General features: G+C 39.9%; 2 protein-coding genes and 1 pseudogene across 5 annotated transcripts; 1 reads left to right on the top strand and 2 right to left on the bottom strand.

Annotated features, from left to right (window-relative positions):
- Positions 1–30,060: 30,060 nt before the first annotated feature.
- Positions 30,061–39,306, bottom strand: TMEM171 (transmembrane protein 171). 3 transcript variants are annotated; one of them, XM_046000945.1, is made up of 4 exons: positions 39,153–39,306; positions 35,565–36,271; positions 31,616–31,757; positions 30,061–30,341 (listed from the first exon to the last, which is right to left on the bottom strand). In XM_046000945.1, exons 2-4 carry the CDS (start codon positions 36,199–36,201, stop codon positions 30,143–30,145), a joined length of 978 nt encoding a protein of 325 aa, XP_045856901.1. In that variant the 5' UTR covers positions 36,202–36,271; positions 39,153–39,306; the 3' UTR covers positions 30,061–30,142. The 3 variants fall into 3 exon arrangements, with proteins under 3 accessions (XP_045856901.1, XP_045856900.1, XP_045856899.1); XM_046000944.1 differs by lacking the exon at positions 39,153–39,306 and adding an exon at positions 38,383–38,526; XM_046000943.1 differs by lacking the exon at positions 39,153–39,306 and adding an exon at positions 38,049–38,253.
- A 34,883-nt stretch (positions 39,307–74,189) lies between these two features.
- FCHO2 (FCH and mu domain containing endocytic adaptor 2) lies at positions 74,190–194,147 on the bottom strand. 2 transcript variants are annotated; one of them, XM_045999184.1, is made up of 26 exons: positions 193,949–194,147; positions 177,677–177,768; positions 166,262–166,336; positions 164,140–164,281; positions 163,896–164,048; positions 154,226–154,330; positions 147,152–147,250; positions 145,896–145,992; positions 131,588–131,632; positions 128,430–128,502; positions 125,371–125,395; positions 119,389–119,446; positions 118,952–119,127; positions 116,926–116,937; positions 116,219–116,243; positions 114,206–114,248; positions 111,949–112,043; positions 107,165–107,268; positions 102,399–102,528; positions 97,820–97,931; positions 94,434–94,589; positions 93,958–94,090; positions 81,434–81,633; positions 80,280–80,344; positions 76,964–77,128; positions 74,190–76,628 (listed from the first exon to the last, which is right to left on the bottom strand). In XM_045999184.1, exons 1-26 carry the CDS (start codon positions 193,979–193,981, stop codon positions 76,606–76,608), a joined length of 2,436 nt encoding a protein of 811 aa, XP_045855140.1. In that variant the 5' UTR covers positions 193,982–194,147; the 3' UTR covers positions 74,190–76,605. The 2 variants fall into 2 exon arrangements, with proteins under 2 accessions (XP_045855140.1, XP_045855141.1); XM_045999185.1 differs by lacking the exon at positions 116,926–116,937.
- Positions 167,957–168,645, top strand: LOC123938136 (annotated as a pseudogene).
- Positions 194,148–220,631: the final 26,484 nt, after the last annotated feature.

The following is a 220,631-nucleotide window of genomic DNA, read 5'->3' on the forward strand; positions in this document are numbered from 1 at the left end:
GTGCTGTAGTAGGAGTAGTCTGCCCTTTTCCCCACTGAGCTGGACTAAAGATCTAGGGAAGCCAGCTTTTCTCTTTAATCATTAAAATTTTGCTCAGCTAGCCTGACATTCTTTTCATGCTCTTAATCCCTGAGTTAACCGCTGAAATAGACCCTGGCATTTAGAAAAAGCTAGGCTCTCAAAATTCTTCTCAATCCACTCAGTTTATGTTTCTCATTTGTCTTTAGCTACATCCTCTTGCAGTTGAGATAATGACTGGGAACACTCAGAGAGCTGAGCTGAGAGATCACATTTATGAAAATACCCCATAAAAGCAAAACTGGAATGACTTTCAGAGCAGACAGTTCAGGAAATTCTCTAGTAAATTTCCAAGGTCACCTTGATTTAGCTTCTCATTCCAAAATTTCAAACTTTGTATGTATGATAAATAGCAATTTTAAAAAGCCTAACAAACCAAATTCAATAGCATATTAAAAGAATTATATGCTATGACAAACTGGGATTTATTCCTGTAATGCAAGGATGGTTCAACATTCAAAAATTAATACATCACATCATCAGAATGAAGGAGGGGGAGAAAACTCTATGTATTTATCTCAATTGATATAAAAAAGTGTTAAGGATTTTTTTTTTTTTTTTAGAATTATTTATTTGAGAGAGAGAGAAAAAAAGAGAGTGCACACTAGTGGACTGCGAGGGGCAGAAGGAGAAAGTCCCAGGCCAACTCCCCGCTGAGCACAGAGCCTGACTTGAGGCTCGATCCCAGGACCCATGAGATCTCCACCTGAGCTGAAATCACAAGTCAGAACCTTAACCAACTAAGTTACCCAAATCCCCCAAAAGTGTTAAGGATTATTGAACACTTATGATGGACCAGGCGTGATTCTAGGTATCCAATATACATGGCATCATTTCATCCTTTCAACAACCAGGTTATAGTCAATCACAAAAACTATGTTGAGCTCCAAGGCCTGGGGTCATGTTCAGGTTTGACCACGGCAGCCTCACAGCAGCTGGGCCCTGGACACCCACAAGCACAAAAGAACGTCTGACTCTGCTTTTCCCTGTAAAGTCATTTTGACTTCTCTCTTTTTTGATTAGATCTTATTTAACTAATGATGTGTTTAATAAAATTCTTGTACATACATCATTTCCACACATAGATAATTTCTAGAATTATGTAGTGTAAGTATTACATTTCAAATTTAGTAGATTGCATATTATTTCAACCATTAATGTATTTCAGCATGGAGAGAAATTTTTAAAACAATAAAATTATTTTGGTATGAAAAGCGAAAAGAAAATGATGCTGATAATTAAGCTGCAAACCATCCTTAGATATTCTGCTTTCGCTAAGACTCTACTATGTACATTTTTCCTTTGCCAGGGGTCTCGATGTTCGACTCTGGTACCAATGGCACTGGAGAGAGATTGCAAGGTATGAGCAAGGAGAAAGAAATTGTTATGTCCTATTTTGTTTGCTCTTACTGTCATTGTCACTCCAGGAGAATTCATCGTCTTGGCAGTAACAGTTCCAATTTCCAGGGGATTCCCCCCAACACACCCAGGCCAGCCTCACTGGCCCCTTCAGAAATACCAGCATCATATTGTATATTTGAAAGTTGCCAAGAGAGTAAATCTTAAAAGTTCTCATCACAAGAAAAAAAGAAAAATCCTGTAACTATGTATGGTGATGGATGGTAAGTAGAATTATTGTGATTATTTCATAATAGCTATAAATATTAGATCATTATGTTGTTCACATGAAACTAATATATGTTGATTTTTAAAAAATGCCCAGCACCAGCCAGACAGTGCTTCCTCCCTGGAGGTTTTTGGGTTTTGTCTACGAGATCACCATATTAGAAAAGGATGTAACTCAGGGGTGGGCAGATTGTCTGGGGAAAGGGCAGGGAATTTCCATGCTCTCTCAAACCACACCACTCTTACCAGCACTCCATGTGCTCACAACCCTGGATGTCCTCCAAATCCATCCTTTTGGGTCTTATGGAGTCTTCTCAGAGTTTCTTGGCCCAAGAGCCTCTAATGTCAGCACTCACCAAGTGGCATTTTCTAATCAGAAAGCTGGGCCCCACCTTGATGGAAATATACTTACCAGATATTTTGGATTTAATGTGTTAATTTGTACAACTGAAAGTAGCTTTAAAGGTATACATGATGGGTTGACTGAAACTTGGACTCTCTAGTGGTCTATATTCAATGAGACTGAGATACCAGAGTTTCTGTGGTAAAACAGAGGAACTTAAAGACATCAGGAGATAGAGATGTTGGAGTGAATTTTTCATGACTGATTGGCCCACCTATTTCCCACGTCTTGATTCCTTCACTAAGGCATTGACAAATACCCCAGTGTGGAGAACACTAACTACCTTGAAAAGCCTTCTGATGGCTATCTTCTATAGGCCAGGTATGAGGTCAAGAGATTTTACCAGTGAGATAGGCTCCCTGATTTTAATGGGGATGATGTGCAAATTTCAGACTAGTAGAGGCCAAGTTGAAAGCACTTAATAAGCAGAGACAAGATGAGTGCATTTATTGTAATTGGCAATAGGAATAAAGGATTAACAGAATATTTTGACCCACAAGAATCTGTCGTTATGGCAAACTGATTATAGTGTCTCGAGGAATGAAATGTATGAGCATCCTACAAAAATGTTACAAGATTTGTAGAACAGGGAAAAATCCAGATCTGGAGTCCAAAATCCTGACTTGTGTTACCATCACGGAGAGTCAAGTCTTCTTAGCAAGTTTTCATACTTAAGCTGCTCAGAGACCTGGAGCTCCGTAACAGAAGAGTAAACTAGGTTCCCTCCCCCTGAAAAAGAACTCTGCAACACTGCCTCAAGGATATTCTTTTTTTTTTTTAAGATTTTATTTATTTATTTGACAGAGAGAGATCACAAGTAGGCAGAGAGGCAGGCAGAGAGAGAGGGGGAAGCAGGCTCCCCACTGAGCAGAGAGCCCGAAGTGGGGCTCGATCCTAGGACCCTGAGATCATGATCTGAGCCGAAGGCCGAGGCTTAATCCACTGAGCCACCCAGACACCCTGCTTAGGCTATTCTTGATCAGAAATGCTTCAGTCCAAAAGCAAATGTTGTACTGTTGACTGCTCTATGAATTATTATTATTTTTATTCATTGAAGAAATACCCTACAGTCGAAAGGGTCAACTTTTAATAAAATGAATGAATCAGTTACTCACCGTAAAGATAAAGGGCTCACAAAGTTGACTTAGTCAACAGATACTTTCTGAGTTTCAATGCTAAATATTCTTGAACAACAACTGCAAGGGGAAATTGGATGTTTTTCTTGTACATGATGTCACTGTAACAAAAATTAAATTTAAAAATTGGAAGAAGAGACTTACCTGATCACAGAGACTATAAGCCATTCGAGACAGTTCATTCACACTGTTAAAAATTTTGAAGAGAGTAGAGAAAGAATTGGTTCTTATAAATTGATGTAGGAAAAAACATCATCTGCCAGAGTGATCACTTTATACCACGTGTGGGGGGCTACAATGATTTGCTCCAGGTAAGATCTTCACCTGGAACACCAGCTACAATTGAGTCACCACAGGGTTATATTTATACACAATCATTTTTCAAGATTCATCTGCCTTCTTTACAGGCCAGATAGGTGAGTTCAACAGGGATGTGAGAGGTATCATCACTCCTGTTCCTGCACCTTTGTTTCGATGGTGACATTCATTTCTGCCATTCCCCCAAGAAAGTGGCATTACTTTTGTATTTCTGTCATAATAAGGAAGAACTTCTACTTGGCTCTTCCTCACTGCATAGGTTAGAGAGCCAGTTGGGGTTTGCCAGTTGCCACATATTTTACAGTCAAGAACTAGCGAAATAAATGTGGATCAGACTCATGTAAACTTATAGACCCTATTGGCAACTTTGTCATTTAAACAAGACAAAACTCCACGTATCACCTGACCATCAAAAGCTCCCCCCACCACCACTTTGACTTTTGGACCACAGTGGCATTTTGGGTCCCTAGAAATGAGTGTGTCTGTTCAGAGTCAAGGTATATCAATTCCCAAGGAGTAAGGGCAAATGGCTGTAGGTCCTTGAAGAGGTAGTTGGAGGACAACTTAAAGAATATCCTTGATGGGGGGTCTGGGTGGCTCAGTGGGTTAAATCCTCTGCCTTTGGCTAGGGTCATGGTCCCAGGGTCCTGGGATCAAGTCCCACATCGGGCTTTCTGCTCAGTAGGGAGCCTGCTTCTCGCTCTCCCTCAGCCTACTCCTCCCCTGCTTTGTGCTCTCTCTCTCTCTCAATGACTTCCGTTTAAGAAAATGCAGAGGCAATTTATTTGGGGGTGGTGTTCTCAATGAAGGCAATGGCTGCTGGAGACACTTCAGGACCCCCATCTTATTGCAGATTTCTGTGTCCATTGTTATGTGACTCCCTGGGCACGTCCTCACAGACAACATTATAAACCAAAGCTGTCCCCTCTGGGCTCCACGTGCTCTGCCCCTCCCTCTGTCTCCACTTGCAGCAGACATGGGACTAAATGAATCAGAGACAAAATGACTTTCTTTAAGATGCAGTTACAATGACAAATGAAAACTAGCCAACTAAAACTAAATGCTTTGAATAAACAACAAGGTTGCTGAACAGGTCATTTAGCAGATTCGTTATTTGAGAAATTAACCCAGATTCATGACCCTGTTATGTATCTTTTGATAAGAGCACTCTCTTTTCCATATGGCTGACTCTTTCAACCTAAACTTTTCCCAGCCACATCTAGGGAACAGAGCCACCTCCATCCAAAGCAGTCTTGACACTGACCTTGCAGGAAATTCCAGGCAATGTTTTATTTGCTGGTTTGATTGAGGTTTCTAATTACAATGGACTTTGCTTCTTAACACTTTGTACAGATACTTTCAGAGTTTTTTCCCCCCTTACAACAAGTTCACACATTTTATGGATCTGAAATCACATTAATCTTTATTAGTCTTTAACTCTCTTTTTGCCTAGTGGCTCATGTCATCCTTCCTAAATCCATAAGTTTACTTTTAATGTTCTCTCAAAAATGACTGCTTAGGGGCAATTACAGCTGGGAATTTCTGAAACATGATATTTCAAGATAGCAAACAGAGATCAAGGATTAAGCTCACTTTTTGCCACAATAACAATATCCATAATCTGAATGAGAATCCAGGGTAAACAATTTTTTAAATTTGGTAAGGCACTATTGTGGCAAGAGTGTCAGAAAGGAGACCTCTTTAAATTGACTGGTAAAGTGTGCCTGGGTGGCTCAGTAGGTTAAACGTTCAACTCTTAATTTCAGATCAGGTCATGATCTGAGGGTCATGAGGTTGAGTCCTGAACCAGGCTCCCCAGTGGTGGAGTCTGCTTGACACTCTCTCTCTGCCTTTTCCTCTGCCCTGCCCCCTGCTTGTGCTCTTTCTCTCTCAAACAAATAAATAAATGAAATCTTTAAATTGACTAGTGAGAACATGACTTGGTACAACCTTTTTTGGGGAGAGGAGAGAAATTTGGTAATATCTATTAAAATTTAAAATCCACATACAGGGGCGCCTGGGTGGCTCAGTGGATTAAGCCGCTGCCTTCGGCTCAGGTCATGATCTCAGGGTCCTGGGATCGAGCCCCGCATCGGGCTCTCTGCTCCGTGGGGAGCCTGCTTCCTCCTCTCTCTCTGCCTGCCTCTCTGCCTGCTTGTGATCTCTCTCTGTCAAATAAATAAATAAAATCTTTAAAAAAAAAATAAAATAAAATAAAATAAAATAAAATCCACATACAATTGAAGAAGATGCAAGTATTTTCTTCTCGGAATGTAACCTACATATATACTTTACACAAAAGAGTGTCTTCACAGACACTCTTTCCACGTGATTTCTCCCAGCTTGCTGCCTGGCTCTCAAGAGGGAGTGTTCAAAGAGTGAGCATTCCGTGTGTCTCAGGTGGAAGCTACAAGGATCTTATGACCTAACTTTGGAAGCCCCGGAATATCATTCCTATTTCATTCCATTGCTCAAGCAGGCTACTAAGCCAACACAGACACAAAACAAATCGAATTAGGTTCTTCTCTATGGAAAGAGTGTCAAAGTCACAGTGCAGAAGAGCCTGTGGGATAGGAAATAATATTGCCATCCTCTGGAAATACAATACAGAGAGATACTGACTTTTTCAATGTCTAGTCTGTGATCCTGCTTGAACTTTTGTCCACGTGGACGTCCAAGTGTGTTTCAAGATTTTAGACCAACCGCATTTGGATACTCATTCACTTATGTTTGGTTAGTAACCTCATCCTTCTTTACAGGCAAGTTCTCCAGGGGACTCACAGGGGCAATGCTGTCACAGTCGTCAGTGATATCTAGTTCTAAAATTTCCTGGACTTCCTTGCACATTTTCACGGTTTGTCAGACTTACCCATCATACTTCCTGTTTTTAACCACCAACCCACATTCTCAGTTAAAAATTATAATTTTGAAATGATTATAGTTCAAAGAAATCAATGAAAAGTGATGCTAAAACCACAAAAACAGCTCTCAGAGGTTATCAGAGAACTCTTGTGGGAAGTGAAACTAAGCATGGTCACGCATTTGTTAACAAAACATCTGATTGAACACATTGTGGGTGGGAAGGAAATTGCTTTGTGGGAGCCCGTGTGTGTGAGAGAGAGAGAAAGAGAGAGAGGGAGAGAGAGAGATCCAATGCCTGGAACCTCACCCTTGAGAGAGGAACCTGCACTTAAATGTCAGGTGTCTACAAATCAGTGGGAGGTGAGTATTTGGGAGGAATCTCAGTATTAAGAATTCCCTACTGCTAATCTGTTTTATTTACTTGAATTATAGCTGGGACAGTGGGTAGTTCTATTCCTCTTTTACAATAAAAAGACACAGTGGTTGAATCATAGCTGTAAGGTGGCCGTGCAGAAAATCAAAACCATCCCCATGTATTTTACTTTGTTACAAGAATAATAAGAATATTTGGAGGGTGGGACAGTTGCCCTGTGGATTCTGTGCATTTATCCCATTCTATTGTGGGCACTTCCTAATACCCACGTGAGGAACAGCACCTCGGTTTTACAGATGATTAATCCCAGCAACAGGCAAGTATGTTATCTGACAGACCAGCAGTGTGGGAAGACGATCTGCTTTCCTCAACTGTTTTTAAACTACTCTTCCGTGAAGGGCGCGCGCCTGCTGACGAGGGATCACTCTGTGTTCCTCAGCCGGGCAGCGTCGGCTGAGGGTCGCTGGGGCAGACGGTTCCTAGGATGGTTTCTTCTCTGCTTTTTCTGACCAAACTGAAGGCTACTTGACGGAGCTGGAATGTAGGTGGCAGCCACTGCCTTTTTCCGCAGGCAGGAAGGTGGGGCCCCCAAGGGCCCAGCTGCGGGCCTGAGGATCTGCTGAATGGAGGAGGCCTGCCTCCTGCCTGCTATAGCTCCTTTCTAAATTCAGGAATTTATGGACTTGTGTATACCACCAGAGGAAGTTGTGGGCTTGTAAAGACCCGTGTGATTCAATTACACTCACCTTTTAAGGTCACCATAACGTAACACAAACACAGGAATGATACCACATTCCCAGGTTCAGGTTCATAAGGAGTATGGCTTTCATGGGTGGGTGGGGCGAGGTAAGGAAGGGTGGGAGAGGGGAGGGTGTTTTTGTTTTTTTTTTTAAAGATTTTATTTATTTGACAGAGAGAGATCACAAGTAGATAGAGAGGCAGGCAGAGAGAGAGAGAAGCAGGCTCTGCTCAGCAGAGAGCCCAATGCAGAACTCGATCCCAGGATCCCGAGATCATGACCTGAGCCGAAGGCAGCGGCTTAACCCACTGAGCCACCCAGGCACCCCAGGGAGGGCGTTTTTAAAATCCTGACTACTCTTTCTGGTGCTGCTGCTGGGAGTCAGAGAGAGGTATTTAAGAACAAGTGACTGAGATAAGAATGATCCGGCAGGGGATGTAAGGCTTCATTAGCACTGCTAAGTACGTTTTTTGTTTTGTTTTTTTAAAGATCCTATTTATTCATTTGACAGATTGAGAGAGATCACAAGTAGGCAGAGAGGCAGGCAGAGAGACAGGAGGAGGCAGGCTCCCTGCTGAGCAGAGAGCCTGATGCGGGGCTTGATCCCAGGACCCTGAGATCACGACCTGAGCCGAAGGCAGAGGCTTAAACCACTGAGCCACCCAGGCGCCCCAGCACTGCTAAGTACGTTTAAGTAACAATTGCAGTGGGTCTTATGGGTTGTCCCAATTGTCCAATGCGGTGATTCTCACAGTGTGGGCACAGGACCATCAGCATCGGCATCATCTGGGACCTTGTCAGGAGTGCATATTGGAGGTCCCACCCCAGGCCTACTTAAGAAGGCACTCAGGGGTTGTGGTTCCCCAGATCTGTGTTTTAAACCAGGTGGTTCTGATACTACTCAATTGAGAACGGTTTCTCTAAAACAAGTTCCCAGATTGTTTCTTTCTCTCTCTCTCCTTCCTTTCCGTTTTGTGTGTGTGTGTGTGTGTGTATGTGTAAATCAGACCATCTCCAAGTTGACTTCCACGTCCAACAGTCTATGATTCTGTGACTATCACTAAAATGATTTAGTGTATAAACCAAAGACACGTGTACACATCATCGTGTGTGTGTGTGTGTGTGTGTGGATGCCCACACTTGTGCGGTGGTTGAGAGCACGGGCTCTGGAGGTTTCTCTGCAACCAGATCCTGGCTCCACTAATCACTGGTGTGTCGCTGGGCCAGATGCATAGATTCTCTGAAGCTCGGTTTGCTCATTTATAGAAGAAGCTAACAGCAGGGCCTCCGGGTGCGAGGACCAAGTGAGATCATAGCCTAGTAGGCTCCGTGGCTGTCGGGTGTGTGATTCTTCGATCTTGCTGCATTTCTTTGAGCTTTCCCCTTGGGTACTTGAGGAACCGGGTCCCTAGAGGGGTTGGAGCCCCCAGGCTCTCCATATCCGGAGACCCCAAAACCATGGCCTGAGTATGCAGGGTTAGCTACTAGGCCTGAAGGTGGACCCTTTCAGATTCCTAGGGTCAGTTTAAGCCTTACCCCGGCAGAGGGAGGCACGTAGGTAGAGTGCGTACGTAATTCTATGACTGTGTCAATCTCCTCCTCTGGGCAGCTTAAAAAACACCAAGAGGAAATGACATCCCGACATCGGATCGGCCGAGAAGGGGAGAAAGAGGCTGGAGACAGCGGGCCTTTGTGATCTCTGAGTGTCTGTTATATGTTTGTTTTTGTTTTTTAATGCTCTTGTGGCTTGTTCTGCCTCCTCCAAGGAGCAGAAGGAGTTAAGGTCTGGGTTAGAGGCAAGATGCGTCTGTGTGTAAAGTTTAGGAGAGCGAGTGTTTCACATGGAGAGACACAAAACACCCCTGCACACCTTGTCGCCCCCTGACTTCACAGACCCCAGCAGCCGAGCTGCGAGGGGTCTTGCCAGAGCTTCCTAAGAAGCCTGAATGGAGACGAAGCCCTTGTTGAACCAGAAACAGGGAGAGAGGGGAGGCCCGACAGCCAGGTCTGCTTCCTCTGAGTGGAGCTGCGTGCTGCTCAGCCTTCTGGGTCGTTCTCAGAGCACTGATGTGGGAGGGAAGGCAGAGGCCACCCAGTGTGAGTTGCTGCTGCCTGAAATGGAGTCCGTTCTCCCACACGGAGGCAGGCAGTGACATGAGAGGCTGCTCCCTGCAGCTGCTCCCCACCCGCGGCCTGTTCCCAGGCACCACATGGCTCCTTTGGCCTCAATGCCACCAAGAGAGTGGCTCTGCCTGGGAGACACTGCTCTGCTCAAAGCCACCAAGAACCGCAGGAGCTCTCAGGACGGGCTGCTGGCTGGGGGCCTGTGCAGCTCTGGGAAGATGAGTCTGAGCTTGCAGTTGTAAGCTCTCTTCGAGGCTGATCTCCGGCTGAGGTCCTAAGCAGCTGCCATGTGTCCTCCAGCTTTCTGCAGGAGATAAGCCTCCTCCCCTCGCACCCCGCCCCATGAGAGCTCCTGGGGCTGCAGATCTTTGAGGTTACTGGGAAGCCTCACCATTCAGAGAGTGAGAGGCCCAAAGGCACGTTCATAACCGCTCGAGCCGTCCCACGCTTCAGTATTCCCCAGGAATGTGCTCTATGAATTAATTCATGTGGTCCCCTTCATGCAAGCCAAGGCTGAACAATTTGGGGAACAATTAAAGATACTTTCTTCTCCCCTCTTTTGCTCTAGAGAGCCCATCAATAATTTGATTCCAGTTAGCTGGAATGCCAGGAAACAGAGCATTCTGCAATACTAAACAATGTTCTGTTCCTAAAATGTCACTGTGGAAGGACCCTTGGGGACCAATATCCAACATCCTGAAGATACTTCTTAAATGGTGCTGAGTAAAAAAGTGCTAGGAGTAAAATGAAGTCCATAGCACAATGTAACATATGAAAATTAAAAATCCATACACAAGGGCCCTTGGTGGCTCAGTCGGTTAAGCATCTGCCTTTGGGTCGGGTCATGATCCCGGGGTCCTGGGATCGAGCCCCAGCTTGGCCTCCCTGCTTCTCCCTCTCCCTCTGCCTCTCCTCCCTGCTTATGCTCTATCTCAAATAAATAAAATCTTTTTTAAACAACCATATACAGAACAAAACTCACACAACTACACCCTATTGAATGAAAAATATTTTTCACATTGATATGGTTGCCTCTTGGGAGAAAACAGATTAGTGCTGGGGATGGAGAAAGCAGGGAGAAGGGAATTAGGAGTGGAGGGAAAAGAGAGGGGAAGGGAAGGGGAAGAGGAAACAGAGAGCTGAAGGGAAAAACTTGTAATCATGATGACAGCAAACAGTGTCTCAAGGAGTAGGAGTCACTCTACCCTTTAGAACAAAGTTCCAACACAGAAGGTAAAAGAGGAAGCAAGCTGTGGTGTAGTTCCTTCAATTCAGTCTTCACACCTGGGGAAACCAAGGCTAGAAAGATTAATTCTTTGGCTCTGAGGTTTCATTGCCATCAGCGGCAGAAGCCAGGTATTTTGACTCCAACTTCACCGCTCTTTCTACGACGTCAAACTGTCACACATGTATTTATAATACGTTGACCCCTGCCCTTCTAATGAGTAATTCATTGAGTTATAGTTTTAACTAGAGAGGTTGATCATTGCTGGTCTAACTCACAGGTTCTCCTCAGAGAAGCTACCCCATGCTCCTGAAAGATAGTAGCCTCGCTGGACACCAGCTGACCCAGCCCTCCTCCTCCTGCGGTGGGTATCTGCTCCAAGGGCAGCCTCTCCCAGACACGGGGAAGGGTGCCCAACCATGCTGGTTTGCTCCGGACTGAGGGGATTCCCAGGAGGCAAGACTTTCAGTGCGCACACAGGAAAAGTCCTGAGCCAACTGGGACAAGTTGTTCATCCCATCCGGAAGGGACTTAGGACCTGTGTGCTCAGGTTCAAAACCACAGGGGAGGCAATCAGGTTCTCAGAAACTGGGAGATGGAGGCTGTTGCCTGAAATAGAAGCAACGTGGTCTAGAAAGACGGCAAGGAGAGTTGAAGAGCTGCCGTATTGATCACATGCATGTGCGAAATTTACAAGTAGAAACTATGAGCAAGTAGAGGACACTGATTATATTTTAGGAAAGCTGACTTTCAGTAGCTTCTTCCTTAAAAACCACCGTGGCCAATTGCAGATCCTTGTGGAGACTTTTTCCAGATGCTTCTGTTTGCTGTTGCTGCTGCTTGTGGTTTCGTTGCCAAGGAAAGGGCCACAGCAGACTCTTCTCTTCTGTATTAAATCTTGTTCTCTCCAAATCATGCTGCTTATCTTCCAAATTAAAAAGAAATGAGTAATATCCAGCACACTCAGAAATCTCCAAGTTGGGAAATCCCAGAGCTACTCTTAATGGACTCCCTCCTCCCCTCTTGGAGCTCATGAAGCTCTTAATCAGCCAAAGCTGAGGTGGCAGATTGTTTTTCCCAAAGGGAGCGTGACAACATGACCCATTTCTCACCCTTTTCTGACATTTTACTTTGACACCCCGGTGCTACTGTGAATGTCGCTGCTAATGGCTCACAGCTGATCCCAGTCCAGAGACTTGCTCTTAGCCCCGGGGAGCCTTCTCTCCCAGAGGATTATGCCCAACACCAAGAGAACCCCCAGCCAACCCCCAAAAGCCAAACTGACATGGGAACATAAGGCCAGTCAGGCTGACGCTGGTCTCCAGCTGAGGACACATCCTTGCTTAGCATTCCCACAATTTTGCCCTCCTTTCTCCTTTCCTCATTCCTTTTCTCCTGAAAGTACTTCCCTCGCGTATCGTATGGATAAGTATCTCCCATTCCAGACTGTATCTGGGCGTCCCAACTGGGGACAGACTTCTCCTGGGGAAAGGAACATTTGTGCATGAGTGATTGAAATCTGTGTGTCGTTTGTGTGATTGTGATTTTTTTTGTGCTAGAAAGAGTGCCTTCTTTTTAGTAATGTGCTATACTGGTATTGGCTTTCAGACTTCTCGATGCATCAGCATTCATTCATTCACTGAGACTTTCATTTAACAGCATTTATTGGCCACCCATGATATGCATAGAGTATGGAATAAGACCTGTTTTTTTTTTTTTTAAGATTTTATTTTTTAATTTATTCGAGAGAAAGAGCATGTGAACAAGGGAAGGGGCAGAAGGGGAAGGAGAGGGAGAGAGAGAGAATCTCAAGCAGACTCGTGCTGTGTGCAGAGCCCCACTCCAGGCTTGATCACAGGACCCTGAGATCACGACCTGAGCCAAAACCAACAGTTGGATGCTTAATCCACTGAGCCAGCCAGGCACCCGTGACCTGGTTTTTACCTGGTGAAGGAATGTATATTGTAGTAGGGAGGACTTACGTGTCACCACAAACTCTAGGATAGAATAAAATATAAACTACAACAAAGTAGTAGTCTACATCTAGAATGTAGAGAAAGGAGTGATTGATTTTGACTTAGAAAATAAGGGAAGAAAGACACATGAGGAGGGAGCATTTCGAAAGAGCCTCTGAAGGGGGTAGCATTTTGGTAGCTAGAGGGTGCAAGGAAGGACATTCCAAAAACGGAACCACCATGTAAAAGGCACCCATTCCTGGAGAGACATGCTGTGTTTTCTGACGTTCCCAAGAAGCAGTCTATCTCCCATTGTAAATGTGCTTATCTCTGTTCTGTCCAATATGTGTTGAATGGATTTTTTGGTGGGTATAGCTCTTAAGAGGGCAATATTATTTCTCTTATTTCTGGAAGGAAGTCCTATGACAGCCCCAAGTACTGAGAGCAAAATCACTAGGTATTACTTACGGCAGCCACCACAGGGATCTCCTCACCTTACGTGGTGACAGAAACCACAAGAGCCCTTGGCTGGCCAGTTTAGCCTTAAGTCAGCACCATCTTTGGACAGAAGAAGCCCAGTCCGATGTCTCCTCTGAAGCACCTCCCTCCAGGTCATCACCACCTCTGAAATCTCCGTGGCTGGGTCATCTGCCTTTGACCCAGTCAGCTGCACCCCCAGGGGCTGGCTCACCACCACAGCCCATTCACAGCCTCCCTCCAGAACCATTTGCCCCAGGGATAGAGCCTCTTTTATTCAGATCTACGTAAGTATGGGTACTGTGATGGTGCTGCACAAGGAGGTCAATTAATGTTTATAAAATTAATGTTTATAAAATAAAATTTGATCTACCTGCTAGACTAGTCTCTGCCGAATGAGAAGGGATCCCAGTCAAGATAGAAGTATTGTTAAAGCAGGTGAACAGGACTAAAGGACACGAGTTGGCTCTAACAGCTACAAGCCCTGTGACTTTTCCCTAGCCATACAAGGAAGCAACAGCCAGAAACGGAAAAGACCCTAAAGGAGGTTATTATCCTATGAAAGTCAGCGATTCACCCAGACGAACCCTCCCAGTCTGTTTTGCCACGGAGGGGTTTGCATGCGTGGGTGACCTAACTGTCCATCTCTCTGGTGAGTTTTCACAGGATCTTCCTTTGTATCTTTCTCTATTTTGCTACTTTTTCTATGTCTTTCCATCACTTTGAGGCTTGATTTTACTCATCATCTTAGCTCCCCATGTCTTTCTTTATTCTCCCCTCTTCCTTCTGACTTTCTTTCTGAATTAACTGGGATTAGAAGTATGCCAGGATCTATATCCACACTTAAAATGAGGTTTAGGTTTTCTGTTCTTTTGTTTTTACTGAGGTATACTTGGCATAGAGCATTGTATGAGTTTCGGGCATACAACATAATGATGCAACATTTGCAAAAGGATCACCACAATAAATGTACTTAGTATCCATCACCATACATAGTGACACATTTTTCTTCCTTGGTGGGAGATTTTAAGATTTACTCTTAGCAACTTTCAAATAAGCACCACAGTGTAATTAACTGTAGTGGCTCAGTTTTAAAGCCGTGCAAGTACCGTGCATAGTGGATAAACTAGCTGGGTGTCACTGGTATCCCCCCACTCCCTTGCTTCCCCTCCATCTCAGGGAAGTCTCTTCTTGCTAAGGCTCTTTCCACATGGGTTATGATCTTATCCCCTCCCTTATCTTTCCCGTCTCCCCTGTCCTAGCCTCTCCCCTCCAGTCTGCAGACACTCAAACCCTCTCCTTCCTTCCTTCTTTCCTTCCTTCCTTCCTTCCTTCACAGCCATCACACTACTGCTCCAGACTTCTTGAAAAATCGTTAACACACCGTGCCTCCATTCCTCACTCCTGTGCAATCCCTAAGCTGTGCCCCCACCATACACCTCCACCCCTGCCTCCCACCCGAGGAAAATTACTCTGGCCCTGACCCTCAAATCAACAAAGCAGACTGATCCAGTGAACTTTCTACACAGCGCTTAATTTCAGGGAGGGGACTGTGCACCTGCGTCCTTCACTCATTGCCCTCACCTGCGAAGGCGCAGACTTCTCTCTCTCTCTTCCCCTGAGACTCTGCTCTCCTCCCCTCACTGGCTTCTCCCCCTACTTGTGAAAGGCCTGCTTTCCTGAGGACGGGCTCCCCGGCCTCCCAATTTCTTATCTTCCCTCCTCATCTCCAGGACCTCCCTTACCAAAGACCTGGGCAGTGTCTCAGCGTATCAGTGAGCCTGGGGTCTGAAGGGAGGCATATTCATGCACAAATGTAGCCTTTTGTAAGATGTGTGTAGCCTCCTATAAGGTGCTCCTGCTTTTCACCATTTAGCAAATAGGGCCACCTGGGCCTTGTTGGCTTGCTGGGCTTTGGCTCTGAAGTTTTGGGCTTGGCCTGCAGAACTCAGCCGGGAAGCACCCTGTGCAGGCTCAGAGAAGGTTCAACAGTGCTGGGGGGCATGGGGAGTGTATCTAGTTAACCATTCGCCTCCTTCCTACTGGGGGCATTGGGGGGTGGCCCCAGCCCCAGGGCTCCTGACCCATGTTTGGAACCCATCCCTGCACCCGCACGGCCACGGAAGCCAGAAGCCTGAAGTGGCAACCCGGACTTCTCAACGTGCCTTGTTGCTGGGATTCTGTTCACAAGCACTTAGAAGAACTCCGAGAAAATCACGTCTTCGTAAGTGTCTTGTTCTAAGAAAAATGTGCAGATTTAAGAGTGAGCCATAACACCTTAACATGAGCTTTTCCTCCCCCAATTATTGTCATCATCTTCATTATTATTATTATTATGGAATGTTGGTGGGAAATGTTGAAAAGTCAGGAAAGTTGAAAATACAGTGAATATCTATATACCCTCCATCTTCTTCAATAACTATGAATATCTGCCAGCCTTGTTTCATCTCTCTGTATCTGTGTGCATGTGTTTTTAACAATTCTGTGTATTACTCAGTGATCACCATGGTAAGGATAGTCGCCATCTGTCCCCATACAACCTCACTACAATATTATTGACTCTGTTCCCTCTGCTGCACTTTTCATCTCTGTGACTTATTTATTTTATAACCAGAAGTCTGTACCTCTTAATCCCCTTTACCTGTTTCACCCATCCCCCCACCACCTCCCTTCTGGCAACCACCATTTTGCTCTTTGTATTTATTACTCTGTTCCTGTTTTTTTGTTTTTGTTTTATTTGGGGTCCATGTATAAGTGAAATCATATGGTACTTGCCTTTTTCTGTCTGACTGCTGTCACTTAGCATGATGCCCTCTAGGTTCATTCATGTTGCAAATGGCAAGATTTCATTCTCCTTTTTTTTTTTTTTTAAGATTTTATTTACTTATTTGACAGAGGTCCCAAGCAGGCAGAGAAGCAGGCAGAGAGAGAGGGGGAAGCAGGCTCCCTGCTGAGCAGAGAGCCCAATGCAGGGCTCGATCCCAGGACCCTGAGATCATGACCTGAGCCGAAGGCAGCGGCTTAACCCACTGAGCCACCCAGGCGCCCCTCATTCTCCTTTATCACTGAGTAATATTCCAGTTCATATTTGCTACATCTTTTTTATCCATTCCTCCATTGATGGACACTCCGGTTACTTCCATAACTTGGCTATTGTAAAGAGTGTTGCAATAAACATTGGGGTGTATATATCTTATTAAATTAATGTTTTCATTTTCTTTGGGCAAATATCCAGTAGGAGAATGCCTGAATCATATGGTAATTCTATTTCTAATTTTTGGCAGAATCTCCATACAGTTTTTCAGAGTGGCCGTGGCAATTTATATTCTCACTATCAGTGCATGAGGGTTCCTTTTGCTTCACATCCTCAACAATGCTTGTTATTTCTTGTCTCTTTGATACTAGCTCTTCTGCCTGGTGTAAGGCACGACCACGTTGTGATTTTGATTTGCATTTCCCTCGTGATGAGTGACGTTGAGCATCTTTTCCTGCATCTGTTGGCCATCTGCATGTCTTCTTTGGAAAGATGTCTATTTGGATCCTCTGCCCATTTTTTAATTGGATTGTTTGGGGTTTTTGGGGTTGTGTTTTGAGTTGTGTAAGTTCTTTATGTATTTTGGATATTAATGCCATATTAGATGCATTATTTGCAAATATCTTCTCCCGTTCTGTAGATTGCCTTTTCATTTTATTGATGACTTCTTTTACTGTGCGGAATTTTTTTATTTTGATGTAGTCCTAATAGCTCACTTTTGTTTCCCTTGCCTGAGGAGACATGTCCATAAATATGTTGCTCAGGGGGATATCTAAGGGATTATGGCCTGTGTTTCCTTTTAGGGGTTTTATGCTGTCAGGTCTTATATTTGGGTCTTTAATGCATTTAAATTTATTTTTGTGTATGGTGTGAGGAAGTAGTACATTTTTTTTTGAATCATTGAAAAGTAAGTTGTAGACATCATGATATTTGAATCCTAAATACTTAAGCACACATCTAAGAACACGGACATGCTTCTCTCTAACCACAAAAGCATTATTACACCTAAGGAGATTAATAATCATTCTACAATATTATCTAAGAGCCATGCTCTATTCAAAATTTTCCAGTCATCCTAAGAAACTTTTATCGCGTTGTTTTCACCAAATCAAGATTCACCTGAGATTCACACATTTACATTTTGTTATTATTTCCTTTGGGTCTATTTATTTTATTTTATTTTACAGACTTTGTTTATTTATTTGAGAGAGAGAGCAAGAGAGCACAAGCAGGGCAGAGGGAGAAGCAGGCTCCCAGCTGAGCAGGGAGCCCAATGCGGTCCCTCAGTTAGAGGACTCTGGGATCATGACTTGATCTTGACTTGACCAGATGCTTAACTGACTGAGCCACCCCAGGTACTCCTCTTTGGGGTCGATTTAAAAAAATTTTGTTTACTGGGGTGCCTGGGTGGCACCTTATAAGTGCCTATATAAGCAGCTGTCTTAGGCTCAGGTCACAATCCCAGGGTCCTGAGATTGAGCCCCACATCAGGCTCCCTGCTCAGTGCGGAGCCTGCTTCTCCCTCTCCCTCTGCCTACTCCTTCTACTTGTGCTTGCTCTCTCTCTCACTGTGAAATAAATAAATAAAATCTTTTTAAAAATGTTTGTTTACTGATACAAAATCAACATAATTGTAATGCATCCATTTTAAGTATACAGTTTGAGTTTTGAAATATATATATATATATATATATATATGCACCTTTACAGCAATCACTCCAATCAAAATATAGAATATGTTCTCTCATGCCACCTTTCCAACCAATCACCTCTTCACCCCCTGTCCCAGGCAACCACGGATCTGACTTTTATCACCGTAGAATAGCTTTACCTGCTGAAGAACTTCAGAAATCTAGTAATATAGCTTGTATTCTTTTCTTTCTGATTTCTTTTGATCGGCATATTTTTGAGACTCATGTTGTATGTATGAGTCGCTTGTTCCTTTTTGTTGCAGAGTAATATTCCATGGTGTGAATATACTGGTTTGTTTATCCATTCACCCACTGATGAACATCTGGGTTACATTTAGTTGGAAGCTCTTGTGATTAACGCTGCTATGAACATTCTTGTACAAGTCATTTTGTGGACACATGTTTTCAGTTCTCTGGGATAAAAATTTCGAAGTAGAGTTGCTGGATCATACAGTTAATGTATGTTTAACTATATAAGAAGCTGCGAAACTGTTTCCCAAAGTGTTCATAACATTTCACACTCTTTCCAGGAATGTGCGAGAGCTCTAATTTCTCCATAGCCTCACCAGTGCTTAATATTAAAAACCTTTTTGCTTTTTGCCATTTTACTGGGGGTGTCGTGGTATCTCAGTGCAGTCTTAATCTGTATGTCCCAGGTAACTAGAGAAGTTATTTGTCTTTTCATGGGTTTATTGCTCATCCATATACAGGTAGCCCTTGATAACGTGCATTGGAATCATGCAGGTCCACTTATGTGCAGATTTTTTACAGTACTGTAAATGCATTTTCTCTTCCTTATGCTTTCCCTAACATTTTTTCTCTAGCTTACTGTATTATAAGAATACGGTACATAATATATACAAGATACAAAATATGTGTGAATTGGCTGTTTATGTTATTGGTTAAGGCTTCCAGTCAACAATAAACTATTAGAGTTAAGTTTTGGGGGAGTCAAAAATTATATGCAGATTTTTGACTGCGCAGAGGATCAGAGGGTTGGCAGCCCAGCCCCCATGTTGTTCAAAGGTTCACTATATATTCTTTTTGTGATCTGTCTTTTCAGATGTTTGCCCTTTTAAAAATTGGGTTATTACTTGTTGTTGACTTACATCTATGAATCTTTTACCAGGTTTATGCATTATAAATAATTTGTTCCAATGCCTTGACTTTTCATTTTCTTAATGGTGTTTTTTGAGGAGAAGTTTTTAATCTTGGTAAAACCCAATTTATCAATATTTTCTTTTAAGATTGGTGGTTTTTTTTTAAGATTTTATTTATTTATTTGACGGGCAGAGATCACAAGTAGGCAGAGAGGCAGGCAGAGAGAGAGGGAGAAGCAGGCTTCCTGCTGAGCAGAGAGCCGGATGCAGGGCTCAATTCTAGGATCCTAAGATCATGACTCAAGCCGAAGGCTTAACGCACTGAGCCACCCAGGCACCCCAAGATTGGTGCTTTTTTGTGTTTTTTCTAAAAATTTTTCCTCCCCAAGGTTAGAAAGGTTTTCTTCTATGTTTTTTCCTAGAAGTGTTGTAGTTTTAGCTTTAACATGTAGACCTATAATCCCTTTAGAGTTCATTTTTCTATAGAGAGTGCGAAACTGTTGTTTAGATTTTTTTTCAAACATGAAGCCGGTTTTCCTTGCACCATTTGTTGAAAAGACTATTGTATTCCCCACTGGATTACCTTAAAAAATAAATTGACCAGAGATACGTGGGTCTACTTCTGGACTCTATTCTGGTCCATTGTGTATCCTATACTGATACCACAATGATTGCCAAGATGTTATAGTTGCTCTTGAGATCAGTGTGTAAGTCCTTCAAACTGTTCTTTTCCAAAATTATTTTGAGTCTTCTGGTCCTTTACAGTTTCATATAAATTTCATAATAAGCTTCCCAATTTTTATTTTTTAAAATGCCTGTGGAGGTGGTGATTGGAGGGTTTGAATCTACAGATCTGTGGGGAAAACTGACACTTTAAAAATATTGATTCTTTCAATCCATGAACATGGACAATCTGTCCACTCACTTGAAGCTTGTTTAATTTCAACAGTGTTTGGTCATTTTCAGTACCCAGTGTGTGTGTGTGTGTGTGTACGCATACATACACATACACATATATATACACACACATTTATGAAACATTAATTTTTTGACCTTGTGAATAATATTTCCTTTCCCAGTTGTTTGTGCTGAAATACAGACATACAATTGATTACTATATATTGACCTTGTGTACTCCCTCTTTACCGGATGTCCCTTTTTGGTTTTAGTAGCTTTTCTGTTGAATCCTGAGGATTTTCTATGTTCACAACCATGTTTTGGTTCTACCTTTCCGATGTGTACACTCTTTTTTTCCTTGCCTCTGACCACCGCAGAATGTGGACTAGAAATGGTGAAAGAAAACTTCCTGCCTTGTCTCGGATCTTAGAAGGGAAATAGTCATTTACCAAAAAGTCTGATGTAGAAAAAGAAAAAGATTCAGAAAAAAAGCACTTTACAAAACTCAAAATCCATTCATGATTAAAGTTCTTGGTAAACTGGGACTAAAAAGTCAATGGGATCTATCCTTGTTGTTTTCTTTGAAGATTGTTGAGTTTTGATTTCACGGGAAGTTAATTTGTATGTGGATTAACCTGATAGTTTGAAGACTTACTTTTAAGCTTTACTAAGGCAGACCTAGAGTAGCTAGTTAGCCCTAATCCAAATCTAATCTAATCCTAATCTAAGTGTCACCTACTCCAAGCCCTTGGGATTCGGTAAGGCTTTCCACACTGGTTGATCAAAACTCAAGCATCTCCCATCTCTGCATGAGCTCCAACAGCTCTTATGTTTACAGCAACATGGTAGCCTTTCTTTCAAGTTTGTGACATCTCCCCCATACATGTAGAAATTAGTATTTAGCCAAAGACTCAGAGGAAATCCCATGGCCTGGAACTCTTTCTCTGGTTAATTTCTTCCTCAGAAATATTCTGCTGTGGAAATTCCAGCTGTCCCAGCCCCGCCCCCAACTCCAATCATCTGTCTTGTCAGCTCTGTGCGACCTCTGTATTCTGTTTGGGTCCCCCTCCTGGGTAGGGAGATGCAGAAAGCCTGGGTGACTGTAGGCTCACCTTGTTTGTTTCCTTTCTCTCAAAAATTCCAGCTCTGTGCTGCCAATTTTTTCATGTCTGTAAACAATTATTTAATGTTTTATCCAGGGTTCTAATGGTGTATGGCTGAATGGCTAGCCAGTACCACTTGGTCTGTCATTGATGAAGGAGAAGAGTCACCAGTCTCTCAATTTAGAACAGAGGCCAGCAAACTTTTTCTGAAAGAGCAGGATAGTAAATACTGTAGTTTGCAGGCCACGCTGTTTCTGTCGCACTCACTCAGCTATGTCATCAGAGCACAAAAGCATCCACCCATAATGCGTAAGCTAATAAGCATGACAGCGTTCTAGTAAAATTTTACTTACAAAAATAGACAACTGACTTGCAGGTCATGGTTTGGCCACCTTTGATCTAGAACAGTCTCTCTGCCACTTTCCCCCTTGTCATCAACTCTTTCAGGAGCCACCCCAAGTCATCTTCTGAATTCCCCGAATTCTGGGTTCAAGTACTTGTTTTCTGAAGTTACTGTGTAATGCATTCCTTCATCCCCTGTGTTTTCTGTAAGCTGATAGGTAGGCCAAGAAGCTTTACGAGAGTCACGTTCAATATTTGGAGGTAAGGATTTTGTCTTAGGTAATGCCGGGAATATTAGCTTTCGACAAAGCAGCATCAAAGTCAGTGCAATTGTGTTTCATTCATTGATGACTGCGGTCGCTCAGCCATCCACTGTCCTTTCATTGAGGACCTGCGGTGTGCTCCTTCTTCGAGGTGCAGTGCTGAGTGTCCTGAAACGCCCAGCGATGTGGTCTGACCTGCCAGCAGGACTGCTAGGGGGCAGAAAAGCACAGTGCTAAAAAGCCAGCCCCTTGCTCTGTCTTCCTGGCCCGCTGTCAGAGGGCTACTTTGATCTGAGGTAATTGTAAAAGTCCAGATTCACCAGCCCCTCAGACCCAATGAGATAGAAAGAACCTCTTGGTGAGATCTAGAAACCCGAATCCATACCCAATTCCATTGTTAAAGGAGGCCCAAGGAGGGCACCTGGGTGGCTCAGTGGGTTAAAGCCTCTGCCTTCGGCTCAGGTCATAATCCTAGGGTCCTGGGATCGAGCCCCGAATCGGGCTCTCTGCTCAGAAGTGATCCTCCCTCCTTCCACCTCTCTCTCTCTGCCTGCCTCTCTGCCTACTTGTGATCTTTGCCTGTCAAATAAATAAATAAAAATCTTTAATTTAAAAAAACATAATAAAAGGAGGCCAAAGGGAAGCAGATGTGATGAAAGTCCCCTCGTCAGGGGGGAAGCCCTCCACCTGGGAGGAGGCTGCATTTCCTGACTTCCCACTGGGTCTACCAGAAAGACATGTCTTGCAGCCCAGGGGTCAGGCGGCTCTCCAGTTAGAGAAGAAAAGGCTCTTGGTCTCAAGGACTGTGATGATTTAAAAATATGTCCACAATTCTTTGAGACCCCTTTGTTGAAAAGGTAGAAGTTGATGCCTCTCTCCTTGAGTGTAGGCCGGCCCTAGCGGCTTGCTTCTAGCAGACAGAATGGGGCAGAAGTGATGATGTTTGCCCTCTAGACTAGCTCCTGAAAAGCACTGCAGCTTCCTCCTGTCTTTCTCTGAGATCCCTTGCTCTGCAGGAAGCCAGGCGTCATGCTGTGCAGCCCTGTGGCTGTCCTCGAGGAGAGGAACTGAGGTCTCCCACCAGCAGCTGGCATCACTTGCCAACCCCCTCCTGCACCCCCTGCGTCTCCAGTTGAGGCAGCCAGCTTGAAAAAGACACTGCACAGGGCCCCGCATGCTTTTCTGTTTGACACATGTGTCTTCTCAACCGGCTGCTGACCTCACAGTGAAATTCCCAGGCAGAAACCTATCCAGGCCTCCAAAGAATCGGGACTTGGAACGTCCACCCCACCCCCGGGTGAACTATGTTTGGAGATGACGCCATTGCCCCTTCCTTCCCCACAGAGCACTCTTTGGAAGCTTCTGTCTGAATAGAAAGCAGTTGGGCAGCCCCCCTTCTGGCAGGGGAACCGCTTTTCTCAGTGCTGAGCCAGCAGCGTGTATGGGTATCAATACTGGCACCTTTATTTCATTAACACCCTATTCTAACAAAGCCGGCTGACTGGCCACAATTTTGGAAAAATAATAGGACAGCGCACCGATGCCAAAATACTGCAGTCAACTCAGTAGGGCCTGTGGGAAAAAAGTTAAAATGTAAGGACTCACCAGCACCTCCTGGTTTAGAGTGAGTCTGGGAAGGAGGGAGCGAAGTACGGTGTTCTGGGGACCACCCCCCCTCTCGGTCTGAGTTTGTATTTGACATCTCTCTGCAAGGTAAGAGTGAAAAGTGACTTTGCTTGCCTCCACAGAGATTGGAGTTGATTTTTTTTTTAATTAGATGACAACTGAGGAAATAATGTGCAAAATATATAAACAGTTCACTGAAAAAAGATTCAAAAGGCTCCTAATATTTGAAAAGAATCCCAACACTCATTAAAAAAATATAAATGAAAATTGCCCTGGGCTAGGATCTCTCTTATCAGATGGGCAAAAATCCAGAAGTTGGATTTGGATAACACACTCTGCTGTTGAAGTGGTAAGGAAATAGGCACTTGTGTCTGTTGCCAGTTAGAGCATGAGAGGGCTCCCCCCACCCCGCCCTCTGAGGAACAGTTGGCATCATCTCTCCCAATTACACCCACGTTTCCCTGTTAAAGTAGCCGTGTCCCGCAGAGTTTGCTCTGAACCTAGACCTTGTCTAATCAAAAACAACAAAAGCACAAGGATATTTGCTGTGGTATTATTTATAATATTAAAAGATTAGAAACAAACCTAAAGGTCCATAATTAGAGGAAGAGCTGAGCACATGGTATTGTCACACTATGGGGTACTATGTAGCTATACCAAAAAATGAGAAAGGTGTCTACCTATGGAGTCATTATCAATAGATAGTATTAGATGAAAAAAGAAAGGAGCAGAGTAGCGTGTATTTGTGTGTGTGTGTGTGTGTGTGTGTGTGTGCGCGCCTGCATACATAAACACAGGCCTATAAAATTAGCAATGTTGTATCCCATGTATCAGTATATATGTTGCAATGCATATTAGTGTTCATATATAAAATACATTATATATACATTATATGTAATGCATATATTATACATTATATATAAATATACATTATAAAATATAAGTATCAGAAAGGAAACACCAGGGGGATACAACTGAAACTAATAAGAGGAATGATGACTTAGAGGGGTAGGCGGGACAGGGGAGAGTGAGTAAAGGATGGAGCCATCCTTTAGGAACACTTTTTAATATAGCATATGTTTTATGTGTTCAAAAATAAAGTTAAATTGAGGCACCTGGGTGGCTCAGTGGGTTGGGATCTGAATCTTGATTTCTTTGGCTCAGGTCATGATCTCAGGGTTGTGGGATCGAGCCCCATGTCGGGCTCCACACTCAGTGTGGTCTTGGTCCTGCTTGAGATTCTCTCTCTGGCTCTCTCTCTGCCCCTCCCCTTGCTCATGCTCTCACGCTCAGTCTCTCTCTCAAATAGTAAATCTTTAAAAATTTTTAATTTAAAAGCAAAATTAACCTTAATATTAAATATAAATGGGGATAAATGACCCTAATTGTCACATTAGTAATTCAGAGAAAAATAATTATTTAAATGACTTCCAATTTTCTACTCTAAGTTTAATGAAATATATCTTAAGGATTTAAAAATCTTCAAAACTCTTTTCCTTTACTCACTAATTTTATTAGTAGTAATATTGGATTATAATTCAAAGGGGAAAAGAATCCCAAAGTCAGTGACCTACTGTGGAAAGAAGAGACTCTTTTAGACTTACAGACTCCAGTTCGAGCTCCTTTCCAGGGCTGAAGGGCACCCCAGAAACAGCCCAGCGTGGGAACGGAGCAGTGACCTGCCCGTGGTCTCACCTAACTGGGCATTATGAGCCCTTTGCAGTGCATAGCCATGAAGGACACAGGCCTGGTGAAAGCCATCAGGCTCTGCCAGACAGCACCCATGGGACCTGTTGTAACTTGTCACTTCTCACAGAGCATCAGGGAGGAGACAGGGTGGGGAAGCCGCTTGGCCTGGCACCTGTCGGAGCTGGGCTTCAGCTCCAACACTGCAGGTTCCCCAGAGAGAGCAGCAGTGGGAGGGCGTTCAGCTCCTAACAACTTTACTGCCTGAGCACCACGAAGGGGGAGGAAAGCTTGAGAGCCTGAGAATGAGAATCCCGGAGGTGAGTGAGTGCCTACAGGCCATTAAATAAGTGCCCTTCGAGTGGCTGGGCATGCGAGGGTGGCTCATCTACCCCCACCAACCTACCTTACCCACCTTCTAGTCCCTTCAGGCCCAAGCGGCTTCCAGAAAGCAGACAGAGCAGTGAACTTCTAGCACTGACCCCATCTCAGTCCCCCACCCCCACCCCACCCCGCAGCAGACAGGGGCACTGCCCCGAGTGAGGTGAGGGACAGATACCCTTTTCAAACAATCACATGTGTCACCCAGCTGAAATCTTCCCCCTTCCCCACAAAGACTTTTTCACCTGGGAAAGCTGCATCCAAGCCTCTCCTTTGCTCCTGTTGGGGCACTTGGGTTGATGGCAGCTGACTCCAAGAATCCAAGGTATGCCAGATTCCAGGAGGGCTCGTGGCATGTAGACAGACCATGCCTGGTTCCCCAACAAGGGTCAGAGGACGTTTCACCCTTCTGGGCCACCTACCACCCCTGCAGTGTGCTTCCCAACTTCTCTCTCCTTTGGAGAAGTTCCTACACCAGAAGCGCAAGGATCAGGGTTTCCTACATCCAGGGCGGCAGCAGGAGGAGCCCAGCCCCCCCTCCCCCCGACTCGGGGAGTTCTCCTAACTGACCCATCGGAGGCTGAGAGGCACGGAGAGGAAGGAAGTCTCATACAGTTCTCATACTATTTCCCATTCGGACATTTTCAAGCATTTTCCATTTCAACCTGAAGAACGTTTTCTTCTGCTCCACCTTGTCAGGACAAACGTCATCGATGCTCCCAGCAGTAGGCACCCAGCAGTCCTGACTGCTCCCAACACAAAGAAACATGCCTTCCCGAATACATGAGTCCGAAGTTCCCCAGTCTGGAAATTCGGAAGGACTCCCCATATGAAAGAGGCAAGGGCTCTCTGACTTGGTTTCCCCATGCCCCTGGGGCTGTCTCATGCATTCCTGACGGAGCCACCAGGAAGGCTCGACTGGTGAGACTGTGTGAAGCCTGCATCCACACTGGGGAGCTGATGGCAAACCCACATTCTTCCCTTTTACGACCCTTAGCATGGGCTGGGTTGTGTGAAGGCCTAGAAGTCACAAGGGGCTCATAATCCCAGATAATTCAACCCACATGGTGTGGCCTCTGCCATTTCTATTGTCCCCACAGGCAGTGTTTCCCAGGTTCCCAGATGAGAAGCACTACTCTCCTGGAGATGTGGATTTATTGGCCCGGTCTGCAATGGAACTCAGGATGTTAACTTTCAACAGTTAATTCTGGTTCTTATCGTTGTGGACCCTCATAGATCCCTCCAGACTACTGTCTTCTGCCCACCTGAGGCCACCTTCTGAGGTTCACTTCCTATCTTTAGACCCACTCCTTTCCTATGACTTGCCCTGGAATGGTGGCTCCCTTCCAGGGCCACCCACCACCTGCCTGACCTCATTCCTCTGCAAAGCAACCATATCAAAGGCCAACGGACACATGACAGCAGGATGTCCCACAGGCCTCACCCCACCCCACTGCCACCTCTCAGGTGGAAACGGGATGACCACATACTTGCTTCTCCCTCAGCTATCATCCTCTGGAAACATGCTTCCCTTGCCCTGTTGTGTTCCTCCTAAGCTTGTAAACTAAAGAAAGAACAAAGGGACTTTGCCTGGTCCAACATTAGCTTTCATTCCAGTAGAATTGGTTGATTGGGTTAGTCCCCTTAACTCACCCAGGAGAGGACAAAGAATTCACAAGAACGGGTTCTCGTGGCATGGAGGCAGTGTGGCCACACAGTGTGTCTGGCGTGGGTCGTCCCACCTGACCTCACAGAGCTCCTCACCGTCCTCCACAAGGTGGGTATCATGCCTCCCAATACCACAGGAAGGGACTCAGACATAAGATTTTCTGTACCACTGACGAGAATGTTTCGGTCTCCAAAACAAAGTAACACACGTGGGAAGATATCCAATATGCTTAGTCACTAGAGAAATGGGAATGAAAACCAGAATGAGACACCATTTCGCGCTAACTAGGATTGCTGTAGCACTCATGACGATGGTGATGCTGGTGGCGCTGGTGACGGTGCATCGGAACCCTCATACACTGCCGGGGGCAGTGGGAAAGGGACGACCTCCGTGGGCAACAGTTTTCATTTCCTCAGACACTTCAAATTAGCATACGGTCCAGCAATTCTGTACCTACATATATAACGAAGAGAATTAGAACAGGCACTCTAATGGATGCTTGTACACGAATGTCTGTAGCTGCACTGATCGTAATAACAAAGAGTGGCCACAACCCAGATATCCACCAATGGGTGGGTGAGTAAACTATGGCGTATCCATACAAGGCAGTAGCCCTCTGCTCTAAAAAGCAATGAAGTACTGATATGTGTTGTGATGTGGATGAATTTCAAAAAAACATCATGAAATACCTGGAAGAGGTAAATCTACAGAGACAGAACGGATTGGTGGTTGCCAAGGGGTAAGGGGAGGGAGGCAACTGAGAATGACTGTTTAATGGGTTTTCTTTTGGGGGAATGAAAATATTTTGGAATCAGAGAAAGTGGTCATACAATGTTATGAATGTACCCAATGCCACTGAATTGTTCACCTTGAAATGGTTCGTTTTATGTTATATGAATTCTGCTTCAATTAAAAAAAAATGTTGGGGCTCCTGGGTGGTTCAGTTGTTGGGCATCTGCCTTCAGCTCAGGTCATGATCCCAAGGTCCTGGGATGGAGCCCCGCACTGGGCTCCCTGCTCGAAGGAAAGCCTGCTTCTCTCTCTCCCTCTCCCCCTACTTGTGTTCCCTCTCTTGCTGCCTCTCTGTCAAAAAATAAATAAAAATCTTAAATAAATAAATAAAAATAAAAATAAATGTTAACACAAATGAAGGAAAAATTGAGTGACTGTCCACTGGGTGGGTTTTTGGAAGCTGTCACCCTTTGCCAGAACCTTGATAGGCATAGGATGCATCTTCCATGACCACATGATTTGCCCCAGCTCTGCCATCTGTGACTTCAGTCTGGCAGTAGACTTCCTCACCCTCGGGGACCTCTCACAGTGCCCCAGGTTCTCCAGGCTCCACCTTGCTGAGCACCTTGGAGACTGAGAGAGGTTGAATAAACTTCCCTAACCAGAAGGTCAGGCTTAGACCTAAGACTAACTGCATTTTATTTATTTATTTTTTTAGGACTTTTGATTTGTTTATCTGACAGAGACAGAATGCACAAGTAAGCAGAGTGGCAGGCAGTGGGAGAGAGAGAAACAAGCTTTCTGCTGAGCAGGGAGCCCGATGTGGGGTCCATCCCAGGACCCTGGGATCATGACCTGAGATGAAGGCAGAGGCTTAACCAACTGAGCCTCTCAGGAGCCCTCTAACTGTACTTTAATTTTATTGGCATACAAAGGTAAAAATACTCAGTTACAACCCCAGCTCTGAGCCAGCTGAAAGATCTTGGTTATTGAGGAGAACTCCTAAGTGTTTAAAACTAAGTCAGTCTACCTAGAAATTTCAGCTTCATCATTTTAAACAAATAACAGCAGGAGGAAGTGATAATAATCCACCCTTTGTTCTAATTTTAAAATGTGAATAATTAACTTTCCAGGAAAAAAAGCAGCAGAATTTTAAGAGCAGTTCAATCCAATAAATGTCCAATTCAGAGAGAGAGAGATCAGTGCTGCTGGTACAGACCGTTTCCTGTGATTTACGGTGCTGGCAATTCCCATGAAATCAGTCATGACTTTGGTTCAAACTAGTAGAGCATTAACACCCTTAAGTTCTGCTTTTGGGCACTTAACTGCTAGGTAATACAGATTTTTATAGGGGCTATGGCTTGTGTAACGGCATAAAATGTGCACATTTTTGCTACATCAAATTGTGTTATCAACCATGCTGTTACTATAGATTTTCATTTTCTCAAAGTCAGTTTCTCACAGGTAGAACTGCTAACACTTAGTGGGGGTTATTTCTGGTTTCTATCCAGAATTAAATACTTACCATGCTGCCCAACTCTTTGGTTCATCGGTAGCCTCATAAGACTAAAAGTCGGTGGGCCACACAGTCGGACCAGCACGTTATAACAGAAAGGCATCTCCTTCCTGGACCTCTCCAGGGGAATTGAGTTATCCCAGGAGCCCAAGAAATCTCTTTTCTGAAAGTATCACTTCACTGTAAGGAGGCTTCCAAATATGAGTGAGCTGAAACTGTCCCAGTATAAAAGGCCTAGTTACCTTCTTGCAAAATGAAAGAAAGAAAGGGGAACAGGAGAGAAGGAAGAAGGAAGAGAGGGAGAGGGAAGAAAAGAAGAGGAAGAAGAAATAATAAAGAAATGAGAGTAATCTTGTTTCTCTGCCCCAAAGCAGTTAACACTGGAAACAGAACCTGGTTAACCATGAACAATGGCCTCTGGTCAGCCTTTGAGCAGCACAGGATAACGACTTCCAGAACCCTGCATGGGTTCAAAACTCAGTCTCACCATTTAGAAGTGCTGTGACCAGGAATTAAGTTAAGTAGCCTCTCAGAGCCTTTGTTTCTTCACCCACCACTTCGAATGCAGCAGGTCTCAATGAGAGAACTGACTACGGGTGCGCTGGAGGCACATGACGTCTCCTGTGGTCCAGAGCAAGCTTGATCCAGAACATTCGCTACTGACGTGGATGCTGCAATGCCAGGGAAATCAGAACAGAGCCGACGCCATTGTATTTTTTTTTTATTAAAAAACAAATTAAATAAAATAGTGATCGATTTATAGAAAATGGAACCGGAGTCCACAGTTCATGGTGGGGAAGGCTCAGAGGGTGGAGATGATGTTGCAGCTGCCGCCATTTCTTTTTCTTCATATCTCGGAGGGAGTTCAGAGGAGAGATGTGGAGTGATTGAGATCTCAGAGGACACAGCAGTCCCAGAAATGGTGTATATAGATTCACGATCTCTCTCGGAGGCCGTGCCTTGGCCCTCAGGAGTTGAGGTCCTACTAAAAAGGAGGGAGAACAGAAAGGGAAGAGACGGGAACAGTAACACACCATAAGTATGAGGTTCTTTTCAAATGTTTGATTACATGTGTTTAGGAGTATTTGCAAGGGTCTAAGGAGTAATTTCTTCCCTATTCTATTTCTTACAGATATGCCTTGATTCCCTTCCTTCCTTAGAGCCAACTGTCACATTAAGAGAGCCTCACCCCATTGCTGTTTCCCTTGTCGTCGAGAAGACACGACGAGGTAAGAACGTGTCATTGCCATCCAGAAAGCATACGCGCATGCAGTCACTATTCTCTACCTTCCTGTCTTTGGAGACAGCTCACATAAGGGAAACAAACTTACACAAAGAGAAAATTAAATCATAATCCAAAAACGTGAAGGGAGGCAAGAAAGCATACTGGTTCCTGGCGTGGACTCTAGCAAAGGGCAGACTTGCCTCTGAATTGCCACTCTGCTGCTTTCCAGCTGTGTGATCCTGAGCAAGTTAGGTCACCTCACTGAGCCTCCGTCTCCTCGTCTGTAAAATGGGGACTATGAGTGCCCTCTCAGCTACCCAGGAGAATCACATGAGAGAATGTGAGCAAAGCCAGGCTGTGGCACTCGGAAATCACGGTAGCAGCAAGTAGGAGTTTTAGTTAACAGACATTTATTTAGGACTCGGGCAAGCTCATCACTGGAGAAAAGAATACAAAAATTCACTAACAGAATACGCAAATGTCCAGGACCTTATCTCCCCTTCCTCCAGGCAGGGCAATTCCTAAATCCATCTCTGGATCTCTGGCCCACCACCCCGTCAACTTCAGATTGAGAGCAGAAGCCCAGCTTGGTCGGGTCGGGGTCACCCAAATACCTCCGTGAGATACTGAAACCCTCTGCACCTGCTGGAGGTCCCCTAGGACCGCCAGGTCTCCCCAGATCTAAAGTGGCAAAGCCTAACACAGCGGGGGCCCTCCCAAGCCCTGCTCCAGTGCTCAGTCTGGCTACTAATGGGTTAAACATTTGGTGGATCACCCCTGCCAGGGGCCTAGTGAAGGAGGCTTCCTATCTAACCACTTTTGTAATTTTTAATGTATGTGCCGCCCAGAATTTCTGGAAGGTCCTCTTAACATTAGGGCAATAGTTCTGACATCATGTCGGCAAAAAAGATACTCATGCTCACATGTTTATTCCTGTACCACAGCCTTAAAGCTAATTTGGCCTGAGTTCAGGCACAGGCCTGACTGAGAAACTTAAACACGCCTACCCTTGACGTTCAAATGCAAAGCCTTACCCATGGTTAAAAATACTGTAATACGAAGGTGGATTTTCGCTGGGAAGCAAACCATTAGCCCCAGGACTCGGAGTTACTGTAGAAGCTGAAGACTCAGGAAAGTAAGGTGGTGGCGGGGGTGGGAATATTATCACGGCGTCACCTAAGGAAACACAATATTTCATCGAAGACAGCTGAGAAATAAATGCAAGCCCATTAGCAGGAGTAAAATAAATTATGTATCTTGCCCATGAATACAAAAGATCAAGCCACCTATGCTAACTCCAGAATTTAAAAGTGGGCCTATCAAATTCACAGAGAGGGAGCGTGGAGGTTGCCAGGGGGTGGGGCAAGGCAGGGAGGCGTGTGTTTAATGGGGGCAGTTTCTCTTTGATGATGATAAACTCCTAGAACTTGAGAGCGGTGATGGTTGCAGAACACGGTGAATGTACTTAAAGTCACTCTCTGCTTAAAATAGTAAATTTTATGTTACATATATCATACCATAGTTTTTCAAACAGTGCGCCAATATTTTCCTAGTCAGTCTGAGCTCAAGCACTTGCTTTCTTGGGATGCCTCCTGCCGCAGAGCTTTTCTCCTTCACAACTTGAAATTTTAAATCGCCAACTGTTAGCAGTTTGATAAAGTGCTGTTCCTTACATACAGTTTCAGCCTCTGAGCAAAGGACAGGTGAGGGGACAGCGGATGTCTCTGTTGCCGTGGTACCTGTGGTATACGCTCTTCTAGAGGCTTTTCCCTCCCAACATTTCACCCAAGCTTTACAAAAGGAAGTCATACTCCAAGATAAGCTTGTTTTTTTGTTTTTTCTTTCCTTTTCCTTTTTGCATTTCTGTTGCTGCTGTTCTCTCCAGAACACAGCTCACATTTTGGGGAGGAGAAAGAGACACCAGATACAAGCTCTCATTTGGACTCCAATTCCAATACCAAACACACCACGTGAGCTGCCTAGAACATTCTAGACTTGTGGCAGCACCCCACTCTGTAGCAGTTTGAGGGTAGCCTCTGAGGGACTGGCAGCACCAAAGGACAAGGCAGGGAGAATGATGGGGAGGACTTTAAGTCACAGCAGGGAGGCAGGCCACGCGTCCTGGCAGCGGGCGTGAGCAGGCGTGTGGCCCTCGTCTAGGTAAGCAGCCACCTGCCAATGACGAACTCAGTGTGCCCCGAGTGAGCGATTTAACCCCCACAGGCCTCAACTGCCACACTGGGGACTTGCAGGCCAGCCGTAACTGTACCTGCCTCAGAGAACAGGCAGGAGGACGTCAAGCCTGGTGGTTACAACAGTGCTGCTAAGGGACCCAGAAAGGTGCTTTCTGCATAAGCCACAGCCAGCCAGGGGCACGGATTTGCAAGTGTGCATGTGGGAGGAAACCTCCAGCTGGCAGCCCCTCTCCTGGCTGCCTCAGTGGTTCCCATGAAGATGTGTTAACCCTTTCTCTCCTGCAAGCGCATGGCAATGAAAGTTTAAGACAGACATTGCTCACCTAAACTTGATAACGTCTACTGGTTATCTTGGGCTTCTCGTTTAATTTTTTTTCATAGGTCTGGGTAGGTTAGAGGAAGTAAGGTCGACTGTTTACTTTAATTACACAGTGTAGAACAAAGGAGCTGGGAATAAGCCTCCAGAGCAGGTCAGTCACCTGTCCAAGGCAAACAAGGAAGTGCTCAGGGTCACCACCTGTCTGGGAGGCTTGTCCAAGCCTCTGCCCATCAGTTCCCGCCCTCCCAAGCCTTGCGACCTGCTCTCCCTAAAAGCAGTCCCATCCCCCCTCGGTTGCCCTTTCACTATGTCCTGCAGGACTCAATGTCCTCTGAGTTGACAGCAGACATCCCTCAAGGGAGAGCTGTCTCATGTTCCTGCCTGGGTGTCCAGGACCCAGCACCAGGTGTGCCCAGGGTGGTGATAGCACACGTCTGGGGAAGAGGGGCTTCCAATCTAGGAAAAACTGAATTCTGGGACTTCACCAAGAACTGCCTCTCATGATCCCAATCCCTCATAAGGCGGAACTGACCATTGATAGACAATGTCTTGATTCTTATCAATTAGGCTAAAAGGCACGTTTCCTGAAAATTTTGACCCTATCCCATAATATCAAAGGAAAGAATAACAAGGAGTTAGGCTGTCAGACTTTCACAGGTTCGATGGAACTTAAAGGGTTAAGTGGAAAAGATTTTAGGATGGAGGATGGAGTCCCAACATCAGGATGAGGACCCTCCTCCCCAACCCGGGAGTCACTATGTCCCAATACTGCCCTGCTTTCTGCAGCCACCCAATTCCAGCTATCAGGAGGGAGGCTGGGCCCCAGGGGTCCCCTGATAGGAAACCCGAAGGGCACACGTCGAAATGCTCCCAACTATGTGGAACACTATGAGTGTCAAAAGAGTGTATTTACTTGTCCCCACTGTGTTCCCCAAAAGGACGGAGCACACCTATAACATAGGGCAAGCCCTTCGGTCAGGTAACAGCTAACCCACAGCACTTGGGGAAGGATAAAACCAGCAGGAACAGAGTTATAGCCACCTGCCCAGAGGCCCTCCCAGGGCTCCGTGGGGACTGGAGTTGATGCATGCCCCTGCCTGGGTTTGAGGCCCGGCTCTGCCCCTTGCTAGTCTGTGCTCTCCCTGTGCCTCAGTTTCTTCACCCTCACTGGAGATACTAAGAGTATCTCATTGGGTTGTCGCAGGTGTGAACAACTTGGACAGAGTAGGCCCTTGAAGGGCACTTGGATGGGTATCTGGCCCTGGAATGAGCCCCATATCTGTGCTAGCTCTTATTACTGTAGAACTAATATCGGTGTGGTCACTGCAAATATATAACCACACAAATAGTAGCCTGAGAGTTTCAACTGTGGTTCCAGGATCGGTGTGTAAACCCCTCTGCCCTTGCTCACCGAGGCCGGTACCGGCGGGGCTGGCAGGACAGGGACCTCCCCCAGAGAGTAGTGCTCCCTCCGGCAGACAGCCCCAACCATGAGAAACTTCTCATTCCCCGACTCTCTTCCCTCCAGCGTTTCTGCCCCATAACGCTCTATGCCTAGCCTTTTAGATCTCATGGCTATGGCTTCAGCTTTACCTTTTCAAAAGGAGCAGACTGGGAGAAAAAAGTGATTTTCCAAAAACGAGCACCCGTGGGGGTTTCTCTGTGGTTGTGTGAAACTGAGGCCCCAGCTACTGATGTTATGCTCTAGGGGGCCTGACCCCAGGAAATCGTCATCCATCTCTTCCAACAGAAGCCAGAGAACCCAAAAGTCATCTTTCGACATACCATGGGGGAGAGAAGTGACAGGTGCGATCACGTTTCATTGCTGTCTGGGCCACTATTTCCAAACTTTGCCTCCACCCTGAAGCCAAGAATAAAGTTACAGAAAGTGGAGAAAGATTTTGGAAACGGTGTGGGAAACCCCTTCAGAACACAGAAGATCCATGGACTTGGGGCAGACAGAATCCTAGAATTGTTAGTGCTAGAAGGGATCTTAGCAATGCAATGCTCATTTTATAGATACATAAACTGGAGCCTAGAAGGGGTTAAGGACTTACCACGGACAGCCAGCCAGTGACAGCCAGGGATGAGAATCTACGTGTCCAACACAGCGCCCTAGCTTTCAACGTCACTTGGCTGGTCTCTAACATGACAGAAGGCTCCCAGGCTGTGCTAGCAATTTCTCTCACCTTCCTCTTAATTTGCTCTGTGACCTCAGTCAAGATCATGACTTATTATCCCAAAGCTGTGCTCAATCACAAGGAATTGCTGGGAGGAGATGATGTGCACAAGGATTCTTACAGGGCTGAGCAAGCAGCAGCACCGTGTGCATGTGTGCGTGCGTGTGTGCACACGTGCGCGTGTGCATGTGTGAAAAGGGAATCTAGGTCAGGCCCAAGGACAACCCAGCGGAGCCCTGAAGCCACAGCCACTGCAATGTGAGCGTGCCCAGGAACGACAACCACATACCTACAGTGACCTGGACAGGCTCCATGCTCTGCGTGGGTCTGTCTTCACTTTCAGAGGCATCCTGGCCCTCATTCAAGTTGTTTCTCTTAACGTGGGCCACCACAAAGAAACACAGTCCCATGAGTACAATCAAGGGCCCCATGATCTGCAGGGACAGGAATCCACAGATCTGGGGCTCCGAGTCGGCCGTGTCTGTCTCGTTCAGCGGTTCCTGCAGCCAGTCTGAGCCACACCCGGGGACCCAGATGCCCAGTATGCTGATGAGCATGCCACTCGTCAAGAACAGAAACCCAAAGATGAGGCACTGGGCAAACTGGCGGCTCTCTCCACAGATGAAGGCCCGGTCGGGGTCCACCTGCCGGCCCCGAAGGCGCCTCTCCCGCAGTTGAAGTCGTGCCCTCGAGCGGGCCAGGATCACAGCCCCGAGCCCGACCGCGGCACAGGCAGGCCCAGCAACCTTCAGCACCAGGCTGCAGTCTGGGAAGATTTTGTACTCGCAGGCCTGGAACCCGAAGATGGAGAGCAGAACTCCCACACATAGCAGGACGGCACCAAAGACGAAAAGGAAGAAAATGAGCTTGCTGACACGCCTGTCTCGCCGGTCCTCATCTGAGTCAGCAGCAGCTACAGGAGACATGGCCGGAAGAGGCCCCTTCCCCCCGAACCAGGCAGGATGGATTTCCTTCCCTCCAATGGTTTCAACAGCCCTGAAAATACAACCAAACATTGAATTAAAGTGGGCACAGTTGTCCCGGACCCACCCTGGCCATTTCAGAAATCACTCTAGGATGAAATCATAGGGAATAGAACTTGGTGCAAGTGATACACTGTGGAACAATGAGCTGGTTTATGAGTCAGAAGCACTGGCATTCAGAAACTCCTGAATGTGTAATTTTATGAAGATAGTAAAGAAGAGGAAATGCAATTACCATGCACCTAAGAGTATCTTTTAAAAAACAAAACCCATACAAGAGAAATAACTGGGTGTGGCTTTTCCTGTTATGAGTCTTACAAACTCACTTCCCCGGCAAAACAACACAAAACAAACCCCAAAACAGTGGTGGGTGAAGGAAGAACTGCAGGGATTATTTCTGATTTACAGGCATCCCACTCTTCATCACAGCTGCTCCGAGCATTTCCGAGTCGATACGTTTTCGTTCAGTAACTAACTTTCCATTTCCTATTTTAGACTGCGGCAACTTTCCATTCTCTCGCTTTCTTCTAAGGCTAGGACACCTGCAGGAGGCGCAATTCAGCCGTTTCCACTGAAGGGGAAGGCAGCTCAGGAACACAGTGACTTCGGCGGATTTTAAGTTAACTCTGTCAAAATGTGATTCTTCAGTTCTCAAATGGGCACTGAAACCCCAGGGCCCGGCTGACTGGGCGGGGGTAACCCAGGGGAGTCTGGAACAGCAGGTCAGGCAGAGGCTTCCTCCCAGGTGTGCAGGTGGCCTGTCACACACCCTCCTCCAAGGTGCCTTTCACTTTCAGAAGAAGGTTTAGGCTCAGTTAAAAATAAGCAGCTGATAAAATCACCAGTTACAAAGCACACAACAGCAACAGAACTTGACTTTGAACGGAGAGTGTAAGTGAGATCAAGTGGGAAAGAACCTCCCACAAAATCACCCAAGCCCTGTGCTGATATCATTGAGTATTAAGTGGAGCCAAATCAGTCGTTAATAACTGTCTACTGTATGCAAATTGACTTTATTATCTTAGTTATCTCGTCTTACTCTCATGAGTGGGGTATTTTACCAGGACACTTCAAGTTGGGGCAGTGGAAAAGACAACCCAAGTGTGAAGACCATTTTTACTGGCTCAAGGAAAGAAAACTTAAAATATTTTGTCCAAATGTATCTGTGATCACATGAAGGAGCTCAGAACTGAGGCTGTAACCAAGGCCGTCCTGAGAAACCTAAGTCACATCCAAGGAGGGTCAGTTTAAGTAAAGAAAACAAATAGCTGGTCTTATACTAGGAAGTACTTTTCCAGGAAAAAGTGCAATCGAATCAGAAGAAGTTGGAGAAAGAAGGAAATCTAGGAGGGAAATAAGCTTCCATTTTAAACCTGGACAAATTATATTCATGAAGATGGAGTATTCTGAGACAAAGAAAATACTGCAGTGTAAAAAACAGAAATCTGAATCATGTAATCTCCTTTGCTGGTTCCAGAGATAATGGTAATTCTCTGTTACATTGTCCTGTCAGGAATTCACTGAATTCCTGATACCTTCAACTCTGAAGTGAGTCACAAGGCTTCAGATGTCTTAAGGCAAATTCCCCAAATACTAGTAGAGTAAAAAGAAGCCAGAAACGGGATCTCTATCCATGGACAAGTGGACTAAACATCTGCCATATGTACTAATCCCTCATCCATAATAGCAGGTGGGTAGTCAAGTCTGTCTGTCTCCTACATGCATTCACGAACAGACACAAAAACATCCACACTAACAGAAAATTAAACCTTTTCCAAATACCAACCTACATTTAATTTCCCCAAAGCCAAATCCGCCTCTCCACCACTGTTTGCCAAAGGACATTTCCCAATCTGCAGCATCTCACCACGCCCAAGGCTCTGCCGCGTTTAGAGATCGAGGTAAAACCAGCCCAAAGTCTTTTATGGGAAATCCTTTCATGGGTGTCAGGGAGCCCAAAGGCAACAACAGCCCCCGGCGGCCAGGCTTGCGGCTCCCACCCCCGCAGACTCAGCTCCAGATTCTCAGCGCCGGGGACGCTCCCAACACCAAGCCTTGGCCTCAAAAGCGCCGCGCCCGAGCCCACACGGGAGTGCGGAGAAGCGCGGGGACCTGGGCGCTCACCTGACGCTTCGTCCCGCGGGCGCGGTGCGTGCGCCGGCGCGCGTTCCGGGATCCCGGCGGCGGCCTCGGGGTCCGCGCTCGGCCGGGTGGCGCGGGCGGTGGGCACCCGGCGGGGCGCGGCCTGCGTGTGGCGGCCGCACCGCACGCTCCCACCTGCGCGTCCGGGCGCGGAGGGCAGGCCGCCACTGTATTTACAGAAGGAGGCGGTGCCAGAGAGGGCGCGGCGGCGGGGGCACCGCGGGGCAGGGCAGACAGGCGGGAGCTGGCCGCCACCGGGTGCTGCCCTGCGGGGCCGGAGGCGCGGCCGTGGGCAACGAGGGGCAGCCTCGGAGCCCAACGCCCGCAGATGTGACCGCTTCGCCCGTGACCGCGCGCGAGGAATCCGGGGGAAATGGGCGCCCCCGCCACCTCCCTGGCCCGCAGCCGTCTGAGGTTCTGCTCTGCGCCGCGCGGGCCGAGATCCAGGCAGCAGGAAAGGAACCGGCTCCTTTGGGTGCGCAGGACCCAGAGCTGGGGCGGGGGAAGCGCCTGGTCCCCTTTCCGATGTGGCGGTGGCCGGGCAGGATGGGGCCCCGCGTTCCTGAGGCCGCCCTCTGGTCTGGGACCCGTCTACCTAGCGGCAGGCGGCCCTCCCGCGGCTCCGGAGGCCCTGACTGCGGTCAATGGAGTGAGTCCCTCGCTGCCAGCTCCCCATCCGCGACGGCATTAAGGAGACACCAGGTCACTGAAACGTGCGCTCTGTTTAGAATGTGAGACAAGGTCCTCCATACCTGAGTCATTCAGGCGTGAGGTCCTCGCTCCAAGACTGAAGCAGGCCCTTGGCAGGTCAGCTCTGTCCCTTCCGCACTCACACCTCTTTGCCATAGAACCCCTCTTCCCGCTCTTAATTGTTAATGGTCGGCAGCAATTAAAATGGTAACTTTCCCTGCCCTTGAACCAGGAGTTTCAGGATGGGTTTGCCAATCCGGGTACTATTTGTAACCTGCCTTGGGACACGTGACACGGACCCAACTATGCCAGTTTCCACCCCAGAGGTCAGGGCACTGTGGAAGGTGAGTCAAGGGCTCAGCCCAAGTGCAGTTGCGCAGTGAAGCCCTGGGGACTTACCCATCCCCGCCACGTCTCCCCGCTTCCTGTCAGCTTTGCCTCAAACCATGTCACAACTCCATGCCAATTGCTTTGGGCTTTTTAAAGGTGTGAACACTTTGCATACCTGATACAGTCAGTTGTTCTGTAGGTCTCACTGAAGGTGAAACATGAGCCGGGCTTAGCCAGTTACCAGGGGTGAGAAGGAGGCAAAGAGGGAAGGGTGGTTCCCTGGGCTCTGAGTCTGGATGGCTGGGTGGGTGATCTGAGGTTTCTGGAGGGAGGCATTCTGGACAAGTTCCAGCATTGCAATTTGCTGGGGGCCCTTGTCCCAGTGGCCAGATATGGCCTTTTTCATAGGCAGAGTGAGAATCTCTGCCCTAAGTATCACCGATTATTACTATCTTGAATAATACTGATGTCCCTGGCTCTGTGCCAGGCTCTGTGTTTCCCTATTTTACCTACAGCCTGTGGTACTTTAGTGTGGGTTCCCAGCAAGTCTGAGAAAGCTGCAGCCAGAAGAGAATGGGGGGCTAAAAACCAGTCCATTTTCAGTTGAGGAAACCAAGGCCCAAAGGCAAAAATCGACCTCCCCAGCTGATTAATGTGGAGCCTGGGCCTGAACCAGACGTACTAACTGTTCCTCCTAGATACACCTGTCACGCAGAGGACACACAATGCCATGAAACTCAGAAATGCCTTTTTATTATGTGGCTTTTTTTTTTTTTTTTTTTAAAGAGAGAGAGTGAGAAAGTGTGTGAGAGCAGCGGAGGGCCAGAGGGAGCAGGAGAGAATCTTAAGCAGGCACCACATACGGCTCCCTGAGATTGTGACCTGAGCCGAAACCAAGAGTCAGACCCTTAACTGACTGAGCCACCCAGGTGCCCTGGTATGTGGCTTTTTAGTCATTATGACAATATAGACGCTGTATCCCAAGGACACTGCGGCCGTCTAGGTCTGGGGTGGGGCTCTCCTGGTCAAAGTGTCAGTATATCCCAGGGTAGATATGAGACCGGGAAGGACGCCTAGCTAACAGGCAGATAAGCAAGAGTGGTGATTGCACAACAGCCGCTGACAGGGAACTTTCTAAGAACACAGGCCCTGAATGCAGAACGTGTTCTCCCTGCAAGGCCTTTCTCGTGCAAGAGGCTTTCCATCTCCGCTGGGCCCTCATGCTTTCCTTCTCCCACATCTGAAACTCGATCTCCGGCCACGTCATGTGTGGACCTGCAAGGGGCCTGTGGACACAGCTGCCCATTGGGGCCACATGACTGCGGCTGGCCACACATGACGGCCTTGAATGTGCAGACACCAAGGACGATCAGATTAGCCTCAGCTCGGGATATCAGCTGCTTGGACTGTTTGTCTAGTGGAGCCTGTTTGACTAAACTAAAATCCTTGGAAATTGATCATCAGTCAAATATGAAAGACAAAACCACCAGCCTTCAAGGTGTTCATCTTGGGGGCAGACCCATTTTGAGGAGAGAGGCTGGGGGACCTCCTTCCTCTCTAAAACCAAGTAGCCTTTTCCAACCTGTGTGGTCATGAAAGAAGATAAGACCAGACAGAATCCTTTACAGCATTAAAACAGGGTTTTAAAAGTGGATGAATCTTGGGTCACCTGGGTAGCTCAGTCAGTGAAGTGTTTATCTGCCTCCGGCTTAGGTCATGATTCCAGGTCCTGAGATGGAGTCCCACAAGGGGCTCCTTGCTCAGTGGGGAGTCTGCTTCTCCCTCTGCCCGCCTCTCCCCATGCTTTTGCGCGTGCTCTCTCTCTGACAAATAAATAAATAAAATCTTAAAAAAAGAAAAAAAGGATGAATCTTGAATCCGGGAAGTGAACAGGGGTGGTGAAGTGGTGGCATGCATTCATTTATTCATTCAGCAAATATTTCCTGAGTGCTGGCTGCAGGCCAATAAACAAGACACAGGATCCTTTGACTTTGTGGAACCTATATTCCAAGGAAAAGGAGAAGGACAATGCAAGAAATACAGGGTATTAGAAGGCGATAGGTGCTGTGGAGAATAAGAAATCACAGAAGGCAGCTTGGGGAAATTCTGCTTCCAAGAGGGTGGTTAAGGAAGACGTCTCTGGGGGCACCCACTGGTGGCTCAGTGGGTTAAAGCCTCTGCCTTCGGCTCAGGTCAAGATCCCAGGGTCCTGGGATAGAGCCCTGCATAAGGCTCTCTGCTCAGCAGGGAGCCTGCTTCCTCCTCTCTCTCTTCCTGTCTCTCTGCCTACTTGTGATCTCTGCCAAATATATAAAAATCTTTAATAAAAATAAAATAAATGAATAAAAATAAAAGAAAAAAGGAAGGCTTCTCTGTGAAGGGGACACCGCAGCAAAAGCTTGAAGGGGATGAGGAAGCAAGCTTATTGATTATCTGTGATTGCATAACAAAGGACCCCCAAACTTAGAAGCTTAAAGCAAAGAGTTATTCTCTCTTGTAGTTTCTGAGGGTCAGGAATTTCAGAGCAGCTTAGCCAGGTGCTTCTGGCTTGGGATCTCTCACGAGGCTGCTGTCCAGCTGCCGGCTGGGGCCGTAGACCCGGAAGGCCTGCCTGGAGCAGGAGGGTCTGCCTCCCTGATGGCTCCCTCCAGCGACTCTGGATAGGAGACCTCCCTTTCCTGATTGTCCTCCTGATGTGGAAACTGACTTGCCCTAGAGGGAGTGATCCAAGAGAGAGCACATGAGGGGGGAGAGGCAGTGCCTTCCATGATGTAGTCCCTGAAGTCCCATCCCATCACTCTGCTTTATTCTTTTCCTTAGACTTGTGTCACGAAGTCAAGGGGAGGGAAATTAGGCTCCACCTCCTGAAGGGGGAGACTGTCAAAGAGCCCGCGAGCTTATTGTATAACTATCACAGAGAACTGTAGTGATACTTTGGCGAGGAAGGGAAGGGCCCTTCAGACAAAGGAAATAGCAAGTGCAAAGGCCCTGAGGCAGAAGGGGGGGGTGGCATATTCAAGGAGGCCCGGATGACTGGGTGAGCAAGGGGATGAGAAATAAGGAGAGGAGGTCAGAGAGGAAAGGGGTGTGTGTGTGTGTGTGTGTGTGTGGCCACATGTACCAGATTACCTAGAGCTTCATGAGCCATTGTACTTACTCTGAGTGAGATAAGGAGACTTTGTTGTTGTTGTTTTAGCTGAGTGTGATGTGGCCTGACTTACACTTTTTAAGGCCGCAGTGGCTTCCAGGTGAGAATAGTCTGAGGGGAAGGGTGGGAGTGAGACACTCAGGAGGCTATTACAGTAACCCTGGGAAAAAATGACTGTGGCTTGTGTTCAGAGGCAAGAAAGCAGTGGACTCTGTATATATCTCGGAGACAGAGTCCTTGGACAGGATATGGGTTTGGACGTCAAGGCTTTTGGCCTGAGGAACTGGAAGGATGGTTCTGGCACTGCTCGGGATGGGGGAGAAGGAAGCCAGGACAAGACTGAGAGGGAAGCTTTGGGGCATGTTAACTTTGAGATGTCTCTTTCTCCATCCAAATCGAGAAGGTGAGTCGGCAACGGGACATCAGGGCCTGGCATTAGGGAATTCTGGGAAGAATACGTTCCTGTGTTCTGGCAGGTCTGGTTGCTACAGAATCAATAAGGCCAGGCCCCTCATTGGGAAGAATTTACATGTAGACGTGGCTACGCCCGCATTGTAGCGATTGGTGCCTCGGAGGGCTCCCAGCAGGCACAAAGCAGTGCGCAGGCGGGTGCTCTGGGATGCAGGGATTTCTGACGTTTCCAGGAGGCAGGAGACAGCAAGCGGCCAGCGTGGCTAGGAGGGATGAGTTTCTGCCGCTGCAGGGGCTTCTGCTGCTCTGTTCCCAGAGCAGGGCCCTAAGGAGCATGGATCCTCCGCTACCAGTGGACAGGCCACGTGACACTCCCGGGAGCCCTGCCGCACTGAGAAGTGGCTGGGGGCCAGTGGTCTGGATTGGCCTGTAGAGCTCAGTGTTACGCTTTCAGGATTCACAAGACTAGAGCAAGACAATTAAGCAACCAAGTGTGCCACCTTCTCGTTTCTCTTTCCTTATTTGGTCTCTCTCTGGTTCTGCCCCAAATTAACCTCAGCACCCAGAAGCATGCATTCCTCTTTCCAATTCCTGACGTTTCCTGAGACTCTGCTGAGGCTGGGCTGCGGGAATTTGCTCTTGAGTGCTTGGTCACGGGCCCGCATTTCCAGGCTCTGAACCCAGGTGGGTGCTGTCCAGCTGCCTGCCCCCCCGCGAAGGCCGTGGCGGTGGGGGGAGGCAGAGCGTCCTGGGGCATTTCCCTGCTCCACGTCCCCAGTGTCGGACTCCGACCAGGCATTAGAGACAGGAAGGGTGGGATTGGGTGACTTGGCAAGCTTGAGTGGAGGGTTTGTACTGGGCCCCTTAGCTGACCCCCAGAGCAAGACGGGTGTTGTGCAGAATCGTTTGATTGCCTGGAACGGTCCTGCTTTCGCACCAGTGATAACCACTCGGCTTGCGTGTAGCGAGCCGGAACCAGGGCTAGGAATGCAGGGAGTTGTTTCAGAGAGAGGGAGTGAGGATTTGCCGTGGTCTTGGCAGAGGCCTCCACCTTGCCAGAGAGAGAGAGAGAGAGAGAGGGCAGTTCAACAGTGGTGGCAGCTGGCTCGAGGAGACAGCAGTGCAGAGACAGCAGGAGTTTTCTGGAAACATCGGTCTCCTGGAGCTTGCTTTGCAGCCATCAGTGCGCTGACTGGGTTGCAAAGAACAAAGCATTTCTCCCCAGTATGTAAAAAGGGCATAAATGGACAGCAGTTGAGATCCTGGCTTTGCCACCTAGTAGCTAGTGGGCAGGTAAGCAAATTTTCTGTGCCTCAGTATCCTCATCTGTAAAATGGGAATAAGCAGACCTACTGCCAAGGATATATTGAAGAATAAATTTCTGGCACACGGTGGGCCACCAATCAATGTATTTGCGACTGGTCACCTTGTCTTCCGTTTGTGCCTCCTCCCTGGCCCACAGTCTTGAGCAAGGCTGATCTGACCATCCATGAGGAAGGTAAAGGGATGGATGAGGGGGGAGGTTGGAATGCTGTGCAAGAGGAAACTGAGTCACGATGACTTCTCTTGCTCACTTGCAATGGTCTGAGCCACTGCCAGCTCCCCTCCAGCACCATTTCCCAGCAGCCAGGGTCCAGGGTTCCACCTGCCCATTTCCACTCCCTCACTCCCCCCTTAGTTTTGGCCCTCCACTTCCGGCTTGCCACTGATGATTCCAAAAGGGAGTCAGTTCAGATTACAGTGCTCCAAAAGTACAGCCAGTGAAGTAAACCTGAAAACAAAGGAGAAGAGGAAAGAAAGAAGAAAAGGCTGGCCGTCCTTCCTGCCTCATTCCAACAGCTTGCGGTGATGTACAGGGGACAGGGGGGAGTCCCTTTGCCATTATCCATACGGGGATCTTAGCTGTTTTAGGATCCTATGGGGACACTTCTCCGAGACACTGGAGGTGACTCTCAGCAGAGTCCAACCCAGACCCCCAGGAGGGGCCATCTGATGGCCAAGGTGCTGTCCGTGGGGCCCCTGGCACCCAGCGGGGGCCCAGCAGGCAGGGGCCGCCTTCCCAGGTGTTCCCCTCACGGACACACACTTGAACCCTTGGCTTCTCCCATAGCAACTGCTGGCCTAGAAACTGAAGACGTAAGAATCTGAACACCTGAGAGCTCGGCATCTGATCATTTAAAAGGCAGTTTGGCAGGAAGCCACCTCCAAAATGCTCCAGATCTTAACAAAAGGCCCCTTGTCACAGTCCCAGAATGCAGGTAAAGCCAGGGCTGAAGACGGTGTTGATTCAGAAAGAAGGAAAAGAAAACTGCTCTGCGGGGTTTTTTTTCATGTGAACCTATCTCACAGGGTTATTGAAGGGATTAAATGAGTACAGAAAGACCTGCTGTAATTTGTGCTTGGATGCCATTCCGGAAGAAATAATTTCTCTCAATAATAATAATTGCTAACTGCTACATAAAGCACGCTCTGTGTTTAGAGCGACGCACGCCTCTTACTCACTCACTTATGCATTGCATAAAAGCCACGGGCATAAGTATTGTTGTTCCCCATTTTACACATGCAAAGAGGGGGTGAGCAGCTCAGACCTCAGCCTGCCAGGAAGCACCGTGCTTGTCTCCTCTCCTCCAGGAGCCCGAAGCTCTGCCCACAGCAGCTTTTCTCACTGCTGATGGGAGGTGGCTTTGGTTCTTCTTCCATGTCAGTCTTGAGTCTCCGGGGGTCAAGCTCACAAACTCCCTTTCCTTTTTTAATTCTTGAATTGAAAGTTATTTCCCCGGAGAGCCCCTGGATCTGAATCAGCCACCCCCCTCCCCATTCACACACTGCCTGGTGATTTTCAAAGTCCCTGGTATTTTTCCTTCAGGGCACTTGCCACAAGTGTAATCAATGAGCCCTGTGAGACCCCCACCTCCCCCACCCTTTGCCTTTTACACCACTCTGCCACCCTCTGCCCTTCTTGTTGCTGCGACCCTGGACCTCCCAGACCTCCCACCGCCCGGCTCATATTCGGGCCGTGGGGCTCAGGTCTCTTCCATTTCAAATCCTGCCTTACTTAATCCCAGGTGCCTTCATTCTCACAGCGATGACCCAGGCGACATCCAGACCTTCTGCTCCCGTCCACCTCTGCTGATGCCTCCTGCCAGCTCACGCTGGACCTGTGATGATCTGAAACATCATCCTGCAAAAGCGTAAGGAGTTGGAGCATCTCCTTCCTGCTATGTGTCTGTCCCACCCACCGCTGTAGCTGCGCTGTCCCTCACTCCCGGCCGGACCCTCGGCTTGCTGCGGTTCACACTCTTCCCCTCTCTTCACGCCTTCCTTGCATAGCGTAGTCTCCACGGCCTGTGCATGTGCCGGCAATTCTCTCTGATTCCCTAAATTCCAAGGATGTGTCTTTTCGTCCCCACATCTGGCAATGCTGTCTTTGCTTCCCTTTCTCAGCCTGTACCTTGGTGGCCGCATGCTGCTGGTAAGACAGGACCGCAGGGTCAACCACTGCCTACATAGATCAGTGTCCCCAAACTGAAGGGCCGTCAGCTGAGCCCGGCAACCCGAGCCCGTTTTGCTCCCACACTCACTTTCCATACGACTGTCTTGGCAAGTGGCCCAAAGCCCAGTGAGCCCTGCCCTCGGCGATGGTGGCACCACTGATAGGTCCAATGCCTGCCTGGCCAGCATGGCTCTTCAAGGGAAAGCAACCGTAGGCCACGTGTGCTCTACCCCTCATGCCCCTGGCTCTAGTCCCTGGCTTATCATTCTTTAATTTTCTCTTGAAGTCTTAACTCGCAAAGCCTAATGGTTTCTAGGCCTAATCAGGCAGCTTCCAGCCATAGCCTCCTGCTGTGTCAAAGATAGTTTTCCTTTTACCATGACTTTACCCTGATATTGCACCCACGCCACCATTCCAGGCTCCCTTCCTTTATGGTGAACTCTTCCTGGAGGGTTCTCAGACTTCATGCCAAAGGCCTAAGTCAGAACCACTTCCATCCATCTCCAAGGTGTAGAAGAGGAAAGAATTTCCCCTCTACCCTTCTGAATTCTCACCTGAAACCTTTCAGTACAAGACAAATTAACCAGAGAGAAACAGAAGCTTACTAACACGGATAACCACGTATACCTGGGAGATACCCACGGGAAAATGAGTAACTCTACACAGTGGCCTAGAATTCAGGCTTAACATACCATCTAAATTGGGAAACAACGTGAAGGATGGTGACCTCTTCGGGAGAGTAAGTGCTTTTTAGGAAAGATGAATGGGTCCTTGAAGATCCGAGGGAGGTATAATATTTTCTGACAAAGTCTGGACATGATATCAACTTCTGTGTCAATTTCCATCCTGCTCTCCTTTGGTAAGAGTTGATATTCCCTGGTTGATGAGACCCCCAGGGAGAACATTTATGACACTTGAGATCCCTTTGGAGAACCCGACTTCAGGCAGACAAGCGGAGTTCAGAGAAAACCTCTCTCTGTGTTTGCTGGTTTTCAAGTGCCCACAGCTCAAAATAGCTGATTGCCAAATTGGCACATTTTGGGGTATCTTAATCTGCTGCCCTCCCAAGGTTTAAAATATAGTTGGTAAATAGATTCTGTAAAGGGCCAGATAATAAGTGATTTTGGCCTGCAGGACATTTGAACTCTATTGCAACCACTCAGGCCCGCTGTCAGAGCAAGAAAGCAGTCTTAGACACAGACAATACATAAACAAATGAGCTTGGCTCCGTTCCTATAAAACTTGGCATATGGACACTGAAACTTGAATGTCATATAATTTTCACGTGTCACAAAGTATTCTTCTTTAAATTTTTTTTCAACCACTTAAAGTATAAAAATCATGCTTAGTTCATGAGTCACACAAGAATAGGAGGCAACCAAATTTGTCCCGCAGGCTGTAGTTGACTTATTCTGCCCTAAGGTGTTGACACTGTACTATTTTCTCTGGTTATGCTCAGTTAACCCGGACAAGGATAATGCTGAGAGGGATCCAAGCAGGAGGCTCCCTGATGGCTCTGAGCTCGTCTTACCCCACAGTGTTACCATGTTCCCCAGTCCATGGTCCTCTGGGACACAATGGGACCTTTTTATATATAGTTCAAATTCTTTCCCTCTGGATCCCCCTCCCACACTTTTTTACAGCACAAACCCCTCCCCCAAACTCTGTCAGGTTCAAGGTAGAGCTATTATTTCTAGTAATAGTTTGCTTTTGCATTGAATGATTACCAGTATTTCTAATATATTCCTATCTGATCAATTAGTGCTAATAATAATTGTACTGATAATTCAATCCAAAATCATTTTAATACCTATGGTTAAAAGAAACTTAAAAAGTTACGTATGTGCATATTTTCTTGCAAGATACATGCATCTCAAAGAAATACAATAAGGTGATTAATAAGAAATGCTTTTGCATAAAAATACTACATCAGGATAAAATTTTCTGGGGAAGGGCGCACCTTGGTGGCATGGTCAGTTAAGCCTCTGCCTTCTGCTCAGGTCACTTTCCGGGGTCCTGGGATCGAGCCCCGTATCAGACTCCTTGCTCAGCGGGAGCTTGCTTTTCGCTCTACCTGCCACTCTCCCTGCTCGTGCTCTCTTTCTCTGACCAATAAATAAATAAAATGTTTTTTTTAAAAATCCTATGGGGAGGAAATTTACAATAAAAATACGTAAAATGTATTACCATTTTTTTAAAAAGCTGGCTAATTAAAAAAGTAGATTATGATTATGTCGTGAACTAAGCTAAACCAAATTAGTCATATCCCACTGCCTAGATTGTTTTCCATAGCTACCAAAGATGTCTGCATTAACTGAAGCCTAGCGACTCCCACATGGTCTCGCTAACAGGGGAAAGCAAATGTCTCAAACATCTCAGACCAGTTCTACTGAATATACAGATGCTTATTAAACATTATTAACAAACAGGCACAAAACCGTTTATACAGCTGCCCTGTCCCATGAGCGTGAGTGATGAGCTTGACCTGAGTGGAGTCAGCACCACGACATTGCCGAGTGAGGATTCTCCAGGACTCAACAGGCACCGGGCCACTGGACAGCTTTGTCCCATCCGTGGCTGCTGACTGGCCTGTGAGGGGATGCGATGAGCCAATGGTGCCCTCCCTGCAGGGAAACCGATCCCCTGAGTCCTATGAGGGTGAGGGATAGTACCTCAAAAATCTTGTTGACAACCCATGTCTTAAATACCCCTAATCCCTTGAAAGTCAGCCTGTGGCTGCAGTCGCCTGAGTTCCCAGGCCCCCATTTTCCCTGCAGAACTTTATGCTAATAGCAGCACCCCAGGGATGGATTGAAATGGGGAGGACAGGTAGAGGCCCCAGGCCTGTGACCTTCCCGATCTTAGCTGACTGCCCATGCTCCGTAGTTTGGAAATTCTTGCTGACCTGGTTATAGTTTAACCCAAGTAGCACAATATCACACTTGGGCTGCAGAATTTGAAGGTCAAGTACAAATGTCTCACAGTGAGTGTCAGAACACTAATGTATTTCTATCCCATTAGGCATCTTTAAAAATGACATAGGCTTTATTTTAAAATGTCAATATTTATAACATGCCATAAATATAAGTCCTTTCTATTTAAATGTATGAGGAAAGTTTTGAACGTCCACTTAATTTTTCTAGTTTTTTTTTTTAAGATTTTATTTATTTATTTATTTAACAGACAGAGATTACAAGTAGGCAGAGAGGCAGGCAGAGAGAGAGAGAGGAGGAAAGCAGGCTCTCCACCAAGCAGAGAGCCCGATGCGGGGCTTGATCCCAGGTCTCCGGGATCATAACCTGAGCTGAAGGCAGAGGCTCCAACCCACTGAGCCACCCAGGCGCCCCTAGTTTTGTTTTTTTTTTTTAATCTATTTCACATGTCAACTCTCCAGTAAACAAGAGGGTAGTTTTTACAAATCGTTTCAGCAGTTACTCCTGGCAGAGCTCTCTTCGGTGGCAGGAGAGAATGTCTCCTTGGTCTTCATGCCTGTTTGCTCACCATCTTCCCGGAGCCCTCAGGGCTCTACATTCCAACGGTTTAGGTGGACTGGCTGTTACACAGCTAAGTTCCTGTGACACCTTCTCCCAGGAAGAGAGTGTCTTCCGGCCTTTTGGTTTATAGTTGAGATAGGCTTCTCAGGAGATTTTTCCAGAATGAAGAAGGTCCGCCCCTAGGTGATGGGCTTATTCCCCTTAAACTGAGAAGCACTGGTAACTTAGCAACTTCTCTCTTTTAAATGAAATTAAGCTTTCCTTTATGAGCACCCTCTTCATGGCACGATTGTGTATTTATTTGTTTTGGGGATTCCTGTGCCTTATCAGACTGTAACGACCATGATAGCAGGGATATGTCTGCATTGCTTACTGCCAAGTCCCCGGTGCCTGGCCAAATACCTGGCTGGCCCATGGAAGGTGCTCAGTAAATATTTGCTGAATGATGAGATGAGACAAGCTGCCCAGAGAGGGAAACAAAACAGAAACAGAAGATACCCGCTATCAAAACTGAAGAGGAACTAGGCCAGCAGTCAGCCAATAGGATACAGTAGTATGAAACTGCACTAAAGGACAAAAGACAGAAGACATAGACCAGCCATGCCGGGATCCAAATAAAGCAAGCCAGAGTTCATAAGGCTGAGCCTAGGTATGAATTTACATGACTGACCTCTGCCATGAATAATAATTTCATTTTATTTGTCCCCCGTTGCCCATGCTGCACCTCAACATTCCCTACAATGACTCGTTCCAGTTCTCTTCTCTGCTCTTCTCTTCTCTGCCAGCTAATCTTTCATGTCTTACTTTCTTATTAGCCTTACCATGAGCTCCTGCTTGTCTTCATTCTGTTCTTGTTTTCTGGAGTAATTCCTTCAGGAAATGCTTAAATTTGTGATTTTATATTTGGTCCCATTTTGCATCTGTTCCATGGAGAGATATTTCTGGTGAGTGTACTTCATCTGCCGCTTGTTTTTCCTGTCCTGTCTCTCAGTCTTTTGTTCTATCTCCTTTTCATTTATCTATTATTATACAGACATTTTAAATTATGACCCTTCTTTGGATAAGGTGAGTGCTTCATGGGCAAGATATTTTTAGGAGTTATGTGTGGGGAGAGGTCAGGCCTGCGTTCCAGGTCATTTCAGCGATTCTCCTTGGACACGTGCGGGACACGTGCGGGACAGGACGTCGGTCTCGCTGGAGCCTGACTCCAGAGGGCTTTCTGGCAGGGTTCAGACGCGACCACTCAGGATGCGGGGCCAGGCCCAGGGGGCGGCCCTGCAGACGTGCAGCGCCCGAAGCGAGTTCGCCGGGCGTTTTCCAACAATTCGGATCGATTTGGGCAGAACCCTCGTGAGAATTGTCCGGCGTTGGGCGGCCCTGCGGACCGCCCTGTTCCCCGTGGCCGAGGGCCCTTTCTCGCTCGGGGCATGTCGCGGCCACCCGGAAAATGCGCCGAGATGACGCGGCCCACCCGTCGGCCCCGCGCAGGGGAGCTTTCCCGGAGCAGATTTGAGGGAGGGGTTGTGGCCGGCGTCTGCCTTCCACTTTCGTGCTGCTGGGGCGTCGATAGTTTGGGCTGACCTCAGTGGAGGTACGAAGGTTTCTCTCGCTCCGAGGGTATTCCGCCGCTCTAAAAGGCACCTTGGGTAGCCTGTGGACTCGTGGGGTTGGCTTAGATGTCCCAATCTGGAGGTACAGTGTCCGTGTGGCTTTCGACCTGTGGAGGGTTTGGAAGGCTGGGCAGTGCCGATTCATGCCACTGGAGGGCGTGGTGAGCTGTGGTGCGCGAGAGCATGGTATGGTGCAATGCTGCTTGCCACCACTGGAGGCAGCGGCGAGATGCTGTGGCAAACACACCAGAAGAAGAGCCTTTGCAGCCTGCTGGCTCTGAGAGCAGTGGTGAGGTGCTGGGTGAGAGACCCAAAAACCTGAGGCTCTGCAGCTTGTTTTTCCAGGACAGAGTGTTGAGCTGAAGACTCTTTCCCCAGGCTCAAGAGTGGTGGTAAGAATTGCTGCAGCCAGGCCCCCACTCAGTCAGCACTGTGCCCCGTTGCCCCAGGTTGGATGGGAATGTGCTGTCAGGATGGTTCAGGAGGGTCCTCCCGGTAGGGGAACCAAACTCTGGTTCCCGGAGGAACCAAACTCAACCCATGGTGCCTTTGGAACCGAGGAGTTGAGTGTCTGTTTGGAAGAATATTTGCTTCTCCAAAAAGGACAAGGGCATTGGGTGGCTTGAGAAGGAAGCAAATGACCACTTAAGAAACAAGCATGTGTCTCTCCTTCTCCCAGGAATCAGAGCAGGTGTGTAGGCTTTAGGTGGGAGGCGCCTTCTTATCCGCACCTGACAATCCTTCTTCGCTCTGGCTCCACGATACCTGAAGTTTGGAAATTAGAGTCTGAATCCGTCATGCAGCTTGTCCCAGGACGTCAGCATTCAGAGAAAACAGCAGCCCCGTGGGGCACAGTGGCACATCCACGCCAGCATGGGAGGTAAAACTTCTCTTTCACCCCAAATGTCCTGGGTGTTCTCTCATCTCCAGTGGAGACAGAAAGTCCGACGAACACAGCTGTCAGCAATGGAGAGTGGGTGCAAGGGTTCCTGAGTTTCCTTGCAGGGAGCACCTGGCAGGGGATCTCATTTTCTCTGCTTATTTCTGGCTCACAAAGGTATTTGGAACATCTCTTTCCTGGGCAATCCCTTGGATTTGAAAAGGAAGATGAGATGGACTCGGTGTGTGTTTGGGACCTAGGATGCCTTCCTTTATCGAACAGTGTTGATTCCATGGGTCCTAGGCTGTGGTGGAATGGCCAGCATCTAGAGTGAGGTGGCTGTTTGTGGTCAGAGAGAGGCTTGGACAATGGCTTCTCTTTTGTCCAAGGGGATGGATCCTAATGCATTTGTCTTTTTTATCCAAAGAGTTCCGAGGAGGGCAGAGGGCACATTCAAAAGAATTCCAAGGAGCCTTGGACGATTGAAAAGGGAAGCTTGACTTTCTAGCTTCACTCGGTGGACCATCTAGAGAGTTGGCCATGGCATCCTTTCTCTGCAGTTTCATGGGTGGTGAAGTCAGAAGGAGAGTCTTTGGGAATTCCACTGGATAGAGGCATTCTGATGGCTTCCCAGGGCATGGCATCAGGAACCCTGGGGTGAATTTCTGGGTCTGCTTGCTGGACGCTGTCTGAATCATGTTATCCACCAGGTTTTCTGTTTCCTCCTTAGAAAATTGCTGGCAGGGAATGTTCAGCTTCCAGCGGAATCCTCCTGCGCTGTCGGTGGGCTTGCGGGTTGTCGCAGCCACTCTGGAAAAGAGCATGGTGTTTCCTCCGAAAATAAGAACTGAACAACCCTAGGATCCAGCAGTTGCCCTCCTAGGTATTTCCCTAAAGGGCACAAAAATGTACATTCAATGGGGTACAAGCACCGTGATATGGACACCAGCATTATCAACCATAGCGAAATGATGGAGGGAGTCCCAGTGTCCATTTGCTGATGAGCGATATGTTCCTATATATACATGTATATATATGAACGTAGATTTCTAATCTCCCACATATTCTCAACGGAATAATAGCCAGGTTCAGAAAGAATGAAATCTTACCATTTGTAAGGATGCGGATGGATCTAGAGTAGATTTAGCTAAGCAAAATCAGTAAGAAATGACCAATAGCCTATAATTTGACTTCTATGGAATTTCAGAAAGAAAACATGAACATAGTGAGGGGAGAAAGATAGGTCAATGAGGAAAGAGACTCAAACTTAGAGCACCAGCCGAGGGCGGCTAGAGAGCAGGAGTGTGGAGGGGAAGGGTTCAATGGGTGACGGCTATTAGGGAGGGCACTCATGGGTGTTCTGTGCAGGAAAGGAATCATGAAATCCTACTGCTGAAGCAAAGAAATGAACACTGCATGGAAACACATTGCAATTGAAGTCAAGGAAGGAAAGAAGAAGACCATGTTCTACTTCATGAAGAGTGAGGTAAAAATGGAGTGATTTTCGCTCTCTTGTTCTCTTGATGATCATTTGCAAACACACTGTGGTACGATACACTAGATCCTGTTTGCATAAGGAGCCCTGCCAGGAAGATTCAGATGTCAGAGCGTGTCCATGTTCCATGGATAGAATCCTTCCAGTTTGCCCAGGTACAAAGGTAAGTGGAGAGAAATAGGGCAGAAGAGGAAAGGAGGTGTTAAGGAGACAGGAGGTAGCCTTCCCCCTTTGTCAAGAACGCCTTGGGCCGATGTCAATTGAGAAGAAGGAGACGGGATCCCAGAGCTTTGCGGCAGGCAGGGGAGCTCCAGGTCTGCCTAGAGCTGACAGGGGTCCCTGAGGAGAGCTGGGGTAGGGGTGTGGCATGCCCAAACTGCTGGTGTGGAGCTTGGTTCCCTGAGGAGCCCAGCTGAGGATGGTGGTCAGGCGGCGCATCATGCTCCAAGGGGCTGCAGAACGTGAGGGAGTACTCATGGGGACACGCAATTTTTCACTGGCTCTGATGGCCGCGTGAAGCTCCAAACAAACTGGTTACCAGATGGGAGGCAGGCTGACTCCTATGGTATGACTTCAGGGTTCCGTAGACAGAGAGTTTGCGGGACAGGCAAGCCTGAAAATGCAAATTAGGGTTAGGGTTATGGCCTTGGGAAATGGCTGCTCCAATCTGCTGGAGCCGAGGCTGGCTCCTCTCAGGGTTGACTTGAGGAAATGCGTATTGCAGTGTGGCAGAATCTGGGTTTCTGGCCAAGGGAACAAATGATGGTGGGGGTGATTTACAAGAGAGACCTGGTTACCTCCACTCCAAAATCGGAATCGACATGGACAGAACACTCGTAAGAATTGGCAGGCATTTGGGGGCCCTGCGGAGCGCCCGGTCCCTGTGACAGGGGCCCTTTATAGCTCAGGGGGCGTGAGGCGGCCACCTGCGGCCCCGGGGCAGGGGAGCTTTGCCGCAGCAGAGTTGAGGGAGGGGTCGTGACCCGGTGTCCGCCTCCGGACTCTCCCGGCATCTGCCTCCGCCCCTCCGGCTGCGGCGCCCAAGGATGGGGCTGGCCTCAGTGGGGCCAGGAAGGTATCTCTCCCTCTGTGGCTTATATGCAGCTTGAAAGGCACTGTTTGCGCCAGGGTGGTAGGGGGACTCGTGGCGCGGGACTCAGGTTTCCACAGTTGGAGGCCCTGAGGTCAGGACCCTGGAAACTTCTGGACTTCACTTCCCCCAAGGCAACCAAGATCGCAGTCCCAGGGTTCCTCAGATGGACCACACGATGGCTTAAACATGCGCTCTGCATTTTGTCCTTCTTCCCCTGCATTATCTTGGAGACAAATCAGGCTCAGAGTACCCCTTGTTGCCAGGGCACTTGCTTGTTCTCATTGCTAAACAGGTTTTTAGTTTTGCCTTTCAGAATGGTCACCAACTTTTGGAGAACCATGTATTACCAGTTTTTGGGGGGGGGCTCGGGCCTACATTCCCAAGGGTACCATTCCCACTGGAGATATTTGCCTTGACCTGCTAATGAGGGGATGAGAGGCAGCTAACCTTCGCTCAGTCCAGCCGCTGGTGCTGTCGGGATCTCGGATTCTGTCTGAGTGCCGCTGCCCTGACAACTCTTCCTCGTGTTTTGTGATTCCGAGATGTAGGAGTCTCCTTCCTCAAAGGGGAATTTGCATTTCTCTTTCTCATTATTGTCCTTGTTTGCGGACAATGTTGAAGGAGAGAAGAGAGCAGCATTAATTTTACTCTGTTTGAAAGCAGGCGTCTCCTGGTGGGTGGGGAGGTGGGTGAAATCGACGATGGAGAGGAAGGAGGGCACGTGTCGTGACGGGCACTGGGGGGTATATGGAAGTGCTGAGCTGCTGTATTGTACACCGGAAACTCATACTGCACTGTATGTTAACTAACTGGAATTTAAATTAAAAAAAGAAAAAAAACTAGGAGCCTTCTTGGGTCAGATTTTGAATGTCAAAGATGTTGTCAAGAGAAAGGGGCAGACATTCCTGGCGGAATGGGAGTCCGTGGTGGGCCAAGGTCAGAGAGTTGAAGAGTGCTTTGGAATTAACGATCAGACTAAGTTGGCTAAAATATTGACTGGGATCAGGAGACATAGGAGAGAAATTTACCTGAAAAAGTCAGAGGGATGATACCTTTGGAATCCTTCAGGGTCAGATTGAGAGGGCTTTATTCAATTCTATAGTCAAAGGAGAACCATTAAAGTTCTCAAATAGGGAATTAGCAAAGTCACAGCCTACGGGCCAGGTGGGAAGTGAAGGGGGCCTCGGGCAGCAAAGAGGTTGGTGAGGAGTTAGTGCTGATTCAGAAGTGGATGCTGAAGATTCAAGTTTAAACAGCCCCCACCCCCCCACACACACATACACTCTTACAGTTTCTTCGATTTATTCACATACTATGTAGTTCAGAAAACAAGATTTAAGCTGGTATACAAAGTACATACAACTTAACGATATACAGTGAAATAACAAATACCATGCACAAGCAGAATCCTGCCTACCTCCTCTACCTGATGTGAGTTCCTGGAAGGCCAGAAGAGCTTATTTTGTTCTCTTTCTCCTCCCTTATAGGAGGATGCATAAAAGAGAATTGAGGGAAGGAGCAGGTCTATGGGAAGCTGCCAGCCATCTCTTGCCTGCACAGCCCTGGGACAGTAAGGGGCGGGTTTTGCTACAAGCCGGTGGAGTAACTGGTTGCCTTTGGAGCTGAGAGCTTGGTGGGGTGGAGCTTTCTGGAAGCTTGTGTGTTTCTACAGTCCAGGAAAATTAAGGAAAGTACCGACAGCAGCCTGTGCAGCTTCCCGGGGAAGCCAGCTCGACCAAGCTATCTGTGCAGAGTCTCTCAATGCTGGCGGACCACGGCGGCAAGCTCCCCATGGCCCTGGGGTTGTCTATTGCTCCTGATCAGCTTCTGCCAGCTCTGCCTGGAGACTTGATCAGATAGAAAATATAATGGCTTCAGCTAAGAACGTACTCTGCTGATAGGCCAGGCGTGGGTCTATCAGACCCTGCAGCTCACTGGTCTGGAGACAGAATAATACCATCACCTCATATTTCTGATATTCCTGCCTGGCGAACTGTGTGGCTCCAACCAGGACTGAAAGATGGAGAAAGGCATCTCCGAAACAGCCGTACAAGTTCACAGATCATTAGCAAGCCTGACTTCCCATTACCAACTCCAGAGTTGTAATATGAGTTTTGTTTTCATCCGACCTTTAGCTGTTACTCAGATGAAAAATCTACCCTCACTTCTTGATGCATTTTATGACCAGACTCATCTCTCTTAACATCCCAAAGTTGGAAGCTGGCAGAGAAAAGTACCCATTTAAAACACAAAGCATAGGGGTGCTTGGGTGGCTTAGTAGGTTAAAGCCTCTGCCTTCGGCTCAGGTCATGATCTCAGGGTCCTGGGATCAAGCCCCACATCGGGCTCTCTGCTAGGCAGGGAGCCTGCTTCCCTTCCTCTCTCTCCGCCTCTCTCTCTGCCTACTTGTGATCTCTTTCTCTGTCAAATAAAATCTTTAAAAAAAAAAACAAACCACAAATCATAAATGAACTGAACATTGATAAAGCCACATTAGGAGAGAAGGTGGGAGTCTTTGGGGGGGGGGGGTGGTCCTCATCATGTAATTCTTAGAAGCTAATGTGATTCATTGTTGAATTCATGTAATTCAATGACAGCTGGCTGTTAGGTCAGAGTTTCAACTCCCTCCTGTGCCTAAGGAGGCTAACGAGTATTAAACCAAGGTCCTCAGAGTAGCCCATAACTATTTGTAATCTCAGCTTCGTAAACAAAAACTCAGCACTTGGAGAAAGGAAAAAATCTATTCCTGGGAAGGCTGAATTAAAAGTTATGTTAAAAATAAATACAGTTTTATTGTCTTCAGACAAGCAGTATGTATTAATTCCTTCCCTTGTTGACAAATACTACCTGCCAGGGCCTGGTCCTGGTGCTTTGGATACAAAAGTGACAGAGACAGAGGTCCTACCCTTGGGCGGCTTACATTCGAGATGGGGAGGCAGAGCGCAAACAGGCAAATGCATACATATGTAAATTCCAGCAGAGACAAAGACCACGAAGGAAAAAATCGAGCTGAGTATGGGTACAGAATGGTGGCCGTGGCACCCTTTTGGGAGAGTGGTCTGGAAAGTGTTCCCTGAGGAGGCGACGTGTGGACAGACATGCAAGGTGAGACAGTGGGGGACACACAACTGAAGGCAAGGGTCTGGGCGGAGGGAAGAGCAGGTGCAGAGGCTGGGAGGCAGGCATGCCTGGGGCATGTCCCGAAGAACCAAGAAGGCTCCTGTGGCTGGAGCAGAGGGAGCGAGAAAAGAGTGAGAAGAAAGAAGGCACAAAACTATCATCCCAAGAGAGCAGAAGATGGGCTCACTGGGAACTCTATAGGACGGTGCCCAGATGGGTGGACCACCCTGAGGCTGGAGGTCATCAACTTAAGGCAGAGTTGGGCAGTGTGCGTCTCTTCTGAGGCAGTGGGAGCAGATCAGAGCAGGAAAGCAGTGTCCAGACAAGACTAAGTGGTTTTCCATCCTGGTAAGAGGGGCAACGGGGTTGAGAATGTTGCCAGGATTGAGAATGTAGAGTTGCTACAACTCTAGGTTGTAGGCCACAGCCTCCTATCTGGGTAACGAGGGAATGGGGACCACAGGGAGTAGGGATCAGTAAGTGGTGATGAGATCGATGGGGATGAAGAGCGTTAGAAGTGGGGTACTGGATGGAATGATCTGGAAAGATAGAAAGTGGTAGTTAGAGAGTGGGATGTTTAAAACCGAGATTACAGAGGTTGGGGGGAACTGTCACGACAAAGTCTAGGGTGTGATCATGGCAGCATGTGGCTGACTGATGTGAAGTCAAGGAACGGAGAGGTCAGCGTGGCGGCCAAATTGCTGACATGGCTGCTGAAATCAGCCCGGCTGATGAGCCAGCCCAGGCCCGGAGTAGGCAGCAACGCGGGGGCTAAACCCGCAGAAGAACGAGCGGAATGATCAGGAGGTTAGTGAACAGCGGCAGCAGGGGAGACTGTGTGTTTCCTGGGAGGTGGGTTCACAAGGGAGGGAGGTCTGACGGTGGCTCCCGGGAGCGCCGTCCTCCGGCAGGATGTGGGGAAAGGCAGCCCTCTAATTCATCACATCCAAGTGAGCCCTTCCCAAGATGAGACCCGACCGGATCGCTCATTTCCCAGCACATCTCCCTACAGCAGCAGCTTCCCATTCTCCTTCAGGCAGGCACACTTCCTCTTCGTGCCGTCTTGCCTGAGACAGGCCCATGATCAGCTTCAGAGATGTGCTGAGAAACTCACCAGAAACCTGAGACCCACGTCTGCTGGGTGAGAAAGGCTGTCAGCAGACGCCCTGGGGCAGATTCCTGAGGAGGGACAGGATGGTGGGGGGGGGGGGGTGGTAGCCATGGGGAGGGCAGTGCTGTGCCAGGTGGGATGCTGGCTCCACCTACTGACCTTGACGGGGAAGTGGCTAAGTCCACATGTGAGCGATCTGGCTTGATCTCGCAGAGGGCAGGCCAAAGAAGGCCCACGGAAGGAGTCACTGAGGACGGCAGTGGACTCCCTTATGTGGAAGGGACTTTAAAATGGGGCACTGGCGTCCTTTTGACGTCTCTAGGTCTGATTCCATAAGGACGTTTCCCAGACTCCTAGAACCTGCTCTGGGGTGTTTCTGAGTTGAGGAAGAAATGGGGCTTAGGATGTTGTAAGTCACGCTCAGCAAGCGGTTAGCACACTGGACGATGTCGGGAGAGGCCCGTGTCTCTCCTCTCGGCCCTGGCCTGCAGAAGGAACCAGCTCTTTCATACGAGCAGATGGGTTTCATCTCTGACATTCTCTCTCTACCCCAGCTGGGAGATGTTTACCTCAGCGGGGTCTGCTCTCCTCAGAAGCAACTTCACCTGCTTAGATCTTTCTGGCATTTTCAATTTGGGAGACGCATTCTCTTCGCAAGTGAAAGCCCTTACCCGGGATACCAGCTGGGGGACATGAGCAGTATTGGTGAGGGTTCCCTCTGGAGTCAATAAGAGGAACACGGACAGGCAGCAGCAGACCGCGTCCTGTCCTGGCACTGAGCTGGGGCCAGGCACTTTAATCTTTCTGTGCCTCAGTTTCCTCTCCTGTGAATGGGGTGAGAATGTTCATTTCCCCTCTCTGCTCTCACTCGGGAGCAAGAGAAGAGAAGAACATTTGTTGGTGAGCAAGGGGCGGCAGGCCTCTGCCGAGCTCGGGACTCTGGTCCGGAGACTGAAAAGCGGGCCAGACGCTTCCTGCTGGGCTCTCAGTAGTGCCCCTGACACTTGGAACCTGTGTGAGGGAAGGAACAGAGGGCCCATGCTGATCATGAGCAGAAAGGAACAGAGGGGCTCTGGAAAAATCCTAATCCCAACCCTGCCTCAGATTTGCAGGAAGCCGGCAGGAGGGGTCCTGGAACTCAGGAGCGGAAAGTGTGTTTTCAGTCTACAGCACTTTTTTAAAGCTCACAAATGCCAGAAAAGCCCAGCTGGTAAAACAAATCTCGCTCTGGTGGACTTGTTCAGAACACCATCTGATAGCACGGATTCCACCTGACTTGCCTTTCTCCCTACACACAAGGACCCCGAGGCCCCGAGAAGCTGGTGCTGGCACAGGGCCACACGGCGGGCCCATGATAAAGCCACAGCAAAATAGAAAGAGTCCCGAGGGTTTCTCGGACGTCGAAGAAGATGGATTTGGGGATGAGCTGGGAGACGTGTGTGTACAGGTGGACGGAGGAGGCACACATAAACAAGGCGGTAAGAGGGGGAGACCTCACCTGGGGAGAACAAACTTCTGTGAGCTGAGCTGGTCCGTTCCCAAGGGAGAGGGGAAGGTGCAGTCCCCTGGGAAAGGGGGGACTGGGAACTGGGTGAAGACCTTTGAAAGAGGGCTGGTGGCAGGAAGCATCAAAGTAGACCTGCCTCTGGGGAAGGAGAGCCCCCGTCCCTTCTAAAGGCGAGTTCTTGGAAGTGCAGGGCTCTGCTGAGCGTTCAGAGCCTGGGACTTACTAGAGGATGTGCCTGAGTTTGGTGGTCAAAATGCATGATCCTGTAAGGAAGGACTTACTCATAGTATAAACACGACAGTGGGAATTCAAGCCTTTGGGAATTCAATAGCAAGATCAAAATAGTAACTGTAAAAGCCACAATAGAGTTCATACTCATTAAGGCTGAAGTTGGACCTCCATTTAAATGAATCTGTAGGGAGCCAGCAGTCATGTTGACTCTGGTTCTATGGCTAAGGCTACAGGGTGAATAAAGGATAATGGTTTTGATAATTACTAATGGAGGAGTAGGTGGGATGAGTGACCCTTCAGGCAGGAAATGGGCTACAGTGTTTTTGTTTTATGGAGGAAACCGGTTATCACTGACCCTGCTTATAGGGGAATGTCTATCCCTAGAGAGTTGTGTAGCAGGTGTAAAGGAATGTGGTAGAGGGACTAGTAGATTTGTTGGCCAATAAGTCAACAGGTAACGTATTGGGCATCGGGCTTGTCGTTTTATAATTTTGAATGCCTGTGATTTGTTCTGATGTAAGTTGAATTCATTGTTGGGTAGAAATTCAGCAGTTAACTAGCTGGTTAAGTATGGGCAATAAAATCCTTGGAGGTAAAATAATTAGAAAAATAGTATGTAATGATACGTTGAGGTCATGAAAGAGGTGAATAAATCTTTGTTCATTTTGTTTCTCAAGCGGTACAATGTTTTAATGTTTTTTTTTTTGAGCTCTGAGTTAAAAGATAAAAATGTGCTGAAATTTTTAATCAAAGTATAGTGAATAGGACTGTAATTACTGAAGTATAGTAATCATGTTGATTCATCTCATTGTGGCATACAATTCAGGAAAATGTGAAACTGTCTTGAGCTTGGAAGGTTTAATGCTATTTAACTTCTTAATGATTTTATAATATAAACACAGGTAGTTTTTGAGCTATTAGTTTAGTGAAACTAATTCAAGGAGATTAAGCAGGAAGCCATAATTTGAACCACAAATTTCCAAACCTTGTCCATTGTATATGTTTGGTCATGTAGACAGTAGGGTTGTCTGATTCAGGTCCCCGGGAGTGGCATTAGTCTTTAGCCCTAAGGAGGGAATGGCTCATGACCGTAAGACATCTTCAGGTGAAATGAGGATCTGGGTTGTTATTTCTAAAGGTAGGGCTGATTGGTGACTCCCTCGTGGTGGCTGCAGTTCTCCTGACTTTAGTTCCATTGCAAGAATAAACTAGTAATTGACACTTAGATCTTTGTCATCTGTGAATTCATAGCTTCACTCTCATTGGTGACCTATAGTTTTTGTACTTAGGAAAAATTATCAATTTTAGAATTTGTGATGATGGTAGAACAATTAAAATTGGAATACTAGCAGAGTGAATAAACTGGGTATCTGTTGTACTTACATGAGTTAGTTTGGTTGTTAATAATAATGAAATGATGTAAAGGATTAAAGAGCTAATTAGGGAAACAATTTTTCGTGTATGGTCATGAAAATGTGGAAGTTCTTCTCAAATAGATGTTGCTTCTTGGAAGTCTACTTGGATTGGATACGCCAGGAAGATGTAAGGGGTTTGAATTTCACTTTGACCAAGTGATGTAATTTACACTAATATCTCACTTACTGAGAAAGACCTAGTGATGATGAGGTTGGCTTGAAACCAGTGTGAGAAGATTCAGTTCTTAATTTGAGATTTACAGAAGTAGGTTTTTCTTTTTTTTTTTTTTTTTAAAGATTTTATTTATTTGACAGATAGAGATCACAAATAGGGAGAGAGGCAGGCAGAGAGAGAGAGAGGAGGAAGCAGGCTCCCTGCCAAGCAGAGAGCCCGACGCGGGGCTCGATCCCAGGACCCTGGGATCATGACCTGAGCGAAAGGCAGAGGCTTTGACGCACTGAGCCACCCAGGCGCCCCAGAAGTAGGTTTTTCAAATGTATAATATGGTGGAGGGCAACCATGCAATCATTCTAGATTGGTAGTTGTTGATCCATCTTGTTGACGTGCAAACGCTTCTCAAATTAGAACCTTTCCTGTACTGCTATTAACAAATGAACCTACTGAAGAGATGGTGTTTCATGGTGTGTATGCATCGGGATAGTCAAAGTGAAGTCGTGGAATCCCAGAAAGGCCAAGAAGCTATTGTGAAAAGAGAGTTCTATTAATGCCTACAAATACACGATAAACTTTTGTTTACAAAATAGTCTCCATTATAGGTGGAGCAGGGCCTGAGGTTTAATGATGTCTGGTCCCCTATGGAGTTGTGCATAGCCTCGTACTTTACATTCCATTAGCGTAAGGAATGCTATGGTACACACCATATGGTACACAGAAGGGAGGTTAAGAAGGTTAATGATACACATTGTTAGGGAAAGGAGTAGAACCTGTGGCTAGAAAAGGTTAATTTTTATGCAGCTACTGGCTCTGCAACCCTTACAAACTCTGTTCTTGAGCAGGGCTGGTAGAAATTAATTAGATTAAGATCATATCCTCTGTTCTAAAGTGCTTTGATAAAGTAGGTTTTATTTCTCCGGTCTTTCCATACTAGGAGAAATAGGAGATGGAAACCAACCTGGATTAGTCGGGTCTGAACTCCGATGATATGGGGCTTCTACCACTGAACAAATGGTACACGACCATTTGAACAAAAGCCACAATCTCCTTGGGATGTCTGACCCAAGATCGAAGTTGGAAACTCTCTTGTCAATGTGAACTCTGAAATGGGATGGTGCTGTCAGACCTAGTGTAACATGCTCTGTTGATCAAGTTTTGGGATCAGTAGATGATAAAAGATTTTGACTAGTTTGTCTCAATTTTAGTCACTTGCTTTATTCACCAAGGTCATGCCAACTTATGTTTTTAGTTTAAGGCTCTGTTGAAGTTTGCGGTCTGGGGGGGGCTACTTTGTTTTACTTTGTAGTGTTTTCTCATTGTCATTCCCTAGTCTTCACAGGGAGGTCAATTTCCTTGACAAAAAGTAAAAGATAGTGAAACCCTCCTGCAGCCAATCACACAAGTCCCTTTTGAGAGAAGAAATGACTCCGCCTCCTTTGCACAGTCAGTATCCCACCACCATTATATCCGCCCCAATAGTACCAAAAATACTAAAAAATACCAGAAGTGATGTTTGTGGTAAAGAGGTGGGATTTGTGATTGCTCAGTTCCTGTTACCTTTCCACATTCCCCTAAGTGCACACCTGTGCCCAGTTAACAATTGATTTAATAAATAATTAACTTTTAAAAAAATTGTTAACTATCAGTGATCAGATAAGTGTATGTGAGAAGTAATCCTTGTTACTTCTTGTTACTTGTAATCCTTGTTTCTCATAAGAAATATCACTTTGTGGAAGTGATCAGTACTAAGTTAGGAGTTCATTTTATTATTGGAATCAAGTATATTATTGAGCTTGAATGCTTTTTATTTTATTTTATTTTATTTTCAGTGTTCCAAGATTCATTGCTTATACACCACACCCAGTGCTCCATGCAGTATGTGCCCTCCACAATACGCACCAACAGGCTCACCCAACCCCACCCCTCCCCTCCAAAACCCTCAGTTTGTTTCTAAGAGTCCACAGTCTCTCATGGTTTGTCTCCCCCTCTGAATTCCCCCAACTCCCTTCTCCTCTCCATCTCCCCATGTCCTCCATGTTATTCCTTAGGCTCCACAAGTAAGTGAAGCTATATGATAATTGACTCTCTCTGCTTGACTTATTTCACTCAGCACAATCTCCTCCAGTCCCATCCATGTTGATACAAAAGTTGGTTATTCATCCTTTCTGATGGAGGCATAATACTCCATGGTATATATGGACCACATCTTCTTTATCCATTCATCTATTGAAAGGCATCTTGGTTCTTTCCACAGTTTGGCGACTGTGGTCATTGCTGCTATGAACATTGGGGTACAGATGGCCCTTCTTTTCACTACATCTGTATCTTTGGGGGTAAAGACTCAGTAGTGCAATTGCAGGGTCATAGGGAAGTTCTATTTTTAATTTCTTAAGGAATCTCCACACTGTTTTCCAAAGTGGCTGCACCAACTTGCATTCCCATCAACAGTGTGAGAGGGTTCCCCTTTCTGCACATCCTCTCCAACACTACTTGTTTACTATCTTGTTAATTTTGGCCATTCTAACTCGTGTAAGGTGGTATCACAATGTGGTTTTGATTTGAATCTTCCTGATGGCTAATGATGATGAATACTTTTTCATCTGTCTGCTAGCCATTTAGATGTCTTCTTGGAGAAGTGTCTGTTCATGTCTTCTGCTCATTTTTTGACATGATAATCTGTTTTTTGGGTGTTGAGTTTGAGAAGTTTTTTATAGATTTTGGAGATCAGCCCTTTGTCTGTAGTGCCATTTGCGAATATCTCCTCCCATTCGTGGGTTGCCTCTTTGTTTCGTTGACTGTTTTCTTTGCTCTGCAGAAGCGCTGATCTTGATGAAGTCCCAAAAGTTCATTTTCACTTTTGTTTCCTTTGCCTTTGGAGACGTGTCTTGAAAGAGGTTGCTGTGGCCGATGTTGAAGAGGTTACTGCCTATGTTCTCCTCCAGGATTTTGATAGATTCCTCGCTCACATTGAGGTCTATTATCCATTTCAAGTTTATCTTTGTGTATGGTGTAAGAGAATGGTTGGGTTTCATTCTTTTATACATAGCTGTCCCAATTTTCCCAGCACCATTTATTGAAGAGACTGTCTTTTTTCCACTGTTTATTTTTCCCTGCTTTGTCAAAGATTATTTGGCCATAGAGTTGCAGGTCCATGTCTGGACTCTCTACTCTGTTCCACTGGTCTATGTGTCTGTTTTTATGCCAGTACCATGCTGTCTTGGTGATCACAGCTTTGTAGTAAAGCTTGAAATCAGGCAATGTGATGCCCCCAGGTTACTTTTTCTTTTTCAACATTTCCTTAGCCAGTCGGGGTCTATTCTGGTTCCCTACAAATTTTAGGATTGTTTGTTCCAGCTCTTTGAAAAATGCTGGTGGAATTTTGATGGGGATGGCCCTGAAAGTATAGATTGCTCTAGGCAGTATAGACATTTTAACAATGTTTATTCTTCCTATCCACGAGCATGGAATGGTCTTCCATCTTTTTGTGTCTTCTTCAATTTCTTTCATGAGTGTTCTGTAGTTCCTCGAGTATAGGTCCTTCACCTCTTTGATTAGGTTTATTCCCAGGTATCTTATGGTTCTTGGTGCTATAGTAAATGGAATCGATTCTCTAATTTCCCTTTCTGTATTTTCATTGTTAGTGTATAAGAAAGCCACTGATTTCTGTACATTGACTTTGTATCCTGCCACGTTACTGAATTGCTGTATGAGTTCTAGTAGTTTGGGGGTGAAGTCGTTTGGATTTTCCATATAAAGTATCATGTCATCTGCGAAGAGAGAGAGTTTGACTTCTTCTTTGCCAATTTGAATACATGTTATTTCTTTTTGTTGTCTGATTGTTATTGCTAGGACTTCTAGTACTATGTTGAACAATAGTGGCCAGAGGGGACATCCTTGTCATGTTCCTGATCTCAGAGGGAAGGCTGTCAGCTTTTCCCCATTAAGAATGACATTTGCTGTGGGTTTTTCATAGATTTTATAAAGTTAAGGAATGTTCCCTCTATCCCTATACTTTGAGTGTTTTAATCAGGAACAGATGCTGGATTTTGTCAAATGCTTTTTCTGCATCAATTGAGAGGACCATATGGTTATTCTCTCTTCTCTTATTGATTTGTTCTATCATATTGATTGATTTGCAAATATTGAACCACCCTTGCATCCTAGGGATAAATCCCACCTGGTCATGGTGGATAATCTTTTTAATGTACTGTTGAATCCTATTAGCTAGGATCTTGTTGAGATTCTTGGTATCTATATTCACCAGGGATATTGGTCTGAAATTCTCCTTTTTGATGGGGTCAGGGTAATGCTGGCTTCATAGAAAGAGTCTGGAAGTTTTCCTTCTGTTTCTATTTTTTGAAACAGCTTCAGGAGAGAAGGTATTATTTCTTTGAATGTTTGGCAGAATTCTCCAGGAAATCCTTGGCTCTTGGTTTTTGGGGAGGTTTTTGATCACTGCTTCAATCTCGTTACTAGATATTGGTCTATTCAGGTTGTCAATTTCCTCCTGATTCAGTTTTGGATGTTTATAGGTTTCCACGAGTGCATCCATTTCTTCTAGGTTGCTTAACTTATTGGCATGTGACTGTTGATAATAATTTCTGATTATTGTTTCTATTTCTTTGATGTTAGTGATCTCTCCCCTTTCAATCATAATTTTATCAATTTGGGTCCTCTTTCTTTTCTTTTGGATTAGTTTGACCAGTGGTTTATCGATCTTATTGATTCTTTCCAAAAAACCAACTTCTATTTTCGTTGATGTGTTCTACTGTATCTCTAGTTTCTACCTCATTGATCTCTGCTTTAATCTTGATTATTTCCCTTCTTATGCATGGGGTTGGCTTAATTTGCTGTTGATTTTACAGTTTTTAAGGTGTAAAGAGGACTGGTGTATTCTGGATCTTTCAGTTTTTTTTGAGTGAGAATTGGATGGCTTGCCATATCCCATAGGTTTTGGACCGATGTGTCTTCATTCTCCTTGGTTTCCATGAATTGTTTAAGTTCTTCGATTTCTTGGTTGATCCAAACATTCTTCTTCTTTTTTTTTTTTTTTTAGATTTTATTTATTTATTTGACAGAGAGAGAGATCACAAGTAGGCAGAGAGAGGGGGGAGCAGGCTCCCTGCTGAGCAGAGAGCCCAGTGCGGGGTTCAATCCAATGACCCTGAGATCATGGCAGAGTCATGTGTCATCAAGACACGTCTCCAAAGGCAAAGGAAACAAAAGTGAAAATGAACTTTTGGGACTTCATAGGCAGAGGCTTAACCCACTGAGCCACCCAGGCACCCCTGATCCAAACATTCTTAAGCAGGGTGATCTTTAGCTTCCAAGTGTTTGAATTCCTTCCAAACTTTTTCTTATGTTTGAGTTCCAGTTTCAAAGCATTGTGGTGTGAGAACATGCAGGGAATAATCTCAATCTTTTGGTATAGATTGAGCCCTGATATGTGACTCAGTATGTGTTCTATTCTGGAGAAAGTTCCATGTGCACTCGAGAAGAATGAGTATTGTTTTAGGGTGGAATGTTCTGTATATATCTATGAGATCCATCTGGTCCAATGTGTCATTCAAAGCTCTTGTTTCTTTATTGGTTTTCTGCTTGGATGATCTGTTTGTTATTGAGAGTGGGGTGTTAAGATCCCCTACTATTAATGTATTCATATCAATATGACTCTTTATTTTGATTAACAGTTGGCTTATGTAGTTGACTGCTCCCAGGTTGGGGGCATAAATATTTACAATTGTTAGATCTTCTTGGTGGATAGACCCTTTAAGGATGATGTAGTGTCCTTCTTTATCTCTGACTACAGTCTTTAGTTTAAAATCTAATTTATCTGATATAAGAATTGCTACTCCAGTTTTCTTTTGAGGACTGTTGGTATGAAAGATGCTTCTCCATCTCTTCACTTCCAGTCTGAATGTATCTTTAGGTTCCAAATGGGTCACTTGTAGACAGCATATGGACAGGTCCTGTTTTTTTAATTAATTAATTTATTTATTTTTTCAGCGTAACAGTATTCATTGTTTTTGCACAACACCCAGTGCTCCATGCAATACGTGCCCTCCCTATGGGTCCTGTTGTTTTATTCAATCTGCAACCCTGTGCTATTTTATGGGAGCATTTAGTCTGTTCACATTGAGAGTGATTATTGAAAGATAAGTTTTATTGACATCATGTTGCCTGAGAAGTCCTTGTTTCTATAGATTGTCTCTGTAAGTTTCTGATATATGTCACTCTTGGGTTCTTTCTTCTTTAATATAACCCCCCTTAATATTTCTTGTAGTGCCGGCTTGGTGGTCACATACTCTTAAACCTTGCTGGTCTTGGAAACTCTTTCTCTCTCCATCCATTTTGAATGTCAGCCTTGCTGGATAAAGTATTTGGGGCTGCATGTTCTTCTTATTTAGTACCCTGAATATGTCTTGCCAGTGCTTTCTGGCTTGCCAGATTTCTGTGGACTGGTCTGACATTATTTTGACGGACCTTCTTCTGTACATCATGAATCTCTTCTCCCTAGCTGCCCTCAGAAGCTCTTGTCCAAAATTATGAATCATCAGTTTCACCATCAAGTGCCTCAAGGTCTTTCTAGATTTGTTGATCTTGGGGGTGTTCTTTCTGTGTCCAGGACATGAATGCTGGTTCTCTTCGCCGGATTGGGAAAATTTTCATCCAGAATTTGTTCAACGATATCTTCTACTATTCTTTCTTCACCCACTCTGGGATCCCAATAATTCTGACGTTGGAACATTTCATGGCATCATTTATTTCCCTAATTCTGTTTTCATGGCTTCTAAGCTGTTTCTTCTATGCCTCCTCCAGATCCTTTTTCTCTATCAGTTTGTCCTCTAGATCACTAATTCTATCTTCTGCCTTGGTTACCCTAGCTGGTAGAGTATTTAGATGAGATTGGATCTCATTGACAGCATTTTTAACTTCTGCCCAGGGGGCTCTCACTTCTGCCCTTAGAGATTCTATGTTGTCCCTAATTGTTTTCTCCAACCTAGCCATTGCCTGGATAATTGTTAGCCTGAATTCCCTTTCTGACATACTGTTTATGTCCATATCCAAATATTCTGATAGAGAGGGCACAGTCTCTGAATTTTTCTTGTTGGGTGTTCCTCCTCCTAGTCATTTTGGTGAGAGGTGGCTGAGGGGATGTATAGCTGAATATATCAACCACGATCCAGGCACGGTGTACCCTGGAACACTGGCAGACCTAGCCGTGGAAAGCTGTCCTCGCCATCCTGACTTGAAGCACAACCCACCTACCACAGTCTCAGACGGACGCTGCAGTCAAGGACTTGCAAAGCAAGAGAGCTTAAATGCTTTCTTAATTGTTGTTTGCTTTTAGTCCAACTGTGATAGTACTTATTTGCCAAAGAAGCTTGTATCTTGTAGCTTCTACCTCTTAGGATTAATACTTAAATTTATGTTAGAATTATTATTTTTTAGGTAAATTTAAAGTTGAACTAGAATCCTGTTCCGGCTACCAGCTGCTACCGGGCTCATGAGGCTTTTTATTTCTACCTACAAATCTCATTATTTTGCTACATTGATGAGTTTGTTTTTAGAAATTTTTCATAGAAATTCCTCTGGTTTCAAGGTATTTAATTTGAATTTCCTTGGTAGTAGTGATAGACCATACTTTCTCTATAGCACCAATTAAAATTTCTTACTCATATACTTTTATTTGTAAACATTTTATTTATGTATATGTTCCTTGGTATACCTATATTTTCCTGTTTTAAGTTTAATATTCACATCTGTAAAATTTTTATTATTGAAGTATATTTGATACTCTACTAGTTTCAGCTGTATAACATAGTGATTGGACAATTCTATACAATTATTCAATGCTCCCTGCCCTATGTGCCCTCATTATAAAGCATTATTACAAATCTGACATTTCCCATGCTGTACTTTTTGTGGCTTACTTATTTTATAAGTGGAAGTTTCTCTCTCTCAATGCCCTTTATCTACTTAAGCCATCCTTCTACCCATGTGCCCTCTGGTAATCACCAGTTTGGTCTCTGTAGTTGGGAATCTGTCTCTGGTTCTTAGTTCATTGTTTTTGTTTTTTAGAATCCAAATGCAAGTGGAATCAAACACTATTTGTCTTTCTCTCTGACTTACTTCACCTAGCGTAATAACTTAGCATAAAACCCTCCAGGTCCATCCATGTTGTTTGAAATAACAAGATCTAATTATTTTAATAACTGAGTAATAATCCATTGTATGTATACACACCACATCTTTTTGATCCACTCATCTGTCTGTGGACACTTGAGCTGTTTCCCTATCTTGGCTACTGTAAATAATGTCACAGAGAGTTTCCTGTATCTTTTGAAATTAATGTTTCATTTTCCTCAGCTAAATATCCAGAAGTGGAATTACTGGGTTGAATGGTACATCTATTTTTAGGGTTTTTTTTTTTAGGAATCTCCATACTGCTATCCACACTGGCTATACCAGTTTGCATTCCCCCTCAACAGTGCATGGGGGTTCCCTTTTCTCTACTTTCTTGCTAACATTTGGTCATGTGTTTTGATTCTAGCCATTCTGACAGGTGAGAGGTGGTAGCTCCTTGTGGTTTTGACTTGAGTTTCCCAGATGGTGAGTGATGTTGAGTACCTTTTCATGTGTCTGTTGGCCACTTGTAGGTCTTGTTTGGAAAAATGTCTATTCAGGTTCTCTGTTTTTTCAATCAGACTATTTGGTGTTGAGTTGAATACGTTCTTTGTATATTTTGGGTGTTAAGTCCTTATTGGATGTATGATTTGCAAATATTTTCTCTCAGTTACCTTCCTGTTTGTTGGTGGTTTCCTTTGCTGGACAAAAACATTTTGTTTTGATATAGTACCTATTGTTTATTTTTTTACTTTTGTTTCTCTTGCCTGGGGAAATCTATCAAAAAATAAATGGCTAAACTTGATGTCCAAAAGATTACTGCCTATGTTTTCTTTAAGGAGTTTTATGAATTCAGATCTTTAATCTATTTTGAGTTCTTCCTGTATAGTATAAAAAAGTGGTTTCATTCTTTTGCATGTAGCTATCCAGTTTTCCAACACCATTTATTAAAGATGCTGTCTTTAACCCACTGTGTATTTTTGCCTCCTTTGTTGTACAAGAATTGATCACATAACCATGGATTTCTGGGTTCTTCATTTCTATTTCATCAATCTGTTGTTGTGCCAATACCACACCGTTTTGATTACTACAGCTTTGCAGTGTACTTGAAAACTGGGATGTTGATGCCTCCAGCTTTGTTCTCCTTTCTCAAGATTGCTTGAGCTATTGGTGGTCTTTTGTAGTTCCCTAAGAGTTTGAGATTTTAATGGGGCAACTGGCTGGGTTTGAGATTTTAATGGGGCACCTGGCTGGCTCAGTCAGTGGAGCATGTGACTCTTGATCTCAGGGTTGTGAGTTCGAGCCCCACATTGGGTGTAGAGATTACTTTAAAAAAATCTTAAAAAAAAAAAAAAAACAAAACAAAACTGGAGTTGTTTTTTTGTTCTAGTATGTGGAAAAACACTAGTGGTATTTTGATAGTGATTGTATTGACTCTGTAGATTGCTTTGGGTTGAAAGGACATTTTAAACAATATTTGTCCAATTCATGAGCATAGTATATCTTTCCATTTGTGCTGATTTTTATTGGTTTTATCAGTGTCTTAAAATTCTTAGAGTATAGGTCTTTTTACCTCAGTGTTTGCATTTATTCCTAGGTTTTATACCATTTGATGTAATTGTAAACATGGATTTAGTTTTCTTAATTTCACTTTCTGCTACTTTGCTATTAGTGTATAGAAATTCAACTGGTTTTTGTGTCCCCAAAACTTCTTGAATTTTCTTAGTTCTGGCAGTTTTTTGGTAGAGTATTTAGGGTTTCCTATATTCAGATCCTTCATGTGCAACTGCTAAGTTTTACTTCTTCCTTACCAACTTGGGTGTCTTTCATTTCCTTTTCTTTCTAATTGCTATGAGTAGAACTTGAAGCACTCTGCTCAGAGTGGGCATCCTTATCTTGTCCAAGATCTTTGAGGAAAAGCTTTCAGCATTTCACCCACTGAACAATGGGTTTGCTATATATGGCCTTTATTTTTTTTTAAGATTTTATTTATTTGACAGAGATCACAAGTAGATAGAGAGGCAGACAGAGAGAGAGAGGGAAGCAGGCTCCCTGCCGAGCAGAGAGCCCGATGTGGGACCCAATCCCAGGACCCTGAGATCATGACCTGAGCCGAAGGCAGCGGCTTAACCCACTGAGCAACCCAGGCGCCCCTATATGGCCTTTATTATACTGAAGTATATTTCCTCTCTGCCCACTTAGTTGGGAGTTTTTAATCATGAATGGATACTGAATTTTGTCAGATGCTTTCTCTGCATCTTTTGAAATGTAAATTACATGATCATTAATTTTCTTTCTTAATACAGTGTACCATATTGACTTTGTGTATGTTAAACCACCCTTGCATCCCCAGAATAAATCCTGCTTGATTGTAGGGAATGATTTAGTGGATTGTTGAATGTGGTTTGTTAATACTTGTTGAGGATTTTGGCATCTATGTTCACCACAGAGATTGGTGCGCTCTGGTTCCAAATCACTCTATACAAAGGTTATATTGACAGAGTCTTCCTAAAGATAAAAACAGAAGATTTTCGGGGCGCCTGGGTGGCTCAGCGGGTTAAAGCCTCTGCCTTTGGCTCAGGTCATGATCCCGGGGTCCTGGGATCGAGCCCCCGCATCAGGCTCTCTGCTTGGCTGGGAGCCTGCTTACTCCTCTCTCTCTCTCTGCCTACTTGTAATCTCTATCTGTCAAAAAAATAAATCTTAAAAAAAAAACAAAACAAACAAACAAACAAAACAGAAGATTTTCAAGTTTGCCCTGTCCATTGCTGAGTTTGAAGTTGACTGGGATAATGCAAAGATTCAACTGGCAGTAAGCTATAAGGAAATACCTGTATTTGTCAGGAATCCTGTGACTGACCTATTGGTCCAGCCTCTTCTTCTTTGCTCATTTTCATTATAAAGGCTACTTGCTTACTCTGCTTCTCTTAAACAATACTAGACAACAGGATATAAGCACATACATGGTGGAAGCTTCTGGAAAAGCTTTTACTCTCCTGAAAGGGCAGGTATACCAGGCACTGCCCTTTTCCCCCAGCTTCCAATGTAAATATATACTCTGCACCTATGGTTGCAGTGTGGCTGCCATAAGGAAAAGGCCAAGAAATCACTTGTTCCTACAAATACCAACAACAGATGAAAAGTATGATTTTAAAACTGCATCAAGATTGTTTTTTTAAGCAACTGGTCAGGAGGAAAATCTCTGCTAAAGCTTAACATCAATTTAAATATATTTAGAAACATTAGAAAATATATTTAAATATATTAAAAAATCTATTAAACAATTTCTATATTTTGGGGTTATACTGCAAATAAAGTTTTCTGATATAGCTAATTAAAATTAACAGATCAATATGCATGCCTGTCTAAATGGTGATACTAAGTTCAAAACCAATTGCTCCTCACACCTAGCTTGCCTAGTCCTATCAGTAGGGGTACAAAGACACATAAACCAACAGATAAATTATATATTACATGTTTATTAAGGGTACCACTTTTATGTAAAATTTACATTTTATGAAAAAATCAAAAATATTTACAAAATTGTGTAAGATAGATTTGCATTGTTCTAATTACAATTCAAAGTAGTAAATAACATTTCTTAACTCACATTTGTTAGAGTTCTGTGTTTACAAATTCTTGGTTAAAGAGGCAGCTACAAAGTTTAGCACTATACATAAGCAAGAACCAGCTTGCTAAATACATTTCCCATTGAAAATCTACTGGTCTTTTTTACACCATTAGTGGATTTAAATGGAAAACAAAAATCAATATAAACTCATATGGCTTCAAAATTGTAACCTATGCCCAATACAAATGTAGTTATCAACACTTGGTATGAAGACTGTGGTAATTAAGAAAGTGCAGAAGTTTAACCATTTCACTAATTTATACACTGTCAGGTAATACTTGATTTAAAAACGAACATGGTGAGTGTAATGGTGTCTGAAGTCCAATAATATAAAGTATTAACTGCCCATTAGAAGAGCCCGATTACAAAGCAGTTACATTTAAGATTTCAGTAAGGGACTGTAATTGGCATTTAAAAGAACACAATATAAGAATTAGCAATTCTCATTTCACTCACTGTGTAGTAAAGATGAACATTTCAGCAAATTGTCTTAATGTGCTGCTTTCAGTCAAATCTAAATTTAGAATTGGGCTAACACTGAATATATTTAAAAAGCACATATTGTGTTACATGTATTGCTAATAAGTAGATTTTCTGCTATATTTAGTAGAGCAAGACATTACATAAGTGTCTAGTAGTAGGGGTTTTATGTTCTGTAAAGCTTAACAGAATAATTAGTGGTTTTATATAAATTATCATATATAACACAATTTATCACTTCTACGTAAAATGCAGGACACTGGCATTTATCCTTATAAATAAAACTTTCATCTGTAAATTATGAAACTGTCCAAAATATTTTAAGTCCTTCAATTAATCAGGATTTGCTATAAAGTTAAGTTTTTTACTATTTAATATTAGTAGTTCAAGAAATGCTTAACCCAATCCATCACTTCAAATAATCTCCCCATTTCTAGCAGGTGGCAGTTATATAATAAAAACATATAAATGGGTAATTTTCCCAACTGTTGAAATGAAAACAACGGCAGTACTTCTCCAATGCCAAAACTAGTGTTTCTTAAACGTGTTCCTCACAAAATAAGAAATTCATGCTCACAACACGTTCAGTAATGTATATAAATTTCCAATGATAAAAAGAATGAAGGGAAGTGCCAAGCTGAGAAATAAAACAGCAGTTACCAATTAACCATTAATCAGTTTTTCAACATTTCCTTTATGATTTACATACTCAGGTGGAATAACTGAAGGTAACGTTTTTCCCCTGTAAACATATGCACTTGGGTATATTCCTCTTTCAAGTGGCTATAGTGTATCACTAAAAAAGTGAGCCACAGTGTTAAAGTACAAATTATCCTTTAGTTATTCTGAATTTCCTTCCCAACTAAGGCCAAAGGTATTTACACAAATGGCAATTATGTTGTAAAAATGCTTGACCACCCTAAGAAGAGAAGATCCAGACTGCCAGGGGGGAAAAAGTGAGGCACATTAATGAACACAAACTGGATAGGCACATTTCTGGCTTTTGTTACTGTTTTAAAAGGCACACATTATGTAATCCATATAAAAATAAATTAAATCTACAGCATTAATTCTTAAAAACAATCACAAATTCTATAAAGTTAACTGCAGAAGTAAATTTCTCTGCTGTCTTTTGCAAGCTTATTTTAAAAAACATTGCACTTGAGAATTAAAAAAATCATACAAAACTCCATTTACACTTTATTAATGTTCATATGAGAATCAAATTACACATTTTTTGCATACACCTTGGACTCTGGTCTGATTACTTTATGGCACATAACTCAATTTGATTGAGCATTCTAAATTAACATTATCCAAAACTTACAAGTCACGTTCTGTGTGTCTCCATTCAATATCAAACTCAGGAAATTTCAAAGCTCTCTCTGACTCTAAAAATTTATGGAAAGCTGAATTATTTTGTGCTTGCTCTCCTGAAATTTTAGGCCTGATAATACACTACTACTGAACATAGACACTGAAGATAATGTAAAATTTCAGCCTCGGAAAACTTCGTTTTACTGAGAATCTCAACAAATGTGCTTCTGGAATATGGCAGCTGATCATTAATAGTGATGAAAATCATTTCAGTGCTATTGCTTTTGATGACCCACTTCAAAAGTGCAACTTAATGTTTGTAATCAGTTCTCAAATATGTGTACGTTCAAAGACCCAATTCAAGCTAATATAGTGTTGGAAAGAATAAACAACACAGGATGGCAAGCCTGTACTTCTCTCGAGGAGCCAACCAGTGTCCCAGGTCCATCAACAATCTGCCAGGTATCGTCCTGAAAAACACCAAGCAGACCCCGGAAATTACACCTTCACATGAACTCAAAGGAGGACATTTTCACTGCGGGTACAGATACATAAACTCAGTTCCCACCTGCTGTTGATAATACATTAGAAACAGATCACAGGTGTTCGTCCGGCTGTCCGGACCATGATTACTCTCTCCCAGGTGTGTCTCTACCTAGCACTTTGTACAAAGGTCAAAGAACAAAGTTTCCATGACTTTAGGTTATAAACTGCTTGACAGTTTATTAAACAGTTGCTTACAAACTTACTGTTCTAATATAAATGTTTCCCTGGTACATTAAAAACTTAAAATCTCCCAACTTACCAGTGGCAAACCGCTTCTTTACTAAGGAAAGCCTATAGCCAGTGCCTACAAGTTCAATATCTACTCCTGAGAGGGTATTTCCCTCGCTGAGGAATTGCACTGCAAGTGTGGTGGGTTTACTAGGTCCTTCTGAAAGATCAAATTTTGCTCTGAGGGACCCAGAACCTACAAGGCAAAGAATAAAATAACTTAAATAGGGCAACATAAAATTGACAGAGAAAAAACAAATGAAGATGATGAACTATGTCCTATGCCAAATTCATAAAATGTATACAGTAAATAAACCATTGTCCTGTTTCCAAAGCAGACTTTTTCAATGAGTCTGAATTAATTTAATCCCTACTTCTAACTTAATAGTAAGCACCCTAGTAGATTGCTACTTAGATTCAATGTGCTACAGACACATGCTGAAGTCAGTCAAAAGAGAAAAAGGAAGTCCATGAGGGCAGTTCAGAGGGAAACCCTAGAAGAAGTATGAGAAGGAATAAAGTCAAAAGGAAATGATCGCCAACTACCATAATATGGGGGTGGGAGAGGTAAAGAAGGAAAGACAGATAAGATTGGGAAAGCTGTACCGACGTCATTATTTTCTACTCCACTTCTTAAAATTTAACTGGTCTATCATGCCAAATACTGCTGACCTTTAAACATGGGTTTGAACTATGTGGGTCCACTTAAAGATGGATTTTTTCCCCCATCAGTACAGTACTGTAAATGGATTTTCTCTTCCAATTTTCTTAACATTCTCTTTGATTTAGCTTTTGTTTTGACAATACGGTATATAATACACAGAACAGTATGTACTCAACTGTTATCAGTAGAGCTTCTGGTCAACAGTAGACTATTACTAATAGTTTCAGGGGGAGTCAAAGTTATACATGGATTTTTGACTATACAGTGCCACCAGGACTGGTGGGGTACAGAGGATTGGCACTCCTCACCCCTGCATTGGTCAACGGTCAACTAGGTAGTTCTGAGATGTTTTCTTTTCAATATAACCATTTATTCAACATACCTCAGTCTAATCATATGCCACAAATTGTAAACCAAATAATTATGAGGACTGTGATAGATGCTGTAAAAGAGCTCTCAAGAGCTATGGGCACAGCAGCACATAAAATGATGGTGAAGATGACAATGTGAATTGCAGGCAGAGGTAACTACAGGTACAGAGATGGGAGACCTGAGAGAGCACAGTGCCTTTAAGGGACCTGCATACATCACAGAAGAGCTGGAGAACAGGATGCAAGAGTGCAGATGGTAAGACTAGAGTGGTAGAAGGAACAAGCTCAAAGTATCTTTATAGTTCACCATAAGAAATAATCCTAGGGAGCCACTAAAGATAAGACAAAAACATTTCAGATTAGTATCTCACAAGGGGAGAGAAGTACAAGATACAAGGTAGGATAACTATCTAAAAGCCAATAAGACAGTGTAGGACTCTGTGACAGTTGATTAAACAGGGTATCTCAACTTGGCTAAGGGAAAGGAAGAAAGTAAATGCATTTGAAACATATTTCAGAGTTGTGAGTCAAAAAAGGGGGAAAGGAGGGGGAGTCTAGGAGTGTGCTCAGGTTTCTGGTCAAGGAAAATAGATGGAATTGCTAGGTAGGAGGAGCAACATTCTAGGATTCCCTGCACAGAAGCTGAACACCATGGAAATCTGAAGGAAGATACCATAACCCCGATCCAGCCCACAGGGCTGGGTGTGATGGCACAGATCAGCTAGGGGGTAAACTGCTGACTAATTCTTAAATGCTGTCCAAACCCTCCTAAAACTTTTACAATTCTCTTGATAGGCAATTCAATTCTGTGAAAGTTCTACTACAGGCCAAGAGCAGCCACCTTGGCAGTCCTTAAACTTGAGAATTATTTCCTGTCCCTCTTCTGGGCATAGAGCCAAAATAGAAACATATTCCTATTTTACAGTATTCTAATTTGGATATTTCTTTTTAAAGGCTGACTAACCAAATCAGAACCACATTTAAAAGATTTTTCCATTTCTTTACATACACTGATACCTGAAGAGCAGAGGCAAACTAGTAAAATACCTGGTTAGAAAATCTGTATCTTATTTTTGAAGGAACAATTTCCCTTGTTAGTACTTAAAATAGTATAGTTTCATTAAAGAGGGGAAAAATATATGTCCTCTTTTCCCTGCTAACTGGTCGTAAGCCCTCAATTTAAATAGGATTTCTGGTTTACTTCTAGTTTTAACTAGGAATTTCAAATTTGTCTCCCCAGAAGCCATATTATTTGTGTAAAAGTCAGAACCACTGGCATCTGAAAATAGGCAAACTTCAAGTACCAAACAGCAACAAAGTTAACTGTAGATCATCTTGGTTATTTCAGCAAACACACATTTCTCTAGTTGAGGTCTGATTCAGCATGGCATGTATAAATAGCCACTGTAACTATATGGCTACATAAAACTATGTTTTATGCTTAAAATGTTCAAAGAAAAAAACCGTAAGCAAAACTGGGAAAACTTAAAAAAAAAAATCCTACTTAATAGGAAAAGTTACTGAAGGTTAATTAAGCATTCAAAGGAGAGCAGGAGAATTTTCTTAACTTTAAGACAAAATCAGAATAATTAAAGACTTGATGGTCCTGGAAATTATATTCTAAATTGACTTAGGGGAGACACTAGGGTGACCAGCTAGCAGAGATTTTTTCCTTTACATTCTGAACACAAACAGAGGGAGACTTGGTAGGAGTAGGAAATTAACTTGTTTCTCTTTAAAATAGTAAGCAGAGAAGTAAAAGCTCTTGATGGTTGATTTGACTAAGGTGATACTACGAGGAAACATTGTCTTAAGAAGGTGGGAAGGCAAACAAAGGGGATTTTTAAAGTCTGGAAAACTTTTGCATGATTTCTGGGAGGCCAGAAGGACCCCAATAACAGAATGACCTCAAGGGTGTTAAAAGAATTTCAGTTAGTTAACAGGTTACCCAGAAGAACAGATTAGGAATAGAATAGGTTCTATTAATAGAATAGATAGGTTCTGCTTGAAAATACCTAATGAAGTAAATTGAAAGTTATCCTGTGAGCACATGCACTTAGACAGTTTTTATAAAGGTTATGGCAAAACAAATGCTTTTTCTTACACAGCTAAGCATATTCTATGGGTGGGGTGGGGTGGAAATGTATTCCAAATTTCAACTAGTCCACTCTTATTTAAGGCATTAACTTCCACCTAGTGGTCAATTCTAGAACTGAAGGCAAGAAAATCCAAGAGAAAGCTTTCCATAAAAACACCTAAAAAATCCATTTTCAGGGGCACTACATTATAAACAAAAACATACACACACTTACCTCCATTTTCTGATTTCTCTGAAATACCAGACAGTTTCCAAAAGGCTTTCATTTGTTCTGCATTCCTGTAAGAACAAGTATCTTCAGATTAGGTGTCCAGCACAGTGCCTTACAAATGGATGGGCAGTCAATAAATAAATGTATTTTAAATATTTCACCAGGGGGTGCCTGGGTGGCTCAGTGGGTTAAAGCCTCTGCCTTCGGCTCAGGTCATGATCTCAGGATCCTGGGATGGAGCCCTGCTTTGGGCTCTCTGCTCAGCAGGGAGCCTGCTTCCCCCACCCCCCAACCTGCCTCTCTGCCTACTTGTGATCTCTGTCAAATAAATAAATCTTTAAAAAAAAAATAAATATTTCACCAGAACAACTACAGGGCTAAATTTACTTTTGGTATTACCTGGTGAAGATGTGTTTATGATATAATGCTATATCTTAATGGAAATTTACTAAATTACAAAATTCTTCTGGTCAGAGAAAGGAAAACTCTTTGTATAAGTGGTTTGGTACTTTTAATACTAAAGGAGAAGAAAATTTTATTAAACAGTGAAGCAAACAGAGTGTTAGAACCTCTACTCATATTACAAAAAGGGAACAAGAGGGTGCCTGGGTGGCTCAGTTGAACAACTGCCTTCGGCTCGGGTCATGGATCCCTGGATCCATGGGGATCCAAGGATCCCTGGAGTCCTGAGATCGAGTCCCACATCAGACTCCCAGCTGCTGGGGAAGTCTGCTTCTCCCTCCGACCTTCTCCCCTCTCATGCTCTCTCTCAAATAAATAAAATCTTAAAAAGGGGGGGGGGAGGGGGACAAGAGAGGAAGTTAAGAGAGTTACTAAACTAGTAAGAAAGGTGTTCTTACAGATATGCTAGATGCTATATTTAACCCTGCAAAATAATTACTCGAGGTTAAGCAATTTGCCTAAGGGTAAAGTTGTACTCAATCATTCAAGTCCGGGTGGGACAGCAAACGCACTTTTGGATTGAGGTTACAGTGATCTGACTAATAGGATAAACAGCATCTTTCATACACACCATGGTTTCCATGGTAAAATGCACTAAAACTTTTCAAACTTCCAAGACAACTTTGAGAACTTAGGTTCTAGAAGCTGGGACTTGCAGCAGAAATTTATCAGGAATTCAGAAATCTAAAATTTACCATATCGCAGGGGGAAGGGACTGCATGTTTGTGACTCCTCCATCCACAGGTACCACCACCTGTATGTTGGAAAGCACACTTGGTGCCACCATAGCTTCTGGGTTGTACTTATAATCCACTCTAAGATCTGTGGTGCCAGCACTGCATTTCCAGTATGTTGCAAGATTTAGAGGAGTAGACTGAATACCATTTGATGATACCTTTGAAGAGAAAAAAATAACAAAGCTTTTTGTCCAAAAAGTAAACAAGCCATGCTAATGACATGTATATATGAACATAAGAGGTCTTGGAATCAAAAATAATGATGTAAATATTGCTAGGCAGAATAAAGCAGGCTCATCTCCAAGGATTAAGAGCCACTGTCCAAGTGCGGATCTAGGACTAGCTACATAAAAATATCCATTATGCTTGTGCTAAATACACATTCCTGGGGAAGGGGAAGGGACTCCCCTTCCCCCCCCCCATTTCTTTCATGAGTACTTTATAGATGTCTGAGTACAGATCCTTTGTCTCTTTGGTTAGGCTAAGATTTCTAGGTATCTTATGGTTTCGGGTGCAACTGTAAATGGGATCGACTCCTTAATTTCTCTTTCTTCTGTCTTGTTGGTGTACAGAAATGCAACTGACTTCTGTGCATCAATTTTATACCCTGACACTTTACTGAACTCCTGTATGAGTTCTAGCAGTTTTGGAGTGGAGTCTTCTGGGTTTTCCACATTAAGTATCCTATCATCTATGCATGTAACTTCTGAGTATCTCTCTATATCTAACATAGAATTTTAAGATTCCTTATAAATTAAAAGAATCTAAAATAAGATAAATCATGCAATACTCCAAGTCGAGAATCAGAGTACTTCCAACTCCAAGTGCTTAATTTTATTCTCATGACCCACAGTAAATGGTGCAATTCTTTTCCATTCTTTAGCTCCTTGCTCAAAATAACTCCTTTTTAATGAGACCTACCCTGATCAGCCTGTCTAAATGTACACTATTACATTTTCATTATTCCTTATTCTGCACACTTTGCCTTTTCTCAATAACATATATTATCATCTACTTATTACATATACTATCTTCCTTGCTATTCCTGGTAAACAGGCACTGAATAACAGTTATAGAATTAATAATAATGAATACTTGGGATAAACTTTAAGCCCACTTAAGTGGCAGCACTTTTTAAAGTTATGTATTTCTTAGAAAGACAAGCCATTTTAATGTAACTATTCTATTAAAAATTCAGATAGTATGGGGGCAAGGGGTGGCGCCTGGGTGGCTCAGTTTGTCAGGCTTCTGTCTTTGATTCAGGTCGTGATCTCAGGGTCCTAGCATCAAGTGCTGCTTAGGGCTCCCTGCTCAACGGGAGGCCTACTTCTCCCTCTCTACCCTTCCCCCCGCCCTGCTTGTGCTCATTCTAATAAATACAATCTTTAAAAAAAAATTTAGTATAGAAGAATATGAAATAGAAACCTTATCCCTTAACATTCTTACTCCCCATTGTTAATACTGTGGTACATATCCTTAAACACACTTGGCAGGCATGAATACATGAATCTCATTCTTTTTAAAGGCTGTAGTAACTCAACTAATCAATCTCTTCTGTAGATGCGTACGTAACTGGCTTCTGTAAAATGCACTGAATATCTTTTGTAACTTTGCTTTTTGCCCATTTGTGAAGAACTGATTTCTTGAGGTGGAATTGCTGAATTAAAGTTTCAACTAACTATTCGGGGCACCTGAGTGGCACAGCTGTTTATGCATCAGACTCTTAGTTTCAGCTCAGGTTGTGATCTCAGGATCTTGAGATAGAGTCCAATGTTGGGCTCTGCACTCAGGATGGAGTCTGCTTGAGATTTCTCTTTCTCTCCCTCTGCCCTGCCTGCTCATGCTCTCTAAATAATTCTTTAAAAATTCAACTAGTCAGCAATATAATCAGTTAATCAGTTTGATTAACTCATACACCTTCTAACAAGTGGTCCCACCTCTTTTAATAGAGCAATCTTGCCCATTTTTGTCAATTAATGGGCTAAAAACCGGTATCTCACTGTTGTCTTAATATTCATTGCTCTGGGGGCTCCTGGGTGGCTCCATTGGTTAGGTGGCTGCCTTTGGCTCATGTTCCCAGAGTCTTGGGATCAAGCCCCACATCTGGCTCTCCACTCGGTGGGGAGCCTGCTTCTCCCTCTTCCTCTGCCTGCTGTTCCACCTGCGCTCGCTCACTCTCTCAAATAAAATCTTTTAAAAAAAAACTATTTAAAAAATATTAATTGCTCTGATTACTACTGACATGGAGCATCTTCTGTAAGTTACCTATCTATTGAGTTAATCACCTTTACTTACTAATTTATACAGTTTACAGTAAGCCTTTGGTCTTTCTTATACTTTTCCGTCAGATTAAATACAGATTCTGACTATGCAGCCATCGAAAGAAATGAAATCTTGCCATTTGCGACGACACGGATGGAACTAGAGGGTATTATGCTGAGCGAAACAAGTCAATCAGAGAAAAGACAATTATCGTATGATCTTCCTGATATGAGGAAATTGAGATGCAACGTGGGCGGTTTGGGGGTTAGGAAAAGAATAAATGAAACAAGATGGGATCCGGAGGGAGACAAATCATGAGACTCTTAATTTCACAAAACAAACTGACGGTTGCAGGGGGGGAGGGGGGTAGGGAGACGGTGGTTGGGTTATGGACATTGGGGAAGGTATGTGCTATGGTGAGTGCTGTGAAGTTGTAAACCTGGAGATTCACAGACCTGTACCCCTAGGGCTAATAATACATTATATGTTAATAAAAAATTTAAAAAAACAGAATATAAAAATAAATATGGATTCTGTTTAAGAACTGGTTTTAACAAAAGGAGTTTATATATACTAATTTATTTGTTGTCAAAGATCTCACTCTCATTACACGGCCTCTGGGTTTTGTATTACTCTTAGGTCTTAACATTTCAAGATCAAAATATGTAAAATATATGAAATTATGTACACACACCTGCATATATACCCATAGATTTATATTCACCCATGATTTATTTTAGTAACTTTATGGTTTCATCTGTTACTATTATTGATACATGCAGATTTTATTTTGTTTAAAAATATGGAGTTAGGGATTCAGTGAATTTTTTTTCCCCAAATCTCCAGCCAGAGGCTCCAGTACCATCTACTGAAAAAAAAAAAAAAAAAACAAAACTCATCATTTCCTTGAAATTGAAATTGAAACATTGCCTTGAAATGCTAATTTGTCAAATAAATAGTTTCCCATTTATTCTTGGATTCATTTCTGGACATACTGTTCCTTTGATCTGGCCCTCTATTCTGCCAGTTCCAAACTACTGTAAATACTGACACCTTAAAAAAGTTTACCCATTAAAACTCGAACTTATTACTCCACATTACCATTTAAGACATTTTACTGATTATTCCAGGCTTTATTCTTCCAGAGGACCTGAAAATGACCATCAGGTTTCCAAACACCCAATACATACACACTTCTACTGGGTTTCTGAACAGGATTACATTAAATTTGTAAGTTATTTTAGAAACATCTAAGCTGTTTACAACTTGACTCTTCATCTAAATAAAGTATTCCTTTATAATTATATTCAACTCAGTATTGCGTTGTTTTTTTTCCTAATTAGTTTTTATTATCGTGTTCACTGCAGCTACAGGAAAGGATAGTGTAACAGATTTTTAAAACAATTTTTATTGTGATATATTGACATGAATTTCAGGTGGACAACATAAAGATTCAGTATCTGTATACACTGCAAAATAATCACAATTATTTTTTCTCATGAGGATGATTAAGATCTACCCTCTTAGTAACTTTTAAATATGCAACACAGTTTAACTTTAGTCAGGGCATTGTATCTTTCATCACCATGACTTATTTGTAACGGCAGGTTTGTATTTTTCACCCATTCTGCCTACCCTCTGAAACCCTCTACTTGGCTACCAACAATCTGTTCGTCCATCTCTGAGCTCGGCATTTTGTTTTTTAAGTTCCATATGTAAGTGGGATTATATGGTATTTGTCTTTGTCGGTCTGACTTAATTCACTTAGCATAATGCACTCAAGGTCCATCCATGATGTTACAAATGGCAAGATTTCATTTTTTATTATGGCCAAGTAATATTCCATTACATATATACTACATCTTATTTATGTTTTCAGCTTTCGAGGGACACTTGGGTTGTTTCCAAGTCTAGGCTATTGTTAATAATGTCTACATTACAGGCATTAATTTGTACAGCAGTAGTGAGCGATCAGGAAAAATAAAATGCTACAGTAAACATCGAAGTGAAAATAAATTTTTGATTAGTGTTTTTGTTTTCTTCAGACAGCTAGCTAGAAGTCCAATTGCTAAATCACATGGTAGTTCTTTTTGAACTTCCTTTTTTTTTTTTAAAGATTTTAATTTATTTGACAGACAGAGATCACAAGTAGACAGAGAAGCAGGCAGAGAGAGAGAGGAGGAAGCAGGCTCCCTGCTGAGCAGAGAGCCCGATGTGGGGCTCGATCCCAGGACCCTGGGAACATGACCTGAGCCGAAGGCAGAGGCTTTAACCCACTGAGCTACCCAGGCGCCCCCTTCTTTCCTTTTTTGAGGAACCTCCATACTGTTTTCCATAGTGGTTGCACTAATTTACAATTCCACCAACAGTACACAAAGATTCCTTTTTCTCCATATCCTCTCCACAACTTAAAAATTCTTGTCTTTTTAATAACAGCTATTCTAACACGTGGGAAGTTACTATTTCATTGTGGTTTTGAGTTGCATTTCCCTGACTAGTGATGCTGAGCATCTTTTCACGTACCTACTAACCATCTGTAAGTTTTCTTTGGAAAAAATGTCTATTCATACCCTCTACCCATTTTATACTCAGATTGTTGGCTACTGGGTTGTATGAATTCTTTTGGATACTAACCCTCCAAAAGACTTTCTCCCATTAAATTCTTTCTGGTCATTTCCTTTGCTGTGCAGAAGCTTTCTAATTTGAGGTAGTCCCACTTGTTTATTTTTGTTCTTCTTGCCTTTGCTTTTGGTGTCTGATCCAAAAAATCATTCCTAAGGCCACTGTCAGGGAACTCAGCCACTTTACTTATTCTTCTAGGAGTTTTATGGTGGCAGGTCTTACATTCAAGTACATGGCCATTTTGAGTTATTTTTGAGTAAGGTGTAAAACAGGGCCCAGCTTTGTTCTTTACGCTGTAAAGAATTTTCCCATCATATTTATTGCTATCCTTTCCCCATATTCTTAGCTCCTTTGCTGCAAATTAGCTTAATATGTATGCGCTGACCTATTTCTGGACTCTAATCGGTTCCATTGATCTATGTGTCTGTTTTTATGGCCATGCCATACAGTCTGGACTACCAGAACTTTGTAATACCATTTAAAATCATGGAGTGTGATACCTTCGGCTTTTTCTTTCTCAAGATTTCTTTAGCTGTTTGGAGTTTTTGTGGTTCTACACAAATTTTTGTACTGTTCTATTTCTGTGAAAAATGGCACTGGGACTTCAGGGACTGCACTAAAATTCTATATAACTTTGGGTATTATGGATATTTTAACAATATTAATTCTTCCAATCCATGAGCATGGAAAAGCTTTCCATTTGTGTCACCTTCAATTTCTTTAATCATTGTCTGACAGTTTTCAGGGTTCAGGTCTTTCACCTCCTTGGTTAAATTTATTACTAGGCATTTATTCCTTTGAAGCAACTGTAAATGGGATTGCTTTCACAGTTTTATTGTCCTGACAGCTCACTACTGCTGCACAAAAATAGGAAAGATTTCTGTATATGGATTTTGTAGCCTGTAACTCTACTTATTAGTTCTCACAGTTTCTTTGGTGAGGGTTTTCTACATATTGCATTATCTGTAGTGACAATTTTACTACTTCTTTTCCAATTTGGAAGCATTTTTACTTCTTTTTCTTGCCTAATTGCTCTCGCTGGGACTTAAATACTATATTGACTTAAACTGTTGAGAACAGGCATCCTTCTCTTCTTTCTGATCTTAGCTGATAGCTTTTCCCCACTGTGTATGTTAAATGGGTTTGTCACATATGGACTTTATTCTGCTGAGATACATTTCCACTGTATTCAGTTTGGAGTTTTTATCATAAGTGGATGTTGTATTTTGTCAAAATGGTTTTCTTGCACTACTGAGATGATATTCTTATATTTCATTATGTTGGTTGATTTGTCAAAGTTGAATCATCACCTTGGTTCCAGAATAAATCCCACTTGAGCGTGGTGGATGACCCTTTTAAGGTACTGCTGAATTTGGTTTGCTGACAGTTGTTTTCTGCATGTAGGTTCAGTAGCAATACTGGCCTATAGTTTTCTTGTGCTATCCTTGTCTGGCTTTGGTATCAGTGTTGGCCTCATAAAATGGAATTGCTGATTTTCAGTTTGATACGGATCACTATTCTTCTTTGAATGTTTGACAGAATTCACCAGTGAGGCAGTGTATTCCGAGACTTTTGTTGCTGGCAGCTTTTTTTTTTTTTTTTTTAATATTTTATTTTATTTATTTGTCAGAGAGAAGGAGAGAGCGAGCGAGCACACAGGCAGGCAGAGAGGCAGGCAGAGGTGGAGAGAGAAGCAGGCTCCCTGCCGAGCAAGGAGGCCATGTGGGGCTCGATCCCAGGACCCTGGGATCATGACCCGAGCTGAAGGCAGCGGCTTAACCCACTGAACCACCCAGGCGTCCCATGCTGGCAGCTTTTTGATTACTGATACAGTCTTTTTACTATAACTGGTCTATTGAGATTTTTCTACTTCATCAGGATTCAGTCTTACAATGTTTCTAAAAATTTATTGTTTCTATCTGTTGTGCAATTTTTTGGCACAAAATTGTTCACAATGATCTCTCATGACTCTTTGTATTTCTGTGGTATCACGTGTAAGGTCTCCTCTTTTATTTCTGATCTTATTTGAACCATCTCTCCTTTTTTCTTAGTGAGTCTAACTGCAAGTTTATCAAGTTTATCTTTTAAAAGAACGAGATAAGGGGCACCTGGGTGGCTCACTGGGTTAAGCCTTTGCCTTCAGCTCAGGTCATGATCTCAGGGTCCTGGGATCGAGTCCCACATCGGGCTCTGTGCACAGCAGGGAGCCTGCTTCCCCTCCCACCCCTGCTCTCTCTCTCTGCCTGCCTCTCTGCCTACTTGTGATCTCTGTCTGTCAGATAAATAAATAAAATCTTTTTAAAAAAAGAACGAGCTGATTCTTCTATTGTCTTTTTCATCTGTATTTCAGTTCTGCTCTTTGTTGCTTCAGTCACTCCACTAACTTTGGGCTTCATTTTCTAGTTCTCTGAGGTGTGAAGTTAGTGTATTTGAGACTTTTGTTTCCCAAATAAATAAGCATTTATTGATATGAACTTCCTTTTCAGAACAACTTTGGCTGCATTCAATAAATTTCTGTGTTGTACTTCTATTTTTTGTTTGTCTTGAGAGAATTTTTAATTTCTCTTTTGATTTATTCATTGACCCAATGGTTGTTCTGTAGCATATTATTTTTCCTTAATTTCTGGAAAGATTTTATTATGTATTTGAGAAAGAGAGCATACATGAGCAGGGGGAGAAGCAGAGAGAGAGGGATAAGCAGGCTCCCCACTGAACAGGGAGCCTGATGCAGAGCTCAATTCAAGGACCCTGGGATCATGACCTGAGCCAAAGGCAGAGGCTTAACTAACAGAGCCACCCAGGTATCCCTACAGCATACTGTTTAAACTCCACATATTTGTGAATTTTCCAGTTTTCTTCCTGTAACTGATTTCTAGTTACATATCATATTGTGGTCAGAAAAGATGCTTGATAAGATTTCAATCTTTTTAAATTTATTAAGACTTGTTTTGTGGCCTAACCTATGATCTGTCCTGGAGAATGTTCCCTGTGCACTTGAGAAAAATGTATATTCTGGCTTTTGGATGGAAACTTCTGCATATAGCTTTTACGTTCATCCCCTCTAACATATCATTTAAGAACAAGGTTCCCTTATTGATATCTTGTTTAGAAGTTGTAAGCAGGGTATTAAATTCCCTTATTATACTGCTATCAATTTCTCCCTTTAGGTCTCCTAATATATGCTTATTCAGATGCTTCAATGTTGGGTGCATAAATATTTGCAAATACTACATCATATTGGTGGACTGACACCTTTATCACTATGTAATGTCCTTCTTTGTCTCTTAATTCCTCTTATTTTAGATCCATTTTGTCTACTAACCTACCCCACCTTTTCTTTTGGTTTCTATTTGCAAGGAACATCTCTTTCAACCCTTTAACTTTGGCCTTATAAATGAAGTGAGTCTCTTAAAGGCAGCATACAGATGGTTCTTATTTTTTTAAATTCATTCAGCTATTCTGTCTTCTGATTGGAGAATTTAAGATTATTTACAGATTACTGATAGGTGTGTACTTATTGGCATGTTGTCAACTGTTTTCTGGGTGCTTCTGTAGTTTGTCTCTGTTTCTTTTGTGCTCTTCCTCTGTGGTTTGAGGACTTTATTTACTAGCATGCTTAAATTCCTTTCTCATATTTTGTGTATCTACTGTAGGTTTTTGTAGTTACCATGGGGCTAACATTTAGCAACCTATATTTATAACTATTTTGAGAACCACTGAAGTTTGAAGATAATCTACAACACTACCTTATTTTTAGTACCCCCCCACCATCTGATGTTTCTGATGTTACATTTTATCTTTACCTAGTGATTCCTCAACTAATTATTGTATAGTTAATTTTACTACTTTTGGCTTTTAATCTTCATGCTACCTTTATAAGTAATTAATCCACTACATCTTTCCACATATGCTTACCTTTACCAGTGAGATTTATACTTGCATTTGTTTTCTTATTTAGTCCCCTTTCTTTTCAGCTTAATAAAAGTCCTTTTAGGGGCACCTAGGTGGCTCAGAGGGTTAATCCTCTGCCTTCAGCTCAGGTCATGGTCTCAGGGTCCTGGAATAGAGCCCTGCATAGCATCGGGCTCTCTGCTCAGGGGGAGCCTGCTTCACACCCCTCCCTGCCCCCCGCCCGCCTGCCCCTCTGCCTACTTGTGATCTCTCTGTGTCAAAAAAATAAATAAAAGGACTTTTTTAAAAAAAGATTTTAACATTTGTCAGGCTGGTTTAATTGTAATGAACTTTTTCACCTTACGCTTATCCAGAAAATTCTCTCCTTCAACTGTAAATGATAACTTTGCAGGGTAGAGTATTCTTGGTTGGAAGCTGTTTTCTTTAAGTACTCTGGATGTACCCTGCTGTCTCTTTTCTGGCCTGCAATGTTTGTGCTGAAAAATCTGACAGTCTTATGGGGGGAGGGTGGTTTCTCCTACATGTAACATGTACTTTTAAGACCTCTTTAACTTGATATTTTAATTAAAAAATATCTTGGTGTAAGTCTCTTCAGGATCATCTAATTTGGGATCTTCCGGTCTTCCAGGATCTGGATGTCTGTTTCCTTCCCCAGATTTGGAAAATTTTCTTATATTACTTCTTCAAATAAGTTCTCTGTGCTTTTCTCTACCCTCTCCTCCTTCTGAAACACCTATAATGCAAATGGTAGTCTGTGTGATGTTGCCTTTATAAGACTCTTGAACTATCCTTCCTTTTTTCATTCTTCTTGCTATTCTGACTGGGTGAGTTCCACTGTCCTAAGGTTCACTGATCCCTTCTTCTGCTTTATCTAGTCTGTTGCTGAACACTTCCAATTTATCAGTCACATACTGTATTCTTCAGCACTGTGACATACATTTGATATTTTCTGGTATTTTCTATTTCTTTGTTAAAGTTCTGTGCCCATCTACTCTTATCCCAAGTTCAGTGAGCACCTTTATGACCATTTCTTTGAACTCTCTATCAAGCAAATTATCTCCATTTCATTAAGGCTTTTTTTCTGAGGTTTTATCTTGTTCTTTTATTAGGAACATTATTCTTGTTTCTTGATTTTGCTCAAGTCTGTCTGTTTCTACATATTAGATGAAACAGCCACCACTCCCAGGCTTGAAGAAGTAGCTTCATGTAGATGAACTGTCACATTAAACCTTACCCTAGCTGCTACCTGTCTCTTGGCACTTGGTGATTATCCAAGCAGCCTATTCTTTTTCAATAGCTCCCAATAGTGCCAAGACCTGTCACTATTCCAAAAGAGGTAATCTCAGTACCTACACTGAGACTGACTGGAAGGAACCCAAACCGTCAGGCAGCAGCTTTTAAAGAAAGCAAATATAGGGGCACCTGGGTGGCTCAGTGGGTTAAAGCTTCTGCCTTTGGCTCAGGTCATGATCCCAGGGTTCTGGGATCGAGCCCCACATTGGGCTCTCTGCCCAGCAGAGAGCCTGCTTCCTTTCCTCTCTCTCTGCCTGCTTCTCTGCCTACTTGTGATCTCTCTGTCAAATAAATAAATAAAATCTTAAAAAAAAAAAAAAAAAGGAAAGCAAATATACATAGACTTGTAAGACCACAAGCATAAGACCTGCTAGCCACCAGACCAGGCAATCTACAGGTGTCTGCTAGGCAACAGCTGAAAAAAACCAGGGCTCCAGACAAGTGTATAAGCTCCTTTGTGGAAGGTATCAGCAAGCTGTAGCATAGCAGAAGGAGAGTGTAAAAATGACATTGTTCAGCCTATGTTCCCTGGATAGTAAAGATGATACCAACTTTTAAAAAAAATTTTTAAAAAGCCTGATAAAATAATATGTGTGTGTGTGTGTGTGTGTGTATATATATATATATATATATACATATATATATATATATGGCACCTGCCAGCTTTCGTAAATTAACACTAATTTGCTAATCCTCTACCCTGGAAAGTATCCCTATACAGGCCCCTGCCTCACTGGCTCACATTTTGTAATTAGCAAATGAATCTCTTTCACATATAGTCTGAGTACTTTTTGAATGGCTGCTTCTGCCCTGGTCCCTAAGGTGAGTGAATCTCTGTAAGAGCCCTCTATAAGGGTTTGCAGATTCACTATAGCCCTGTGTATCACGGGTATGAACTCTTTTGCTTTCCAAAGCAAGATATTTTGGGGGCTCTTTTCTCAGGCACAGGTCTTAGAAGTTGGGATGCCCGATATGGGACAGGAACCTTTCACTAAGGAAGAAGCTCGAGGTTTGTGAGTTCCCTTCTGATTGTGGATTGCAGTGCTGGAGGTGGGGTTTGTAGGGAGACTGGGTATCAGCCTCTCCTGCATGCTTCCATGTGACCCTTTTCTTGTTTGCTAATGTGAAGGAACTGTTTAGGTAGTTTTCAGGTCTTTTTTAGAGGAAACTGTTCCAGATATAGCTGTAGGTTTGGTGTGTCCTTAGAAGGAGAATTCAGAATCCTCCTAGGTTGTCATCTTTTTAATTTTTTTTTACTTATTTGACACAGATCACAAGTAGGCAGAGAGGCAGGCAGAGAGAGAGGAGGAAGCAGGCTCCCTGCTGAGCAGAGAGCCCGATGTGGGGCTCGATCCCAGGACCCTGAGATCATGACCTGAGCCGAAGGCAGAGGCTTTAACCCACTGAGCCACCCAGGTGCCCCCTAGGTTGTCATCTTATACAACCTCTCCAACTCTGATTACTTTTTTGTTGTTGTCATTATCTTTTCTGCATTAGAATTCCTAACTGGTTATTTAGAAAGCTACTACTTTTTGCATTAAACTCACCACTTTACTAAAAGCTCTTATAGCAAATAGTTTTTGAGTAGGTTCCCTTGGGTTTTTCAGGACTATACTATCACTTGTAAGTAATATCTGGGTTCTTCCTTCCAGTGTTTATTACTGCTTACTTTATTCTCTTGTCTACCTGTCCTAACACATCCAGATAAATCTTATACTGTTAATGAGCATAACAGGTGTCTGCCATTCCAGACTTTGTAACTGCTTTATGTGTTTCATTAAGACTGATGTTGCTGGTCTTTTCAGGTTAAGGACAAATTCACATATTTATATTTATTCAGTATTTTCAGCAGGCATAAATGGTGAATTTGATCATCTATTTATTTTGGCTTAACAGATTTTATTCTGAAGTATCTTTAGGGATGCCTAAGTGGCTCCACTGGTTTGGTTAAAGGTCTGCCTTCGGCTCAGGTCAGGATAAAGTCCCACATCAGGGCTCCTTGCTCAGTGGGGAGGCTACTTCTCCCTCTGCCTGTGCAGCTCATGTACTCCCTCTCTCTCTGACAAAATCTTTGGGGCACCTGGGTGGCTCAGTGGGTTAAAGCCTCTGCCTTCGGCTTGGGTCATGATCCCAGAGTACTGGGATCGAGCCCCCCATTGGGTTCTCTGCTCAGCAGGGAACCTGCTTCCCTCTCCCCTCTCTGCCTGCTTATGATCTCCGTTTATCAAATAAATTAAAAAAAAGTTTTTTAAAAAAAGAAAAAGCTGCTAGCTTAAAAAAAAAGGAAATATTCTTGAATTTCTGAAATAAACCTCATTTGGCCATGACCTATTAATTAATCTGTGAGATTCTATTATTTCAATTTAGGACTTTTATAAGGATAAGACACTCACCTGATACTTTAATACATCTACATTATAATAAGAAGCAGCTGGATTTTGCTCTGACAGCTTCTTGAGGTAGACAGTAACAGCTTGCATGTTCATCCAAAAATCTTTTGTGTTAGAATCACACTGTGATGGATCACTGTATGCATAAGAAATATTTTTGTTATTTTATCTGACTTGGCTTTATCCTTTGCTTCTATATTGTCATTTGGTGACCAGGGAAGACAAGTAGGAATAACCCAAAAGGTGGGTTGAGGGAAAACTAAAGTTAGGGGGATAAAGAATAGAACACAGCAGAAACTTGCCCGAACACTGAGATAATGGACAGGAGAGAAGGATTTAACAACTACCACCACCATCACTACCACCCAAAACACACAAGCAACAGCAGGCTATATTGTCACCCAACTCAATTATTATTGCTTCAATAAAGAAGGAAAAGCTTTACAGAAATTACACCCTCAAAACAAAAGTACACAAACCTGAACACAAGTTGTGCATTTGGAAGAATTTGCTCTAGCCTGCTGATATTTTTCACCCTGAAGCACAGCACAGCTGGAGATGGATTGCTAGTGAAGACTTTAATAATTCCACTTGGGAATGATATTGTCATGTCACCTGTGATCTTCACAATACACCTGAAATTAGGAAGTTGGAAATTTTTAAGTGGAGTATATAAGGTGTTTTAATATCCATTTAAAACGTGCTTGGTTTAAGAAGGACACATAAAAATTTGTCATAATTATGGATGAATTATTTTTTCAATTTAATTATTTAAAAAATGATTTTGTGTGTATTGGCATAGGCACATATCATCATCTTTGCTTAGACTTAAACTCCAAAGACAAATGCAAGCATAAAGCTCGTATTCCTCCACTCGTTTGTGGAAACATTCCCCTGGCTGTCCTATAAAGACATTCTTTCCCTAACACTATCCCCACTTGCAGCTCTTCTTCCCTGAAAACCCCCCCGAGTCCTGGGCCTGACAGTGGCAGTGGGAAAGGTCTTCCTTGCTTCTCACTGCCCTTCCAATTCTCTGTTCCTACTTCCTTCCAAAAAATCTCCAGCCTCCTTTGTAACCCACACCATCAAACTATACTACTTGGTATTCCATCCCTTTCAAGTTACCTTCGATATTCCCTTTGATTTCCCTGAAAATTTAGCTCTTGGCCCACTGTTAAGTCTGTGTCTGTACTACTATTATCATAATTTGTAGCCATTTCAATATCCACACAGATAATCCTAATATTTTGTTCACCTAGTTCTCAGCCCCTTACCTCCAATGATCCTGTCTTCCAGCCTACCTCAGACACCAAAGCCCCTCCATCATCTCAATTTCAGTGTCCCCACTCCTCTCATGGCCACGTCCTCTTTTCCTGGCTCATTCTGTCTAGTACCACATCTCCAAGTCTCCAACCTCCTCAAGGCTTCCACAATCCACTGTTCCTACTATATTTTCACTCATTCCTTCAAATCCTCATTTCCTTGTCTCTTGGGATTTCCTGGTCCATCATTATGCAATGCTACCTCTTTTCATATCTTCTTTTTCCTCTAACATGCAGTATTCCTTCCCCCAAAGTCACAGTCATTGACTTCAAATTATACTGAGGAAATAAAGTCAGGAAAGAACTTACAGTCTCAGAACTGAACTCCTACTAGACTCTGTATTCATACCTCCCCTCTTGTTTCAACAGATGACCAGTCAATGCACTTAAGGCCAATTTCACTGCTTCTGCACTAAAGCTCATCTCCTTCCACATATCAAAGGACTTTACCCATGGAATTGTACTTTTTCCTGAAAGTTCAAATTTTTCCAAAAATAATGATCTTTCCCATTAGTGTACAGACATGCTAAAATATATCTCTTTAAAAAACAAACTAAAATTAATAAAAACTGTCTTTGATTCTATCATTCCTCCACTGTTACCACTCCACCTCTCTCCTTCCACTTGGAACAAGACATCTTGAAAATTTTCTATACTTGCTCTTTCCAAATATAGCCATATTTGCATCATCTCCTTCTCCTGAACTCCCTCCAAGCATGCTTTCCTCTCCAACACTCAATTAAAATCATTGGTAAATGTCACCAACGATCTCCAGAATGTCGAAGGTCCATTTTTCCTGACGTATCATCGGCATCAGTTACAGCTTCACACCATCCTTCATGAAAGGGTTTTATTCACTTCATTTCTGGGACACTGCTCTACTGGTTCTCTCACCTCTCCTGCATGTTGTATCAAATTCCTTTACCAAATCACTGTCATCTTTTTGTTTTCAAAGCACTGAAGGGAGCGAGAGTTCTCATGAGATCTCTACTCTATTCCCTGAGACCTGTGGCTTTCAGGATTATATACAAATTAATGACCTAAGACCTATTCCCTGAACTCCAGAATCACATATTTAGTTGTCTTAATAAGTACTTCAAACCTACCCATCTCCTTTTGACAACCCTTGCTTTCAAAAGGAATTCAATATCGTATGATCATTCGTGATCTCCTCAGCTAATAACCTTATATACGCCACCATCGTCTCTCACCTGAACTGCTGCAGTTAATCTCTGTTTGTACTCTGGCTCCTTCTAGTTTATTCTCTACGGCAGCCAGAGTGCTGCTTCAAAGAGCTAGGCAACCTCATCACTTCTCTGTCAAAAGCCTTCACTGGCTTCTGACCTTGCTCAAAATAAACTCCAAACTCTTCACCATAGTCTACAATTCCAACCTGATCTGGTCCCTCTAAGGACTTATCTTTGACTACACCCTTGCTAACTCCAACTTAGTGACATGATAATCTCTTTGCTGTTCATCAAATATGCAAGCATGCTTCTATCTCAGCCTTTTACACTCACTGGAATGTTCTTCCCTCAGACATCTGCATGGTTTGCTCCACAATGTCTTTGAAACATCTCCTTAATTTTAACATCAAAAAGGTTATCTTAAAAAAAAAAATAGCCCTCTACTGTAACTCGTCTCTTCCTACCCTAGTTATTTTTCTTCATAGCACATATCAATACCATTCCCTTTCATGTTGTTCAACATATAATTATCCATCAAGTACTCAAGTGTGGAGGATACTTCACTAAACAAAGTTCTGCTCTAAAAGGTTTGCATTACCATAAGAGAAAACTAACAAGCTGCTTCTCACATGAGTGCTTACACATAGTAAGCACTCAAATATCTGTTGAATGAGTACAGTTATACACAAAAAGTAGGGGTAATCATTCACCAAAATCTTTTCTTAAAAGAAGGGGGTTAAACTGACTCCTTGACAAGAGTCTTAAAAATGAGACATATAGGGGCACTTGGGTGGCTCAGTGGGTTAAGCCTCTGCCTTCAGCTCACGTCGTGGTCCTGGGATCAAGCTGGCATCGGGCTCTCTGCTCAGCAGGGAGCTTGCTTCCCAGCCCCCCGCCCCCCGCCGCTTGCTTGTAATCTCTCTCTCTGTCAAATAAATAAAATCTTTAAAAAAAAATGAGACATATATTCTAGGTCTCTCTGGCAAACATAACATTTTACCAAAGATATACATTAAGCCAAGATTCAGAGTTCTATCCCCTTCTCGTCATCTGTCATCATCCTGCTCTACAGTACGTCAAACAACAGATGGGTCATAATGGCCATAAACCCTGGGGAAAAATATAAATAAACTGGGGGGGAAAAGCCATTACTACTGTTGATTATAGTGATTTTTTTTATTTTTTAAGAAAGACAATTGCTAAATGACTATATTTGATAGCAAAAAAGGCAGGTAAATAAGTAACAGAAAACTCTTACAGAATCAAACTGTAACTCTGAAAATTTACCACTAGGCCCTCTCCCCACTAAAAATGCGTGTGCACGCGCGCACACACACACATCTTTTTAAAACTTACTTGGTGGGATCTGCTCCTTTAAAATAGGCATTAACAGATTCTGTGAGGGCAACTGCCACAGGTAAGGTGTCTTGATTTCCAAGGCTGACAGGGCTGGGACCTCGTGACACACCTAGAATACATACAATTCATTTGTTAAATCCTACAGAAAGACATTTATAAAATAACAAGACAGGTAAATTCATAATGTTAGCTTGTCACAAATGACTCTATTACTGGTTCCACTGATGGCCCATGTGTAAATCTGGAGGTTAAGAAATAGAGTATAGAACACATTGAAACATATACAGAGGACCAAAAAAAATCAGGAAAACATGTCACACTGACTTCTTTTAAATGAAATGACACTGAACACTTTGGTTAAGAAGTGTCAGAAGGAAAAGCCCTTCCCCTGAACAACTAAAATTAGTAAAACATTTCTTCACAACCCTTCAGATAATAAATTGTTTCAGGTTCTACCAATCACATACAGCAGGGCATTAAACTGGGTTTTTGTATTTCAGCTACTTTTATACATCAGCTATTTCAAAATGATACACTACTCATTATAATTCTTTTACTTCTTCTTTGTCTAATGCTTACATTTTATTTCCTTACCTTGGCAAATGGGATTAATAATGTTAATTTTTATAACATTCCTGATAAAATGTTTACTTACTTGGCTTATTTACCTTTAAAGTCAACTCATATAAACATCATTTTCAAGTAAAAAAATTTATACATGTGTTCAGGTTTGTTTTTTTCTTTAACCTAAGTAAAGTTTCTGGTTTATTTTACAATAGGAAAATTCCTCAAAATAATTGACTGCCTTTCTGGACAAATGTACTCGTCCCATTTACACCTTACCACTACTGCTACTGATTAGAAAGTGGAGCATTTTATTTAATATACAATAAATGATGAAATTTCTTTAAAAAAAAAGCCAATAATACAGTTTATTCAGTTTTTCTCTTAAGAATGAACAATCTAGGTCAACAGATGTCTCAGAAATTTGGATGTATGCTTTTGGTCTATAAATCTGTGTTACTTCTGAAATACCTAAAATACTAGTTCTGACAAAAATCAGTACTAACTCTCTGCCTCACAAGTGACACTGAGATTCTACAAACAGATCTTTTGTTAGCTTTAACAGCTAGGAAGATTTGGTGGTATTTAATATTTTGAAGGAATTATGCCTTAGAAAGTTCTTCATAGTTAAAAAAAAATAGCTCAGGGATGAAAAATAAGAACTGCTTCTAGGCCAATGGGAAAAGTAACTGCCCCCATCCCCCGACTGTTTAAAGAAAAAAAAGAAAAACTTAATTTCATATGAAAATTTAAAAAACTGAGTAATATAAAAATCTCAAAAAAATCACACCAGCTACTATTTACTAACTCTAACATGTGTCTAGCACTAAGCCAAGGTGGCATGAAAAAAAAATGCTGCCTTTTGGAACCAAAAGTAGTTTTATAAAGCATGAGCATACTTGGTGAATGGGGGATGACTAGAAAGATGAAAGGAGATGGAAATGTGTCTAGAGAAATGTTTAAGGCCCAGATCACAGCATGGAGGACCTTTAATTTTATCTTTATGGCACTAAAACCACTAAAAATGTTTAAGAGAAATATGGCTATATTTTTCATCTACTAAGATCACTCTGAACACAGAGTGGATCCTGGAATGAAGAGAAAAATGTCTGTTGCCAGGGATTCAATTCTGGATCAGGTGAGAGATGATTAAATGAAAGATAAGGGGCTGATCAAAAGGCAGAAATTCCAGATATGTGCATAAGAAAATGTTGAGGGAAAAAAGCAGATTAAGTATAGATTAACTGAATACAACTATGCAAACAGTAAACTTTAAAATATATATATATATATTGTTCTAAACCAGAGGGTCACCAGAAATTCAGAAAATTGTATTTTTCAGAGGAAGGTGAAAGCTGTAATATTTTTTTTTACTAAACAAAACTATATTCTCAACTATGAATTTAATCTTTTCCCTTAAACCACCTACAACAAATGGAGATTTACACAGTCATAGGTAACATTAATGTTGTTCCTACTTTGACAAAAAAAAAAAATCAAAAGAAACCTACATGTTATTATTTTCAATTATCCAATTTGGGCATATAGATTGAGAATTCTTGAAACAGTCCCTGTATATTGTAAGTCCATTATTGAAATACTGGCAAGTAGGGAAAAAACTCAAAATCCACTTAACATCTTGGCATATCCCCTTTAATACTTCCTATTCTTTTCCTTTCAAGATCATACTGCACATGCACAGTTCAAAAAAAAGAAGTTTGACATGGGACATATGTAACCAAGTCCTTCGCACAGCACAGAAGTCTTATTTATAAATACTATTCAGAATAAGTCATAGAAATAAATTCCTTGTATTCTTTAGAAGGATATCATGTGTTCTAATTTTGGAGTCATTGTTCTATATTTAAACAACTGTATGTTTTGAAAATGCAGAGAGCTTATAAAATTGAAGTAAGAAGTATCTTCCTGTAATAATCAATGGATAGTTTTGTGGAATTCCTCTCGGCTCAGGATTAAAAAACACTCCCAATTATTGGCTACCTTTATACCTCACCTCACAATATGAATGGCTTTCCTAGGACAGCCTTTGCTCCCGTAGTTGGGGTATTACCATTTTTTTTTAACTGACATAGTTTTTCTGCCTCTTTTCTCATCACTTTTTCTATGGTTCTGACACCTTTAGCAGTAAGATTTATGGACGGTTCTTAATGTTGAGGAGGAAAGAAAAGCAGATGGAGGGCAATACAAAAACACTATAGGTTTTTAAAAGTGGGGAGCTGATATCAATAGATCCTGTACAGCAACTGGACATAATTAGTACAAAATTGAGAATGTTAAACCTTAGAGTTATTCTTGACTTCTGAGACAGCATACATTGCTGAAAAAGGAAAAATGAGGTAACAAAGTATTTTAGATACACTTTTAGGATCATTAGTCAACACATACGTTGCTTCTGATACAATACCTTGTGAAGTCTCACAGTGCTTTTCAATTTCAGAGAGTGTCCCAATCAAATTATCATCTTCTATCATATTTAAATACAAAATATTGCAGGAAAAGAAAATATTTTCAAGAAGAATAAAAACCTTAAACAGAGCTGAATAAGCATTGTAATAAAAAAAAGTCGACTTTTATGGTAGATTTAAAGTGCCTTGTTGTACAAAATCCACATTACATCCCACCTGCCAGTGTAACAGCTATCACCTACCTGTGGTTCTCCTATTGCTGGCACAAATATGTACCTACTCAATCAAAATAATTTCCATCACAAATTGAAATCCTTCTAAATAACCTAGAGAAAATGGAGAACTAAACCAAATTTTGGTTACCCAGACCACCCAACTTTTAAAGGACCCATCTATGTTTTTTTATGACTAAAACAGTCTGCAAAAACCCAAATTAAAAAAACACATATACAGAGAAAATACATGAATAAAGTGCTCAATATAGCAAAAAGAAAAACTTACTAGATGTACTCTACCTGAAGGTAAAAGACAGGAAAAATGATATGCTCATAAAGGTATATAAAATAGGATGGTAACATCATGTTTGGACATGTAAAAATCAAGTAACTTTTAATCTTCCATTAGCCTATATTATGTCATTTTTACAATGGCCATGCTTAGACAATGCACTTCTCTCCTTTCTGAGTTTTGACAAATCAAATTGGATATAATTAAATCTGCCTAAAATAGGGCTATTATTCTCAAACCTAGCATGCATCACAATCACCTGGAAGGCCCATTCAAAAACTGCCAGCCCCACACCGGGTCTGGGAACGAAAAGGTCTCTGTCTCTAGTAAGTTTCCAGATGATGCAGACAGATGGTGCAGGTACAAGGATCACCCTTTGAGAACTACTGAATTATGCTGAGTTGTGTGCATCAGTGACTGGCAATATCAAAGATAAACTCATTACTACTTAGAAGCAGCAGTAGGGACTCTCCTAATTTTGATAGGAAGCTGTCACTCCCATAACACAGCAGCTTTAAGTGGCTTTTTGCTTTAACAGTGGTCAAGAAAACAGTAAGAATTTGTAGAAAAAAATAGAAGTGAAGACAGAAAAATGTCTTGAGCAAAATCTAGATGCAATATAATACTAGATTTATTTGGTGGGATCTAGGTTTATACGCCTGTACTCTAACATCCATTACTTCTAGATCTTCATGATTTAAATTCTTGTAGAAATACTTAATTGCAAGCACAAAACTCCTTTCTTAAATTGAATTGTTATTAAAATTAAAGCTGAGGAATGCCAGTATCACTTCATATGAGAAAGGACTGCATTATATTTCGCCTTCAACTATTTGTATTGGTCAGTAGTTTATAAATTTGATATACTCTTAGTGCTATTAAAAAAAAAGCCTCCTATTCAAATAATAGAAACCATGTAACAGAAAAGGAAAATGTGGTTAGTCTGATAATGCCAGGTGTGTTTCCAAAAAATCAAAATTTGTAACGTTAAATTATTCATCAGCTCATTAAAAAACAAAATTCAGCCTGACCATACTTGGAATGCTGACTATCACAAGTAATCTCTGATAATCACTTACCTATTGTTGGAGTGTTGGCAGCACTTAATGAAGCTGAAGATGAGATAGAGGAAGAACTTTCTGCCCGGGCTAAAGGAGCTGTAGGAGGTGGGCTGGTATTGGAAGTTATAGGTGGGCTGAATGGCCTGGGCTTAAAAACAAAAAAAGTTGTTTACCAAAATGCTAAAACAGTTCTTCCTTATAAGAAAAGGTTTATAGGTATCAGATAAAATTAAGTTTAATATACTAAACCAAATTTATTGTTTCTTAAAACTAAAAACAGAAATGCCATAGGTCAAATCATTTTCAAGAGGAGATTAAAGGCTGAGAAGGCTATTTTAAAATAATGCTGTTGAGAGAACCTTTATACATAGAATATTTTCTCCATTTCGAGAAGTATGTTTAAGACAGATTCTCAGAAGTTAAACTGTAAGTTTAAACAGTATGAAGGCTTTTCATACACACTGCCAAACTGCTTCCCAAAAGGATTATTCACTTTACTGCCTATAAATGTAAGAGTGTATTTCTTTGTACCCTTGTCAGCAATAAATGGATGAGCCTTAGAAGAAAGAAAAAAATTTTTAAATCGATAAAAATAAGATTGACATTTTGCGCCTTTTATAAGTTGTCTTTGCTAGCTTCCTCCGATTTAGTTTTGGTTAGTAAAATAGATTCTAGAGGACGTGGCTCTACCCACAGACCTTCCTCCCCCAAAATAGCTGGGGTGAGCCTTCCCGTCGGGCTCCACTGGTCAGTTAGTAAAATAGATTCTAGAGGATGCCTCCGATTTAGTTTCGGGAGGGCTTAGTATAACCTGAGCTTTCACTAATCCTTTGCTTTATTTTCTGCAAACCCTAAATCTTGTTTGCCCCTTTCTTTTGGTTTTTACATGTATGTCCATTTTCCCTTTATAATTCCTTGTAATGTTTCTTTATTGAGACAGTTTACCCCATAAAAGAGGTTTGAGAAAATCTTAATTCTACTGCCTTCCCACTCTTCTAAACATAAAAACAAATACAAAAAATAGAACTTCAGTTCATTTTTTTTACCTGGAGGAATGGGTTTTTCCATTTCACATTCCTAAGTGTTCCAATAATAGATGAGCAACTCTTCCTCAGGGATTTCATTTTTTAAAATAAGGCATATTTTCCTTATTTAAAAATAACCTTTTTCTGCTTGTAAAAGTATTAAGTGAAAACAGTACTTCTCTAGTGCCTACTATGTGTCAGGCCATGGGTTAGGAACTAAGTACAACGGGGTGAAAAAGATACTATTCCTGTTTTCAATTGACTGAAGGACATGAAAAACAAATGGCAAAAACAAAACCCTTTATAAGCATTCACACTGAAATTGGTGAACTCTTGATTCTATGAATATACATTTACAGATACACACTTAAATAAAAATTAGATAGCATCCAAACTGTTATATACTAAGTAAACCTTACTCCCTGCAATTAACTATTTTTCAACTATTGGTTCCAGAGAATGGCTTTCTGATGACCTGATGACTAATAGACTGAAAAAATATATAATAAGGTTGAAACTGCAGCTCCCTATGTATACAAATGCAAGTAGTGCATGGCATGAGGCCAAACACATAATAATTCAACAGTTAATCTAAAACCTGCAAGCTTAGAAAAAGACTTGATCAGCTACTGTGGCAGAAATTTCTCCTATAGCAACATGGCCTTATGACCAATGTCATGTCACTACATTTTTATAATTTACAATTTAGAATGTGTACTTTGTAATTTTTTAGGAAAAGACAAAAACACACCCATTTTTTCAAGTGGCTTATGGCACTGTCCGGTAGAGTAGCCACTAGCACTTGAAATGTGGCTAGTCCAAATGTGAGGTGAGCTTTAAGAATAAAATACACAGATTTTGAAGACTTAGTACACACAAACAGAAAAGATACTCTCACTCTTTATACTGATTACATTATAAATTGATTTTTTTTAAATGTAATGAGTAAAATAAAAAGTTAATTTCACTGTTTTTCCTTTTCTAATGTGGCTACTATAAAACTTTATATATGTTACTGCATGGTATTTCTATTGAATAGCACTACGTAAGAAGAGCAGTTCTTAAACCCAAACATGCATCAGAATCACTTGGAGGGCCACTTGATAGAATTTCTGATGTGTCTGGGGTAGAGCCACAGAAACTACATTTTTACCAAGATCCTTGGTGATGGTAATGCTGCTGCTAGTCTGGAGAACAAACTTTGAAAACAATTGCTCTAGAACAATGAAGCATTCACTATAGGAATGTGAAAGGGTGTGATTATAGACCCTGTGAACATCTAGTCTCCCCCAGAAAAGTGCACATACAAGCATGCAAGGAAAAGAGCACTCTGATGTACAGCTGAAAAGAATTCAAATCAGCAGAACCTTTCTGGTGGGCAAGATAGCAATAAAAATCATCAAGAGTCTTAAAAATGTGTCTTTAGTCCATGAATTTTACCTTAAACTTTTTTACTAATAATGTCTGCAAAGAAGTAAAGGATATTCATTAAGACATTGTTTATAATGAAATCATTAAGACAATATTGAATAATGAAAATTTAGATATAAACTAAATGTCAAATAATCACATCTCTAAAAACCTTTGAAAATGTAACGCTGACAGTGGTATTACAAGATAGAGCATTTATGCTCTGCAGCTGTTTCAAAAGGTGCTCCTTGAAGCCCTCAGAGGATGGTTTCTAGAAGGTTTGCCAGGCTACCGCAGAGAGTAAAGGGTGAAAGATTCGAGTATAAAAGTCCCACTTTTATTTACTTAATAGGTTTGCAACTTAGGATCATTTGACAAAGGATTCTACCACTTGAAAGAAGTTTGAAATCTATGGAATAATTCATGAAATAGAAAGGTATCCCCCAAATATTTTCAAGTGAAGAGTAAAAAAAATGTAAGGTATGACCTCTGATTTATCATTCACAGTAACTTTGAGCAATTATTCACACTCCATAAAGTCGTGTTTTACACACAGTTACTCATTTAAGTTTCACACCACCTATTTTCTTTATACCTATTTACCCATAAGGAAACAGACTCCGAATATGTAATTTGGCTAGTGTTGCTCAAGTAATTAGTCACTAACAAGCTTGCATTTTTAACAACTATGTTTTACTGTGAATGAATAAATACTTAAGCATTCAAAAATTAATGAAAGGTATATATAAAAAGTTTAACTGGGTATCTTTGGGTCATGAAATATGGAAGGGATTTTAATTTTCTGTTTTCTCTAATTCCCAAATTTTACATGATCTCTTACAATCAGGACAAAAATCCCATGGTAATAAGAGCTAGTCATTTTTTTTTTTTTTTTTAAAGATTTTATTTACCTACTTGACAGAAAGAGGTCACAAGTAGGCAGAGAGGCAGGCAGAGAGGCAGGCAGAGAGAGAGAGAGGGAAGCAGGCCCCCCGCCGAGCAGAGAGCCCGATGCGGGACTCGATCCCAGGACCCCGAGATCATGACCCGAGCCGAAGGCAGCGGCTTAACCCACTGAGCCACCCAGGCGCCCCATTTTTATATTGCTCAAATAATCATCTCCTTGGCAGTCTTTACCTAGAATCTTTGAGTTCACTCCCTGAAGTCTGTTCATTAGGATAAGAGGAGAAAAATGTCACCATTTCAACACTTGGTGCTCCAGCCTTTTCATTTATTCATGAAACAACATCTCACTATGTGACTAAGGTATAGTCTGGTGAAGGGAATATACAAGGAAAGAATATATAATGTAATTTTAACACTAAAAGAAATTTGAGCAAAGTATATGGGTATAAGGAAGAGAATGATTACATCTACTTGGGGGAAGAGTAATGATCAAAGAGGGCTTTAGCTAGATGATATTTAGCTGGATCTTTAAAAAAAAGAGACCAGTTTCCTACAGAGAAAACTGAAGGACATTTCAGTAAAGGGAGCAAAATAAGACATGGGTGCATAAAAGAACATGATGTGTTTGAGGAACACTGCAAAGTTTCAAAGGGTTGGAACACAGGTTGCAAAGAGGAGAAAGTTGGGCAGTTAGGTAAGAACGTTAAGTTGTTGAGGCCAATCGATAAAAAGGCTTGTACATTCAGCTAAAACATTCAACCATATGGATTATGGGGGACCACTGGAAATGTCTGTCTGGGGAAAAGGAAAGTTAAGCTTGACTTTTAGAAATGTAATACTGGCAATGAGTGTAAAACATTAAGCAAAGCAGAAGAGATTAGAGGCAAGAAGACTGGTTTGGGAGCAGCTCACTCTGAATATAACTTGTAGATCTCCTTTAATTACCTGACAACTTTTGTAGGCTGATGCTTTTTTCTAGAAGCAACATGTACTTTGACAAGTCAATTAAGTGACCTGAACAAACTCTAGTTTCTTTATATATAAAACAAAGCTGGACTAGATGCCCTCCAGGATTTTCCTGCCAGTATACTTCTAAGTCCTAAGAACGGCCACCATTTCTTCCTTAGCATTTGACTTAAAGCAGAATTACATGAGTACTGCTTCTTAAATGCGAAAGAACGGATACTGAATGGTATTTTTATTATATGCTAACTTTCTCAGGCATCTCATTTCCTCCTGAACAATGTCTTACTCCATGCATATGATCACTGAGATAATATGAGGGAGTAAAGAAAGTGTTGGCTGGAAAAACTTTTCTATAGTTCTGAAGACTCCAGTAGATAATTCCAAGTGCTTAACTGTAATGGGGCATATAGAAAAAATATCATTTGCATCTTACATCAAACAGTTATAATTAAAAAAAACAAACACCTGAGTACATACTATTTCATTAATCCCACTGAGTTTGCCTGAAGTAAGCTTTGGTCTGGAAGCAGGCCTTGGAGGTGGGACAATGGTGCCTACAGAAAGAGGAGTTGTGGGCCTGGCTGGTAAGGGGAAAAAGAAAATTTGAAGAAAATCATTAGTATGTAGCAATCCTTACATAAAGACATTCTATTATAGAGGAACTCTTAGGAGTCAAAGCTCATTTTCAGGAGTTTTTAAATACTTACATAATTATAGATATTTGTTGAAATACTGGGAATCTAGCAAATGAGCTTTTCTTGAGCTAACGATATTCCTGGAAAACACACATACACACACACTCACATGCACACATTAACTTTTCAGTAGAACTGATACACAGCAACTTATTCCTGTTTTAATTCTTTACACATATTAAAAAATAAAATCTGATATATCTAGAGAGAATAAACCAATTGAAGGCTAAGGTCTATAGTTTATTGCCAGTATATCTACTGACAGACAGTAATGTAAGACCAAGTCTTATTTGAAATAACACCTTCAAAGTAGTAACATGAAGTCTAAATAAAACACTTACCTTAATTAAAAGTCATATTACAAGTTGAATTACATTGCAAAGTTTCTGGTGATAATTAAAAGTATTAAAAATATCCTACTTATAAAAAAAACCACCAAATCACTACAGTTAATTTTTGGTAAGAAAACACCTTATAGAAGTCCTATATAATGTTCACTGCTCCTAAATCCTACATAAATTAAATGTTCAGATTTTCAATGCCATCTGCAAGTTCTGCCACTTTATATATCAGACACTAACCTGAGTATTCCTAATTAATGAAATTCAAGTGTACATCATCAAAAGTCACAAATCTATTAGCATAATCAAAACAACAGTGAAGAGTAGAAGCAAATTTAAATCATCTTTTTCTTTTTTAAGATTTTATTTGTCAGAGAGAGAGGGAGCCCCAGACAGAGGGAGAAGCAGGCTCCCTGCTGAGCAAGCCCAAGGAGGAACTTGATCCCAGGACCCTGGGATCATGACCTGAGCCGAAGGCAGACACTGAACTGACTGAGCCACACAAGCATCCCTGTTTTAGAATGAACCAGAGGGATTATTTAAAGGTGGGGCTGTAATTTAGACTGAAGAATATGGATGGGAAGAAATATAAACCATTACATTAAGTTTGCAGATTTGCAAAGTTAAAAATATATGAATAGGCCTGGATAGAATAGAATAGAATGGAGAAACAAACTGAGGACCCATGGTCACTGATGAAGGAATGGAGGAAACAGGGAAAGACCTAAAGAAAAAGGTAGTCACAGAGGTATGAAAGTCAAAGCATGAGAGGTAGGGAATCCTTCAGAGAGCATGTTCTATGAAGGGATAATAGATACAAACAAGGTTCAAGTTGCTTGAAGGTAACAACATAAAGCTGCTAAGAAACCATGTGCAGATTCTAAGGCTGCTGCCCTCTTCCATTGAGCACCACTTCTTTCATGCTGCACGCCTACTTTAAACGGTTCACTGGAAGAAATGTGCACCAACCTGAGAACCATAACATTTCCCTGTGCTATGACATACAGACTTTAAAGACAGGCCCATTTTTTTTTTTTTTTTTAAGATTTTTATTTATTTGTCAGAGAGAAAGAGCAAGAGTGAGCACAGGCAGAGGCAGAGAGAGAAGCAGGCTCCCTGCCGAGCACGGAGCCCGATGTGGGACTGGATCCCAGGACGCTGGGATCATGACCTGAGCCGAAGGCAGCCGCTTAACCAACTGAGCCACCCAGGTGTCCCAAGACAGGCCCATTATTAACGAAAACAGCACTGACTGATACTGGCAAATCGCCTGTCCAAATGACATTCAGACAGACCCCGAACAAACCTAGCCTGGTAGAACTGTTAAGGTTCAGCTCTTTCAAATAATTACAATTTGCTTTTTCAAATTCCAAATACATGCTGGTTTCAAGTAAAGACTCAATTACTATACACTCAAACAAATCCGTGTGAGACAAAGAGTTTCTGTTGCACTCTTTTAAGTTCCTTAAGCTGAAGGAAGGGAAAGCAGTTGAAAACCAGAAGCAACAAGAAAATTCAAACAAAAGTATGAATCTAAGTAGCCAGATAGTTTTCTTGTTTCAGGTTAATGTTATTTTAATCTCTCAAAACTAGAAAAATGTAGTAATACATTTTCCAAAAAAAACCACGAGTCCAAACTTTCTATTAACCAAGGAAAATAAGTATGAGCATTAAGAAACTTAAACATATGAGTAAAACTGAAGGTCCAAAATGTATAAGCCATAATTATTCCCGTTTTCTCAGAGGAACAAAAGCTAACTCTAACAGTTGATAAAAGTATAAACACTGATATATAAATAAAACCCTCCTATGACAAGTCTTACTGTAGACCATTTCTTCTGTTCATGAATTAACTGACCACTTGTGATCAGCAAAAATCCCTTAAAATTATCTTTTGAAAAATATTACACTAGTTTTTTATACTAACTCCAACACTGACTTGGTCTGCCTTATTTCTATCACTAGCCAGTCAGGCACTTTGCTGAATAACACAGCACTAACACCTTTACACCCTGTCAAATCTTGAGATTTTTACCATCATCTCTTTTCAACATGACTATCATTCTCTGGAAGGTAAAATAATTTCATCGTTTTTCAGACTATATAGGAAGGTTTAAAAATGCTTACAAAAGTGAACTTAAAACATTTTGTTACTTTTTGTTTCCTAGTTACCACACATCAAATGGCCACCGAACAAAAATGAATCATTTTTAACCTGAAGTTAAAAGTGATAGGGGTAAAACATCCTTGAGACAGTTACCAAGAGGAAAAGCAAGAAGTTTTTTGAAAAGGTAGAGACTGTGCTGAAAAAGAGTAAGAAACTAAGGGCAGTTAGGAAGGAATCTCTGTATAACTAAAGCCTCTGTGATACCAGTGTGAAAATTTTTATTCAATATTTTGAAAAAACAATTCATAAAAAATACATTAACAAAATTGAAAAACACTACTTAGAAGGCTCTTCATTCTAAATACAAAACATCATTCTGACATTTTCACTAAACAAAAAAGAGCCTATATGACAACTTCAGTTTTTCCTGTATACTTACTTTCCTTATACAGACTATTTCGTTTAGTTTTATAAAACTAAATAATAACATGCCTATTGAGGAAGTCTATAATGCCATTTCAGAATATGTTCAACAATCTTTCATTGTTTCCTGCTGTTTTACAAGTATTAAATATAGACCACTTTCTTCAAAATTCCAAACTAGAGTTAAGGTTGCCTCACAATCCATTTATAATTTTTTTTAAAAATTGGTTTATAAACAGAATAGTAAATTGTTTGGGTATGGCTTATAGTTTAGTTAATATGTCAGAATGCAATGAAAAGAATGAAGACTTGAAAATTAGTAAGATCCAAGTTTGAATCAATGCTTCTTCATTTCCTATAAAATGATCTCAGAGAAGTTCCTGATCATCTCTGAACTTTACTTTTTTTTTTAATCTATAAAACAGGAACAATAAAATGGACTTCATGCAGTAGTTAATGAGGTGAAATTAAACAGAATATGTGTAACTCCTAGCAGAGCAATGTGGCAGGAACTCAATCAATTCACATTCTCTCCCCAACAATTCCCTCATTCCCCTAACCCCAAATACTGAAGAGCATTCCTGAAATCCCAGAGAAGGCTGAAGACCAACTTAAAATGGATTTTATTCTCTTGCTCTGAACAAGCAGTGGTTTTATTGACAAGCATTTTGATGCCTACTTGGATTGTTGGCTAGTGTGGGATTTTATATTTTGAAGAGAAAATGAACATATTCTTGCCAAAACAACATCTAAGAAGCATTCAAGTTTCTTTGACACATTGCTTGGGAAGTGCTAAAGCCTTTCTGGAAAGCAGTTTGGCAATAAATATCAATGGGTTTATCTAGAGACTCAAATGCTGTACTGATAAATTATAAGGGTATTACGACACATTCACAAAACTCTATCCATGGATGTTCATAATACTAGAAAACAGGATGCAACTGAAATATCTGTTAAGAAAAGACTGATTACATTAATGCACATTTATGCAGTAGAATTATCTAAGAACAGTGAGAATTATTTGGGCATTGATAATGGAATGATTCATGGAAATACAAAAATAAAAAAAAATGGTGTTCCATAAATTTTTGTTTAAGCCACAGGATCTTTTTTTTTTTAATTTTAAATTTTTTTATAAACATAAAATGTATTTTTATCCCCAGGGGTACAGGTCTGTGAATCGCCAGGTTTACACACTTCACAGCACTCACCTTAGCACATACCCTCCCCAATGTCTATAATCCCACCCCCCTCTCCCGACCCCCCCTCCCCCTAGCAACCCTCAGTTTGTTTTGTTAGATTAAGAGTCACTTATGGTTTGTCTCCCTCCCAATCCCATCTTGTTTCATTTATTCTTTTCCTACCCCCCAAACCCCCCATGTTGCATCTCCACTTCCTCATATCAGGGAGATCATATGATAGTTGTCTTTCTCCGACTGACTTATTTCGCTAAGCATAATACCCTCTAGTTCCATCCACGTCGTTGCAAATAAGCCATAGGATCTTTCAGCTAAGTTAACCAGCATAAAATCACTTCATCTGGCAATACGAGAAGATAAGAATATTTTGACCATTAAATATAACACAAAAATGATGAATAAATCAACCAGGAGAAAAGTAACTAATGAATTCCTCAGTTTAAAAAAAAACAAATATATATATACACACACACACACACATACATATATACATTACCTGATGATGATGATGAAGTTAATGAAGTTGAAGAAGATGAATCAAGGGATGGTCCAAAGAGGGGATCCCAAGCAAGTAAATCACTGGTCCCTTTCCTGCCATAACATTTTAAAAATAAAGATTTTAACAAAGGAATATTTTATTAGTATAAAATTTAGTCATTTATATTTATCTCACAGAATTGTAATAGCTAAATATATAGCATTTAAAAGTTGGTTATTCTGTCAATGGATTATGTGAAGAAACAACAAATATTGGTTAAAATTAAAACTTTTTTTTAAACTACTACAAGCAGAACCTCCAGTAACACATAAAATTGGTAGGAGGCAGTAGAGAAGATTAATCTGCACCAATCACACCTTGTTATACTCTGCTTTTGGGGCTATAAGAACAGAAATCATTTTGGCTTTACAAATGAAGAAAAGCAGTCCCCTGGAGTCTAAATGAACTGCCCAAGGACACAAAGGTACTAGTGTCAGGTCTGCTCATTGAAACCTAGCACCAAATCATGCACAGAAAATCAGGCAGAAATTTTTAACATCAGAGTTAAGTATTTTTAAAAGAATCTTTTACTCTATTCCTTCATCTCTGAAACTGTCAAGTACAGAAGTAAGCCCAACAGCTTGATATAAACTTCAAAGGTCTGATTACTATAGTAGGTCACAGAAGGGCAGGACTTCTCCCAAGACAATCCACAGCCGGGGCTATTGAGGCAGTCTAGTGAAATGTTTGGATCATTTACATCTTTTTATGAGAGGTCATCAAGACTGTGGACAAAATCATCAAGAGCATCAACTTTCAAGTTTCAAAAAACTCAACATGCTGTGTAACCAAAGATTTCCCTCCAATGACCCCTTGAAATCTACTGGACTAATTTCTCTCAGGCTTCAACTTCTAGCTCTTTATTTTAATAAAAACTTCTGTATGAATGTTTCTTTCATTTTAGTCATAAGCTTTTAAAATGTCTAACCTCTAAAATCCTGAAGTACCTGAACTTTGCCACCTCTTAAATTATTTCCAGCTTTACTATGACTGACAAGTAAAATTTATATATAGTGTTAAAAAACTTAATCCCATTAAAATAATATTTTAATGTCTCAAACTGCCATTATTTAATACAGTGTTTTTAAATCTTAGAAAACAGGCTCATTTCAGAGAAAATGGCACAATTACCTATAAGTATGTATCTAATATCTCAACATGCACCTACATGAAAGCACACAGCATCTTATATATAAAACCTAGCATCATGATTGCGTAAGTTTCTAAAAACAAAATTTTAAAAACACTGAACTTATCTTTAAAAATGATAAATGAATACCACCAATGTGTTCCATTAGTGCCTAGCTTTCAAAGTATCAAATAATTTTAAACTATCCATTTAATGAAGCCTACACTTAAGCAGAAAAGAAATTAAAAGAATGTATTCTTATTGACAGATACTGAAATGAAAAAGGACCCATGAAACACTGGCTTAAAACATTTTCTTTTTTTTTTTTTTAAAAGAGCTAGATAGCCTTTTTAAGTTAACTGAGACATTTCCTTGTTTTGAAGCTCATGAAAAGGACAGTCTGTTTTACATGATCACAGCCAAAACTGATAGAAGAATGTGAGAAAATTTCCATGAGAATAACTAGTTGAAATACAGACATGTATGAACTTGGGATCCTAGCTTTATTTAGAAGTAGCAAAGTCACCAAGGCCAAATACAACTATATAAGGATTTTTTTTAAATTATAAATAGTATCAAATGAGAATTTAAAACAACTAGAAACTCCACAGAGTGTTTGACAGCTTAGAAAAGAGGATGACTACCAACACGCCAAATGAAACTGCAAAGATAATAAGACTCTCTAGGAAAAAAGGACAAAAGAATGATTTTATTCTAAATACAGTAAAAAGGTAAGGATGAGCAGGTAGAGGACACAGGATTTTTAGTGCAGTTGTACTCTGTATGACACCATAATGGTAGAGACACATGTCCTTACCTATTTGTCAAAACTCACAGGATATACAAGAACAAGAGTGAATCCTGATGTAAACCCCAGACTTTGGGTGACAATGATGTGTCACTGCAGGTTCATCAATTCTAACAAATGTAACTCTCATGGGGATTCTGATAGTGAAGGAGGCCGGGCATATATGGGGGCAGTGAATATATATGCAAAACCTTTGTAGCTTCCCCTCAATTTTGCTATGAACCTAAAACTGCTCTAAAAGTAGTCTATTTAAAAAAAAAATTAACTGTGAAACTTACTCATTGGATGCAGCACATGGCTTTGATTTTGTTAGCTCTTCACCTAATTAAAAAAACCAAAATATGAAAAAATTCATAATCTGAGTAATATTTAAATGTTAAGAGAAACACAGAACTCTTTACTATTAACAATTTAAAAATTGTGGAATTGATAGCAGTTTCTTAAATTATGGAGAAAAGGAAAAATAAGACTTTAACAAGTTTTCTAACATGCTAAGAATATGACCTGAGAATATCAAAATAATAGCTGAATTTCTGCTGTGTCCTCATTTCTTCTAATATCTTTGATAAGAAATTACTTAAATCAATGAAACTATCATAGTCATGAGAATAAAACTGCTGTTCAGACCACAGAAATACTGGCTAGAACTATAAAAGTTAGAACATATATTGAATATGTAAGTATTACTCAAGAACTGATGAATAATGAAAGCATTTTTCAGGTTCTAAGAATATTATTATGATATTGACCAAAAATAGTTATTCTTGAAGGATACTGTATCTTGAAAAAATTTTACAGGAACCTAGAGCAACAGTCTTTATAAGATAGGCTGTTTTGCTCCCTTTTTGCATTGGTAATATGAATCATTTCATTAGCAACTGTACAGAGAGTAAAGAGAATCAGTAATGTGTAAAAGTCAGGTCAGTTCGTAAGCAAATTTCCCTGCACCTTAATGTCTCAGATCACCAACCAACAGCTGGTGAATGAAAACACACCAACATGGGTAAGTGCAGCAAACTATGAGGAATACCACACTGTACAGGATGCCCCTTCATACCACACAGTCCCACTAACCTCAGTTTGGCCCTCTGTCTGGCCCAAAGTACCTACTGCATTGTTCACCTCCATGTTTCTGCAATCTGCCCTTATATAAGTAACTGCATAAAAGCAGCCCACTTTCATCCTTATTTTCCTGGTATCCCTGTATCAAGCTACTTACCATTTCTTTTTTTAAATTAAAATCTTACTTTTCGTTTGGTACTTATTATGCATTTAATAGGTCTTGCCAACAGTGCTAGAATTTTTTTTTTTTAATTTGATTTGAAAGAGAGCGTTGGAGGGGGGGGATAGGCAGAGGAAGAGAGAAAAGCAAGTTTCCCACCATGCAGGGAGCCCAACCTGAGGCTTGATCCCAGGATCCTGAGATCATGACCTGAGCCAAAGGCAGATGCTTAGCCCACTGAGCCACACAGGTGCCCCTAACTGCGCTAGAATTTTTAATAGGATTGGTATTATGATCTTTATTAAGGCTTGTGTTTACAAAATTGCATAACTTTTCAGTAGGCTGACTCAATTTTACTTTTTCCCACCTTTGCTATGTTTAATGCATGACGCTGCAGAGGATGTCAGCATCCACCCAATTTTTTAGTATAATTAAGTTACTATACTAAAAAAAAAAAAAAAAAACATGTAATACAAATTGCAATTGTGGTATGACTTAGAAGTGCGTAAAGCTAAAACTCATCTCATAATGCCTTCTGGCTCATAAGGCAGAGTTATGCCAGTTTAACAGTGTTAAACATTGTTAAAAAGAAGCTACTCTTTGGCTTTGTTGATTTCTGAAAAATGTTGTAGCCAAGTATTAAACTTGAAGGCATGTCTAAATGTTAAGAAATAATATACCTACTTTGTCTTCTGTTTAAAGTTAGTATCCTTCTAGTCTGTTGTTAATAGCTGTGATGAGAACAAACCATTTATTTCTCTAACTACATACATATGTAAGGCTACAATAAGCTTAGCAAACTGCCTGATAATTTTTTATAAGATTTTATTTATTTAACAGAGAAAGAGAGAGAAAGAGAGCGCTCATGTGCACAAGCAGGGAGAGCAGCAGAAGGAGAGGGAGAAGCAGGCTCCCCATTGAGCAGGGAGCCCAACCTGGGGCTCAATCACAGGACCCTGGAATCATGACCTGAGCCAAAGGCAGACGCTTAACCAACTGGGCCACCCAGGTGCCCCTGCCTGATACATTTTCACAGACATAAAATAACCAATTTAAATGTTAAACTTACTAGAAGAATTCCGATTCATCTGCACCTAAAACAGAAATTCAAACACTAAGTGTCATTAAACAAAGAATATGGTAATGAAATACTTGGTAAAAAAAAAAATTTTTTTTATTGTTTAAAAAGTAGGTTCCATGCCCAACACAGTGTTTGAACTCAGGATGCTGAGATCAAGAGTTGCATGCTCTAACAGACTGAGCCAGCCAGGCACCCTTACTTCATAAAATATTAATGGGGACCTAATTGTAAGTTGTTTTTAGTATATCTACTCAAAAATCACATTAAAAAAAACTTTCAGTGTTTTATAGTAAAAGATAATACATGTACCTTTAATATTCAATAAAATATTTAAAAATATCAAAATGTTAGTACCTACAGCAAGATACTATAATCTACTAATTTAAAAAATTTAAAACAAATACTTTAAAAATCAACATTCAAACATCAAAAGGGTTTTTTTTTTTTTTAAAGAAGGGATCATTTTTTTTTTTTTAATTTATTTGACAGAGAGAAATCACAACTAGACAGAGAGGCAGGCAGAGAGAGAGGAAGAAGCAGGCTCCCCGCGAAGCAGAGAGCCCGATGTGGGGCTCGATCCCAGGACCCTGAGATCATGACCCGAGCCAAAGGCAGAGGCTTTAACCCACTGAGCCACCCAGGCGCCCCGGTTTTTTTTTTAAGTTAGTAGGAAAAATATAAAATCTCGTACTTACTGGGCTATGTCTCTAGTTGTACATAGAAAGAAAAAGAAAGACACAGTGTACATTTTAGAATTTAACATATTAGTTTCATAATTTTTCTATTCACTTCTGAATCATACCTAAAATCTATACATCTTAGAACACCTGCAGAACATTGTTAGGGGACACGAGCTAGATAAGCAAACTGGCCAAGAAAATATACTCAAACTATCCTCTTTTCAAACCCATATTAATGATTAAAATTTTCTCATTATTTTCTCAGTACAAAACTAGTATGTTCACCATCTTTTAAAAAATAGGAGAGAGAGAGGAGTACAAAGGACAAAATTTAAAACCATTAATGATCTCACTACCCAGAGCTAGGTGCTTAATGTTTTGGTATATATTCCCCTAGGATCGGGTTTTATTTACATTTTTTTAAAAGATTTTATTTATTTATTTGACAGACAGAGATCAAAGTAGGCAGAGAGAGAGGAGGAGGCAGGCTTGCTACTGAGCAGAAAGTCCGATGCAGGGCTCAATCCCAGGACCCTGGAATCATGACCTGAGCTGAAGGCAGAGACTTTAACCCACTGAGCCACCCAGGCACCCCTATATTTATTTTTTAAATTAGTCAGTGCTCTTAAACAATAAAAATTTTTAGTGGTTTCATAACTTCATTTATATATGTAACAATAATATAATTAATATGATTATATCTATATTATAATAATTATACATAATAATCTGGGCACTAATCTTCGTGTTAAAAATAGCAATGACAGAATAAAACCTCACTTCAGAACTTTTTGGTAGAAAAAAAATTAAATGCTAAAAGTACATGACTGAGAGAAAAACACTTTTTCCCAAATACATGCAGGCTATCTAAAATACATATTAAATAACAATATAAAATGGGGAGAACTTTTATTCTCCATTATCAAGGAGAACAGATCTAATATCAGTTATGATGAACGTGTACAGATAGACTAAATCGTCATTTTAAGACATGCTTTTTCCCCATTGTTTAACACTCCTTAGAGTACGACATCAATGGAAATATTAGTCACCGTGATTATTTTTTTTCCTCCCTCAAAAAGCTGTTAATAATCGCATGTCAGAATTGAGGAATTAACCACAATCACTAAGAATTCTTTTATTTGCCTTTTTTTTATATAAAACATATGGGAGGGGCGCCTGGGTGGCTCAGTGGGTTAAAGCCTCTGCCTTCAGCTTAGGTCATGATCCCAGGGTCCTGGGATCCAGCCCCACATCGGGCTCTCTGCTCAGCAGGGAGCCTGCTTCCCTCTCTCTCTCTGCCTGCCTCTCTGCCTACTTGTGATCTCTGTCTGTCAAATAAATAAAATCGGGGCACCTGGGTGGCTCAGCAGGTTAAAGCCTCTGCCTTCAGCTCAGGTCATGATCCCAGGGTCCTGGGATCGAGCCCCGCATCGGGCTCTCTGCTTAGCTGGGAGCCTGCTTCCTCCTCTCTCTTTCTCTGCCTGCCACTCTGCCTACCTGTAATCTCTATTTGTCAAATAAATAAATCTTTAAAAAAATAAATAAATAAATAAATAAATAAATAAATAAAATCTTTGAAAAAAAAAAAAACATATGGGAAAAAAACTAATGCAGTTACAAAAGCGCAGACATATAATTTAATCTTTAAATCCCTCTTCATGGAATTCCCATTTTCACATAAGGGTCATAAAATATGCATGAAAATCTTTAAAATTAAATGAGGAAAAGATTAATACTGCCAGTTCGAATTTCTGAAACATACAAACTGTTTATAAAATGGCAGAAATAGATTTTCCACATTTTTGTTTCCTTGTAAAACTTTCAAAGGGAAGCGAAACTAAGCCAAACTCAAGTTTATTTGCCTATATAAAAATTAAGAACTATACACCTCAATAAAAAGGAAGAAAAACTGTAAAGTATTTCCTTATCCAACATGCTTAACTATTGCTAAAATTAACCAGATGCAAGTAGATGAGTTAAAAAAAAAAAATAAAGGCTTCTATGTACAAAGTACAAACTTGCTCATTTTCTTACGTACGGATATTGCTGGGGAGAGCGTGATATTTCCTATAGACACTTTCAATTCATCCAAGGAAGCCATTGTGTGATGTGAGTTATTTGGATGCATGGGTTTGATCTGTATCCGATACTTCTTTGGTTCTTCATCCTCGGAATCAGAATCACTGGATGAGTAGAAATGGTTCTCTTTGGCATGTGAATATCAGTTAAAGAATTTAGTTTTTAAACTATCTTAACGCATAACCAGTTTTTCACACATTTATAAAAAGGAATATAAACTTTTAAGAGGTCAGATGGACTTTAAGAGAAATAGAATTACTTTCATTAGTTAAAAACACACCAAATGAAAAATATGGAGTCACATTTTATTATAGTTAAAAACTAAAGTCTTTATTGTGTTATAACTGTCTACTTATAGACACAATCCATAGGAATATCCAGATGATGAAAGGATATCATTCTGATTTGCTTCTGGTTTTATACTATAGCCTTCTTCATCTACATCAGGAATGTTCTATGGGAAAAAGAAGAAAAAGACTTACTGTAACGATGGCTCCAACTACAGAAATATAAAAGATTAGCAAAACAGCTTTACCTTTTACAGCAGCTACATCATTTATCAACAACAGGTTCATAAAATTAGTAACAGTGGGAATGTTCTATCTTTTTGGTTAAGTTAGCTTCAGCTCACATTCTGTACTTCACTTGTCTGAAAGAGAAAAGTACTGCAAAATGAAAGGGCAGAAACACTAAAAGGAAGAGAACAGGTGTTCAGGCAGGAACACCAGCAGTTCTGTAACCAAATCTTCAACCCAATTCTTCAAACTGAAGAAATAAAAGCACAAGACTGTATGTGCCTGGAAATGAGAGATGATGAAATCAGATGACTGACAGGTTAAATAAATGTAAATATTTATAAAAAAAAGAACAACAAAAAAAAACAAAGATGACTAAGAAAATTAAAACTACACTAAAATATGGTCTGTCACTCAGGAGACAGGCAAAAATTCAGAAGCTCAAAAATATACTCTATTGGCAAACCTGTGGGAAAATGTACTCTTATACTTTGCTGATGTAAGTACAAAATAGAATAATCCCTACAGAGAGAAATTTACCATTATCTAACAAAAAAAGATACGTATTTCACTTCCACCCAGAAATTCAATTTCTAGGAATTTACCTTGAAGATACATCCCCAACAATTTACATATACATATGCAACAAGTTTATTCACCAAAGATTATCAATAATCCAAAATTTCTGGAAAGCTCCTAAATGTCCAAGCATATTTGAATAAACTATAGTATATAGAGAAAACAGAGTACTATTCAATTACTGAACTCATGTAATGACTTATAGGAAATACTGCTAACTGAAAAAAGCCTAGAAGTAAGAAAGATGGGAAAACTTAAAAACACAGATATCTGCTTATCTTTATGGGGGGGGGGGAAGCCACTGGAAGGAGAAATCAGAATACAATGAAGTTGTATTGTACCTCCAAGGGATAATGATGAAGTAGAATGGATAAAGGATGCTATGTTAAGAGAATATTCCTATTTTTAGGAAATACACATTTAAGTAGTTAGGCATAAAGGACCATAATGTACAGAACTTACCCTGAAATGGACCAGGAGAAAACTTATACATGCATACATAAACACATGCATGTAAGGAGAATGCAATTGTTACAGCAAATGTAATAAAAAGGGTATACAGCGTTTTTATTGGAAATAACTTTTTTTTTAAGATTTTATTTATTTGAGAGAGAGACAGCCAAGTGGACGACAGGCAGAGGGAGAGGGACAAGCAGACCTCCTCCAGCCCCGCTCAGTGGGGAGGCCAATGTGGGGCTGAGATTATAACCTGAGCTGAAGGCAGATGCTTAACAGACTGAGTCCCAGAAATAACTTCTAACTTACAAAAAAATACAAGAATAAAACAATTCCAAAAAGTTAAAAAAAAAAAGAAGAAAGGATCACCAAGAAATGCCAGGTGATCAGTGGAATTGGAGAGCCAATAGTCTTCTACTGGTAAAGTTTGCTTTTCTTCCTCCATTCACCTGCTAAAGCTCAGCAAAAGGAATATGAAGGATAATCTCACAGGCACAGCACAAAATCAAGGAGAACTAAAACAGAATTTACATGGTTACAGCTTCCAATCTGAATAAAAAATCTACTGTAGCCAGCAGTGAGTTAACAGGCTGGATTAGAAATGAAAATATAATAGTAAAGAGCAGAATCCATATATTAAAAAGATGACAAGTATATAGTTACATCCCTAGAACTGGAGTACTTTGAGTTCTACATATTGCTTGCTTATATGCAAATAATATTTTAAAATACTTTAAAAAATAAACTTTACCAAATGTGAATTCATTAAACATCAGAATTAAGGTTCCTTTTTTTAAATTTTTGATAGAGGTTTTTTTTTTTAAAAAAGATTTTAACTTATTTGTCAGAGAGAGAGCAAGCGCACAAGCAGGCAGAGTGGCAGGCAGAGGCAGAGAAAGAAGCAGGCTCTGGGATCATGACCTGAGATGAAGGCAGCAGCTATAACCAAATGAGCCACCCAGATGCCCCAGAATTAAGGTTTTTATAAAATACTTGATTTTTATTCCCAGTACCCTAGAAACATACCAAATATTTAAGCCCCTAGAAATTCTAAGGATTTGCTGATACTAGTTTTAAATTTGTTTACAGTGTATTATTTAGTACAATGTAATAATTTCAAATAATACTGAGCCATTTTCTATAGGGCTGAATAAGATGCTTATGGATCAACCTCTTCTTGATTGTAACTATAAACTCTGGTCAGAAAAAACTATCTGAAGGTACTACAGAATGAACTAGAGGAACCATTTAGAAAGTCACACAAAATTATATGCTAAAAGACTATAAATAGATCATAATGGAGTTCTTAAAAAGGTTCAAATAACCCACAGGGAAGACAGGAAAAAGAAAACAAAATGAAAAGCAAAACAAAACAAAACCAGAAAACAAAAAATAAAATGACATACTTCGCCCTGATAGGTCAATAATTATGTTAAACAGAAACTGTCCGAATGTAACAAAAGACAGACTGAAAGATGAGATGAAAAACATGACCCAACTAGATGCTATCTATAGCATGTAAGAAACTCACTTCATATATAACAACATAAGTAGGTTGAAAGGAAAATAATTTTAAAAATATACCATGTATTAAAAAAAAATATATATATACCATGTAAACATTTTAAAAAGGTTGGGGAGAGAGAGAATGACTGTCTTTCTGTGAAATAAAACAGACTTCAAAAAGAAAATTACCAGGGTCGAAGAAGGACACTGTATCCATACAAAACCTATATATGATTCTTCAAAGCAGCTTTTTTCTAATAGCCAAAAACTAGAAATAACTAAATGTCTTATAATAGGTGAGTGGTTACAGCAAAATTTAGTGCACCTATATCAAGGAATACTATTCAACAAACAACTATTCATACACACAATAATCCAGAAAAAACTGAAGAATTATGCTGAATGAAAAAAGCCAATCTGAAAAGGTTTTAATAGGATTCCACTTAGGTAACATTCTTGAAATGATATTATAGCAACAGAGAAAAGAGGAGCAGTTGCCAGAAGCTAAGGAGGGTGGTAATGGAACAGAAATGGCTGTAAAAGGGTAATCCACACAGAAGACCCTTGTGATAATGGAAATGTTCTTCTTTGACTGTATTAGTGTCAACATCCCAGTTGTGATACTATACTGTAAGAAGTTATCGGGCAAAAGCAGGTGAAATGTATATTGGATCGCTCTGTACTATCTTTGAAACTTGCTGTAAATTGATTACTTCAAAATAAATCATGATACTCAGTATATTAGGTTTTCAGTGCTACAACTATTCATAGAAAACTGATATTAATAAAAACTTACAAAATACTTATTTACACCTTTGTCCACTAAATCCATGATTTCTATTTAAAGATCCTACACTGCCAGAGCAAAACATAAGGCCAAAGCAGTATGAAGAAAAGAACAGGTAACTTCACCCAATAATCTTAAAAGGCAGATTTGGACAGTGGTGGTAGTGATTTAAAAAAACAGGCTTGAAGAGAGCTCTCTAGTTAGTGGAATATTCATCAATCTCTGTTTACAATTGGGAGACTGGCTAAAACTAAAAGAAAAGAGCAATTCACACTTACTTGGTCAACCTTTAAAATACAGTCCCTCAATAATTTTTCAATTACACAGACTCTTTAAAAAACGAACAGAAATTGAACAATTTCCCTCACAAGGCAGACTATGGATGTTTTTAAAGTAATTATTAAGACTAGCCACAGGGGAACCTGGCAGGCTAAGTCAGTAAAGCATGCAGCTCTTGATTTCAGGGTCATGAGTTCAAGTCCCACATAGGCCTATGTTTAAAAAAAAAAGAAAAAGACGAGCTATAAAAAAAGATCATAAATAGGCCATAAATAAATAATAATAGGCTGTAAATAAAACAAATACTGAAAGCCTTTTCTCCCTGCAGAAAACCACTGTAATTTTGTTCCCCAAAGGTAACCACAATTAAGATTAAATATCTGGTAACACATTCTTTAAAACACACACACACACACACACACACACACAAGGACAAAGATATCTACCCATTTTTTTTTTTTAAGATTTTTTATTTATTTATCTGACAGACAGAGATCACAAGTAGGGAGAGAGGCAGGCAAAAAGAGAGAGAGGAGGAAGCAGGCTCCCTGCCAAGCAGAGAGCCCGATGCGGGGCTCGATCCCAGGACCCTGGGATCATGACCTGAGCGAAAGGCAGAGGCTTTAACCCACTGAGCCACCCAGGCGCCCCCACTTTTTTTTTTTAAAGATTTTTTATTTATTTATTTGACAGACAGAGATCACAAGTAGGCAGAGAGGCAGGCAGAGAGAGGGGAGAAGCAGGCTCCCCGCTAAGCAGAGAGCCCGATGTGGGGCTTGATCCCAAGACCCTGGGATCATGACCTAAGCTGAAGGCAGAGGCTTTAACCCACTGAGCCACCCAGGCGCCCTGAAAAATAGCCCGTTTTTATAATGCCCTTTTTCTACTGGGAAATTGCTCACCTTTGATAATGATTTGTATAAACTCTACAGAGTAAAGTAGCCCCTTATTACATGTCTTGCAAATATACTCTGCCAATTTATCTTCACTGAATCAAATTCTTCAATTTTTTGTAATTTTAGATGTTTTCTTTCTACACAAATTAGCAATAATTTCTTATATGGCATTAGCCTTATGCATCCTCTTTAAAAGTTCTTTTCTAATTCCTTTTCTAATTCTTCTGACTATAAGTTCAAACTTGGTTAATATCGATCATTATAGAATAGTATCAATGAGCTAAGAGGATTACAAATGTTTTAAGGGAGTATATATAAAACAAGAAGTATTAAATTCAATACTGCAATCATCAAATAAATCCTACGCACAAATAATTCCAAAATGAAATGCATGATGAATACTGAAGTAAATGTCAAACACATCTGTTAACTTTCTCATTAATTAGTAAGCCAAGAGTATCAAAACAGACAATTGGTAAATTAAATGTAATTCTAAAACACTCGATAATTTTAACTCTAGAGCTCACTAGGAATAATTCTCTACTTTCACTTTATATTTATTAACAAACCATCATTTTCTTATTTTAAAGAAAATATACTAGGTTTTATTTAAGTTACATAAAACACACTATTTTCACAAAGTATCTTTATCCTGATACACCATTATGCTGTAAAAGATCAGAATTATGTGGGACCAAAAGAAACAGTAATTATATAAGAACAAGCAAAGGAGACAGACAGCTTGACTCTACTACACTTAGCAACATAACCAGTCTAATGAACAATTTGAAAAATGTGTCTGTCTATATATTAGACTATTTTGTAAATCTACTCTCCCACTGTAACTTATTTGGAGCTCCATTTAATGTCTTCCTCAATTATATACAAAGAAATATAAAACAAACTTTCTACAAGCAAAAAGCACAGAAAAATACTGACCATGACTGTTTTATTTTTTTAAACTGGTAATCTATTAAAACTGAAATACTTGAATAGATAAAAATAACATTTTAATGATGAGGAACACATTACTAAGAGCATCACATTTTAAAATAAAGTATACAGATCTGAGATCTGGCATATTTCCCAAGAAAAAGCAATATGGTACAGCACCACTCAAATTTTAAAAGTAAAATGTAGTTTACAAAGGCAGATAGAACTACCTTCTATTTAATAGGAAAGCATCGAGTAATATAAAGCCAAAAATGCACCTGTAAAATAATTTTAATAGTGACTTTACAGTAAGCTGGTTAGTATTTTTCTTGGAAAGACCTGTTAACAACTCAATCCAAATATGCTGGTTATTTCCTAATGAAAATAGTTAATATGGATGGTTTATATCAAAGTAAAATCAACTTACAAGTGAATCTGCATCAGGACATTCCCTATTAAAATAAACAAAATATTAGAAACAATCAACTATTAGAACTATTTATAATTTTAGTATATTGAATGTGTTCACCTTATTTAAAATAACTTTTATTTAAACTTTACAAAGATATTTAGAAAAATCAAATCATGAGGATTAAAATATACCAAATGATTTTAAAGTTCAAAAGAAGGCAATCCAATATCCACAATACATGGCAAATAAAACTTACACAGCTTACAAGTATTTTAAAAACTTGTACTTGAAAAGCACCTCTTTTTCATAAATATACACATGAATCATATAAAGGAAGCTGCCAATCCTACAAGGATTGCTACAGGCTTTTAAATAACACTTTACAATATATTCTTGTTAAAAACTTCAGTTTCATTTGAAGTAATATCCATAGCTAGCATATATATAGAAGCCAAACCATTTTTCTCCAAATATGTTAAATGAGTAGTCAGAATTCTGCTTAAAAAATCTAAGTCTAATATATAAAATATGGTCTAATACAGTACGTTGTTGAAAACTGGTATTTTATCATTTAACTGGTAAATATTAATTTGGATATAAGCTAGAAAAGAAGTGCTTTGAATGTACAATTAAAACATAAAGTAGACCAACTTTATCAACCAAAGACCTAAATCCATAAAGACATTGAGGCCATGAGGAATAAGGTTAGAAGGATTTCTATATACATACTGTTTAACAAATTCACTAACAAAAATTAGAATGAACATTTAAAAGGCATTTGGATTAGTTACATATTCAGTGGCCTGAGACAGTTAATGCATATAGTATCAGAATCCACCACTTTAATAAGAGACTGAAAACACACATATTAGGTATACCTTGAGAGTCCAATGAACAGTAATAAAATGTACTGAATTAATATATAGGATAAACAGGTCATCTCTACCCAAAGACTAAAGCACAAACCAGAAAAAAAATCTACAAATTGAAGAATTTTGTTAAAGAAAGACAGGATGGAACAGACTGAAATAATGAAAAAAGGAAGATGACTACACTACTCTTAATCCAAATGGAAGCACCAAAGAGGGTCAATGTAAGTCTCTTATTATATCTTTATAGCCACTTAAACGTCACTCAAAATTCCAAGTTTTGAAAAAGAGCTTCCTTATTACTGGTACCTTCCTATGCATACTCTAAGGATATGTTCCAGAAAAGGCACCATAGGAAAAAATTCAATCCCTCCACAGAATCAAATAATTTAAGATATTGGAGCACTTCAAAAAGATACACTTTAAATATAAAAGTGTCAAAGTTTCAAATGGTTTATTCTCTGGCTTTCGGCCAGAGCTCACCAGTCTTTGTGTCAAAGCACTCATCTGTTTGCTTTCACAGTGGGCTGCAATGAGACCTGCAGTTGAAGCCCCAGGAAGAGCAAGCCCTGAGAAAACTCTGAGCAGGAACCCCTCTTCCAAAACTGCTGGCCATTTCAAAGCCATCAGGCTACTGGAAGAAGCATGCCAAGATCCTCCGGCATTTCAAACAAAGCCGTTTCTAACATTTTTCCTGCCTCCAAGTGTTGACAGAAAGCAATCATGGTGCAGTTGTTTAAGCACTGGTTTTTGGCTCTGGTCTTCTCAGTGTTTGTAAAAACCATTCCAATATCTGAGTGGCCTAATCACGGTACTGGGAAATTACTGATCATGAAAAACTATTTTAAAAACCCAGAACGTGCAAAAATATTCCACGCTGCCTAAATGGACAGCTGTGAAAACCATACATTATAAAAATATTTGAATTTAAGGCCTTTATTTTTTATAATACACCCACAGATGAACTGGCTACATTTATAATTACACTTACAAATCAACTGTTTAGATTTCCATAAGTATTTCCAATGTTATAAAAATAGATTAGATTCCATCTCCTTAACAAAATACCCCCCTTCATAAATGCTGAAAAGACATTAGTAGATGAGATGGTAACTACAAATAAAAATTACTCTGCAATCGGTCTTAATTTGTTAACCAAGTAAAACTTGGGAGAAAGGAAGAAACAGACTGAGACACACTGAGAAACTCAAAAAGAATCTAACTAGACAGAAGGAAAGAACACCCAAATCATAAATTGTTCTCTTATACTGAAAATATGAGTGCCTATGACAGCTCTGCTAATTATGCTGGAGAAGTAGGGATTTTAAACAAATTTTCAGCCAGTGTCACACGGTCAACAAATCATTTAAGATTTGATTAGCATCTTGTCAATATATATAAGGTTGAGTAAATATAGAAAGAAAGATTCCAGTTTGTCTCTTGCAAATCATAGTTCTTAGAGATTCTCAACCCCAGGTGCATGTTAGGAATCACAGATTGCTTAAAACCAAACCAAACAAAAATTATGCTTGGCCTCGTGCCTAAAAATCTGGTTTAATTGGTCTGAGGTGGGGCCTGGCATAAATACATGCATTTTAATTTTCCACGTAGTTCTAATTCATAGCCAAGGCAGAAAACTTCACTTACCCAATACTAGTTGAATTTATTGTATGCAAATTATATATTCTGTGTATATTAATTTAAAAAATTCATAAATCATATTTATAGTCCATCCCCCATCTAAAATTGATGACCTAGTATAAATGTTTAAAACATGTTAGTGCCTTTGCTCTCCCCTATTTTCTATTTATGCGTACACATATGCCTATATGTTTAGAGTTGTCTAGAAAGGATTTTCATTAAATTGTTAACCATGGATTTTTTTCTTTGGCATTAAGAAACAGAAGAATTTTTAGTTTCCTCTATACTTCTGTTTTTTAAATACACATGTATGTTTTATAAAAAGGGTACCTTTAAAGTTTCAATTTCAAGACACTAGAGCTTTCATCTTAAAATTTTAAAATAAGAGAAGTTAATACTTTTATCTAAAGCCAGAGGAGGTAGTAAATTTATTTAGAAAACTGTATTTTTTAAACCTTAGACATGCATACCTTGAGTTATTTCTGATGGAATTTTTTCTTCTCAAATTCAGAACAAGTCTTACTCTTAATAACAGAGGATTTTGACAATATGTAATATACTTACACAGACTCTGCATCCTTTTCCTTTTTAATTATCCCTGGTAAACCAAAAGTCTTTCTTTTCCTTGGTTTTACACCTTAAAATAAATATATATTGTTACAGAAACATAATTGTTGCTGATAAATATATTAAATTTATGAATACATCTTATATCTTGACACATGATTTGCTTCTGTCAATAACTAAATTTGGATGAAGAAATAAAAGTATCAACTGCTTAACACTAACATTTAAATCAGAGTCACAATCTGTTTAGTCTTTTCTTAATTTAATATGGCCTGCTATGCACCAAAAGGTTATAAAACATTCACTTGATCAACAAAATTCTCTTTTCCTCTAAATCTCCCCTAAGTTACCTCAGACAAAATAAGCATTTGGAGATATCTTAAAACTTCAAAGAAAGTATATTATTTACTATGAAGACCAAGTCATGTTTCCTGTGTGGAAGGTCACAAAATATAAATGTGTTGTTTAAAAAAAAAATGACACAACAGATCCATTAACAGTAAACACAGAAAACATATGGCATTCTTTTGCCCATATATTATCTCTAATATAAACACTGCTGTAAGTTGATTCTACTGTAATGAGAAACAAAGATCATCTTTGTCTTGCCTAATACAGTTCTTCCTTCTTGCATGACAAATTTATTTTTTAGAGATCAGTTGTGCTACTGATTATTGATGGAATTCAGCATTTAAAGCTTAGCTGTTTACTCTGACAGGCAGAGCATACCTAAGATAACTCCTTACCGCATAGACGAGGAAACTCAAGGGTAGTTTTTTGTTTTTTTTTAACTCAATGTTGTACAGCTACTAAATACTTAGCAAGGATTATAATTCAGATGTTTTAGAACATCTAAAATTTCATGCAAAATTAATTCCCTAAATCATACATTTGTATAGTATGTTACAATATTTTAAAAATCAAATACATTTTTATTCTGAGTATTATTTAATATCTACACTTTTTTTTTAAGTTTAGTTACTTATTTGAGAGACAGAGTACAAGCCAGGGGAGGGAAAAGAAGGGAATCTCAGGCTGAGCACAGAGCCTGAAGCAGTGTTTCATCTCACAACCCTCAGATCATGATCTGAGGTGCCACCCAGGTGCCCCAACTATTCACATTTTACAACCAAAAAAGCTGAAGTACAGAGAACTTAAATAACTGTTTAGAGGAACTGTAAGTTAGGAACTGTAAGAAGTCTAGACACCAGGGCGTGTGGGTAGCTCAGTTGGTTAAGTGTCCCACTCTTTAATTTCAGCTCAGATCATGATCTTAGGGTCATGAGATCTGGCCCAGCATTGGGCTCCACACAGGCTGTGCAGCCTGCTTAAGATTCTCTCTCTCGGGGTGCCTGGGTGGCTCAGTGGATTAAAGTCTCTGCCTTTGGCTCGGGTCATGATCCCAGGGTCCTGGGATCGAGCCCCACATCGGGCTCTCTCCTCAGAGGGGAGCCTGCTTCCTCCTCTCTCTCTTCTGGCCTCTTTGCCTACTTGTGATGTCTGTCAAATAAATAAAATCTTGAAAAAAAAAAAAAGTTTCTCTCTCTCCTGGAAACAGTGTATCATTCTAAGTGAATTCGGTCAGTCAGAGAAAGATGAATACCGTATGATTTCACTCTTATGTGGAATTTAAGAAACAAAACAGATGAACATAGGGGAAAGGAAGGAAAAATAAAATAAGATAAAGACAGAGAGGGAGGCAAACCATAAGAGACTCTTTTTTTTTTTTAAGATTTTATTTATTTGAGAGAATGAGAGAGAAAGAGAGCATAAGCAGGGGGAAAGGGGGGAGAGGGAGAAGCAGACTCCCCACTGAGCAGGGAGCCCCAAGTGGGGTTCAATCCCAGGACCCCAGGATCATGACCTGAGCTTAAGGCAGATGCTTAACTGACTAAGCCACCCTGGCGCTGGAGGGGTTGCTGGAGGGGAGGCAGTGGGGGATAGGGTAACTGGGAGGTAGACATTAAGGAAGGCACTTGATGTAATACGCACTAGGTGTTACATGCAACTGATGAATCACTAAATTCTACTCCTGAAACTAATATTACACTATATGAGAACTTGAACTTAAATAAAATCTTGAGAGAAAAAAAAAATTCTCTCTCTCTCTCTTTCTCCCCTTCTAACCCTCCCTGCCTCGGCCCCTCTCTTAAAGAAAACAAAGTCTAGGGACCAGAGCCTCTTGACTTCTCCAATGAGAACCTTATACACAACAGCAAACCTTTTCTCCAAATTCTTACATAAATGTTGGAAGGAAAAAAAAATAGAAGATTGTTTTCAAATTACTTCCAGTAGCTCACAAAGTGAGATACATAAAATTTGACAAAAATAGCAGGCATCTCTTAGGTTTCATACTATGAAAATCATTTTATTTAAACAGGAAGGCTACCTGGCTGGCTCAGAGGAGCATGGGACTCTTGATCTTGGGGTTGTAAACTCAAGCCCTACATTGTGTGTATAAGATCTTTAAACAAACAAAGCAAGCAAACAAACAGGATGGGTTATGAACCCCTTCTCCAAGTCACATCTTCACTCATTTTAACTTTTTTTTTTTTAAAGATTTTATTTATCTATTTGACAGAGAGAGAGAGATCACAAGGTGGCAGAGGCAGAAGAAAGAGGAGGAAGGAGGCTCCCCGCTAAGCAGAGAGCCTGATGAGGGGCTTGATCCCAGGACCCTGAGATCATGACCCGAGCCAAAGGCAGAGGCTTTAACCCACTGAGCCACCAAGGTGCCCCATCACTCATTTTAAATAATAGTAATAATAACATTAATATATAACCTCATTAATTACTGAAATGTTTCTCACTTTAGAGTAAGTCTTCCACGCTAATGTGCAGTAACCATTTTCATATTTATGGCATGAAAATGTTTAAAATGGATGTCAATAAAGAAAACAATCTCAATGTATATTTGAAAATAAATACATGTTATATTTCATCTTTTAAGATATATATGCTAACACACTCACTCTTCCTTTGGGCAAACCTACTGCTTACTAAGTGAAGAACAGTATCTATAGGTCTTCAAACCACATTCAGATTTTCTGTATCACACCACCGACAGGCTAACACCAATGGATAATAGCCACTCTTTATTTATTCAATAACAGAAGATATTAGCTAATTAACACTATTAAAAGTAGCCAACTTACCTTCAACTGCACTAGCAGGGTCACATTCTTCAAATTCAAAAAGGCCTACACAAACAAAAAACAGATGAACAGATGAACAACTATAAGTTAAAAAAAAAAAAAAGCAATATCTGATAGAAAACAATCAGATCAGATCCCATCACAACTTTTTTTTTTTTTTTTAAAGCCAGCACGGCAATTCTTTTTTTTTTTTAATTTATTTGACAGAGATCACAAGCAGGCAGAGAGGCAGGCAGAGAGAGAGAGAGAGGAGGAAGCAGGCTCCCTGCTAAGCAGAGAGCCCGATGTGGGGCTTGATCCCAGGACCCCGGGATCATAACCTGAGCTGAAGGCAGAGGCTTTAACCCACTGAGCCACCCAGGTGCCCCCCATCACAGCTTTTTAACTGACCTGACATGTGCTCTAGTGTTACCTGATAGTGTTAATTAAAATATAAATAATTTTAAAATTCAAATAATCCTAACAGTGACAAAGAATGGAGACGAGCCTATTATTAGGACCACAATTTACTGAAAACCTTTTATATAAGATACCATGGAACTGAAGACACAAACATAATCTGTAGTTCCTGCTTTCAAGGAGCTTGCAGGATACTTGAGAGAAAACAAGGCAGTTGCTGAATCCTTGGTTGTATTCACAGGAAGAACAGGGGACCAACATAGTAAATACTACTAGAATCTAAGCTTGGGAATTTGTCTGTCTAGTAGACTACTGTGAACTGGCAAATATAGGTCTTTAACAAATATCTCCTGAACAAATAAATGCACCAATTACATAGCAGCTAAATGGTGAGGCTCTAACTGTAAAGTCCATCAAGGAATGTGCACTTGTAGTCTGCAGGTAATGGGAAGAGTTTTCATGTGAGGTGATACACACATGACCCTACAAAGTGGCTTATAAGAAAATTAATTTAGCAGTGGTATGAGGGATAGACTACAGAGGGGAAGAAGATGATAAAATAGAAATCAGCTAAAAAAAACAAAATAGCCCTAAAATAACAGATCTGCTAAGATCAGCCTTAAGTCCCATGGGATGGCATATTTCATATACATGGAATACTAAATTATTTAGGTAGTAAGAAAGTTGGCAAAAAGCATGAATCACTATTCTACTGAAACACACCAAAGCTAAGTATCAGACTAAAAAATTATCTTCTGTTAAACTGTTAAACTATCATTCTGTTAAACTGTCTGTTTTTTTAATACTTAAATTTATGCAACTCCAGTATTTTGCTGAAATAACTTATTAACAGTAATAGATTAAATATATTTCAAAAAATTTAAAAGCAGAGCTTGAAGAGTGGAAAATGTAAGATTTCGTTATTGGTTCTTCTGAGATGTTAAGCTTAACTGTACCTATATTTAAGTTTATAATCAGAGTTCTCAATGATGATTCCATTGCAAAAGAAAGCCACTGATTAACAAGAAAAAATTCTCTACAAGTAGAACACCTAAAAATACTGGCTAAAATGTCCTCCTTCTTGACCAAATCTAAGATCTACTTCTTCAGTTCTGGTTTCTACTCAAAAAGAATACATTAACATTTAGTAAGCAAAATAACTTTATTAAAAAAAACTCATAAAAGAGAGTTGATAAACAAGGTCCAAATCAATTAATTAGCAATACCTTTCTTACTACAGTATTCTTATGATATATATCATGTGACTAAAAAAAGAAACAATATATTCACTACTGTCATCCAAAAAACCTTGGAACTAGAACATGGCCTAATTAAAAATTTAAAGACTTCAAGTCCACTCTGCAAATCTGGAAGCTAAGATTCATTAAACGAGCTTGTTGTTAACTTAAGCCATTAGAGGCTTAAGTTAACAGTTTACAAAGAGATGAAACTGAAAGATCAATAAAGGCAAAGAACTATAGTATGTCCATCTGATAATTAGCAACTAGGTGATGTAAAAATTATAAAGAATAAAAAATCTCTTCCTAAATTACCAACAGTTTGTTATTTATTATTAGTTTTATCACTTGCTAATAAACCTTAAGAGACTATGACCACCTATCAAATAATCTGGGAGCTCCTATAACTATACATCGCATAGTCTCTGACCAGTAATTATTTACAGAATCTTGAATACTCAAGCCATGGGCTTATTCTAGAGAGGAAAAACAAAACAAAACACTAATGCCAAACAAACTGCATTATTTACAAATATTTTAAAACAGAACATCTAGAAAGACTTTTATAACATTTTAGCAAATATGATACACATTCTTTTAAGATTTTTGGATGTTTTCATATATATGAAAATAGCAAAGGCATCCCTTAACTCTACCAAAATTTCCTCCAACAGAATTCTCCATTTTTTTCCTCACAAAACCTTTTGCCTATACCAGATACATGTCGATTGCTTTTCCTTTATCTTTTCTAAACATCCTCTTCAAATCCATTTGGAATAGGGAAATGCCCAATAAAAATAAACTATTCAAAATCACAAACATTTGTGAAATATAAGATGCCACATCCTTTCAAATTGTAAAATACATATAAAAGTTTAAAAATGAGTACCTTCAGCACATAAGTTTGTCTATTAAAGACAGAAATATGAAGGTTTCTGGTATAATATAACGAAAAATACCTTAAAAAAAATTAACTCATGCATGAAAAAGATTTTATCAAATGGCATATGCTCCACATGCCACTTCACATGGCAAAGCTTTGCGTGCCTGGCTCCATGCCAGCTGAAAGCTCAGCTGGATAGCAATGCACATTCTGACCCCCCTTGCAGCATGTCACTTCTGAAATGTTTCACAAGTAGAAAGTTTATTCAGCATCTCCCTCAAATGCAGTCCACTGCCCATCAATCTGCTATGTAATCATAAGACAAGTTACTTTTTTTGACAGTCCCAAAGCCAGAGTGAGACCCAGAAAGAATAGTTTGCTACAACTGGAATCTCAACTGTTTTAGGCTCAATTAATTCTGTTGTCAAAATAAATAACTGCTCTTAGTGCTTTCATTTTATGCTGGGCCACAAGGGCAATTTAATTTGTATAAAAGCAAGTAAGACCACATTGGCTCTGTCTCCTGATGCTCTTTTACACATTATATAAAAATGCCATCATGAGTTCAATTAAAGGCAGACCTCCACGAGGTCAACAATAAAGTAAAACAATTCTTAACAGAGGATTTTTCTTTAATCGTCAGGTAGGAATAAATTATTGCTACAAAGAAAAAAAAGAGAAAGTCAACAACCTAAAGAATTCAGCTAATTCTAACATGGATCAAAACTTTTAAGAAATGTTACAGTAGGAAAGACAATTTAATAGCAATCTTTAATCAACAGAAACATTTTGTGGATGAGGAACTGTATTTTAAAAAGTAAAATGCTGGGGCGCCTGGGTGGCTCAGTGGGTTAAAGCCTCTGCCTTCGGCTCAGGTCATGATCCCGGGATCCTGGGATCAAGCCTGGCATGAGGCTCTCTGCTCAGCAGGGAGCCTGCTTCCCCCCCTCTCTCTGCCTGCCTCTCTGCCTACTTGTGATCTCTGTCTGTCAAATAAATAAATAAAATCTTAAAAAAAAAAAGTAAAATACTTATTAGTTCCCACTGTTTTGAAACTAATTCTAAATCTCAGGCTACCAACATGGCAAATCTGCAATTCTGTCTAATTAATAACTGGCCTGAAAACTGAAATAGTAAGTCTGGGCTACACAAATCAACCATATCTCTGCATATGCCCACCTCAAACCACAGAACACCTGGTTCTACTAGAAGCCAAAATAAAATATATGAACATGCCCAGATCCCAAGTCTAAAAGTAAGAATGATGATAATAGGGGGTGAGGAGGGAACTATGACACTGGAGAGTGGGAGGGAGGTAGGGAGCAGTTAGTCATAACAATGGAAGTCAATGACTAAATGTTCAAGCTCACTCCTGAGCCTATAAAATGCAACACAGCCACATTCCTAGATACCTGGTATGGTGAACTCAGGCAAGCTAACATGAAAAACAACATCAAACTCTAGCTTCTGGTGATGTATAAAGGGCATGGACACTCAAGTTCTCATTTTGCCACCTGCCTGCTATTTACCTTAAAACTAGTTACTTTACTTGAACCTAGATTGTGTCTTTTTTTTTTTTTTTTTTTTAAAGAGAGAAAGAGATTGAGAGCATGAGCTAAGGGAGAGTGAGGGAGAGGGAGAGAATCCCAAGCAGACTGCCCACTAAGCACAGAGCTCAACACAGGGCTGGATCCCATGACCCCAAGATTCATGACCCCAACCGAAATCAACAACAGTGGGATGCTTAAGCGACTGAGCCACTCAGGTACTCCTAGGTCATACCATTTTTATAAATGCAATGCCAGAAAATAACCTTTTGCCATATGTGATTTCCCTTTCTCTACAAGCACCTATACACACAGAGAGAGTTTTTTTCCCCCTTTTTTAGCTTGTTAAATCATTTGAAGGTTAAGTTGCAACATCGATGCTACTTCACTTCAGGAAGTATTTTAATAAAGGGCCTGTAGAAAGAATTCTCTTAATCCAGTGGTTCCAAATCCCAACACCTACCTGAATCTCCTAGTGCAATGCTCCCTGCGTAAGAATCATCTGGAGAGCTCATTAAACCACAAATTGCTGCCCCCAACCTCCCCAGTGTCCTATTCAGAAAGTCTAGGTTGGTGTTCAGAATGTACATTTTTAACAAACTCCCCGGTGACTGCAGATGGTCCTGGGATCACACTTTGAGAACTACAGTCCAAGGGAGCCCTTGGGTCCAATGCCAGATATTCACTAATTCTAGACAGTGCTTCTCCAATTTTACTCTACATATAAGCTGCTTGGGCATATTACTAAAATGCAGATTCTTTAAATAAATAAAATGCAGATCCTCTTTCAGTAGGCCTGGGTAGGTTTTGAGACTCTACACTTATAACAAGCACCCAGTGATAAAATGCAGTGGATTCTGAACAATGGCAGCACATTAGACTCAGACGAGGCATATTAAAATACAGTGTTATCAAGGATCTACCCTAGACCACTGAAATCAGAATTTCTGGGGCAGTGAACTGTCTGTGCGTTTTTAAAAAAAGAGATGGGGGAGAAGCCAAGAGGGAGAGAGAGAGAGAGAAAGCGAAGGAAGGAAGGAGAAAGAAAAAAAAATTTCCATTAGTGATTCTTATATGTTCCCAAGGCTCAAAAATCAATGATGACGCAAACTTAGGAACCATGGTCTTAAATGAAAAATACAGGTTTTTCACTAGGAAATTGCAGTCATCATAAAACTTCATAAACTTTCAAAATTTCACCTAGTTCTCCAAACACAGAATCAAAACAGTGAAATATAATCTCCTATACATCCAAAATCTGACACTACCTCCCTAGTTGACATACCTCCTAGAGTAAGTCATGTTTTTACTCTCTATGATACTGATAAAATCTTGGGTGATTCTACTCAGCTCACTATATCTCTTTTTCCTGGGAACTTCCCCCTTTCCCACAAGTGGTGTAGAAGCCATTTTTATACCACATGACCTAGTCAGAACTGACTAAGTTAGAAAAATTACCTGATCCAAGATTACCTGGACCAGATTCTTTCTCCTAGGAATCTGTAAAGGGACAAAAACCTGGGTTAATTCTGAGCTGTGGCTGCAATTAAAGAACAAACAGAAGTACCTAGAAATTACAGACAGGTCACCAGTTGTCACGAGCCTGGAAAAACAAAGAAAGCCATTGTGCAAAGAAGAAAATAAAGCAGCAGAAATAAAGAGACTGAATGAAGGAAAATGATACATAGTGTTCCCACAGGTCTGGGTTTCCTTCTGCAGCCTGGCTATATTCCTGGTTTTGGATACCTCAGTTTCTTTGCAATAAATTTCCTTTTAAGTTCAACGTGGTTTAAGTTAACTTCTTTTACATACTGCAAAAAGAACTAAAACTCTGCCCTTTATTTTAGACTTTGCGGGCCGTCCTCACTACTGTCCTCTGCTGTTACAGTACAAAAGGTGCCACAGACAATACATAAACTTAAGTGCAACTGTTCAAAACTACTTTTCTGGACAATGATATCTACATTTTCTACTTTTTGTGTATTACAAAATACTCTTTTGATTTCCCCCCATCATTTAAAAACATAAACCAATTCTTTGCTTGTAAGCCTCTCCAAGCGCTATAATCCAACTTTTTTTTTTTTTTTAAAGATTTTATTTATTTATTTGACAGAGAGAGATCACAAGTAGGCAGAGAGGCAGGCAGAGAGAGTGAGAGGGAAGCAGGCTCCCTGCCGAGCAGAGAGCCTGATGCGGGACTCGATCCCAGGACCCTGAGATCATGACCTGAGCCGAAGGCAGCGGCTTAAACCACTGAGCCACCCAGGCGCCCCTATAATCCAACTTTAAAATAAGCAGCACCAAACTTAACTCAATGGCCATAGTCTGCTGATTCCTGCTTGAAAAGATAGAGAAGAAAATCATTAAGTTCCATATACATCCTACAGGGCATAGTTCTATGCCTCTGCCTTGAGTGGCTAGACACAATAGGTAAAGGTGTACTTCTTGACAGAAGTTTTTGGGGTTTTTGTGGTGGGAGGGTTGGTTTTTTTCCTTTCCAGAAGTTTTTTCTATGTTACTTTTTTGGAGCGCTCTCCTCTTTTACTTTCTATTTGTGCTAATCTACATTATCCTCTTCCCTAATCATATCATGAAAGAGGATGATTCCTCTAAGTCATTCCCCCAAACTATGAAATAGGAAACCCAAGAAATCACAACCTAACTGGTGTGGTCTGTGGGTCTTGTCTCTTTTTAGCTATTTTTAATTTTATATTCTATACAAGCATTTTTGCTTATCTGATTAAAAAAAAAAACTTTGGTGGGGGGGGAGTAGTAGGAAGCTCTATTTGTATATTTGGCATTATTCCAAATCCTTGAGAGCTCTAGAAAGATGACCTTAAATTTTTTAAAGAAGTATTTGCTTTACACTATACTTTAAAATAATAAACATAGGGGTGCCAGGGTGGCTTAGTCACTTAAGCTGCTGACTCTTGAGTTCAGCTCAGGTCATGATCTCAGGGTCCTGGGATAGAGCCCCCCCCCCCTTTGAACTCTACCCTCAGCAGGGAGTCTGCTTAAGATTCTCTCTCCTTCTCCCTTTGCTCCTCCCACCACTGCTCACTCATTTGCACATATGTGCTTTCTCTCTAAAATACATCTTTTTAAAAAGTCAATATAAAATAATAAACATAATATAAAAGCTAAATTCTCCAAATATCTGAATTAATCAATTTTATTTAAGCAGTATGACCAAAGGAATCTTATTTTTCCTTTTTCATTTGTGGCTGATTGTTTTTCATGTGTACCTTTCTCAGGATTTTCATATTTTTATCTTTAAACACAGCATAATCCCTGGAAGTCCTCAAATGAGAGCTATAAACCTATATTATCATGTAATAAAAATACAGGTAAGTTTTTCAGCAATCTTTTATTTAAACATATTATATACTGGCCTACCAACTTTTTAGGTTATTTATCTTTTGGTTTCTTATAAATGGAAACTTGCTTAACTTATATGAATTATAAAAAGCATATAGCAAAATTAGCAGAATGACTATAAAACAGGAAACTCCAAAAATATGGTTTTAATCTCCTTTGGCAATTAAACTACATGAGAATGGATAGGCATACTAGGATGTCATTAGAGTACAGAAAGATATTCACAGTTATAAAACAACTGTTTATTCATAACCCTTCAGACCACAGGCACTTCGATATTCAAAGAATCCACTTACACTGACTCTAATTCCAGAAGAGCTAGGCAGTACTTAAAAAGTAATGACAAAAACAGTATGGAGGCTCCTTGAAAATGTAAAAATAGAACCAGCATATGATCCAGCGATTCCACTTGTAGCTATTTATCTGAAGGATTCAAAATCACTATCTCAAAAAAATATATATATTCCCATGTTCACTGTAGCCTTATTTACAATAGCAAAGTCAGGGTTACAACCTAAGTGTCCACTGACTGGATAAAGGAAATGTGTTGTGTATATATAAATGGATATTACACAGCTATTAAAAAAAGAAAGAAATCCTGCCATATGCAATAATATGAATGGACCTTGAGGACATAATGCTAAGTGAAATAAGTCAGAAAAAAATACTATATGATCTCATTTATATGTGGAATATAAAACCAAACTCATAGACACAGTTCATAGATTGGTGGTTCCCAAAAGTGGGAGCTGCGGGGTGAGGGGTAGGTGAGATGGTTAAAGATGGTTAAAAGGTACCAACTTCTATTATAAGGTAAGTAAGTCCTGGAGATGTAATAATATATAGCATTGTGACTATAGTTAAATATTGTACTGTATATTTAAAAGGTACTGAGAAAATAGTTCTTAAAAGTTCTCATCGAAAGAAAAAAAACTGTAAATATGTAGGGATGTACAGTACCTAAACTTATCTTGTTAATCATTTTTCATATACATACATCAAATCATTATACTGCACATCTAAAACGAATATAATACTATACGTCAATTATATCTTAATTTTTAAATTTTTTAAAAGATTTTCTTTGTTTGAGAGAGAGAGTGTGTGCCCATGTGCACATGAGTGGCAGGGGGAGGAAGAGGGACAAGCAAACTCTTCATGGAGCCCCATCGGGGCTCAATCTCACAACTCAGAGATCATAACCCGGGCTGAAACCAAGAGTCAGACACTTAACTAAGCCACCCAGGCACCCCATCTTGATTTTTTAAAAAGTAATGACAAAAAAGGCACTTCATATAATAAGTAGTATAAAATAGTCTCAATGAATTTAAAAAAAAAATTAATGCTCTCAAAGTGATTTGCACAAGAAAATTGGACATAAAGTTAAAGGTTGTATCTCTGAACAAGTAACTGACTAATGAAAAAATGGTCACTTTTCAGCACAAGAAAACAGGTTAATTTTTAGATATATAAATTTTTAACGAACTTGTTTTCTTTTTGAAGTATAAATCCCACAGGATGAAAACTAGTTTAAGAAGCAATTCATCCACCAGAGGGGGCCCTTACAAAACAACACAAAGAATATATTAACAGCAATCAGCAGTATATACAACTGAATTTTTTCAATTCTTCTTTAATTTCCTGGTTAGCCCATTCATTCTTTAGAAGGATGCTGTTTAGTCTCCATGTATTTGGGTTCTTTCCAGCTTTCGTCTTGTGATTGAGTTCTAGCATCAGAGCATTGTGGTCTGAAAATATGCAGGGAATAATCCTAATCTTTTGATACCGGTTGAGACCTGATTTGTGACCCAGGATGTGATCTATTCTGGAGAAGGTTCCATGTGCACTAGAGAAGAATGTGTATTCTGTTGCTTTGGGATGAAATGTTCTGAATATATCTGTGATGTCCATCTGGTCCAGTGTGTCATTTAAGGCCTTTATTTCCTTGTTGATCTTTTGCTTGGATGATCTGTCCATTTCAGTGAGGGGAGTGTTAAAGTCCCCTACTATTATTGTATTATTATTGATGTGTTTCTTTGATTTTGTTATTAATTGGTTGATATAGTTGGCTGCTCCCACGTTAGGGGCATAGATATTTAAAATTGTTAGATCTTCTTGTTGGACAGACCCTTTGAGTAGGATATAGTGTCCTTCCTCATCTCTTATTATAGTCTTTGGCTTAAAATCTAATTGATCTGATATAAGGATTGCCACCCCAGCTTTCTTCTGATGCCCATTAGCATGATAAATTGTTTTCCACCCCCTCACTTTCAATCTGGAGGTGTCTTCGCGTCTAAAATGAGTTTCTTGTAGGCAACATACTGATGGGTTTTGTTTTTTTATCCATTCTGATACCCTGTGTCTTTTGATTGGGGCATTTAGCCCATTAACATTCAGGGTAACTATTGAGAGATATGAATTTAGTGCCATTAGTAGCCTGTAAGGTGACTGTTACTGTATATTGTCTCTGTACCTTTCTGATCTACTACTTTTAGGCTCTCTCTTTGCTTAGAGGACCCCTTTCAATATTTCCTGGAGACCTGGTTTGGTGTTTGCAAATTCTTTCAGTTTTTGTTTGTCCTGGAAGATTTTGATCTCTCCTTCTATTTTCAATGATAGCCTAGCTGGATAGAGTATTCTTGGCTGCATGTTTGTCTCGTTGAGTGCTCTGAATATATCATGCCAGCTCTTCCTGGCCTGCCAGGTCTCTGTGGATAAGTCTGCTGCCAATCTAATATTTTTACCATTGTATGTTACAGACTTCTTTTCTCGGGCTGCTTTCAGGATTTTCTCTTTGTCACTAAAAGAATACACCTCACAAAACAAAATCCTTTAAGTCTATGAATTTCATGTAATCAAATGCAAATTTTTGAGTATATTATTCTTCTGAGAAACACAAAATTTTCATCCCTGAAACAAGCCCCAGACTCACTTGTTCAGGTGCCCATAAGCTAAACAAATATAAAGAAAGAGCTATTAACTAGTCACCCGTAGCAAGTCAACTAGACTTATTCTATTCCCTCCACTCTGACACCATACTTTCTTTTTAAAGTTAGTTCTAGGACCATTTTTTTTTTGAAAATCAGTCATTTATAGTCACTCTGTCAACAGTCAGCCTAAAACAGTCACCTAATTCTTGGCTTAGTGATTATCCTAGAAAAGCTCACGTCATCATTACTGGCCTTGTCATTTAGCTATATGGACTTTCTACATGTCACAGTGTATCTTGAGGCCACTATGTTTTAGTTTGTAAAAGAAACAGCATTATTAGCTACCCATTTATCAGAAACATATTACTTTTTTAACATAGTATTTATCAAGTATTCAATAAGTATTAATTATCTTATATAATCCCCAGAAAACCCCATGCAGAAATACTATTATTATCCCCACTTTACAGATGAGGGCAATGAGGCTTAAAAATTTTACTGCTGATAAAGAACAGACCACAAACTACAGGGCTAAGTGATACCACAGATATGAAAATAACTGAATTTTTTTTAAAAGATTTTATTTTATTTGAGAGAGAGAGAGCATGAAAGGAGAGAGGTCAGTGGGAGAAGCAGACTCCCTGCTGAGCAGGGAGCCCGATGTGGGACTCGATCCCGATCCCGGGACTCCAGGATCATGACCTGAGCTGAAGGCAGTCGTCCAACCAACTGAGCCACCCAGGCGCCCCATAACTGAATTTTTTTAAAGATTTTTATTTATTTGAGAGAGAGAGAGAGAGTGTGCATGCATGCGAGCACAGGCTGAAGGAGGAGTAGAAGGAGAGGCAGAGAATCTGAGGCGAATTCTGTGCTAAGCGCAGAGAGGGACGTAGGGCTCAATCCCACGACCCATGAGATCATGACCCAAGGCAAAATCATGAGCCAGACACACAACCAACTGAGCCACCCAGGTGCCCCTAAAGTAACTGTAATTTTTATTAGGATAATTGTAGATTCACATAGAGTTGTAAAAAAAGAAATACAGGGAGATTCCTTGTATACTTTGCCCAATTTCCTGCAGCGATAACATTCTGAAAAACTTGAGAACACAATGTCACAAATGGGATAACGATAATAATACAATCTACTGATCTTGCTTAGTGCTCTGAGGCACTTTTAACCAGCCAATACAATCTCTGCTTTTATCTATCGGCACTTCTAAATGCTTTATATAAAACTATATTTGTTCTCCAACTGTTTTTACTTCTATTAACTGGTCTTCATTCACACATACACACACACACACATATATATATATATATATTTTTTTTTTTTTTTTTGAGAGAGAGAGAGAGAGAGCGCGCTAGAGAGCGAGCACTCGCAGGGGGTGAGGGGTGGAGCGAGAGGGAGAGACAGAATCCTAAGCAAGTTCCACGCCCAGCACAAAGCCTGAAACAGAGCTCACTCTCACAATTCTTAGACCATGAATGACCCAAAATGAAGAGTCAGATGCTTAACCAACTGTGCCACCCAGGGGCCCCATAATTTAATCTCTTTATAAGGAATTTTAGGGTTTCATACTTTTCTGTAGTCATGTATCTCAACATCCTCATTCTCTTTATATATGTAAACTCACTTCATTCTATTCTAGTTTCTCTGAAGCATAGTACCTGGGGTCAAAAATCCTGGCATTTTACTATCTGCTCTGCCATGTACTAACTTAGGCAAATCATTTAACCTCTCAACATTTCCTTCATCTTTAAAATGAGAATAATAGTACCTACTTCAAACAGTTCCTGAAGATCAAAGTTTGGCTGTAAAGTGGTTGGCACATTACATGGCAAAGAGTAAGTCTCACCAAACTTTGACCATAATTATTTATTATTCCTCACCAAGTCTTTTCTAACAGCAAATCTAAACACCATAACCTCCCTAACATTTTAACTTTACTATTCTATGTCCATTTGTTCATTCACTCAACAAAAATGTACTTTTTACCCATGAAGAAGATAAACGGATGAATCAAATACAGAACTTTTCTCTACATCCGCACAATTATTACAATTTAAGGTAGATAGCACCAATAACAAAAAAAGGAAGGGAAAAAAGTACAGTTAAAGTTCACTGGCACTTTCGACAGAGGAAGTAGCAAATGACCTGGGTATTTAAGAATTTACTTGACAAATAAATGGGAAGACACAGAGCAGGAAAGAAACAGGATATAGCATTTCCTAGAAAAGGAACATAAGGGCAACTAAGATACCAAGGGGGAAAAGGGGCATGTATAGGAAACAGCAAGCAGTTTGAGTTGGCTACAGTGAAGGGTCATAACAGAAAGTAAGACTAAATACTACTCAGAGCAGATCCTGAAAAGCTTTAAATCCAAATCAAGGGCCTAAATTTCACTGTCTACAATGAAAGTCAAAAGATTTTGTTTTTTTGTTTTGTTTTAAAGATTTTATTTATTCGACAGAGATCACAAGTAGGCAGAGAGGCAGGCAGAGAGAGAGAGAGGAGGAAGCAGGCTCCCTGCCTAGCAGATAGCCCGATGTGGGACTCGATCCCAGGACCCCAAGATCATGACCTGAGTTGAAGGCAGAAGCTTAAGCCACTGAGCCACCCAGGCGCCCCGAAAGTCAAAAGATTTTAGTGCAATTGTAAGTTCATAATTGTATAGTCAAAATACGAATGTGCTGTATAACATGTAAAATGGATTAGAGAAGAAATCTCTACTGTGCCAGTATTCAGAAACAAGCTGCTACAACTGGTTAGGTAGGCAGAGAAAGCATGAAAAGAAGATGTGAAGGGAAAATACTAACATAAGTGAACCAATGATTTGAGAGTTAATAAAATCTGAAAAGAAAAAGTGAGGAAAATTTAGGTTACAAGCCTTAGTTCTGGGAACTGCACTAAGAAAAATGACTCCCAGACTTTCCGACAAATCACTTAACCATTTTCCTGAATTCCAAACCATATTTTAATTTCTGTACTAGACTGCATTATTTTTACCTACAGAGTGAAACAAATTATCTTACAAGAACATGGTATAGTAACCGATAAACAAAATCAAGAAATCTGGAAGCTCTATGCTGAGAAGGGCAAGACAATGGGCTACTTACTTAGTACATCTGATATAACATGTTTATTAAAAAGTAAGGTTCAGGACACTGTAATTATTTGTTCATAAAACAGGAACCAGGATTCCTATACTCATTTGTTCAATGGTGTATCAAGCATGTGAAACATTGTCTTGAATGTTTTTACATGCAACAAGTATATATGTAATAAAATCAACATATATATTCAATATATGCATGCAACAAATGTAGATCTTATATATTCAACATATATATGTTTTTACAAGTTATTAAATTTTATGAAAGGTTCTCTGTTGGCCTCAATGTTCTGAGAGCTCAATATTCTTTCCCACCTTCCTCTTACTAAAATGCCTTCTGTTCATAGGGAATATAGACAGTGACATTGTAATAGTGTTGTATGGTGACAGATGGTACCCATACTTGTGGTGAGCATAGCATAACCCACAAAGGAGGTGAATTACCATGTTGCACATGTGAAACTAACATAACATTCTGTGTCAACATCCATAAATTCAAAAAATTTTTTAAAAAATTTTTTAGAAATGAAAAAATAAACTGGGCTTCTGTTGCTGTCTTTAAAAAATATAAATAAATGACAACATATTAATTTACTAAAGATTATAATTGCTTTAATATTAAATTATTAACCATCAAAGGCCAGAATAAAAATATTAATTTAACATATCAGACACAAAGTAAATGATACTTGATATTTTACATAGATTTTTAGATGTCTCCCAAGCTCCATTTTGCAGCTTGGGAATTTAAAATCGAATATATTTGTTGCTAGAGGAGAGATCTGTATACATCTCCTTAACAGAGTTCATCATCTTACCAGGTCTTTCCTTCCCAGTGCCTTTTGACTCAGCAAACTTTTGAATCAAGCTTTCAACTGTAGTGTTAGCCATGTTATTTATAAATTCTTCATGGACCTATTAAAATGAAATAAAGGTAATTTTTTTCTTTTTCCATAAAAAATTCTTACTTTATTTCAGACAAAACTTGCATAACGCAATTAAAATTCATTACACCAAAACATGTGGGGGGTTTTTTTGACCCAAAACCTTTAAGAACTTTAATTTACCCTACATGATCTCTTACCTTGTAGTGTTAGTAGACCTGTGGGTATCAACCACTGTTTACATGAAGCTCTAAAGATACAGCGTTAAAAATTCAAGGGAGTTTCCCGTTCTCATCTTTGAATGTTTTAGACACATAATTCTTATGATAAGTTAAAACTTATATAGATCTCGAATAATATTTAAATCCTTAAAAATAAAAAAAATAACAGACTCATCTTTCTCTACTCTACTTCAGTATGCTCCAAAGTGTCATAATTAAACTGCTTTTGTATTTTTGGGGAAAAAAATTTGTTTTCTTAAAGATTTTTGTTTTTAAGTAATCCCTATACCCAAAGTGGAGCTCCAACTCACAACCCTGAGTTCAAGAATTGTGTGCTCCAGAAGGAGAGGGAGAAGCAGACTCCCTGCCAAGTGGGGAGCCCAACACAAGGCTCAATCCCAGGACTCTGAGATCATGACCTGAGCTAAAGTCAGACACTCAAGCAACTGAGTCACGCAGGTACCCATTTAAGCACAAGTTCTGTAACTTACTACTGTTCTAGAGTAAAATTATTTAAAAATCCAAAAATTGGTAACTCCAGAATTTTAAAGTAAAAGGACTGAGCTATCATTAATTTTAACAGTTCATTTGAATTATCATCCTTGGCGGCCAATCAAAAATCCAGCTTATTTTTTTTTTAAGATTTTGTCAGATAGAGAGAGCACACGCAAGCGTGCACACAAGTAAGGCGAGTGGCAGGCAGAGGGAGAAGCAGACCTGAGCAGGGAGTGCAATGCAGGACTTGATCCCAGGACCCTGTGATCATGACCTAAGATGAAGGCAGATGCTTAACTAACTGAGTCACCTGGGGGGGGGGGGGTGTCCCAAAAAATCCAGTTTATATTTAATACTTGTAAAAACACATTCTTACCTGAAATAACCCAGTATCATACTGAGTTTTAGATTTTTAAACAGTCATAAATGAACATAAAATCTTCCTGAGTCATTTCAACAAAAGGAAAAACTTACCTGGCCTATTTGCAAATGAATTTCCTTTATAGCATTTGACAACGATTCTATAATTTCCTTTATGTGAATGAGATGAGCTTCTTCAATATCTTGAAACTTCTGGATAACAAATATGAAAAGTTATATATCTACATTAAAAATACACTCTGAAATCAAAACTTTAATTTCAAATTTAAAATCAAATCGAAACTTTAGAATTATTATTACTTATTATTATTTATTCAAGCCCCCAACATGGGCTTGAACTTGCAATCAAAAGACCTTTTAAATCATCTCAATATAGCTAACCAAATTTAGCGAGCTAACGTTATTATGTAATGTTTAACAATACTTCTAGACAAATGAGTCCAATAAATAAACTGAAACGTTTAACTTTTTAATACATTAACTTTTCCCTATGCCATTTCTCGCTATGCCATCTCTCTGAACTTGTTCAGAGTCTGAAGACACCACAAATTAAAATCTATAATCACAGTCAGAAAACTGGAAGGAGACCCAAATGAGAAGTTTCGTGAAAGCCAAGGTAGAAGTGTTTCCAACTGAAGACCAGTTAACTGGCAGAGCAAAAGCTACGTTTACTTCTGAAGACTTTAAAACCTAGCCCAAAGACTCTCAAAGTGTCTAATCCTTGAAATGTTATTACATGGCTTTCAAAGAGGTAATCTCTGGTCAAATATGGAAATGCATGTATACTCCATCTCAACAGTTCTCAACAGAAGGTAGGGATATATCCAATCACCTGGAAAATGTTTTCAAACCATAGAATGCATAGATTCTCTACTACTCCCTGGGGGCTGGAGGTGGAAAAAGATGAGAATGTTGTTTGGAAAAAATTCCCAGGTCATTCTGATATTTATTCCCCAGGAAGAAAACCACTGCTAGACTTGGCTTCTAATACACAAATTAAGAAGCCTGAGAAATACTGAAATAAAACATGTTTCATTTTGCTTAACCCAGTGTTTTCCAAATTTGACCACACAGCCCTTTTTGTTTTTCTTCTTCTCTGAGTATCTATTAATATCTCATACAACAATAATATTCCTCAAAACAGGATTTGGGAAATGCTGAACTAGCTAGCTATTTTCAAACAAAATACATTTGTCATTTCAAGTGCACAAACCTGATTACCCTTTTTTTCCCCTGCCAAATTGAATCAGTTCTATGGAATAGGCCTAAATGCCTTGTTATTTTTTCTGGTTAGATTATCAAATTAAGTTCCCTCACCCCATATTTAATACACAATTTTCTTCAGCAATGTGTCACATGATCAGAAAATCACAAAGCTAAATGATCATGTTCATATTTTTGCAAAGGGTCTGAACTTTTTAAAAAAAATCAGTAATGGTGAAATTATCATTCTGGCAATAATGCAACAATAGTCCAAAAACTTAAATCAATTTTATTCATAAGAAACGGTGGAGTTAAAATGTCTTGCTTTGACTAATTTTGACCAAATCAGTGAGAATACCAGTATTTCAAGATTCTGAATTACTCTCTTAAGAAGTGAGGAATATTGGCAGAAGCATGATTTTATTTTATGTTCATATTATACGAATTCGCCCTCAGCTTAAATTTCTGCAATTTAATGAACAAGATAATTTCTCACTGACAGGTAAGACCCAAATCCAGAAAAGCTAAGTCAAACAGCCACAAATTTCATATGGATAATCCCTAATCCCAAGAAAACTGTGCCATCTTTATTCTCTTTTGAAAGAGCTACACTGAGGGGTGCCCGGGTGACTCCACCCTTCAGCTCAGGTCATGATCCCAGCGTCCTGGGATCGAGCCCCACATCAGGCTCCCTGCTTGGCGGGAAGCCTGCTTCTCCCTCTCCTGCTTCCCCCTGCTTGTATTCTTTCTCTCACTATCTGTTTCTCTCTGTCAAATAAATAAATAGATCTTTAAAAAAATACAATGATTGGGGCGCCTGGGTGGCTCAGTGGTTTAGGCCTCTGCCTTCGGCTCAGGTCATGATCTCAGGGTCCTGGGATCGAGCGCCGCATCGGGCTCTCTGCTCAGTGAGGAGCCTGTTTCTCCCTCTCTCTCTGCCTGCCTCTCTGCCTACTTGTGACCTCTCTGTCAAATAAATAAATAAAATATATAAAAAAAAATGATTAAGACATAGCCTTAATTATTTAAAAATATCTTGAAGCATGAAGCCACACAGAAACTCAAAGCGTGATTCAGATGCAATTTATAAATTGTGCTGGGTTTTTATAGGGCGTAGGGGATCTGCTAAATATCAGTTTCCTCAGAATTAGTGACTACTAAACAGAGTAATTCAACAATGGGACTATAGTCTCAAGTATTTGGATATAAATAAATGAACTTTCTTGAACAAATCAGACTTTCCTTCCTTGAAAGTTCAAATAATACATTAAATGTTAATTTTTCAAAAAATTTTAAAAAGCACCCTAATACTGTATTCATATGTATTGTTACATTAATTTTTTAATAAAGTACAATTTTGGGGACACCTGCATGGCCAAGTCAGTTAAGCATCTGACTTCTGATTTCGGATCAGGTCCTGATCTCAGGGTTGTGAGACTGAGCCTGGCAAAGGGCTCCATGCTCAGCAGGAAGTTTGCTTGGGATTCTCTTCCTCCCTCTCCCTATGCCCGTCCCCCTGCTCTATTCACATACTCTCTCTCTTAAAGAAGTAAATAAAAATAAAAAATAAAAAGTACAAGATGAGAGGCAACATGGGGGCTTAGAGGGGGGGTACAGGAATAATTGAACTGAGATGGGATCGGGAGGGAGACAAACCATAAGAGACTCTTAATCTCACAAAACAAACTGAGGGTTGGGTGGGGGGGTGGCTGAGGGATGGACATCGGGGAAGGTATGTGCTATAGTGAGTGCTGTGAAGTGTAACCTGGGGATTCACAGACCTGTACCCCTGGGGCTAATAATACATTATATATTAATAAAAAATAAAAATTAAAAAAAAAAACAGAAAAAGTACAACTTTATCAGCCACTCTAATACATACGGGAGACAAACCACAAGAGACTCTTAATCTCGGGAAACAAACGGAGGGTTGCTGGAGGGGAGGGCGGAGGGAGGGAAGGGGTAGTTGGATGATGGACACTGTGGAGGATATGAGCTATGATGAGTGCTGTGAATTGTTTAAAACTGATGATTCACAGACCTGTACCCCTGAAACAAATTATACATTGTATGTTAATTTAAAAAAAATTTTAAAAAGCACCCTAATACTGAAAGTTCCTAATCTGAAGGTGTTGCTTAAGCAAATCTTGAATGAGCCACCAGTTTAAACAAAATCTCCATATTTTTCCAGTTTTTAAATGTCATTAAATGTTAATAGTAGAAAACATACACATAAAGAAAATTCACAATTTTTATTATGCTTTTTCTTAACCCCAAATGAAAATAAGTAAGCCCCAAATATCCAAATAAATCCTAACCTCTTTCATCCTACACATTCAACTTTTTTTTCCACTAGTAAAGAAATACAGGTCCAGTCACCCAAATCTGATTTTCACTACCCCATCCCACTGGGATTAGGTCAACATGCTAGGCCTGGAACAAGGAAAGAACAAAAATGTAAAAGAACTCTTTTCACTTCTAAGTAACTGAAATTAAAATTTAAAGTCTACTACCTATTAAGAAACGACAGCCTGTTTTGTCGTTGTACATGTGTGATAGACAGAGGGAACTTGAAAGAGAACAAACATACACACATTAGCACAGTATATACCATCACCTTTACTTAAAAGCAGCATGGTTATACATCTGCTCAAATATATTAATATCCTCATCTTGCAAGTAGCAGAATAAACAAAATGCCAATTTGGAGGGGGGGAGGAAGTAATGAAAAATAAAAAGAAATGAGAGGGATAGATGAGTGCTGAAAATTCTTTCAAAACACTTTTATAAAATAATATAAATGAATAAAAAACTGATTCCAGCAAATTCTAATTTTTCCAAATTAAACAGCTGAAAGGAAACATTTTCTGACAGAAACGAATCATGTTGATCCCAAATTAATGAACCAATAATTGTCTTATAAACAAGTGTTCGTAAGGATTCAAAAGCCAAAAGAGCACTTGCTGAAGTCGGTTGCTTTAGAAATTGGAAGATTTTTCTTTCACTAGAGTTAAACCCTCGTTTAATACAATTAACTAAACCCTTCTTGAAATATTATCATTCCCCAGCTGCCATGACATTATTCTTCCCAGTTTTCTTCCTTGTCTGGCTTCTCCTACTTGGGTTTCAGGATCCCTTCTTCAATCAAACTGTCAATGATGAGTCTCTCAGAGCTTGGTCCTTTCTTCCCCACACTCTATTCAAAGATGATGTCATTATGGCTTTGAGTACTGACAAGCCCTTATTTTACACAGACTCATAATCCTTCATTCAAAACTCTGGAACGAGATGTTTGAGAGTTCAAACATTTTGAATTTTTAAAATAATGTGGCTTTGTTACTGTATCTTTCACAATACTGAAAGCAGGATCTACAGTGGCATCTGTTTATCAAACACATTAATATTTCTAAAGGAAAACAGGTATATTCAACGTAGGTGGGATAAATACATAGCCTTACATCATCAGTTCTGGTCAAGTTTTGCTGCCAAATTAATTTCAGAAAAAAACTTTTGGTTTTTAAAGATTCTGGATTTCAGAATTGTAAACAAAGGACTGTGAACATTACATCCAGCCCAGATTTTCTGGCTCTTCCAAAATAGCCCACATGATGTCTCCAACTTAAGTACAGGCAGCTCAAAATTAACATGTTTAGAATTGAACATCTGATCCCCTTCCAACTCCTCAAACTAACAGTTCTTCATCTAGTCTTTCCCATTCATTTCTAACCACACAAACTTACAAGTCAAAACCCAGAAGAGATCCTGATTTCCCCAAGAATTCCCCCATTCTCTAATCCTTGCCATCTCCAAACAGAATCAGTTCTCTCTTCCAACCACCACACTGCCCCCATCTTAACCTGACCACTATACTTGCCTTCCAAAATGGACTCTTGATTCTCGTCTGGCCCTACTATAATCCATGCTACACAAAAATTACCTGAATTATCTTTTAAAATGAAGATCAGGGGGACATCTGGATGGCTCAGTCAGTTATGCATCTGCCTTCAGCTCAGGTCATGATCCTAGGATCAAGCCCCACATTGCATATAATCTTTCAGTGTCCTCCAACTTTTTTTTTTTTTTTTTAATTTTTCTCTCCTTTATTTGACTTATGCACTGTTCTTTTTCTTTCTTTTTAGAAAGTTTGAGATTATTTCTAGCTTCTTGGGATTTGAACACATGGAAAAATGTCCAATATCACTTGCTATCAGGGAAATACAAATCAAAATCACAATGAGATACCACCTTACACCAGTTAGAATGGCAAAAATTAACAAGACAGGAAACAACAAATGTTGGCAAGAATATGGAGAAAGGGAACCCTCTACCAACTGCTCTTAAGAAAACCTAAACCCTCACAACAGCCTTGTCCTTGCCTATCTCTTTAACCTCACTTCTTATCACTATCTTTCTTCACTCAGTTTCATGAAGCACTATTTGCTTTCTACAATGTGACAGCTCTTTCATACATCTGGGTCTTATATCCATGGGTCCTCAACACCTGGAACACTCATGCTCTAGAATGTGTCTCTTTACTCATTCTTCAAGTCTCAGTTTTAAATCCCACTTTTCTAAAAAAGCCTTTCCTAACTACCAAATCCAAATCAAATTAGGTTGTTCCTATTATTCTATCTCATATAAACCTTCTTTTCCCTTGGAACAGGTTTAATAATTCATAACTTTATGTTTAATCATGTATTTAATGTTTGCCTCCCTCCTCTATATTGTATGCTCCACCTAGAGGAGGGAGATATTTGTTCTATTTACACATAGATTACACTGTATATTACACATATACTACACTGTATATACCCAGCAACTAGCACAGTGCCTGCAAACACGGCAAGTAAAGACGGAAGCATATATGCCTGCAAACAAGCATGAAAGGATTTTGATTTCTGAGATGTGAATCATTCATCACTCTAAACAGGAAGACTCCCTAGAATCCAAAAAGACAGCTTCATGAAGTCCTTCTTCACACTTATTGAATGTCTACCATGTGCTGGGAGCTATTTTAAAAGTGGTGAGGAAATAATAAATCAATCCCTGTTTTGACAGAGCTTACATTTTAGTGAAGGAAGACAGATAATAAAAAAAATACAGGTAGAAGAACCAGTGTGCTTCACTACATTCAAATATGATGACTAAGAATAATGTTCTAAGAAGAGCTTCCTTCACCAGCCTCAAAAGATTACACAAGATGAAGAACAGCTCCAGCCAGCCCATGATGATAAGAACATAACCTTTGCTCTTGTAAGCCACTGAGATACGGGTGTTTCTTCGTCACCTCAGTATACCCAGCCTATCCTGACTGATAAATAAAATTCATGGCATATTAAATAACAGGTGCTAAGGAGAAAAACAAAACAAGAAAAAGGTACAAGAGGGTGGGGGTATGAGTTTTGGGTATGATTCATAAAAGGCATCCATCTTAAACCTAGGCCTTTAATTAAGGCTCTAAGAATATCAAATGGGTTATAAATTACCCCAAGCTTATAGGAGACAGAATTTTTTTTTTGAGACAGACTTTTTTTTATTGTCTGTCCTCCCTAACTAAAATGGAAGTTCTATGAGAGCAGGGATTCTTGATTTTTTGCTAATGGCTATATTCACAGCAGTGAATCATTTGTAATTTTCTTCTCAAGCAGAAGTCAATTTTACAATTCACACATAAGGCTAACTAATAATCACCTGTCCTCATCATCTATCAATATTCTCACTTTCCCCGTTCTCTTTGAGCAGCCTCTTCTGACACACCTAAATAATCCCTTATAATGTGATAGTTATTACATATGGTCCTCATTGCCAAAACAAGACATGTATCTTGAAAATAGCACTAATAAAACATACACATTGTGCATTTCAACATTTCTAATACTAAAAAATTATATGACACAAGAATTATATTATTTCTATCAGTGAAACAAATACCCTGTTTTAGATTGAAAGCTTAAAAATACCAACCTGAGCTGTTTCAGTCATTTTCTGTTCAAAATCAGCTTTTGCTAATGCATACTTCTCCACATAAAGTTTATAGGTATCTGTAGCTTTCTTAGATTTAACAGCTGCCTGTAACAAAACAAAAGCATTTTTAACTACAGAATGACGTATTTTGTTTCCTAATATAAGTTCATTTGAAATAACTACTTAAATGCATTTTAAGGGATGAGGCCTATGGTGAGTCCAATATGACATAAACTAACTTTAACATCTCTTTTTCAAGTCCTCATTAGTAATTATTTTTGTTATAGTCACAGAATAACACAGAAATTAAATGTTGATTCTCCTTCTCATCTGATGGAACGTGCCTTGAAAAGTTAAATACTCTCATTTTATAACCCAGAGTAGTATCATATAACCACATTATAATGATATGGTGTTTCTAAGAATTCAATCAACAAAAATGTGACAATACAATCAGAATATGCTTGACACTCTTTTCTATACCTGCAAGTCTTCCTTCCTCCCACAACATAAACATATTCCATTTAATGTCTGATTAATAATTATAAAGATACTCAAAAGTTGAGAAAATCATTTTCTTTGATGTTTCTCCGTTTCTATTATGCCCCAATAAATCTATAAATTTGTTTATATTTTTGCCTATTTTTCAAGATTTCCATTATTAAAAAATTGTTATTGCATTATTATAGCTCAAGTTTTATCAAAATTACTTATTCAACTAAAACTTAATATATTAAATATTAGGTAGTGAGGAATATGAAAATAAATTATCTTCCTGAAGGATTTCATGAAAGCAGTAGAACCTATTTTTATCTAGAAGTCAGCAGAATGCAACAAAGCCACGGAAGTAAAGATAAATTCTACGGAAGATATAAATTCAGGAAGAAGGAAGACTTTCTGTAACTTGTAGGTTCAAGCAAACATATGGTTCCAGAAACTTGACTATTCTCAAAGGACTGATCGATTTGAACAAGGGAAGGTTGGGAGGTGAGAAGTGTAAATGTAAGCAAGAGCTTAAAAAGATCCAAAAAAAGGGAAGGGGCACCTGGGTGGCTCAGTGGGTTAAAGCCTCTGCCTTCAGGTCATGATTCCAGGGTCCAGGGTCCAGGGTCCTGGGTCCTGGGTCCTGGGTCCTGGTATCCAGCCCGCATCAGGCTCTCTGCTCAGCAGGGAGCCTGCTCCCCCCCCACCCACCACCGCCTGTCTCTCTGCCTACTTGTGATCTCTGTCTGTCAAATAAATAAAATCTTTAAAAAAAAAAAAAAGGAAAGATAAAAATATCTCCATTTTCTTGACAAGTAAGAGATAGTCTTAAAAATAAAGAAGAGTAGGACAGGGCTAGGAGCTTCACAAGAATGAAGAATACTTCAAGCCAGGGTTACAGAAGATACAACAGATGATACCAGATGAGTAAAAGTGCTACTAAGAGCCACTGAGCGCTAAGTAAAGCTGAAAAACATGGAATTTGTATAGAGCCAATCAGAAACAACATGTAATCATCTCCTGCTACATTCAGGAGTCTAAAAATAAGAATTAGAAACAGAAAGTTGGGTTTACCTGAAAGGCGGGATTGGCAAGAGATGTAGACAGTCCTACTCTCTAAAAAGGCCCCTCTCTGGGTATTATGCTGAGTGAAATGAGTCAATCAGAGAAAGACAATTATCATATGAATTCTCTGATATGAGGAATTTGAGAGGCAGGGTGCAAGGTCTGGGGGGTAGGCAAGGAAAAAATGAAACAAGATGGGATCAGGAGGAAGACAAACCATAAAAGACTCTGAATCTCACAAAACAAACTGAGGGTTGCTAGGGGGTGGGGGGTGAGGAAAGGGTGGTTGGGTTATGGACATTGGGGAGGGTATGTGCTATGGTGAGTTCTATGAAATGTGTAAGCCTGATGATTCACAGACCTGTACCCCTGGGATACATTATATGCCTTATATGTTAACAAAAATAATTAAATAAAAAAAAAATCCCAAAAAAGGCCCCTCTGTGTGCTCCTTAATATATAACTATATACATTATATTAAACATGTATGCTCCACGCTTCCCTGAATTCTTAAATAAATAATATAGGATACCACTTTATCTTGTAGCATAAAGAAGGCTGATTTTGGAGCCAGAAGACTTGGTCTTAGAGTTTTATATAGTTCTCTCATTCCTAAAATGGGAAGAACACCACCTATTTTTTAAAGCTTTAGCGGTGATGAAATGTGACTTATGTAAAATGATTGGGACATTTACAAAATAAACGGTATCAGCTATTATTATGGTTTCTAAAAGTAACACCAACAGGAAAATATAACTATTTTGCTGTTATTATATCTAAAAGTGTACTGAGTTCTCCATCCCTAGAGTAGTAAGCGGTTAAAACCTATACTGATTTTCTAGTTTATTCCTATGGATTAAAAAATAAACCTCTTTTCCCATTGTCTCAGGCCCTTTGACACCATTTACACTACTGTTAGTATATTTCCTCTGATGTCCTGGCCTTGTTTAAACATGTAACAATTAGATGAGATGGATATTTGAAATTTACTATCTTCACAGAAATCACAGGTAACAAGTTGGCTAGATCTGAGAAAAAATTTTAATGGTATGGTTATCTGGGTTTCCTTTGGCTATCTGAGTTTCTTGTTTGTTTGTTTTTATAGCAAGAGACTTCAGTTTCTTCTACCAACTACCTGTAATTTCAGTCTGTACAAGAATGGTCAGCAACGTACAGTCCATGGAGTGATTTTCAATGAGAGAGCCTCACAAAATAACATAGTCTCACTAGGAGCCCTTCTTTGCTTTTTCCCTATCTTAACACCTACTCTTTTTTTTCCTACTCCTGAATGAAGACTTGAATTATGATCACCTAGAGATAACTGCAATTTGGAAAAAATTCATAAAAGGAAAAGTCCCCCGAAATAGGGCTATGATGATTGTGGCTATACTATTTTGTTTTATTTTTATTTGTCTGGTTAACAAATTAGAAGTAATTTATTTCATGATATCGTCCCTGTTTTCTTTTTACAGGTTCTGTACAAAATAGGATACCTCTTCTTCCAAACTTACAATTAAAACCTCTCTCTAACCTCTTGTTCTGTACTATTTAATACTTTTGCTCCCCATGAAGAAGGAAGCTTCTTGAATACAGAAGGGGAGAATATGTTTTTAGCCTGTAGTAACCTTCATAACATCTAACATAATGACAAGCCCATGGTAGAAACTAAAACACTTACTACTGCATACAAATTATCACTTTATAATCCAAAAATCAGAAAAATACTTGAATAAGACATTCAAAAAGCCAAGACTTTAGTCTTTCGCCTATGTTTAAAGTAAAATAAACTCTTAATTTTTATTATATTAACAAACAAGAAAAATTCAAATACTATTATTTGCTATAATGATTATTTTTCCAAGTAAACACATGCTGTGTGGCACACGATACAATGACAGTTTCTCACAAGGAATTTGTAATCTAACAGGAATAAAAGATAACTGCCTAGAGGGCCATTACTCTTTTAAGAAGACCTATGATACATTTCTACAATGTAAACAAAGCAATTATTTTACATTATTCATTATACTTAGTTATAGGACTTAAAGCAGCGCCTGAGTGCCTGAGCGGCTCAGTCATCAAGCGTCTGCCTTCGTTCGGCTCAGGTCATGATCCCAGGGTACGGGGATTGAGCCCCACATCAGGCTCCTTGCTCGGCAGGGAGTCTGTTTCTCCCTCTCCCTCTGCCTACTTGTGCGTTCTCTCTCTCTCTCTCTCTAATTAAAAAAAAAAAAAAAAAAAGTTACAGGACTTTAAGAGATGGAAAGAAGTTCCTGAAGCATCATTTCTTCTTCTAATAGTCAGTCTCTAGAATTCAAACTAGTTTGGGTACTCAGATTTTTACTGAATCAATAGGTTTAGAAATAATTCTAAGAATTTAAACCAGCCTACTTTTCTTAACTTTCTTTTTTCCTCCCGGAATGTTCTCACTGTAAAACTAAGTCTACTTAGTTTTCAACTCACCACAAACTTATTTGTCCACTATAGCCAACCATAAAATTATTGTCTTTATTTCAAAAGTTCAGATCAGGCTCTAACTCAGAATATAAAAGGACAGGTAGGTCTTCTGGAGCATACTTTCTGATACGAGGATGCTGGGGGAAATTTCACTTCTCTTATTTGGAAGCATGAAGGAACAGAGAAGATGCCCTTTTAAACTTCTAACTTACATTTTTTACATTAGCCCTCACCCTTCAAAAGTAAAAATAATAGGCCAGAATCCTACAGCAATTATGTACCAACTTAAAGAAGTATCTTGGAAAACTAACAAAAGGAGTACATCATCACAAAGGAATAAAATGAAAAAAAAATTGTTGACACAAAGTGTTTTGAGTAATGACAAAACCAAATTTAAAGAAAAATAAAGGTATCATATAAAAAGATGTAGAGGCAATTTTACAATGTAATTGTATTGGGAACATCTTGATTTTTTTTAAAGCAAGAAAGAGCCCTCAGAGGAAACAAACAGCAACACTTAACTGAGTCAAAACAACTTTCTAAATAGTATATATACTTAGAAATACTATAAATTCTAAGGAAGAATTATAAAAACAATATCTTAGTAGTTACAAATTTGACCACTTCCATAAAGTCATTATTAAAAAAGGAAGTTAAAGCATTTTTTCTTAAATGAGGAAATTACACTTTCAAAAAAACAGCTACATTTCTTCTTACAAAAAAGAGGGGCTTTAACAAGTTACCTACTGATAATAAAATAAATCCTACATTTTACTCATTTCCTTACCTTTTTAAATAAATTTACCAATATACTAGGAGAAATATTTGTGTTTAAATGCCTGTGATTGCCTGGGTCGTGCAGTCGGTTAAGCGTCTAACTCTTGGTTTTAGTCTGGGTCCTGATCTCAGGGTCATGAGATTCAGTCCATATCAGGAGTCTGCTAAGTTTCTCCTCCTCTCCATCTGCCCTTCCCCGCCTCATGCTCTCTCTCAGAAATGTAAATTTATTAAATCTTGGGGGAAAACAAAAAAAGAAAAGAAAAAAGCATCCCTTCCTCTAAGCTGTCCACATGACTACAAAAAGCACAATCCACCAATCCACCAACTTACAACCTTTGGACACAACCATATGCCACAGCTCTGCCTAGTATGTTAATGAAAAGGAAATCCTTTAAATCATTACCTTATATTAAACCTTTTTTGCTTTATATAAAAAGATTCAATCATTTCTTTAAGCCTAACTTCTAGGGACCATATATTCTGCAAGTGGTCACTACACTTAGTACACACTAGGTACTAAGTTAAATACACTGGGTTTCTCACACACACACACACACACACACACAGAGCACATTTAGCCAGGAGTACTTTTTAACCCTTTGGAAAATTTCAAATAGTATACTTCTGCATTAATGACATGGAATTCATACCAATTTATTGACCTGTATGTTACTGACCTATAGGAACTATTCCTATAGCTCACATTTAAAAAAATAATCTCTTATTTTGAATTATAGTTGGCTTTATCTATATTTGTTCCTATCTTTTTCATTTTTTGGGAAAAAAATTATTAAATAGACAAAGGGAGGCCCCATGTCCTTACCAATCCCATTCCCAACTTGCTCTGCAAAGGAAACTCCCATTATGTAACTCAGTGTTTACTGTCCCTATGCATGTTCCTTAAACAGTTTAATTATACTTTCGAAGGTTTTCCTACAGAGAATTAAAGATTATGTGAAAGGCATCAAAATCTACATATTCTTCTGGAACTTTGTTTTTCTTGCTCAATATTATGCTTTTTAGATTCACCCAGGTCAATGACTCATGTCATTCTAGTGCATTCCTTTTTTTTTTTTTATATAATAAACATTTTAGAACACACGAAAGAAGTGCAATAAACTCCATTAACCCATCACATAACTTCAAGATTCCATCCATTCTTCCCCTTCCAATATTTTTTTTGCTACAGTATTTTAAATCCCAGATCTATCATCTTACCCTATAAAATTTATTTGAACTGCTGAATAGTCCCATTATATGAAACAGTCTTCTGCTGTTAAACATTAAAGTTGTTTTACATAATAAGAATTTTTTTCCAATTTGACAATCAACCTATTTATTAGAGGAGTCTAACTCACTTATACACATTATGGCTTTGGTATATTTGAACTTACTTCGTCCAGCTTACTTTTAGTTTTTTGCCTACCATTCATTTCCTCCTTCCTTACCTATCAATGAATATATTTTTAAAGATTTTATTTATTTGACAGAGAGAGTGATTACAAGTAGGCAGAGAGACAGGCAAAGGGGGAGGGGGAAGCAGGCTCCCCGCAGAGCGGAGAGCCCCACATGGGGCTCGATCCCAGGACCCCAAGATCATAACCTGAGCCCAAGGCAGAGGCTTAACCCACTGAGCCACCCAGGTGCCCCCTTATCAATAAATTTTAATATCCTCTTCTTTGTCCTTATTTAAAAGACTTATTAGACTTTTATTCTTTTGAAGTTAGGCTTAATGTACCTACTTGATTATTACTAACTCTGATATGCCATTAATTTATAAAGTACACCTTTGTGTACCATTAAATGGTACACCTTTGTGTACCATTAAAAGAAATGCTATCATCTAAAATATAAAATAATGCTTTCTTATCACTTAAAATTCTAATTCTATACTTCTAGAAGAGCTCTTTTAGACTTACTTAGTATACTGATACAGAATAAAAAGGAAAGCAAAATGAATTATTTGACATACTGTTATATCTTCCTCATATTCAGATGTGAACCTTCTCAATTACTTTCCAATTGAGAGATTGCTGAGGTGTTTTATTCCCCCACATAATATTATTCTCAATGTCATCAAGACCATTACTGATGCAGTACCTCTTAAAAATGCTCATTATCTCCCAATTTTCTTCTAAACACCAGTGCTCACATTTTCTTGATCTTACCAGAAGGTCTCAACAAAAGGTTTTCAGACAAAAACCAGAACAATTCCTTCCTCAAATTGTCTTAAGATGGTCTGTTAACTAAAACATCAAAGTGCTGCAGTTGTCCAATCATGTTACCACACAGAATAACCAAGTTCACACAGGCAATAAAAATACACATATATATGTCACCTTATCAACAGTGATAATAATGATACCATCAGCAGAAAATGCATTCTGATTGCAAAGATGTGAGAAAACCAGAAACACCTGGTAGCTTTTAATATTCTCTTTTTCTCTGGAGTCTAGGTCTGAGTTTACCTTTATGTAACCTGCTTAATACCAAGAATGTACTTTCAATCTGGGAATTCTTTTTTTTATATTTCTATATACATATATATTTTAAGTTTTTTTATTTTCTTAAGTTTCTATGTTAATTCCAGTTAACATACAGTGTTGTATTCATCTGTGGACTACTGAATTTCCCCAGGTATAAAAAATCCTGAGCTATGAATTCTTTAAATATTACTAGACAACCATTCTTTCCATTTTCTTCGGGAATTCACATCAGATGAATGTTGGTAACCTTTGTTTTTGTTTTTTAATGATTTTATTTGAGAGAAAGAAAGTGCAAGAATGCACATGAGCAGGGGAGAGGCAAAGGGAGAGGGAGAAACAGACTCCCTCCTAAGCATAGAGCCCAACCTGGAGCTCAATCTTAGAATCCTGAGACCATCACCTGAGCAGAAGACAGAGGTTTAACCGACTGAGTCACCCGGGTGCCCCAGTAATCTTTATTTCTTTGTACTAATGTTCTGGGTGAGTTCCCTCAGTACCATCTTCCAAATTCAGTCGCTGACTACATAAAGTCTAAAGTTTGAGAGAGAGCGAGCGAGTGTGCACAAAGGGAGAAGCAGACTCCCCACTGAGCAGGGAACCTGATGCAGGACTCAAATCTAGGACTCTAAGATCATGCAAAGGCAGACCCTTAACCAACTGAGCCACCCAGGTGTCCCAAATTTGTATTTTCTATTACTTTTTCCTCAATAACCGTATGTTTCATTTCCAAGTTTTCTAATTAGCTGTTTTCCTATCAAGTAGACCTTATTCCATTATGCCTTAATTTTATTTACTAGTTTATATTCATTTATCGCTTTGAAAATACTGAACACAACCTTTTTTTGTTCATCTGTTTTATAAATTTAAATTTTATCTTGAGTGAATTCTTCTTCCAATTGGTAAATTTATTGTTGTCTTAGCACTAGATTTCTTGGGTGTACTCTAGAATTTTGGTTGTTCACTCATTTCAAATGGGAGGTTTCTTGTTTTGTCCCCTTCTCTTCTCTCTCACTCCATCAGTGCTATGGGACAGATCCATAGAATGCAATGTAATGTCACCACCTGGAATTGTGTTATTATTTATCCTTTGTGCTCACCCCACCTAATAGTTTTGATGGCATCTTGAGCCAGCCCTCAAAGTCCCAATTTAGTATCAGTCTTACAAAGGTAGTTTTTAATTACTTCCCTGGAAGAATATGGGGGATATGGCCAAAAAAGTGATGAAATGTTCCTTAGCTTGATTTGGGTCAGAATTGTGTCCATTAGCCCCTACCTTCTGATAAAGCTTTAGCCCTGGTCAGCAGCCTAAGAGGTTTCTTTTTTTCTACCTATATTGCTTCACATAGACAGTGGGACTCCTTGTGCTTTATCTCAGATGGGTAACACTTAGTCCCTTTTAACATACAAGAGCTTAAATTCCACAGCCTAACTTAGGACTTTGAGTCCAGCAAAACCGGCAAAACCAATCTCTACACACCACTTTGAGTTTCCATTCTGTTTCTGGTTCATAGAGATAATATTCTACTTTTTTGACTCCTATAATTTTGTTCTGTTTTACCTTCTTATATTTTATTTACAAATGCTGTGTCTGGAATGGTGTTCTAAAATAGTAAACTTACTGTGCCTTATCTATTTCTCCCTCCCAATTTTTATTTATTGCACAAACATTAAGGGAAATCTGTTATGCCAAAATCCATCAACTGTTTTGATTTTTCCATATTCACTTCTAGTTTCTGTCCATATCTATACACTTCTATAATTATTGTAATTGCTAAAGTACAGCTACAACTTTTTTTTTAATGGATATTTCACATACTTTAGAAAAGCTTTCAAAATTATCACTCCCTATGGCTCATTCCTAAATGAGATATAACACATCAAACAAGTGAATGGTTAGTTTAGACTGTTCTGAAAGGGGGAAAAAAAATCTACTTTCACTTAAAACGCCGAGTGGGGGAAAGGATTGTGGTTTACCGCAATACTACATAAATGTCTTCAAAGTCAGCAATAAATCACCCACAACACATATTTTAAAGCTTATCTTCAAGTATCTATGCCCTTCTAAATATACCAATCTTGACTAAAAAAAAATTTACCTTACATTAAACCCTACAACAAGCAGTATCTTATCAAGTATCTTATTATAAAAATAGCCAACAAATGTCAACGGCATAAAGAAATTATTGCTTTTTATGTATCTGCTAATGTATTTTTCATACACAACACAACATATTCTACAAACCTAGTTCTGTTTCACTTAGGTAAATCATGAACACTCAGAGGCACAGTACAGTGTCTTCATCTTTAATATGAGATCATTCTTGAGTGTCTGAGGATTAAATGCAGTCTTTTGTTTGAAAGTGCTTTGAAACCACAGAGATTTTTTTTATTACAATTACCTTTTCTATTTCTCTTTGTGTAGCTCCTTCCTTTTTCAAACGTTCCTGTTCTACACATTTGGCATTGTAATTTTCCTTGGATTTCTGGAGGGCCTGAGTTATGCTTTGAATGGTTTGAACAGCTTCCAGAGTTCCTGAAACTTCTTCTTTAGTCTGTGTGGTATGAAATGATTCATCAAAACAACTGAACTGTAAAGCACTCAATATCTCATCTATCATTCCTTTAGCAGGAAAAAACTGATACCTTTTTATGAGATTTTACTTGTTCTTCTCCATACTTCTGAACTTCCTTTATTAGTTCTTGTAATTTTCTAACAAGATCCAAGTGACAGTTTGCTAATTTCTCTGTAGATGTTTTGAACACATCCCATACTGGTGCAAATGTTCTAAGGGAAAGAAAACATGGAAATTATTTAATAAAAGAAAAGTTTAAGGCTCCAAAACAGAACCAGCAGAAAAAATATTATACTCAGCAATTTTAATTAGACAAAACAGGAAATTAAAATAAAGCACAAATGAAATGACAGACTGACAGTGATTTTTTTAATCCTTGGTTAGTTAAAATATTTGGATCTTAAGTACACAGGAATCGGTTAAATATTTATCACAGGTCTGGCCATGGCCCTCTCTTAATTATATCATATTATTTTCTGAGTTGATTTGGTTTTTTTTTTTTTTTACTTGTATCAGAAGCCTTTCTAATCACTGTCTATTGTTAAAAATCAGCTTTTACCAAATTTCAATTTTTGGCTATTCAGTGCTCATTTAAAATGCTTCATCAAAAAATAAAAGTTCCTCTGAATTCAAACATGCAAACTCAAATGCACACAGGATTTTATAAGAATCTTCATCATTAATAATCATTTGAGAATTACTTTAATGCTGTTACTTGAAATCTTGTTTCAGATCATTTTATCTATGTACTTTAACATTAAGACAGACCCCTTTCCACTACATGGTACATGATACATGATGTACCTTCCTACCACTTTTTCACAAAACTGAGAATTTAGTGTTTTCTGCAGGTTCAAGTATATCCAAGAATTACTACATTATTGTATCTTGGATAGTACTTAGGATCTCAGTGGTTAGCTTAAACCAATCTGGCCAATAAGGAATGATCTCAGGATAATTTTATCCTATGTTTTCCTCAGGTACTACCTAACATATTTTCAACATCATCTGTTTGCACCATGACCAGGCCTCTATTTGAAAACAAACAGAAGCACAAGGCAAAAGGGCAGACAAAGAAATTACTTATCCTAATATGTACTCTGTCCCAATTACTACATTTCCTATCCAGCGAGAATGCTAACTCACAGTAATCATTCTAAGCAATCGTAAAGAAGTTCAAAAAGGAAAGTTAAGATTCTTAGAATAGGGGTGTTCTGATTAGATCTCACCTCACACTTTATTTATTTTTTTTAAAGAATTTATTTATTTATTTGACAGACAGAGATCACAAGTAGGCAGAGAGGCAGGCAGAGAGAGAGGAGGAAGCAGGCTCTCCGCCAGGCAGAGAGCCCGATGTGGGGCTCGATCCAGGACCCTGGGATCATGACCTGAGCCGAAGGCAGAGGCTTTAACCCACTGAGCCACCCAGGCGCCCCTCACCTCACACTTTAAAAGCTAAATCAGCATCAAATCTGGCAAGCAGTTAAATGAAAAATATTGAGAGTAAAAATAGATAACTGGAAAGTATCCACTCACGACAGCACCAAAATACGTGTACATCACTTCAATGTAAACCTGATACATGACAGTGTGGATTTCACAAAGCAGAAAGATGAGGAGTGTCCCTTTACCCAAGGATTCTTTATATTATATGACTTCTCTAAGTAGAGGTTTCTTTAAGGAATGTCAAATATCATTACATTTTTAAAAGTCTGATATACAGAACTTTTTTTGGGTCATGCAATACCCATTAATGTGTAAGAAGCAGAAAGAAAGAAAACTGACCAGTCTAAGTTATGTTTAAATGCAAAAAATACAAAGAGGACACTCAATTTCTTGGCTAAATATCCATCAGTAAAATATTAATATTTAAAATCTTTATAATCTTAAGGAATGACACTAACTTGTAAAATATCATCCATTATTTATGAGAACCACACATTCCAAAAACAGAAATGCTGTCGACATCTTTATTATCAGGAAACACAGGTGAAGTCAATCCCTGTTTTTTCTATCTCCCACCTGCTAACTCAAAATAGGGTAGAATTTCCTATAACAGAACCACAACCAAATAAGTACATTATATGTTGTTATATTTATGAACCATTATGTCTTCAACAAGAACTTAAATATTCTCAAGAACTGTGCCCAAATCAACATTGAAAAAGAGTTTTTCAAAGAAACTAACTCACCCAAGTTGTGAATAATTGCTTGCAGATTTTGCTAGTTTTGTCATCGACCTGGAGTATGCTTCTTCTATTGTAGCTCTGTTAAATCAAATTTCCACAGGATAAGAGCTCTCAAACACATAGAAAAATTATCATATATAATTAAAACTGTTGAAACAAAAAAACTCAAATTATATATTAAAAATAAGTAGGTACTGGGGTGCCTGGTTGACTCAGTCAGTAGATCATTCGACTCTTCATCTTGGGGTCATAAGTTCAAGCCCCAGGTTGGATATAGAGCTTACTTTAAAAAGAAAAAAAAAAAAAAGTAGGTATGTGGTCATGATACTTATGTATCTAGTACCCTCAAACTAAAAATATCCAAACCAAACTTATTTCAAACTCTTCCCCAACCCCTTGCCCATCAAATCCAGCTCTCTTGCAAAAAGGAACTGTTAACAGTAACTCTCTCACTGATGGAACTGTGAGTTTTTTCGCTCTTTTAAACTTCTGTATGTCTTTTTTAACATACTGTATCACACAAGGGTGGTACTTTAATCATCTAAAAAAAGTTAATACAGAAAAAAACATTATCTCAATGTATAAGTTTAACAGCAACAAAAGGTGATTCAATCTCCAGCACCAGTAAACTGATACAAAAACCTCCTGATGAGGAAAACCAGAAAAACATGGAGAAAGGGTCTAACTATAAAGGCATCAGAGAGCTCAGGAGACAAATAACAATGAGTAAGCCAAGATCTAAGAGAAGGATATCCAAAGAAATAAGTCAGATACATTGGTCAGCTTTTTCCTGGGGGGCATCTAGAAGCAGAAACTGAGACTAAGAAGAAGAGCAGAGTTTTTCAAAGCCTCACAGGGTAAGGGAGACAAAACTAGATTCAGACTTACCAGAGATGGGAAGCATGTGAAATCCCATAACTTTAAGCTGACACTCAATGAGTACGGATAAACCTAAGTAGGCAAGCTTTCAAAGGGACTACCAACTGTATTTTTTTAAACCCTGATACTGAATCCTGTATGGATGTCTTACACACATTCATAAAGCATCAGGCACATAAGCAGATAAGACAAAGGAACAAAAACCAGGAAGAACAAATTAGCAATGTTCCAAATGCTGAGATTATAAAGCTTAGATTTTATGAGTTCATATATTATCTTCAAGGAGATAGTACCTTAAAGCAAGAATTTGAGGGGCACCTACCTGGCTCAGTCACTAGAGCATGTGACTCTTGATCTCAGGGTCCTGAGTTCAAGCCCTACACTGGGTGCAGAGTGTAAATCAATCAATCAATCAAGAATTTTAGTAGAGAAATGGAAATCCTTTTTAAAAAGTGAAGGAAAGGGGTGCCTGGGTGGCTCAGTGGGTTAAAGCCGCTGCCTTCCGCTCAGGTCATGATCCCAGGTTCCTGGGATCGAGCCTCGCATCGGGCTCTCTGCTTAGTGGGGAGCCTACTTCCCTTCCTCTCTCTCTCTGCCTGCCTCTGCCTACTTGTGATCTCTGTCTGTCAAATAAATAAATAAAATCTTTAAAAAAAAAAAAAAAAAGTGAAGGAAATCAGGCCCGCATCCAGACCCCGGTCCTGGAGCAGTCGGGCAAGCGGTGTTGGGGAGCTCCATGTCTCCACCTCCACTTCCAGGAAGTTATTATGTGACTAACATATTTTCATCAGATTTCCTCCGATTTACTCTGAAGTGCATGTGAGAATGATGTGCACTGCCAAGAAATGTGGAATTGGGTTCCAGTCTCCAGCTATTATCTTAATCTATGAGAATGAAACGAAGGGAAAAAGTCGCCAACGCATCATGCCAGTCTGAAACTTTTCAAAGTTTTCAGATTGCAACAGAGCTGCTGAACAATTAAAGAATAATCCACAACACAAGAGTTACCTGGAACAAGTGTCCCTGAGGCAGCTAGAGAAGTTATTCAGTTTTTTACAAGGTTACTTGTTGGGGCAGAGTTTGGCAGAAACAATGGAACAAATTCAACGGGAAACAACAACTGATCCTGAGGAAGACCTGAACAAACTAGATGATAAGGAACTTGCTAAGAGAAAAGCATCATGGATGAACTTTTTGAGAAAAATCAGAAAAAGAAGGATGATCCAGATTTCGTTTATGATACTGAAGTTGAATTCCCACAGGATGAACAATTGCAGTCTTGTGGCTGGGACACAGAGTCAGCTGACGAGTTCTGATAGCAAAAACTCAAAGAATTAATTGAGCTAGTAGAAACTGCATGTTTATACAAAGGATGTATAAACATGGTTCTAGAAAAATCTGTAAAGAACACTAAATGTACATGTTGGGTCAAGTTTGGATTGACCATGTTACTTTTCAAAACCAGGACATGTGTCTACTGTGTAGATACATGAAAAATATACAAAAACCAGAATATAGGAATCTGCCTTTAAGGAGCTCACAATCTAACTGGAAGATAACTCAGAAACTTGTGAAAAGCTAATTAATAGAATTAGGCAACAAAAAGATTAGAGCCAAATGCTTGATAAAAGTTAAAGGGGGTCAGAGCCTAGATGACGATAGGGTTAGAAAAGTCAAGGAAGACTGAGTCCTTTAGTAGAGAGATGGGACTTTGCCTCGTTCTCGAAATGGTAGTATTTGGATAGAATTATAAGACTCCAGATGAGAGAAGCTGGGAGAAAAAAGGGGATGGGGGAGGGTAGTGGTAAAAAGAGAGGGACTAGAACATTTTATTTGAGGAACAGTAAGCAAATTATAGTTTGGTAAGATTGGAGGGTGCTTATGGTTACCAGGGGATTACCCTGTGCGCATTATGTTTGTATATGTATTGGACTCTAGAGTAGGAGACCAGCCCTACAGAATGCCCTGCAGCTGCAAGGGGGTGTCATCTGATAGACAGTAGGGGAATTCTGCCACTCCAGGATCAGGAAACCTGTACTAAAGATATTCTGAAATCCTGAAGGTCTTCCCATAACTGAAGTGGTTTGTTTGTAAAATGGGAAATCTAGCCATAATGAATAAATAGGCATTGCCAGTTTAGGCCTATTCATGTGTTTGGATCTACAAAGAGAAGATCTTTGTTGAACCAGGTTATATGTGTACAGATACATCTTTCTTCTCATTAGAATTGGCAGATATTCATGTTTTCTGCAAGGAGATTAATACTCATTAAATAAAGCTGTAAAAATTTAAAAAAAAGTGAAGGAAATCATAGCAAATTTGAAAAAAAGATACAAACTCTTTATCTGAAAAATACAGTATCAAAAATTAGTATCTCAACCCATGAGGTTAAATAGCAGATTCAATACACTACAGTGAGAATCAGTAAACAAGAAGAGAAGTGAGAAGACTCTATCCTGGTATAAAGCTCAGAGAGAGAAAAGAATGGAAAATAGAGAAGAGAAATGGAAGAATGGAAAACAGAAAAAGGATAAAGTAAAAAAAACCTAATGTATAAAGGGGCGAGGGGAGGTCAGAAGAATTATTTCCAGAGATAATGATGGACAATTTTCCAAAACTGACAAAAGATAGCAAACCACAGATCCAAGTAGCCCAACAAACCCTAAGAATATAAATAAAAAGAAATCTATACCTCATCACACAGTAAAACTATGTCTACCTAGGTGACATATATTTACTCCTAGGTGAAAAGTCCTGAAAATTAAAGGCTAGAAGAAAATCTTAAAAGCAGTTAAACCCTTCCCACTACCAAATATTACCTTTAAAGAAGCAATAATTACTGATACCTAACATCTCAACAATAGATACTGGAATGATCTTGAATTTAAAAAAATTTTTTTCAGTGAGCACCTGTGTGTCTTACTCAGTTAAGCATCTGCCTTCAGCCTAGGTCATGATCCCAGGGTCTTGGGATTGAGTTCCACACCAGGTTCTCCGCTCAGCAAGGTAGTCTGATTCTCCCTCTCCTTCTGCCTCTCCCCCATGCTCATGCTCTCGCTCTCTCTCAACTAAATCAAATTCTTAAATAAATAAATAAGTAAAAATCCAGTGAAATGCAAAACTGTGCAGCTCCTAGAAAATAATAACATAAGAGTAAACCCAGAAGATCCTGGGTGATGTCTTTCCAGATAAACAACAAAGACCTATGACAGAAATCAGTAAGTTGGACTTCATTAAAATTAAAAATTTCTACTCTGTGAAACACAGTATCAAGAAAATGAGAAGTCAGAGACTAGAAGAAACCATTTGCAAAAGACACATTTGAAGAAAGACTTATCTCAAATATATAAAGAACTCTTAGAACTCAACAATAAGACAACAATGAGATTAAAAAATGGGCCAACAACCTTAACAGACATCTCACCAAAAAAGATATAAAGGTGTCAAATAAACATATAAAAAGAAGCTACACATCATATGTCATCAAGGAAATCTAAATTAAACAAGATACAACTATCTACCTATTAGAAGGACCAAAGTCTGAACCACTGAGAAAACCAAATACTAGCAAGGCTGTGGAACAAACGAATTCTCATTCATTGCTGGCAGAAATGCAAAATGATACAGCTACTTTGGCACAATTTGGCAGTTACTTACAAAACTAAACATACTCTGACCATATAATCCAGCAAAGGAGTTCCGTGTTATCTACCCAAAGGAGCTGGAAACATGTCCACAAAAAAACCCGCACACAGATGCTTATAGGACCTTTATTCATTACTGCCAAAACTTGGAAGTAACCAAGATATCTTCCAGACAATGGAGTATTATTGAGTACTAAAAAGAAATGAGTCACCAAGGCATGAAAAGACATTAAGTCACCTTAAATGCTTACTACTAAATGAAAGAAGCCAATCTGAAGAGCCTACTAGATACTGTACAATTTCAACCATATGACAACTGGAAAAAGCAATCAGTGAAAAAGAGCATAAAGAATTCCTAAGACAGTGAAAATACTTTACATAATACTGTAATGATGCATACATATCATTATCATTTGTCCAACCCGTATAATGTATGGGTGAACCACCAAGGCAAAACAATGGATTTTGGGTGATTATAATGTGTCAATGTAGGTTCACACCTGGTAAAAAAATACCATATTCCAGGGGGGGTGGGGATACAGACAAAATAGGTGAAGATGATTAAGAGATACAAACTTCCAGTATAAAATAAATAAGTTATGGGTACGAAAAGTATAGCATTGGGAACAGGGTCAACAATATTGGAATAAATTCATATGGTGACAGAATATAACCATACTTACTGTGGTGAGCTTTTTCTAATGTACATAATTCAGTACACTGTATGCCTGAAACTAATATAATTTGTATGTCAACTAAATTTTGTATGTCAATTAACAACTTTTTAATAAAAATTTTCAAAATTAAGAAATTAAAACAAATATTTTAGATATACCACTCTGGTGGAGGATGTTGATAATGGGGGAAGCTATGCATCTGTAAGGACAGGGGGCAAATGGGAAATCTCCACATCTTCCTCTCAATTTTGTTGTAAACCTAGGATAACCATTAAAAGAAAAGTAGAAGAAGGTATTACTTCTAAATTAATAGAAGAGAGAATTTTTTTTAAGTCCAAAAAGCAAGAAAGAAGAGGAAAAAATTTCAGTGTAAGTAGGATAAAAAAATAACAAATTTAAAATAGCATATAGTTTGGCAACCTATAGCACCATTGGCCACATATGGCCCATTTTTGTTCTCATAAATAAAGTTTTTATTAGAGCACAGCCAAGCTCATTTATTTACATATTAGTTATGGCTATTTTTGTACTAAAACAGCAGAAATGATAGCTGCAACAGAGATCAGATGGTACACAAAACCTAAAATATTTACTTTCTGGACTTTTACACAAAAAAAATCTGAAAACCTCTGAGACGAGAAATTTGTACCCAAATATATCTACAATTATACTGTACGTAATAGACTAATTTCTCCAATTAAAGGAAAAATGCCTTTAAAACTAACATACTACACCACAAGGACACAGCAAAGAAAAGAATACAAATACCACACAAAAACTTAACAAAAGCAAACTGATGGCACTTAAAAAAAAAAAAAAACCAAGGTAGACTTAAAGCAAAAAACAATGCCAGGGATATAAAGGACACTTCAAAATGATAAAAAGTTCAATTCGCCTGAAGATATATTAGTTCTAAAGTTGTATCTGCCCAGAAAACCTAAAGACATTTTCCCAAAGAGGACATACTGATGGTCAACAGACACATGAAAAGGTGCTCAGTGTCACTAATCATCAGAGAAATGCAAGTCAAAACCACAATGCGATATCACCTCATACCAGTTAGAATAGCTAGTATCAAAAAAGAAAAAAAATAACAAGTGTTGGTGAGGATGTGGAGAAAAAGGAAACATCATGCAGTGTTGGTGGGAATGTAAATTCATGCAGCCCCTGTGGAAAACATTACTGAGGTTCCTCAAAGAAATTAAAAATAAAAATACCATATAATCCAGTGATTCTACTGGGTATTTACCCAAAGAAAATAAAAACACTAATTCGAAAAGACATATGCACCACTGCGTTTATTGCAGCATCATACAATAGCCAAGATATAGAAGTAACCTAAATGTCCACTCTTAGATGAATGGATTAAGAAAATGTGGGATGGGGGGGAGGAGTCAAGATGGCGGAGAAGTAGCAGCCTGAGACTACATCAGGTAGCAGATCAGCTCGATAGCTTATCTAAACATTGCAAACACCTACAAATCCAACGGGAGAGCGAAGAGAAGAAGAACAGCAACTCTAGAAACAGAAAATCAACCACTTTCTGAAAAGTAGGACTGGCGGAGAAGTGAATCTAAAACGACGGGAAGATAGACCGCGGGGGGAGGGGCCGGCTCCCGGCAAGCGGCGGAGCAACGGAGCACAAAATCAGGACTTTTAAAAGTCTGTTCCACTGAGGGACATTGCTCCAGAGGCTAAACCAGGATGAAGCCCACGCGGGGTCAGCGTGGCCCCAGGCCCCGCAGGGTCACAGAAGGATCGGGGGTGTCAGAGTGTCGGAGAGCTCGCAGGTATTAGAACGGAGAAACCGGCTGCAGAGACAGAGCCGAGGACTGAACTCTCAGCTCGGGGTTACCTTGAACCGGTCGCGGGCTGGGTGAGCTCGGAGCGCAGCTGGAGGCTGGGGATACGGGAGTGATTGGGTGCTGTCCTCTGGGGGCGCACTGAGGAGTGGGGCCCCAGGCTCTCGGCTCCTCCGGGCCGGAGACTAGGAGGCCGCCATTTTCATTCCCGTCCTCCGAAACTCTACGGAAAGCGTTCAGGGAACAGAAGCTCCCAAAAGGGAATCCGAGCCGATTACTTAGTCCGGCCGCCGGTAAGGGCGGTGCGATCCCGCCTCAGGCAAAGACACTTGAGAGTCACTACAACAGGCCCCTCCCCCAGAAGATCAACAAAATATCCAGCCAGGACGAAGTTCATCTATCAAGGAGAAAGCAGGTTCATTCCTAAGACAGCAGAGCAATTCCAGAGGAGGAGAAAGCAAAGCACGGAACTCATGGCTTTCTCCCCATGATTCTTTAGTCTTGCGGCTACTTCAATTTTTTTTTTTCTTTTTTCAATTTTTTTTTCTTTTTTCTTTTTTCTTCTTCTGCTAAATTTTTTTAAAACTTTTACCCTTTTCTTTTTTAACGTTTTTTGACTAGTTCATCTAAATATATATATTTTTTCTTTCTTTTTTATATTTTTTATTTGTTTTATTTTTTAAATTTTTTTCTTTTTTTTTTCCTTTTTTTTTTTTCTTTTTTTTTTCAGAACCTGTTTTTATCCCCTTTCTCCCCCCCACAATTAGGGGTCTCTTCTGATTTGGTTACAGCGCATTTTTCTGGGGTCTTTGCCACCCTTTTAGTAGTTTATTTGCTCCTTCATATCCTCTTATCTGGACAAAATGACAAGGCGGAAAAAATCACCACAAACAAAAGAACAAGAGACAGTACCGAAGGCTAGGGACCTAATCAACACAGACATTGGTAATATGTCAGATCAAGACTTCAGAATGATGATTCTGAACATTCTAGCCGGGCTCGAAAAAGGCATGGAAGATATTAGAGAAACCCTCTCTGGAGATATTAAAGCTCTTTCTGGAGAAATTAAAGAACTAAAATCTAACCAAGTTGAAATCAAAAAAGCTATTAATGAGGTGCAATCAAAAATGGAGGCTCTCACTGCTAGGATAAATGAGGCAGAAGAAAGAATTAGTGATATAGAAGACCAAATGACAGAGAATAAGGAAGCCGAGCAAAAGAGGGACAAACAGCTACTGGACCATGAGGGGAGAATTCGAGAGATAAGTGACACCATAAGACGAAACAACATTAGAATAATTGGGATTCCAGAAGAAGAAGAAACAGAGAGGGGAGCAGAAGGTCTATTGGAGAGAATCATTGGAGAGAATTTCCCTAATATGGCAAAGGGAACAAGCATCAAAATCCAGGAGATGCAGAGAACCCCCCTCAAAGTCAACAAGAATAGGTCCACACCCCGTCACCTAATAGTAAAATTTACGTCTTAGTGACAAAGAGAAAATCCTGAAAGCAGCCCGAGAAAAGAAGTCTGTAACATACAATGGTAAAAATATTAGATTGGCGGCAGACTTATCCACAGAGACCTGGCAGGCCAGGAAGAGCTGGCATGATATATTCAGAGCACTCAACGAGAAAAACATGCAGCCAAGAATACTCTATCCAGCTAGGCTATCATTGAAAATAGAAGGAGAGATAAAAAGCTTCCAGGACAAACAAAAACTGAAAGAATTTGCAAACACCAAACCAGCTCTACAGGAAATATTCAAAGTCTATCTTTTCTTTCCTTCTTTCTCACTCATTCCTTCAAGAAACAGAAGTATCTAATTGTGCCAGGCTCTGTACTAGGCACCAGGATACAAAAAAATACTATATCCTTTTTCCTTTATAGGAAAACATAGAAATAAATAATAAAAAATGAGTAATTATAAAATTTCATAAATACTCCAAAGAGATTTATGATGTTGAGAGATAATATAACAGGTGTTTTTGACTAAGTCAGGGAAATAAGGAAAAGCATCCATGAAGAAGGGACCACACCGCTGAGCTCTGAAGAATAAGCAGGCATTAATTAGGCAAAAACAGGAATAAGCATGTACAAACTGTGGACTGGAAGATGTCTTTCAAAAAAATGGCTAATGTCTCTGGAGAGGAAAGGGAATAAGGAAGAGACTGGCATGAACTAAAGCTTGAAAGGTGGTTTGGGGTCAGACCAAGATGCAGGCAGGCCCACCTTCAGAGCAATAGGAAGAATCTGAAATGATTTAAACAGGAGAAGTAACAAACCATTCTGAGGTTTAGAAAAAGCATTCCAATTACAGTTCAGGGAATAACTTGCAGGGGAACAAGAATAAATGTAGATAGGTAAGACAGGAGCTACTGTTGCTGTTTAGGCAACAATAATAATAGGTAGGATCAGGGCAGTAGAGTCAGAGATTCATTCTATCATAAAAATCCTTACTAAGAGCCAAGTGCTCTCCCAAATGCAAGAGATGTTAAGAGGCCCCCCCACACACACACCAAAAAAAAAAAAAAAAAAAGAAAGAAAGAAAAGAAAAGGAAAAAAAATCCCTGCCCTTGTAGGGTTTACATTCTAGAGGAGAGGGACGGACAAATAAATATCACATATCTGATGGCTGTAAGTGCTATGAAGAAAACATTAAACCAGGAAAGTGGTAGTGGAAGGAGGGGTTGTCTTAAGAGCCCACAGAATCATAAAGGGATTAGATTCCAGACAATAAAGGATAATTCAGGAGTTGTGGACTTCTTAGGGTGACTGACATAATAAACAGTCTAAAAAGCATGATGACAACTGCCTGGATGATTTCAAAGTAGTTATAGTTAGTGATGTTAGTGCTGGGGGAGAAGGAAGGCTACAGGACATGCCAGGAGACACAGCACTGTGAGACCTCTTCTTTATTCCTGCCAAGGATGATACAGAAGCCAATGAAGGATAGCTTTATCCACAGCACTTAGAGCTTCTGGACTCCCTCTTAACTCCAAAAGAGAAGTGAAAGCAAAAAGAGGATTGGCTTATATAAAAAACCTTGTTCCCCAATTCCTATGTTCTGGTAAATTCTATGATGACAGCAGCTCTATCTTAACCCTTATATTCCCAGAATCCAGACCACTGCCTAGCACACAGCAGACATGGGATATTTATTATTGAAAGAATAAATGAATGGAGTTCTGTATTTTTGGTTTTTTCTTAAGTAAACTCTACGCCCAACATGGGGCTTGAACTCATGACCCTGAGACTGAGAGCAGCATGCCCCAACAACTGAGACAGCCAGGTACCCCCAAAATGGAGTATTATATCTAAAGGCAAAATATTCCTGGGGCTCCTGGGTGACTCAGTTGGTTAAACATCTGCCCTCAGTCAGGTCATGTTCCTAGAGTCCCCAGACTGAGCCCCACATGGGGCTCCGTGCTCAGCAAGGAGTCTGCTTCTTCCTCTGCCCTTCACTCTGCTTGTGCTCCCTTCAAATAAATAAATAAAATCTTAAAAACACATATACACAAACACATACATATCCCCCTGTTACTGAGGTAAACTTTTTACCTCTTAAGTGTGCTCCTATAAAAATTACCAAGTGGGCCTAGCCACAAAAAAGCTTTAATCAAATCAAATTACATTAATTTTTACATTTTTAAATTGATGACTATATTCTAAGATCTTAAAGACAATCACATTTTTATAAATTTGCAGAATTTAAAAATATATACTTATACTTCTTTAAAATAAAACTTAGAGGGGCACATGCCTGGCTCAGTTGGTAGAGCATCCAACTCGATCTTGGGGTTGTGAGTTCAAGTCCCACATTGGGCACAGAGTCTTCTTAAAATTTAAATAAATAAGTAAACAAATAATAAATAATTAAACTACAAATTCAAAAACCTTAGACTTTCCAAATTATTTTAGTATGTTTAATGACATGTTTGTTTAAAGAAATGATAGTATTTTATCCTACAAAATTCCATTTATTTGTGTATTTATACTTATATCGTTTGTAATGATATTTATAAACAATGAATATAAACCAGGAGTTCAGCAATATTCCTTAGAGTCACTACACAGTCCTTAGCATGTAGCCACTAGATAATCACACTACTTTAAAATATATAATAATACACTTTTCAAGAGTGTACTTATTTTAATCCAGACCTAACTAAAATTCTCTTGGGCACCTGGGTGGCTCAGTTGGTTAAGTGTCTGACTCTCGATTTTCGCTCAGGTTGTGATCTCAGAGTCCTGAGACTGAGCCCCTCCTCTGGCTTTACACCGGGAGCCTGCATAAGATTCTTTCTCTCTCATTCCCCCCTAACTAGAGCATGCACTCTCAAAAAAAATTTTTTTTTCTCATTTATATTCTAAAATTTAACTCGAACTGTTAAATTACTTATTAAAAAAATACATACCTTTCTCTCACAAAATCTGCTAGTTCTTTTGTTGATATCTGTCCGTGTTTCATGTTATGGTAAAGGACATCAAAGCCACTATTTTTTTCCCCCTAAAATTGAAGAAGATTTTTAGTTTAACAACAAAAAAAGATCAAAACGACTTAAGAACAACCCTATATTAACCAATATGCAACTCTACTGCTCAGGTGAGCAACTTCTCCTTAATTAAACCAATGTTGCTCATTATAGGACTTCAAACTGTATCAAAGGAATATGACCCAGTTTGACAAAGTTTACAATTTATTATATATACATATACACACATTAAACACACATGCACACATTCTATAATCACTCGTACAAGTTTATTAGTGAAATTAAGTCTGAAATTTCAAAAAATAACATGCAGAATAATTTAGAAAAGATAACCATGGATCTTTTAAAATACATTATCAATCCCTCCAACATGAACTAAGGGATTCCTGGTTATTCAGGCAGAGTCCCTGCTTTAAAACAAGTAAATCTCAGGCGCCTGGGTGGCTCAGTCGTTGGGTGGCTATCGTTAAAAGCCTGCCTTTGGGGGCGCCTGGGTGGCTCAGTGGGTTAAGCCGCTGCCTTCGGCTCAGGTCATGATCTCGGGGTCCTGGGATCGAGTCCCACATCGGGCTCTCTGCTCAGCGGAGAGCCTGCTTCCCTTCCTCTCTCTCTGCCTGCCTCTCTTGTGATTTCTCTCTGTCAAATAAATAAATCTTTAAAAAAAAAAAAAAAAAAAAAAAAAAAAAAAAGCCTGCCTTTGGCTTGGGTCATGATCCCATGGTCCTGGGATCTAGCCCTGCATTGGGCTCCCTGCTCAACAGAAGGCCTGCTTATCCCTCTTCCACTCCCCCTGCTTGTGGGACTTCTCTTGCTGTCTCTGTCAAATAAATAAAATCTTTAAATAAATAAATAAAAATAAAAAATAAAATAAAATTAAGTAAATCTTGACTTCTGAGTCAAGACAGCCTATTACTAATCACTTACACATTTAATACCACAAAATGCTTTATAATAACTAATGCATCTTTTAGTAAACTTAAACAACTTGATAAGTGAGAAAAGATAAAATTTTAACAAAAGAGCAGTAATAGTCATTGGCAAGTCCTCATCCTCAACTAATGGGAAATTAACAGAACAAAACCACTACACAATCCTAGAAAACCTTACTGCCGTTTATTCTAATGAATGCTAAAGTAAGCCATAGGGAAGAAAACAATACCAATTTTATAAACAAAACAGAGACTATGAATAAACTAAGCTCAATAACTCTCTTCTCAATTGGCAGTTTTTCTTTTTCTTCGGTGAAAATAACAATGAAGAATTCCGTTATCTTTGCTGGAAATAGCAATACAATAAGCAAGAATTACACAATATGAACCCTAATTTTTTCACAGTTCACCAAAATCAGGAAACACAGAAACTTCCAGTTATGCTGAAGTGATCCCTAACAAACTCGTAAATGAACATAAAAGTAATTATTTTGCCATATATATAATAAATTAAAATGTCGTATTTGGGGGAAACTCTGGCTGGCTCAGTCAGTTAAGCATCTGCCTTCAGCTCAGGTCATGATCCTGGGGTCCTGGCATGGAGCCCCACGTGGGACTGCCTGCTCAGCAGCGAGCCTGGTTCTCCTTCTCCCTCTACCTTCCCCCCAATGTGTGTGCGCGCGCTCTCTCTCTCCCTCTCAAATAAATAAAGAAAATCTTTTAAAAAAATAGAATAAAATAAAATGTCATATTTGGGGCACCTGGGTGGCTCAATTGGTTAAGCCTCTGCTTCAGCTGGGGTTGTGATCCCTGCTGAGCAGGAAGTCTGACTCTCTTTCTTCCTCTGCCCCTCCCCCCACTCCCACTTGTGCTCACTCGCTCACTCTCAAATAAATAAATATCTATCTTTAAAAAAATATCTAACCAGTCAGGTTACCTGGGTTCCCAATGTGCATTACGCATATTCAAATTAGAAGCGAGTTGGGAATAAAGGGCTATTCAAATAGGCACAAAGACTATTAGAAATACTATTTACCAGGCTTACAAGAGAAAGAAAGAAAGAAAGAAAGTAAAGTAATTGGAGCAATAAGGTCCTGAGCACTTTGCTTCACTGTTAAAGTATTAAAAATGTTAAGCAATCAAGGAAAGGTTAAATTATATTCAGAAATCTGGGTTTTTATTAAGAAGTCCTTGAAGTAAGCTCTTTATCCAGGAACTTCAGATATCCAAATAACATATTAGTTAAAATTCCCAATAAGGAAATGAGGATTATTAATTTAATATGATATAACAATATTAATATGGCAGCAATAACACACCCTGGGAAATAGTGCTAGCTATTCCATCCGTCAGGTCTTCACTTGGAAAGACAAGGAAAACTCATTCTAGTAAGGATGTGATATAGAAGAAGCCTGCCTCAGAAGGCACTAACCACTGAAAACAAACACCCTACATGATTACAAAACCACTTGTCATTTCTTCCTATTTAGGGATTCATTCATTTACTGAAGTCGAAAAACATGAATCTGACTCCAGGCACTATTCTTTAATAATTTCACAAACGTATTATTATTAACACAAATATTTACTACTCATGAACTTTCCTTTAGCACAAACTAAGCAAAAATTTTATTACTTCAAACGGCACTAGTACACTCTCTACACACATGCACACACACACATACATACACACACAAACACATACAACTTAGTCTAAAAAAATTTTTCAAAGTGTCTAATAAAGAACACAAGTCATATTGTTACCTTGTCAAAAACTTAATTTATAGCCTTGATAACAGATGACTAAATATTAAATATATACACATTTATATATTAAAAAATGAAGAAGACAGAGCAGTGGAGCTCAGGTTTAGACCCATTTGGCTTCAGTGTCTTCACCTGCACAAAACACTGAAAATTCTGGTAAAACAGGGAGAGACCACTCTTGAAACTGTCAATCTTAACTGATTATAATTCTGCCACTGTTTGAGATTACCCAGTATTTTTTTTAACTAGAAGTACCTCCACAAGGTGCTATCATTTTTACAGCAGCCACTGACATTTTTAGTAGGTGGCTCTAATTCAAAGAAAAGTAAAACAGCAAGAAGTATTCCTGAATTGCATATCCATTTTATCACCTGAGACCTTGAAGTGGATATGTTTTTGTTATTTTCAACATAAACATATTTTTTTCCTTGTTTTCCTTGGCTAACTACAAATACATGATGAACGCACAAATAACTTGACAACAGGCCTTTATTATCAAATAGAACTACGACTAAACATGTCTTCTGGTCTCTAATATTTTACTAAAACTGTAAATATTTATGCCCTTTGATCCAGCAATTCTACTTTTAAGAATCTATACCACACAAACACACATACAAAGATAAATGTGGAAGAATATTTACTGAAGTACTATTTATAATAGTGAAAAAATTTTTTTAAATCCATTAATATTACTGGTTAAGTAAATAACATATATATACTACAATAAAAAATATATATGGTTTTTTTTTAAAAGACTACAGTTTTTAAAAATGCAGATTTTTAACTGTTAATTTTTAAAATTTGCCCAAATACACTGTCAATGGAAAAAAGGACAATTACCAAAACAGCCAAAAATAGCCTAATGCTACACAACTTAATGTCCATCACCCAGTTGTTCAATGTTAGGAACAACCTAAATGTCCATCAACCAGTGAATAAAAAGACAAAATAGAGTATACCCATAAAATAAAATATAATTCAGCAATAAAAAGAAACAAACACTGATACATGTGACTTAATGAATATCATAAATATTTCACTAAGTTAAAGAAATCAGACACAAGAGACCAGATATTGTAGGATTCTATTTATATGAAATGCCCAGAATAAGCAAATATGCTGAGATGGAAAGTAGATGAGTGGACTGCTAGGGAGGAGGACTGTGAGGTAGGTGATAAAAGGTACAGGTTTTCTTTTTGAGGTAATGAAAATGTTTTAAAATTGACTGTGATGATGGATGCACCTATCTGTATTACCCAAAACCACTGAACTGTACACTTTAAGTGAATTGCACAATATATTAAATATATCATGATAAGCTTGTCAAAGGCATGAGCAAGTATTTTTATCTATTTCAATTAATTCTTGTAGAGAGATTTGCAGTATTAACTGACAAAAGCTGCTATTAACACCATTGCTGACCCAAGGAAGACAATTATTTTGAAGATTTAACTAAGATAGGATCTTTTACCTGCTGGTCTCCATGCACTTTACAAAGAGATAGCACTTTCATAAAAGTCCAATGATTGTGGCCTGGGGCAAACAAAATCTTCTTATAATCCTATATAAACAAGTGTTAAAAATCTTTGAAATAATTCCTAATAGGAAGTAGAAAAAAAAAATCTTACCATCCTTTGAAGATGTTTAGTCCAGAACTATACAAGTCCTTTAAGAAAACACAAACTTCTCAGGGCCTATTGTTTCCTCTTACTGCTCTAATTTGACAGCACTTAACAGTCTGATGTTTAACAATCCAGATTCCTTTTCCCATACATATAGTAACATGTTACTTTTTATTTTGTTTATTTTTATTTTTTAAGATTTTATTTATTTATTTGACAGATAGAGACCACAAACAGGCAGAGAGGCAGAGGAGGAAACAGGCTTCCCGCCGAGCAGAAAGCCCTACGTGGGGCTTGATCCCAGAACCCTGGGATCATGACCGGAGCCGAAGGCAGAGGCTTTAACCCACTGAGCCACCCAGGCACCCCATATGTTACTTTTTAATAGGAAAATGAGATCACACCATGCATAGTTTTGCACTTAAAATTATCAACTGAACTAAAATTTAGCTAAAAAGATAGTTAAGTTATAAGTAAGGTCACCAAGTCACTGGAAATACTCAGATTTTTTTTTAGTCTAATTTAGAATCTACAAGACATACTTGAAATTTCAAGTTAAAAAGTTTGAATATGTCATCAAACCTATTTTGGAAACTCAAAGGCTTTAAATAAATATAAAATACAACCTAACAACTCCCCACTTGAAGAAAAAAATGCATCTCTATTAACAAAGCAATGAAATACCTATTTTAACAAAAATGGAACTGTTTAATGTACCTTGGTTTTTTAAGACCCATGAATAGTAATAGTGGAAAAACACAAAGCTATAAATCCCAGAGATTTTTAGTTAATGGTTTGAAACTTCTCCTTCAAAGAACCTTTTAAGAGCAACAGTAAATGAAACACTAAAAACAAAAAGCTTGGGTATCTCACTTCTGATGACTCCAAGATTCTAGAAAGCAGGCAGGAGAGAATGTATACTGTACAATCAGACTATGAATTGATAAGTTTATTTTACCTTGTTCCTTTTTAAATCTTTTTAAAAATTTTTGGAAGGGGATCAAAGGGTCAGAAGGTGCTGTCATGTGAACAGCAAATAACATGCTTAACCTTCCTCAACCTCAAACCACCTCAAAGGTAATAAATAAATATCATCACTTCCTACCGCTCTACATTTTCCTTTTGCTCTAGCTCTTATGTAAGCAGTTTTTCTATAAGTGAATAGCACATTTAACCACAAGTTATAATCTCTTCTAGTCAACCTTCTATTTATACATTGAAATTTTCACGTATGATCATCAAAACTATTCTACAGAACCATTGGCAAGATGTTTTTAAAGCAAAAAACAGTGATTGAAGATGCAAAACAAGCACTGCTCAGCAGTCAGAACTACTTGCTGCAGGTACAGAAGTCGCTCAAACACATTTGTTGGTTGACTGAAGAAAATAAACCTTATCACATTAAAGAAATTATTTCTAACCCCTCAAATACTCCCTAATGTCTTCAGTTACTCACCTCTTCCAGAATATTAAATCTGTAAAGCCACCTAAAAGATATTACATGGCTTCAACAAAAATAGCAGAAGCAAAAAGGATAATTTTTTTGTCTTATAACTTTTAAATTTTCTGTAATATACTGTAAATGAATGTAATTTTCATTAATCTCAAAATAAAAAAATAAAAACAATTTCAGCTTTCTCAAAAACTCTTCATTCTGTGCCTTCAAAGGCAAAGGCTACCTTCTTAAACTGACATCTTGTTCATATTAATAGTTAAATCTCCTAATTCATAAATTTAAAAAAAACTTAAAGTTTTTTAGGAGCAGTTTTAAAAATTACCTATTTATTCCATGGAAACCTATGAAAGTCACTACAAAATATTTTCAAAGAATACTTAATCATATGAGAAAAATGCTTGACGGTGATATCATTTGAAAATACCAAGCTACAGAACGATACAGCAGAACCCACTGTGCATGTTGTATTTCTTTTTTTTTTTTTTAATATTTTATTTATTTATTTGACAGAGAGAGATCACCAGTAGACAGAGAGGCAGGCAGAGAGAGAGAGAGGGAAGCCGACTCACCGCTGAGCAGAGAGCCCGATGTGGGGCTCGATCCCAGGACCCTGAGATCATGACCTGAGCCGAAGGCAGCGGCTTAACCCACTGAGCCACCCAGTCGCCCTCATGTATTTGTAAAGAAAATCTCAGCGGACACAGGGAAAAGCTATATATAATTTTAATTTTCTTCTGTACTCTCTGTTCTACCTATCACATAACAATGGTTAAAATTAAAAAGGAAAGCCATCTTCACTGCTCTTGTTTCAATCAAATAAAAACTAACACTTCTTAGTATTAAGGTCCAGCATCACTAATTTGCTCTACTTATATTGTACCTTCCCATCTTATCCCTAAATGCAAGCAAACATGCTTCTCCTATCTTCTATAACCTTTACTCCTGCTGTTCCATCAAGGAGCATGTTCCTGATGGAACTAATGGACTTGTGTGTCTCAAATTCATCCTACAGTTCACTAATCATTTCTCAATTTAATCCTCTGAATCTGGCTATCCCAGCAATATTCTCTAGCAACTTAACCAATAGTTACCATTTTAGGTCTCAGCTTCTGTTGTACTGTTTTTATTTCTCCCCCACATCTGACCAACTTATGCTCCTCTCTGTGGACCAAACTGCTACTAATATTCTTCCAACTGTAATATTCTAACATCTTTCCACACTAGGTAAATTGAAAATCAAACCTTTATTCCCTTTACATCTCCATGGGACCATATTTCTATATGAATTTCTTAGGGTGTTTTTTTTTTTTTTTTAAAGATTTTATTTATTCATTTGACAGAGAGAGAGAGAGGCAGGCAGAGGGAGAAGCAGACTTCCTGCTGAGCAAGGAGCCTGATGTGGAACTCAATCCCAGGATGCTGGATCATGACCTGAGCCAAAGGCAAATCCTTAAACGACTGAGCCACCCAGGCGTCCCTCTTAGGGTGCTTTTGTTAAATGTTTTAGAATTGCCAAACCAGGATGGATAACCTCAAGAAACAGTACTCAAAAAAACTACTTCCAAAAAGCTTATGTTAGCCAAATGTGTACGATGATATAAAGCATACCTGTTCTCCCATGCCTTTGCCTAAATAATTTAAGTAGTTCTGAAAGGATTAGAGCACTCAGGATTTAGTGTGCGTGGCTACAAAAGAACCCAGACAGCAAATTTTTATCCTTTCCATGTCAATGTTCTAAAATCCTTCCCCTGAATTGAATTTACACAGACTAAATCAGTATCAATTTCCCACTTTCAAATTTCTCCTACAATTAAAGCAAAAATACAAAACAAACCACCATTCCACCTCCCAAAAATTCTAAGGGCCTCACAATAAAATTTACTGCCATCTAAAATGCTGATTTTATGTCTACCTGTCAAGTTTACTTGAACCAACTTAGATGAATCTGTAGTTCACATTTTCCTAGTTTGTTGCAGTTGGAAACAATTTGGGCATGGATAACTGGCTAACAATTAAACAACAACACATTCTAATTTAGTGTTTATAATTTCCTTGTTTATATACAGAGATCATCTCTGGAAAGCTATGTAAGAAACCGGTAACAGTTACTGCCTTTGTGGAGATTTTGGAGGCTGAGGAAAAAAAAAATTTATACTGTGTTCCCTTTGGTACTTTTTGAATACTGAACCACATAAATTTTGCAAATGTTTTAATTAATGTATATGTAAATATGCATACACATACACTTCTTAAATTTCAGTACACCACCCAATGGGATCATATCATAAGCAGTATTTGGAAATTTCAAGTAATAAAAAGAAAGTCTACAATCCGGGTATCTATGATTACCTCAACTAGTTTTCTAAAAATATATATATTTCAATTTGCATATGGGTCATACCCCCAAGAATACATGTGTGTGGGTGTATGTATAGGTGTTAGTCTCCCTAGGATATTAAATTTAGATTACAAAAAAATCAAGCAGGGGCACCTGGGTGATTAAGTGGGTTAAGCTTCTGCTTTCTGCTCAGGTCATGATCTCACGGTCCTGGGATTGAGCCCTACATAGGGCTCTCTGCTCAGCAGGGAGCCTGCTTCCCCCTCCCTTTCTGCCTACCTCTTGGCCTACTTGTGATCTCTCTGTCAAATAAATAAATAAAATCTTTTTTTTTAAAAATCAAGCAAAAATATAACGTTTTACACTTCACAAGACCTATTAATAGCAATTCCAGGTTTTTTTTTTTAAGATTTAATTATTTATTTGACAGACAGAAATCACAAGTAGGCAGAGCAGCAGGCAGAGATAGAGGGGGAAGCAGGCTCCCCGCTGAGCAGAGAGCCCAATGCGGGGCTCCAACCCAGGACCCTGAGATCATGACCCTGAGCCGAAGGCAGAGGCTTAACCCACTGAGCCACCCAGACGCCCCCCAATTCCAGGTTTTTAAAAAACATTTTAATCCTCCCAGTTTATCCATGTAAATGATAGATCAAATTTTGGAAATATAACCAAGTGCTCCAATACCAATGAAACCAACAGACAAAATTTCTGTACTGGTTAAACAATAAAAGAAATAAGGACAAGAAACAAAGAAATACTTCAGGATAAAAACACCCAAGATAATTATTTCATTCTTGATGTGCTGACTGGAATAATTTTTGGAAAAGGTCACCTAACTAAAAATGTCAGTTCATTACAATGTAATATATGCTAAAGAATACTTGATGTCTTTAGGAGAATACTTACTATTTTATAGGCATGAGTATTATTATATAAAATAAGGTTTATAAGGTATTTAAATCAGGTATGTTTTATTTTTCCCCTTAAATAACTATCACCAATGAAATCCATTCCTTAAAAAAATAAATTTTTAAGAGGTTAGTATCCAAAATACATAAAGAACTTACACAACTCAACACAAAAAACAAAAAAATAATCCAATTAAAAAATCAGAAGACATGAACAGACATTTCTCCAGAGAAAATATACAGATGGCCACAGACACATGAAAAGATGCTCAGTATCACTCATCATCAGGGAAATGCAAATCAAAACCACAATGAGAGGGGTGCCTGGGCAGCCCAGTCAGCTGAGCATTCTGACTCTTAATTTCAGCTCAGGTCATGGTCTTGGGGTTGTGGAATCAAGCCCTGTATCAGGCTCCAGGCTGGGTGCAGAATCTCCTTGGACAAACTTCTCCCTCTGCCCCTCCTCCCACTCATGTTCTCTCTCTCTCTCTCAAATAAAAAAATAAAATCTTAAAAAAAAAAAAAAAACCCACAATGAGTTATCACCTCACACCAGTCAGAATGGCTAAAATCAAAAACACAAAAGATGTGGAGAAAAAGGAACCCTCATGCACTGTTGATGAGAATGCAACGTGGTTCAGCCATTGTGGAAAACCCTATGGAGATTCCTTAAAAAGTTAAAAATAGAATTACCATATAATCCAGTAATTCTACTACTAGGTATTTACCCAAAAAATATGAAAACACTAATTCAAAAAAATATAAGCAGTAGCCCTATGTTTATTGCAGCATTATTTACAATAGCCAAAATATGTAAGGAACACAAAGGTCCATCCATATAGATGAACAGATAAAAGAAGATGAATATATACAATGGAATATTACTTAGCCATAAAAAAAGAATGAAATCTTGCCATTCGCAAAAACATGGATGGACCTAGGGAGTATAACGCTAAGTGAAATAACTCAGAGAAAAACAAGTACCATATGACTTCATTCATATGTGGAATTTAACAAAACAAAAAAAGAAACACACCAAAAAACCAGACTTTTTATTATAGAGAACAAACTGCTGGTTACCAGAGAAGAGGTTAGTGTGGGGATGGGGGAAATAGTGATGGGGATAAAGAGTACACTTATGATGAGAACTGAGTAATGTATAGAATTGCTGAATCAGTATACTGTACACCTGAAACTAATTACACTGTATGTTAATTATACATAAAAAACAGGTTTTTTTCAAAATTTAACTCCTCAATTAGATAATCTGGGTTTATATGAAAACATAAAGCCATTTTAATTACTACAGTGCAATGCTGACCCAGACGATCTCAAGAGCACTATAAATTAGTACCCTACTCTGAGAAACAGTGTACAGAGATACTATAGTATCTGCAAAAAAGGTTTTTAAGTTAGATTATCTTTTGAAGGACTAACAACTGTTTTATATACCAAGGCAATAGTGTGGAATTCTATCAAAATTAATTTTGTTACCCAATTTTAATGAAAAACAAAAACATTTTCAACTTGATTATCAAAGGCACTATACTTTGTGGCAAAAAATGACTTATCAGCAACAAACCACCTGTTGTATAGGAAGTTTTAAATACGTTTTTCTCTTCAAAGTATAATATTAATTCGTAATGTAGCATACCGTTTTAGTTAAGAAAAACCATACTTTAAAGAAAAAGGCAGGATGTGCTACTTTCAAAAGAGCTTGAAAATAGTTTGAATGATTCAAACTTTCCTCTAACAAATGCCACAACAAAAAGGTTTGTCTTTTTATATGTAGGGAAAACAACAATTAATAGGTTGTTTGGTTAGAAACTTAAAACTTTAAAGTTTCCTATTACCTCACTTTGACAAGTTTTATTTGTCATTTGTCATTTGTCATTTGACATTTGTCATTTGTCATTTGACAGTGCTACTTTAAATATTGGGGGAGAAGAGTGAAACTAATATTGTAATTTTAAGAAGTTATAAATGATTCTAAAATATGTAAATTTTTAAGTTGTCTTAGACAAATATCAAATTCTCTGAAGTTATTTAGTTCTTGTTCTTAGTTTTCCCTACTTCATTTAGTCCTCCTTTGGAACTTCTTATAAAGCTCCAGTTTAGAGTTTACAGCCCTAATCCCAGGCTTGGAAATAAATAAAATGCAATCTATTTAACTGTTTGTGTTCAATAGTGGGGAAGTGAAAAGACAAAAACATAAATTAGACTGGAAATCTTCTCTAAATTTCAGATATACAAATTTATTCCTGTTCCTCCCTTAGAAAGGACAACAAGGCGCACCCAAAAACTGATAAAAGAATGTTCGTAGAAAGCATTATTCATAATAGCCAAAAATCATTAGACAAGGCTATATTCAAAGCTCAATTAACAGAAACAAAAGATAACTTTAAAATGCTAATGTACAATTTGCAGCAAACTATACTTCAATTTCTGAAAAAAACCTTAATATACAATTTGGTAGTAAGTCAGCAAGCATCAAAGAACACATTCTTTCTTTTTAAGATTTTATTTATTTACTTGTCAGAGTCATAGAGCTCACAAGCATGCACAAAAGCGCACACAAGTAGGGGGAGCTGCCAGCAGAGGGAAAAGCAGACTCCATGCTGAGCCAAGAGCCTGACATGGAACTCGAGGCCAGGACCCCGGGTTCACGACCTGAGCTGAAGGCAGATGCTTAAAATGTTTAATCGACTGAGGAACTCAGTAACCCCAAGAACACATTCATCCATCAAAAGACATTCAAGGGGCACCTGCATAGTTCTGTTTGAAGAGCATGCTTAATCTTGGGGTCATGAGTTAGAACCCCACATGGGGTGTAAAGATTATTTAAATTAAAAAAAAAAAAACTAAAAAAAAAAAAAAAAAGCAAAACATTTTGGGATGCCAATTTTAAATCCAATTAATAGTTTTATAAGTTGCCTAAAACCTTAAGTCTAAAATTGATAGGTTATATACATCAACTGTACCTAAATTAATAAACTAATTAAATTGATAGGCTACACCTAAAATTCATACAGAAATGGCAAGGGACCTAGAATAGGCAAAATAATCTTGAAAAAGAAGACCAAATCTAGAAAACTCTCACTTCCTGATGCCAAACTTACTACAAAGTCATAGTAATCAAAACAGTGTAGGACTAGTGTAAGGACAGACAATGGAATACAACTAAAAATCAAGAAATAAACCCATACATCTATGGTCAACTGATTTCTGACAAGGGTGTCAAGAGTATTTAACAGAGAAAGAGGAGCCCTTCAACAAAGGTACTGAAACTACATATCCATGCAAAAGAATGAAGCTGAACCTCCTCCTGGCACCACACACGAAAACTGACTTCAAATGGATCACAGGCCTAAATATAAGAACTAAAACTATAAAACCCATAGAAGAAAACACGAGTAAATCTTTGTGACCATGGATTAGGAAAAACGTCTTAGATTAAACAATAAAAGCATAAGTAATAACAAATAAATTAACTGGACTTCTAAATTTAAATATTTGATGCTTCAAAGGACAATATCAAATTACCTCACACAAGTTGGAATGGTTACTATCAAAAAGAAATCACAAGTGTCAGCAAGGTTGTGGAGAAAAGGAAACAGTCCCAAACTGTTGGTGAGAATGAAAATTTGTGTAGCCACTGTGGAATATAATATGGGGGTCCCTCAAATAATTAAAAATAGAAATACCATAAAATTGGGGCATGGGTGGCTCAGTCATTAAGCATCTGCCTTCGGCTCAGGACATGATCCCAGGTTTCTAGGATGGAGCCCGACATCGGGCTTCCTGCTCATCAGAAAGCCTGCTTCTCCCTCTCCAACTCCCCCTACTTGTGTTCCCTCTCTTGCTGGGTCTCTGTCAAATAAATAAATGAAATCTTAAAAAAAAGAAAAGAAAAAAGAAATACCATAAAATCCAGTAATTCCACCTCTGGATATGTACCTGAAGAAAATGAAAACATGAATTCAAAAAGGTATATGAACCCCTATGTCTACTGTAGCATTATTTACAATCACCAACATACATGGAAGCAACCTAAGTGTCCATCCATAGATGAATAAAGGAGCTGTGGTACACATACACAATGGACAACTCAGCCATAAAAAAGAACGTAATCTTGCCATTTCTGACACAGATGGACCCAGAGTATATTATGCTAAGTGAAACAAGTTAGACAGAAAAAGACAAATGCCGTATGATTTCACACTTATATATGAAATCTAAAAAAACAAATGAACAAAAAACGGAAATGCTCATAAAGAGAAAAAAGCGGGTGGTTCGGGGGACAGTGGGGACAGGTGAAATAGATGATTAAGAGGTGCAAACCTACTGCTATAAAATAAGTCACAAGGATGAAAGCATAGGAAATAGTCGATAATACTGTACGACAGTAATGGCACTTACACTGGTGAGCATGTCATAATATATACAATTGTTGAACATCCTACACCTGAAGCTAATATTACACGTCAACTATACTTCAATTAAAAATAACTTTGGGGGCACCTAGGTGGCTCAGTGGGTTAAGCCGCTGCCTTCGGCTCAGGTCATAATCCCAGGGTCCTGGGATGGAGCCCCACATCGGGCTCTCTGCTCAAGCAGGGAGCCTGCTTCCCCTTCTCTCTCTGCCTGCCTCTCTGCCTACTTGTGATCTCTGTCTGTCAAATAAAAATAAAATCTTTAAAAAACATTTAAAAAAAAAATAACTTTGAAGGGGCGCCTGGGTGGCTCACTGGGTTAAGCCTCTGCCTTCAGCTCAGGTCATGGTCTCAGAGTCCTGGGATTGAGCCCCACGTCGGGCTCTCTGCTCAGCGGAGAGCCTGCTTCCCCTCTCTCTCTGCCTGCCTCTCTGCCTATTTGTGATCTCTCTCTCTCAAATAAATAAAATCTTTAAAAATAATAACAACTTTTAAAAACAATTAAGTTTTCAAAAAGGACAGTATCAAGAAAAAACAAAAGCCCACAAAATAGAAGAAAATGTTTATAAAATCATGTATCTGATTAAAAAAACTACCCAGAACATACAAAAACTCTTGTAATTCAATAATAAAAACACAAATAACCTAATCTAAAAATGGGCAATAAATCTAAAAAGGTATTTCTCTAAAAATATGTAAAAAAGCACAGGAAGAGATGTTCAACATTAGCCATCAGAGAAATAGAAATCAAACCCACAATGAGGTATTACTTCACACCCATCCACTACAAAAAGACCGATAACAAGTGTTGCAGCATGCAGAAAAATTGGAACATCAGACATTGTTAGTGGGATTGTAAACCATGCAGTCACTTTGGAAAACAGTTTGGCAGTTTTTCAAAATGTTAAAGAGTAACAACATGACCCAGCAATTCCATTCCCAAAAGAAATGAAAACATTTCCACACAAAAACCTGTACAAAATGTTCATAGCAGTATTTATTATTCATAATAGCCCCAAAGTGGAAACAACCAAACGTCTATCACTGATGAAGAGATAAAATGTGGTATACACACACAATGGAATGTTTGGCCATAAAATGCAATTAAGTACTGATAACATGCTACATCACGGGTGAAGTGTGGAAACACGCTAAGGAAAAGAAGCCAATAAAGGATAACACATATGATCCCATTTATATGATATGTCCAAAGAGACCAATCTATCCAGGCAGAATTTATAGATTAGTAAATTGCCTAGGCTGAGTTAGGGGCGAAGGAGGTAATGACTGCTAATGGATAAAGGGATTCTTTCTGAGGTAATGATATTGTTCTAAATTGATTGTGGTGACGGAACTGCACAGACGAAAAACCCCTGAATTGTACACTTAACTGAGTGTATAGTATGTGAGCTGTAACTTCATTAAGGTATTTTTAAAAATATTTTTTATTTGGTAGAGAGAGAGAGAGGGAGAGAGGAAACACAAGCAGGGTGAAGGGGGGAAGGAGAAGCAGGCTTCCCGCTGAGCAGGGAGCCTGACGCAGGGCTCGATCCCAGAACCCTGGGATCATGACCCCAGCCAAAGGCAGATGCCCAACGACTAAACCATCCAGGCGCCCCGTAAGGCTATTTCTTAAAGAAAAACCTAATGCCTCGTATTTATGTCGCTTGCGGAAAACAAGAAACATTCAAGCCAAATGACTAGGAGCTGATTTGATTACTAAGTCCATACGTGATACACTTAGAAATAAGAATTTAAGACACACCTCTTCTTCCCTGAAAGAGCACTCCTTTAATTACTTCTGAATTTTAACTAAAATGGAGCTGTAGTACTTGCAGCTGTCAGGACCTAAACTGAGACTGACCCAAGATACCGGGGTAAACATGCTCCTTCTCCCGCACTCGGCTGCACTGCACTTCCCATTACAACAAACAATAACTACAGAAAAACACCCCATACGGTGACTGGAAGTCATTCTCAGAGAACCACCTAATACTAATACAGAGTTAAGAAGAGGGGTGTGGAAAGAATGAGGAAGGGGAAGGAGCGCAGGGCACAAGGGGAAGTCTTCCTGCATTTAAGCCCAAGGAATCCAGTTACATTAAATTCAACTTTTACACGCTTTGTGAACAGGCCCAGAGGCAAAGTCCTGGGCGCAGACCAAAGAGCCGAGCTGCGAGGCCGAGAGGAAGTGCTGATCCAGGCCAAGCCCGCAAGGTACTCCGTGTGGAAACCACAGGGGGCAAAAGGGCTAAGATGGGGGCTGCGGCGCGGGACAGCGGCGAGCCCCCTCCGCCCGGCTCCGGCCCGCGCTTGCTGGCAGCGCGCAGCGAAAGGCGGCCGCGCCGCGGGCCCGGCGGCCGCGTCCAAGCCGTGGAGCGCGCCCAGCGCCCCAAGCCTCCCGCGCGGCCGGGTCCCGTCTCCCGCCCCATCCGGCGCTTTGTCCCAGCGCGGGCGGCGGGCGGCCCCCAAGCGTCCCCGCCGCGGGCTGAGGGGCCGCACTGACAGCCCTCGCAAGGGCTGCGAGCCTGCGAGACCTGGCGGCCGGCGGCCCGCAGCCCGCCCGGCTTCATACAGGCGGGACCCAGCCGGCCGCGGTGCGAGGACGCTAGCCCTCACCCCCCGAGCCTTCGCCGCCGCCGCGGCCGCCAACGCCGCCGCCCGGAGAGCACACAGGCCGAGGTCAGGCGGAGAAAGCTTCGCACCCCAAAACCCAATTCCCAACATCCTGCTCTTACCCAAAAATTTTCGACGAAATGCGCCATGACCATCCTGCCGCCGCCGCGCCAGGTTCCGCGTCCGCGCCCGCCCGCCGCTGTGTAAACACGGGCACGGCCCCCACGGCGCCCCAGCCTTTCCCCACAGCAGCCGCCGCCGCCGCCGCCGCCGCCGCCGCCGCCTTCTTCCCGGAGTCCGGCCCGCACCCTCCAGGGCGCATGCGCCACCTAGCGGCTGCTGCCGCGGGGCGAACTCTTGAAAGCCACCGCCTGGTTGCGCATGCGCCCTTCATCCTATCCCAGGTTTTAGTGACCCTCCCCTCTACCCTGCGCGGGCGCGGCCAAATTGAGTATTCTCTTGGGAATGGTGGAGAGCAGGGTTCTTGGAGAGTCGCTGGGGAGACTGCCTGCACCCTTTGCGGTACGATGGGTACTGGCCCAGGAATGAACGAAGAAGAGGGCCGGCCAGTGGCAGTGGATACGGCAGCCTGACTGCCTCCTCTCTTCCTTTACGCAAGACGCGCTTCCCCGGCCTTGGAGGATCGTGAAGGGACCAAGTCTGGTTAAGCTGTGATGGGGGAAATTTGGCCTCCGGCCACCGGGAGGAGACTGGGAAACCTTTGGTCAGTAGGGTTCCTTTCCTTGACAGGGAACTAAGAACCAAAACAAAACTTTCCGAGGCCGGAAAAGAGGAAACGCCCAGTGTCGCCTGAGAGTCTCTGGAACAGCGCGAGACCCAGGCACCAAGTTCCTTGCCGAAGCCGCTGACCTCTAGCACGCCCCTAGCAAACCAGGCCGGCTGGAGGCAGGAACGTGACCCGAAAGGAACGAATTTCCCTGACCCACGCAGTTAAAAAAAAAAAAAAAAAGTCTTTTATAGGACTTGTTCATTTAAGTCTCTAGTTCTCTTAGCAACTTGTACATTTTGGAAAAAGAAACAAGTTTAAACACGTCCTGGCACAACATGAACTAAATCCCCTTCCCACCTTGCTTTCCAGAGGTTAGGGGGAAAAAATTAAACCCTCGTGGAGAGTTCTCAGGTTCACTATCACCAGGTCGGCTCAATCCGAAGTCTGCTGTTCTTGAAACCAAGCCCCACTAATAGACTTGGTGTAGCTTTAACTATATACACACATCACACCTTCTCAGATCTTCTGACTTCAGATATAATAAACATTGGGACACGTGTTTCTTGGTGGAAACTTGTTTTCATCCTCAAAAGCAAAAACCGCACGTGGATAAAACTGAAGTGTTTGTTGAATTGGGAATAAGTGGATATTGGTATTGTGATTATATCTTTTTTAAGAATATCTTTTAGAAATATATAGGAGGTAACAGTCTGCTTTAAAATAACTCACTGAGGGGGGTTCCTGGGGGGCTCAGTGGGTTAAAGCCTCTGCCTTCCACTCAGGTCATGATCCCAGAGTCCTGGGATCAAGCCCCACCTCGGGCTCTCTGCTCCGCAGGGAGCCTGCTTCCTCCTCTCTCTCTGCCTGCCTCTCTGCCTACTTGTGATTTCTCTCTGTCAAATAAATAAAATATTTAAAAAAATAAATAAGTAAAATAAAATAACTCACTGAGGGAGGAACAATGAGTAGAGGTATGCATGAAACAGGATTGTTAGATCAATTGTTAGGACCTAGGTGATGAAAACATGGTGGTTCACTATACAGCACTACACTATTTCGTATATGTTTTTAAAAAGTCTTCATAGCACTGTCATTTACATAGCACTGTCATTTCATATATGTTTACTATTTCCTTTTTAAAAAGTCTTCATAACACTGTCATAACATTGGGAAAGTCTAACTTAGAAACTAGTGCTACTATTCTGTAAACCATTAGTCTAGCACTATCTTTCTTCATCCTGAAAAAAATCCTAAAAAATACAGCCATCTAGATCTAGCCATAAGCATGGCATTAAAATCCTAGCGTCACTAGGCACTACCCAGCTTAGATCTCAGGAGGAAAAGCCTTATCCTAGACCTATACTTCAAAGGGCCTTACATATTACATCAATCTATTAAAAAAACAAATGGATGCCTTTGCCAGTGATGATCTGATGCTGAACTCTGTCCCATAACCATATAGACCCTCGCTCATGACCAACACCATTCAGGCCCCCCAGGAAACAATTCTTCATAGCTCTTGCCCTATGTCTTCAAAACAAAAGGCAGAACTCCAAATGCAGTGAAAATCTTTGTGTGGGATAGCTTCCCATATCAGAATAGACTCCTTTGGAGTTCAGGCAGAATCTGAGCAGCAGAAGTGCTTAAGTAAGAAAAGACAATTTAGTTAACTTGTCCAAATTTTCCTCCCAGCACAAATGCAATAGATTTTTTTTTAAGATTTTATTTATTCATTTGATAGAGATACAAAGACAGAGATGGAGAGAGAGAGGGAGAAGCAGATTCTCCACTGAACTGGGACCCTGGCATGGGGCTCGATTCTAGGACCTGGAGATCATGACTGGAGCCGAAGGCAGACACCCAACCATCTGAGCCACCCAGGCGCCCCAATGCAATAGATTCTTACATAACAAAGTATTGTTTTGCAAACATTGTGGTGTTAAGCACAGATTTTCCCTTTTTTAGTGTTCTAACTCTGACAATTTAGCATAGTACTCAAATAACCACGCATGGTACACTGATCTCCATTTGTACTCTTACCTCTGATCTCATAAATGTCAGACCCAGACTTGACATAAAGATAAATATTCTGTGTATTTGGATATTTACAAAGCTCATTAGGGCCGAAACACCCTTGCTGTAATTGCCTGATATTTTAATTGTGGGAATTTAAAGTCAACAGTGATTAAGGTGACTAAATTTCAGACGAGATGGTGAAGTACAAGAAGAATGTGGGTAGTATCAGGCACATTCTGTTCTCTCCAGTGAGGTTTCCTGGGATGTGCATACAGTCTGGCAGAGTGTAGATAAGGCCCTGAGAGGGTAGCTCACTTATGTGTCGTTAAGTATTTGTGACCCAAACACTTAGCCCTTGCTTATTCAAACACATTCTGAAATTACTAAAAACTGACACAGTTTTTGACTCACTGCCTGCAGCTGGGATGGATAACAGATAACAACACTGTTCTACTCACTGCCTATGCCACCTGGCACTTAATAGTCACTCAATAAATGTTTGGTGAGACAACAGGTGAATGACTGAACCTATCAGGGAAATGTCAAGGGTGGATGAAACTTTGAATATGCAGTAACTCTATTCTTTTACTGATACTTTTCCTTGGTGCTAGGTCTTTAGAGCTTATTATAAAAATAGCATTATTTACATTCTACTTGATTTGTCTTACATTATTTCAAATATTTTTAAAAGAATTATTTGGGGCTTGAATATACTTCTTTAAAAAAAGTTTATTTATTTGAGGGGGGAGAGTGGGAGGGAGATGGAGAGAGAATTCTCAAGCAGACTCCTCACTAAGCACAGAACCTGACCCCAGGACCCTGAGATCATGACCTGAGCCGAAGGCAGCGGCTTAACCCACTGAGCCATCCAGGCGCCCCTTGAGTACACTTCTTAAAGGATAAGTTGCCTTTTGTAATAAAAACAAAATTAAATTCAGATAATAATATTCAAAATTGGTTCTCAAGGATGTTGCTGGTCCCCATTAAACTCTGCCCAAGCATATATGTTATAACCAAAGCTCTAACATAAGTCCTATAACATAATTTGACAAGTGGTAGCAAATAAGACAGGAGAAATTAACACAAAGTTACCTAAATCTACATTCTCTGGTTTTAGAAAATATAACTTGTCTCCCAGATTTGAAGACAAGACAGACAAAGAATGTCCCCCTTTTCGTTCCTTAGTTTGATCTCTTATTTCCAATTTTGGGGTCACAGCTCACACCCCCTTAATCAACATTTAGTTACAAAGGCCATTTTCTCATTACTTCATTTAAAACTAGTTCTGGGGGCACCTGGGTGGCTCAGTCAGTTAAGTGGCTGCCTTCGGCTTGGGCCCTGATCCTAGGGTCCTGGAATCTAGCTCCATGTCGGGCTCCTTGCTCAGGGGAGAGACTGCTGCTCCCCTTGCTTGTGCTTGCTCTCCCTACCTTTCCTGTCAAATAAATTAGTAAAATATTTTTTAAAAACTAGTTCTGTTCCAAAAAAGTGGGTTATAAAATAAAACATAATTTTTCCCATTTATTTTCAATACAATTTTGCAAATGTACTTCTAATTTTTTCCAAGACAAGAGCAGCAGAGGAGAAGCTCCTATAAACCTCTATTTCCTACTAATTTCTTCAAGGACAGCATCCTGTGTCAGGCGCAGTAGTCCTCTCTACTTGTACCTGAAGAAAACAAGCAGTAGAAGAACTAAGCTCCATTAGAAGGCCAAAGAGAAAGAGGCAGATCCCCGAAGTCTGGTGTTCTCTTGTTTTTCCCTACACCACTGCAACATATTGAAAGCAATAACTTTACGCAAAACAGAAAGAAAAGCAAAAGCTCAGCAGATGGTATCCAGGCAGGCAGCTATACAAGGCCAAGGAGACGGAAACATGCTAATCAAAGTGCAGAAAGCAGCTAAATATCATCTTCCTTACACTCTTCTCATATCAGAGCAGCTTGCTGGGTACGCCCTTCTCTCCTGCCTGCAGCTGGGATGGACTGCCTGCTCTTTGATGTGGCCTCCTCTCTAACTCCAGAGTGAGATGTACTTTTCAATGGACCCTCTTATCAGCTGTCTGTAAAAGAAACACAAAACACCTGACAGGTTTTTCAGGGCTTTATGATGCTCATGATCACAGGAAACCCAACACAGGTTTCAAAATTTCAAAAAAAAAAAAAACAAAACACACACACACAAAAAAACCCAGGATGGGGGCACCTGCCTGGCTCAACCAGCAGAGCATGCAATTCCTGATCTTGGGATCATGGGTTGGAGCCCCACACTGGGGGGTGGAGATTACGTTAAAAAAATTTTTTTTTAATTTTTAAAAAGTAAGAAAAGAAAAATTGATTACAGAAAGTCATAAAGGTACAATAATTTAAAAACATGCAGATATTCGTCATTAATGTTAAGTGGAAAAGCAGAAGATGACATGAGATACATTGAAATTATAAGGGTGTACAAATACGCATATAAATGGACAAAAATCAAAAGAAAATGGAAAATGTATGTGTTGAGGTGGTGAGATTATGGTAATTACTAAACATCTAAAATATATTCTAATGTAACAACATAATCGCTTCTCGGGCTTTTGGCTAAGATCAAGTGTAATGTAATAATATAGTATGATTTAAAGAGCAATCACTGTTCTTTGTTTTCATTTGAATATAAATGTAACTGAACAAATCTTCCCTAGGTCTTTCATTAAACTTCTCTTCTCATTGATTCAAGCAAGAGAAAATAACTGGGCACTTAACACCATGAAAAGTCCATCTCTGCCCTTAAGAAATTCACAATCTAATATAGATACATAAGAAATAAGACAATAGAGATAATGGCAATTATAAAATAATAAGCATAGAAGAGTACCTGGTGTATTGTTGACAATCAATAAAGATTCATTGAGTAAAAAATGAACAAATCACTGTTCAGGCTAACCTCAAAGGAATTCAATTTGTCCTTTTCATTTTTCTCTCTCCCTGCTACCTCTCTTTCTCTTTCCCTCTTTTCAAGATAGTGACAGGAAATTGACGTGGATTCACAGGGGGTTTCTTCCACTAGCACAGAGGTCTTTGGGTCCCTGGGATAACAGAATCCAGAGCAACTTTTAAAATTCAGTGCTTATGCGATTGGCTAGCCACTTAGGAGCTAGCTGTGTATGGGAACTGGAAGAACACAGCGCCAGGAATTGTAACCCTAGGAACCCACAAGAAGAGAGGCACCTTTGGATCAGCTAAGAATAGAGGAATGGGCTTGGTCTCCTTTGGAGACAGTTGAAGCCTCACGTGTGGCACTAGATTTTAGCAGTAGCACTAAGTACTAGTGAGAAGGATAGTCCCTGAGTTTCCTGGGCAACTGAGGGGAAGGAGGGAGCTCCACCCAACCATTTATGTAACAAACATTCAGTAAACACCTATATTAAGCTAGGCCCCTTCTAAACACTGGGGGGTCCAACAGTGAAAAACACATGACTTCTCTACTCTTGTTGCACTCAGTGTGGGCAGACAGACCACAAGGATATAAATAAGTGAGAACCTTTTGGATAGTGATACATGCTATGACATATAATTGGGATAGATTGTGGTGGGGAGTGGTGACTTCTTCACCTAGAGTGGCGTCTCTAAGGAAGTGACATTTGAGCAGAGACCTGAATGACCCAAAGGAAACAGCCATGCAAACATCTGCAGAGAGGTCCACATTGAAGGATCAAACTGTGCAAAGGCCCAGAGTTAGCAATGAGCTTCATGTGTTCAAATAAGTAGAAACAATAAATAATAAATAAGCATGGCTGGAGTGGTGATAAAAAAGGAGAAGATCAGAGATGAAGTCAGAGAGGAAAGCAGAGTCAAGGGTGGAGAGGCTGGTTTATAGTCTTAAGTGGGATAGGAAGCCAACAGAGGGTTTTAAAGCTTCAGAGATGCCTAATTTATGTTTAGCAAGATCACATTGACGGCTCTGTGCAAAAGGGTGAGGGGGAAGTGGTGGTAAAGGGGAGGTCACTGAAAAGACAGATGCAGTAGTCCTGATAAGAGAAGACAGTGGCAGGGACTAGCCAACAGCAGCGGAAGTGAGAAGAAGAAGCGATCGGGCTTAGGATCTATTTTGATTGTGAAGCTGACAGAATTTGCTAATGGAGTGGACATGGGGTGTGAGGGGAAGAAAGAAATCAGCAGCTGTGCCTGAGAACTCAGATGTAAAAGGGTGCCACAGAGATAGAAAGGATATAAAAAGCAGCTGTTTCAAAGAAAGGAAGGCCCAAGGGTTCTGACTGGTCTTGTTAGGTTTGAGGGCCCTACTGGAAATCCAAGGGGAAATGTCTATCAGACAATTGGATGCATGATTTTGGAATTTAGGACACAGGTTGGATTGAAGACGTAAATTTGAGGGTCATCAACAAATATGGATGAGATCACAAGCAGAAAGGACAGGAAGGGGGAGCTGAACTAAAGCTCTAGGGCACGTCTACATTTTCAGTTAGGAGAAGGAGCTGAGCCAGCAATAGAGATGAAGGAAGAGTAGCAAAATAGAAGCGCCAGGAAAAAGGGATAACATTGAAGCCAAGAGAATGTTTTAAGACTGGTCAGTGGATGGAGCGCCTGGATGGCTCAGATCGTTAAGCGTCTGCCTTTGGTTCAAGTCACAATCCCAGGGTCCTGGGATTGAGCCCCACATTGGGCTCCCGGCTGGCTCAGCAAAGAGTTTGCTTCTCCCTCTCCCTCTGCCTCTCCCCCTGCTTGTGCTCTCTTTGACTCTGTCTCTCTCTCTCTCAAATGAATAAATAAAATCTCAAAAAAAAAAAACAAAAAACTGGTCAGTGGATGACAAACACTGAGAAATGACCAACTGGTTTAGGGATGGAAGGAGGAGTCTTGGCAAGCCAGCCTTCTTTGAAGTGCTGAAGATATAAATACAATTATAATGGGTTGAAGAGAGAAGGGGAAGTAAAGACCGTAAGTAAAGACAACTTATTCAAGAAGTTTTGCTGTGAGAGGGAAGGGTGAGGAAGGTAGATATTGAAGGGACCCGGGATGAAAGGGGAAGAGTGTTAAGATGAGTGGTAGTAAGTCATGCTTGGATGCCAGAGAGGATGAGCCAAAGAGATGGAAAGAGGAGAGAAGGATGGAAATGTGGTCCTTGAGTAGAGGAAAGGGATCCAGAGTGAAACTGGAGCTTCAGGAGGGTGTTTCTAGTTTTACAGCTAATAAGTCTAATAGGACCGTGGTCACTAAGTTGGAAAAAGTCTCCCTAACTGCCTGTGCAATTGTGCTTTTCTGCATGGGAAATGCCCCTTTCATGTATCACCTGCCTAAGCCCCCACATGGACCCTATGAAACCACTACTGTTATGATCCCAACTTTATAGATGATACAATATGCTCTAGAAGATTAAATGGATTGCCAAGGTCAAACAACTCGCAGATGGTAAAACTACTGTGAACAGTGGCATGAACAAACTCTTAATGAAGGAAGGTAGGTGAGTCCTCAAGAAACACAAGAGGTCAAAAAAAAAAAAATACTAGTCAAGGGTGAAAATTAAACTCATCCAACAAGGGCTTTTGTTTGTGTTTGTTTTTTTTTTTAAACTCATGGTCTGGTGTTCCTCAGAAAGCCCCTTGGTTACCATCTCTAACCTAGGTTTTCTGAATGATTATGAATACGAACTACTAAGGATTCCATAAAAATTTCAAACTAATGTATTTATATCTAAGTCTTTGAAAAAAAGTCTTTTCTCTCCTCATAGTCAGTTCTGAAACATGCAAAAAATGTAAGTGTCCAAAACTCAGATTCCAGGCAAAATCTAGAGCTGTCCCACCCTAAACAGGATGTCTGGTCATTGTATTAAAAACCAGTCACTTCTGACAGGCAGAGGGAACAGACAACCAAAGCAGTCTGTGGTCTTGGAATGTTCTCTATCAAATCCTTAAGACCACTAAATTCTGATGACCTATTTGCAAGGAGGCCACTGTACTGGGCCAAACAGGCCAGATTGAAAGGTGACAAAATAAAATTTCATTTCTAGCCTCACAACTTCACTAGATGACGTCTGCCTTAATATGCTTTTTAAATACAGTTTTGAGAACAAACTGTCACCAATTAGTTTGTTTTTTTTTTTCATTTAGTTCCAGAAGATGTATGTTATTTTTTTTTCTTCCCACTTCCCACATGCTAGCTAAAACCAATTCTTTCTTCAAGCTGTCTTCAAGTATAACTCCTCCAAAAAAAAGAAAGCTGCTAAACCATTACCTTCTGGGTAATCTCATTATATTTCTTCTTTCTTCCATTATTCACAAATATACCCTTTAGATTAAGTAGTTTATATGTTGTCAAAAACAGCTACATACTGCTTTTTGTGGTGTCTTGTTTTTCTTTCTTTCTTTCTTTTTTTTTTTTTTGTAGGTGCATGTGCTTGTATTGGTGGTTATGGGAATTCATCAAGATATACTAATAAATAGAAAAAAATAATAAATAGAAAAACCTATACCATCGGGCTGGCTCAGACGATATAGTGTGTAATCTTGATGTCAGGGTTTTAAGTTCAAGCCCTACACTGGATACAGAGATTACTTAAAAATAAAACCTTAGGGGTGCTTGAGTGGCTCAGTCAGGTAAGTGTCTGCCTTCAGCTCAGGTCATGATCCCAGGGTCCTGGGATGGAGCCCCACATCAGGTTCCCTGCTCAGTGGAAAGCCTGCTTCTCTCTCTCCCTCTGCCTGCTACTCCCCCTGCTTGTACTCTCTCTCTGTGCCAAATAAATAAATAAAATCTTTTTAAAAAATAATTAAGAAAAAATCTTGAGAAAAACTATATACATACATGCAAACATATATGTACATATGCACACATTTATACATATACATAAATATTTTATACATGCGTCTATGTCTATTATGAGTATTTTCTTATGTGTATATTCCTATCCTGGGGAGGATATATAAGAAACTGGTAAACATGCCCGCCATTGAATTTAATCTTAGTCAAAAGACCCAAAAGCCACTGTAATTATCTTTGAAGAAAGGAACTAGATAATAGAAATTAAAAGTAGCTGGCTTTTACACCTTTTGAGTATTGTTCTATGTAGATGTACTACCCATTTCAAAAAATAAAAAAATTTATAAGGCGCCTGTCTGGCTTGGTTGGTAGAGCGTATAAGTCTTGATTTGAGGCCTGTGAGCTTAGGCCCCACATGGGGCATTGACCCTACTTAAGAAAAACATAAAATAAAAGTAGATAAGAACTTAAATATTAAAAAGAGAAGAAACAAATCAAAATTATTTTTTTCCCAGATATTAAAAAATGGTGGTCAAACTAGGATTGGGAGTTAGGGCAAGAACCGGAAGTACCAGAATCCAGTGGATGCTTGGGAAGAAAAAATACAAATGTCACCACCGAAGGTATTTTCAAAATAGAACAAAAGTAAAATGTTCTCCTCTTACTTTTTTGCTTCAATGACTATTTGACTACTTCAGTTGTGTGCAGTTATTGTGTCGGGTTTTATTTCTTTGATTTTATAGGGCTGTTCTACTCTCTCCTAGTAGGAAATATCCTGTGGAGAAGTCTGAAGCTAGCCAGAATCATTTTTCCTTTTTTTACATTATTTTTTCAACCTGTCTGTTCAAAAGGTTATCTATTTTTCTTTGAAGTCAAACGAATGTATTACAATATTTCTTCCTATAGATGTTCCACATTCATTTTTTCTGTGAGTCTGTTGAGATAGGCTAAATTATGATAATAGATCCCACACGAAATGGTCCCAACAAGACCAGGTTTAGTTCTCTGTGGGGTAACTGTCTGCAACATATGTCAGGTCATAGGAGAACTCTTCACCAATAGTAATGCAAGGATTCCAGCCATATGGCCAGCTCTTTGGAAGAAGGGGAGAGCAAATTTTGGTGTGCAGCAAGTAGGTTTGGCTAATGATACATTGTGTCTCTTCAGTCAGTTGGTATAAGTGTTTGGTTACTGGAATATTCTTTTGAATTTTATCTCAGATACTTCTTAAATGTTATTTGAATGATATCTTGACTATCTTATTTCAGTGTTTAGACTGACAGACACCAGTCATGCATACATAGCTTTTCTTTTCCTTGTTTTCCAAAATAAAAATGTCGCTTTTTCATTTTGTTCTTTTTTTTTTTTTTAACCCTATCCTCTGTGTACCTACCTCATTGTGCTTTCAGCAAAGCCTGTTTTCCATTGTGGGCTTCCAATGTCATGTTCTTATCCACAATTTTTTTTTTCTAACTTTTAAGAAGTGATCTCTATACCCAACATGGGGCTCAAACTCAAGACTCCAAGATCCATAGTCATGTCCTCTACCAACTGAGCCAGCCAGGCGCCTCTCTACCATTTTTCTTTTCTTTCCACTTCTCTCTGAGCCCAACTATTTTGTGTCACAACATGAAGAACTTATCTTCATGTTTTTATCATATGTTCCCTTAAATATTTCTGCCTGATGCTCTTATTTTATACAAATGAATTTAATAGAGACCCAATTTTAAAACTTAATTCATGACAATTTGTCTTGTCTGTTTTTAACTGCTCCACGGCGGGAATTCTTCATGTCATTTGTATTGCCTGTTTCCCCTCCCCCCACGATTCTTTCTTGTCTCTTTCTTTTTTCTCTTAACTTATTCAGCTTTAAACAAGCTATTTAGGCAGCAATTTACTGGAATTTTGTGTGAGAAAGGCCAAGACTGCCTTCATGGTCAGAAGAAACTCTCTTCGTAACACAGAGTTGTGTGTGTACATCAGCTCCTTTAGATTTCGCTTCTCTGTAGCCTACTTGAGGTCTGCACCGAAGGCATGACACAACGCAGTCCTCTCCCTCTCCCTCCTCCCTCAACACTAGACTACTTCCTGAAAAATATGATTAGTCTGTGATAGTTCTTGCTTAAATCAACTTCCTTAGCTTTTTCTCAGTAACAAACTGATTCCAGAGAAGTTCCCACCTCCTCATTCCATTGTTGCTAAAGACGGACTATAGATTTTCACCTCAAGCGATGTGCTTTACTTGGGAGTGGAGGTTTCTACTGGCTTTTCCTCCTCTCTGGAGCTCTGGGCTCCAAACTTCCCTGCATCTGTTTGACCTTTGCCAGGCTGGCAGTATTCCTTCCTATTTTAGCTTCAGATGCCTTCTAGTTTCATCAGATATGGAGTTGGCATTATTGTTTCTCATTCTTCAAATTACTTACGGGTGGTTTCTAAAAACAGAGGCAGGAAAAGACTTAAATTTTCTTTGTCATGTTAATACTTGAATACCTTCAGGGTGCCTGGGTGGCTCAGTGGGTTAAGCCGCTGCCTTCGGCTCAGGTCATGATCTCAGGGTCCTGGGATCGAGTCCCGCATCGGGCTCTCTGCTCAGCAGGGAGCCTGCTTCCCTCTCTCTCTCTCTGCCTGCCTCTCTGTCTACTTGTGATCTCTGTCAAATAGATAAAAATAAAATCTTTAAAAAAAAATACTTGAATACCTTCAAAGGATAATTTTGCATTAATTCTCCCTGGCATTTAATAGGCCCCTTCTTTTCATGTTCCTCTTTAGTTCTAGGAACTCTTTTCTTCCTCTTTTTTTTTTTTTTTAAAGAGTTTATCTATTTATTCGATGGAGAGAGAGAGAGAGAGAGAGAGCCAGATAGTACAAGCTGGGGGGAATGGCAGAGGGAGGAGGAGAAGCAGGCTCCCCACTGAGCGAGGAGCCCAATGCAGAGCTCTATCCCAGAACCCTGGGATCATGACCTGAGCTGAAGGCAGACACTTAACCAACTGAGCCCCACCCCAGGCGTCCTTATTTCTTTGATAATTTCTTCCCTTTCATTCTCACAGTCATATACTTAGAATTTTTGTTATATCTATCTTCCATGTCTTTTAACATTACTTTTCTTTCTTTTCTCCTTCATCCATCCTTTCTCTTTCCTTCTTTCTTTCCTCCTTTTTTTCTCTTTCTCCCTTTCTTCCTTCCTTTCTTTTTTTTAAAAAAAGATTTTATTTATTTGACACAGAGATCACAAGTAGGCAGAGAAGCAGGCAAAGAGAGAGAGGGAAGCAGGATCCCTGCTGAGCAAAGAGCCCAATGTGGCTCCCAGGACCCTGGGATCATGACCTGAGCTGAAGGCAGAGGCTTTAACTCACTGAGCCACCCAGGTGCCCCCATCTTTTCTTTCTTTCATTTCTCCTTTCTTTCCTTTCTTCCTTTCTTCTCATGCTCTCTCTTTCCATCCTATCCTTCCCTCCTTTTCTCCCTCTCTTTCTTCGTTTTTCTTACTTTTTTGGCGGGGGAGGGCATACCATTTTGGAAGAATTTTCTCAACTCAGTTTTCCAACTCATTTGTTGCCTATTTGGCCCAACTCTTAGGTTTAGCAATCATAGTTTAAATTTTTCATCAACTCAGATCATGTTTCATAACAGCTGTCTGTTTTTTTGGGTGTGATGTGCTTTCGACTAACTCTGAGGATATTAACTATGTGTAATCTATTTCCAGTAACTCTATAGTTTATCCCAGGCAGGTTCTGTTTGTTGAATTTGCTGTTCTCCTTCATGCTCTTGGTTTTTAGTTTCCCAGAATCTTAGTTTTCTGTTCCTATTCGTAGGTGCAGGTCTGAACGGAACTGAACTTCATAGTTGGAATTCATTTCCTCACTTCAAATAAGAGGGCCTGCTCACCTGAATGCAGGCATTGGTTACAAGGATCTGCCTCATGGGATAGGCAGATTATGTAGGTAACTTCTCTTCTGAGCATAGTCTCTCTAACCCTCGGGGCATTGTCCTTTTTCTCTAATCTTAGTTTGCCCTGAAGCGGTAGTATACTGGTAAATGTTTAACATCCGGCTCTGGGTGAAGGGAGCATACCTTGATTTGCAGCATTTGCTCATTTCCGTGGTATCAATTTTCCTTTCCTGAGCTAAAACTAATGGGCAAAATAGAGGACTGCTATTGTTTTAAGCCACCAGGTTTTGAAGTGGTTTGTCATGCAGCAATACATAGGCCTCTGGATATCACCTGCTTGACTCCATGAAATCCAAAACTTCTGTCTTGTCGGTGATCCTTACCCTGAGGGCTCTCTAGTGACCAAATTTACCTCACTTCTGCCAAATTGTTGAGCTGCTTCAGGAGAGAATGAATATAAAGAGTACATTTAGAATCTTTCCTTGATTTCACTTTTCACTTTCAAATCTTTAATCTCTTAAGAATATATTTTAAGGCATGATATAGGGATCTGAGTTTTCCTCAAGTTATCACACAAGTGTTTACTAAATTTTCATTTTGTAACTGATTTAGGACATCACCTTTATCATAATTTGGGACATCAAAGACAATGTTATCAAGGCAAAGGTGAACTGGAAACAAATCTACTGTAAAGAAGGGAGGAGCAAAGTGACTTGCTGATCCTGACCTTCACATTGGACGGAGAAAGCAAATCTCTGCAAAAATCAACACAAGCTAGCACTTACATGAATTTGTTCTGGTTTCATGCTATTTGAAAACACAAACAAATAAACAAACACCTCAAGCGGAGAACTTATTTCAGTGGCCCTAGGTTACTTACCTGCCAAAAAAGTAGCAGAGGAAAATAAAAACCCCTCTGGGGTGGGGCACTTGGGTGGCTCAGTCGGTTAGGAGTCTATCTTCCGCTCAGGTCAGGATCTCAGCATCCTAGGATCAAGCCCCTCAGGCTCCCTGCTCAGTGGGGAGTCTGCTTCTTGCTCTCAATCATGCCTCTCTCTCTAATAAATAAGAGAAATTTTAAAAAATCCTCTCTGGGGGACAATGATTTAATCCCTGGGTCAAGGATTTCTGTGAATAAAACTTCAAGGAATATGAGAGCAAAGTTAAAAATCACAAAACACAAGCAAATCAGGCACCATAAGTGATAGAGGTAACAGAGATACCAGAGTCAGACAAACAATATGTTCAGATACTGAAGTTATCAGAGGCAGAGTATGAACCATGATGATGCATATGTTTAAAAGAAAAAAAGATCGAAAATAATGAGCAAGTAATTGGAGACTATGTAAAATGACCAAATTTTGAAAAGACTCAACTAGAATTTTGGTCAATGCTATAATTATTAAAGCTTAAAACTCGGTGGGAGGCTGGGACGACTGGTGGCTCAGTCAGTGTCCAACTCCTGGTTTCAGCTCAGGTCACGATCTCAGGGTCATGAGAAGGAACGCCACTTCGGGTCCTACACTCAGCCTGGAGGCTGTCTGAGATTCTTGTTCCAGCCCCTGCCCCCCTGCCGCCCACTCCCCAGCCACTGCTCTTGTGCACGTGCTCTCTCTCTCTCTCAAATAAATAAATAAGATCTTTTAGAAAATTTTAGGAAAAAATCTCAACAGGAGGATTAAATGGCAGATTAGAATTAAAGCTAGAATTAGCGATTTGAAAGATAAATCTCTGAAGACAGTGAGTGATAAAAACAGGAAAAGAATATTAAAAGGTAGAGACGATAGAGCAAGTTCTGACAAACATTTAAGGGCAGGTCCAGAAGTAAATAAGGGATTAAAAAATAAAGAAAGAGAAGTTTCAATACTTTTTATTGAGAATGATCTAGGGAGATGAATGGGAGACATGGGTGAATGGGAGTGGGAGACACAGGCTTCAAGTTCTAGAATGAATAAATCACAGGGATGAAATTTACAGCACAGGGAATAGAGTCTATGTATTGGAGCAGGGCTGTACGGTGACGGATAGCAGCTACACTTGCGGTGAGAACAGCATAACATATAGAGAAGTCGAATCACTATGTTGTACACTCAAAACTAATGCAAGTGTGTGAACTATATGTCAATGAAAAATAAGGCAATTAATTTTAACAAAGAGAATGGATAAAAATTATTAATAGACATTTATCTTCTGACTTAGCCAGTCCAGTGTATTATAAGAAGGATAAATTATAAACATTTCCACATGCAGATTCATCTTGGTGAAACATGCACCAGAGACAAAAAAAGATCTTAAAAACAGGAACAGATCACCTCCCCCACTGCTGCTTTGCCTCAAAGATTGCTTTCTCAACAGTGTATGGCTCAAGAGGGTGGAATCATATCTTTAATGTTCTAAGAAAAAAGAAATAACCTAGAATTATCTACCAGGCCTAAATATCCTTTCGAGAAAGAAAACAAAATTAAGAGTGTTATTTATTTTTTTTCAGACAAGCAAGAACAGAGTTTAGTAAAACTAAAGGAAATTCTTAAGAATATACTTCAGGCATATAAAAATTGACTTTAGACAAAAGATTTCAGATACAAAAAGAAATGATAAGGAAAGACAATAGCAAATATATGGATAAACCCAAACAAAAGTCAAATAGAAAAGTAAATATAATGTATACTTTGTAGAGTTTTTTAAAAAGAGCAGGAACTGAAGTAAGATTCAATAATGGCACATAAGTAGGAGAGGGTGATGACCAGAGTTACAACAGTCTAAGGTTCTGGCACTGTTTCCAAAAAAAAAAAAAAAAAAAAAATACTGGTTAATTGTAGACAGCATTGAGTGACATATTAGGCAGGAATGTTCAAATAGCTGAAATCACCGCAAAAGAATATAACTTTCAAACTACCAGGAAAAAAATGACATTAAAGAAAGAAGAAAAAGGTCTAATCAATCTTTCCCCAAAGAGTCAAGGATAGAAAAGAAAAGAGTTGGGACAGACATAAAACACAGATAAATCCATACACAGTAGTAATCATAAAATACGTAAAAGGACAACAGTGAGAAAGGAAAGCCCCGCCTTACAATAGAAGGCCAACTAAAAAATGTCAAAGAACACAATTTCATAGTCTGCATAATAATAACAGACTCAAGAGTAATCAATAAATGCTGCGATGAAGGAGTGAAAGTTTAATGAGAAACAATATTTGCATAATTTTACAGTATTAGCCCATAAGATACTTACTAATTACAAAGGGAAAATAGCAATTTTATATTTGAGAAATGTGCTAGACAGGACCTCTGTTAAGAGATCAAAGTTGGGGTATCTGCTTGGCTCAATTAAGCATGGGACTCCTTTTTTTTTTTTTTTTTTAAAGATTTTATTTTGTATTTGAGAGAGAATGAGAGAGAGAGCTCAGAGGGAGAAGCAGACTCCCCGCCAAGCAGGGAGCCCAATGTGGGACTCTATCCCAGAACCCTGGGATCATGACCTGAGCAGAAGGCAAACCGCTTAACCCTCTGGCCACCCAGGCACCCCAGCATGGGACTTTTGATTTCGCCTCAGGTCATGATCTCAGGGTTGTGAATTGAGCCCCAGCTCGGGCTCTGCACTAGGCACAGAGCCTGTTTAAGATTCTCTTTCTCCCTCTGCCCCTTCCCCAACCACCCCTAATCCTGCTTATGCTCTGTCTCTTCAAATAAAAAAATTATCAGTACAGTTTTGTCAGCCACCAGAAATATATAAAAGCACTCTAATACTAAAGGTCCCTAATCTGAAGGTGTTATTTAAGCAAATCTCAAAGTTTCCTTGAACGAGTTCACGTGCTCTCTAAAAAAAAAGGCAGAGAGAGAGAGATCAAAGTTAACATGACTAATAACACATATTGGCACCTGCCGGAAATGCATATTTCTGATCCAATATAAGGAAACAGTAAATAACATTTTATAAAATGATTGGTTTATCCTCTTCAAAAATGTCAATATCATGAAAGACTATGATTGAGGAATCTTTCCAGATTAAAGGATACAAAGAGAAATGAACTTGCCTGAATATGATAAGTGATACGGACATTTTATTTTGTTATAAATGACATTGGGACAATGAGTAAAATTTGAATAAGCATGCAAATTGGATTCTAATTTTGGTCACTTTCATGTGGTCACGCAAGAGAATATTTTATGAAATACCTATTGAAGCATTCATGGATAAAGCAACATCTGCAACTTACTCTAAACAATTTAGGAGAAAAGTACCAATTTCTCTGTAACAAATTGCCCCCAAACTTCAAGACTTAAAACAACAACATTTACCCATTAATATTTACCCAAGGAAATCCCTATGTTCACACAAAAACCTGTATGTGCAGTTTTATAGCAGTCTTATCCATAATTTCCCCAAATTGGAAACAACCAACACTTTCCCCGACAAGGGGAAGAATAATTAAACTGTAGTATATTCATACAATGGAGTACTCCTTAGCAGTGAAAAGAAATGAGCCATCGATTCATGCAATATGGATGAATCTTAAAAGCACTTGCCAAAGTAAAAGAAGCCAGACTCAAGAGGCTATATACTGTAGGATTCCAGGATGTTATTGAAAAGGCAAAGCTACGAGAATGGCAAACAGATCAGAGGCTGCCAAGGGCTGGAGGAAAGGAGGGTAGCTGCCTACAAAGAGGTTGTTGCATGGGGAATTTTTTTTTAGGGTATCAAACTGTTCTGTATAATACTAGGGTGGGGGAGAGATGATTTGTTACATTTGTCAAAATCCATAGAACTTTTACTGGAGGCAGATTTTTTAAAAATCAACCAAGAAGTTGGGGGAGGCAGAAATCCAAGTATGAAATGAAGATTGATACAAGTCAATGTAACAGATAATCCAAGTGTTGCGTGGAAAAAGGAGCTGAGCTCTAGGCAAGGGGAGGACATGGTGTTCCGACTAGGGGCGATAAGGCCGAAGAAAGAAAGAAAACTATACAGCTCTCGAGGTGGTAAATTTGTTTCTCACAGTGGTTCTGGTTAGAAATTCTGAAACTGCTTTATGTGTTTACTGGAGTTGAGCAAATAAGTGAATTCACTGGGCTGGGTTATTACTTTCAGAGAAGGAAGTCATACATATGCAAGGTAGGGGCAGAAGGGAAGGCTAGGACGGATTAGAGTTGCAGATACCAGGATAAATTTACCAGGATAAATTAAAAATAAAGTTCATTTTTCCACACGGATACAGAAATAAAGATGTGTGGGTATACTCAGGTTAGTGTATATACATGTATTTCCTTGCTCTGTCCACTGAGAGGACGTAGGGAAGGTTATACTCTGGTAGCAGTTAGTCCACATAGCACCCAGATCTTGGGTTTTAAATTCCATTCTCCAATAAGGGCAATAGGGCTCCTTGAAGAAATAGCTGATTCTAGGGCTGGAGCAGATACAAGATGAGCCTGGGGCATCTCTTCGTGCCAGAAAGTAAGGAAGTGCTAAAAATAAAAATAAGAAAGGATGTGGACGCGTCAAAAGTACATAGAAACAAACCTGAAAGTGTTCCCAGTAATCAAAGCTGGAACCATTTGAGCAAAAATTGTGGCAGTCTTAGATAATAACCCAAAGAATAAAACAAATATCTATGAGTTCATACTGATAGAAACAAACAAAAACCCATAACCCCAGCTTAAAGCAGAAACAGCACACCATCCAAAATTGGGAAGTGTAAAATAAAATTCTGTAAAATACCAAATACTCCTCAAAATTGGCAAGGTCAGCAAAAAGAAGGGAAAGACCGAAACACTGTCAAAGATTGGAGGGGATTCAGAGAGACATGATGAACTACACCAATGATGCTAAAAAGTAAACCTGAGATATGACAGAAAATGACTTGCAGGTGGGATTGGGTGGTGAGGAGAGGCTTCCACAGGGAGGTGATACCGAATCTGAAATATGAATTACCAAAAGGAGCAAGCCGTGTGACTCAAAGGAAAAGATGGGAGGAACAACTGGTGTGAGGATGGGAAGGTATTCCTCACTTCACACAAGTTGGAGGCACAATGATGTGGCGGTAGCTTCAAGACAAGGGTGAGTGTGAGCTGGGAGGTGTAGTAAGAGGCAGATGGCACAGAAATTTGTGAAAGTTGGATTTGGCCCGTAAGAAGCAGAAGAAGGAAACAATTTTAACTTGGTAAATACTTCTTCAAAGTACTGAGCTAGGATAGTTACTCATTATGGGAGAAATGATAGGAGAACTTATGGGCCAGCGACCTAGGGATCACAGGGAACTAAAACAATCTAAAAGGTAGGGAAAAAGTTTTATGGAAATTTGAATTTATAGTGGCTCTGACTTTTCTGTTTCCCAGGAAGAAGATAAGAACTTTCTGAGGGATTCATGGATCTTCATAAACTCGTTCATAAAAATGTTTTTACCGGGGTATTAATTCAGTGTTAAATGCAAAGCTACAGAAGTTCATGTTTCCCCTGGAAAGCACATAAAGTAGAATTTGTTGTAGGAAATTTGTTCCAGTAACAGTGAGTAAACTTTACGAGTATAACGCACCCCATGACTCTTTAAATAATGAGTGACTTCTGGTCGACTTCTGGTAGATCCGTATCCTTTTGACCGGGTTTGCCACTGGGATCAAATGGTAGCCCTAGAAGATCAGAAAAAATAATGCAAATAAATATAAAGTAAAAGTTCCTTCTGACAATACATGATATAACTGGAATAGCAATCCCCAATAGTGAGCCAAAGATGGTGATGGTCCAACACAGGATCCTGGCTCAGCAAAACACCTGCAAGTGTGCAAGAGAGATGTTAAATGGCTGGGTCCCAGGGAACCACATAAGGAGCGTCTGTCTATTGGTCATCTCTAATTTGGGATCATTGTTCATTCTTTGGGTCAACGAAACTACAAAACTTAACCAGATTAGATAAAGGGGTAAGGGCTGTGGGGCGCTTGTTCCTTCATGAATGCGGAGTGGGTCTTAGTTGCACGTCTCTTCTTTCCTTCCCACCCCAATCTGTCAGCCAGCTCGAAGGGTAGGGAAATGGTCTGTGAACTGATAGTGTGCACTCTTGACTCCCATTGTCGGGACTTGATGTAGCGGCATAGCAAACCCCCAATCTGTCAGGAACAAGTGGCCATAAAGTGATACATTACAACAGCCTTTGGACAGTAAGTGTCTCTATCACTTTGGGCCTCTTTGTTGGTGAGGCGCTTGCTTAAAAATGAGTGGCAGTATAGTAACTTTGTTAAAAACACAGGCCGTGGAGCCAGATTGACAAGTTCAACTATGTGCTTGAGTTCAGATCCCAGTTCCACTACATAGGGCTTCAGTTTCTTTGTCTGTGAACTGGAGTAATAATAGTAGTAATAGTAATAGCAGCTGACTTTGAGGCGCCTGGGTGGCTCAGTTGGTTAAGCAACTGCTTTTGGCTCAGGTCATGATCTCAGGGTCCTAGAATCGTGCCCCACATCAGGCTCCCGGCTCAGTCGGGAGTCTGCTTCTCTCACTCTCTCTCAAGTAAATAAATAAAATCTTTAAAAAAAGAAAAAGAAAGAAAGAAGCAACTTCATACACTGTCAAGAATATTGAATGACTTATTGTACACAAAGCACTCACTGTCCTCATTCAACAAACATTTACTGGGCATCTACTTCTGTTTCAGGAATTGCTCCAGGCACTGCAGACAAGATACACAAAGCCCCTAACCTTTTCTGAAGTTTGCATAACCATTTAGTCCCTCCTACCATAAGGGAACTTCAGATTCCTAAAAATTCTCTAGGTTCTTGCCTACCCAAAGTAAGGTCCATAAACAAGCATGGTGACAACATCTGGGAAGCTATTAGAAATGTGCACTCGTGGGCCCCATCCAGACTTACTGAACTGGGATCTGATCCTGACAAGATTGTCAGGTAACATGTATGCATGTTAAAGTTTGAGAAGTCATGCCTGGACTGTAAAGCTCGTAGTTGAATTTGAGGAAGCCTCGTGAAAATTCCCTGTGCTCTACGGGAGAATAACATTGAAATTTAAAAATCACGTTGAGAAAAATTTTTTTTCAAGGTTATTTTCATGTAAAAATGACATGTTGGGTGTGAAAATCTCTCTATGTATATGCCTTTTGTTCCTATAGTGCAATAATAGTCTGGGATTAATCTAGGTAAATGGCTCCATCTAGTGGACATATTTTGATTCTACATCCTTGGGTGTACAAGTAAAGTTCATGTTAAGAACCTTCAAGAAAATGTGCACGCCTACAATTGACAAAAAGGATGAGGTTTAACAAAAAGAAATTCTTGTAAAATCTCAAAGTTCATGAAAAAAAAATTCCTTCCTTCTCTCATATAGTGGGACTTCGGAAATGAGTTAAATTTTTGAAAGTTTGAGCTATGATGAGGAAGTTTAAGCGTTAAGAAGACAACTTAATTATACTTTATTAGGGAAAATGTGCCTTCAAAGTGAAAATATGACCCACTGAGCCACCCAGGTGCCCCCAAAGTGAAAATATAAAAATAAAAGACTTAGCGAAGTTTATCAGTAAAGCTGCCAGGAAAATGAATATACAGGTATATTACCTGGCCTTGTAGAAAGTACTGAATACATGAGAAGCTGAACAACAAAATTCCCATGGGTCTTTAGTCCCTGAGCATATTGGATTGAAATGACCTGGAGCTAGCTCATCAAGTGTTACCAGAAACTTGCCTGCTTTTTTAGTTCAGGTCTGATTTTGTTACAAAAGACCAACTTGTTATGAAGTTATGTGTGAAATATAAATGAATACCTATTTATGTACCATTTGAAGAATAATAAAATGGAGCCACAACTCACTGATCATGATTGCATCCTCAGTTCTCTACAACCTAACCATCTTCATTTTGTATTAGACATGTATTTTATACTATACATGTATGCACTCCTATTCATGTATTTTTTAGTTTTGGCTGTTTTAAAAAAAAATTTTTTTTTTAAAGATTTTATTAACTTGCCAGAGAGAAAGAGAGAGAGAGAACACAAGCAGGGGGAGGAGCAGGCAGGATAAGCAGGCTCCCTGCTGAGCAAGGAGCCCAATGTGGGACTCGATCCCAGGACTCTGGGATCATGACCTGAGCTGAAGGCAGACACTTAACTGATTGAGCCACCGAGGTGTCCCAGTTTTTAAAATTTTATATAAATGGTTTTTCTGCAGGCATTCTACAGAAAACAGCTTCTTTTGCTCAGGCTTTTTTTTTTTAAAGATTTTATTTTTAATTTATCTCTACACCCAGCATGGGGGCTCAAACTTACAACCCTGGGATCAAGAGTCTCATATTCCACCAACTGAGCCAGCCAGGGGCCCCTGCTCAGTTCTACTCTTAAATTTATCCATTCTGTGAAACATTTTGACTGTTACATTTTATTTTTTGCAGTTACAATGCTTATATGAAGATTCTTGTATGTTTCCTGGCACATATATGGAGCTATTCTAAGGTATATACATAGGAGTAGAATTACTGAGTCTTAGCATATACAAAGTGTTCAACTTTTCTGGGTAATGGAGAACTGGTTTCTAAAGCAGTTGCACCAAATCAGCACTGTGAGAGTTCCTGTTCCTCTGTTGTACACTCCCACTGGTATTTTCTATTTTTGCTTATTTAGTGTGGAAAATATGTGGCATCTTTTCATTTGCAGGCTATCGTATAGGTTACTTAGGGGATGATTTATATTTCAAAGCATATACATGTGTATTTGCAATTTTGAGGTATATTTTGATATTTCTAAATTGCTCTTCATTTGTATTAATTTCATGACTAACGATGTATGAATTTCCGTTTCTGTATTCTCCAGGGAGGCATACACCGTCACCAAGCCTAACATTCATCAGTGTGAAAGAATTTAAGTATAAATTTCAGTTGACTGAGCCGAATATATGTATAAAACTACATTCAGTCTTCTGTGAACTAGTAATATTCTTTGCCTGTTTTTCTATTGGGTTGCCTTGCTGACTTTATAACATAAGAAAACTAACCATTTTCTGTGAAAGGAGCTGCCAAGTTTCCTCCAAGTTTTGTCACGCAGAACTTTAAGGCTTTTCAAACAAATCTCTTTCAAGACTCACTTGGGGTGTCAGAACTCCAAATGACTTCCCTATACCAAGATTATATAAAAAGAAACTTAAAGTTTTACTATTACTATTTTTCATTTAGCGGTATCTAGAATTTCCTTACTCAATATGAGGTAGGATTAAGGTGTTTTTTTTTTTCCCCCGAATGTCTACCGTTTTCCCAACAGTTTCAAATAGTCCATTCTTTTTTCACTTAAGTGTCATATACTAGTTTTGTGTATCTTTAGATGTGTCCAGATTTAGTTCTTTCGAGTTGCCTGTTCTTGAAGCAGTTTTCTTGCAGCCATAATTTAATTAAAAAAGGATGACTGATTGGGATCGCTCCATCAGCAGCACTACCTTTCTTTCACAACTCTTCTGGCACCTCTTGCTTTTTCTTTTGAACTCTGAATGATCCTATCTAGAAACAAACAGAAACCACTTGCTAATCTTTTGGGAAGTTTTTAAACTTTAAATGTAGACATTACAAGCTTCCTATCAATTAGGGAAGTTCTGTATCTCTGGCCTTTGATCTGGTCACTCTTCAAAAGCTTCCACATTTCTTGAACCATTTATTTTTAGCAAACAAAACTACTTGGCCTTGAGGGAAAGGAAAACCTATGGGCTCTCAATCCTTGGGCAAGGAAGATAGCTCCTATTCTGATCCTTCTATACCCATAAGTCTGCCCAAATGACTTCCATGGTGCTAAATGCAAAGTTCTTGTTCTATCCATCTGGATGCCATGGTCTAGTTTTCTCATTTAAGACTTCCGTGTTGGGATTGTGTCTGGTTTAGTCACCGTCCTTCGTTTTTCCCCAGTCCTCAAATGATGCTCACCTTCATGGTTTGAAAGCACCACTTACACATCCATTTCCTCTCTGTAGCCAGGTTATCTCCTCTGTACTCCCAACTGCCTACTTCTCTCCCCACAGGGTGGTCTCAACCCGAATGCTAGATTTTTTTCAGTTCTAGTTAATGACATTTCCATCCTTCTGGCTGCTCAAGTCAGAACAAGCGAGAGTTATCTTGAGTTCTTCCCTCACAATCCATCTGGATATGTTAGCAAATCTGGATTCCTCTTTTAAAACAAAAATCCAGGTAACCCTACAATGGTTCCTTGACTCAAGTGCAAAAATGACCTATACCTTCAGGCCCCTTCAGTTACCTCCTGGATCACACATAACCACTCTTCTCCCTTGCCAACCCCCACCCCACGCTGAAGGTATACCCTTCTTATTTGCATACCAATACAGTCTAATACTCATTCCCAAACATCCATAGGCTTGCCCCTTCAAGTTTTTGCTCAGTGATACCCTCTAGACCTTTCTCTATCTCTCCATGTCTCATTAAAAATATCAGGCCCATGGGGTGCCTGGGTGGCTCAGTGGGTTAAGCCTCTGCCTTCGGCTCAGGTCATGATCCCAGGGTCCTGGGAGCGAGCCCCGCATCACGCTCCTTGCTCGGCAGGAAGCCTGCTTCCTCCTCTCTCTCTGCCTGCTTCTCTGCTTACTTGTGATCTCTGTCAAATAAATAAAATCTTTTTTTTTTTTTAAAGATCTTATTTATTTGAGAGAGAATGAGAGAGAGAGAGCATGAGAGAGGAGAAGGTCAGAGGGAGAAGCAGAGTCTCCAAGAAGCTGGGAGCCCAATTCGGGACTCGATCCCGGAAGTCCGGGATCATAAACTGGGCCAAAGGCAGTCACTCAACCAACGGAGCCACCCAGGCTCCCATAAATAAATAAAATCTTAAAAAAAAAAAAAAAAAAATCAGGCCTCTCCCCGCCACCATACCTGCCATCTGTTTCCTCCCCAGCACTTGCCACTATGGAACTCACTTATTTGCATTCCTACAAGAGAATCCAAGTCCATGAAACCAGGGAATGTGCCTGTGACAGAAGTCTTATTAAACAATTATTAAATGTGTAATATGAAGAGATTTTGTGTATTTAATTTCCTAGTTAGAAAACCTTGCTATTAAATTACAATTTACAGCACATGGTATCACCTACTGATGTTGCTGTTGGGTATGGGAATTAGTATGTTAGCTGAAAGGAAGCCCGGCCACAGCCATTTCCTTTATATAGGGCAACTGCACTAAGACATCACTGCAGACATTTGCAAACATTTCAGCACAGGGACACTCATCACTTTATTTCTAAGAGTAAAAAATGAGAACTTCTAAATGTGCAACACTAGTAGTAAGACAGTTGTGTAAACTGCCCATGCAATAATGTAGCTATCACATCGATGTAGATTAACAGGCAAATTTGGATACTGAGAACAATGCACCAATTCACTATCTTCCTGTGTGCACAGAAGCAGTCAATTCTTAAAATGTTTAATGATGTTTTTTGAAAAGCAACATAAAGCTTGAAAAGGAACACTTTATTCTAAATTAATCCAGTTAACCACTCTTGCCAATGGTTTAGAATCATGTTGAATTTCTACATTGTAATTTGCAATTGTGCTGGACTGGAGATCAATGTGGATGTTTCAAGAGGTTCTTTTACATCAAGTGAACATGACTCTAAGGTCAAGGAGTAGAAAATGGCTGTCACAGCTTCAGCAGTTTCTATATTCAACTGTATGGGAATGAGAAGTCCATACTCAGGAGCTGTCTAGTTCAAATGCTTCTTTTCTCATCATTCCTAAAGAATCAGATGTACATTATGGGAGTCACATCAATTATGAACTCATCAAAAGATCAAAATGCCTGTTAGTTCAAAAGGAAGTATAAAGTGAAAACAATCATGAATTTTGTATTTTAGTCTCCCTAAAATGTTCAAGACTTACCCCCAAAAAGGACTTTTTTAGCTTCAGGCACAATTTTTGAGATTGGAGCAGCAAATCAGGATCCCGAGTAACTTAATAATTAGGCTGCCTTTGAGTATCTTCTCCTACAACCTAAATTCTTAAATCTAACATTCTTTCATGAAGATGTAATTTGTATTTTAAAGTACTATGCCACCCAAGTTTCACATTTTTCCCCCTTGCCAACACAACTGAGGTTGTATCAAATATTTTCATGAGCCAGTAACAAAAGGAAAGAAATCTGAGGAGCCTCATTTCCCTTCACGTTTTTTGGGTTGCACTGATCTAATTTCAGATTCCTTGTTGAGATGTTCTAGACTACTGAACAGTTGTGCACACATTTCCCCTGAAATGTATTAATACATTAGTCACATGCAACTGTAATAATGGGTTACAACCTAAAACTATTTTTATAAGTATTAATTTCCAAAATCACAAGTCTTAATTTTTTGAAGGATAAATAGGAAGCCTTAATAGGACAAACATTCATACACATTCATGCAATCTAGCCTTACAATATTTTACTCAGGACTTCACCTTTTAA

This window comes from Meles meles, chromosome 3 (genome assembly GCF_922984935.1).
Source record: "Meles meles chromosome 3, mMelMel3.1 paternal haplotype, whole genome shotgun sequence".
Classification (NCBI taxonomy): domain Eukaryota; kingdom Metazoa; phylum Chordata; class Mammalia; order Carnivora; family Mustelidae; genus Meles; species Meles meles.

Bases quoted from the DNA above. Each gene is read 5' to 3' on its own strand.
- TMEM171 (XM_046000943.1), bottom strand. The intron at 31,758-35,564 runs GTATGTGGTTGT...GTGTTTCCTTAG, and splicing joins GCCTGTCCAGGTCACTGTAG to GTGACGCCGTGATAATATTC. The intron at 30,342-31,615 runs GTAAGGCTTTGC...CCTCCTTTTTAG, and splicing joins TACAGTATTTTTAACCATGG to TAGGACCTCAACTCCTGAGG.
- FCHO2 (XM_045999184.1), bottom strand. From the start codon at position 193,981: ATGGTCATGGCGCATTTCGTCGAAAATTTTTGG. The intron at 107,269-111,948 runs GTAATGTATATA...TCCCCTTACCAG, and splicing joins AACTTCATCATCATCATCAG to CCAGGCCCACAACTCCTCTT. The intron at 77,129-80,279 runs GTAAGTGTGTGT...TTTGCCTTGTAG, and splicing joins AGAGAAATCAGAAAATGGAG to GTTCTGGGTCCCTCAGAGCA.